At 37.0% G+C, this 243,793-nt stretch overlaps 1 protein-coding gene, 2 long non-coding RNA genes and 2 pseudogenes across 22 annotated transcripts, besides 2 other annotated features; 1 reads left to right on the forward strand and 4 right to left on the reverse strand.

The window, feature by feature from the left end:
* Positions 1 to 28,860: 28,860 nt before the first annotated feature.
* CHL1-AS2 (CHL1 antisense RNA 2) lies at positions 28,861 to 30,444 on the reverse strand. 2 transcript variants are annotated; one of them, NR_144486.1, is made up of 5 exons: positions 30,070 to 30,444; positions 29,710 to 29,805; positions 29,559 to 29,611; positions 29,099 to 29,143; positions 28,861 to 29,017 (listed from the first exon to the last, which is right to left on the reverse strand). It is a non-coding gene; the product is annotated as a CHL1 antisense RNA 2 (long non-coding RNA). The 2 variants fall into 2 exon arrangements; NR_144487.1 differs by lacking the exon at positions 29,710 to 29,805.
* On the forward strand, positions 29,866 to 242,520 carry CHL1 (cell adhesion molecule L1 like). Of its 19 annotated transcripts, XM_017005566.2 has the most exons (29): positions 29,866 to 30,166; positions 46,307 to 50,803; positions 77,716 to 77,795; positions 152,786 to 152,970; positions 159,062 to 159,167; positions 161,270 to 161,457; positions 173,897 to 174,019; positions 175,015 to 175,185; positions 176,087 to 176,134; positions 177,692 to 177,812; positions 182,462 to 182,646; positions 187,743 to 187,874; positions 193,387 to 193,527; positions 194,802 to 194,913; positions 196,320 to 196,486; positions 199,053 to 199,218; positions 210,921 to 211,045; positions 215,282 to 215,383; positions 215,577 to 215,774; positions 216,919 to 216,989; positions 222,355 to 222,577; positions 223,804 to 223,919; positions 224,058 to 224,262; positions 224,778 to 224,900; positions 227,796 to 227,975; positions 231,330 to 231,488; positions 232,120 to 232,251; positions 234,729 to 234,801; positions 238,598 to 242,520. In XM_017005566.2, exons 4-29 carry the CDS (start codon positions 152,880 to 152,882, stop codon positions 238,812 to 238,814), a joined length of 3,675 nt encoding a protein of 1,224 aa, XP_016861055.1. In that variant the 5' UTR covers positions 29,866 to 30,166; positions 46,307 to 50,803; positions 77,716 to 77,795; positions 152,786 to 152,879; the 3' UTR covers positions 238,815 to 242,520. The 19 variants fall into 19 exon arrangements, 18 of the variants coding, with proteins under 18 accessions (XP_016861055.1, NP_006605.2, XP_016861061.1 ...); NM_006614.4 differs by lacking the exon at positions 46,307 to 50,803; XM_006712938.2 differs by lacking the exons at positions 29,866 to 30,166; positions 46,307 to 50,803 and adding an exon at positions 30,410 to 30,471.
* Positions 97,881 to 98,025: an enhancer, noted in NCBI's record as "145 bp enhancer 226 fragment used in the MPRA reporter construct; PK_construct_949". NCBI's record gives its function as "activates an SV40 promoter by MPRA in HepG2 cells {active_cell/tissue: HepG2}" and the evidence as "EXISTENCE:reporter gene assay evidence [ECO:0000049][PMID:23512712]".
* Positions 97,947 to 97,958: a transcriptional cis regulatory region, noted in NCBI's record as "FOXA motif; enhancer activity is reduced when this motif is scrambled". NCBI's record gives its function as "necessary for full MPRA enhancer 226 activity {active_cell/tissue: HepG2}" and the evidence as "EXISTENCE:site-directed mutagenesis evidence [ECO:0005528][PMID:23512712]".
* On the reverse strand, positions 115,792 to 115,895 carry RNU6-1194P (RNA, U6 small nuclear 1194, pseudogene; annotated as a pseudogene).
* Positions 141,820 to 142,422, reverse strand: RPS8P6 (ribosomal protein S8 pseudogene 6; annotated as a pseudogene).
* Positions 196,476 to 218,898, reverse strand: CHL1-AS1 (CHL1 antisense RNA 1). The gene is made up of 3 exons (NR_110739.1): positions 218,806 to 218,898; positions 215,670 to 215,835; positions 196,476 to 197,126 (listed from the first exon to the last, which is right to left on the reverse strand). It is a non-coding gene; the product is annotated as a CHL1 antisense RNA 1 (long non-coding RNA).
* Positions 242,521 to 243,793: the final 1,273 nt, after the last annotated feature.

The raw sequence follows: 243,793 nt of genomic DNA on the forward strand, positions 1-243,793 counted from the left end.
TAAACTGCAAAGGCAGTTGATGCAGATAAACCTTAGAACAATAAATATAAGAACAAAGGGAGAAGAAAATAATGTGCATCTGCTGAAGGGGAAGATACCGCCGAATACTAATGAGGAAAGTGGTCTGGGAGTTGATGTAGAAAACCTCTAAAGCATGCAGCTTAATGTGCAACTGCGGCAAAAGGGCATGGAGAATGCTAGATTGTATGGCTGGGGAAAGACAATATAAATCAGATTTGGCATCGTTAATCCAAGCTCCAGTATTAATGTCACCTAAAGAATTGTTCTCTATGTTGCTCTTGGTCAAGAGAGGTGCAAAGAATGCATTTAATGTTGAAATTGTGTAGTAAAGGGGCAGCTCCAGGAATGTAGTGGTCTGAGGTTAGCAACTAGAGGAAAAAGAAGACTCACAACCTGGCTAGTAGCTGTGGACTAAGATGAGCATTGCTGCCCTTTCTTTTTATATGGGCCATTGAGAGTTAAGTAAGCCAGAGATATCATCGAGTTAATATAAAACTGGACCCTAGGCCACTTGGGCTGGGCTCAATGAAGACTTCCACTTTCTAGAAAACTCTGAGATTTCTGCCCTGTCAGCGTGCCCAACCTTTCCTCAGAGGATACTTTGCTGTCTTTTCTCACAAGTATTTCTTACTTTTTAATCTGCGTAAAATCTATAAGGTACACTTAGACCTGTGTATATGCATTTGCTGAAGTGTTCCCACCACTACGACCACTAAAATACAGTCCTTTCTTACCTTTTTTACCTTTTTTTTTTTGAGACGGAGTCTTGCTCTGTCGCCCAGATTGCAGACTAATGCAGTGGCACAACCTCAGCTGATGGCACACTCCACCTCTGAGGTTCAAGCAATTCTCCTGCCTCAGTCTCCCAAGTAGCTGCAACTACAGGCATGCATCACCATGCCCAGATAATTTTTGTATTTTTAGTAGAGATGGGGTTTTACCACGTTGGCCAGGCTGGCCTCGAACTGCTGACCTGAAGTGATCCACTCGCTTCGGCCTCCCAAAGTGCTAGGATTACAGGTGTGAGCTACCGTGTCCAGCCCCTACCTTAATTCTATTCATCCTGAATTCAACGTAATTTGGAATTGAAAAACTGTGAGTAAAACTGCAAGAAACTCCAGGAAGTTGTATGCATTCATCCACATGAGTCTACTGTCTACACACTTATACACAGACACAGAGACACACACACATGCTTATATATACACACAAACATATAGTCTGTTTCTGGATGTGTATATATAAATATATATGAGTGTGTGTCATATATATTTACTCCAAAACAAGTCTCCTTCACCATTTTGTAGATAAAAACTTCAAATGAGTGTAAATTCAAAAGTAAATACAAATTTAAGGCAATTTTTAAGTCTAATTTTCCCTACTTGCAGGGCCAGTTTTTGCAATATAAAAAAATTGGATTTATTTAGCTTGATTTGTTTTTGACAAATCAGAATTGGCTGTTTATAATACCTTGATATCCACTCTGTACTTGGAAATCGATTTTTTGACCAATTGGTATGAGGTGTCTCTGAATCTTTCTGGGAATGTTACTCTCTCACCTTTGCAAATCTGAGTTGACGGTGCTGCAGTGTGCTCCAGAGAAGCACACTGCAGGTGGTGAGAAGTAAAAGATTCAGCCATTGGACTGGTTGTCTTGTCTATACAGAGCCAGAACCATCAACAGGTAACCATAAATCTCTCCTGGGGAATTTCAGCACATAAACTTTTCCTAGAGTCTCCAGACTGTGTTTATACTTTGTAGATATTATGCAAAACATCACAGCACTGGATGTAGTAGTACAGGATGCATTTGAGAGCGGTGTGCACAACATATACAGTTGACCCTTGAAGAACGTTAGGGTTAAGGGTGCTGACCCTTCCATGCAATAAAAAATGAGCATATAACTTCTGACTCTCCAAAACTTAACTACTTATATAACTTACTGTTGACCAAAAGCTTTGCCAATTACATAAACAGTTGATTAACACATATTTTGTATGTCTTATGTATTATGTGCTGCATTCTTACAGTAAGTAAGCTAGAGAAAAGAAATATTATTAAGAAAATTATAAGAAAGACAAAATATAGTTGCTATTCATTAAGTGGTGTGGGATCCTTATAAAGTCTTTTTTTTTCTTTTTTTTTAAACAAAGTCTCGCACTGTCACCCAGGCTGGAGTGCAGCGCAGTGGTATAGTGGTGTGATCTCGGATCACTGCAAACTCCATCTCCCAGGTTCAAGCCATTCTGGTACCTCAGCCTCCCAGGTAGCTGGGATTATAGGTGTGTGCCACCATTCCCAGCTAATTTTTGTATTTGTAGCAGGGATGGGGTTTTACCAAGCTGGCCAGGCTGGTCTCGAACTCCTGGCCTCAAGTCATCCACTCACCTCAGCCTCCCAATGTGCTGGGATTACAGGCATGAGCCACCTCACCCAGCTCATTATAAAGTCATCATCCTCATCATCTTCACTTTAAGTACGCTGAAGAAAAGGAGAAAGAGGAGGGGTTGGTCTTGGTGTCGCAGAGGTGGCAGAGACCTAAGGATATTTGTATATAAGTGAATCTGCACAGTTGAAACCAGTGTTGCACAAGAGTCAACTGTATAGATACGTTTAAAATAGTCTTTAGAATTTTGATATCATGAAAGTCATTATTGATTTCTTATGCAAAGACAGAGATAATTTTACCCCACCTGGAAGCAAATTTTAAAAGTTCAATTTTTACATTTATAAAATCCTTAAGTGTCATAAGGTATACTCTGGGACACTGTGTTAATATAGCAGTTTATTCAGTTTTAAAAATCTGAACCAGAACTTTTTCATAAAGTTCACTGCATATAGGACTTTCTTTTCATGCTCTTACTTGCCAAGTGAATGACCTTGAATTGTGCCCAGCTCCAGCCTTGCGAAGCAAAGGTACTAACAGATATCAAACGAACACTGAGGTGATAAACTATAAGATCCTATTTGAAAATTCAAAGGGTGGTTCTTACCATTTTTCTCTGACATTAGAGGAGGCATGTCACAATCTGAAAGTAGACCTTTGGTCTTTAAACAGTAGCTATGAAATAAGATAGAACATATTCCTACCAACTTAGCAAAATGTATTTTTATTTTGATATATGACAGCACTTTCCCGGGTCGTATTTCACACTGGGCTGCAGGAATATTGCCTGGATTGTATTAATGTGATCATTAATTTGATTTAAAACTAATTCTGTTCTTTTAAGCTTATAATTTAAATTTAAGGTAAAATACCAAAGAAATTTCTTTTCCTTATAGATATAACTTCAAATGTGTCTGTGCATTTTGTAGAATTGGAGTTACAAATTACAGATTTGCAGAACATTATTAAAGAACCATTTAAATGTATAAGATATTAAAAATCCCATTAGTTCAGGGTATATATTTTCCTGACTAAATTAAATAAATTCTATCCAAATCCTATTTTATTCAGCAAGTAGAGCCATCAAGAGAGAGCACTATGGAGTCTGATGACCTGGATTGAACCCAGGTGTGGTAATTGCATATCTGTGTTTCCTTGAGTGAACCACTTATTCATTCCCAGCCTCAGTTTCTTCTTCTGAAAAGTGTGAAAAATCTAAGCATTTACCCCACTGGTTAACTGTGTGCTGCACATAATAGGTTCTCCATAAAAGGTAGCTACAATTATCACATTTTTTTCTATTGCATGCAACCCTATCTTCTGTTAATCTGCATTTACCATTTGTTTCTGCCTATTTTCTTACAATTCTGCATTTTATACTTCTTTCTGTGTACTCGTTAGGATCCTCCAACCTACAGTACAAACTGTATTACTAATTGGCACTATATAATTTACTATATTACTAATATTTAACTAGTACTATTTAATTTAATAATTACTAATCCCTTCCTCACAACGCTTAAGTCACGATAGTCAATAATTATTTATTGAACCCAAGCTTAGCTATTGAAATGTGTAGGTAGATTGTGACCAGATTCAAATGTTAACCTATAAAGAACTGGTAGTTTTAGGATATTTTCCTCCCTTTTTGAAGAACATTGCACACTTTCCCTGGCTGTAAGGGTAGAATGTGAACTAGGCTGGGCTAATTGTATATAAAATCTGCCTTAAGTGTAGATAGTGTCAGCAATAAGAATTTGAACCACAATCAGATCAATCAGGGATTTCCCAAATTTTCTAATGGACTTAGCAAAAAGCCTAATGGACTTACTCTCATCTTTAAAATATGAACAATAATACATCCACTTCATAAAATTGCTTTGATTAGTAAAAGAGTATTAAAGAACTTGGAAATGTCCTGGCATGAAGTAATTTCTTATAGCTGAATACCTGCTGTTATTTTATTGGTATTACTATTGGTATCATCTTTTTTCATGGGTTGCTAAGATGGGAGAATATGGGTCTGTAGCTGAATATGGGTCTCTCGTCTTCTCACCTATTGCATGGGGAATGTCTGAACAAACAATGATAGCAAGCAAAAAAATATATATATATTTAAATATATATATAAAATTAGGAATGAAGAAAGAGACTGTAGCCAACAGATACTGCTGGTGCCTGTGGATCCAACCATGCCCAAAGGCCAGAACATACTATTGGAATCTCCAAATATATGATACAATAAATTTCCATTAAAATAGTGTGAGCCGAATTTTTTGTTATTTGCAATACAAATAGTATGATTGAATAATCTTTCCACTATACCATGTAGCCATCAAATGAGGAATTCCCTGGTAAAATTAATTAATTTGAATGACAAATTTGATCTTCAAGACTGAATTTTTCTGCATGTACATGTGTGGTATTTCTTTTGGGAGAATTATCCAAATAATTTTTTTTTTTTTTTTGAGATGGAGTCTCGTTCTGTCGCCCAGGCTGGAGGGCAGTGGCCCGATCTCGGCTCACTGCAAGCTCCGCCTCCTGGGTTCAAGTGATTCTCCTGCCTCAGCCTCCTGAGTAGCTGGGACTACAGGGGTGTGCCACCACATCTGGCTATTTTTTTGTATTTTTGGTAGAGATGGGGTTTCTTTCTTTCTTTCTTTCTTTCTTTCTTTCTTTCTTTCTTTCTTTCTTTCTTTCTTTCTTTCTTTCTTTTTTTTTTTTGAGACTGATTCTCGCTCTTGTTGCCCAGGCTGGAGTGCAATGGCACGATCTCGGCTCACTGCAACCTCTGCCTACTGGGTCCAAGCAATTCTCCTGCCTCAGTCTCCCAAGTAGCTGGGATTACAGGTGCCCACCACCACACCCAGCTAATTTTTGTATTGTTAGTAGAGACAGGGTTTCACCATACTGGCCAGGCTGGTCTTAAACACCTGACCTTGTGATCTGCCTGCTTCAGCCTCCCAAAGTTCTGGGATTACAGGCGTGAGCCACCCCGCCTGGCCGATCATTTCTTAATTAAATGCTTGACCCTGTCTGCATAGCCATAATGAATTAAGAATGGAAATGATGCTGAAATAGAAGAAAATTTGGAATCATTACTATTGTTCCACCTAATTAGGACACTCATAACGACCAATGAAGAATCTGCAGTGATTTCATTAGAATGATTTGATATTCTAGATGTCCACACTCAGTGTAAACAAAGGAAACAGGAGCTTCTTTGCAAAAACACGCATAGGGGAGTAAGAAAGATACATAATTGCAAGTCTTAATATCTCTGGTCTAAGGATGAGGACGTAAGAGAGCTTTGGGTGTAAAATTATGATTTTTGTCTTCTGCATATTGCATAGCTTGGAATATTAAACAGTTGAAAATAAACTTTCATTTTACCTTTAGTTATTTGAGAATTTTAGAATAAAGTAAGTATGTTGAGAAGCTTCCTATGTGAACAATTTTCTTAATAATTTCTTCATAAAGTTTGCTATATTTTAGCTTGAATTTATGTTCATGAGAGGTATAAAAAATATTTACTATAAGTAATTTATATGTCAACAATACACCTTGTTTCACTTAGCATTCATACATGTTATGAATCTTTCGTTCAAACTTAATTTTACCAGGTAAATATATAAGAGATCTTTAAATAGTAATATTTATATTCCATATCTTTATTCAAGAATAATATTTTGCTCAACATACATATTTGTGTAATGCCAAAAATTTATTCTCCAAACATCTCTCATAATAATGCTTAATATGTAATACAATGTAATACTCAATATAAGACAGTCTCTAATAATCAATACTTAATATAATCCACAACAATAATAATCTGTTGGTGCCTGTACTATAAAAAGGTAATACTTAGAAAAGGTCAGTTAGCTAAATTTTCTCCAAAATTACAAAGTATTTGAAAATTAATTATTACAATATTACATGTCATAAAGTAAGTAAATAGCTATTTTTTCTAGTGATTTTTATTTTATTAAATAAGTGTGTATATACATATAACTGTGTATATTATATATATACATATATACACTTTATATACCTATACTTATTGGATTTATATACCTATATACTTACAGATATATAAAGTATATACTTATGTGTATATATGTATATATTTATATGTATGTACTTATGTGTATATCTGTATATATTTATATGTATATACTTATATACTTATTTATATTTATAAATAAGTGTGTGTATATATATATATACCTTATAAGTGTGTGTGTGTATATATACATACACCTCTATATATACATACACCTCTATATATAGAGAGAGAAAGGTGTATATATACTTATTAGGTATATGTATATACTACTTTTGTGGGTATATCTATACCTACAAAAATAAATGCAGAAATATGCCTCTGACTAGAATAGCTTGAGAGGTGTTGTGAAATATCACCTTGAACTAATTCTTTCACATGAAAATAAGCATGAAGTATGTTTCCATTTATTTGTTAAGAAATAGTCTGAATTTAGCTTGTGGATCCTAGGTTAATACATTTCCTAAAACATTTAAGAGCTTGTATTTTTCACTTCTTTTGGCACTGATTCTCCTCTGTCTTCATTTTACGTTATTCTTTCCCATTTATGCTTTTTTCCTGAGGTTGGTTCTCTATTTCTCTCTCCCTATATCATTTTCTCTTAAGACAGTTGGTGGCATGTGAAGATGGGATTTAACTATTAGCACAATCTTGCCTTTCCATGGCAGCCTTTCCCCTAAGGAACTGGCTTTCCTTTGAAATTGGCTTTAGATCTGACAGGGCTTCTGCAGTTTCACATTACTGCTAGTCCAATAGAGAAAATGAAACCAAGAAATTTGATCAGGTTACCCTAGGGCAAAATAAAAGGTTGGTTTGGGGAAATGCTTAATTTCCATGATCCAGCAGGGATTTACCAGCCTGATTCTCCTGAGAAAATCAGAATCTGGTTTTCCATTTATCCATCCAGCTTTTCCAAATTACCATCTCTAGGTGGTTTCAAAGATAAGAAACTGGAATGGATTCTAAATGTTGAATTCAATTTCTGATATGGAGTTATCTTAAAACATGGGTCAGAACAGCAAGCCCCTCTCCCCTCTCCCTTACCCCAACTACTACCACCAAATAATCTATGTCTTTTAGAGGTCTTTAGTAGATTTACTCAAGAAAAAGATTCAAGGAAACTGAAATAAATGCTTCAGAGTCAGGGACCATGTTAGCCAAAGGTTAAGAATCAGAGACTAGGTTAATTGAGGAACGACTTTCAAGATCTTATATTCTTTTTATCTTTCTTGCTTCATAGAGGGGAATGTTGGGCAATGGGCTGTTTCATTAAGCAATAAGGAGAAAATAATCTGACACCCATTCCTTGCATCATTAAACATCAGATGAACTAATATGCATAGACTCTTGCTATTACTGCACAAAGCCTTTGAAAATGGTCAACATCCACTGCCATGCTTTCTCTGCTGTATTTTTAAATATTCTATATCTGATGAGTAATAAATTCGAGACTAGTTTAATTTTATAAAGGAACTAGATGTGTCCATTCTCCATCATTTGTACAACCTTGTAATATACACATGTGGAAAATTGGGGGCAACATTGCTTCCTTTCTTTGCACGGAACACGGAACAATTTAAATTTGTCACTCTCATTTACTTATTGCAGAGAAAAATAAGGAGCATGTCTTTTGAGGCTTAGCTTTGCATTTCAGACTATACAGGCAAATGTGGGGGTGTCACAACAAATGCAGGTGAAGAGGGGGTACTAATTAAGAACCATCATTCAATATCATTTCTACATTAGATTAAGAAAAATACATTAGAATGCTCCATCTTATTTTTCTCAAGAGGTCAGAATCCAAGCTACTAAACTCATTAGAACAAACATAATCACTTTTTATTCATTTCACCACAGTTCAATCTAAAATTAGGTCTCATTTGACTTTTACCAACATGCCTTCTAAATGCATCATAAGCATTTCTTCATTTTGAAGAAGTTAATACAATAGGCCACATACATCTTTGCCCATATTCATTTTTTTGTCAAATCAAGACAGTTCCTTAGAAGTGTAAAGATTTTTTCTTTGGTTCTAGGGAATAATTTTTCTTCTATAGACTTCCCAGAATACACCTGGGGAAAAGAAGTTTTGATTCACAAAGTGAGTCTTGAGCTCTTGCTAAGATACTGAGAACACCACAGAAAGGGTGAAATTCAAACTGTATGTATGCAAGTATAGTTCTGGTATTTTAACTAAATCAATTTGGACAACCCCTTAGACATTTTTTGTTACTTCACTGATGACAAAATAAGTCTTTCATCACAGTCAGCCTCTTATGTGTATGACTGCTGCCTCATGTGTAATTTACTTCTAAAGATTGAAAATATCTTAATTAATGACCCAAACTTAATAATAATATTGACTTAAAAACAATGCTGTTTCTGCACAAGTGAGGTGAAGTTCAGAGTACAAATAACAGAATAGTTAGGAAAGAAAAACTGCTTGTATATTTTGTACTAAGATTGATTGGCTCTAAGTTATTTGGGTGACTACCTCAGTTATCCACTTTACTTGGAACAGATATGGTTTAAGTCATGGCAATAAAATAAATGTCATAACTTTAAAAATAAATAAACACAATTAACCGATGTTGCAGATATTTCATTCATACAATATTTAGTTTCCAATTTGTTCATATAGATATATAAAAACAAGAAACTACAGTAGTTTATATAAAGAATAACTTTAAAAAATCCGCTCACATGTAAAAAGAAAAAAAGCATATCATATTTGAAATCATGTAATTCTAACTCCCTACATAAGAAGAGAGAAATTAGCATGAGTGAAAGCACAACACGAATTTAAATGTTGAGTACTAGTTCGTTTCCCTTCTATTTTAAATAAATGGACATTCATTATAACATATGATAACATGGCGGTCCGCTTGCTTAAAGTCGATGATAACCGTCATTTTCCATTTGATTTGTGCATACGTTTTGAGTAGTACAATTGTCCCTTGGTATCCATGGAGGATTGGCTCAGAGATCTCTTGTGGATACCAAAATCTGCAGATACTCAAGTTCCTGACGTAAAATGCTGTAGTATGTATGTGCATATAACCTGTGCACATCCTCTCATAATGTAAATCATCTCTAGATTACTTATAGTACCTGACACAATGTAAATGCTATTTAAGGCCGGGCGCGGTGGCTCACGCCTGTAATCCCAGCATTTTGGGAGGCCGAGGCAGGAGGATCACGAGGTCAAGAGATCAAGACCATTGTGGCCAACATGGTGAAACCCCGTCTCTAATAAAAATACAAAAATTAGCTGGGCATGGTGGCACACAGCTGTACTCCCAGCTACTCGGGAGGCTGAGGTGGGAGAATCACTTGAACCCAGGAGGTGGAGGTTGCAGTGAGCCGAGATCGCGCCACTGCACTCCAGCTTAGCGACAGAGCGAGACTCCGTCTCAAACAAAAAAAGAAAAAAAAAATTGTTTCTGTATAGACATATTTTTTCCAATATTTTCTATTTGTAGTTGATTGAACCCATGGAAGCTGAACTCACCAATAGAGAGGGTCAGTTGTATACAAATATGCAGAACACACTAAGTATTAGACACCATATATGTTACAAAGGTGACCGAGACCTGATTCTCCTCAAGTGGAGATGAGCCACCAGCTACAATATGGCAGAGACTAAAATGATCATTTTAGTCTCCATCATACACCATTTATTGGCAGCTTACGGAGTTGGTGTTCCCTTGTTTTGCAACGTAGTTTTCTTTATATCCTTGGAAGTTCATAAGTGAGAGATTCACAACTAGAAAAGGTTTCTGTATGAATATGCAGAGGTAATAAACTGTGTCTTTTAAAGTACCTGAATCAGAGCAGACAGACTAAGATTCAAGTAAGTTTTCAGCTATGTGACTTTCAGTAAAACACTCGAACTCTCTAAGATTCATTTGGTACGTCTGCAAAATGAGAAAAATAAGCGTAGATATCATGGATGCATGTGAGGATTAAATGAGGTAATATGTCAAGCATTTAGCACAGCACCTAATACAATAATCATTACAATAATAATAACACAAAATAAACTACTATTAGTATTAATGAAACTCAAGTTGCCATGTAAGTTCCAAGGAAAATTTCTGTGGAATGCATTTGGGGATCAGAAGCATTCTAGTAGAGAATTAAAGGATTTGTTGATTTAAAACAGACCAAGAAGACAACACAAGTGTTTCAGGAGAAAGGAGTGGAAAAATTAAATGCTGAGTGTTAACAAAACAAGGCGTGATCTTGAGAGAATAAATGTACAGTCAAGCATTGCTTAATGACAAGATACACTCTGAGAAATGCCTCCTTAAGCAGTTTCATTCTTGTGCAACATCTCCGAATGTGCTTACACTGTCTTGGATGGCATAGCCTACCACACACCTAGGCTATATGGTACAGCCTATTGCTCCTAGGTTACAAACTGTACAACATGTTACTACACTGACTACTGCAGGCAACTGTAAACCCATGGTATGCATCTGTGTTTCTAAGCATATTTAAACACAGAGACGGTACAGTAAAAATACAGTATTATACTCTTATGATACCACCGTCATATATGCAGTCTACATACCGAAACGTGGTGTTGGTGGGACATGATGACAGTCAAATTTGAATGAAAGCAAATATTAGGATGTGAGACTAGAAGCACAATTTGAAACATAAACTTCTCGGTTCTTAAATGACAGGCCTAAAAGTCTTTATTGGTCTTTATTTCATAGAGCAATTGAAATCTTTGCTAATTTTTGAAGTTAGTAAGATGTATTGAATATATAGGAAAGTAGATATGAGAAGAAAATTTAGAAGACTGTTACTAAAGTCGAGACAAAGGCCATGAGCTAGGGGGCACTAGAAATAGGAATGAAGGAAGAGAAATGAGAGATAATTATAGGATAAACTTAACCAGACCTAACAAATAAATATATAAGGCCATGCAAAGGAAATCATCCAGGGTCAAATGCTGGATGATTCTTGATGCCTGTCATGGGGCTGAATTGTGTTCCCCCAAAATTTATATGTAAAGTTTGACGCTAGCCCTAACCCCAGAACCTCAGAATGTGACTGTCTTTGCAGATAGGATCATTAAAGAGGTGACTGAGTTAAAATAAGCTCATTACAGTGGGTGCTAATTCGATATAACTGGTATCTTTATGAGAGAAGGAGGTTAGAACATGGACAGGCACAGAGGGAAGATCATGTAAAGACACAGAGAGAAGATAACCACCTACAAGTAAAGGTGAGAGGTGTCCAAAGAAACCAACCTTGACAACATTTGATCTTGGAACGCCAGCCTCCAAACTGTGAGAAAACAAATTTCTTTTGTTTAAGCCACCCAGTCTGGTATTTTGTTATGGCAGCCCTAAGAAATCAATAGAGTGTTATTCACAGAAACGGAGAAAATAAAAGTGGAGCATATTTAGATAGACACAGGTAATTAGTATAATCACAGGCAGGTTGACATGACTCAGGCTTTATAAATTAAGATAATAATGGTTTCCTAATGATCTGGTGCTTATGTTGAAAACATTAAAAGTATAATGCTATAATTTTATTTTGGGGAGAACACACACCTTGTATATTATATTCATCAGATAATTAATGTTAGCTACCATAAAAAGAAATTCTGCCCCTCTCTCAATCTCAATGGCTTCACGAAATAAAAACTTATTTTTTGTTTATATGAATTCACTATAAACATCCAAGTTGGTTCCTCCTTTTTTAAGAGTTAACTCGAAGAGCTTTCTCTCTTTTTTTCTTGTAGTGCTTTTTCCTTTGCTTCTAGCCACATGGATGGAAAGAGAGGTAACTTGAAGAATGGTTTTAAGGCTATGCTTGGAAGTGACACATATTTCTTCCTCCCATATTCTATTGGCTGGAACTCAGTCACATAATTCTACCCAGATGCAAGGCATCCTGGGAAGTCTAGTTTAGCTGTGTCCCCGGGAATAAGAAGATAATAGAATATTAATTTACACATGTAAACTTTGCCTTTTGGGCTACCAGACTTTTAGTGTGCAGAATTATACATAATGGGGAAAGGGAAAAGAGTAGCTAATTCGATATAGGGTATATTTCTATGAAGGTAATTCAGAAGACCATCTGGATTTAGAAATTTCTTCTCAACAATATAAAGATGCTTAGCAATCCCTAAGGTCCAGAACAGGCTTTGAGAAACTTTTTCTGTAAAGGAGTAGAAAATAAATATTTTGAGCTTTTGATGCCACATGGTCTCTGTGGAAACCACTGAACTCTTGTTACTGCAGCACAAAAGCATCTAAAGACAATATGTAAATAAATGAGCATGGCCTTCCAATAAAACTTTATTTACAAAATTAAAAAAAAAGGCAAACCAGATTTGGCTTACAGGCCATGGTGTGCCAACCCTTTTCACAGCATATTAGGTAATTTGTCATTTTGCAAGTATTTCATGCTTGTGCTCAGGTAATTGTGCATGGGCAGCGAGCCTAGCTAACTGCCAGCACCATCAACAGTGGCTTTGCCCATTATCCTCAGCAAACTAAAGCAGGAACAGAAAACCAAACACTGCATGTTCTCACTTACAAGTGGGAGCTGAACAATGAGAACACATGAACACAGGGAGGGGAACAAAACACACTGGGGCCTGTCAGGGGAGGGTGGCATTGTGGGGGAGTGGGGAGCATCGGGAAAAGTAGCTAATGCATGCCGGGCTTAATACCTAGGTGATGGGTTGATAGGTACAGCAAATCACCATGACACATGCTTACCTATGTAACAGAACTGCACATCCTTGGCCAGGTGTGGTGGCTCATTACACACCTGTAATGCCAGCACTTTGGGAGGCCAAGGTAGGCAGAGGTCAGGAGTTTGAGACACATCTGTCCAACATGGCAAAACCCTGTCTCTACTAAAAATACAAAAATTAGCTTGGCATGGGGCCACATGCCTGTAATCCCAGGTACTCGGGAGGCTGAGGCAGGAGAATCACTTGAACCCTGGAAGAGGAAGTTGCAGTGAGCAAAAATCACACCACTACACTGCACTCTAGCCTGGGCGACAGAGTGAGACTCCATCTCAAACAAACAAACAAACAAAAACCTGCACATTTTGCACATGTATCATGGGACTTAAAAAAAAAGAAAAAGTGGCATTGCTCTTTGCCATGCTCTAATTTACTTGGTCAAAGTACATGGAGTATCATTTGCCAAGAGAAAAAAAAACAAAAACAAAAACAAAAAATACCCTAAGTTACTTTGTAAAAACTGACCTTAAAATCAAAGATAACTACTTCAGTTGATTATGAAAGTAAAGAAGAAGTGAGGAGCCCAAGAAAATGGTAGAATATAGCTAGGAGATGTCACAGTTAATTTCTTTTATTTTGATTTGTCTCAGAAGAAGGGTGTTTTTTCTTGCCTGTAAAGATAACTTTTCTTGATTTCATGATTTCTTAAATCCAGAGGAATCTTTTAATCAACCTAATTTTTAGCTGTCACCTCCATTCTGTCCTTCTACACTGGCCAATCTCTTTTACATTGTAGTACATTGTAGGTGTCTTCTCATGATATTTCTGTCTCTAGTTTTTCCGATCTGCCAAACTGCACAACAAAGCACGTGTGAATCAGACAGATAGGAGTTTGAGTTCTCCAGTCTTTCACTCTTTAACCTTGTGACTCAGAAACTTCACTTTACATCCCTCAATCCTCAAGTGTTCATTCCTAAAAGTTGGCAAAGGCACAATATTAAACTCAAAGATTTGTTTGGTTTTGTCTAGATTAAATGAGTTAACCTATATACAGACCACTAAACTCAGTGTTTGGAACCTAGTTAAGAGCTTGATATTAGTTTATTAGTATTTTAATTTTTCAGTAATTCTATCCTCAATGCAATATGATTACTAGAACCCAAGTTGTACCAACATTTCTCTCACTAATGTCACCAATGGCTTTGTGGGGTGGGGGGGCTATAAAGGTTTTTATTCATTTAATATTGTTAAACATCACTTCCTCAGCATACTTCTTTGCTATACTGTTCACGTCACTGTACTCTGCTGTTTATCTCCTACCTTTATGACACTTCTTTCTTCATATAATTTGATGGTTTCCTTTCTCTGACTCCTAAATGAAATGCACAGAGCTTATTTCTGTACAACCTTGCTCCCCACACTCACTCTCATTAGAACTCTTTCTTTGCAGGGAATCTCAACAACCCCTGAGAACAAGTCAAACACATTCCTTACGTTCTGTTTTAAGCTCTCACATTTGCGACTCTTTATCTGCTATTTCCATGGGTGTATATCTCACCCATGACAAAGTATACTCCAAACCAAACTGATGACGTTTGAAACGTGAATAGTCTTGCTAAGTTACCATCATTGTTCCCATTTCCCAGGCTTGAAACTTTTGTCATTTTCTACCCTCCTGCATCTTCTTCTCTTGTATTTATTCAGTTCTCAAATCCTGCCCTTCCGTCAAAATATCTGCCCTTCCCTCATCTCCTTGATAAGGTCCTTAGATCTCATGCCTGAATTAATTTCTGCCCTAAAAGTCTATTTTTCCTTCCACCCACCTACCTATTCATCCATTCATTCAATGAGTATTAATGCTCTACCATGGGCCAAGCATCCTGAGGTCTCTACTATGAAAAATACGTGAAATATCAATCCACTCCTAGCTTTTCAGGGTATATATTCTCTTGGACGACAGTGGACATTGATAATGCACACATGCTATGGAATCAAATAGTCTTCTGTTAAAGTCTTGGATCCTTTATTTCCTACAACCTTAGACGATTGACTTAACCTCCCCATGACTCATTTTCTCATGTGTAAAATTTGGATAGTAATGGTACATCCTTGATAGATATTTTGTGACTATGAATTAGGTGGTGGCACATCTAAGCCTTCACACTGTGTCAAATATCTAATAAACCCTCAATAAATATTAACCATTATAATTATTACCAATAAAAGCAGAAAGGAACATTGTCATGACAAGGCTATGTGTGATTAAAAGCCAACATGAGAATTATCTAGAGTAGCAGTGATTCAAGGAAACTGAGGTGAGCTGTGACCCTTCTGGGGCCAGTTCAATGAACAACCCAACACAAAGACAGGTTTCATTTATGAGTGGTGCTGGGTGAGACTGTATATGGGGGTTGATGGCTTCTAATAATAAGCCAGGACCTGTCAACTTCCTCCTGTTCACAATGTGGAGACCGTTTAGATTTTGGAGTTGAAAAATAATGTGATAAAATCAGGTTTTTTTTTGTTTGTTTGTTTTTTTGAGATGGAGTCTCTCTCTGTCACCCAGACTGGAGTGTGGTGGTGTGATCTCAGCTCACAGCAAGCTCCACCTCCCAGGTTCACACCATTCTCCTGCCTGAGCCTCGAGTAGCTGGGACTACAGGTGCCCACCACCATGCCCGGCTAATGTTTTTGTATTTTTTAGTAGAGACGGAGTTTCACTGTGTTAGCCAGGATGGTCTCGATCTCCTGACCTCGTGATCCGCCCGCCTCGGCCTCCCAAAGTGCTGGGATTACAGGCTTTAGCCACCACGCACGGCCAATAAAATCAGTTTTAAAACAACTTGAAATCATAGAGCAACCCCTTATTCCTTTATGCATGCTTTGCCTGCCCTCTGTTAAGGTCAATTGCATAATATTTTTCCCATTTAAATATTGCATTTTTCCAAGTGGAATAAGAATGACTAGGTGTTATTTTGAGGATAGGAGATATTCAGCAAATACTTGATCATTTATTGAAATATAACTGTTTTGATTGAGCACAGAAGTAAGGAATTTTTGAATCACTTCCTTTTGTGAAGGTGCATTTATTTTGCCACTTTATTCCATGGCTACATTCTGTACCATTAGACTCAGGTTAATTTATCGTTAAAAATGCCTGTGGTGTTTTGTTTCAATGTCTACAAATGTCAACCAAGTCATCTCTAATACTTTAAAAGTAAATTAAACTCCAAATCAACTGATTATGATTCTGAGGTGCAGTCTTCACAATGATTAGGAACTTGATTATTTAGTAGAATTGTGCATAGGTGTGAACATCACCACTCTTTTCTGCACTGTGAGAAGAAATTACTTCATATAAATGGAAGCATCTTATTTGGCTCTATGTGGTGGTTTTGATGGTTTTTGACCAAACACTATGATTATAGAGGTCAATGAGCTATTTAAAATAGGTTCTGTCTCAGAATAAAATACATTTTGTTCATAACTTTGCCAGCTACTATGTCAAGCCTATATTTACTAAGGGCCTTCATGAAATGTCTGTTTGGAAGAATCAGTCTGTAATGGCAGTGATGTGTCAAGGAAAGACCAAACAGCCTTAGTGAATGCATTTTACCTGGTGTGGGTTGCACGTACCTGTAACAGGAAAGATTCCTTTGTCTTTGGGCAGTACAGTTAGGCTGGCAGGGTGGTGGAGGATTCTGCCTGTGCTTTCCAGCTCATAGCAGGATGTTCACTTTTATTTACTTCCTGAGTACCCTTCAAGCGGTACTGTTATCAGAGCTGCATTTGAGATGAAAGGGATCCCTATTATGGCCCAAACTGAAACTCTCCACAGGACACCTCTGTTAGGAAGGCAGGAATTCTTTCCAACTTTAGACACTGAAAGGAACTATTGCTTCTTTGTGATATGCAAGGTATTTTATATTTTTTACTTTGATATTTTAATGCTTATTACTCTAATCTCAGAGGAAATTTTAAAACATACTAATGTTCCATTTATTCCAAATATGTATAAAATAATTTATTCTTTTTCAAAGAGAGACACTGTGTTTACCATCTGCAGATTAGGTATGCATTATGTATGTACATAAGCACTTATGAACGAATGGATGAATGATGATTTAGGTGGTATTATAGGCTCTTCCTTTCTCCTAACATAATTTGCATAAACAGTGGTCTCAGAAATACATTTCCCCTGATTCTTTATTTGCAGAGCCCAGGAAATGCTTGCAAAGTCTGAGGTTCACAAAATGGATCTGGTTGGTAGTTGTGTGCCTGTGTATATCTTCCCATTTCTTTTAAATTCTTAATGACTTTTATGTAAGTTTACTTTACCACTTTGATCCCAGAATACCACATATTTTATGGCAGGGCTATTTATTACTTAAAGAATGTAAAATAAAGGTATAAAAATGTCTTCTAGGTGAGGCATTTTTAGTATATATTCTGTGTTTACTTTTTTTTTCTTTTTTCTCTTTCCATTACTTCTGCCTATTTATGGAAGCAATGTTTTAGGCTTGTTCTTTTCTGACTTTACTAATGCACTTTTCTGACTTTAATATGCACCAAAGTTGCCCTGTTTAACAGCTTTCTCTGTATCCTTTTACTAACGTTCAGTGTCTTGGGAACCAAGCGCAAAACAAAGTCATCCATCTTGAACTAATATACGAGCTTACACCTACTGACAGTAGTAAATACAAAATTGGTGATGCTCTCCACCACTGGAATTCCATTTAACTACCAATTCCCAAGGAGACTAATTCATTTACCAACGGATATGAACAAAACCACACTCACTATTTCAGAGAGCATATTGTATTTTCCCTCTTTCAGATAATTCTAACGAGGGGCTGTTCCACCTCACATCTTCGATCACATGGTGGTGAGAAAACCCTATAACTTAAAGGAGAGGAGTTTATTACAGTAAGTATAAAACAGAACAAAACAGCTGGGCTTCCACAGCACTTTATGGGAAACGTCTTCTGACCCTTCTATAAACAATTCCTTTGGTAAAGTCCCCATTTTATGTTGGTTTGCTCTGTCATTGGCGTAGAGTTATGGCTTGAGTAAATTCTTGTTGAGGGTTTCAAGGTTGGCATGGGAATGCCTTTCTTTTCGAGATCTTATAGTAGATGTGTGTAATTCATCAATTGTGGAACATATGCCATGCTTTATTCACAAACTTTGAGAGAAGTTAATTGCCAGCTATCACCTTCAAAATCTGGCACCAGAAATTGATATCTAAATCATTTGAGTAAAAATTAGTTTGTAAGGCTTTGCCAGTTACTCCTAGCAAATATATTAGCTTATCCAAATGAAAATAATTTTAGTGTGGTTTTATGATTTTCAAAAGCTTGTTATTTATGCTTCATTTCATATCTTGGTAAGCATTATAGGATTTCACTATATCTAAATTTTGGAGTGGGTGTGAGAATTAAAGACATAACTAAATTGCTGGAGAAAGTCAGGTTATAAAAATTTAATTTGTATTTTATTTGAGTAGCATTTAAAGGAAAAATGTGTTTTCTATATGTACATTAGACTTTTGATATTTTATGTGTGTTATAAAGCATAATATCCTCCATATATTTACTTTGTAAAGAAAAAAAGGTTATGAATATAACACAAACTTATTTATTCCTGTTCTCTTTTTAAATTGAACTGTTAACAATTACCAATGCCTTGAAAACTCACAAGAGTGCATTAGGCAATATACTTTCACAATTAATTGGTTATTAGATCATTAACAAAATTTTAAATGTTTTTTCTTCTGCTTATGGTACCCAACTGTTGCATAAAAGAACAGCTATGACACGTTATTTGATGAAATGCCAGTTTTAAAAAACCTTTTTTAGTTTAAAATAATTGTGTCTAGTCCTCACCTAATAATCAGCTGAAAGTTGTTAACTTTTATATTTGAGTCTAATTTTGAGAATAAAAATATAAGCTGCAGGAAAGTGTATTTTTTCATTAGATAAAGCAAATAACACATGTTTCATGTATAAGAATTTTGGTTGATTACCCTGTGTGTAAGATATTCTTCAATTAATCAGTTCCAGCTGTTTCCACAAGAAACAATTTTTCTTTGGGCATGTGTAATAGAAAAAAACACATCAAGTTGGGCATAATGTGTTTTTTTTGTATTTCCTCTTAAGCAATTCATTCAAATTTAGATAAATTTCAAGTTATTTTATTTTGAAGTAGGCAAGCTATATTTATTTCACTTTGTTTCAAATGCAAATGGTTAAGTGTTTTGCATTCTCATCAGTAAAGAGTCCTATGACTAAATCATAATTTAATGATCTCTTCCTAAAGAGATGATGCAAAATTTAGATCTGAGGAAAGGATTCTTATTTTTATCTATTTAGGCTGATCTTTCTATAAAATCTCTGCGGGCTTCCTTTGTTGTTCAAATCATAAAGATGAAATCCATATTGTGAAAGATAATGTATTTTATTATAGAAATATGGATTATTGAAATAAGTCTTCACATATGAAATGATATTTTATGCATTGTGATAATGTGCTTTTTCTCTGGAGTTAGGAAATTGTCTCAGTTTTATCAGAAACAAGAGTTAGGCCTTTTTATTTAAACTATCATATATAATTTAGGTAAACTGAAAGAAAAAATATTTTATATTTAGCAACATCTTTTCCATTTTCAGTGTTCTTTACTTCTTTATAAAGATCTGAGTTTCTATCTGGTATAATGTCCTTTCAGCCTTAAAAATGACTTTTAGTGTGTCTTACATATAGTGTAATTCTAATGATGATAATCCTCTTAGTTTTCATTTATCTGAAAATATCTTTATTTTACCTAAATATTTGAATATTTTCACTAGATAAAGAATTCTGGGTTGACGCCGGGCATGGTGGCTCACGCCTGTAATCCCAGCACTTTGGGAGGCCGAGGCGGGTGGATCACGAGGTCAGGAGATCGAGACCATCCTGGCTAACACGGTGAAACCCCGTCTCTACTAAAAACACAAAAAATTAGCCGGGTGTGGTGGCGGGCGCCTGTAGTCCCAGCTACTCGGGAGGCTGAGGCGGGAGAATGGCGGGAACCCGGGGGGCGGAGCTTGCAGTGAGCCAAGATGGCGCCACCGCACTCCAGCCTGGGCGACAGAGCCAGACTCTGTCTCAAAAGAAAAAGAATTCTGGGTTGACAAGATTTTTTTGTTTGTTTTTCTTTCAGAACTTTTAACTTGCTATAAACAGTATGTAATGTGTTGTTTTTCTCTCTGGCTGTTTTCAAGGTTTTTTTATTTTTATTTTTTGGCAGCTTGATTATTATGTTTATTATGTACTTAGGTGGGGCTTTCTTAGTATCATCCTTCTGAAGGTTTGCTGGGATCCTTGAATCTATTAATGCCTGATTTTCACCAAATTTGATAAATTTTCTGCCATATTTCTCCAATATATTTTTATGCCTCATCTCTCTTTCTTCTGTGGAAAATTCAATTACACACATGTAAAACGTTTTGAGGCTCTATACAATTCCACTCCCAACCCCCATCCCCAATCTTTTCTCTCTCTGTTTTTAAGGCTAGAATATGTCTATGGATCTAGCCTCAAGTATGCCAGTTCTTTTCTCTGTTATCTCAAATTTGCTGTTAAGCTAAGTGAAAATTTTAATTTCTGATATTATTTTTTCAATCCTAGAATAGCTTTCTGGTTCTTTTTTAAGAATTCTATTTTTCTGTTTAGGTTTCTCAATTTTAGGTTCATTTTGAAAAATATTAATATATTATTTTATTCCTTAAGCACAATTACAAGTGTGCTTTAAATTCCTTGTTTTCTAAGTCCAGTGTTTAGTAGGTCATCTCAGGGGTCATCTCCGTTGTCTTCTCTTTGAGTATGGAACACATTGTCCGGTTTTATCATATGTTGAGTCATTTTGAATTGTTTTCTGGTCATTGTAGAGATTTCAGAATCTGTCATGTGCTCCAAATTATATTAACTTCTGTTTTGACTACCAGGCAGTAAATGTAGCAGAAATCAAACTATAGTGTCCTTTAAAGTGGATGGTTGCTGAAATCTCAATTCAATTCTTTTAACCTCAGCAGAGCTGTTTGGAGACTGTCTTGCTGTCTTAGTTCTGGCTGCTGTAACAGAATACTATAAGCCAGGTGGCTTATAAACAACAGAAATGTATTTCTCAAGGTTCTGGAGGCTGGGAAGTCCAAAATCAAGGTACTGGAGGATTTGTTTTTTGGTGAGGGCCAGTTTCCTGGTTTATAGGCAGCCACGTTCTCCCAGTGTCCTCACATAATGGAAGGGGTGAAGGAGTTCTCTGGGACTTCTTTCATGAAGGCACTAATCCCAGTCATATGGGCCCCACTATCCTGATCTGATCACTCCCCAAAGGGTTCATCTCCAAACACCATCTCATTAAAGATTAAGTTTCAACATATAAGTTAGGGGGCAGGCACATATATTCAGTCTATAGCACCCACTGATGCATGTTTCAGAGGATAGCCAGGGATTGGGCATCATTTACACATAGAATATGGGGCTTTCTCCTTGACTGATTTCTCCTCAACATTTTCCAGTTGCTCTGTTGCCCAAGCTCCGTCCCTTGCTTCTTCAAGCCAATAACTGCAACTTTACTTTCCTCGTTTTATCCACCTAGAATGGGCAGACTGGGTCTTGATCTTCCCTAAAAGCTGTAAAATAGGAAACTTACCCAGTGTTGTTCCCTTCTTCCAGTTGTCTGCCCCCTTCACTATCTGCCTGTTTTGGATTACTTTCCAGTGTTTTCAGGTACTTACATTTTATATTTTGTCTATACTTCGTAGTTGTTTTGTTTTGTTTTGTTTTGTTTGAGACAAAGTCTTGCTCTATCACCCAGGCTGGAGTGCGGTGGTGTGATCTCGGCTCACTGCAACCTCTGCCGCCCAGACTCTAGTAATTCTCCTGCCTCAGCCTCCTGAGAAGCTGGGATTACAGGCGTGCACCACTGCGCCCAGCTAATTTTTGTATTTTTAGTAGAGATGGGGTTTCACCCTGTTGGCCAGGCTAGTCTCAAACTCCCGACCTCAAGTGATCCACCTGCCTTCGTCTCCCAAAGTGCTGGTACTACCGGTGTAAACTACCACACCTGGTCTATACTTCATAGTTTTAGGGTTGGTTGGTTCTGAAAGGACCCATTATTAGAAATCTATAACTTCACATTGGAAAGAGTTCTCATATTACAAACCTTTGAAAACATAATTTTATTGGCTGCTTCATTACAGGATTGCAGAATAATCTATTAGTTTAAACAATGTGAAATTGTCATTTTTCCAGGTCAGAAATGCTCAGATAATGGTAATTTCATATGGTTTAAACTAGTAATTATGTTCTTAGATATTTATAATTTATTTTATCATTGAATATCTATGGGAATATAGAGTTTCCTGTAGTTCAGTTTGCTTACATCGTATAGAGTGTTAGAAGGAGAATGCCTGGGTCTAAATTTATGTACGTCTTTAAACCCCTTCAATATAATTGCTATTTTTGTTATTAAATTGTAATGTAAATAACATGTAATTTTTTTGTAAAATGGTTGCATACATTAATGATATTTAATATGGCTTTCATCCTACAATCGTGTCATGCAATTACATTTTGGCTTTACTATTTTTTCTTTGGCAAAATATTATCAAGTTATTTAATTGATTTGTGTTTGTTCCTTATTATCCACACTGAATATATTCATTATGGTTGTTAGCTTCTCTACTTCATCTTTGGGTAAATGTATCAGAATATTTTAAGTACCCAGAAATATTTGAGACTTTCATCATCAAATTTCCTCCTTTATCCATATTTAAGACTTTAAAATCTGCTTAAATTTAGGAATTTCTAAAAATAATTTCAAATTTTATCTTAGATTCAGTGGGTACATGTGCAGGTTTGTTACATGGGTATATTACATGGTGCTATGGTTTGGGGTGTGAATGATCCTGTCACCCAGGATCATCGAGCATAGTACCCAGTAATTAATTTTGCAATCCTTAGTCCCCTCCTCCCCTCCCTCAGCTACTAGTTCCCATTGTCTAGTGTTGCCATCTTTATGTTTATGGGTACTCAATCTTTCACTCCAAGTTGTAAGTGAGAACGTGGTATTTGGTTTTCTGTTCCTGCCTTGATTTGCTTAGGATAATGGCCTTCAGCTGCATCCATGTTGCTAACGAGGACACAATTTTGTTATTTATTTTATGGCTGCATGGTATTCCACGGTGTATACATTTTCGTATCCAATACACTGTTGATGGGCACCTAAGTTGATTCCATGTTTTTGCTATTGTGAATAGTGCTGTGATGAACATATGAGTGAATGTGTATTTTGGTAGAACTATTTATTTTCCTTTGCATGTATACCTAGTAACAGGATTGCTGGGTTGAATGGTAGCTCTGTTTTAAGTTCTTTGAGAAATCTCCAAACTGCTTTACACAGTGGCTGAAATGATTTACATTCCCAGCAACAGTGTATAAGCGTTTACTTTTAGGAAACTTTTAAGATGGCTTCTATATGCAAGTAATAATATTTGAAAATGTGTTCTATATTTGTATTATTGTGCATTCACTCAGATACAGAAAAAGGAATCTAAGTCAATAAGTGTTTCCTGTTTGGAGAAAACTCAATATATGGGCAATACAAGTGTTATATATAAAGCTCTTGCCTGGTTATGTGACCTTAAGTGTTGTAGTATGAGCTGGCACAAAACTCTCTAAGTGAGAAACAGAAAGGATATGGCATAAGAGAGAGTAACTAATCCCCATAAGATAAGGCAAATTTTTCATGTCAATATAAACAGACGATTTGGAACCCTTGCTGTGGGCTTACTGTACTGTGGCATAGTGCTTTGAATGCCTAAGAAGGTTTGTCTGTTTATCATATTCTGAAAAACAACATGAAAATAATAAATTGATAGGTCTCATTTAACCCCTGGAAGACAATAAATCCAATGCAATGCTTGTAAAAAAACTGAGTTATGTTTGTGTTAGCACAGTGCATCACATACTAGCAACCTGTGATTTCAGTACATGTCTGCTAATTAATTTATTTTGTAGGAAAATAAAGTTAATTGAAAGCATGAAATATGGTTCCTAAACTATGCATGGAGAGGGCTAATTGGTCCATGGCTTTTTAAAAAAACGGATAAAAATATGCCTTAAAAGGATGTCCTATTATACCTTAGTTCAAAAGAATAAAGTCCCCACCCATGTCTAAATGTATGCTAAACCTTAAGAATATCTTAAAGCAAGAATAGTAAATACCTAACACATGAGAATTATCTTTTGTATAATATCTGTGATAGAAAACATTAGTAGGTCACTTTAACCTTTCCTGCTCAGCTCCGATGCAGGGTCAGGATCCTTTGGACACAGTGTTTCAGTAAGTCACTACCAATCAGTTAGGTTAGTTTATGAAATGAAGAGTTTTTTTTGCCATGTATACACCTCTTACTAAACAACCTATAACAAGAGAATAATCTTACCTAGAAATGTACCACGAAGAAGAATTATTTTGATTTTAAGAAACAGGAAACCATCGAAACTATTTTACATGAAACATTTTTTTGTCTCACCCGGCTACAAGGTCAAGTTGTATTCCAGTTTCAGCTTTTAATAAAAAATAACCTTTCAGTTTATTTGAAGATCTAGGTCTTGGAATATAATTCTCAAGTATCTGTCTCTCTCCTCTTTTCTCTATGGTGACTTTATTCTCAGGAAGGCTCTTTCTAAGTGGTGATAAGAAGAAGGGAGTTTCTCCTGCCTTATGTCATACCTCTGAGCAACCCTCAGTTTTTTCCTAGTAGCTCATAAATCCAAGGTAGGTTTCTCATTGGCTTCTGTTGGGTCTGATGCCCTTCATAGCTTTAGTCCCCATAGACTTAGGAGTAGAAAATATTGGCTGGTCGTGCCTGGGTCACATGGACCAGGGGTAACTAGAAAGCATTGGAATTAGCCTCAATTCGGCCACATAAACATAGGAGATATTATTCCCTAGGTCCAACCAGGCTAAATGAACGGAGATAAATGCTTGGCAAGCAAAAAACAACAGGTATTCGTGGTAGCTTCCATTCTTATTTTTCTTAACTATTCTTCTGAAATTGTTCTGACGACAGAGATTACAGTTGCATTAAGGATAAAGTTTAAGCAGTTATAATAAAAGTCTCCAAAGGAGATTGGCTCAAATTGAAAGGGGACATTCAATTTTTTATGGTATTAAGTAGGTTCTGATCCTCAGAGTCATGTAGGAATTCAGGCCAGAGTGGGGTTTCTTTGTCATCCTCAACATGAGCCTTTTACTACTGTGGGTTAGTCAAAAGGAAAAGGAGAAGTGAATCTAGATGATCTTTAAGTAGATGAGCTGAGAGTTGCCAACAGCATTTTTCCTCATGTCTCTTTGGTGAGAACCTAGTCCTAGAACCAAACTAAGTCAAAAGAGTGACTAGAAAATTTAGTCTTTAGGTTAGCGGCCCTGTGTCCAGAAGGAGAAAAAGAACTAGGCCGGGCGCCATTGGCTCTCGCCTGTAACCCCAGCACTCTGGGAGGCCGAAGCGGGCGGATCACGAGGTCAGGAGACCATGCTGGCTCACATGGTGAAAATCAGTCTCTACCAAAAATACAAGAAGAAATGAGCCGGGCGGGTTGGCGGGCGCCTGTGGTCCCAGCTACTCCCGGGGCCGAGGCGGGAGAATGGCGGGAACCCGGGGGGCGGAGCTTGCGGGGAGCCGAGGTCGCGCCACCGCACTCCAGCCTGGGCGACAGGGCCAGACTCCGTCACATACAACAACAACAAAAACAACAAAAAACAGATTAGTGGGCAGAGGAAGTGGAGAACAACCTGTGGCTGCCACAAGCTCTTGTTGGTCTTTCCTTTTTCTCTAACATGTTTCTGTTACATTGAGTGGAAAACATACTTTCAAAAACAACTGGAAAAAAAAAGAAAAGGAGAAACTTCATTTTGGCTATGTGTCTCTGTAAAAAGATCAGCCTTTATGCTCCTGGTATTACTCGCTATCCCACTATTCGACATTTGTCTTGTTTGCTGCAACAGAATAATAATAAATAAAATTATCTTCAAAGATGGCAGTGACTTTTCATCCTGTAAAATGATACAAGATTAAAAACTTGGAGATTTTTTTCAATATATTCTCGGCCATTAACCAGTTGTACAACTCTGATAAAATTTCTGAACCTTACTCTTTTCAGATATAAAAAGAAGCTATGGAAGATTATGTTTTCTGAGGTCCCTTCCAGACTGAAAAGATTTCGTACCATGTTGGAAATAGAGAGGTTTAGAAGAAATTCTCATCCTCCAGACATATGAGGACTTTCTCCAACAAATAGGAATTCATCCTATAACTCAGTTCACAGGCCTTTGAGATAAGACTTGGGGGCATAGGACTTTGGAGCAAACCATCAATAGGAGAGAAAACTAGTCATTGTAGGCATTGCTGATTGGAGGGTGGGAAATCCTTCTGACCTGCACAAGTAATCAATGGATGCCTTAAAGCATGAGATTTGAAAACACTTAACATTATCTTGGCTACATAATTATAATGTTATTAATGGCCACAAAGTTTCTTAGCCTTTTTAAAAAATCCAGTGAAAGTATTTGATTTCATGACCTCCCAGGGCTGAATTATACATATTAATGATCCATGGCATGCAATACAAGATTTTACCTTTTTAGTTGTTCCAGAATTATTGCCCTTTGATTTTTAATACATATCCTTTTGTTCTTGTATTAAAGGACAAGTTAAAGGAGTAGTGACTCTGTCAGGATAACTCTGCAGAATTAATATGGTCTTTTTAGCTTTATTAATATCAAAGCTGAAGTGGCTGCTTTGTACTTTCAAGGTTGCTTTTGAAGGATCTATTCCTCAGTGGAACATCCTGCTTCCTGCTTTTTATTTTTTATTTTTATTTTTTATTACAGCAGTTGGCCGGAAAGCCCCTGTTGATCTGTGACTATTTGGAACTGCTAGACTGAAATGCCATTTTCAAAACTCCAGCTCTTCTGCTAAACAATTTTTCTAGGAATGATGCCACATCACTAGCTACTTGTATTTGCCAAAAGGCAATACTACTTCAATGGCCCTAGCTCTGGGAATGATACCAAATGATGGTTCAGGAGGGAGGGAGGGAGGCAGTAAATCAGCAGGAAAAGCTGAAAAATGCCCCAGCTTTTAATAGCTTTTATCTTTTTCCAGATGACTGGCCTCTCTCTCACCTTCTGCTTCTATTCATGATAGGGCCCTTTTCTCCCCTATTTTTGTGGCTTGATATTAGTATTTTCATTCGAAACGGCCGTCCTCAATTATCAGAGAGAAAATTCACACCTTTCAAAGCTACGGCAATCACATTTCCATGTGACTCATAAGTATATCTTCTTTCTCTAGCACCTAGGTGCAACTGTGGGATGCCTGATAGATTAGGATTGTATGTTGAATGGGAAATGGGTCTGAACCAAGTGTCAGACAGTAGAATGGGAGCCAGGGGAGGGTTCCAAAGCAGCAGCAGAAGGTATCTCTAGCAAGCATCCGCTCTGGCTGGGGACTGTCTTCTGGTTCCAGCCTTACTGGAAGCTCAGGCTGTAGAGTTGTGAATTCCTGGGGCCAGGCAAGCCTAGATGTGTTGCCTGCTTTTGATAATGTATCAAAAATATGAACTCATCCTTGGAAGCGACAGCTATGAGGTGTTTCTTGGATGTAGAAATTTAGGTCATCTGTCTTCCTTTTGCATTGCCTTAAAAAGTACGATTTCCTTTCTTGGTTTATCATTTGCTGGCCTTCTTTCTTTCCATCCTTCCTCCCTTCCTTCCTTCCTTCCTCCCTTTTTTCCTTCCCTAGACTTTCCCTATCTCCCTCTTTTCTTTCGTAAAATTTGGTTGCCTGGGATAACGTGTATTGCATACAAGCTGACTTCCTTACTGTCCCTAGTAAGCTATGTGTGGCTATTATTTCTTCATTTATATGCAATGCCAGAAGCTTAGAAGAATGTTATCTCCCTTTCAGTTAAAAACTCATAGTTAAGAACTGGCCATCTTCTTGTTTTGGGTATTGTGGCTTGGTACTGTCTAATATATTTGGAGGGTATTTGATTTTTTAAAAAGCTACTGGCCATGCCTATTGAGTTTCCTACTGAGCCCAGCACCCAGACCAGTGATTGATTAAATAGTAGCTGCTCAATAAATATTTGTTTTGTAAATAATGATTCTATTGTCAAGAAACAAATCACCAAGAAAGAAGGAGCTATATATTTAAGAGTACTCTGTTCATCTGGCCAAAATGGAGTTCCGAGTCCCTTGCTCAGCTGATGTTTGTTCACCCAGAAGATGGTAAACTCCTGAGACCAACTTCGCTTTGTTGTTCTCTTGTGGTTCCTTGACCTTGGAAATGTTTTTCTACAGGCAGAGTATTTCCCCCTGTTGGAATTTTATTTAATATTCTATCTTTGTTTCTACTTTAGAAAACATGCCACGTGAATAATGATGCCTCAGGCAAAAGAAATCACTCCAGCAGTACAATTTAAACTTAGGACAAATCCTGCCCTCACTTGCATTCACAATTTGCCAAGGCAGTTGGTAAGAACTGTGCCCACACACAAATTGACAGAATCGAGGCCCCAAGGTTAGCGATGATTAAAATTTAAAAGTCCATTCATTCATTTTCAAAATATTTTATTCGATTGCTTCTGAGGCAGAATCATGAGTTGCCTTCGCTTTTGCTGCTCCCGGTGGTGGCATCCAACTCTGAGGATAGCTCATCCAACTCTGAGGGTAGCTCTGAGGGGAGCTAAATATCCTCATTGTTCAATGAGCTAGATGAAAACAAAACGAGGCTGTAAGGTCAATCTCACAGCCTTAGTGGAGTAAAAATTAGAAGTCAATAATTCTCTTACCAACAAAGAGGACTTGCATTCAACAGGATTTTCAAAAGTGGTATCCTGTAAAAATTTTGGAAAATACCACCATAATGGAAAAAAAATAAAGTGGCATATAAATCAAATGTAGTGCTAAAAATTATAATTTTTCCATATGAATTTTGGAATCCTAAAATATTTTTATGTGTTTGTGGATTCATAAGGCATCAGAACTGGCTTTTTGCACTGAATATGAGTACAGAAGGCTTTCCTCTCCAATAGTGAATTAATAAAGGATAAGTAGGAAAAACGTTACGAAACGATGTGGTAACATTATAGACTCTGTATTAGGGCAAAAATTGTGAGATAGTAGAAGATCTGTAAATTTAAGCATGCACAATTTGACAGCGGATGGTCGTAGCATATTTTGTAAATTCAATAGCAAGCCCCACCACGCCCTTAAATGAAGGAAAGCAAGAAGACAATTTTTAATACGTACATGGCACCACACCCCTCTAAGACGCAGCAATGGGAGAAAAGCAGATTGGCGACCTGTGTGTGCAACATGAACCGAGTGAAACCATCGGGGAGGGGGTGGGGGGCGTTTCTTTTAAATGTCGCTTTTGCAGATAAACGAGCAGGGATCCTACCTCTTTTGACCGGAGATGTTGAAAAGCACGACCAAAGTTTTTGGCTTGGTCTCTTGCTTTCCACAACGAGATAAAGTCTGAAGCCTGTAACTCTCCCTGTCCCGCGGGAGCGTGCAAAGGGAGGGAAGATAAGCGGCGTGGGTGAGGGGTGGCGGCGCAGAACCCAGGAAGGGAGCAGAGGCGAGAGCCAGCCTCCGGCAGGAGGGCGTAGACCCCGGTGCCAGCCAGAACGGCTCCAGCCTTCCCGCGGCCAGAGAGCCAGCGGCGGGAGGGGACGGGCGGGACCTCCGCGGACAGCCCCGGGTGCGGACCAGCGGGCAGCGGCCGGCGAGACCCTCCCTGGATCCGCCCAGAGCTTACCGGACCCTGCGCGCCCCCGTCCCGGCTCCCGGCCGGCTCGGGGGAGAAGGCGCCCGAGGGGAGGCGCCGGACAGATCGCGTTTCGGAGGCGGCGCAGGTGTGTCAGGGGTGGGGGTCCGCTGGCATCTCTCGTGCCGGCGCTGGGGGGGTCTCCCGTGGAGGAAGGGCTGAAGGTGCTCCGGGAGGGGTCCACTCGTTATGGAAAGGAAGCGGGGCGCGGTCAGGGTCCCTCGTCCGCAGTGGGGGTGGTCCGGGCCCCTCAGCCTGCACCCGGGAGGAGACGCCCCCTTTTCACGCCCCGCCCCCGGTGGCCGAGGCCGGATTCGGACAGCTCGGGGTCAGTCGACGGAGCACACCGGGCGCCCGAATCCGCCGGGTCCCACTCACGCCCGCCGGCCGCCGGTAGGTTGGCCCTCCCGCTTCCAGCCTCCGCCACCCCATCCCTCGCTGCTCTCTGAGGAGGATTCCAGACCCCCCCGTAGATCTCCGCCCTCTCTCGGGTGGGGCTCCGAGGTCTAGCTGGTCTGGGGGTCAGTCCCGGCCTCTGTCTCCCACCGCGCCCCTCGCTCCCCTGGACACCGCCTGGTGTGTGGGGCTCAGACCCCCCCAGTCCACTGCCCCTGTGTGGCTCCTCCTCTCAGGAGAGGATTCTAGATCCCAGCCCGGGGGGGGTTCCGAAAATGCCGCCAGCCTGGAGCGGGGAATCCATGGACCGTGGGGTTGTGGGGTTGGGGAGCACGAAAACCCAGAGAGGGGCTAGAGCTCCACCTCCCCAGACCGCCGAGGGGCGAGAGGGCGCGCCGGGGGCCGTGGTTGCCATGGCTCCTGGTAGCGGAGCCCGGGGGGCTGGAGATGCCGGTCGCGGATGGTCCCTTCTTCCTCTTTGTGCCTCTCTCTTTCTCTCGCTTTTTTTTTTTTTTTGGAGTGTGAGTGTGCGTGGGGAGGCAGCACGGAGAAAGTGATTAATTTGGGGAGCAGGGATTGGAGCCGGGAGGCTGGGGAAAGCCAGCCCCTCCGTTCCCACTCTCCGGGCTCGCTGCGAGCCACAGTGTCTCAGCCAGGGGCAGGGCCGGGGAACTCCTGCGAAAAACCACGGGCCGGAGGAGCAGCAGCCGCGCGGGCCCAGGTACCCCCGCCCCAGACGGCCAGCAGGGTGGAGCGCAGGGTGGGCGTTTGGGCTGCTGGGCGGGAAGGCGGGCGGGGAAGGGGTGGGAGGCCGGCGGCGGAGGGCAGGTGTGCGTCGGCAGGGCTGGGTGGCCCGGCAGAGAGGGCGCCCCAGGTTCAGCCCCTCCTCGAAGGGCGCCGGCGTCCAGTCCCGCTCGTGGGAGCCGCGGAGCAGCCCCAGGGCCGGCGAGCGGCTGCCCTGCCAGGCGCGTGCGCGAGGGCGCGCTCCCGCGGGAACGCGCCGTGCGCGGGGAGATTTGCGCGTGCGCGTGGCGATGGTAACTGGTGGGCCCCCCGGGCTCGCTCTAGGCGGAGGCTCCCGGGACGCCCACGTGGCTTCGAATTCCAGCTCCACCATCACTGTGATGCGTCACTCTGGACTAGGCATTTAACTACGTGCCTCAGTTTCCCTTTCTCAATAATACGGAGATTATCGATACCCTCTATACTGGGTTGTTGCAAGACTGGAATGAGATGATACAAGTAATTTAACACCATAGATTTTTAAATTTAACACCATATGCATATTTGATGCATAATAAGCACTCAAAAGTTATTGTCGTTGATGCCATTACTGTTAGTTAATCCTCAGTTTAATTACATATGGTGCATTTTCATTTCTCTGCATTTTCATTGAAGTAAAAATTCTGCGTTTTCTAATTTTGGAGAATAATCTTAATTAAAATATGAATATTTGTACTGCACAGTCCAACTCCTACGAAGCTCTGCCTTGCAGCAGATTGGAAGAGAGAAACTGATCAACTGCCGATGAAGTTGGCTTTTCAGTATATTGATGGAGAGAGAAGCTTAGGAAGCTCTTTGGGGAAACTTTTGGTGACAAGAAAATAAAAAGTTTATCCCAGAGTTTTTCTTTTGTAAATCTTTGTGTTTTCTCTTTCACCTGCAGATGTTGCAGTTGGGTTTGTCTTAATTTCAGTCTCTTTGTGAGGGACCACCATTTGGCTTTCATAATTTAACGTGGTTACAGAGCCTATGTATACCCTGGCTTTCCATTTTATGGCCTTAAGTGCTGCAGTGGATTTACCTTTAGTAATGGCAGAACGTAGTGTATAATCATTCCTTGCAAGCTCCTGAATATTGTGAGCAAATCAATGGAGACAAATAGTTATTACTGGATGGGTGTGAGTACTGGCTATGGCAACTCATTAAAATCTCTTTCAGGGTATGTTTGTACCCACTTCACTGCAGCACAAGACTATGATGATGAATATATGTTTCCCAGATTGTTATCTGTTGCATGTAGACTTACGGATCCTTTTCTTCAAAGAAACGGCTATAGATATTTATTGATTCCTCATGGTTATATAGGTCCTCCAACCTATCTGCTGATAAGTACACTGTACACTTCGTGGGCCTAGCTGTAGGTCTAAGAGGAGTTGATTTTGCACATACTATACTTATTGCATTTAAGTTAATTCATCTCATTACATGAATTGGTTTTAAATAAATTTTTAAAATCATTTGATTATTAAAATATAGGCATTTCTTGGTGAACTTGAGGCAAGTAAAGCCTGACAGATGTCACCATCACAAAGATCCTTAGTGACCTTTACAAAATAGAGCTCACCCAGAAAAACATTTGCTAGATAGAAACCTGATTTTATAGTTGCTTCTGAAATCTTTGAAGATAGGAGGTTATTTGCCCCAAAATTGCTTTGTTGAAATAATTTAGCCTGATTCGCTTTTATAGAAAAATAAGGGTAACGATCAAGACTGATTTAAGATTCTTGTATTTTTAACCGATAAAAGAAAATTAAGTAATAGTTGGGGAACTACTGGTGTCAGATTTGAAGGAATGATTGTCAGGAAATACTGAGAGTATTACTTCAGGTAGCAGTGTTTGGCTTTGCAAGACAACCCTCTCATCCTCACTGTGAATATGTCATCTTTAAAAGGTACCTTGAGGAATTAGTGTGACAGCTTCTCTGAAATTCATGTGATCATTTACATATTGTTTCCCAGGAGCTTTGGCATTAAATGTTTCATTTATTGGAAATTATTTTGCCCTTTAATTTATGACAGCCAACAGTGCAATAGAGTCTAATGTATTTTAGAAACAATAAAATTAGCTTTTCACCATTTTCTATTTTCCCTAAAAATCTAGCAGCAATGCACTTGGAATGCTTAAGTTAGTCCAGAGACAAATGGTAAGAGTAGGAAAACATGACAGATTGGGAGGTGTTGAGTTCTGAATTTGGGGACCTAATTGAAATGCAAAGGTATAATCAAGAGAATGAACTTGTCTCTGTACTGAGGTTGTTTTCAGTGATGTACTATATTATCTGATTCAGTCAACGTTCCTTGTTATTTTTTCAAACCAAGATTGAGAATACTATATTTTCAATTATGAACATTTTGATTACAGTTTCATTCTGACTAATTCAGTCGGAAGAGAATGCAATTATTATGGTCATTTACATACAATATGCTAAGTTAACACAGCTAATGAGTGAAAGCATAATATTCTTTCTGTTTGTTCCTGGAAAAATATTGTGCTAAGCATTCTTTCAAAGAAAGATTACATTATTCGCTATCATTTTATGTCTATCTACAAGTAGAATTGGCATTGAGCCTTTTCTCTGCTATTAAAGTGAAATCTCTTATATTTTGGTGATCACATGCCTTTCCTCTCACCCCTTGGGGGAGACTGGAAACAATTCTCAATTTAATTAGATATGCTGCTTTCTTTTTTCTGTACATCTTTATCTGAGGAAAGATTGTATTTTCTAATTTGGGAGGCTGCTTAACACCTTAAACATTACTAATTACTGCAGTTTATTTTATGTGTGTCGCAATAGTGTAGTTAGTTAATTATAGCTTTCTCATTAGCACCACGTAGAGAATAATGAATTAACACATCCCTTTGATCAAAAAGGATTTAAGTTTATCTTCTGAGAATAAAAGTGTTATTGTGTTACTGAAAGTCACTATAATTTTCCCAAGAAACAAATTGGTTGGAATTCTGTATCACTGGGTTAGGAAGCTCAATGAATGAGTTGGATTGATCACAAAGTAGAGTAGAGCTGTGGTTGCTTGGCAACCTGACATTATTCTGCCATTTCTGGTATATTTATCCAGTAAACTAGAAAATTCTGTTTCGTTAACGAATGTTTTAAGTCAGTGCACAAATAGACCATAACTAATTGAGATTTTATGTGTTGTGGGTAAAAAATGATCCTGCTTACCTTCTCATTGTGTTTAGATCATAAAAATACAAAGGGACATATTCCGTTTTCAATTTTAAGGCATTTTCCTGAAATGTTGACTTCACTTTCACATAATTTATTCCTAGTGAAGAATACAACTTGTGTATCTCTTTGGAAGTTAAATTATTAGAAGTGTGTGTGAGTGTATATGTGTATGTGTGTGTGCGTGTGTGTGATGCTTATATACATAATTTCAATAAGAATCACAACTAGAGTTTGAGGTGAGATGAATTCTCAAAATTCATAGTTTGCTAATTGAACTGACAGTTTGGTACATTTAGGGTGGGTATAAATATCTGAATCAAATGATGCTGGCAGATGATGATAAGAATGATAAATGCATTGAACTTGGTCAATATATAATTATATTTTATGCTTTGACCAGGGTTTCTTCTCCTGGTAGTCTTATAACATTCTCCCTTCTAATGTTTGTTTGCATCTTATTTCCCCTATAGTTGTGGAGGTAGGAGCTCTGTTGCCCATCTTCTGATTCACCTCTTCCTAACTCCAGGGACTACAATTGTGCCATTTTCCTATACAACCTATGAATTTTAGTGTGCATCACAATTTCCTTTTCAGACTGTAAACTCCTTGAGGGTATACATTTCCTTTTATGCATCTCATAAACTCTTAAAGTGTCTGGCACAGCAGGAAGCGAACTGTTGTGGTGGTTACATGCACTGGCTATAAAAGTCAGGCTGCCAGGGTTCAAAATCTAAGTCTGTCAGCTTGCAGGTGTGTGGCATTGGCTTAGTCATGTTGACCTCTCTAAGACTAGTTTCTTCTTTAGAAACGGGGAAATAGCCATACTTAGCTCACATGTCACATGTGTTCTTGTGGACATTGTATGGGGCAATCTATGCAGACAGATTAGTAGCACGGTTTTTTATTGTAGTGATAATTATCCTTCTATATCATGTTCAGTATGTGAATGAACAAAGATAGAGGGACAGAGCGTATGTGTGTGTGTATCCCTGTGTATGTGAATAACTGTGAGCCATGATCAATGGTGGTGTCAAATGGCAAACTGTTGATTCCTACATTAATTATATGCACATATACCAATAATGATTGCTTCACATATTTAAAAGGTTTTCGCAATAGTTGTTCTTAGGCTTGGCTGAAATTAGAATCGTCTGGAGAGTTCTGTAAAGCTACCAACCCAAATCAATTCAATTACAGTCTCTGTGGATGGTGACTAGAAATCTGGATTTTTGAAAACTTCTAGTGCGATTCTAACACGCCCTAATGTACCAATATTGGTTAAGAACCATCACCTTAGATTTGCGTACGCCGTCCACAAGATTGTGTTGGGCTAAGGCATTGGTTCACAGTCACCCTGGTGTCATGAAATGTGGCTGAAAGAGAAAAAATGCTCTGGCAAACTTCTGAGGTTTTTCTTACTAATCTTCTTGGTTTAAATAGCACTTTATTCTCTGAAGATCTCAAATGTGCTTTTCATTTACTGTGTATAATTTCGTTTTTCAACCAAATGTCTCTGTGAAGATGGTAGGAAAGAAGTAATTATCCTGATTTGCAGATGAATGTGAATGGAGTGAGCTACACTGAAATTAAGTGATTTGACTAGATTCATACATTTAGAACAGGCCCAGATAACAAGATTCCTGTGACTTTGGGGTTTTGAATATTTCTCTGTTTTGCCTGCAGACTTCCAATGAGGTAGGGAGAGTTATTGTTTTTGGACTAAAGTACTGTGTCAGAAAAAGCTTTAAAAATGAGACTTTCATCCTTTTTTTGGTTATAATTGTGCAGTGTAAAGAAAAACAGATTTTTATTTTCTTTCTAAGAAGAGGCACCATAGTCTATATAGGAGCCAAACCAATGTCCCTTGGACTTTGAACACCGCTTGTATAAATATTTCATTTGGCCCAAAGAATGTTTAAGACAAATTTCAGCCAACATTTAAATACTGGAGATTTCATGTAAAATTCATATTTCTGGCTTATCTTAAAAGGATTGATGTTCTCACAGTATTGGACCTGAATGCCCAGGTGGCAGAATGCCACAGGTTAGAACCCAGTGGTTTGTCCCCTTGATGTTCTTGAAAGACATATCTTCGCTGGGTAAAACATGGCTTCCTCTCACCTTCACTTTGTTCCTTTCTTTTATATAGATCCTACTCCAAAGAGGTAATTAAGGGACCTTAAAGACGGGCCCACATCTCTTTGGATGGGATTAGGGGAAGCCCACAAGGGCTGCTGAAGCACATCTGGAGCTGTTACTGCCCCTTGTCCTGAAGGGATAATGGGAAGGTGAAGTTCCTGGAAGGAGGTGGGAGCAGTAGCTCTGGAAGAGGGCTGTCACGTGGGACCTATGGCTTTTGGTAGAGGAACATAACTACTGTCAAATCACAAGACAGTGCTCTGCTTCTACCCCAAGATTTCCAGTTGCTTCTTCAGCAAGGCAGTAAGACGGCAAGGGAGCCTATTGTAGTGGTTTGTGGAGGTCAGTTCTCCCAGAGCAGAGCAGGATGGAGGAAGGCAGAAAAGGGATCTGAATCTGGGAAGTACGTGAGGAATACCTAGCACATCTTGAAGGCTTTACATTTGTGGAACGTGAGTAGTGGGGAAGGGGAAAGCTAGAATTGACAAAAACAGTACAAAATAGGGAATCATTAAGTTTGTATTCAGGAGAATCTTCACCACTTTTTCTTTGTCATTCCTTTCTTCTTTCTTTCATTGCCCGAAGTGGGCATGCTCATATTCAGTGGTGTGTTTCAGTTGGGACTCTTAAACTTCAAAACAAATTTGTCCATTTCATTGCATTATCTATGCTTTCTAAGATGAGAGCTGACATAGCAGAGAGAATAATGTAAAAGATGTATTCCAGCTTCTATGGTAATGGTTGGCATTTTTAGCAGAGGTTCCTCCCTAACAAAAGCTTTTGCTGTAAGTGGTGATTCTCCTGGGAGGGATTGTAGTTATGATGCCTGGGAAAGCGGAGATACACTCAAATGTCAGTCTGGCAGCTGAAACTCATGTAACCTGGATGCCTGGATCTTTGGAGGAAGTATCCTTCTTCTTTGTTATAGTTGTATCAGAACAAGGACGATGAAGGAATAGACCAGAATGCACTGGTTGCATCTTAATGTGAGGAATTTTTATTTCCAGGGACTAAGAGATGTATTTCCCAGAGTAATAGAATGTAAGTGGATAAAAGGAATGTGGGGATTTTGATGATCTGTTGCGGTTAGAGTTGTTGGAAGTTCGGTTTTTTATTGCATTGAAAACCTTGCTAAAAACTGTAAAGTGACAGAATATTAGCTTATTATGGGATGCCTTACATATTGGTTATGTTCAAAAGAAATAACACGTCTCATGTGCAAAAGGTTCAGGGGGAAGATAAATACTGACCTTTTCCAAGACTGATACTGGATGCTGCATTTCCATCCTTTCAGAAGATTGCCTCTGAAGATTTCTATTTTAAAAAAAAATCATAATGTCTTGCATTATTTGTGTGCTTTATGCTTTTTAGAAAATTTTTCCATGTCATCTCATCTGACTTTTACAATAACATAGTGAACAAAAAGAAACAGGTTGTTAGCCCATTTTATAGATGAAAAAAACTAATGCAAGGTCAAGTAGTTAGCTTTACCACTATTCCACCACACTGCCTACAGTAGTGAAAATTAGAATTAAATCATCTTAGATATCCTAATTTGTAACCCAGTTCATAGCCCACTCTATTGCTTTCAGGTTTTCTTTTTCCTTTTTCTTTCTTTCTTTCTTTTTTTTTTTTTTTGGAGATAGGGTCTGGCTCTGTTGCCCAGGCTGGAGCGCTGGAGTACAGTGGTATGGTCATCGCTCACTGCAACCTCGAACTCCTGGGCTCAAGTTATTCTCTCACCTCAGCCTCCCAAAGTGCTGGGACTACAGACGGGCACCATCATGTCTGGCTAATTTTTAAAATCTTTTTTGTAAAGGTGAGGTTTCACTATGTTGTCCAGGCTGGTTTCAAACTCCTGGCCTTAGGTGATTCTCCCACCTGCCCCTCTCAAAGTACTGGGATTACAGGCATGAGCCACCTTACACAGCCCAGATTTCCTTTTTTGGAAGAAAAGAGCAACATTGTATAACTGATAGTGAATTGTTTTTTAAGGAAATCTAGAGTCACCGTATAAACTGAGAGCTGTCTAGGGGAAAAATTGAAAATGTTACCAGTTATATTTTGAGAGTTGAACGTAGTCCTGGCCAAAGATAGGGAGATAGACTTTTCCAAAGCATCCTGAATTCTATAATACATGTTCTTATGTTTGTGTGTGTCTGTGTGTGTGTGTGTGTGCGCGCGCACGTGTATGTGTGGGTCCTATGAGGCATTGTGACCAGTCATTATAAAAAGCTTTTATTGATCGCCACTTTGTGCTAGAGACAGGAATGAAACTGTGCCAGGCAGATACTTAAATAGCCACCATTGATCATTTATCAAGTGTTTATTATGTGTTTTGCAATCTCCACATCAGTGATTTGAGGAAAGTACTATTATAACACCCAATGTAAGCTGGGCGATGCAGACACAGAAGGGTCCTTGTCCAATGTCACACAATATGTCTTGCAGTACCAGAGTCAGAATTCAAACTCAGAAGTGTCTGATTTCCAGCCCCAGCAGTGCCCCCTCGATTAGCAGGATTCTCCAGCTATGGTCTTCACTATGGACTAACACTCTTTCCTGTTGTCCATCCAAACTTACCTGTTCTGTGTCCCATTATCCATTTGTGGAAAAGTAGACATAAAGGAATCCTACTGAGGTATTAGATGATAATGCATACCTATTCCAGGAATGGTGGCATTAAATATGAGGTTTTAAAACCTGCCAGAGGTGGTGGTGCAAGCCTGTAATCCCAGCACTTTGGGAGGCTGAGACGGGTGGATCACTTGAGGTCAGGAGTTTGAGGCCAGCCTGGCCAACATGGTGAAACTTCGTCTCTACTAAAAATACAAAAATTAGCTGGGCATGATGGCATGCCTGTAATCCCAGCTACTCAGGAGGCTGAGGCAGGAGAATCACTTGAACCCAGGAGGCGGAGGTTGCAGTGAGCCTAGATCGCACCACTGCACTCCAGCCTGGGTGACAGAGCGAGACTGTCTTAAAAAAAAATCTTAATGCAACTTTGGGAGGCTGAGGCTGGAGGATCACTTGAGGCCAGGAGTTCAAGACCAGCAACACAGCAAGACTCCATGTCTACAAAAAATATATAAATAAATAAAAATAAAAATTAGCCAGGTGTGGTCGGGCATGCCTATAGCCCCAGCTACTTGGGAGGCTGAGGTGGGAGGATCATTTGAGCCCAGGAGTTGGAGGTTACAGGGAGGAGACATTTGTGTTCTCTCCAAAATCAAGTCATATAAGCGTCTAATGGTCTGACTCTTCCTGTACCAGACCCTGGGCATCATTATATGTACAAATGAAACTTCACTCTCATTATCATTGTTTATTTCTTGGCAGAAATGTTTCTGATACTCTATGATATGAATACGCATGGATTTCCCTCACTTCTGGGTATTATATGTAACCAATTGCATTTCGCGGTTGGCATTTCCACAAAGGTGTGAGTATCTGCTATTCCAGATTAAAATAGAAATCGTTGGCAATGGCAGATGCCATATCTCAGCATTGCTGTTCTTGAAAACGGCTTGAAAATGACACCGATCATAATGATGGCACTGTCTTTATTAGCAGCCGTCAATAAAGATAAGGCTTTAGAAGAAAAAAAGGCAACTCTATTTCAGGCACAGCCAATATATTTGGGAGTTTTAAGAGATTTTTGAGTTTTTTGTTTGGGATATTTACAAGCAAATGTTCATGTATTTTTAAGATATGCATAATATAAATAGCATTCTCAGATGCTGAGTGGCTCCAAAAGGCTCCTTTTTGTGTACTAGAAAGTGGCAAGAATAAGTTTGTTTCCTGCTTTGGCTAGACAGGAGATCCCACTTCCTTGGATTATACACAATGGCTTTTCTATAAAGCTTTTGTTTGACCCATACCTGCTTCTCTGGAATACACAGCTTGGCTTCTCAAGAAGTAAGTTTATTTCTGTGTTGTAAATTCAAGGATTTTTCTAACTTGTTCTGTAAAATGCATCTGATGACATAGTGGAGAATTCATGCATTTGATTAAAATTTAAAGATGTAAAGAATGCTTAAGGCATCATACAATGGCAAAAAACTGAAAACACTGCCCACAAGGGTAAACATATAGGCAATAACAATTTTAACATCTATCACCTATATCTGCATGAATAATAGGCTATATTGCGTTATTTGTTATTGTTCACTAATTTGAGACATATACTATTTTCCATAAAGAAGATCTGAGTGAATGGATAAAGATAGCCAAAACAAGCCTGTTTAAATTTGACCTTGACCCCATTTTCTTCGTGACCTCTAGCAATTCTCAGAGGAGCAAACTTCAAAGGGTTTCAACAGTCTGCTCTTCCCATGCATACAAGTTTCTGCTTGTAATTGATTTGGGCTGAATAGATTTTGAACACAATTGATTTGCTTGAAATAACATTAAAGGACCAAGCACTGAGCAATTCAGGTGCAACTCATGCACACTTCTGAGTCAAGTTCAAATAAATTGGATTTGACCTTAACCACTGTCCCCTCAAAAAAAGGGCTGGCAGTCATCAGAATGAATGCCATCCAATCAAGTATAAAAACTGGTATGAGTGGTTTGGATCAGAAATTGATCTCCATACACAAGACCTTCTTTTGAAAACTTGTAATGAGCTTCTGTTTTCCTGTTTTACCAGCTGTAAACTGAGGAAAGAAACATTGACTGCTGCCTCCCAGTGGCAGTTGGAGGATTAATGAGCTAATATTTATAAAGTGCTTTGAAGATAAAGGTGCCAGCTATTATTATTACTAATAAACCATTTTTTCTGCAGTGTAATTTTGGACAGCAGGCCTTAAAAACCCATTACTGTATTTAACAGTAAAACAATCTGCCACAGCCTAGTATTTACTGCCTCAATTAAGCATGCATTCCACTTCCTTTGCCCCTCCAAATTCAGAACTGGTGAGGAGAGACAGAAAGGAGTGTGTCATCATTTCCCAAGTTCATTGAAATATTAGGTTTGGGTTGTTTGATTGTCTCGGCAGAAAGCTAGACTATATCCTCAGTGGGAGACTAGTTGAGCTACACTTTTGTTTCTGTGCCTTATGAAGGGAGTGGAAGGCTTGGTTCTAGGCCTTTATTCAACCAGATTTACATTGTGGTTTATTATCTTTGAAGATTGCATTCCAGTATCCGTTTTGGTTATTTGAATATGGTACCATTAATGAAACTGGTTTATTTGGGTGGTTTTATGTGTGTACCTGCGTGAGGGTGGGGTTCACAACTAACTCCTAAAACCGAAGTGGAAAATGGAGGTAATTCTGCAGCTATCCCATGTCCAAAAGTATTAAAAAATAAAACTGGAGACCTTGAATTATACAGGATAGTTTCTTAGTTAGTAATTACTGTTATCATTATATGATATTAAATCCTTTCAATCTGATTTATTTTGATCTATATAGATGTCCTAAAATATCAGATGGTACAGGGTAGTGTAAATATTTCTCACGTATTGCCAAAACAATGCTTATTTTCCTCTGATGCTATTTCAGTACTGCAAATAAAAGTAAAAAAATATAAAGTTAATAAATGACTATAATGAGATGTCTCAGCTTTCAACAGCTACTTCAGGTATTCAAATGCTAGGCCAATATCTAAAAGTTGAACAAAAGAAGCCTCAAAGCAACCTAGATCTCTTTCTTGGCAAAAATTCACTAAAATGTAAACACTTGATTATGGAAAGATCTTCCTAATTCAGTGACTATTTGCTCTTAATTTAGAACCATTCTAATATGCATAATTATATTATTTCAGCAGATGACAAAGTATAAACTGCAAGTTGGAGCAGATGAGGGAAATTTTGCAAATTCATTCTAAGACAAAATAAGTTACATTTAATATATTTCTTCCGCAAGAGAGAGGGATAGAAAGACTAGAAAAAGACAACTCAGAAATGACTATATGGGTGATCTTGAGTCATTAAGAAATTATTTTAAAATAAAAAATAAATTGACATACCACCTATAGGAGTTCAGATCATTTATCTGAAAATCTTATGGAACCAATCCTTCCTAGTGGTCTAGTTGTTCAATAATGTTAAATACAAATTCTTAACAGAACCCTAATCTTTTTTTTGTCATTATTATACTTCAAGTTTTAGGGTACATGTGCACAACGTGCAGGTTTGTTACATATGTATACATGTGCCATGTTGGTGTGCTGCACCCATTAACTCGTCGTTTACATTAAGTACATCTCCTAATGTTAGCTCCCCTCCGCTGCCACCCCACGACAGGCCCCGTGTGTGATGTTCCCCACCCTGTGTCCAAGTGTTCTCATTGAACAGAACCCAAATCTTTTAAACGGTTTCTTTTACAAGCAATGCACTAATAATGATCCAAGGTAGGTGCCGTTGTTTACAGATAGGATTTTGTATTGCCCATTCCAAGTTTGCCACAGAGTATACTTTTTATTACTATCACTTAGGGAGACTGTTTGGTAAATACCATCACCATTCCATTGACTTTTGAAGTTGAGCTCATGCTATTTTCATCATTTGTTTTGTTTAATTGTGTATGGGGAATTCACCATATGGCTTAAAACTGTTTAAGACCTCAATAGATATGTGTTTTGCATATGAGATTCTTGGGGTATCTGTAGGGATATACACAAGCTGTTTGTTATTAGGAAGAAAAGTACCTGAAAGCTTGTGTGTAGCTAAGGGGAGAAATGATGAAAAATATTCTGAATGTAGCAAAGTAACAATTTGTGTAAAATGTGAAGGCACATTTTTCCACTTACCTATCACTGAATGACAAACTAACTCATACCTTTAAACAGTAACTTCAAACAACAGACATTTTATGAAATCTCATGAATTGTAGGTGAGGAATTTAGGCAGGGCTCCGCTGGGTGATTTCTTCTGCCCCATTTGGTGACAACTGAGGTAATATGGTGGTATCTCAGAGAGTGGCTGGGGTGGGCTGGTGGCCCCAGGATGGCTTCCCTCACATGACCCATGCAATGGCAAGGAGGGCTGAGCTCAGCTGGGCCCCTCTTTCTGTCCAAGTAGTCACAGGGCCTCTCTCCTGGTCCTTCCAGAAATGTCACTGGACTTTTCACACAGTGACTCAGGGCTTTAAAAATCTAACTTGGAAACTTAAAGGCTAGTCCTCAGACCGTTCAGATTCAAAGGAAACTCTCATCCAACTTCTAGCAGACAAGGTAGCAAGAAATACAAATTAAGAAAGACATGCTAATTAACAGAATTATTAAACCCATTGTGATACACCATTCACTCACCATGTGACTGCTTACAAAGAGGGAAAAAATATGGAGCCCTCTGTTCCAAGGGAACACTCCTTTCCCCCTCCCGACACTTCCTAGAGATCTTAGACCCACATGACTGTGAGAAAGAAGAGTGATGTGAGAGTGAACTTTGGCAAGGCTGAAGTGCCCTGGTTTTGTCTGGAGCGAGAATAAAAGTGAGAGGAAGGAGGCGTCCAGTTGGCTGAGAATACTGTTGGCTAAGATTCTTTAGCAGGGTGGGCTTTTCGGATGCTTTTCTCCTCTGATCTATTTAGGTTTATCCTTACTCTTTTCCATTTATCTGGGAAGTGACTTGGGTTTAAGAGAACCAGGAGTATCTTAGCAGAGTCAAAAGGGCCACGGTGAACCCCAAATGTCAGGAAACAAGGAACTGACTAGATTACTCAAGGCTTCACTCTTGAGGAGGGAGAGAAAAGAGCTCCTGCATTTCCTTCTATTTATTGATTACAGCCACAAATGGAAAAGGAAGCAGGCTTTCTGCCCTGAAATAATGATGATACATCGGGCTGCAGAGCTCCTATACCTATAACTCTCAAAAGCAAATGGAAAGGAGACTAGCGTGTGGCTAGTACCATTATTCTCACATCTTCCTGCAGTGTTATGAGAGCACAGAGTAGGATGCAGGGTGAGGATAGACAGCAGTAGAGCTTTCTTGAGCTGCTTATTCCTCTCCAAATTCTCTCTGAAAGTGGATGAAGAACTGCTGCCATGTCTGGTGTGGGTTCAATTTGTGCTCTCATTGCTTCTACTTCTCTGTTTCTCCAGATCCTACCATCACGTTCTTCCTTCTGTGGCTTAGCCATTTTTCTCTCCACGCTTAGGAACCATACATACTATCATTCTTCTACCTCTGAAGCATTATCCCATCCTTCTGACAAACATGAGTAGATGTTTTCCCCTCACAGTCTTGCCAAAAAGCACTTATAAAGTATTGCACCGTAGTTTTCATATTTCAAAAACACTTCAACAGGCAAAATGCGATATACACAACCCCAAAATGCTGTGCTATGATGAATTTAGTTCTGTATTGGTAATACTATAAATTGCTTTTGAATGAAAGATACAATGTCTATATATTATTTAATTTGATACTTGCAGTAACTAGCTATTTAAGCAAGATAGGTATCAGTCCTCTTTAGCGAAGTTCAGTGGAACCAATGGAACAAACGTGTGGGAGTGGAACTGGAACTCGGATGTCTGATTTTGTCTTAAGTTATTTTAATGACAAGTCATTTAGCCACCGATAAAAAGTTACTTATTCAGAAAATTCAATCTTCTGGACAAGTTTTATTTTTACATGACATAACCTAAAATGTTATATATGTTAAATTCTGCCGTTTTAGATTTCAGGAAAACAAATGCAGAGTGGTAGAGGCTGGTGGTGAGAATGAGCTGAGAAGGGTGGTAATAAACTGAGGTTTCTACAACGAGTTTGCATTAAAAAAAACTTGTTGGGGGTTCTGGAACCCAATCAATTCTCAGATGTTTCCATAGTCTATTTTTATATAGCATAATACATTTTTATTATGATCAGGCAATAAAGCAAGACTGTTCACCAGTCTTGCTTTAGCCATTTACCATTTCCTATACTCTATGTATGTCCTTTGTCTGCTTTTACACTACCATAAAGCCTGCTTCAACTTTCCCCTCAATACACTGAGATTTATTTCTTCACTCACCATTCTGGAAAATTCCTTGTTCAGCCTTCTAATCACTAGACACCTGCAACCTTTCCTTCACTGGATTTCTGCCTCGAACAGTCACTCTTCTCCACTAAGATCTACATGTCACCGCTAAAATCCCCTTTCTTGCTTGTCACTTTGACCATGATGTCACTTACTTCCTGAAAATTTCCCCTGGCTCCCTACTGCTTTGCAGGCCAAGTAACTGTCACATTTCGTTTCCACTTTCAGCTGGAGTCAGCCTTCATTATTCCCCTCTCCGTCCCTGTATCCTTAGAGACCCTCTCCTTTGACTCAACAGCTCACTGCTCTTGTCTTCTCAAAGCTCCTGTCTTTTCACACACAGTTCCTGCTGTCTTTTCTTCTTAAAACAACCAGCCATTCGACAGTCTCCAATTCTCTGAGAAGACATTCCCCTAAACTCACCATCTTCAATACTTGTGTCATATCTTTGTGCCAAATTCTAATTCACTTAAGATTTTAACTGGCTTACTAACAAAATATACTAACTTAAAATGAAGGTTTTATTTATTACCTTAAATGAAACACCAGTGTCAACGGCAAACAATGAAAAGTAAGAGCAAACGTTACTATGATGAAAGCAACTTGAAGTCATTGCATTTTAGGTAGATATTTGTGCCTGCCCCAGACTCTGGGCTTGAACCCTGCTCTGTCTTATAAAATAGGGAGATTAGAAAAGTTAAATTGTTATTAATGTTCTATTAACACCTACTTGAGACTTTCAACTTTTTATAGTAAGAAGAATTGAAAAATAATTCACAGAGAATTGATTCCCATGATGCGTTCACCTATGTCCTGCTCAGAACACATCTAGGATCATTTCAGCGCTGATAGACTGTTCAAGGAGATGCAGCCTAACTCAAGAAAAATTCATCATGCTCCTCCTCTTTCCTTCTCCAGTTTTGTTCCCACATATGAACATTAAATGAAAATTTATGAAGTTCCTGCTGAGTGAAAATCACTGCTGGATAGGTGAATTCCAAGATGAAATAGATAGACTTTCTGGCCTGAAGTTGCTTACTGTTACCACTGAATATATGCCCATAAAATATTAAAATAGACCTAAATGCCTTTTCTGAGGTCTGGAACTCTCAAAGTGTTGTGAGCCTCCAATCTAATTAAAGAACTCACTCAAGTATAATGCAAAATAGAGGATGAAAAATGCCATACGAATGTATAGATAATGTTTTATGGGAGATTAGAATAGAGAAAGATTATTTCCAGCTTGTGCACTGTTAAAAGTCATTAGGAAAGAGGTAGAATTTGGAAAGCAAAGAAGAGATTGCATTGCAAAGAAGACATTCAATTGCAATGATTATTTCTCTGAAGCAAAATAAGTGTTCAAGCCCAATTTAATGAGCAATTAATTTTTAGCAATATTTTCCACATGTTCATAATCTAGTACCATTTGAAAAAACTTTCTGATGTGAAAAAAATGTGATTTAAATACCTGTCTCAAGTTCTGAAAGGCTTCCTCACATATTATAAAACAGGAGCCCTCCCTAATTTGAGTCAGGTTAGAGAAAGCCAAACATAGGTGGAATATGGATACCTTTACTACAACTACATTTGGGGAGTCAACCTAATGCTTGCTTAATCGCTTCACAGAAAGATTGAGGAAGGCAGTGATATCCAGTATCATCATAGGGCTCTTTGGTGCCAATAATCTATTGAGGTGCTTTTCGATTGTGAGACGACCAAGAAATTAGCTGATCCCAGCAGAAAAACAGAGCTCCTTCCTTACTTTTCAGCTGCGTTAATTTCTTCTCTACGTTTCAGAGTACTGCTAATTCCATCCACTGATCCCTTCTAGGGCCTGGTTTTCAGTCCTAGGCACTCAGGTAAGGCTATTCTCTAGACACAATATGCATGTGAAACAAAAAAAGAGAAAAGTAATAATGACTTCAAATATTAGGATCTGACTATGAAATATCAGATCTTTTAACTCTTGTATTCATGTAACCTTCCTACATTTTTCAAGTGAAAATATTTCCTACATTTTTTAAGAGACATCAGTGTTACGTGCTACGTTATCAATATTATTTTCTTATTGGCCATGGAAATGCTTAAATAATTGACTTGACTTGTTAAATCTATTTTATACATTGCATTTTAATTACATTTATAATTTTAAGAAACTTCACTTTTTAGAAAGATATAGACATGAATACCCTTGGTATTAATTAGTAGTAGATGTCCTTACTTCTGATAGCCCTTACATAATGTATCCCTCTCTATGAGTGCTGTAGATTTTTCACTTATATCTACAAATACAGAAGATATAACTTATTAAAAGTTCAATAGGAATAAGTCCTCATGTTATGAGAGAGTATAAAGCAATAGTTAGAGTGATGTGAAATATTATAACTCTGTCTTCTGGAATTATTCCTTGAAAAGATTAATTATGTATGCCTAATGAGATAACAGTGACAAGGTATAATTTAGAGATTATAAAGCTGAGAATTGAAATGCCTAGCATGTGCACGTGCACACACACACACACACACACACACACGTAACTGCTCTTTTGCAAATCTTCATCACATCAATTGTGTTGAATCCATTCTCTTAGGCTATACATTCTCATGCTAGCAAAATGAAAACTTGAAAGTAATATGTTGAAGAGATACTATGTTGAAGAGATTCCCATGTTGATTGCAGCATTATTTACAATAGCCAAGATATAGAATCAACCTAAGTGTCCATCAACAGATGAATAAAGAAAATGTGGTGTATATATACACAATTGAATAGTACTCAGCCATAATAAGAATGAAATCCTGTCATTGTGGTAACATGGATGAATCTAGAGGACAATATGCTAAGTGAAATAAGCAAGGCACAGAAAGACTAATATCCCACGTTCTCACTCATTTGTGGAGTCTGAAAAAGCTGATGTCACAAAAGTACAGAGTTATTAGTGACTCCGGAATGTATCAAGGAGGGGAGGATAGGAAGAGATTGGTCAATGACATAAAATTACAATTAGACAGGAGAAATAAGTTCTGGTGTTCTATAGCATAGTTGGGTGACTATAGTAAACAGTATTATAGTTTGTATTTCCAAATAACTAGAAGAGAGGATCCTGAGTTCTCACCACAAAGAAATAATGTTTCAGGAGACGGATATGCGAAAGCCAATGTACACATGTATCCAATCATTATGATGTACTCCATAGATGTGTGTACTTATTGTGTATCAATTAAAAACACAATTCAAAAATTGTCATGGGTTTGCTCTTTTTTTTTGCATTACAAAGTGACATCTATTTCTTGACTACATGCTAGGTGATTAATTATAAAATGGCTCTGTGCATTGAAGCATCTCTTTCAAGAGCTTTACAACCTGACTTTTGGGAAAGATACATTGTATCTTTTGAATGATTCAATAGTGAAATTTATTTCTGAGTTTACCATTTTGTGATTTCTGAATTTTTTCACTTTCAGCATTTCCACTAGTGTTTTATTTACTGGTTCCACAAATCAGTCAGTTTCATCAAATTTGCCAACTGCAAGCCTAAACCATTGGAAATTGGCATAATGAATGTTCTGAGTGAGAATATATATGTTATTAGGAATATTTTAAATATAAGAAAATGTGATACAAACCTGGCTGCCAAAATATGGCAAAAATGTAAACAAAAATTGATGTGTAAAAAATACCACTGTATTTAAAAGGGATAAAACTAATCAGATAGTATTTTAAAGCTGATGTCTTGATGGCACAATTTTAAATTGAAGTGCTATGGGGGATATTGTCTTACTGGTATTTGCAGTTTGGGCTCAAAAAACCAGAAACTATATCTTTAAGGGTGTTTAACAGAATAATTCTAAATATTATAGTTTTCTCTTTCCTTTTTGTTGTCCTGTGATTTTAACTTTGACATTCTTATGTGACAATTGAAAAAGTCTCTTCACTTTTGTGTATTCTTTCTAATGTGATCAGGAGAATTAAAATGAACATTTTCTTTCATAAAGCTGAGAGTTAATTCTGAAACGTTGTACCAGAATACTTTTATGAATGAAAGACTAGCCTTTGAACCCTAGGAGAGTCAACTCTACACCAACCCTGTCTATTAAAAAAAGTCTGTGCTTACAGATGTCTTGTGTGAGATGTGGCTTTACCAAAAGTATCTGAACTTCAAATTTCTCCTATCACTGCCAACTACCCATGGGTATTGGCAATATATTTGGTAGACTTATTTCTTCTGTAGGCATATGATGCCATGGCCAAAGTGAACTCTACATTTTTAAGAGAGGCTGCTAAATATGGCCAATCACAACAGAAAACTAGCATTTCTCCAATTTGGCAGTGGTTTCTGGATGGCACACCCAGACTTACTTCCTTAAGCAATGCTGATATATGGAAATGCCATGATAGAGGCTCAGAAGCTAACACTGAATTCAGCAGTGCAGAAAAACTCCAAATCATGTGGTTCTTCTTTGTCAATATTTTCACTAAGGCAGCATAAGATATTAAATCACCTGGAATTAGTTATGTGCCATTTCAGCAACCTTTTGTGCTCAGTCTGCTACAAGCTGCTTGTGCTGATTAGCAGTTTAAAAGTCTGCAGGGGAAGGAAATTTTCAGTAGCTTGATTTTCCCCCACCCTTTGGTCCTGTGTGCATTGGGGAAGAAATTACCTTCTGTGCAATTCCTGAATAATTTGGTTTGATTATTAATAGATTCATGCTGAAAAAAGAACAATAACAGAAAAAAAATTACCCATGGGGTTGCAGCTGTGCTCCCAGATACAAAACAGGGAAAGAAAACAGGTCTCTCCAAGCAAAGGGTATATGTGTATACGTGTGTGTGCATGTGTAGCTCTGATTCTAAGAAGCCATTGGTTCATTTATTCATGCATCAAATATTTATTGAGCTGCGAACAAATCCCAGGCACTGTGAGGAAGACAGATTTCCTGCCCTCCCAGAGTTGCCATTACTAAGAATGTTAGCCAATAAATAAATCTTTACGGGAAAGAAACAAAGGACTGTGATAGAAAAAAATGGGAGGAGAAACTTACTTTAGAAAGGATTATCTGAGAAGGTGCCTTTCACGCTGAGCCAGAAAGGGAAGAAGGCAAACAGGAAAAGAGCCAGAAGAGCAGAGTTCCCAGCAGAGGGGAAGCAAGTGGAGAGGCGGTGTGGAGGAATCAATTTGGCCCCATCTGGAATGGACAGAAGGCTAGAACCTGCAGTGCAGTGAGTGTGGGAGAAACCAGCTGGCACAAGGTGAGCTTAGGGCAGATCACATAAGGCCTTGTAGGTCATGGACAACAATATGGATTTAAGTGCAGTATAGGAACTTCAAAGGAATTCCAACAGTTAAGCTAGTTGATGTAATTTGTGTCTATATGTATATATATTTATATATACAAACAAAACAAACCTTGGCTGTTGCATGCAGAGTAGATTGCAATGGAGAGGAGGACCAGTTGGTATTCCGCAAGGGAGATAAGAACAGCTTAGGCTTGAATGAGGATGTGATAAAGGGGATTTTATGAGCAAGGCTGTTTTATTATTTTATTTATTGTACTTCTATTAAGATGATATGGGTGCTTTGGGGGCTGTTGTAAATTATAACCCACAGCCCCTGCACAGGAAACCTCCACAGGAAACAATCAAAGAATAAGTGGTTGTGAGATGACAAGGTTTACGATACGTGTTTTCAGGCTTCTTAATAGCAGAGTGATTGGGTGATTTCCAAAAGACCTCAGGGCTGGGATGGGTGAAATTTTGTGAGCTTCTGGATTGGATGAGGGTGTGCTCTTGCAGAAAGAATTCCTGAATACTTTCTGCACTGACAGAACCTGCTTATTAATTCTTACAGCAGTTATGTTTTAGAAGATGAAAGACCCTTTCCATTCAATTATTGATCATAAGCATGATGTGTGTTGATTAAAATGGCATGATAATGGTATCAAATGGAGTTTGGATATCTTTTTCCTTAATATACTTTTGTGTATCATATTTAAGTTTCCTCAAGTCAGTAGAGAAGATGTTACCCACATCCTCTTTTCCAAAGAAGGAATCATTTGATCATTGAAAGGTTTACTGAATAGAAAATAAATTATGTTGACTTTAGCACAAATTCCTGCCCTAAGTTTTAGCCCATATATTGATGATGTCAAGTGCTGCTAAATGTGTTCTTCTTCTATAAAAATTAAAGTTTAAGCTTTGGATGCTAACTTTCAAATCTATGTGAAATGATATGATTTATTGTGATATAAAGAATGACATAAAGAACAAAATAATACTTTTTTAAATTTATGAGGAAAAAGACAACAGAAAGGAAAAATGGGCAAAGAAAGAGAACACGTTTCATGCAAATCAAAACCACAATGAGATACCATTTCGCACCGGTCAGAATGGTTATAATTGAAAAGTCAAAAAGTAGGCCGGGCGCACTGGCTCACACCTGTAATCCCAGCACTTTGGGAGGCCAAGACGGGCGGATCACGAGGTCAGGAGATCGAGACCGTCCTGGCTAACACGGTGAAACCCCGTCAGTAAATAAAAAATACAAAAAAATTAGCTGGGCATGGTGGCGGGCACCTGTAGTCCCAGCTACTCCAGAGGCTGAGGCAGGAGAATGGCATGAACCCGGGAGGTGGAGCTTGCAGTGAGCCGAGATCATGCCACTGCACTCCAGCCTGGGCGACAGAGTGAGACTCTGTCAAAAAAAAAAAGGTCAAAAAATAAAAGATGCAGGTGAGGTTGTGTGGAGAAAAAGGAAGAGAAAGTACACTGTTAGCGGGGGTGTAAATTAGGTCAACCGTTGTAGAAGACAGTGTGGTGACTCCTCAAAGACCTGAAGACAGAAATACCATTCAATCCTGCAATCCCATTACTATATATATTCCCAAAGGAATATAAATTTTTACATTATGTTAAAAAGACACATTCATATGTATGTTCATTGCAGCACTATTCACAATAGCAAAGACATAAAATCAACCTAAATGCCCATCAATGACATCAATAACAGACTGGATAAAGGAAATGTAGTACATATGCACCATGGACTATTATGCAGCCATTAAAAAAGAATGAGATCATGTCCTTTGCATGGACATGGATGGAGCTGGAGGCTATTATCCTTAGCAAACTAATGCAGGACCTAATGCAGGAAAACCAAATACTGCATGTTCTCACTTATAAGTGGAAGCTAAGTGATGAGAAAACATGAACACTTAGAGGAGAACAACACACACTGGGGCCTACTTGAAGGTGGAGGGTGGGAGGAGGGAGAGGATCAGAAAAATTAACTAATGGGAACTAGGCTTAATGAAATAGTCTGTACAACAAACCCACATGACACAGGTTTACCTGTGTAACAAACTGGCACATGTACCCCTGAACTTAAAATGAAAGTTTTTTAAAAAAGAGAACACATTTCAGAAAAAAACTCAAATGGCCAAAATACATACTAAGATAGACAACCTCATGAATAGTCAGGGGAATGCACATTGAAATCACAGTGAAACAATTGTTCATCTACATCATTGAATAATACTTAGTATCTAAAAGGGATGGACTACTGATATATGCAACAAAATAAATGACTCTTAAAAGCATTATGCTAGGTGAAAGAAAGTTACATACTGTGGGATTTCATTTATACGATATTTTGGAAAAGGTGAAATTGAAGGGATAGCAATAGAATCATTGTTTTTAAAGACTGGGGAGGGTGGTTGACGACTGACATGATGGGAATACTGTGTGCTGATTGTGGTGGTATTAATACCCCATCTACCTTTGTCAATATTCATTGAATTGTACCTTTACAAATTTGGTTATTGTGATGTATGTAAATTAAACCTTCAATGATCTGATTTTAAACATTACAGTGAAGTCAGGAGTGGTGGTATGCACCTGTAGTTCCAGCTACTCAGGAGGCTGAGGTGGAAGGATCTCTTGAGCCTGGAAATTCGAGGCTGTAGCATGGGTGTCCAACCTTTTGACTACCCTGGGCCACATTGGAAGAAGAAGAATTGTCTTGAGCCACACATAAAATACACTAACACTAACGATAGCTGATGAGTTGTTTTTTTTTTAAAAAAAGGTCCATGCATAATTTTTGTGATATCTGTCATGCCACCACAGATATCAAAGAAGTCCTCACATTCAAAGGATTTTACACCTATGCATGTAGAATGCTATAATTGCACCTGTGAGTAGCCACTGCACTCCAGCTTGGGCAACATAGTGAGATCCCATCACAAAAAAGACTCACAATGAGAAAATGTTATCATTTATTAGACTACAACAATGAAAATATGTAGTACAGAATCTTGTGAAGGTGTTAGGAAATGAGAACGCTCATGCTCTGTTGGTGTGAGTGGACAGTGGCATAACCTCCTTTTAGAGGAGGAATTTCACATCAGCTAGTAAAGTTGAACATGTTTTAACCCACACCTTCGAAAGTCTGATAAACATTTACAATCAATTGTCTCTGAAGCCTACTACCTGGAGGCCTCATCTGGATAGAACCTTGGTCTCCACAACCATCCTTATCTTAACCAAGACACTCCCTTCTATCGATTCCAGGTCTTTAGATAAACTCCTTGGACTAGTTGCCAATTAGAAAATCTTTGAATCCACCTATGACCTGAAATCCCACACTCACCCACTTTGAGTTGTCTCACCTTTCCAGAATGAACCAATGTACATGTTTCATGCATTTATTGATGTCTTATTTCTCCTTAAAATGGATAAAACCAAGCTGTAGCCCGACCACCTTGGGCACGTGTTCTCAGGATCTCCTGAAGCTGTGTCATGGGCCATGGTCACTCGTGTGGCTCGGAATAAATCTCATCAAATATTTTACAGAATTTGACTCTTTTCATTGACACTAATCATCATTGTAAAATTAAGACTATAGTAATCAGTGCATTTTGAGCCCTCAGTTGTTCAAGTACTATCACAGAAGATCGATATCAACTTTTGTTTCAGCTCCAGATTAAAAGGTGAGCCTATTAGAGTGTTTATGTGTAGCAGACCCTACACTTATTCAAAGAATCATTTGCTTAGATCTAAGAGAAATCTCATCCCTTTTACTTTTAATATCATGGTCCTTGTGAAAGACCAGACAAAAAGTCAACCCAGTTAGTTCCTTAAAAGAGGAAAAGTAGAGGGAATTCGCATGAGCAACACCTCAGTACTTAACAGTCATTCAAGGACTTATGCATCAACAGTACTTGGCATTTCATGTAATCCTTCCAATGTTCTTATCAGTTCTGTGTGTTCTTACCATTGAAATATAGATGTGCACACCATTGAAAAGTTTAAATCATTAATTTAGTATTAAGTTAACAAGAACATAGATGCTACACCTAAACTTATCCAAGATATTAATCCATTGTGCCTTAGTACTTTATTGACTCAATTTATAAAAATATTGTATGTGTTCAGTAAAAATATAACTACATTTAAGACATAAGTTTGATTTTATGACTTAGGTTTCTGTAAGAAGCAGCATACTTTTAACTCAGGCTTATGAATATAATATCACTTCATCTCCTTACAAAGTAATTAGAATAAAGGCAGCATATATTTTGTATGAACTAAAAAGAAGTACAAAATATTGGTCCCCAAAATTAAAATGTAAGTTCTTAACTACACATTTCTATGCTATATTACTTGTATTAGTTTCCCATTATGGTAATAACCAAGTTCCTCAAATTTAGTGGCTTAAACCAACATACCTTTTTCTGTTAGAGATCTGAAGTTTAGAAGTCCTAAAATCAAGGTGGCAGCAGGGCTGTACCTTTCTAGAAGCTCTAGGGGAGAATCTGTTTACTTGCCTTTTTTTTAGCTTCTAGAGGCCACTTGCACTCTAGCTCACGGTCCTGTTGGAGCTCAGGGGAAGCTGCCCTCTTGCCCTTGGATGGTTTGCTGAAAAATGAAGCCACAATAAGGCATGTTAATAAGAAGAAAGCATAAAATTTATTTACCCATATGCATGTGGAGAATCACAGAGTGATTACCTAATTACCCAATCAAACCCAAACACTTATATAACCTCCTTTCAGAAGAGCGGGGGTAGATGGGAAATATAGGTAATTCCTTTGACGGACATTACATGATTACTAGGGAAAAGTAAATGGATCCTTGGGAAAACGAATAGATGGACTTGTAAATGATTTGGAAGTTGAATGAACTTCAGAGACAGGCACTATTTTGTAGAAAGGCTGTGCCAGTTCTGAATACATTCTTTCACTCCTGTCTTGAAATAGATAATGAGATAACAGGGAAGGGAAGGAAAAACAATTTTTTTTTTGGTGGATCCATCCTATTTTTATGAAGATGGGGAAAAGTCTCTTCTAACGCATATTGATTTCTAAGGGATTTTAATTCAAAGTATTCATTACTTCCAGGGAATCATATTTTGGGGTGAAATTCTCTGTGTTTTTTTAGTGCCATCCTTCATTTTTATAGCCAGCAGTATAGCATCTTCCAATTTTCCTTTCTTTCTGGGCTCTGTCCTCAAAACATCTTTTCAGATTCTGACCCTCCAGCTTCTCTTGTGTAAAGACACTTGTTATACATTGGCCCACCCACATAATCCAGGACAATATCTCCCTCTCAAAATCCTGAATCACCTTACATTTGCAAAGTCCTATTTCCAATGTAAGGTAATATTCTCAGGTCCTAGCAACTAGGACACGAACATCTTTGGGGTTATTATTTTAATCAGTTGCTCCACCCTTTAAACTCTTTTCTGGTTGATATATCCATAAAATTAAGTGACATTCGGGTGAAGTGTCATCACCCATCACTATCCCTATCTGATATAAAACAATGATACTTAAGTGAAGTGTTATAGGAATACAAATTTGCACTATGAAGTTAATATTAGAAGATAAACATCCTCTAAATATTATCTTATGGAGGTAAGATGACTTTTGTGTGAGGACTATACCATCTTTTATTCTTGGAGTAATTTACTATTCAGAATGTGGTCAGTTTTGGCACGTTGTCAGAACTGCAACTGTGTAAGGAATAAAGAATAAGACCTATCTCAGAAGGTTGTTGCAATTATTAAATAAATTATTATTTTGGCATATAGACTTGCTATGTATTTACTGCAGTTGTTAATATTAGATCCATGTGAACTATCAAAAATTGTATTATAATTGTCCAACAGGTTCTTCTTGCCCACTGCATGGATAGGGCAAATTCACTGAGACAGCGGTATTACAGTAGAGAAAGAGTTTAATAATTGCAGGCCCAGTGAAGCAGAAGGACTGGATTTATTATTACTCAGATCAGCATCTCTGAAAGCTCAGAGGCTAAGGTTTTTCCAGGATAGTTTGGTAGGCAGGGGGCTAGGGAATGGGAAATGCTGATAGGTTGGGGCAGGGATGAAATCATAGGGGTCAAAGCTGTCTTCTTACATGAAGTCACTTCTTGGGTGGGAGCTCCAGGACTGGTTGAATTAGTTCCTTGGTATGAGTCACAGATCCTGGTGGAGTCAGCTGGCCTGCCCAAATGCAAGAGTCTGAAAAATACCTCAAAGACTAATCTTAGGTTTTCACAATAATGATGTTACCTATAGGAGCAATTGGGAAGGTTACAAATCTTGTAACCTCTGGCACAATGGCTGGTTATTGTTTAACTGTACCTACATCCTAATAGAGTTCAGGCCCCTCCCATAATCCTAGTCTTGTGGCCTTTTATTACTTTTACAAAGGTGGTTTTGGTCCCTGAACAAGGAGGGAGTAGTTTGGGGAAGGGCTATTTTTATCCTTGTTTTAAAGTTAAACTATAAACTAAATTTCTCCCAAAGATAGCTTGGCCTATGTCGAGGAATGACCAAGGACAGCTTGGAGTTGAGAAGCAAGATGGAGTCAGCTATGTCAGATTTCTCTTTGATATAGTTTGAATATATATCTCCGCCAAATCTAATGTTGAAATGTAATCCCCAGTGTTCGAGATTAGGCCTGGTAGGAGAGGTGTTTGGGTCATGGGAACAGATCCCGTATGGCCTGGTGCTGTCCTCGTGATATAGAGTGAGTACTCATGAGATCTGGTTGTTTAAAAGTAGGTGGCTCCTCCCCAACTAAGTCTCTCTCTAGCTTCTCCTTCCACCATATGGTGTGCCTGCTCCAACTTTGCCTTCTACCACGAGTAAAAACTCCCTAATGCTCACCCAGAAGCCAAGCAGATGCCAGTGCCATGCTTGTACAGCTTGAAGAAGCATGAGCCAGTGAAAACTCTTTTCTTTACAAATTACCCGGTCTCAGGTATTTCTTTATAGCAATGCAAGAATGGCCTAATACATTTATTGTCATAATTTTGCAAACGTAGCTTCCCTGTTGGCTACATCAAATTGAGGGTTTGCTAGGATAGAAAAGTGGAAAATATCAATTAAACAACTCAGAGCCGGGTGCAGTGGCTCACGCCTGTAATCCCAGCTACTCAGGAGGCTGAGGCGTGCAGATCACCTAAGGTCGAGAGTTCAAGACCAGCCTGGCCAACATGGTGACACCCCATCTCTACTAAAAACAGAAAAATTAGCCAGGTGTGGTGGCTCACGCCTGTAATCCCAGCTACTCAGGAGGCCGGGCGGGAGAACACTTGAACTCAGGAGGCAGAGGCTGCAGTAAGCCAAGATCTCGCCACTGCACTCCAGCCTGAGTGACAGAGTGAGACTCTATCTCAAAAAGAACTCAAAAAGATTGTGTTAGGTACTTACAGACTAGAAGATTATGTTAATGAATCTTTTATTCATTCAACATATAATTATTGCCCACTGAGTATGTAACACGTTTTCTGTTATGTTTAGAAATAATTATGAGCAACTCAGAATGATCTCCACCCTCAGAGAGTGTACAGTCTACCTCAGTATGTAGATGATTAATAGACAAACAATAAGTGTTGAATGTTGCACAAACTGTCCTTTATTTGATCCTTAGAGTTATATAGCATATTTAAACATTTTGAAGTTTGAAAATGCATACAAATTAGAGAGACATCCAATAAGGTAGGACTTGGGTTAATGTTTACTTTCCTCAAGCACGAGAATAGTATGTGAGAATTAAGAATTAATTGTTAAAACACATCTTTATATTTCTTTATGAGACAACTCTTGAAGCAAAAGTGAAAGCTGGCTCAAACACAGTTCAATTACACAGACGTATACACACACTTATAGTCACACACACACACAAAACCACCACTGTCCAGGAACTAAACAATAATTGTACTCTTCTAGATATGTAAAATCAAGCGAGGAACAGTTAAGAATAGGTTATGGCCAAGCGTGGTGGCTCACGCCTGTAATCCCAGCACTTTGGGAGGCTGAGGTGGGCAGATCACGAGGTCAGGAGATTGAGGCCATCCTGGCTAACTCTGTGAAAACCCGTCTCTACTAAAAATTCAAAAAATTAGCCAGGTGTGGTGGCAGGCACCTGTAGTCCCAGCTACTCGGGGGGCTGAGGCAGGAGAATCACTTGAACCTGGGAGGCGGAGCTTGCAGTGAGCCGAGATAGCACCAGTGCACTTCAGCCCGGGAGACAGAATGAGACTCTGTCTAAAAAAAAGAGACACGTTAATCTTAACTTTTTTTGAGAGAGTCTCGTTCCGTCGCCCAGGAGAGAGTGCGGAGGCACGATCTCAGCTCACTGCAACCTCCACCGTCAGGTTCAAGTGATTCTCGTGCCTCAGCCTCCTGAGTAGCTGGGACTACAGGCATGCACCACTATGCCCAGCTAATTTTTTATATTTTTAGTAGAGACGGGGTTTTACCATGTTGGCCACGCTAATGTTGAGCTCCTGGTGTCATGTGATCCGCCTGCTTCGGCCTCCCAAAGTGCGGATCCCAAAGTAGGATTACAGGCATGAGCCACCATGCCAGGCTGAAAATTCTGTATTCTATTATATATTATATAATAGAATATTTTATATATATATACTTATATATTATATAATATATAATTATACACACATATATATTTTTTAATTTTATTATTATTATTATTTTTTCTGAGACGGAGTTTTGCTCTGTCGCCCAGGCTGGGGTGCAATGGCGTGATCTGGGGTCACTGCATCACCGCAACCTCCAACTCCCGGATTCAATCGATTCTCCTGCTTCAGCCTCCCGAGTGGCTGGGATTACAAGCGCACACCACGCCCAGCTAATTCTTGTATTTTTAGTAGAGACAGGGTTTCACCATGTTGGCCAGACTGTTCTTGAACTCCTGACCTCAGCAGATCCACCTGCCTTGACCTCCCAAAGTGCTGAGATTACAGGCGTAAGCCACCGCGCCCGACCTGTAGTACCTATATTTTTTATTTTTCTCCAATCTTTTAATCTTTTAATCATTCTCCAAAATGTTGCCTTTCTTCTCAATGCTTAGCAGACAATTTGATAAACAAGGATCCTTTTCTAAGTAGACTTCATATAGGAGAGTTTTCAAAACAGAATAAGAAGGGCATATTATTCCTTGTCAAAATATTTTCTTGTTGAAAATGGAAAGTTTTTGCTAAAAGCTGAAATGCATGGCAGATTAATTTATGCCTATTACTTCAGGTAAATAATTTCACCAGGAGTCTTCATAGGTAAAATGAATGTTTATGCTTGATAAAAAAGTAGCAGTTGTTGATTTCAACAGGTTTAAGAAGCGTAAATGTTGTCCACCTCTTCTTTCCATCCCATGCACATCTTACTTTTACTCTAGTAACTACCACCCATGAATGTCCATCTATTAAACCCAAGCAGAGAGTAGTTTTTAAAATATTCCTTTCCTGTTTTCTGTTGAACTATTTTATAGACAAGCTATATAAAAAAGAAACACAAGGAACAAAAAATGATATCTTATTCTAGTGAAGGAAATCCAAAGTTGGGGTCTAGAATACAAATACACCTGTGTGCAAGCTCCAGTGATGCCAGTTCCTAGTACTGGAGAGCATTGTGACTCTGAGCAAAAGAGGGAAGACAAACATATGAACAGAAAACCTCGTCTTTTCTCAAACATCCTCAATGACTGTTACATGAAAATGAGGACTATCAGGCTCATATCATTTTCAAAGACAATAGGTGATATGCATGTGGAGAACAAATACAAAAGGCATGCATAGAAATCAAAAGTGATTAAAAATAGTCTGAATTCTGGAGACAATAGCATGTGTGGACGGACAGATGCTACAGATTTAATGCTGACATATCAGAGATGAAATGTCAGCTTTCTTTATTACCAGTAGCTCTCAGCTTTTCAGGCAAATCGTTCTTTGTACTCTACGTTCTTTCTCCTTATGGAGTTCCTTCTTGATGCCTCTTCCTACTTCTTCACATCTTTCTACTCCTTGAGATACCTGCACTCATTGCTTGCACTTCTGTTAGTGATTTTGTTACAGTATTGTGCTGTGTGTTTCCAGGAGTGGAGCCAAAGTGAAGGAAGCCCAGAAATGCCTGTCAAGGGAGACTATGAGATGATAACAGCACTCGTCTTTTTCCTTGTGCTTCTTGCAGTTAACACCCACATCTATCTATCCATCTATTTGTGTATCTCTGTGTCTGTCTGTCTGACTATCGATCTATCCATCACCCATTCATCTACTCATTTATTTTGGCATACAGCTTTTCGATAGAGGCAAACACTGCCTAATGGAATTGATCTACAACAAGACCATAGCTGGAGTGAAAGAACCAGGACTCAGAAGTTAAAACCAAAGTTAATGTTATTGGAATGTATAGTCTTAAAAACAATATGTTTTTTAAGGACAATTTTAATTCAATTAAGTGTGCAATGAAAACACAGGGGAATGTTTGAAGAATCTTTTATCTTTTACCCAGGTGATGTGCTTTTCGACAGGATTACATTTAGTCTAAGAGGTAGAAAAACGTCACCAACGACACCTTAAAGGCTTACCCCAACCACCAGAAAAATATTTGTACTATTTCCTTCTTAAACTTTGCACAACTTTTTATGTAGATATTAAGTGTTCAAGGGGATCCCTGCACATGGATGAAGTCATGTTTGCATACACTCAGTGTAAATATGTGTACACACACACACACACACACACACAGCAGGGGAAATATTTCTCAAATGACTACACTTAGGTTACTTTCCATCTCTATTTATTTTCTTCTGTGGAATAATGCAGACTAGAACTAACATAAATTGAATGCTCATGAGACCACACATCTTCACATGGTATAGAGTGTGTTATCGCAGCAATTTTATAATGGCTCATTAACCCCTGTGAGAGGCCAGTAATATGGGATAGCAACGGATTTCTATCAACTCCATGAGGGAGATAAGTAAGGTGGCATCTTATGTAGATTTCTAAATCCTCTACTTTGAAATCAGCTCAATGGCATATTTTAAACTCAAAATAGAATGTCTTCTGGTTCCTAATGGTTGATTTAATGGTGGATTTGACCATATGTGTATCAGATGTAAAAAGTATTGTCCACTAAGTGGAGTAAAAAATGATCTTTTACAGAAGGAAAAAAAAACTGATTTAAATCTTTAGATTCTCATGGGATCTCATTAAGGTTCTCTTTCTTTAATACATTGTGCAGCCTAATAGTTATCAGCAGCCCTGCGGTGTGCATTGCTGATAGGTTAGTTTACACAGGATTAATTGTGTAATTTTGCAAGCAACCAGCACAGTGAACACTGATTTTTGCATTAGCCCCATGTGTTGTTTCCAAGGGGACTCTGCTTTCTATTTTAAGGTGGTGTTACATTTCACTTCTTATTAATTATAATTTCTGCTAGCATGTTTTATGCCCAATATGATTTATTAAAAATCCTTCATAATGTTTTTTTCCTAATTGTTATGTCCTTCGGTAACTTCATTAATTTTGAGCACTGATGTGTAAAAAATGGCAGGAGAAAATGGCATTCACAGAAGGTTCTCTGACCAGCCAGTTTCCCCATGCCCCCGTTGATAAGTTGCCACAAATCTTTTGCTAAAATACAGACACAAATTCAGTTGCAGCCACTCCAGGTATGCGAAGTGAATAATCAGTGCAGGCAACAACCTGACAATACTACATTCCTCAAACCAAAAGAATGCGAATGTTCAAAGAAGTGTTGGCTAAGCAGAACTCAGTCCATTTTCCACAATACGTAGCTTAGTATTTTCCAGAAATACTTGTGTATTCGGAAGAATTAGAGGAAGGAAACTTTTGTTTGAATTTTCCACATAATAGCTTAGTTCAATACTCAGCTACTACATTTTATCGACTCTTGGTGGGATTATGAAATGCCTATTGAGGTTTCAGTGGAATCTTTATAGCTGGACTTGATATTCTTTTACATGGTTTTGAAAAAACAAAACAAAACAAAATGTTGACTGTGCACAGTTTAGAACTTAATCTTTAAATTCTTTTTGCCTTGAACTTGAAAATCAATTATCTGTCTGTGCCCCACCACCTCTTCCCTCATCTCAGCCTTCACGAGATAAAATTTCTCTCCCTCCGGAGCACATGGTCTCTCAAAGGGGAAGAGTCACATCTCCTTGTCTGTGCAGCTGTTGCTTCGTTTTGTTTAGGGTGGATCTTCTCTCCTTATCCCCGTGAGTTTCTATAGTATTATAAAGGCCCAATAAGGTTCTGTACAAAGTGGGTACTTAAAATGTGTCCTGAGTGACAAACTGGCCCCCACTGGAAGAACTCTTTAAAACACTCTGTTACCAGAGCTTCAAAAAGGGCTTGTTTCTGAAGGATCAAAGGATCTCTTGTATAATAAATTCTGAGCATTCAGTACATAATGAAGAGAAGAAAACATGTCTTTTAAGCTCCTATATGATGCCTGGATTATGTGAAGAGATGAAGGAAGTGGTGACTCTTTCTGGCTTTTGTGTCATTCACATTAAACAGGAATAGATGAAAGCAAAGGCTTAACACTGACAAAATCCCAAGTAGGCAGGCTCTGCATCCACAGCCTGTTCACACATTCATAACAAACCACCAGCTGATGACTTGAAAAAAATATGATTTTCTTTCTAGTGAAAGACTGACTTTGTTTTGTGTTTTGTGCCTTTTTTAAACATCTACCTTCAGAAAGTATAAACCTTTTTTTTTTTTGACAGAGTGATTGGGTTACAATATTGTTACAGAAGGACTAGAATTAGAATCACAATACTTGGGTGCCACACTTGACCTTTGTCACTTGTTATGTATGACACTAAGGAAGTAATTTAGTCTGTAAATTAATTTTATTTTTCATCATTTATAAATAAACCTAGTAAAATGAACATGAATAGTTGTTTCAAGGGTTTAATTTAAAAATCATTTTTGTATTGTGGTAAAATGTAGACTCTTATATTCTTATAGGCAGATTGCAATAAAACTCTACTAAGCAATTACACTAGATTTTATTTCTCTAAATTAAGGCTGAACAATCTCTTTTTTCAGTTCCACTTTGTCTGAGTAGTTTGAATGGCCCAGATCAGAGATGATTTTTGAGACTGTTGTTATTGTGTTTGATAGATTGTGCTCATGAAGGCACGTGCATATTTATGGAGAAAGAATCCTTAGCTTTCCCCAGATGCTCACATGTGTTTGTGATCCTAATGGGGTTAAGAACCCTTAACCTGATAATCTCAACCAATTTTCCTTTCACATTAAGTGGGAGTCCTACTATTTTAGTATTAAGTACCAGAAGGGTGAATTTTATATGTTACTTTATATTTACTATCGGTTTTGTCTAACAGGAATTTTGTGCAGTAAAATATCTACCTTTCAAATTCCCTGGGAGGAGAAAGACAATGCATACTGGAGATATGAACACTTTTCCACAATACTTATAAAAAATAAAAATAATTACCTTGGTGATTTCCCATAATTAAGGCAGATTTTTTTCCTTCCTCCTTCCTCTCCTCTCTTTTTTACGTTAACACCACCACCCTCATCATTACCACTGCCACTTTTCTCTCTTCCCCTTGAACAGAGTAGATAATTGCATATGTACAATTTCCTAGAGAACTGAAGCAGGCTTAGCCCATAGTTGAACTAAGTTTCAAAGTTTGCAAAGTAAGACTGGATTAACTATATTTTCTGCTAAGTGTTGGTTTTAATAAAAAAAGAAGTTTATATTCATTGAAATTTTCAGTTGGGAGTACATGTTTTAAAACCTTATTTCTTCCTTTTTTTTTTTTTTTTTTTTGAGATGGAGTCTCATTCTGTCACCCAGGCTGGAGTGCAGTGGCACAATCCTGGTTTATTGCAACTTCTGCCTCCTGGTTCAAGCAATTCTCCTGCCTCAGCCTCCTGAGTAGCTGGGATTACAGGTGCCTGCCACCATGCCTGGCTAATTTTTGTATTTTTAGTAGAGACGGGGTTTCACCATGTTGGCTAGGCTGGTCTCAAACTCCTGACCTCTGGTGATCCACCCTCCTTGGCCTCTCAAAGTGCTGGGATTACAGGCATGAACTACCACACCCAGCCTAGACCTTATTTCTTAATCTCTGAATGTGTTTGGTGTGACACTCAACTATACTTTCAGCTTACCTAGCCCAATATAAATTTTATTTTAATGAATGGTTTCCAACATTTTGACTCTCCTCATGTTAAAAAATCTCTGGATTTCCTTATATTTGATTTCTGTACTTATCAGTATTTGGCAGGAAGACAAGTCATGGCAACAACTGATGGCTGACGAGACGTTATGCTTGGAATTCGTATATTCATCTCCTTAACTGAGAAGGTTTTGGTGTCTACCATTACTGACCTCACTGTGAGGAGGCACCGGAGAATCATGATCTCATTCTGTGTATTGGCATGTCATTACACATTATTAATTTGGTCTTTTGAGTGACACAACTGTTTTTGTATATCGGTGTGTTTGTGCACTGTCCCTGGAGCTCTTTGTACTAAGTTATTTTTATTTCATTTTCATTAACAATATTTTGGGAATTGTCATTGAATTTGTACCTTTTCTACCTTGCACTTTACAATAATTAGCATATTATTATAGTAAATTAGAAGTTTAATAATTAAGGTAACATTTAGATCCTGTCAATAACTATAGCCTACTTTATTTTTTGAACGTTTTACTATGCCCCTTTGTAACAGTTTTAGGTTTTTTAAAGAGTCATTAGAGTCACTTATTTATGCTCTGCTGATTAGCTATTTATTTTCACAGTTTTACAAGTTAGATGTTCGTACTTAGATATTTTTTACAGATCGAAGTTTCTATTTGCTCATGAGTAGCTATAAAATAATAATTATCATTAGGTTAGATATTTTCTGTGTTACAGTTTGCCATTTATATATTCTCATTGCCACCCTGTGAGTGAAATGAATCAGAGGTTGTTAGCTCCAGTTAAAAAAAAAATGAAGAAAGAGACCTTCAGAGAGGTTGGCTAAATGGCTTGCTAGTAAGTGCCTGAGATGGTGCTGTTCTGTTCATTTAACTTTACATTTTAGTCTAGAATTTTCTCTGTTACTCCACTTCCTTTTCTACTCAAAGACCTTTTTATAAAAGAAACCAGGGAGCACTTAAAATTTGTTCTCTAAGTTTAGAGCTGGACTCAAACCATTACTGGCAAAATCAATCTGGTCCTTTCTTTCCTCCTTTTTTTTTTTTCTTTCTCTCATAATGAATCAAGACATCCAGCATCCTTGAAACCTTAAAGGTATCTGAGGATACAAAGATACCAAACTGGAGTTATCTTCCTGACACATAAATCTGATCTTGTCATTTCTTACTACAAATCCACGATGGTCTTTTACAAGATAAAGTTTAATTATCTGAGCATGACACCTAGGGCTCTTCACATTCTGTGCGATCCAACTTTTCAGCCTCGTCTCTTTTTATTATCTATTGCTTGCCCTTATACACCTCATCTTCAGCCTCCAAAATTTCATGTATCTTCTTGACTGTGCCCTGCTCTTTTAGGTTTCTGAGTTGCCTCTCTTGCTTTTCTATACCAGCCCCCAACCCCAACAGGAATGCCATTCTTTCATTTGTAGCTTGCTAAACTGGGTCACTTACCTAACCAAATAACTATGTGGCTTTGGAGAAAATACTGTTTTTATTTCTTAGCTTGTTTATTTTGATGTAAAAAAATGTAACGCATGATCATTAAAAATATATCTATTACATTAAGTCATCTTCAATTTCTGCTTACCACTTTCTTCCCATAAACAATGGTAGCAAGTTGATGTTTTTCTTTCTAATGTTATTTCTCATGTAGACATTGATACATAGTATTTTTCATAAGAGCAAAATTAAGCTCACATTCTATAAAAAATTTTGTAGTGCTTTATTTCACCTAATATTATACAAAGTCTCAGCATTCAATATTCTTTAAAAACACAACTTTTTAAAATTATAAACTTTTCTAATACATAACTATATTCTACATATTTAATTATTTCTCTATTATTGGGCACTTAGGTTGTCACCCAAATTTTATTGTTATAAATTACACTCAGTAAAGATTTTTCCATTGGTAGTTGGTGATATATTAATATGTTTAATCCAAACTTAGTTAGATTTCTAGATCTGGGCATACTGGCCAAATGAACATAAAAATCTATGTTAGAATATTTAAAGAAGTCAAAATGCTCATAATATTATGTAGAGATAAATAGCATATCATTTTTACGTATGTAATGTATTCATACACATATCTGTATGTGTGTATATGAGTGTAGCTATAGCACTGGGTGAATATTAATATATCAATTGAGGAAGGAAATACACTAAAATATTATTTTACAGATGATGTCCATTTTATTAGGTATATGTGTGTGTGTGTATATATATATATATGTATATATGTATGTATGTATACATATATATTTGTATTTTACCAAATATCTAGAGTGAGAATTTGTTACTTTTAGAATAAAACAAAACTCCCACAATTATCCACCTTAACCAATTGCTGTCTCCTACAAATCCTTTCCAACCAGACTTCATGGGTAGAAAGCGAGTTTCTGCTGGTGAAAGGGTGAAACTACTTGAAAATTATTTATTGTCTCCCAAGGTTCACTGCAGCATGAGACGTTACGTAGTTATCAAGACTAAAATACAAAGACAGCCCTGAAAATAGCTGGGGAGTGTGAAAATTAGTAATATTTAAAGTACTGAAAATTAGTGATATTTAAAGGAAAACAGAAAGTTTAGCTCTTGGTTTGCTTTGGGAGAGGACGGGACTCTGAAGCCCCCATGCTGGTGAGGCACGGATCTTGGAGGGTGGTCAGAGGTTGAAAGCCACTTGAGCAAATACTCAGTCCAAAGCAGCAGGTGCAATGGCTCAAGCAGGAAACAGAGTAATATCCTGAGATTGGCTATGTTTAGACAAGTTCCTATTTTGGGGACACAGGGCTCCCCATTCATGGGTGTGCCTTGAGTGCAGTGCCAGACACAGAATAGTCAAGTAATATGTTCTTGGATGAATAAACAAAGACCCTTTGTACAATGCTCTGGGACAGAAATGCTTCATAATAGTGATGTTAACATCTTTTCACACCTAAATAAGCCTAAAAGACTTCCAGGCAGTTTTCACATGTATTTCAGTGTGACTTAATGATTTATAATTCTTTTTTTATTACTATTATTATTATTATTATTTGTAATTATACTTTAAGTTTTAGGGTACATGTGCACATTGTGCAGGTTAGTTACATATGTATACATGTGCCATGCTGGTGCGCTCACCCACTAACTCGTCATCTAGCATTAGGTATATCTCCCAATGCTATCCCTCCCCCCTCTTTCTAAACATTATTAAAAATATTTGTGTCACTAATCTTGCGGCCATAAAGAACAAGAGTTTGCTTTAAAGGTGTACTGATGCTGCGATAACACCTATGGCAATATTTAAGGTTATCAAAATTATAAAGCTCCATCCTGGAGAAATGGTCATGTGACATTAGGCAATATGTAACTTCTTCATGCCTTAGTTTGGTCATTGTTAAATGAAGGACATTAAAAAAAAAGCAAAACCGTATCTACCTCATGGGTTGTAAGGATAAAATGAGTTAATAAAATGTAAAGCACTTAAGAGAGTGCCTGGCCTGTAGTTAGCCCTGTATAAATGTATCCCATTATCATTACCAAAGAAGCTTGACATTGGTATTAACTTGCCCACAATTAACTGGTGTGATCAGGCATTAGTTCAAGGTGGTATCTGAGGTTACTATCAGATACATTTTGGACTATATAGGAAAACATAGTGCTTCTCTATAAATTGTTTGCAGAATTACTACCACAAATTTTAATGGCCTTCTACTTCCAGGGGAGGCCATCTCTATTTGCATTAGAAAGTAATATAAAGTCAGAACTGGGTCCTATTTGAGATCTAAAAGATTATCTATTTGACTTATTCTTAACTTACAACATTGACATTTTTGCTTATTGCTTTCAAGACTGTTTCAAACATGATTTCTTTCGGTATACTATCTTTGACAGTAGTGAGAAAACAAGAGATGCCTCTGCCGTCATACTCCAAGGTGGGAAACAGAGGACTAGCACCTCCAGAAGAGGGCCTCTGGCTTCTGGGAGGTGGGGCTTTTAAGTTTCATGATTTGGTATTGGTGCTGGGATCTGAGTTTTCAGGTTTGACTATGCAACATGCTTGAAACATGGCCTCAAGGATTGTTTGGCTGCCTCAGCATTCATGGTGGGAAGACCAGCGTCTGAATGATAAGAGATTTGGACCTTGTGTGGCAGCATTTGGTCTCAGGCCCTGCTCCGCCTGCTTGATATTCTACTGTGATGAATTGGCTATAGCTGGTTTCCCAGGAGCTTTGTCATATCCACATTCGACTGCAGAAAAAAAACAGGAGTTAACTAACTTTCCCAAAGTGACACAGCTAGTAAGTGGCAGAGCTTATTCATTCACTCAAGAAAATATTTAGTGATGACCTGTTTTGTGCTACATGCTGGAGCTGGATGAAAACCCCAAAGTGTCTGAGTGTTACTGATATCATCAATCAGCCCCAGGTCCTTCTAGGTCAGCCTTCTATAGGGAAGGGAAGTGTTCTTGAGAATGTGTCTTGGTTCTCCATGATGTTCTTGGACAGTAGCAATGAAATGCATATCCTCATTTCTATGAATAAACTATGCCTGCACTGGCCAAAAATGTGTCTCTCCGTTTTTGGAAGCTATTTATTTCTTTAACATATATGATCTATTATAGTAATATAATTCTATTGTGTACGATTTGCCCTCAATTTATTTCTGGAGGATTTCCTGTCTTCCAAGTTGTAACAGGCCAAGGTTGTAGAAAACATTATACTGACATTTTCTGTGGCCCTTAACATTTTATTTCAGTCTATCTATTCTTTGTATTCATCTTTCCACACTAAAGATTTCTAATGTTTCTAATCTTCCTCTGTGTGAATCCCATGGCCCCAGCCTCTTAAATAATGTAGTGCCTTTCTCTGTACCTCCTTCAGTCCCATTATTAGAGAGTTTTTAAAAAATAATCATAGACTTTTAGGGCAAAAAAAAAAACCTTGTAAATAGCATTCAGTTGAAATTCTCATGTCGTGGATAAGGATTCTGAGGCCCCAGTTAGTTAGGAAACACGTCATTAATAGGGAGTGTTACTGACATAGCAAGGAATCAAACTCGTTAGGACCTCTGACTTGCCTTGGAATGTTCTTTGCTGATATCTCTCTATTACGCTGTTGGCTTCTAATATGGTTTGGCTCTGTGTTCTCACCTAAATCTTATCTCAAATTGTAATCCCCATGTGTTGGGGGAAGGACCTGGTGGGAGGTGATTGGATTATGGGGGTGGTTTCCCCCATGCTGTTCTCATGATAGTGAGTGAGGTCTCACAAGATCTGATGGTTTAAAAGTGTGTGGAAGTTCCCCACTCACTCTGTCTCTCTGCTGCCACCATGCAAGATGTCCCTTGCTTCCCCTTCACCTTCTGCCATGATTGTAAGTCTCCTGAGGCTTCCCAAGCCATGCAGAACTGTGAGTCAATTAAACCTCTTTTCTTTATAAATTACCCAGTCTCAGGAAGTTCTTTGTAGCACTGTGAAAACAGGCTAAAATACAGCCTCCTTTAGACAGTTGAATATAGCTTAAAAATAGTAAAAGACTGAGGTATAATCAGTATGGAGTCCTTTTCTCAAAGTATTTTAGATGAGTGATGCAATAAGAAAGAGGGTCTACTGTAGATAAAGGCACAGGCCTTGAGGTTACACACATTAGGTTCGTATCTTGGTGTTGACATTTATTGTCATTGTAACTTTGTAAATCATACCTAACTTAATTGAATTCGTTTAATCTTATGTAAAATTAAAGTTAGTGGTACCCACATTAAAGGTACTTGTATTACGTGAGATTATACTAAATTATTAAATATGACATCTGACATATAATCTGTCTTCAACTGATATTAGAAAAAAATCACATATGATGTTTAGTGGAGAGTCAATATCTGTGATTTAGTAAAGAAATGGTAAAACTCGTGATCAGAAATAGGGGCTATTTCTATTTAGAATGCTCTTTCAGAAGTATTCTTAGAAAAAGTTGAACATCTTCACATTGCCTATATAAGGTTTTGCTGATAAATAATTCCCAAAAGCCAACATTAACAAAGTATCGTATTTTTTCTAGTTCTTACTTTATTGTACATCATTTTATGTTAGACATATTGAAGAATTTCTGTCTGTGTGTTCATTTTTGCAGTACTAGTAGCTTATAACCTAGGGAATATTATGTGCCTCATGTATCATTTTCCTTTTTAAAAGATACAGTCATTCAAATTTGTATTGAGTATTTTGGCACACATTTTGAGGGTCTGGGCCTCCATGATTTGAATCAAGAACTGATTCCTTTCGGGTAAATGTTAGCTGATGACCAAAAAAGAGGTATTTTCAATCCCAGTTTCTTAAGAATATTGACCTAAATATTGACTAAAAGCTGAGGTGCTCACAGCCTTTTCTAGCAATTTAAAAAATCACTCAAAACCTCCAGTGTTTAAAGATCAATTGAGATCAGATACATTTTTTAAAGGAAAAAAAATAAAAAAAATAGCCAGTTTTGATCTCAAATGCATACACATCTATGTAGAATAGGCATTTTTTGTCAACATATGTGTATTAAGCAACCAATATTTGGCAATCTGACAGCAATTGTGCTTGAGTACTAGGAAGGCAAAAATTAATAAGATCATTTTTCCCCGACCTGGACTTAAGGAACTCAAAATCTTGCATAAAACATTGTAAAGAAACCCTTTTCTGGCCAGGTACAGTGGCTCACGCCTATAATCCCAGCACTTTGGGAGGCCGAGGTGGGTGGATCACCTGAGGTCAGGAGTTCGAGACCAGCCTAGCTAACATGGTGAAACCCCGTCTCTACTAAAAATACAAAAAAAAAAAAAATAGCTGGATGTGGTGGCGGGTGTCTGTAATCCCAGCTACTCAGGAGGCTGAGGCAGGAGAATTGCTTGAACCCAGGAAGCAGAGGTTGCAGTGAGCCAAAATCGCGCCATTGCACTCCAGCCTGGGTGACAAGAGCAAGACTTCTAAAACAACAAACAAACAAAACAAAACAAAAAATCTTTTTTTTTTGTCTTGTGAGAATAAGGCATGTAGCTGCTCACACATGTAGCTTATATAGCAGCTGTCAAGGTTCATATGCTACCACGTGGGGTACTGTGTGATTTCCTCCTGATGGCTGAGTTGAGTGGGGACTGTCAAGTAGGGGGAACCCGGAGACTGATCTCAAGTGTCCCTCCCGGCTTCACTGGACATCATCAATCAGAACAGTGATGTGGCTGCTGCTACCGCAGCTGCCCCTTGCTTATCACAGAGCACCGGCTAGATCTCAGCCTAGTGCTAAGCAATTTTTGCATGTTAGTACCATTCCTCCAAGCCATTCTGCAAAACAGATACTATTATCCCTTATTTACCAATGAGACAACTAGAGTTCTAAAAGGCTACTTGATTAGCTTACGATCGCACAACAAGTAAGTGCACACTTGCTCCGTTTTCAGTCTGTCTGTCCCTTTTTTCTCTGCTGCAGCATCTCTTTTGACAGACACTGTGGTGGTAATGTGCTCCCTCCTGCTCCATGAAGCTATGACATTCATACTTGTGACTGTAAGGTGAAGGAACTATGAATACTACTATTAATTGATATGTGTAGCTTTAATGCATTCATTCTTTAATTCATCTAAACAGTATATATATAAAATATATATATTTTAAAATTATTTTTTCATAGGCTTTTGGGAAACGGGTGGTATTTGGTTGCGTAAGTTCTTTTATGCTGATTTGTGAGATTTTGGTGCACTCATTACCCAAGCAGTATACAATGAACCCAATTTGTAGTCTTTTATCCCTCACCCCACTCCCACCCTTTCCCCCAAGTCCCCAAAGTCATTCTTATGCCTTTGCATCCTCATAGCTTAGCTCCCACTTAAGAGTGAGAACATAGGATTTTTGGTTTTCCATTCCTCAGTTACTTCACTTAGAATAATCGTCTCCAGCTCCATCCAGGGTGCTGTGAATGCGGTTAATTTCCTCCTTTCATGGCTGAGTAGTATTCCATCATATATATTTACCACAATTTCTTTATCCACTTGTTGATTGATGGACATTTGGGCTGGTTCCACATTTTTGCGATTGCGAATTGTGCTGCTATAAACATGCATGTGCAAGTACCTTTTCTGTGTAATGACTTCTTTTCCTCTGGGTAGATACCCAGTAGTGGGATTGCTGAATCAAATGGTAGAGCTACTTTTAGTTCTGTAAGGAATCTCCGTACTGTTTTCCATAGTGGTTGTGCTAGTTGACATTCTCACCAGCAGTGTAGAAGTGCTCCCTTTCCATTGCATCCACACCAACATCCACTATTTTTTAAATTTTTTTCATTATGGCCATTCTTGCAGGAGTCAGGTGGTACAGAGATGTAGTTTTGATTTGCATTTCCCTGATCATTAGTGATGTTGAGCATTTTTTTTCTTATGTTTGTTGGCCATATGTATATCTTCTTTTGAGAATTGTCTATTCATGTCCTTAGCCCACTTTATGATGGGATTTTTTGTTTTTTTCTTGCTAATTTGTTTGAGTTCCTTGTAGATTCTGGATGTCAGTCCTTTGTTGGATGTATAGATTGTGAAGATTTTCTCCCACTCTGTGGGTTGTCTATTTATTCTGCTGACTGTTCATTTTGCTGAGCAGAAGCTCTTTAATTAAGTCCCACCTATTTATCTTTGTTTTTGTTGCATTTGCTTTTGAATTCTTGGTCTTGAAGCCTTTGCCTAAGCCAATGTCTAGAAGAGTTTTTCTGACGTTATCTTCTAGAATTTTTATAGGTATCGGGTCTTATATTTAAGTCCATGATCCCTCTTGAGTTGATTTTTGTATAAGGTAGGAGATGAGGATCCAGTTTCATTCTCCTACATGTGGCTTGCGAATTATCGCAGCATCATTTGTTAAATAGGGTGTTCTTTCCCCCACTTTATGTTTTTGTTTGCTTTGTAGAAGATCAGTTGGCTGTAAGTATTTGGGTTTATTTCTGGGTTCTCTATTCTGTTCCATTGGTCTATGTGCCTAGTTTTATACAAGTACCATGCTGTTTTGGTGATTATGGCCTTATCCAAAGAGTATATATTATGTTTTATTATGGTGCCAGGCAGTGACATTGGTACAACTAATATATGCCCTTATGGAACTCAAGATTTCTTATGTTAAATACAGAATAAAGGAAGTAGGAATATTTATAGCTGTTAGGCCTTTAGTTAATTTTGTCTAGATGGAGTTTCAAATTACTTATGATTTGTTGTCAGTTCAGTGCATAAGGAGAAATTTATCTTATAAATAGCTTAGAAAGGAGTCATGTCATAAAATGACATGTCTCAAAATGTCTTGTGAAGCCAAGTTTTCTTCCAGCATGGCAAGCAATCACCATTTCTCTTGCTGAGCATCTAATGAAGTCATAGGTTTGATGTAGAGGGTATGTTGTGTGAAAAGTACTACTTTGAAATATTAGATAACTTCAGAGTCACAACATGCTCATATTCAGAAAACAAGTGACCCTGACTTCCGCTGATCCGCAGCTCTCATATTACACCAGCCATGGGTAGGTTGTTTGCTGAGTGTACCCTCATAACCCAGTTTTTACTGTATCTTGCTCTTCAGCAAGTGCTGTTTCTCCTTCCAGTATACTTCTCTCTGGTTTTTTTTTTTACTTTGCCTCAAGTCAGTAGAGTTTAATTTAACTAGTTTTTTTGTGCATATACTATATTTTCTTTCAGTCATACTTTTTAAATCTTAGTTACAAAGCACACAACCAATAAGGACCCAAATGTTGTTTCGCCTTAAATTACTTTCTTTTTAATATTTTCTTTTTAATATTCCTCTCCATTCTTGTTTTACATTTGGTGGGTATATTTATTTGTATCTCTTAAGTAAAAGAAACTAAGGGACTTTGAAAAAAAAACAACTTTTCACTAATAACAGAGAATAAGTAAGACGTTAGTATCTATGTCAATGGTGGTGAGGGAAAGGGTAAATGCTTTCTAGAGTAAATAAATTCAAAGGATTGTATGTCATGTTAATATAACAAAAACAAAATTAGAAAGACGTTTTCTTAGATTATAGTAGTGTATTGTGTATATACCCTTATCTAATAGTGTTTGAGTCTATCCCTCCACTATATGTATATCCTAAATTGTACAGAGACACTAGTATGCTAAAATTTATCATAAGAAAAGATTAAAAGGAGAGAAATGTTTAAAAATGAGATGAAAAACCATAAGTACATGTGTGTGTATGTATATATATATGTGTGTGTATATATTTCCATATTTCTTGTTTCATTCTAAAGGATGGTCTGTGCATCTCTTTCCAGAGATCATGCACCTACAACATGAAGGAATGAAAGAAAACCTAATAATACAGAGACTGGCTGAGCGCGGTGGCTCACGCCTGTAATCCCAGCACTTTGGGAGGCTGAGGGGGGCAGATCACGAGGTCAGGAGATCGAGACCATCCTGGCTAACACGGTGAAACCCCGTCTCTACTAAAAATACAAAAAATTATCCCGGCGTGGTGGTGGGCGCCTGTAGTCCCAGCTACCTGGGAGGCTGAGGCAGGAGAATGGCTTGAACCAGGGAGGCAGAGCTTGCAGTGAGCCGAGATTGTGCCACTGCACTCCAGCCTGGGTAACAGAGTGGGACTCCATCTCAAAATAAATAAATAAAATAAAATAAAATAAAATAATACAGAGATAATTCTTCATTTACAATAAACACTAAGAACACATGCACACAAACACACACACACACACAGAGAGAGAGAGAGATTAGATTAGTAGCAAGGAACTTACATACATGATTAATGTGAATGCCTTCTGAACCAAAGCTGAAGGAAGCAGATGAGAGCTCTGTGGGCGTAGGCTGCTGCTGTGAGCATACAAATAAGTTTGATCATAGCTACAGTCTCCATGCCTAATGTCAAACAACTGTCTTGAAAATCCTAAGTGAGAGTGGGGTGGGTAATTCAGCACAAGTACTGATCTCTGTTGTCATGAATGTCCTTGACAGTGGTAAGAAGTGGGGACCCATTGGGAAGAGCCACCTGAGGTGGCTTCATGACATGATGGATTTTGAAGAGATGTCTTAGACAGATCTAATGTTAGAACAATAAAAGTGGTACCATGGCTGTAGGAGATCCTGAATGCATGACATTCTTTATCACTGGGATAAAGAACATTCTAGATTAAGTCATGTAACATTCACCTCAGCAAATGGAACAGCAGGGTCAGCAAATCTCATTTTGAGTCAACAAATGCAAACATTGCATTATTTCTTTTCCCCACTGAGAGACTGTCGTAACACACATAGGATGCTGGACACAGCAACATGGGAGCCAGGTTCTGTACTCTTCTACTTAGGTAAACTTCTGTCAGCCCGCAGAAGTCAGTGAACACAATTATATTAAAACAATGTGTACCATGGACCCATTGGTCAGAAGCCATATTAAATGCAGTTTCATGCATGGTTAGTCATCCATAAACATTTCTGCTTGTAATAATAATGCGGTCAGAAGTAGGCCTTGTGGGGCTGAAAAGAGGTTACTAAACAAAAGTATTAAGGACACAGTCTGTGCAGTGTGTCACTTGGTCAACTGGAAAGCAGTGACGACTTTTCTTATACTTGCCAGGGTGGAATTCTTCTCAGTGTATTGGTGTGAGGTTCTCTCCGGAGGCATTGCAATCTGTTTCTAACTACTTGGCAACAGCTTTTGGAATAAGGCCAAAAAGATTGTCAAATAATACACAGAGTGGAAATGAGCTGTTTGAATTTTTCAGCCATCCTTCCTTTTCTTAGGGCCAAAGATGTAGTTTTATAAATCTCCTTAATTAGTAATTTCTACCAGAATGAGTTAGAATTATTACATGGAATTTAGCTCTTCTGAATGATGTTCAGTCATTAAGTTATGACAGCTGGTATGCAAAAAAATGTTGACTTATTCCAATCGTTCTGATGCCTAATAGAAAGTAGAGTTTTTTAAAAGCATGTTCATGGGATGGCATTCAAAAACAAGCTTAAGCAATCTTTCTGAGATTGGGAGCCAATCCTTGAGACACCTGGGAATGAACAGTAAAAGGATTGGATATATTGGTTGAATCAGTCTCCTCATTTCACATGTTGATGTTTTAAGAGATAGGCGGCTTGGCAAACCATGGTGAGAGATGACCTCTTGAGTTGAAGGCTTATGTTCACTCTGTAGTTCAGAGGTCTGATCTTTCAATGCTTCCTGACGAAGCTCTCCTCGTTTTGGTCCATATCGTTTTATTTTGAAAGATTAGTCACAGCATCAGACAGATGCAAGTAGCTATTGTGCCAGACAGGTCAGGAGAACCGCTATGTAGAAATGCTTACAGTTGTGGTCTGTTGCAAAATACGTGAATTCATGAGAGAAGACACATCGATAATGTTTTCAATGAGAAGTGTAATTACGTGGCTGCTTTTTGCATGCCTGCCCTCTCTCCTCCTTTTGTTCCTTGACAGAAATTCGCAGGACCCCTTTTTTAGCAACAGAGCAATACTATAGCTTAGGTATTTGAGTGGAAATTTTGAGGGGTGTGGGGAGAAAGAAAAATTAAATCCATTTTTTTAAACAGAAAATGTAAGAATTAATTTAAAAGTGACTCAAATGATAATTGTTTCCAAAATTACAACTTTCTAATCTATCCCTAGGTGCTGTAAACTGCAAACCATAATCCTGTCTTAATACTGCAAACAAATCATAGTGGAACTAAGGGGAACTTAATTTACTGGTAAGAGTATTTTCCTTAATCAGTTGTTTTATGCATTTTTGATTGTATTTAATTATTGCAGTACATAGGGCAGGAGTCACAAAAGATAAGGATAAGGAGACGTTGCAGAACTTTTGTCTTCACTACGGTCTTAGCGTAGATATGGACCAGATATATCATATAGTGAAGGTTTTTTTTGTTTTTTGAGTTCCATTAAATTGCTGGTTTATTTTTGAAAGAGCAAAACCCTTACCTTAAAGTTATTTTTCTTGTTGGCTGACCTGTTGGCATATTTGAAAGTGGCATATTTATAATATTTATCAAAATGTCATTTTTAATAGAAAAAAATAGTTTCACCACTGAGATTTGAGAAGGTTGACTTCTAAGGAGGCTTGAAGTTTCAGTGAGAAAACCTGTATTTTCAGGGGGTTAACAGAGCTCACGCTTCATAGTCTGAACGACTTACAGCTTCAGTCACTGTTCCTTGAATTTGAATCCGTTTGAAATCTGACCTGAATCCTTGATTGGAGTTTTTTCAAATTCTTTGTGCAACACCAAGCTGAATTATAACTAATTTCAAAGAGTTTGGAACAATAAGAAAAGTTCACATTGGAAGGAGGGCCAAACACACAGTGATGTAGTTCTAGGTAAGCTGTTTAGCTATTTTGATGACCCATTTTGTAAATCATAAAACTGGAATAATAGTTGTAACTGCCTACAGGTGCAGCCTAAATTAGATTATTACGATAATGAATATTAGCACTGGGTTTGGTCCATAGCATTGTGTTTGGTTCAGTAAGTGCCAATAATTAGTATCACGACTAGTTTTTAAAGACAAAATAATTGGAGGAAAAACAAAAACGAGTAATTTTTTTCTCAATGATGAAAGAATGGTTTTCTTACTTTCTCAGGAGCACATTATGTCACCAAGAGAATATGCACTCCAGAAGAAATAAGATATTACTTGGTGCATGAAGAATTTTTTTCTATGCATTTGTTGCAAATGGGACCTTAATACAAATATAAAATAATGAAGACCATGTGGAAAGAGATAGAAAATCTTGGCTTTATGGGTTACTGTTAGCATACCTGGTTCCTGGTAACCCCCAGCGGCCTTCTAAATGAATGCAGGCCATACCAAGAATAAGTCTATGAAGAAACTCTCTGTGCTTTGAAAAACATTTGATCTCTTCTCTCATCCACTGGAGTGGTTTTGCCCTCCACTATTTTTAGATCTTCACTTGGGAACTTTCTCCAAGAGGGGTTCTCCATACAGACTTTCTAACCACAGGGCATCTGAAAGTCTCTTGTAACATTAAAAATGGTTTGAAGTATATTCTAATATCCTTAGAGAAAACTCTTCCCAAAACCTGATTAATCAATTCCTTTGATGATGATTGTGTGGGATACATTTATTCCATTAAAACACTTTTATGATTTCACTTTAAATGAATTTCTAGTTCATAAGAAACATAGGTAAATCTTCTGAGATAGTAATGAACAAAATACAATACCCAGGGTATTAAATTTTAAAAAAGAGATTATCATACTACTATGAGAAACTGTAATTGTGGTTGTGTCATGATGATGTATTAATAATTATTTCTCTTGACATTATGAAAATGGATGGTAACCCGCAAAACACCCTTCTTGCTCGTAGCCCTGCATTCTTTCCTGTATTTTATTGAATTATGTTTATTTCTTGTGTTCCTCTTGGTGATTGATGAAATCATTATTTAATTCTACAAAATAAGTTCCCTTACCGTCAGTTTTCATTGTGCTAGGGAAATCAGCCATCAGGTTCCAGGAAGGGTTTGTGGAATCGTAGTCATAAAACACCCATACCCACACCCACACACAAACACGCATTTACCTAATCTTCATTTTTCTTTTCAGAATCTCTTGTTTGGAAATTTCCTCCCAGAATACCCAACCTCTCAAGAATTTTAAAACGATGGAGTAAAATAATCTTCAAGCTCTGATTAGATTACAACATATGAATGCTAATTTTGTTTTTACAGGTTTCAACACCCAAATTTATCTGAACTTAGGGCACAATAAGCAGTTTAACTGTTAGAAATCTTATGAGATTGAGTTTGTGCCTATCAGATGAATACATATTTGTATATAACATTTCAATTATTGCTACATTTATGTATAATTTATCCAAAAGCGATGTTATCCATGCATCTTAACAGAAGGCTTAAGTAGTTGAATGACAGGGACTACATTTTTGCTGCAGAAGATCATGATAAAACATGTGCTGTGTGGTCACCTTGGGTAATGTGCCGAGACTGCTTGATGGTACTTATCTCTACACACTGCATCTCATACTGATTTATGGATTTGGATGACTTATTTTATGTCAAAGACATAAAGAGAGTAGAGAAGAGAGAATAGTATTTTCATTTCAGTCTTAAAAAAGTTCTATCCTATGAGATGTTAACAGCTGCCTTCTCTTGGTGGTCTGTGAAGTTTTTATAAAGATATTGATTATTTTCCAATGACACACAAATCTACTGCTAGAGACCATTCAAATGCTTAGTTACACCAGGGCTTGGCTCCTGTACCCTGAGGAGGACACGATTAACCAAATCCTCCTTTTTAAATGTTCTCAGGACAATGAGCTGCACATACGGCACAAATGCAATTTGCTTGACCAATCTTGCCTCTGTCTCCTTCTATCTCCGTTTACATGCTTCATGCTCAGTTGAAATTAATTCTCTACACATTGGTCTCATGAACACATCTTTGAGAGCAGAGTTCAAGTTAAATTTTTATTTTCATCATTACCTCTGAGAACACAATCTGGGGCATATTAGACGCTTTGTAAGTGTAGAGGTGGGGAGAAAGAAGAAGAAAGAGAGGAACAGAAGGAGGGAAAGATTTTCCTGATAGATCACTTTCTGGACACTTTCTGTGCTGAGAAGTTCTGAGATTGCCTCTCTGGATCCTGCTATCTTGGCAGTCTTGCTAAGAGTTTCCATTTACACTTAAACATGGTTACTGATGCGTCTTAATGTTGCCTTAACTATCAGGTTTCTGATAGCCCCACATAGCCAAGTGGGACCCTGGTCAAGAAGTTCACCTCTGTTAAATAAATATGCATAGATTTTCAACATCTCTTCACATGCATTCAGAGGTGATGAAAGATTCCACTGGATGCTAGAACATTGTGCATAAATAATCGAAGTTGTATGCTCTTCAGCAATGATGCTACCCCATATCCTTTTTTTTTCTTTCCCATGATATGAGGATATGAGTGCAGCAGAACTAGCTCCATGCCCTTGTCCCAGAATTAATCATTCCTATCCATATTTGATGTCTTTACCTTTTAAATATTTATGGGCTGTTATGTTCCTTTCTTGTTGTTCACCCACTCTGGGGACATTCAGAAGCCTCACATTTCTTCCTTAGCCAAACACCCCATTCCCTTCATCCTCTCTCAGCTGTTCTTTGGATTACCTCCAAATTGCATACATAATTTTGGTATTGAGGTGCCAAAAATGCATTTGTTTCAACTGGAGTTTTATTGAAGTTGCTTTTACTCAAATCAAGTACACAAATAAATTTGATTTCCAAGGCATGAAAATTCAGTTAGGTCTCCGAAGGGAAGCTGAGGTATACTTATATTTCATTATAATGCTACAGGTAGATTTTAAGTCACTAGGAAAATGACATCTCAAAATCAAAAGATTATAGAATGAGCACTATATGAAGAATTACATTTTAAAGCATAGGTCTGTGATCATTTTGTAGGTTTTTGTTGTTACTGTCAGTCTATTGGTTTTTATTAATAATTTTATTGAGGTATAACTGATACACAAACGACATATTTAATGTGTACAATTTGATGAGTTTGGACATATCCGAGGACTCATGAGACTGTCACTGCAATCAAGGTAATAAATGTATTTATTACTTCCAAAAGTTTCCTCTGTCCCTCTGTTTTTGTTTGTAAGATTTTAATAGGCTCAAGCTCAATCTTCATAGCCTTTTTTTAAGTTAATTTTTTCTTTCTTTCCAAATTCAGAAGGCAGATTCATTTCATCAAAAGAAAACAGTTCCTCAGTTGCTACTGCATTGCAGAGAAAAGACTGACTATAATCACCATTAAATTATTAAAGAATAAAAGATACTGAAACCCAGCAAAACTTGGGTGATCTCTTTCATAAGCAGACACTTTTAATCTTATATTGACATTTAAAAGGACTGTTCAAGTAGCAACATGACAGACTGCACATATAAAATGTCCATGAAAATATGTAGCACAGCTAAACAAATAACTCAGAGCAAAATCCAATGAAAGGAGAAAATTGTGTTTCCTCAAGAAAATGCTATTTTTGCCCTAAGGCAATTCTTGCTGGAGAAAAATACCATGTAAAACATTGACACAAATCACAGACATCTCTTCTAAACAGTGGATTTTATTGGACTGCACACGCGTGCAGAGATTTGGCAGATATTTGAGGTCTTGGAAAGGAAACAAACCAGCGAAATATATCACTATTATCACCAACACAACTGCAGAGGGCAAAGAGCAGACACATCTCAGAGCCTAGTGATGAAGCAGGGCATTAAAAACTAAATCAAAGCCTCTGATCAAAGGCTAATTTAGTCTGTCATAATTGACTTGCAGTGGAAGGAAGCCTCATGCACAAAGATCAAAGATTAGTGACTTCACATTTACCACAACATCCCCACCCTAAAGGAGGGAAAAAAATCAGAAAGAAGAAAGGGGAAAAAAGAAGAAACATGTCAAAGCTCACTAAGAACCCTGTGCAATGTAATCTACCTTTCTTAAGGATAGCATGCATTATTAGAAAAATGAAAATGAATTTTATTATGGCATGTTTGAGTTCTACCTTCGAAAGAGTGAGAAACTGGCACTATTGGCTTAAGTAACTTATTTGCAAACAGGCATTATTAGGCAGTGCCTTTTGCTGCAGTTGCTTCCCTTTATTTGTAGCCCTTCAAATGCATACATTAAGATTCTCTTCACAGTTGCAAACAGCAGGTAAATAATTGTATATTTGAGAGACTATTGCCTATTGAATTTAAGTTGGTCACAGACTTTGGTCCATGGTAACATACTAATTGTTAACTTCCTGTTAACCAGTTATATCAAGCCTTATGTAATTTTTGTTGTTTCAGTACATACTGTGAATATAGCCAGCTCCCTAACTCTGTATGAATATTATATGGGGAGGAAAAAATCCTGTTTCTCTATTCTTCTAAAATCTGTACCTGGGGACTGTGAATTAAACTAACAAAAGACAGATTAATAGGAAAAAAAAGCATACTTTTTTTTTTTGAGACATGTCTCACTCTGTCACCCAGGTTGGAATGTAGTGGTGCAATCATAGCTCATTGCAGCTTTGATCTCCCAGGCTCAAATGATTCTCTTGCCTTAGCCTCTTGAGCAGCTGGCACTACAGGCATGCATCACCACACCTGGCTAATTTTTTATATTCATAGAGATGGGGTCACACTATGTTGCCCAGGCTGGTCTTGAACTCCTGAGCTCAAGCAATTCTCCTGCCTCAGCCTCCCAAATTGCTGGGATTACAAGCCACAAATTTTATTTGATATTAGTAATTTAATTTTTACATGCGGAGAGGATGTCATAGTAAAGAAGTGAAAATCAAAAAAGCAATTAGACCAGGTTTGTATACTATTTTAACTAAGGGTGATAAATTGTGTAGAAGTGACAAGACAAAGGAAAAGAGATTTAGGCTTCTAGGAGCAGTTAATTGTGAGAAGTTAAGTATATGGGCAAACCTAGTGGAAGATTAGGGTTATTTTTAGTAAGATTTGTCTGTGCAGATCTATCTCAGTACTGAGTTTCTATCTCCAGTGATAGTGGTTGTCCTCCTGGTACAGCAGTGGGAACGGGGAAGACCCTCACAAAAGGAAGTGTATGTCCTCCTTTTAGGCCTATAGTGGGGAGGCAAAGAGCTCTTTCTGTGTTTGCTGCTTGCTGACTGCCTTCAGCTCAAAGTAAACCTTATTGCCAAAGTGGCATATTTTGGGGTGTCATATTCTGATCTCTTTCAGTTCCTATTTATTATATTCTCCTGTCATTATGCTTTGTATATTTTATGACATTTTAAACCTGTGCCATGTGTAAAATGACAGTGAAAAGGAAGGTAATCCTCTTATGAAATGTCTTTCTAGTTGTCTAATTATAGGGTGCCCTATTAGTTTGTAGGAATTAAGCATTTTCAAAGGCATTTATTCAACGATTGTTTTTGTGTGGCTGTTAAGAGCCACAGGGTTGAAGATACAGTCGCAAAGAGAGACACAGTTCTTATCCTCATGAAGCTTATAATCTTATAAAGGCAGATATGTTATTCAAGTTATAATGCAAACAAATGTAAAATTGCTGCTCTAATAAGCGCCAGAATATGGTGATTTGACCTGTGGTGGTCAGAGAAAGCTTCTCTGAGCAACAAATGCCTGATCAGAGTTGAGAAGTAAACTAAACCAGAAAGTAAGACTAGAAGGATCCATTTGATTGGGAACTTTATTAGAATGCTTTCATTTTTCTTGAGATAGATGTGGAATCCATCTGTGCTGGGGAGGTAAAAAATTAGTCCACCTCTCAGGCAGAGGACAGACAGTGCTGTAGATAATGCACTGAGAATGGATTTTAGTTCCAGAAAAATATGAGTTCCAGCTTTAACTCAGCAACTTTTCGGTTGAAGATTTGGACAAACTAGTCAACCTCTCTGAACCTGAGGCTGCTAATCCGTAAAGTGGGCTCATAATCCTTATCTCAGATAATCATCTCAACTACTGTTTGTTATCAGTGTCATCAACATAGTGCTGATTTGCAATGTGATCTTAGGCAAACCATTTTATCTCTTTGAGTTTCAATTTCACACTTCTTTAAAATGGGGGATGTTGGATTAAATGGTTTCAAGATTTCTTTCAGCTCTACATTTCCATGATTTTGCAAGCAAATGTAAAGCTGGAAATTTCTGTCTAGATATCATGGGAAGCCTATATCCTGGAAAGTTAGAAAAAGTGTTGTTTTTGGAAAGTAGACTTTTTAAAAGAGGCATAATTCCACCCGTTAGCGATTTTACTTATATTTCTTTAATCCACACTTAGAAGTTTCTATTATCTTAGATTCAATTTTATAGCACATATTTCTTCTACTAAAAAGCCTTTAAAGTGTTTCAGTGGGATGTTTAATTTCCCATTATGGTTGGTTTCTCAAATCATTCCTTTTGTAATTGTCACATTTTTACAGTCCTGTTTAAAACAAATTCAGTTTTTCAACTAAAAATATCAAGCTGAGTTGGAAATCGAAATCCAAGGACTGCAAAATCAAATGATAATAAACCAACCATAAGGTTAAACTTTCCAACCACCACAAACTTAGAGACCACCAGAAATTTGTGTTACTTGTTTCTTATAAAATATAGAATAATCTTTTGAAGATTCTTGTGGCCAAAGTAAAATTTTATTACATTTCTAAATCTAGAAAAGGGAAAACTATTTTTAACACCTTGTTACTTATTTAAACATAAAAATATTTAGTTTGATTGGAGCCTCTTCTTGACTCTATTCATATTTCACTTAAATTACTATTGTTTTAGCTATACAAAGCCTGCTTCTGATTATATTTATGTTAAACATTTAATCTTTCTTTGTAGAGCCACAGATTTAAGAAAGCATCCAGATATATATATATATATATATATATATATATATATATATATTTCTATTTTGGTATTTTAAAATCTCACTCATGTTTTGATTAATAAATATTCTTAAGTGCTTTCATATTTATCTTTATTTTTACCTTAGGAAACACATATTGAATATATTAAATAGGTATACCAGGTGCTATTGTCCTTACGTTATAGGTTAGAAAACTGGGCCATTGATTTATTCAAGTTCGATTGTATATTTATCGAGTGAAAATTAGATCTCATATCTCATATCTTCTAACTTCTTATTTTGCATTGCCTTACTGATTTTCCAAGGTAAGGAAGAACCTACCCAATCAAATGAAAGAGTGCTGACATGAATTAAATCTGGTTAAATGTCTGATGGTCTGATTGTCCTCAATGATTATAGCATTCAATGGTATTTTATTTTCATTTACCCTTCCATTTGTTTCTTATAATATTTCCCATTTTGTTAGCCTATGTATAGATACGCTTTTCATTAGTGAATGTCCAATTATCATGCTTTCATTTTGGGTGGAAGACTGATTAGCATGGATTAATTAAGGTAATTAAATAATTATAGTTACTGTAATGTAACTATATAGAAATGAACATTAGCATGGCCTAATTATCTAGTATTTAGGAACATATGCTTTGGAGAGGTGATTTAAGTGGGCTTGAATTTGACCTTCCATACTTACTAGTAATGTGTGCTTTTACAAGTTACTTAATCTTTATGAGCCTTAATTTCTCATCAGTAAAGAGGAGATAGTAGTCCTTACAGAGTTTATTTTTAATAGACACATTTCTATAATTGTACTATATTTTACACATGGTAAACTCTCAATATTATGATTAACAATGCTTTTATTGCCCTAGCCATGGCTGTGATGTATCTCGTTATGAACCAATTATGCTCCCTTAGCACCATAGTTATAGAGGATGGGACAGTTAATGCGAGTTAGGTTGTTTAGAGTTCTTCTCTGAGGAGTTATTGAATTGATGCTGAAGTAACAGAGCTGGTATCAGAGAATTATACCAGTACGTAAGCAAGAAAGAAACAAGAATAAGCAAGAAAGTCTCAGAGGTGTTTGGGTTTCTGGATCCAGGGGTCCCTGTAGCTGGTTCCCTCTCTACCTTTTCTGTAGTTTTTGTATGCGGGCCAATAAAGTTCCATAACTTGTTAGTTTAGCTTAGTTTGATTTGGGTTCCTGTGACCCACTAATGTAATCCAATAATACAACATCTTAAAGACACATTTCTTTGTCTTCAAGTTAACATGTATTACTCACAACAGTATCTTAATACTTATTTATTTATATGTTTATTTTGTTTCTCCCAATTACTAAAATGTAAGCTCTATTTGAACAAAAACTTGCAGTACTCTTTCTTCAGCTGTTGGAAAACCTCTACCACCTACTAGGTTCTCAGTAAATATTGGACGAATAAATGGATAAAAAGAGAAAGAAAGTGACACTTTTCTAAAAGTGCTCCTGAATTAAAATTGCATCTGTATTTCTTCCTGAATAGACTAGAAAAGGACACAAATTTAACATTTATTGAGAACTTACACTGAGCTAGCCATCATGTTAGATATTATATACATTTTGAACTTGATGATATTATCTCCATTTTACGAATGCACAAATGGAGGGACAAAGAGCTAAAGTCAAATTGGTGGCCTCCTGGTTCTCTGCTCAGACCGACCTTTGAGAACCAGCTGCTTCCCCAGCTGCTGGGATGTGTCCAGTAGCTAGCACTTAACATGTTAGCCCTGCTTTAGGGATTGCCTCAGTGGAAGAGAGTACTCCTTTGTGCAATGTCATGTCCCCTTTCCAGGGAAGCCCACATCTAATGCCTATAAAGGCCCAACACCATCAGCTCAGCTCTGGACAACTCCTGCTTCCGAACACCCCTTTCCCATAAATTGATCTCACATCCCTCACTAATAAACAAGACTCTTCTTCCCAGGGAAACCAACCTGCTATGGTAATTTTCAAATATCTCTGCCCAAGCTAGTGACATGGCCTCTCTAAGGAGGTAAAGTGGGCTGATACCCACTGAAACTGGGAGAAGTATAGTTCCAAGGTATGATCTGAGAAAGGGCTAGGTATTTTCTAGGGTCTTAAAGATAGGTTTTTTAGCTGGGATACAGGGAGCTTGTGATGAGATGATTGTCAGGGCAGCAGACATCAGACTATGCAGGGCCTTATAAGCCACGTATCTTGGTGCTTTTGTGCTGCTATAATAGAATACCACAGACTGGATACCTTGTGGATAGTAGAAATTTATGTCTCACAGTTCTGGAGGTTGGAAAGTCCAAGATCAAGGCATCAGCATCTGGTGAGGGCCTTCTCGATGCTTCCTTCAGAGTGGAGGTAGCCATGCCTCACATATTGGAAAGTGGAAAGGCAAGCTAGCTAAATCCTGCATGAAGCCTCTTCTAAGGCCTTTCTGAGGGCCTTAATCCCATTCATGAGGGAGGAGCCCTTCTGACCTAATCACCTCTTAAAGGCCCACCAGTTAATACTATCACATTGACCATTAAGTCTCAACACTTGAATTTGGGAAGGGATGCATTCAAACCCTACCATCATGCAAAGAAGCCAAAGTTATATTTCCTATTGTCCCTACCCTTTCCTCAGATACCAGGATTTGCCTATCTCCATCTCTAGCTACAATTGTTCTGAATTTTGGGGCCCGTTTTTGCTGCATGAATTTGTATTTGAATTCAAGACTTGAAAGATTAATTTTCCTTTCAGAATGTTATTCATATACCCCTTCATTCTTAACCTGCTCACTGGTTTCCTACCATAATTACAGTCTCAAACAGTGGTTGCATTCTGGCAAAACGATGTTTTGAGTTAGAGTTGTTATGCAGTTAGTCAGTTGTTTGTAGTTAAAAAGTCTCTTTCTTATTCACTGAAATGACTGGAGTCCCAGCTGCTAGGATTCAAAGGCAACAGGGAAGACTTCCTAGAGTTTCATGTGATCATAAAAACCTTTCCAGACGTTTTAAGTGATTATGATTTCTATGCTGCATTGACTTACAATTAGAGATCATTCAAGTAACTTAGAATTCAGTAACTTCTAGGTCACAGAGAGGCTCAGATACACACTGTTGACAGCCTTTTGGTGTCTTTGTATGTGTGTGTGTGTGTATACATACATACACACTAAACTGTACTGCTGTATGTGTGGGAAAAAGTCTAAATACTAAGCATTTTTATTCTATTTTGGGCAAGTATCTGTGCTCAATGGATGCAAGTTGGTATCTAAAATCTAAAAAATGCAAAGATAAATGGATCATCTGTGTACTTCAAGCTTTATTTTCTTGCATAGTTTTTTCCTAGTATTTCCTGACAACCTAGAACAGTAGTTCTCGCCTTTGACTGCCTATTGCCATTGCCCGTAGCATATTTTAGATCTAAGGATCCCTGGACAGATACTCTAACTCAGTGGATGGAGCCCAGGTAGCTGTTTTGTTTGTCGTGGTAGTTGCTCTTTTTAATGTCTACCCATTGTCCTGTAAGACAACTAGGGTTGTGAACCATCGGTTTTTTACACTATCTAAAAGGAAGGTGTCTGTGGATTGAGGATATTTCTTACCTTGCCTACTTCCACACTTTCAACTTTCTAAAATTCCTGGGATTCATGCTCCCATTCCCCAAAGAATAGTGAGTTACCTATAATTATCTACAGCATCTATCAATAATGCCTTTAGTTCCTCACTTTGAGTTCTGCTTAGAGCTAAACATATTCTAAGCGAAGTAAGGAGGTTTCATGCTTCTGTGTATGCATAAGTGTGCCTGACAAAGAGATGAAACATGAAAGTGAAACAATACTGATAAATGAAATTTAAAAATATAGTATGACTTTGATAGGTAGTCTGTATTCTGGCACTTCATGAAATCTCCAAATTATTGTATATTACCATAGCATGCAATTTTTACTTATAGCATGGTAAAGCAGAGCTCCTCCTTTTGAGTGATGTACAGCTATTGCACCACTCTAAGTGGTAACTTAACACAGAATAAATATGAATAGAATTATCTAGAGTTGTACAACTCAGTACCTTTGGTTTGGACCAGAGAAAAAGGCCTTAGAGTAGTGGTTTTCAACCAGGAGTGATTTCGCCCTTCAGGAGCATTTGGTAACATTTGGAAATATTTTTAGCTGTTAACGCTAATGAGGGAGAGACTTGCACCTGGTCAGTAGAGGCCAAAGATGCTGCTACATGTTCTGCAACACTCAGGACAACTGAATGCCCAAAAAGAATTATCTTGCCCCAAATGGAATCATGCTGAGGTTGAGAAACTCTGGCTTAGAGAATTGTATTAGTCATCCTGGCCCATAAAATTCCCATGAAAATTTGGGAACGAGGGGAGGATTCATATGTATCTTTTTGGTATTGTATTTCTGGCGCCTGGGAGCTTGCTCAGCATGCAGTAGTTGCTAAATATGTTTTTGGATGACTGAGTGATGGCATGATTTGAATCAGACAACATTATTTTACCAGCCTTGGAATCTGGGCAAAAGTGGGCTGCTTAGGAGCAAAGACACGAGTCTGTGTATTTCTGTGGTTGCCTTTCCATGGAAATTCCCATTCAAGGGGATACCTAATATGTAAGGATTAAAGATGCCTCCTCCATGGATTTTCCATGGTGTCTCACATTCTCTAATTAGTTATTCCTTAAAGTTTTGTCCACCTGTGTATCTTTAGTGGTATGGCTTCATGTCACCTCAAATATGGAGGCATTAGCTTTGTTTAGTTCAGTATATACCAGATTATGGGATGGAAAATACTGAAGGGATATCAAATGATCATACGTAATCTAAGATATAATTAAATAATAAACTTACATAAAGCATTTAAAAAAAATTTAGTTCTCTTTCCCTTAATTCTTTCAATATTTCAGGTAGAGTCAAAGGCTGGTTTTGTGCTATCATGATTTTATAACTAATTTTTAACACCATCTCCTTTTCTTCTTTTCTTCTTCTTTTTTTTTTTTTTTTGTGAGACAGAGTCTCTCTCTGTAGTCCAGGCTGGAGTGCAGTGGCACCACCTCGGCTCACTGCAACCTCCGCCTCCCGGGTTCAAGCAATTCCCCTGCCTCAGCCTCCCAAGTAGCTGGGATTACAGGTGCCTGCCACCATGCCTGGCTAATTTTGCATTTTTAGTAGAGATGGGGTTTCACCATGCTGACCAGGCTGGTCTCAAATTCCTAACCTCAGGTGATCTACTGCCTCGGCCTCCCTAAGTGCTGGGATTACAAGTGTGAGCCACTGTGCCTGGCTCTCTTTTTCATAAAGAGACAGCAAACCTCAAAATCAGAGATTCAGCTTGCCACAGGTCTATTTAAAATTGTTTTTATTTCAATTCATGTATTTTTTATGTAAAGTAGTGTTGATTTCCTGTTTATAGCAGTGGAGAACATATTAAGATATTTTAATTTAAATAGAAAAGTAAGCCAATTACAAATAAGTGCAAGTAGCGTACAGATATGAAAAAAATCATAATCATGTCACTTAAATAGGCGAAGAAATCATTGAATTTATTTGTTTTGTTAACATTGTCTCATCTTGAAGGAGAAGATGGAATCTGGAGATTGCAGCTTGAATGGCTCCGGAAGAGGCAGCATGTTCGGTGGATTGGATGTGTTTGCATAACTGTGGGACCACATGGGAGGTGACGCAGGAAGGCTGAAAGAGGACAGTCTCCAAAGGAGGGAGCAAACCTTGAAAACACCTGCAGGGCCCTTTTAATGGCCAACTGCATCAATTTAAAACGTTCACTTGCTCCCCCATGGCTGTCTGTCCAGGCAGAAGCAACATGACCTCTGGTTTGAAAGGCCTCTCAGATTAAGAGAGAATATTGTGTCTTGGGGAAATCAATCATATTATTATGAATCATAGAATTATGAGTCATGTGTTATAGGTTGTTTCAGGCAACAAGACCTCAGATGTCCTTCACTTCAACCACTCTTGGGATACTGAAGGGTATTGCCATTGCAATCTGTGGCCAACATCTACTTCCACATCTCTCCCTCTTGGGGCTTTCAAGTCCAAGCTTGGAGTCATGTTTGTAGGAGCCTCAAATCTCTCTCTCAAGAATTTTCATTTGTTTTCCCCAGTTCTCCCCTGTGGAACCATGGAAATTAAAATCGAAACCCTGTTCTATTACTTTCACATGTTTGAAGATAGATTTCATGTCTTACTTGAGCCATTTTTTTCTTCAAGAAAACATTTCCAGCTCCTTCAACTTTTCCGTCCATGAGATAATGTCAGTCCCTTTTTCCATCTTCGGACCTTGCCTCTGAATAAGCTCAGCTTGTCTGAATCAGTTTTAAATAGAAGCATTTACACTTGGATACAATTTTCCAGGTGTTGCTTCAGTGGGACAAACGAAAGTGAGACAATTGCATCTCTTGTTCTAGATATCATACTTCTTTATCCATACCCTAAGGTTACTAACTTTTTGGCAATTTCATCACATTGTTATTAACTAAGTCCCCTTTTTTTTTTTATAAAGAAGGTACTACAATTATCACACACCTTTATTTTAAACGTATGGCAACATCTTTTTTTTTTTTTTTTTCTGAGACATTCTCCCTTTGTCACCCAGGCTGGAGTGCAGTGGCTTGATCACGGCTCATTGCAGCCTCGACTTCCTGGGCTCAGGTGGTCCTCCCACCTCAGCATCCTGGGTAACTGGCATTACAGGCACATGCCACCATGCATGTCTTTTTTTTAGAGAGAGAATTTCACCACATTTCAGGCTGGCTTTGAACTCCTGGGCTCAAGTGATCTGCCCATTTCAGCCTCCAAAAATGCTGGGATTACAGGCTTGAGCCACAATGCCTGGCCTGCAAATGTCTTTCTAATAAAAGTATGTGTATCTGTAGTGTGTGTGTGCACACGTGCGTGTGTGTGCTTGTGTGTGTGCGTGCTTGTGTGTGTGTGTGCATGCGTGTGTGTGTGTGTGATATAGTGGGGGTGGGGCAGGAGATAGGAATTGCAGAGAAATACGAACAGTTAAACATAAAGAGAAACTGGAAATTTGAAAATATATGAAGTGTCTGACCCCAAGTTCAAGCTGAGAAGCTAGGCATCAATTTTATTTTTCCTTAGCCTGTTTTTAAAAAAGTATTTTTTCAAAGTTTGGTCCTTGAGCCACTTTTCAGCATCATCTTATCAGGGAGGCCTTTCCTGTATGTCCCATTGCTTGTTATCTCATCCACCATTCCTTGCTATCTGCTTTACCCTGCTTTATTATTTTTTTCATAGCTCTTATTACTTCCAAGCATTTTATATCTTTTTATTTATGTATTACAAGGCTTCATGAAAGGAGGTACTTTGTTTTTTTACCACTGCTATTTGTCACAACGAGTTTATTAAATGAACAATTGAATAATAAGTAAAAGGCTAACTTGGGATGTGATTGCATATTCAGATTTTTGGGTCCCAAGCTGGGCCTACAGAATTAGAATTTCTGGTCATGGGGCCCGTTTAACTTACTTTTCTAGTGTTTCATCTGTGTTCTAAAATTTTAGCAAGACTGAAAGTGCACACAATCTCAGTGCACTAAACACTGAAAATAAAGTGTAATGAGTAAATTTTTGAAATATCAGCTGGGCATGGTGGCTCATGCTTGCAATCCCAGCACTCTAGGAGGCCGAGGCAGGCCTATCACTCCAGATCAGGAGTTCAAGACCAGCCTGGCCAGCATGATGAAACCCTGTCTCTACTAAAAATACAAAATTAGCTGGGTGTGGTGGCGCGGACCTGTAATGCCAGTTACTCAGGAGGCTGAGGCAAGAGAATCACTTGAACCCAGGAGGTGGAGGTTGCAGTGAGTCGAGATGGTGCCACTGCACTCCAGACTGGGTGACAGAGTGAAACTCTGTCTCAAATAAATAAATAAATAAATGTTTGAAAAATCAAAAAATGGCCATCTTCCTTTACATTCTTAAAGGAAAACATAAGTCTGTATCAAGGCATTAGAATATAATTATGCTGACTGTATATTTTAAGTCAACTGCATATTACTGGCCAACTGGAGATCACTATCTATTAAGACATAAAATTTGCTATAATGTAGGTTTATTATTTACAGAGGTAAAAGGGCCTTATTCAAACCTTGTTTCGACTATGATGATGTCATGGTTGAGGATTCACTCCCAGGTCCTAAATAACATTCCGATACCAGCACGACAGCAGATTCACACAGGCACAGGCACTTGCAGACTGCCATAGCTTACCAAACAAGACCCAGGTAGAGCATTTCAAAAAGCTACCAAATTGACACAGCTGGGGTGTAGTTTGGGAAATTTGTTCAAAATGCTAATCTTTGAAGTTAAAGGTGGAAAGAAAAAGTCTACATAAAAACCTTCCTTGGAAGGAGAAACTCTTATTTCCCTATAAACTTCATTACTAACAAAATAAGGGAGGAGAGCAATAAGAAACAAATAAGATTAAGGAAGCCAAATGGTTTTTAAATGAGATTATTTTTTCTCAGACTTTTCCACAAGGCGTCAGCAGCTCTGTAACCACCAGATTGTCAGAAATTAGCCTGGTTTTTTTTGGACAGTTTGAGAAGCCATTCCGTCGGCCTTATTTATTGTTTATTAAATTGATTCTACTTGATTTTTTGCAGACATAAATGAGATTCTTCTGAATGATGACCTAAGCTGTTAAACCTTATAATAACATCACTAGTCACTACTTCTGCCTCTCAGCTAGTCAGAAGGGCACACCCTATGGCTTTACCCTTGATCATTGCACAAAAAGAAGAGCCAAGACTGTGTAACCCAAGTGTAATCAAAGTTACATAAAAATTACTTAGTGAAGCCAGCCCCTGATCTGTTTAGCATCATGTTTACTAATTTATTTTTTTTACCTCCAAGTAAAGTACTTGGTCTTTTTTAAAAAAGAAGGAAGAAGAGCAAAATAGAGGGAGGGAAGAAGAGAGGGAAGGAAGAAAGAAGGAAAGAGGAGAAGAGAAAAATAAAGGAAGGAAGGAGGGAGAGAGAGCCTTCTCAAATTCAGAAAATAATATTATTTTTTCTATTATGAAGCATCGTGGAAGAAAATAAGGCCAGTTGCTACTTAAAAGTAAGCATTGGGCTGAGGTTAAGAAATCATATTCTATCTTTAAATTTTATATTCACTACCTGTTTGGCCTCAAAAAGTCACAAACTCATTGAGCTAAGATCTTACTTGTAAAATATATGAATTAGAGCTGAATGATATTATTGAAACATTCCAGCTTTAAAAACTATATGGCTCTTTGATTATTAATGTAACTGTCAGATTTGAAACACAAAGATAGAATGAGTATTTAGAAACATAAGCCACAGACTTAACAACCAGCTCTCAAAATCCTCTCCTCAGTATTTATAAAGAGAAATAAATTTTGAATAAAAAGATAATAATTGGGAAGTACAATTGTTACTGATTATAATTCAATCTTCAATGTTTTACTGGAAAGAAATTGAACAATATATGTTCTTAATAACTTCCTTTAGTCAATAATCGAGTTTGGGAATTTTTAGCAGCTTGAGTATATTTAAGCCCAGATCTACACAGTACTCACAGGGCAGGATTCACACGTTTAAGCCTAGATCTACACAGTACTCACAGGGCAGGATTCACACGTTTAAGCCTAGATCTACACAGTACTCACAGGGCAGGATTCACACGTTTAAGCCTAGATCTACACAGTACTCACAGGGCAGGATTCACACGTTTAAGCCTAGATCTACACAGTACTCACAGGGCAGGATTCACACGTTTAAGCCTAGATCTACACAGTACTCACAGGGCAGGATTCACACGTTTAAGCCTAGATCTACACAGTACTCACAGGGCAGGATTCACACGTTTAAGCCTAGATCTACACAGTACTCACAGGGCAGGATTCACACGTTTAAGCCTAGATCTACACAGTACTCACAGGGCAGGATTCACACGTTTAAGCCTAGATCTACACAGTACTCACAGGGCAGGATTCACACGTTTAAGCCCAGATCTACACAGTACTCACAGGGCAGGATTCACACGTTTAAGCCCAGATCTACACAGTACTCACAGGGCAGGATTCACACGTTTAAGCCTAGATCTACACAGTACTCACAGGGCAGGATTCACACGTTTAAGCCTAGATCTACACAGTACTTACAGGGCAGGATTCACACGTTTAAGCCTAGATCTACACAGTACTCACAGGGCAGGATTCACACATTTAAATGCTAAGGGATGAGGTATCAGGAGAGGTATAAGACAACAGGGAGTGGTAAGGCCTGGTACACTGAAAAACAGGATTGTTTTAAAGCAGGAAAGCCTTGCTCAACTCTGGAAGAATTTTGCTGTGTGCCAAAGCAGAACTAGTCTTGTCAGACTTTCTAAGTTTTGGAAGAAAGGACAGAAATCAGCATATTAATGTTAAAACTCATAATGTTTAAGACATGGGAGTTCATTCAAGCCTTCAAAGACATCACTGTGCAAACTAATCAAAACACACCTGTGAGTTTGGCCCCACTAGGGTTTCTGGAGTTTCCTTCCTCCCATTCAACTATCAGGTGAACTACAATTAGGTATTAATCCTTAATGACAGCTTCCTAATGACCTTGTTTAGCTATTTCAAGAGGATCCTTCCCTAAAGTATTCAGAATCGCCTTGAAACATGAAGACCACTTCAAGTGCTATGCAAAGTGAGGGAAATTTGGAGAGTAGATTCTTCTGAAGATTTCTCTGCTAAATAAGTTGCACTCAACTGAAATCCAGATGTGCCAGCACTGAAGCTCCATCGCAGGCAAGGCCGACTCATTGACCCCAACTTCTGTCCACTCAAGTGCCCCGAGACTGCTGGTGATTTAGCAAGTGAACTCCTTGCCAGTTGTAAGAGCTAATTCAATCTCATCCCCAGGGTGGTATAGGTACATTAAGAGTTGCAGCTCTTAGAGTAGTTAATCCGGAAAAAGAAAAAAAAAAGCCAAAGTGCTTGCTGAACATTTAACTGAAAAATTTCTCATTTGTACCTGATGGTTCTGAATTTTGTCAACTGTTTCTTTGTATCCTTGTGACACGTTTCTTATTTGTCATGTTTTCTTTTAAGAAAGAATAATGTGAGGGAAATGAAATGTTCATTTGTTACTGGAAACTTACAGTGATGAGATGTGGTGCATAAGACATCATAAAATATCCCTCATTTCCATTTGCATTTGTCACTGCTCCAAATCATTCACGTATCTCTGTATCTGCGTCTGCATCTAGCTTTGATTTATTCACATAATTGATGTAGAGTGACTTTTCCCAAAGACATGAATTATATTAAATTTTTGATTTGTGCATGTATTTGCTTTTGCATATCTTACTTTTAGATTTTTATAGCTCTTCGAACTCAGAGAACATTCACCACATCTATATTGGCCTAGGGAATGTTGAAAGAATGATTTTAATTATGCCACATATTTTTGCACTGTTCTTATCTACAAACAATTGTATAAGCTATGCCTTTTGAATATATTCATGTGCTGTGCCAGATAGTAGTAGTGCAAAATGCTAATGTTGATTTTAAAAGAATGACCTTTCCTTGTGTGTTTCTTTCCAGTGATCTGCTTATCTAAGACGGATAGTATTGATGGACTGCACTATCACAGTCTTAGACTTGCAGAAATGCCTTGGAGTTTTTTGTTTGACATTTCTTTGTCCCTTGGGTACTTTGCTCTGACTCTGTCATTTAGACTTTACTGTAAGGATAACCAATTAGTAGTTAAATGAGTTGAAGGAGTCTTTTTATGTACTCTATTCAAATAACACTAAACTCACTGTCACATGAATAGGAGATATGAATTATTTCTCTACGCACTTTTAAAGCAAGCCCACACAGTAAATGATATTGTTCATAACCCCTGCCTTTATTGCTTTCTTCCCTACACTTAGGGACTTATTTTAAAGAAGAATTTATAGATCCTCTATTCTGTATTCCAGTAGAAATAATAACTCAGTAGGAATAGGAGTATGTAGTTTTTTTTAATAAACATATAACAGAATGGTAGAATTAGTTTTGAAAGCCATACTCTGAAGGAACAACAATGAGAATACTTGCTGGGAATTCGCCTCTTTAAGAAATAGCAGAGGACTGCCAAATTAACAAAATGCCCCTGGTCTGTATCATTTATACATGGTACAGATATATATTGTGGACCTACTGTGTTCCAAACCCAAAGATTGAAGAAGTAAATTCTCACTTCCTGTCTTTGACATATTCAGAATTTGGAAATATTTCGGAAGCTAGAAGTCAATACTCACAATCTAACTCTTAGAATGAATGATCCTTGGTCTTTTAACAAAGGACATCTGACTAATAAAATAGTCTTAGAGTTGTAGGAGAAATGTGTCATTCTGGACAACAAAGACCTTCTGTCTCTTTCGCAATGGACTGTTTGCGTAAAATACCAGCGTACTTAGTGAATTAGACATCTACAACACTGTGTAAACATTCCTTTCCAGTCATTGCTTCCTGGTCAGTCATAGAGACCACTTTGAAGTGCCTTTATTTTGAACACTAGGAAAGAACTACAGGAGAGCCACAGCCCTCTGAAGTAGTAATTTTTGTAAATTTGCGAATAATGATGTTACATCACGTCACTGGGACATCAAACCTGTCTAATGTGCACTACTACTCCCACACTACTACTGCTAAGGCAACAACCATTTACTAGGCTTATTGGCCGTGTGCCAAGTGCTGTGTTTATTTCTTATTTTCATAGGATATGTTATTTAATTAACGGGTAGCTAAGAGAGAGGGTTCCAGAGACAAACTGCTAAGGTTCACATTCTTGCTTCCATTATTTGCTAGCTGCATGAACTTAGCCAAATTTCTCAACATTTCTGTGTCTCAACTACCTTATCTATAAAATGGAAATACTTGCCTGATAGGTTTTTATATGATTAAATCAGAAGATAGTGGTTAAGTGCTTAGAGTGCACAGACTAAATGTTCAATTTGCTATAACATTTCTATAATATCACTCAATGAATATTTGCTATAATATTTTCATATCTCTTACTGATCACTGTAACTCAAATAATTGTGCTGTCTTATTATTCTTAGTTTGCAAGTGAAAAACTGAAGTTCACACTAACCTTTTAGTCAAAAAATGCACTAAATTTCTGAGCTGAAATTCCAACACTGTTTGATCTGATTCTGCAGTTCCAATGGGGGATGATATGTAAAGAGAAGGGGTAGGACTGCACCTGAAATGTTACTAGAATTCTATTCAATGATCTGTGATCCTCATATTCATTCAAAACCTATGGGTGGGAGATGTGGGGAATGGGTGGGAGATGTCAGAATTTGTATTTACAGTGAAGCAGGGAGTTTAATAAGGTGGAATTTCAAGGTTTTTAAAACTCGATGGTTTTTGTAAGGTGGGAGTGGAATGGAGAGTGAGGTAGTAAATTGGGATAATCAACCTCGGAGTCTCTGGGATGGGAGAGATTTCTCCTCAGTATTCAAATTCTGGAAACCTTTTGAACTTCCACCAAAAATAACAAGCCGTCTAATAAACAAACCATCCCATGCACAGAGAAAGAAATGGATGGTTGGGGCTTTGAAGCCAGTGGTGGTTCTTAGTCTGTGTGGCTAACCCACTAGGGACAGATGGTATTATTGGGGGCAGCTCTCAGAAGATTTGTAAAATATGGTGAGGTTAGTAGCATGGCCAATTTTGTTGTACAGTATCCTCAGTTAAGCATGTATACCAGGAGAAGGATCCATCTTTCTTGCACTTTGAAGGATTTGGTAACTTATTCAGGACTTGGTCCTATAGCTGTGGCAGCAACAAGAGTAGTCAGCTCAGCTTAAGCCTCTGTTCCTAAAGGAACTTGGTCTAAACTTGTAGGTCTAAAGACCTACAAGTGGCTCTGATGGGGACCTGCAGTGATGCACCAGCGAGCGACAAATGGAGACATTTCTTTAACAAGGAAAGCGATACAATTTCTACATGGGAAGGATGCATTGGAAGCAACCTGGTTAGAAGGGGGCTGGGGACTCATTTTGAAGGTCTGGCTGCACAACAGGCATCATGTTCTTACTTAGATTTAAGTTTCTTTGGAATTAATAAAAATTATGAGCAAACTGACTCCTTTCCTGAGGTACAAGTTTGCTCTGCGGCTGCTCTTTCTCTTCTGTGAAAACGTGAAGCTCCAGTTTTGGTGCTAGCAACAACAGGACAGAGGCTTACTTTGCAATATGTCTGATAGTGATTGTGTGGTTTTCCTGCATCAAAGGGTTAAAGTTGAAATAAAACTTGCATTTCATTTTGAGCAAATAAAGCAAGAGCAAATGGCATTGTCCTGAGAAATGTTAGCACACTGTAGATTCTTAAATTTATTGTGGTTGAGGATGGATGCTCTCCAGATTAGCAAGGCAGCACTTCCAATGTTCAGTGGAGGGCACTTTAAGATGCAATTATTTACACTTCATGTTGTGATATTACAACAATAGTTAATAAGAGCTGGAGAGATTTCCTAATTATCTGAGGGTGCAGGAAATCATTTCACCCTCCCCTTACTTGAAATACTAGGAATCAAGTCTGCAGGAAGCTGGCTGATCACAAATCACGTGTCAGCACCTCCATAACATTTACCTGCATAATTTGTCCTTATTATTTTTTATGTTGATGAATCTATATTGATAAATCTTGCATTTATCTGTTTTTTGCAGTATGTATTTCCTATTTCACAGTAGTAGGGACCCTACGCTCTATTTACTTTGTGCTCTTTCACAGTACACCATAGGATTTAAATAAATGCCTATTGAAAAATTCAACAAATAAGCCATGTCATTTTTGTTAAGCAGCTTTACTTGGAAGCAAGACTTCTGTTCAAAATTATGCTAAGATGAAGAGTCTCACCATCATTTCCCTGGTGACCTGTGGGCACAGAATTTAATGAGAATTTGTTTCCTTGCCCTCATAGCAACTTCCTCTGCATAAGATCCTAATTAACCACCATAAGGTGATTTAGGCCTTGGGGTGGGGTGGAATTATTCATTTTCCTCTATTTTACATTTATATTTTACTTCATAATACTGCATTCACTTCCTTTGAAATGTTAGTATTAAGAAGTTTTCTAGTAGCTGTTCTCTTAAAATTACGAGGATTTTTGATTTTATGTTATTTTATTAGTCAAAAACTAAAACCAAAAGCAAAATCTGTAAAATTCCTTTTTTGAGGATGTAAAATTGCCTTATACATTATATCTCATTATCTTTACCGATTTTAAAATTAACACCTAATTAAACCGTGTGTGTATTTCAAACGTGAGGCTAGGTTCTCATTGATGCTCTCCACTAAATTGTTGCATGAAGCTCAAGAAAAATGTGAAAGATTATACAGTTTTTGGGCAACAAATATTCTCCCTAAGACTCAAGATGTGTTTTCTTAAGAAAATAGATTTAAAATGTGAACTATTTCCAAAATATAAAGCAAATTAAGAAGCATTTTCTTGAAGGAGAAAATGTAACAATTACCATAGAAATGCATTTGCCTTGATATCGTCATTTTTAGCAATGAGTTTGATCAGCTTTGTGTTGATGATCAATTCTAAAATGATTCTTTCCTATGAAAAACCATGCTTTGGTTTCATTTCACAGCTGCTAATTTATTTACTTCACATTTGTTGTCATTATCGCATTCTCTGTTTATTCTTGCTTCAAATGTGTTTTGCCCCGACACATGTTCAATAGATACAATCCTTTACATAAAAATGAAAGTAGATTTCTAAAACTCTGTAGTATATTTACATCAAACTGTGGGTAAAATAATTTGGAATAATAAAGTGTTTTAGATATTATGGCAGTGATGAAGAAAATGTATTGAAAATGATGACTAGGCCAGGCACAGTGGCTCACTCCTATAATCCCAGCACTTTGGGAGGCTGAGATGGGCAGATTATTTGAGGTCACGAGTTTGAGAGCAGTCTGGCTAACATGGTGAAATCCTGTCTCTACTAAAAAATACAAAAATTACCCAGGCACAGTGGTGGGCACCTGTAATCCCAGCTACTTGGGAGGCCGAGGCAGCAGAATCACTTGAACCTGGGAGGCAGAGGCTGCAGTGAGCTGAGATTGCGCCACTGCAGTCCAGCCTGGGTGACAGAGCGGGACCCCATCTAAAAAAAATAAAATAAAGTAAAATAAAATAAAATAAAATAAAATAATGACTAGCTTATGCTCTCAGTACACATTTTGGATTAGATTTCCTACTTCAGTTAATACAGGTTTCTTCTTTCCCTCAATATTATTGCACATGCCATAAATATATCTTGCAAAACTGAATAAGAATTAACTTTGAGGCAGCTATACATCTTATAGTCTTGTTAGCATACAGAAAACAATTAATAAAGAATCTTCGGAATTATTTAGATTTGAGTTCAAATCCTGAGTTCAATTATTAGGAGTTAGGTTTAAGAAATAATTCACTCTACCTCTCTTCCAGTATTCGAGAATACAGGGTTAAAGGCAGAGCTCAATCAGATGGCAAAATATTGGCTTTGTTTACACTTCCCCAGTAATTATGAATGTTAAAGGGTGTTGAGTGGGATTTTGTATTTTGTTGTAGCTGTTGTTGCTCTCAAATTGGTAACTAGAGTTCACAGCTGCATGCAGAGATTAGCCTGGTATACCATTTACTAAAGAGAGAAGCAAAAAATTATGGTCAGAATCCTGTCTCAGGAGCTTCTTAAGAGTTGAAAGAAAAAACTCAATTTCCCCAACCATCAACCAGCTGCTCGGCTTGTGCACAAAAAGTTTTGGAGGCAGGAAGGAGGAGAGTAGCTCTTTGAAATGTTCTAGCATTGTGGAATGTGCATCATTTATGATCAGATGGGATTCCTTCTATAGCGCTTTTCTCATCTCAAGTCAAGTGAAGGGCTCCAACTTAATCATTTGTACAGACTGGTGCACGTGAAAGAAGGAGACTTGCAAATGTTCCCTGTTTAGTTAACTGAATCAGTAATGAACTTCCGAATCTGTTTCTGTGCCAATGTTGGGCAGATAGGAGAAAAATGGAGAGAGATGGTAGGGAGGGTCAGTGGAGCACCTACATTCTCGCCTTTCAGCCCAGGTGGGGTACATGAATGTTCTGTAGATAAAAAAGACTCTCTCTCTCTATATATATATATGAGATGGAGTTCTGCTCTTGTGGCCCAGGCTGGAGTGCAATGGTATGATCTTGGCTCAGTGCAACCTCTGCCTCCTGGGTTCAAGCGATTCTCCTGCCTCAGCCTCCCAAGTAGCTGGGATTACAGGCATGCGCCACTATGCCCAGCTAATTTTATCTTTTTAGTAGAGATGGGGTTTCAACCATGTTGGTCACGCTGGTCTCAAACTTCTGACCTCAAGTGATCCATCTGCCCTGGCCTCCCAAAGTGCACGGATTACAAGGATGAGCCACCACACTCAGCCAAAACAGACCCAGTATTAAGCAGCTGGGCTTGAGCTGTTGCTGGTACCTCATCTAAGGGGGTTGGTAACAGGCTACAGTGACAAAAGCAGCAAGAGGCAGTGAGATCTCCAGGAAGCTGGAGGAAGGTGGGATGAAGGTGGAAGTACCTGAGACCTGTGCAGAACCTGACCCAGTAGAGGGGCCAGGCTAGAAGAGATGTGATAATTCCAAGGTGCTAAAGAGGAAGGGGGAATCAAAAAAGAGACAACGCTCTTTTATTTTCATTTCAGCTCCTTCCAGCCATAGTTCTGGCCAGAAATGGGGGGAAGGGGGAAATATTTTGAATCAAACTGAGTTTTAGTGACAGAAGGTGACTTGAGATTTATGGAAGAATCAAATGCATAAAGGCATGGGAAAGGAGAATTTGGCAAAAAATAGTGTGGAAAACTGTGTTTGAAGAAAAAAAATGGAAATATTTCAGGCCAATGAGGGTCTTTGATAAACCAGTTACAGCTGGATTAGAGAACTCTATGAGGCTTCACATGTTATTTTTCCTGAATTTAAACCCTGGGACTCAATATTATTTCTAACCAATCATAGGTAGCGAGGTTGAAAGGGAGACTACAGAGACCTGATTGGTGTTTTTACCACCTGGACCTGGAAGCACTGTCATTGACAGATCCCAGGTGTAGGCAGAAAGGGCAGGGGATCCGGGTGCAAAAGAATGAGCCTTGCCTTGTTTTTGAAGTTTCCGTTGAACCAAGCTGATGAGACATCTACCTGTTGTTCTAGTTACTGTTAGTGCATAAAAAATTACCCAAAATTTGGTGGCCAAAAACAATAATTTATTTTGCTCACGATATTGTGGATTAAGAATATAGAGAGGGCAGTTCTTGCTAAAAGTTTTAAATGCAATTGCAGTCAAGTTGTTAGCTGGGGCTGCAGTTATATGAAGGTTCACCTGGGCTGGCTGCTCACCACAGCTTTCCCACATGGCTCGTAGTGGACGTCTGCTGCCAACTGGGAGCTCAGCTGGAGCTGTGGACTTGAGGGTGCACACATGTGTGACCTCTCCATCACAGCAGTCTCAGGGTAGTTGAACTTCAGGCATGACTGCTGGCTTTTTCAGAACCAAGAGGAAGTAGAAAGCTTTGTTTGATCACACCTTAGAATAATTGGTTACAAGTATATCATTAAGACCAGCCTGAATTCAAGGAGAGAGGTATAAGCCTCATCTCTCAATGGGAAGTTGTCAAAGAGTTTGTGGACATGTTTTAAATCTATCACCCTGTGAAAAGCCAAAAATACTGCTCCAATCAAAAAAAAATTCTTATATTTTGGCCAAAGTTCCATTTCCTAAGGATTGTGGGGAGGGGGAAGGAAAGTTTTTGTGAACTCGGGCAAGTCATTTTAACTCGCTGATTTTCAGTTTTCTCTTACCAAAATGAAAGCAAAAATGCCTACTTTATTGTGCTATTGTTTAATGGGGTGAGGTTGGTGGCTCATGCCTGTAGTTCCAGGTACTCAGGAGGCTGAGGCAGGAGGACTGCTTGAGCCCAGCAGTTGGAGACTGCAGTGAGCTGTGATTACACCACTGCACTCCAGCCTGGGCAATAGAGTGAGACCCTGTCTCAAAAAAATCATTGCACTTTTGTAAATTTAAATGAAAAGACAGTGTCTAATATATAGTAGCTCTTATTATTTACTCATATTACATGAGGTATCCAAAGAGAATTTCTCGCAAGATATAATGAAGAAGATTTGTATATTGGAAGCTTTCATTTATGGTTGGAGAAAAACTGCTAAAGATTTGTAATTTTGAATGAACATTGGCATAAATAGAAAGCCAGCGCGCAGAGCAGAGAAGGCTGATATTTTTATGCTAAGCTGTAGAAATCAGGAAATGTGTGATAAGGTTATCTGAAAAATAGATTCAGAGAAACCACAGAGAGAGGAAGGGGAAATCAAAGTGAACATTGATGAATGTGGGTAAGGATATTGTGTGTTGGGGAAGCATCTTAGTTCTTCCATTTAATACACATGTGATGTTTGAAGCACTCTTATGAAAAGTCATCTTTCATGTTAAGTGGAGATCATGTATTTGTAACATTTCCATTTGGTAGTCATATCTCTAGCTATTAAAAATCACATTGTGATAAAATACTCTTTTGATAGGTGCTGACTGTAAAATCATATGGTAGACATTTTCTGCAATGTAGCATGATTTAATAGAATTGGGAAAATAATGTTTTTATATTTCTATTATAAATAACATTCATATAGATAATCTTACCAGTTGCTATCAATACAGGGAATTCTTGTTTCAATTAATTAGTTAAAATTTTCATTGTTTTTGTGCTTTACTGTAATATTGCTACTGTTATTTGAAACACATTACATTTGTATAAGCACATGTAGCAATGCCAAAAATATTGGGGTGCCTACTCTGTGCAGGGGTTTACATTAGTTGTTGCATATTTCCAATTCATAATTTTGTGTTTTTTGTATTCCTGTCATTATGGTATACTTTGTTGTTTTTGCATAGATTTTATAGTCTTTTTCCAGGTTTTAGGTTTGGTAATAGAAATACTTCTATCTCATCAATTTCAAGTCTACTTTCAGAAATATTTCAGGAAGGCAAACTGCATTCTTAACAAGAGACTATGTTTTCGTTCTTTGGAAATGGGAAGATAATTAAGACCCATATTCTGTCCTCAGGTAGCTAATAGAGTACACTAGTGTATTAGCCTATTAGCCATGGCATTTTCAATTGCAAGAAATCTAAGGCAAAAGGGAATTTTAGATCTTACAATTAGAAATACCGTAGAGTTGTTCACATTATGAAAAATAAGTTACAGGATTAGGGAAGAGCTTATGTTCAAATAGTTCAAAGCAGCAATGGACGTATTTTGTATTGAAAATTCCAAAGATGATCATAAAGATGACTCCTTGGCACTTGCTCCCAAATGGATTCATCCTTTTATTCATTCAGTCTTTCATCCATCCAGTACTTACTGAACTCCCATATTTGCCAGGCATTTGGTGCTAGAGATAGAGAGGTGAATAAGACCAAGTTTTGCCCTTATGAGAGCAACAGTCTAATCTAGGGAGATGACAGACAGCAAAATCAATGAAGAGATAATGAAGGGCCACCTAGGGATCATTCCTATTAAGCTGGTATAAGTTGGTTTAAACTAGATAATGAAAGAAGGTCTTTCTGAAGCGGTGCCTTTGAACCTGAGATTTGACTGACATCTCTGCGAAGATCTGGGAAAGTCTTCAGGTGGAGGGTAGAGCAGGTGTAAGACCCTAGGAAAGTGGGAGCTTGGTAGTATTTCACAAACAGTGAGGAGGTGGGAGTAAATTCAGCACTTTATGAAGTTTTGTGCATTCTTCAGTGTTGTTGGCATCAGTGAGTGTGCGATAGCTAGAAACAGGTCAATAAATTATTCATGATCAAAATGAATTTGCTGTTTCTCTGGCCACATTATTGCACCCTTGGGAAGTGGTTAGTTTGCCCCACCTGGACCAAAGGAGAGTTCCTTACCCAAGAACCTGAATCAATATGTTTTAGTTTAGCTATGTTTTTCCACAAGCTCTTAAGCTCTTTAATTCCATAAAGACAATTATCACTCCTAGACTTAATCATTTTTCTCTTAGCCTCTGTGTTACCTTCTTTAATCTTATTCAAGACTTGTTTCCTCCAGTCCCTTATTGTTTTGCCATTAAGCCTTATCAATATTTGCTTGGAGCTATATTTAATATATTCACGTTCTTTTTCTATTCTCTCTCATTTTTTCTGTGCAAGGCCAAATGTAAATGTCACGAAATTATCAGAATCTTGAATTTTGATGTCACATTTATGTTTTCTATCATAATGACTTCTTTTAAAGAATAAGGGTATATATCTCTTATGAATGCTTCTTATTTTTAAGTTATAATGTTTCTGCCTTTTAAATTAGAGGTGGTAGGATGGTAATATGCCTATGTTAAATTTGCTTTTCTACTAGATGTGTTTCCTAACTGCTCCAATCTACTCTTGCCTATACTGTAATGTTCCATGCTGTAACCAGATAATTCTTTCTGAAATACAAATTTGACCACGCCATAATTCTGCCTAAAATGTGTTGATGATTTCACATTCTTTTTGGGTAAAGATCAGCTCCTTACATGGCCTACAAAGCCTCAATGAAATAGACTCAGCAGCAGGGAGGCTCCTCTCTGACCAAATCCCTTCTCACTTCACCAGTTTCCATTCACTGACCTTTTCCTCCTTAGTTTCTGTTCTCCATGCCAGTCTGAAAACAGAGAATTTGCATGTACTCATTTGTCGTGTTCACTACATTTTTTTCCCTCCTTGACTAACTAACCTATACATCCTCCCAAATCTCAATTCAATGATCACTTCATGACAGTCACCATCTCTGGATAGATTGTTAAAAGCAGATCTAGACAGAGTACCACATGCAATTTCTGGTCACCCTAAAACATTATACATGCACACACAGTGCATACACACATATACCCCACACACATTCCAGGTAATATTCAGAAATCTTACTATTTTAATAGGAATGTGTTTGCCTAAGTTGAACCATGCTCAAAAAAAGAACATTCCAAATTATTAAGCTGACTAAAGCTGTCTTTAAACAGCAGAATACATATACCCACTGTTCAGATTAGCTAAATGGGGAAATAACTGCTTTTCAAGGTTATTAACCCACAATATTCTAATCTCAGATGCTGTACTAGAACAGTCTGGCACAGTTACTGTTTGGTTTATTTTTTTACTCTAGTGAGCTGTAGGCTGACACGTTACCAATAGCTTCTTTTCATTGTAAGCAGCATACAGTGTGATGCTCAAAGTGTAAACAGGATAATTTTTACCATTTTCAGGAGCATCTAAGTCATCTACAGTTGGATAACTTTTTTCCACAATTTGTGAAATACAGGTGTATCTGTCAAAACTGATGCACAATTTTCTCTGTTTCTTTTATCTGTATAATGACTTACCCAATTCCTAGTGTGCAAGAAATATTATTGATGTCTTATTGAATCCTGTTGCTTTCTGTATATACTACTGTGATCTTGGTGGCATCTTCATTTATTATTCTGGTGGACGCATGTAGCTTACTATCAGTGTTTTTATGAGACAAGAAGCAATATCTCTCTTTTCTAACTAAGCATTTAGACAGTAAATTCTCTTTGCATGGATAGCAGTGTGGTCCTACTCACCACTGCAACTTCGTTGCCTAGCATGGCACCAGCACACAGTTGAAACTTCATTCTTGAAACAGCCTGTGGGTTAGGGATATTCTACCTATTTACTAGTGATGAAACTGCCCCTTAAAGGAATGGGTGAGTGATTGCCCAAGTGTACACAGCTGCTAAGTGGTAGGGGTCAGGCTCTTAGTCGCAGTGTGGCTCATTATCTAGCATTTGCTAACATGTTATGGAGGCATTTTGCTACTTTAAAATAATTTATTTATTCAAACTTCATATTCACTGGTCAGATTTCCCTTGTCAGACTGAGAAAAGAAACCACTCATTTGCAGGACAGTAGCAAACATCTTACTTGCATTCCAGTTGTGTATGGGTTCTTTTAAACTTCATAATATTCTTTTCTTATTCCTCTTGCTATATATTGATGGCAACCGTAGGCCTAGGTTTACCACATCTCTATAGAACAAAGCCATATCTTATGAATTGTTTTAGGTGCTATCTGGACTGACACAGTTTTGTTACCTATAGCAAAATATTTACTGCTTTGTTGCAGAGAAAGCTAGCAGATGGTTTTCATGACATCATAGGCAGGGAAGAGTAGACATGTAGGGTCCACATGTTTGGCCTTTTTTCCAAGAGTCTAACTTCATATATTCATGAGAATTTTGAATGAAGAATTCAATAAACTTGTTATTGTTCTATAATGAGAAATCTTTATTTGCTGAAAACAAAGCCTATTACTGTGTTCTAAAGAATAGATCTCAGTCTGAAAAGAATGCTAGTGCAAAGATAAACTTACATAAAAAAACTAGTATAAAATTTAAATATTATTAGCAATCATGATTAAGGATATTATTAATTGTATATATATACTATGTGCCAAACAATTGGCTAAGTAGTTTATATTTTACCTTATTTAATCCTTAAAACCCTTTTAACATATGAAAAAACTTAGAACTTGAATGTTTAAGAAGGTAATTTTTGTTCTAAAAACTAATAATTAGAAGAGTTGGGGTTAAAGATATGTTGAACTCTAAAGTCGAAATTATTATTGTTTATATTATTCTTTTAAAAATTAAGATAAATATTATATATTCATTGTCATGATTACTTTTATAATATATTTTTCCGACCTGTCTAAAATGCTGTGAAGGTAAAGATCATTATGTCTGTTTAATTCACCACTATATTAAAAGTATTATATTGCACCACCAATCATATTGTATATGATTTGTGTCCATTGTAGATACTCAATAAAATATATCAAATGAATCAACTTGAGCTTTGAAGGTTGGGATTGTCACAACATTAAGAGTGTTATAACCTTTCTTCTCAGACATTTTTGAGGAGTTGGAGATAGGAAACTGCAGAGTTTAGCCTGTTTGGAAGAAAGCTGGTGTTTTATAGTTTGCAGCATGATTGGAATCCAGTGACTCAACTGCCTTTGACCATGAGGTTTCAATAAGAGGCAAGAAGAACTTCAGTTCCAAGGAAAATCTCCTGATTAAAAGAGTCGTACACTGATCTCAAAAAGACTTCAATGGCAGCATGGCATGGAGTTCAAGAGTATGGGCTCTGGGGCTGGGCACGGTGGCTCACACCTGTAATCCCAGCACTTTGGGAGGCCGAGGGGGGCGGATCACGAGGTCAGGAGATTGAGACCGTCCTGGCTAACAGGGTGAAATCCCTTCTCTACTAAAAATACAAAAAATTAGCTGGGCATGCTGGCCGGCACCTGTAGTCCCAGCTACTCAGGAGGCTGAGGCAGGAGAATAGCGTGAACCTGGAAGTCGGAGGTTGCAGAGAGCCGAGATCATGCCACTGCACTCCAGCCTGGGTGAAAGAGGAAGACTCCGTCTCCTAAAAAAAAAAAAAAAAAAAAAAAAAAGAGTATGGGCTCCGGGCCAGATTATCCGGGTTCCATTCTAAAGCACTCCACTTATTAGCTGGTGACTTTTCAAATGACTTCTCTATACCCAAATGATCTCATCTGAAAATTGGAGATAATGATTGTACCTGCCTCATAGGATTATTATTATTAAGATTAAATGAATTACTGATAAAATACTTAGAACAGTGCCTGATACACAATATGTGTTATGTAGTGTTTGTTACATGAGTATTCATTCTAAAAAGTCTTTTAAAATATAAAGTAAATGCTTATAGATTTTTTTTAAAAAATTATGCATCTGCTTGAAAACTAAAGGATATTATTTGATAAAGTGCTAAGATGTTCTCAGTGCTAGAATTATATAATAGTAGCCACATCCTGGAACCATAAAGGCATTCTTAAGGAAGTTTATATTTAAAAAAGCAAAATAAAGAGCCAGGAATGAGTAACTAGTGCACAGACTGTGAAACCAGAGGATAATATTCTATATCTGTAAATACACATAACATTAAAATCCTTAATTTGACAACTGGCAGAAGAACACAGCATTGAATCTTGTATATTTTCATTTTCTCTTTCTCTTCTCTACCACATTCATTTCCATGTTACTTTTATCCTTTTCAGAATGACCAATTGCTTCCGTTTTAAACTATACTCACTGTACTTGGGATTTATTTCTCTTACCTTATACTGGAAAAAAATGCAAAAAAAGGGCATTCAGAACTTACGTGTCATTTTTATATTGCGAATTCAAGGAAAATAAATATTTTTGTGACTTTATTTCTAAGTGTTACATTTGCTTATTTTGTCTTTTCCATATTTCCCCCTTTCCCTGTCTTTGGCATGACATTTGGAATTGTTATTGGAAAGAGAATCAACTCAGAAATCAGGAAAGTTAGCCAGTGACACATTCCTTTATTACATGATGCAAATATTTTGCTTTGCTCTTTTAACATTTTTCTTTTCCATAACAAGAAGTTTTACAGCTACATTTCACAGATTTTACATCTCTGCATCTAACAGAAACATAAAATGTAGTTTGCATTTAGGTATTTGTATTTTATTTTACTAGGCAGGAATGTGGAGTGTGTTTGTGAGCTTGTGCATGTGAGCTGGAAGGAAGTGTGGTTGCCCAGTACTTCCTCAACTCATGACTGAAACTTTGTTCCAGTTCAAGAAGGAAATAAAGAGCCCTTCAAAATAGAATACTGAATACTTTCTTCATCCGCTCTATAGAAATCAGGCCAGGAAGCAAATTAAAATTACAAGAATATCCAAAACAGAATTATTTTGCTTGCTGTCTGTGTATTTGACCACTGCCTTTTATGATTTTAACCTTTCCAGACATTCTCTTTGGGGTCGGTTTTCCTTGTGGCCCATAGGAGATCCCACTGAAATCATTTACTAGTTGTTCCAGATTTCCCCACAATCCCCATTGCGCTAAGTGGCGGCTAATGTGGGAGCTGTCATGTTTGGAAAATACCATGATGCCATGAGTTAATTTCATACCTGTCACAAGATCTTGCATGCGATCCCAGGGGACCAGTGGTATGTCACACACTACTGCAAGCGTTCGTTAGTACCTCTCAAAGCAATGAACCATGGCCAAGAGATCTTGTTGCAACATATGGCAGCACCTGTCACCAGGCTTCATGACTGGCATAAAATTAACCTGTTTTCCTGTTTGATGCGCTGCTTTTTTTTGCTTATCCGTAAAAAGGATGAGAATAAATTGTATTTGGAAACAATTTACTGTTCCTTTCAAGAAGTATAATGGTAGACTTGGGTTACTGGACACAATGAATAGACAGTGTCCTTGTAGAAGTACACACACTGCTATTCAGTAAAGGTGGTATTTTATGAATTTCTGAATGGCAGTCTGCACATCTCACACAGGAAGCAACGTTTTAGTTTCTGAACTCTGTCAAACTTAGACATAGAGCAAGAAATGACATTATTGTGAGCCACATTGTGGAAGAAAAATCCAGGAAGCATGAGTTTCAGATGTGAGTTTGCCCTTGCCTTTCGAATGGTTTCAAGCAACCTTGAGCTTCCTCTCTCTTCTCTCTATATTTCTCACGCTCAGATCTTAGTATTCTAATGGGGACGCACGAAAAAGGGACCCACAGAAAAACAATATTCAGAATGATGCCGGATATTCAGTGTCTTAGAAAAATAGATTAATGGGATTTAGTCTTTAAGTCTTAAAACTGCAATTTAGCAGTTATTTTTATGGATAAAGACAAAGAATATAGTCCAGCATTTATATATGGCTTTCTACCTCAGAGAAATAGTAAAAGTTTTTTGATCAAATGATTTCTCAATAGAGAAAGTATCCGGTTTCTTGCATCATTTTTCTTTTCTTTTCTTTTCTATTTTGGATCTTCTTATATATCTTTTTGCAGAGCCTTAAGCTTCTTAAAATATTTATTTTAATCGAGGGGGGAGCTGTTTTCTATAGCTAGTCTTTTTCCTTCTTCTTAAGGTAAATGCTTCTTAGATTCTGTGAGTTTTAAAATTCATATACAGCAAAGAACAAAGATAAATTTAGCAGTCTTTTCCCTTTATGTCACTACCAAGTCTAGGGAACAAATGGTGCTGTTCTTCCACAATCTGGACTGGTTGCTTTGAATTCTGGAGTAATCAATTTTTCCTGGCATTTCTTAAATGGTCTTTTTTATTCACTGAATCTCCTTTGAAAGTATAAACATTAGTCCTTGTTCTATGGTTTTGGAAATTGATGACTGCTATTCTCAAAGGATAGTATAGTTGGAATGATTGAAGGAGCAGAGCAAAAAGCTGAACTGAAACAATGGAGGGAGGAAAGATAGTACCAGAGACAATGAGAGAAGTGGGCAGTGATTGGAAGGGAATCCGAAGTAGGGATTGGGGACTTAAAGGCTGCTTAGACTTGATTAATAAATGCTGTATAAATGAAATGCTGAGACAAGGGATAAAATTGCACTTGAGAAGTCACTTGAAAATGTGTTAATGCCTTTACTTGACAAGCATTTATTTTTTCATCCTGGGTATAAAACCACTGTAGGAAAATGTAGATCATTTTTTCACACTGAGTATTTTTTAACTGCTGATTATGGTTATGTTGTCCTAAAATCAGGTTTCTATTATCTGAAAAGAAAATAAAAAGAAATAAATATAGGTGTGTAAAGATAAGTATTTTGGAGGCATGGATCTTCAGGTGAAGTGTCATGTAATATCTTTGCTAAGTCGGGATAAAAATAAAATTTAAAACTGAAATTCATATTTAAAAAGTTCTTAGTAGAGTCTAGGCATTTTTTTTTTTTTAGTGTACCTAACAGTGATGAAAATTTTGTATCTAAAAGAATGAGGGATTTTGCAAGGGATTTTCAGGAGACTGTGGCACTGTCATGGATGGTAGCTATACCATTTTCTAACAAAGTATGTCAAGAAAATTGAACATCAGTCTTCTTACTAGAAAAGAGAATCTGTGGCAAATTATTTTATTAATAACAGCAAACTGAAGAGCCACAAAATAATTTAGATAAGAATTAAAGTGCTGAATAACTTAGATAAGAATTAAAGTGCTGAATAATTTAGATAAGAATTAAAGTGCTGAAACAATTTTATTACTGGTAAAGCTGAATTCAGAACTGCTTCTGGTAATTTTACTGTATCAAGCAGGCCCTGAGAAAGACAACCTGGAACTGTTTAAAGGGAGATGTTCAACGATGGTCACAAGATGCAGGACTCAAGAGCTTCCACCATTAGAAACTATCACCTTTACTACCACCAACAAAATACCTTTTTCTCTGAGAAGGAGTCAGTGAAGGGTAGAGATGAAATAGGAAAAATTTGGTTGGTTGGGTGGGTAGTAAGTTTAATCATTACTCTTCTTTAATGAGTAATAGAGTGGAAATAACTTTCCTCTCTGGTTTTAAAAGTTAACTAATAGTAAGTGTCTTTGTTAAAACACGTAGACACACACATGCACCACACACACACACACATGCACCACACACACACACACACACACGCACACACAACAACTGTTTGCTACAGGATTTCTAATTAATGATATCACATTTTCTAACCCAGTAATTCCCAACTGGGGTTATTTTTTTCCCCTAGGGGACATCTGACAATGTCTAGATACATTTTTTGGTAGTAATGACTTGTATTACTGGTTTCTCAAGGGTAGAGACCAGTGATTCTCCTAAATTCTCCTACAACACCCAGCATATCTCCTCACAACAAGGAATTATTCAGTTGGAAATTTCAAGGGCCCTCAGGTTGATAAGCCCTGTAATTGCTTGAAGTAACTTAATCTCCCTAGTAATTGTGCAGTATCTCATAGTTATTCCTTCTTCCACTACTACTCCCCACAAATTTGCCCACAAACTTGAGAATTTACATAACTCCAGGAGTACAATAGAAAGGGACCTCACATCCAAGTGCTTGGGTACTGTGCTATCCTCTGGTTCCTTATTTGCCTTCACCACTATGATTTACTATTGGTAAAGTTGTGGTCATGTCGGTTCTCCTGGACTACCAGAGCCCAGAAATCTTCTCTTGTTGATGGTTCACCTCTGTCTTAAAGTCTACTTTGTCTAATGTTAATATAACTACCCCAGATTTGTTTTATTTTTCCAATTTGTACCTTTTTTTTTTTTTTTTTTGAGACAAAGTCCCACTCTGTCGCCCAGGCTGGAATGCAGTGGCACAATCTCAGCTTACTGCAACCTCTGTCTCCTGGGTTCAAGCGATTCTCATGCCTCAGCCCCCCAAATAGCTGGGATTACAGGCACATGCCACCATGACTGGCTAATTTTTGTATTTTTAGTAGAGATGGGGTTTCACCATGTTGGCCAGGCTGGTCATGAACTCCTGGCCTCAAGTGATCTGCTTGCCTTGGCCTCCCAAAGTGCTGGGATTACAGGCGTGAGCCACCATGCCCAGCCTATTTCTTTTTCCTATATTTTTGCTTTTGCTTTGTAAATACCTTTGAATATACAGTTTATCTCTTCTAGATACGACATAATCATATCATTTCAAAAACTATTCTGCTAATCCTTACTTTTTGTTAGTGTTTAATTCATTTATGTCTTATATAATTACTGATAAGGTAGAATTGATGCCTGGTGTTTCTATGTCTTTGCTTTTTTATTCCTTCATATCTGCCTTGTTTTTCATTAAATAAATATTGTCTGGCATGCCATTTTATTACCTTGTTTCTTTTGTTGTAGCTTTAAAACTATTTTCTTAGTATCTGTTCTGGGGAATACAATTAGCATTTTACTAAAATAATCTAGATCAGATAAAAATTAACTTAATAGTATACAGAAACTTTGCTCTAATATGTACCTGTTACTTCTTTCCTCCTTGGCTGTTATTGTCATACAAATTACTTTTATACTGTGTAAGCCCATTAACGTGGTATTATAATTCTTGATTTATGTAGTTGTCTTTTAATCGGATAGAAGAAAAGAGTTACAACAATATTTTAATACTTTCTTTTGTATTTTCCTTTACTAGTGTTCTTTATTTATTTGTATAGATTGAGGTTAACATCTAGTGTTCTTTCATTTTAGCTTGAAGGATCCTTAACATTTTTGGCAGTGCAGGACTGCTAGTAAGAAATTATCTCAGTTTCTGTTTATCCAAGAATGTCTTATTATTATTTTTGTAATTTTCAAAGAATAGTTTTGCTGTGTATAGAATTCTTGGTTGACTGTTTGTGACTGGTTGACTGTCTTTCTCCTTCAGCACATTGAATATGTCATCCCACTGAAAAATGTGAATGGCTTCACAAATTTGCATGTCATCTTTGCCCAAGGACCATAGTAACCTTCCCTGTATCATTCAAGTTTTAGATGGGTCACCAAAGCAAGCACTCTGGATCTTTCCATACTGCAATAGAAATGAGGAAGACTTGGGGGAACTTACTATTTCTCTCCATATAAATCCTGCCTTTGCCACTTTTTATCTGTTTTCTGGACTATACTGTATAGAATACAGGGTCTTTCTAAGAAAACAAAATACTTTGATTTTGTGTCCAGGGATCCAAGTAAAAGCCCTGCTTTTGGGGCATCTGGTGGTTTTCTAACAGCTCCTGCTCTGATTGTTTCCTTGTATTCCAGTTTTCTGCCTAATCACATGCAGAACCATTCCATTCACATAGTGAATACATCTCTCACTTGACACAGGGATCCTCATTTATGGGAAAGAAACACAAACCTTTCATTTGAAAAAGATATTATTATGTTTGCTTTATGCAGTACATAAATAAAACTTGATGATCACTTTCTCATAGCCATTCTCTTCACGAATATCATTAGCATTCAATGCAGAAATTAGCCTGCAGTCTTCCCCTAATGTTTGCATGTATCTTTTTTGTGATCCAACATTTTGCTATTAAATAGAATGAATTATGTGGAGACATGATTAGATAATACCAAGAGTATAAGTTTCCTGAGATTAGCAATCACACATGGTTTATTTTAGTCCTTTGTAGAATGTTGTGACTATCTTTCTATTTATGTACACATGTATCTATGAAGTACTTATTCATCCATCCTTTTATTCATTAGTCTAGCCAGTCAACTATCTATTCATCTATCTGTCTGTCTATCTGTCTCTAACATATCTTTTTCTTCACAGGAATTCAATTTGATGTTAGCATATGATAGTTGTCTAATAAATACATGTTAAATTAAATTCATATGAGGAATACAGACTCTAGTGTAAACTATTGGCATTACTGAAATATGGGCTTGATCATTCATTGTGTGGGTAACTACCCCATGGGTACATACATTGGATGTTTAGAACCATCATCCCCGGCATCTCAATATAAGCCAGTATTATTCTCCCAATTGTAACAACCAAAAATGTCTTCAGATAACATAAAAACATCCGTGGGGGAAAAATCCCTCTCCTCCACCCCAGTTGAGAACAGCTGGTATAAAAGCATCCTTTCCTTCTTTTATCACAGTATGTATGATTAAAATAAATGTTAACAATGACTAATAGTAGGGAATTTATCAGATGAATGAATGCATTTACATATGTATTTTCCAGATAGTCACACTCTCCCTCACTGATTCATCCACCCATTTATTATTCAACAAACACTTACTATGTACCAATTATCCACTAAGTACTTTGCCAGGTAGAGGGGATACATTCGTGAAATGTAAGTTTCTGCCCTGATGGGGCTTACAGACTTTCGGTGGAACTAGATAAAACAACGAAACAAAAGATATTACTAATAAGTGTTTTGTTTACAATAAGGCAGGAAGTTATAAGGGAAAGACAGGGGGGCTGCATGAGATTAGTGGACAAGGAAGGACTTTCTGAGGTGACATTTAAGGTGAGAAATGAATAATAAGAGGAAAACAAACAAAGATGTGAAAAATTTATTCATTAATTTTACTTATTTCTTATAGCATATGAGGTTTATGCTAGGAGTGCAAAAGGATGATCATTTGGTGGCATATCAACTTGCTTCTCTACCCATATTTGTGAAAAACACCAGATTGTTTGTGTGGAAGCCACTGGGAACTGTTCCAAACCGTGTGAGAAGTCTGACGTTTTTTATTGAGGGAGCATAGCCCTACCAATGTAAAGGCGTTGTTTTATGACAATGCCGTGAAAACTGGTAAGACATTGAAAAGCAAAAATGAGACATGCAGACCTTAAAATATCCTGTGTGATAAGAACTAGTGATTGTTCACTGAAAAAGACAAATTTTAGTTCTATCTTCATGACATTATATGTTGCTGGGGAGATGGTGGTGACCAGGGAAAACTGTTCAGAGGAAAATCCTGGCCTGATACATTTAAAAGAAAGCAGGTAAATGCGTATTCATCTTTTTTTTTTTTTCTCCAACCTCAGTAGATCTAAGGACATTAATCAGACCTTGGGATAATTATATATAGCTGTGCTATGAGTACGTGGATTCATTTATAATTCCATTGGTAGTAGATAATGCAATTAAGTACAAAATTCTGCAGAATCTATTATATCGTTGTTTGACGAATCAAATAATGTATTCTGCATTTTTATTCTCATGAATATTTCCCTTATAAATAGATGTCTAAAATGAACTATTTTGCATATGCTTGCCTTATGAAAGTAGGCTTATCCACTGGAAATACAAAGCTGTTTTAAGCATATTTGTGTGTTTAAACATGCTTACGCATGTTTTCAAGCATAATTGAAATAATTAGAATAAGTTTCATTATCACCTTTCACCTTTTATGCTAGATGCTGGATCAAGTCAAAACTGGAATTGCAAGTCAAACATCTTGATGAGATACAGAATTCTGTAAAGGGAAGAGATGAATTACAAAATACAACCTTGTTTGAGGAAGACATTATGACAGCTGGGTGACTTGGGCATTTAAATGGAATCTGATGAAGTCCCTCCCACCATTTTCTCTATAAAATGCCAATGGCATTTAAAAGTAGTGTCACCAGAGGAGCCAATGTATATTTTTATACTGCAATTAAGCAATTGAGTACAAAATTCAGTACAGTCAGTGGGAATGTGATCAGATGAATAAAGGAAGTCAGAGAAGATAATCATTTCAGTTCTTTCCCTAATTTTGCTTTCTAGCCTGGTACTTAAAATTCACAGGCTCACAAGTCTCACTGGGCTCCAGAGAAGAAGCCTGACTCCTCCCCAGCTGTGTACTCTCAGGCAAACTACGTAGACTCTACCTCAGTTTACTCAATTTTAAAATTGAGATCATAATTCTTGTCTTCTAGAATATTTGTGAGGATTGAATGAAATACTATGTATAATATGCACATTACATAGCTAATGCTCAATAAATCATAACTTTATGATTAGCAATGTTTGTTTCCCTCAGAAGTGACCTAAAACCAACAACAACAATATTTTTATTTTGCTTTCTATGATCACTGCTAATTATGAAAAAAAAAATGTGCCTGCCTTGATGCTTAGGAAAGAAAAATGGTTGCAATGAGAGAGAAAGCAGTGTTTCCAGACTTGTGATGACTTTATTCAGTTTTCTGCATTTTGTTTCTCTCTGGCAGTTTTTTTTCTCCTGTCACTTTCAAGATTGAACATAATTACAGTAATGAATTATAAATGAACATAATATGTAATGAATATAATACATAAAGTTTATTACCCCCATTTTCATAATTCTGATTCCAAGTTAGAGATCCCCTTCCAAGATAGGCTCCATAGCCTCCTGTGTAAGATGTCTCTGCCCACCCTACCCCAGATAACACCACCCAGTTTGTCTCCTGCAAGGCACTTATCACAACCCTTAATGTTTTTTGTTATTCGCAGGGGGTCCTGATCCATGCCCCAAAAGTGGGTTCTTGGATCTCGCACAAGAAAGAATTTGGGGCAAGTCCATAGAGTAAAGTGAAAGCAAGTTTATTAAGAAAGTAGGGCTGGGCATGGTGGCTCATGCCTGTAATCCCAGCACTTTGGGAGGCCGAAGTGAGTGGATCACCTGAGGTCAGGAGATCAAGACCAGCCTGGCCAACATGGTGAAACCCCATCTCTACTAAAAATACAAAAATTAGCCAGGCATGGTGACGCACCCCTGTAATCCCAGCTACTTGGGAGGCTGAGGCAGGAGAACCACTTGAACTTAGTAGGCGTAGGTTGCAGTGAGCCGAGATTGCGCCATTGCACTCCAGCCTGGGTGACAGAGTGAGACTTTGTCTCAAAAAAAAAAAAAAAAAATTAAACAAAGAAAGTAAAGGAATAAAAGAATGGCTACTCTATAGACAGAACAGAAGCATGAGCTACCCAGTTGCTTATACTTATTGTTACTTATTGATTAATGCTAAACAAGGGGTGGATTATTCATGATTTTCCAGGAAAGCGGTAGGCAATTCCCAGAACTGAGGGTTCTTTCCCTTTTTAGACCATATAAGGTAACTTTCTGACGTTGCCATGGCATTTGTAAACTGTCATGGCACTGGTGGGAGTGTCTTTTAGCGTGCTAATTAGAATATAATGAGCAGTGAGGACCACCAGAGGTCACTTTCATTACCATTTTGGTTTTGGTGGGATTTGGCCAGCTTCTTCACCGCCACCTGTTTTATCAGCAAGGTCTTTATGACCTGTATCTTGTGCCAACCTCCTATCTCATCCTCTGACTTAGAATACCCATCCTTCTGGGAATGCAGCCCAGTAGGTCTCAGCCTTATTTTACCTAACCCCCATTCAAGATGGAGTTGCTCTGGTTCAAACGCCTCTGACATTTTCATTTATACTTTTCACATATGTATCAACATATAATATAAAAATTTAAAATGTCATATATTATATATTAATACATATTATATTTACCATCATTAGAATGTAAATTCTAGTAGGTCAGTGAAGAAATCTGTCTTGTTCACCACTCCCTCTCTAGACAATAGCTCTGTGCCAGGTACATGCAGACACTCAATGTATATTGAATGTTGAAGAACTTTTCCTGCAAACCGTAATTGCCACCTGATAGGTTTACACATTCGATTGTCTTTTCACCTGCTCTTATATAAATTTGTGCTGAGACACGCAAGCCATTTGATGTTGTAGTTATTTTTTACAGTAGAGGTGCTTTGGGAAAGATGATTGAGATACCTCCTTATAATCTTAGAATCCATCCTAAAATGTCTTCTACTCAGATAATAAATGCCAGTCTTTGATTTGATATATTTAACTCTTTAGGTAATATTTACAATACATAGAACTAACTGGATTTAGTAAGATGCTTTAATTTACTGATAGCATGCTACTTATTAGTGTGTGCCTTCAAGCATCAAATATACCAAAAAAATGATCATTTTTGTTATGGTAGCAGATAGATACATTGCTCCACTGGTGTCTTTTTTTGTTTTTTTTTTTGAGATGGAGTCTCACTCTATCATCCAGGGTGGAGTGCAGTGGCACGATCTCAGTTCACTGCAACCTCCGCCTCCCGGGTTGAAGCGATTCTCCTGCCTCAGCCTCCCGAGTAGCTGGGACTACAGGCGTGCGCCATCACGCCAGGCTAAGTTTTTTGTATTTTTAGTAGAGATGGGGTTTTACCCTGTTGGCCAGGCTGGTCTCAAACTCCTGACCTCGGGCAATCTGCCCACCTTAGCCTCCCAAAGTGCTGGGATTACAGGCATGAGCCACTATGACCCGCCTTCACTGGAATTCTTTAGCTAGCCTTATTTTACTTGGATTCTGATTGAAATATGTTCTCCTCAGAATACAGGATGAAACAAAGCTAATTTAAGGTGACCAAGTTTATACATTAAGTACAATTAGTGCATTTTTCACCAGAAAGTTGGTCACTACTTTAAGATTTTACCTTCATTTTCATTAGAAGGTATTGGTTAATCTATTATCTCCTCTCTCTAACTGCAGTCATCATATTAAACTTTTGCAAATTTTAGGTGACAAACACATGTCGAATTTACATATATACAGGCATAATTTACATATATGCATATACAATGTACAATATATCCAGAAGGTAATTAGCAACTGGTTACAGTTTGCTACTAATGTACAATATATCCAGAAGGTAATTAGCAACTGGTTACAGTTTGCTACTAATGAGGTCAAGTTTACAGATCTACTGTTCCTCTGAGTCTGTCTTTTGGCTCTGTTGCATTGCCACAGATCCTATCATGATCCCTGGGCTGCTGTTTCACACACGTTGTTTGTCACAGGAGGGGGGCCATGAAGGAGGATGTGATTGCTCCCCTGCCAACCCCCTACCTCTACTGGTCAAGGATCTCAGCATTTTTCTGACGAATGGCATGGGCGGGATGCGCTCCATCTTTGCATTCTCTATGTGTCAGGCTGTGTCCACAGGGAATTGTCTGTGAAGGGTTTTTAAATCAGTGGGACCAGTAACACCATCTTTATATAGTGAAGACAGCTTATCATTAAATATAGTTTGAGACAAGCTTAATTGTGCAACTGAAAAATATTTTCGATAATATTTACAACTTTTATCTATTTAGTGTTATTAGATGAAGACTTTATCATTTTTTTCCATCATGCCTTTGGTTTTGTGAGCTTCTTTTTTGTTTTTATTTCCCGATTTCTTTCTTTCAGATACTTTTAATCAACATTTCTTCCTTTGGAAAACAGGTCAAATGACAATGCGAAGGGTGATCAAGGAGAAAATGTGTGAAGTAGAAGCCTAGAACTCAAGAGAAATGAATAATATCTTGGCATCACTTACTTTGCTTTAATTTCTTAGTTTTACTCCTTTAATGTAACAACTGTTTTTCATTTAAAAGGGAGTCATGAAACAAACATCTATATAATATTTTGGGGATTAAAAATGCATTTGCAAAGTTAGATTTATTGGTTTTTATCTTAAAGACATAAAAACTTGATATCATATTTAATTTTGTGCTCAAACTTACCGATAACACATTACTTAATCCTTGAAATTATTTGCTTTATTCCCTGTTGTGGATTAAGATGAGTGATTTTATTCTGAAAATATTAGGTTGTTGTAAAAGTAATTGTGGTTTTTGCCATTAATAATTCACAATATGAGAGCAATTATAGAATCTAGCTAAAATTATATGTATTTATCCATCTCTCATTATTCATGGTAGTTATCTTCTATAAAGTCTCTGCAAACACTGAATTAGTAAATACTGAACAATTACTCCTGGTAGGTAAATAAGAGCTTGGTTCCTGCACGACTCTGGCCACATTTTTGTCAATCTATCAATACATAATCTTATTTTATATGTATTTCTGTTTAATGATATCTTATGTAATACATATTGTATGCTCATTAATACATTTATTTAATACATATTGATTTAATACATATCTTATTTAATACATATTTTATGCTCATTAATACATTTATTTAATACATATTGATTTAATACATCTTATTTAATACATATTGTATGCTCATTAATACATTTACTTAATACATATTGATGCTCATGTGCTTTCGAGCATCAAATATACCAAAAAAATGATCATTTTTGTTATGGTAGCACATAGATACATTGCTCCACTGGTATCTTTTTTTTTTTTTTTTTTTTTGAGATGGAGTCTCACTCTATCACCCAGGGTGGAGTGCAGTATACTCACAGTATACTCATAGCCAATAGCACCGTAACTCACCCCTCATTGAAGCTTGTTCAACACAGTTTTTTTCTCTGTAAGGCATGTTATAGCCTCCTTGTGCTTAAGAAAACTAGGGAGCACTTCTGCATTATTTTTAAACAGCAAGTCATTTTAAACAGCAGAATCATAAACAAAAAACATAAAAATGAGAAGAACTAAATAGACCATGAAAAAACCACTTGTTTATAGTAAGAGAACTGAAACATGAAGGCAGAGTTTCACTTTGTTCAACCTCAGCTGGCAACATGTGTAGGGGGTAACTCAAATTTTGTGATTCTCTGCACATGTTGGGGAAAGATCACACAAATATTGTGAGTATTAATTTGGAGTACAAATTAATATTAGCAAATAGCTGTATTTGCAAATATGGAATCTGTGGATAATGAGAACAGACAGTATTTATATTCTAGGTTAGAAAAGAGAAAATGAGCTCCTTTTAGTCATCAGAAGCCAATGAAAGACCTGGGTTTAGTATTTTCTTCCATCTCTTGATTTCTGTTTGCTTAATTGAATGACAAATTCTAATTAGTCATGCCTGACTAACATAATTTAGGATGAAACTATGTCTTCATCACTCTCTACTTCTGACCCTGGCCCTGTTCCTAGAGTACAGTAGGCATTCAGTTAATGCTTGTTGAAAGAATGCATAAACCCCTTTCCTCATTTGGAACTTTATGGAATTGCTGAGAACATCAGATGGCAATAAGGTGATTGGAGCTGTAATCACACACAAAAAGTTGTCTATTTTAATTAGCCAGGTGTGGTGGCACACACCTGTAATCCCAGCTACTTGGGAGGCTGAGGCAGGAGAATTGCTTGAACCCGGGAGACAGAGGTTGTGGTGAGCAGAGAATGTACCACTGCACTCCAGCTTGGGCAATAGAATGAGACTCTGTCTCAAAAAAAAAAAAAAGAAAGAAAGAAAAAGAAAAAAAGTTAAAACCACCAAATTGTTTATTTTCTATTTTGAGGATTTTAATTTTGCTTAATAACATAGTCATTGAAATTAATTTATAAATAATATTGTATAGTTCAAAACATTAATATAGGACTTTTTTGCTGTAAACCAGGGTTGCCTGTTTAATATTTGTATTTCATTATGAGTAGTGAACTAGTATCTCTTGTAATGCAAGGTAAAGAGGAAGAGGTTGGTTAACAAAAAGGAACTATGTTAATTTTGCTATTAATAAGGGGGAAAACCTTTTGAATTTATTTATCCTGGAGACACAAAACTTAAACTCATAATGATGTCATATATATTAGCATTACTATATTTCCTTATTATTGCAAATGTATTCTACCCAGGTCTTTTCATCATTGTAGTCACTTAAAAAACATATTGGGTAAGTTTTATTATACAATTTTTCTCAGATTGATTTTAGTTTTATTTTTTCTTTTCTCTTCTTTTCTTTTCTTTTTCTTTTTCTTTTTTTTAACCTCAGAAGGAATTAGATGTCCAGTATAAAGAAGCCTGATCACTCTGGCCTTACTTGGCTTTCCAATAATAGTATTTTTAGGATCACTGATATAAAACCTACAAAGTAAGTAATTTGGTTCATATAAGCAGGCAAGTAATAAATTTTCCTATACATTGTTATTTCTCATTAAATACATACTATTACTCTCCAAATAAGAGATTTTTAGAGGTCATTTTTTTTCTCATTTTTTTAAAATACTGACTGACCCATATTTGCACTGGTAGACTCAGAAGTGTTTGGTTTATACTTGTTCAAAATGATTGTCAGCAGATGTAATGAGCCTTGGACCAGTCCAGTAACTTGGCTAACATATGTCTGCAGAAGGATTTTAAAATCCTGCTGACTAGGCTGGTCCTGTCGAGTCTCACAGCAGAAAAATTGTCTTTTGCAGCTCAGCTTATAAATATAACCTTTGTGTGTTTGGAAATATCCCTTCTAAGGCAGGACTTATGCTCACCCTGAAATTCAAATGTTCATTTTGATGTCAGCACTAACCAGGAGAAAGAAAAGGTGGAAACGATTCCTCTTGCACGTTTCAGAGTGTTAGAAACCGCCTATTATTTGTGTCTTGTTCTTTGCTGCTCTGTACAAGCTCTAGAAGTCATAAAAGTGTTCCTCACAAATTGACTCCTTAGAAATGCTGACTCTGTGTTTCAAATCTTATAAAAATATCTAAATGGTAGACGTATTGTTTTCATTACAGATGCATTAAGTCAAAACTGCCAAAGGCTGTGTTGTTTCTGCAAACAGGGCAACTACTGCTTGAATGGGGCTAATCTGTTTAGGCACTGAGGGGCTAGCTGTGCTGTCTGCACATATTTAATCACAAAGCTTTACTTGACTTTCCCACATATTTCCTTTTAGTATTTTTACTTATGGAAAGCAAGAATCAGGTTTTATAGTCATTCAGTAAGTCCTCTTTTTAAATAAAAATTGTTATATTGGAAACAGTGTCTACAAGACCACTGGTGGAAATTAATATAGCCAATATAATTAGTAAGTTGGATTCACCACACCACAGTAGGTAAATCTTATTGGGGGCAAAAATTGCTATCTTATTCACAAGTGTGTTGAGCTGTTCTTGTATTGCTATAAAGGAATACCCGAGACTTAGTAATTTATAAAGAAAAGAGGTTAGTTGGCTCATGGTTCTGCAGTCTACAACCATGGCACCGCTCAGCTTCTGGGGAAGCCACAGGGAGCTTTTACTCATGGTGGAAGGTGAAGCGGAAGCAGGCACGTCACATGGCCAGAGCAGGAGCAAGAGGGAGAGAGTGGGGGAGGCGCCACACGCTTCTAAACAACCAGATCTCAAGAGAACTCACTATCATGGACAGCACCCAGCCATGAGGGATCTACCCGCATCACCCAGATACCTCCTACCAGGCACCACCTCCAAAATCAGGGAGTACGTTTCAACAGGAGATGTGGTTGAGACAGATATCCAAGCTGTATCACCAAGTGAACTACCGAAGCTTTTTATTGATTTGTATTAAGCCAACACATGGGTTTACCCAGTAACTCATGATTTTTACACAAAAACCAAATTAATGTTTATCGAACAGTTATTTGGATATAAATACATAGATATAGCACAGTGCTTCAGGTTAGTTTATAAAAATCAAGTCTTTCCTTTAAATAATAAATGATTTATGCATTCATTCAAATTTAGAATGCTGAGGAATAAACTACAAAAAAAACTTGTGGCTGAGTGCAGCGGCTCATGCTTGTAATCCTAGCACTTTGGGAGGCCGAGGTGGATGGTTCTCTTGAGGCCAGGAGTTTGAGACCAGCCTTGCCAACATGGGGAAAACTTGTCTCTACTAAAAATACAAAAAATTAGCCGGGCATGATGGCAGGTGCCTGTAGTCCCAGCTACTCTGGAGGCTGTAGCACAAGAATCGCTTCAACCGGGGAGGTGAAGGTTGCAGTGGGCTGAGAGATCGAGCCACTGCACTCCAGCCTGGGCCACAGAGTGACACTCCATCAAAAAAAATTTTAAAAAAACCCTAATTGAATCTTTCCCCCTGTATTTCTGAGAAAAAGGAGCAAATATAAAATAAACAAAAAGAATACATATGGAACATTTATTTAGAAATCAAAGACCCAGCGTCATACGTTCTAATGTTTGATAAGATACTACCCAGTTTCCTGCAACTTTCACTTTTGTTCTGTCAAAGATTCCAAATGATGATTGTGAGCCACTGTAACCTGAAGACATATTGGATACATTTACTTATGTGTGTTAAATTGTGATTCTTAATGCTATTTTGTGGAAAGGCTGGAGAAGATTTTTTTTTTTTTTTTGAGATGGAGTCTTGCTCTGTCACTCAGCCTCTGGGGTTCAAGCAATTCTCCTGCCTCAGCCTCCTGAGTAGCTGGGATTACAGGCAGTTGCCACCACACCCAGCTAATTTTTGAATTTTTTTGTAGAGACAGGCTTCACTGTGTTGGCCAGGTTAATCTCAAACTCCTGACTTCAGGTGACCCATCCACCTTAGATTTTTAAAATAAAGGTTACAGGCTGGGAGCAGTGGCTCACACCTGTGTTCTAAGCACTTTGGGAGGCCGAGGCAGGCAGATCGGTTGAGCCTAGGAGTTCAAGACCAGACTGGGCAACATGACGAAACCCTGTCTCTATACAAAATTCAAAAATTAGCTGGGTGTGGTGGCAGGCACCTGCAGTCTCGGCTACTCAGGAGGGTGAGGTTGGAGAATCACTTGAGCCTGGGAGGTCGAGGATGCAGTGAGTCATGATTACACCACTGCTCTCCAGTCTGGGTGACAGAGCAAGACTCTTGTCTCAAAATAAATAGGTACGTACATACCTACATACGTACTAGAATCAAGGGGGTTGTTTCTGAGTTCATTGAGTTAACGAGGAAGGTAAATTAATCAGGACCTTCCCAAGTTACCCATGTAATATTATTTAATTGTACATGTTTAAACAAGCTCAGATTACGTTGACTGTGAGTCTTAAAACGGTAACCACAAACAGGTTATACCAAGATCCCTCACAATGTGTGTTGTCTGAGAGAAAAATCTTATCATTTTCTTTTTTTCCACATTCACTATTGTTCCTAGATTATGAAAGGTAGTCATTCACTAAACCCTTCTAAAATATTCCTTTTTTTTCCAAATATAGAATTATTATATTAGTAACAGTACAGGCATGCCCATAACAAAAAATGGAAACTAATATAGTCAATATAATTAGTAAGTTTGATTCATCACATCCCAGGGTAGAATACCTCTTGACCTTCAAAACTGCGGTCGACCACAATTCAGATTTTGAGCTATTCACCAGTGAGAATGCATGGCAATACATGCCTAATTGGCATAGTTACATGTCATTAATTTATTCCTTTTATTCATTTAACAAATATTTATTGAATGTTTACTATGTGCCAGACACTATAATGCTGTTCTAAGATAGCTTATATTACTTATTATTGAAATTATACTTATTAAAATGGTAATAATTTGTAGAGAGATTAAACTTTGTTTTCTTGCCCTCCCTTTCTCCTTCTCCTCTTCCTTTCTTCCTTTGTTTCTTTTCTTTCTTTGCCTCCTTCTTTTGTGTAGCCATAAACAGGAGTCTACTGGGTCGTTTCTGTTTGTAAGGCACAATCTGCCTCCCAATCCCCCTCCCAAAAAAACTAACAAAATTTAGGGAAGGAGCTGATTTCACATTTCTTCAGAGGGCCTGTTAGAGTGATAAAAGGCAAAATTATTTTCTTTACACGAACAGTCACAGAACCAAAAAGGCCAAGGAAGAAGCCAGAGAGCACATAGTATTTAATTAGGAGAGTTTCTAGTGTCCCGAAGCCACAGAAGAAGCAGCTGCTTAAACATTGCTTACCCTTTGACTAATGGCCAAAAGCACTGAATAGGAGAAGGATTAACATGGATAAGACTTAAATAAAAGTGATACAATCATCAGAGCAACAACAAACAAAGGCACATTAAAAAGTAACATGAAATGATGTTAAGAAAGAGGTCATGGATGCAAAATGATAAAATGTTTCGTTCTTTGGAAGTAACTCTTTTTTTTTCTTCTGTTCTTAGTCATCCATCTCTGTCAGAGTTCTCAAATAAAAATGCAAAGGAAAGTTAGCACCACTCTAAAACAGTGAAGGGTCAGTTCTCTGCTTTTGGATATGTAATTTGAATGGGAAGTGTCCTAATGACAATTAAACACAATTTTCTAAGCACAGGAAGAGGACTGATAAAGTCAAGCAATGGCTGTGGCTTTTCTTTTGTACTTCCGTTACTATTAACTATATGCAAGTTAACAAATGCTGGACAGCCTGTCCAGTGAGCAGGGTTGCTCCGTTGCCAGGCTTATGTTTTAAGCGACGATTGAGTGTACACAGATCTAAACAATCATGTGCAAAGTCTAAGTCTCTCATTTTGAATTCGGAAGAGAGAACCTTGGTGCCCCTTCTTCCTGAGGAAATTTGGGAACTATAGTACAACTCCCTCTCAAAAAAAAAATACTCCTGTAATTCCATCCTAACTACTGATTGCTTTATATTTTTGATGTGGTGAGGAGTTCAGACCCCTTCTTAGTGAATGCAATGTTTAGCACATTCTTTGGAATATACTGCTTGAGTCTCTTGGTGCATCAGCTGAAACTTCATTTTAATATCCCGTACGCACTTAGTAGATACTTGCCTTTCCTCTACATTGGTGATTATTCCTGGCCTATCATTCAGTTAAGACCTATCCTCCATATACAGATTTTTATATCGTTCATCGAAATTAAGACTTGTTGCAAGTAATAAAAACTGAACTCAAGCTACCTAATACAAATGGAATTTACTATTTTATATACCAAAATTCTGTGAAAATACAGGTGGGACTGGCCTTAGGGATACCTGATATTAGGATATAAATCCTGTCGCCTTTCTCTCATGCTTTTTTTTCTTCCCTTTGTAATCACTTCTTTATTATTTGTCACTGACCTCTTCATGAATTTAGAACCACGGTCGTCGGCACTTTCTAACTCATGCTTTCATAGTTTCATGACCACAGAGGAAAAGAGGCTTTGGAAATTCTCAAGGAATCACTGTGACTATCCACACTTGGGTCACATTTTGGACTCATTGCAGCAGCCTGAAGGTTAGATGGTATGGATGCCCCAGCTTAGGTCATGAGCCTGCACTTGGGAAAAATGAGGGGAAGTTATTTTTAAAATGGAAAGAAGTGGAAGGCAGACATTGTATCCAGTTTTATATATTTATATAAACAAAACACTGTAAGGGGGAAAATATAGACTTGAATCAGAGGAGAAGAGTTAAACCAATGTTTATATATTTCTTTAGGTTTGTTGGAATATATGTGCATGTAATTATATCAGCAAACTACATAGTGAAGTCAGGGAGACAGATTAGAGAGATAGGAAGAGTGGGAGGGAGAGAATGTGCAAAACAAGCAACAGAAAGAAGAGTGGGGACATCCTGAGTTTGTATGTGAGGAGAGGACAGATAGGAGAGGTACAAAGGAAAGGGATTAGAACAGAGAATTAGTTAGAGGATGGGGAGATAATACAAGGGAGAGATAGCCAGGCATGGTGGTGCGCACCTGTAGTCCCAGCTGCTCGGGAGGCAGAGGTGGGAGGATTGCTTGAGTCGGGGAGATGGAGGCTTCAGAGAGCTGTGATCACACTACTACACTTCAACCTGTGTGACAAAGTGAGACCTCGTCTTAAGAAAATAAATAAAATAAAATAAATATAAGGGATAAGTAGAGAGATCATGAGAGAAAGGAACATAGAGGGACACAGATGCAAGAACAGGGAAAGAGAAGGGGTCAGAAAAGCGTAATTTGTGGAGAGAAAATTAAAATGCTATTATTATTGGTATTATTGCTGCAGTTGCTCTCTTTTGCCCATTAGACTATTTTGGCATTATTGGCAGGTTTAATGTAAAATGAGATTTGTGAGTAACATTGATCTCCAAATTATAAATGTCTTTCAATAGGATATGAACAAATATCATAGTAATTCTCAAAGAATATTGCTATTTTTAATCAATGGAGTATACAACATATTATATTTTAAAATCATACAATACTTCAAACACCGTGAAGAGAGAACAAAGCCATATCAAATAATGAATGAATGGTTGTATTACGGAAGTACTTGTCCTGATAGAACACTTCAAATACCATTTGGCTGCTACTTCTCTCTGGGTTTGCTTTGTATCCCATGGAGATGATCTGAGCTTAAGCTTTTGTTAGCTTCAAAGAGAGCTCCGTTCTTGCCTCATCTCTGCAGTATTGAAAAAACAGACCCTTGGTTAACAACAGGAAGCCAAACTGATTTTAATATTGTGAACTCTTTACCCTGATGCAGGAAATGTTATCTGGGCCATCTCAGTGGGCTGGGGATTATAGAGCTGGATAAGGCTTCAAAATACAAATGAACTCCATAGGTCTGGTACAGCTGTAAGGTACAGGGGTAGAGAATATTAGGTGGTCATCTTGATAATCATTTGTGTTATGTTAATGCACTCCAAAGTGGACTTGTTTCTTCTACCTGAGTGTATATACAACCAGTCTTTTCACTATTTTCAGTGGTTATAACTCAGGAAAGAGACAACATATCAACATATGAATGTGGGTATATCCAACGAGATCTCTCTTATAATTTTAGTCCATAAATAGGCATAAAAAATGTGTTCTTTCAGAAAACACTTACTGGAACCTGAGATAATACAATAAGTCGAATTGCTAAAAAGAGACCCCATGGATCACAGGTCTGACCTAATATCTAGTTTTACTAATAATTTTAATGGTATAGGTAATCACATGGCATGGGTGAGCCAGGGAGAGAGGTCTTTGACCTTCAGTATAGCTCGCAAATGCTTTCTTTCCACATAAGAGCATGCACTGGACCCACAGGAAATCTCTAGGTGACATGTGCAGTTTACATTCCTTGCTCAATAGGAGTATTTAGGTAATTAAAATCTCCATTTATATTCAGATACTTGCATAGCTTTTTCCAGGAGACCATGCCCATAAATGCATAGATTTCAGGTTTGTTTATCATAAGCAGTGCTAGATAGTGAGCATTTGATAGATAGGGACTGTCTCTAAATGCCATTAACTTGCTTGCCAGGAGGGTCTCTCATTCATGAGTCAAATCTCATGTTTAATAGGAGATTTGACTGGGCTACCTTGTTTATTTCCAGGGAGTGGTCCCTTGGTGAAAAGAGAGAATGAGTGGTAGACCTATTATTTGACCATATTCCTCCTAAATACCTTCTTGGTGATATGGATACAGAGATTAGCAAAACAGTCACTGCCTTCAAATTTTTTTACCATATAAGATGATGAACACAAAATCAACACCAGAGATAATGTGCCTAAACCCTTAAATAACTTGTGTGACACAGAACAAGTATCTCAATAGACAGTAATATTTTTTACGATAGTATTAACAATGCCGTGTTAAGGTGCTATAACCTGGTTGAATCTTATTTGGATGGTGGAGTCTTAGTGGACAATGGAATTTGTACAAGTTTTGAGTATACTTATTCTGCTGACATTTATTGAGTAACCTCCCATGTGCCAGACATTATCTGACGTGAAATGAAAGAGAATTCCTGGTTTCCGTGAGTTTTTAGTCTTAGAGAAGACACAGTCACGTAAATAAATAATTGAAAAATATCATAAAGTGTTTATAAAAATCTACTTGTTAAGTATGAGAGTGCAGCATACTTGGCCTCCAGAAATGCAGAAAGTTTCATCAATATACAAATTAAATCTTGAAGGATGAGTGAACACTTACTGGGTAAATAACAAGATGAAAGACTTTAGGGGAAGAGAATGAGATGGGCTAAGTTAGCAGCATCAGTGAACATATGGACATGGGGGTGCTGCAGATTCTTACCATTGGTTCCCTTTTGGATGTTGATCTAGGAAAATGCTGGAAAATTAGGTTTGCCTCAGATGATATATTAGGCCAACAGGAATGAATGATAATAAAAATAGCTACCAATTTTGAGAAATTACTATGTTCCAGGTACAATATTAGGTACACATTTTTAATATTCATGACAGATTAGGAGGATGTAACATCTTGATTTTATAAATAAGAATTTAGTTCAGCAGCTAGTTAGATACTATGTTGGGATGTGCCTCCATAACTCTCTTACTGCAAACCCATCCCTCTCCATGACCCTGTGTGAGCTCCCCTAGGCTTCGAAGCTTGCACATTGTTCTCACCTGACAGGGGAGCAGTGAAACAACACTAGGAGGACAATTAGTCATCATTCAGAGTGTATATCAGTGTGCCTCTGCGAACACCCACAGGAAAAAATAAATCTACGAATAGTGAGATTGCTTTGGAAATACAATATCAAAACAAGGTCACTGCTACCTTCTCTCTCCATTCCATCGAGATTGCAGCTCCTGGCACCTCTTCAACAGGAAGTTGTTGGCCGCCTCTCCCTTGAAGGTTTTAGTAGGAGAATGAAAGGATCAGTATTGGGTTTCAGAAAGATAAATTGCTTACCAATTGATGGAAAATGGCAGCTTAGAGAATCTGTGGTTAGAGAAAATTGTTTGAAACTTACTATAATATTTCAGAGATGAAGTAATAAGAAGAATCTGGAGTGGCAAACATAGATCAATTGATTGAAACTAAAACTAATAAGACTTGCTGTGACCATTGAGGGGACCCAAGATATCAGTTTGAATCACTACAGTGAGCAGTGAGGCTACTTAGATAGAAATTGCCAGAAAAAGAAAATAAATGAACCTTTGGATTTACTGAGTTTGTGGGGGCTGAATGCTAAAGTTTTTTGTTTGAGTTGGGGGTAGCTTATAGGCAGGCAGGAACTGGCTCTGATGCAAACAGAGGTGATGGGATAGAAGACATGGATTTGGGTTCTGATGACTTTGTGAGAGTGAATGGGAAAGCACATTCAATGGCAAGAACCTTACAAGGAGGTAGGGCACAATGTGGTTAAGCTATAATTTTTACTATATTTCTTCATTTTTATTGGCATCCAATTATTTTATATGTACTCACTATTTATTTAAACAGCTTTATTCATGGGGTGCCTATTCTGTGCAAGGCAATACCTTTGGCAATGACGACATGATGATGAGCAAAGCCTGAATGTTTCTTACTCTCCTGAGTTTATTGTCTAGTAAGAGACAAGCATCATAAGACATTACACTAGTGAATGTATAATTTGAAACTGAGATAAGTGCTCTCGTGTGAAACATCTTATTTCTAGGAAAAAAAAAAGTGCAACAAAAAAAAGAGAAAACCCTTGTGATATGAAAGGTTTCCGAAGAAAGTGCAGCTGTGTTAAGACCTGAAGGATAAGAGTTGCCATCTAGGCAAAAGGTGATGAAAGTAAAGGATTCTCCAGACTGATGGAAAAGTTATAACAAGAGATTGGAGTGTTTAGGAAGTTAAAAGAACATGTAATTGAAGCTCAGGAGGGGGAAGAGAGATGAGAGATGTGTGTAGAGTCCAGAGCACTCAGAATTTGCAGAATAATAAGGATTTTGATCCATGTTCTGAGTAATGACATGCCATTGAAGGTTTCCATTTTTTAAAAATATTAACCCAGATCTCCTTTACATGAGCAATACAGATAGGAAGTGCTGAGGAATCAAAGTAGAGGTAGAAGGGATTCAGACCCCAGAGTGTCTACATTAGGAGGGAGCTGAACCTCATCAAGTTCTTTCCATAGGATTTTCTTCATGCACAAATATGCATGGCTGGCTTAGTCTGCAGACCACATTTTTGGTTCACCTAGTGTTTCAGATGGCAGATGACATAACTCTGAGTAAATTAGAAGTTCTGGCTGTACCAAAAATATATACATCAGGAAAATGAAAAAGGAAACTGTTCTGTGCTGCTTAAGAGAATTCATTGCCAACCTCCTACTGGCTGTTCTGACCCAATAAACAAGCAAAAGTGACTTGTTAGAGCCAGCAGCTATATTTTGAGTACCATTATCCCCACTGAATAATTCAACACTTAATGGTGGTGATTTTGGTTGCTCAGAGAAGGTATTCTTTTGCAATTGTGTAGCTCTTTGTTGAGATTCAGCATTGTCTAGTTAACAGTATGAGAAGCAAAGCAGAATTCTTGCTGTGAAAATCACTACTTCTAAAGAGATGCGGCATTGCCATATAGTAGTTACATTGTGCAATTACTACATGGAAATTACTTGCTGTCTTGTAGTCTTTTTCCGGAAAGAAGACACTCTTTTTTATTATTATTATACTTTAAGTTCTGGGTTACATGTACAGAACATGCAGTTTTGATATATAGGAATACACATGCCGTGGTGGTTTGCTGCACCCATCAACCCATCACCTACATTAGCTATTTCTCCTAATGGTATCCCTCCCCAGCACCGCACCGCCAACAGGCCCTGGTGTGTGATGTTCCCCTCCCTTTATCCATGTGTTCTCCTTGTTCAACTCCCACTTATGCGTGAGAATATGTGGTGCATGGTTTTCTGATCTTGTGATAGCTTGCTGAGAATGATGGTTTCCAGCTTTATCCATGTCCCTGCAAAGGACAAGAACTCATCCTTTTTATGGTTGCATAGTATTCCATGGTGTATATGTGCCACATTTTCTTAATCCAGTCTATCACTGATGGACATTTGGGTTGGTTCCAAGTCTTTGCTATTGTGAATTGTGCCACAATAAACATACATGTGCATGTGTCTATCGTAGAATGATTTATAATTCTTTGGGTATATGCCCAGTAATGGGATTGCTGGGTCAAATGGTATTTCTAGTTCTGCATCCTTAAGGAATTGCCACACTGTCTTCCACAATGGTTGAACTAATTTACACTCCCACCAACAGTGTAAAAGCATTCCTATTTTTCCACAAACTCTCCAGCATCTGTTGTTTCCTGACTTTTTAAAGATGGCAATTCTAACTGGCATGAGATGGCATCTCATTGTGGTTTTGATTTGCATTTCTCTAATGACCAGTGATGATGAGCATTTTTTCATATGTCTGTTGGCTGCATAAATGTCTTCTTTTGAGAAATGTCTGTTCATATCCTTTGCCCATTTGTTGATCAGGTTGTTTCTTTTTTTCTTGTAAATTTGTTTAAGTTCTTTGTAGATTCTGGATAGGTCTTCGTCAGATGGATAAATTGCAAAAATTTTCTCCCAATCTGTAGGTTGCCTGTTCACTCTGATGATAGTTTCTTTTGCTGTGAAGAAGCTCTTTAGTTTAATTAGATCCCATTTGTCAGTGTTGGCTTTTGTTGCCATTGCTTTTAGTGTTTTAGACATGAATTCTTTGCCCATACCTATGTTCTGAATGGTATTGCCCAGGTTTTCTTCTAGAGTTTTTATGGTCTAGGTCTTACGTTTAAGTCTTTGACCTATCTTGAGTTGATTTTTGTGTAAGGTGTAAGGAAGGGGTCCAGTTTCAGTTTTCTGCATATGGCTACCAGTTTTACCAACACCATTTATTAAATAGGGAATCTTTTTCCCATTGCTAGTGTGTGTCAGGTTTGTCAAAAATCAGTTGGTTGTAGCTGCGTGGTGTTATTTCTGAGGCCTCCATTCTGTTCCACTGGTCTATATATCTGTTTTGGTACCAGTACCATGCTGTTTTGGTTACTGTAGACTTGTAGTGTAGTTTGAAGTTAGGTAGCGTGATGCCTCTAGCTTTGTTCTTCTTGCCCAGGATTGTTTTGGATATGCAGGCTCTTTTTTGGTTCCATATGAAGTTTAAAGTAATTTTTTTCCAATTCTGTGAAGAAAGTCACTGGTAGCTTGATGGGGATAGCATTGAATCTATACATTATTTTGAGCAGTATGGCCATTTTCACAATATTGATTCTTCCTATCCATGAGCATGGAATGCTTTTCTATTTGTGTCTTCTCTTGTTTCCTTGAGCAGTGGTTTGTAGTTCTTGAAGAGGCCCTTCACATCCCTTGTAAGTTGTATTCCTAGGCATTTTATTATCTCAGTAGCAATTGTGAATGGGAGTTCACTCATGATTTGGCTCTCTGTTTGTTATTGGTGGATAGGAATGCTTGTGATTTTTGCACGTTGATTTTGTATCCTGAGGCTTTGCTGAAGTTGCTTATCAGCTTAAGGAGATTTTGGGCTGAGAAGATGGGGTTTTCTAATTATACAATCATGTCAACTCCAAACAGAGACAATTTGACTTCCTATTTGAATACACTTTATTTCTTTCTCTTGCCTGATTGCCCTGGCCGGAACTTCCAATACTATGTTGAATAGGAGTGGTGAGAGAGGGCATCCTTGTCTTGTGCTGGTTTTCAAAGGGAATGCTTCCAGTTTTTGCCCATTCAGTATGATATTGGTTGTGGGTTTGCCATAAATAGCTCTTATTATTTTGAGATGTGTTCCATTGATACCTAGTTTATTGAGAGATTTTAGCATGAAGGGGTGTTATATTTTATCAAAGGCCTTTTCTGTATCTATTGAGATAATCATGTGGCTTTTGTCATTGGTTCTGTTTGTGTGATGGATTGCATGTATTGATTTGCATATGTTGAACCAGCCTTGCATCCCAGGTACGAAGCCAACTTCGTACCTGGTGGTAAGCTTTTTGATGTGCTGCTTTTTGATGTGCTGCTGGATTCCATTTGCTAGTATTTTATTGAGGATTTTCACATCAATGTTCATCAGGGATATTGGCCTGAATTTTTGTTGTTGTTGTTGTGTTTCTGCCAGGTTTTGGTATCAGGATGATGCTGGCCTCATAAAATGAGTTAGGGAGGATTCCCTCTTTTCCTGTTGTTTGGAATAGTTTCAGAAGGAATGGTACCAGCTCTTCTTTGTACCTCTGGTAGAATACGGCTGTGAATCCATCTGGTCCTGGGCTTTATTGGCTGGTAGATTATTGATTACTTCCTCGATTTCAGAACTTGTTATTGTTTTATTCGGGGATTTGACTTCTTCCTGGCTTAGACTTGGGAGGGTGTATGTGTCCAGGAATTTATCCATTTCTTCTAGATTTTCTAGTTTATTTGCATAGAGGTGTTTATAGTATCCTCTGATGGTAGTTTGTATTTCTGTGGGATTGGTGGTGATATCCCCTTTATCATTTTTTACTGCATCTATTTGATTCTTCTCTCTTTTCTTCTTTATTAGTCTGGCTAGCGGTCTAACTATTTTGTTGAGTTTTTCAATAAACCAGCTCCTGGTTTCATTGATTTTTTGAAGGGTTTTTCGTGTCTCTATCTCCTTCAGTTCTGCTCTGATCTTAGCTATTTCATGTCTTTTGCTAGCTTTTGAATTTGTTTGCTGTTTCTTCTCTAGTTCTTTTAATTGTGATGTTAGGGTGTCAATTTTAGATCTTTCCTGCTTTCTCTTGTGGGCATTTAGTGCTATAAATTTCCCTCTAAACACTGCTTTAAATGGAAAGAAGACACTCCTTAAATGACTTGGTGGGAGCTTTTATTTTATCAATTTCTCTCTGATAAATTATACTGGTAGTCATATCTGGTCACGGATAAACTTTATTTCGTTTTTGACTGTCAGGCATGTTGAATTCAAATTGCATGCCAAACCATAACATTTAGGAAAACATCATATCTCTAGAGTTATAATTGATTTGTGCTAATGATATGTTAGTAGAAAAGAATGACAGTTTGATTTCTTTCATTCAAAGGAAAATCTCTACAGTAAGGAAGAAAGTATCATGGCTAAAAGTCACTTTTATTTAATCTCAGGTTTTATCAAAATATTTACAGAACACTTTGTCTTTGTCACCTGCTAGTCATTCAGTATATTTCAATGACGACAGTATTATCTTTGGAATCACAAAAATATGATGTAAAAGAAAACTTTTCTAGAGTAGAGTGAATGCTTAAAAATATAATATATATCCAATAAATGAATTACAGTTAGGAATGTTGACATGATTAAGAACGCTTGCATTACTGATAGTGACCTCTGCCCTATTATAACTTTATAGCTAAAAAGTTTAAGATCTTTCACAGTTTCTCCTTCAGTAATCCTTTTTCCAAACTGAATTTCGAGTGCCTAGTAACTTGTGATTTTTCTAGGAAAAACCCATGGTCTTTACCTGTTTGTTCTATAGATAACACCCTATAACTTGCTTTTTTCACTTAACAAAAAATAATAGATATATCATTTATATAACAGATATAAGGCATACTATACATTATATATAATATAAATGTACATATAAATAAAAATAAATATAAATGTCTGGAAGTGTTCATATCTTAAATGTTTTCTGGCAGGGATGGGGAGAAGAGGGTTGTATAATCTTCAAATTTTTACTGAATACGTTCCTTTGCCATTATTTTCTGTTACAATAAGAATATATTTTATTGTAAAATAAGTAAAAACAAATTAATTAAAAATGGTACGTGATGATAAAAACAGTAGTTCTTAGAAATATTATCAATATTGGAATCAAAACACATAAGACTATTAAACATGTGTATTTAAGTAAACTGCACATTATATCCAGAAAATTGAATCTAACTGGTTATCATGCAAATGAAGAAGGTAATCAGTTCAAAAATGACATAGTAACTGATATTGCCTTCCTGTTCTTATTTCTTATTCATGGAAAACGAGGACAAGATATGAAGGGTTTAGGGATCTAGGTCATTGGCCCGGGATTTGGCATTAATTCTTCTCATACAAGCACAGGGAACGATCAATCAGTGTTGACAGCTCTAATGCCATCGTTGGAGCAGAAGATGAGCCAAAGGAAATTATGAGTTTCTTATAAATGTGTCTTAAGTATCTGGAAATCATACTTTGTATCTTATGGCTTGAATAGAATACGTTTGCTTTTAATGATTTGTACAGTGAGAAGATTAAAATTTCTACCAACATATCCAAAGCACTGATACATCTATTAAACTGTTTGCAACAAAAATACCTATACCTTTTTGAATTTGAATAAAAAATCCCATTTAAACAACCACTGGGATGTGATTATGCCCCAAATCTCTCTGATTATAGTTGGTTTGCTTTATTATATTCCACTTGAAAATTTTGAATTGACAAGAGGGATGTTTCTGTGAACTACAGATTTTAGAGGAAAATAAGACTAAAGTTTTTTGTATCACTGTTTGGTGTTTAGCATTTTTCAACCAGTAAATTGTCTTTAACCAAAAAATTTGTCTCAGAGAATGGAAAAAGAAATGTGATGACAAAAAAAATAATGCAAAAAATAAACAGTTATGAAACAGTATAGAGATAAAAAAATCAAAGGTGAGATATCCCAAACCATGAACTATTTATCTTAATCATGCAGCCTTTTCATCTCTGAAAGAATCTATTAATGTCATATTCAAATGCTTAATGTTCACTAGCAGTTGATAATTATGATGACCATCCCTGTCACTACAAGATCCTTAAGTGCCTTTTGATGAGCAAAGAAAAATAAAATCATATTCAAGTACCAACTGTTGGAATTCGTACTTTAAATACAACCTGAGAAATGGCCTTAGGTTAAGGCTAATGGTGTATAACTTGCTCACATTTCTAAAGAGTATATTTTCTGACAATGATTCCATATAGAAAGTTTACCGCAGATAATAGTTTCTTCATATTTGCATCCTGACCTAATTTTTGGTCATTAGGTTACTTTTTATAGGTATCAATATTTTCCAAGTCCTAGAGAAAAATGAGAGTTTTAATTTTCTCTTATAACCTAGCTACCAGATGCTATGTGGCAAGGACAGTCTTAGGATGAAATTGTCCAGACAAACAAATATGTATTAGCCATCAAATGTACACATATGCTCATAAGTATGTGTACACATGCACAAGCATGCATTTACACACACAAACGTACACTTCACAGAATTATACCCTGTATTCTGTCAGCTTGATGGAGTCCCAGCTGTTAAACCTTTGAGGCATTGTGACAGAAATCTGCAAGAAAGCTTCACTAGAGGCAGATGAGATAATATTCTAGCTGCAGGATTCAGCTACATTTTCGATTGGAGTCATAGGAAAAAACACTCATTGCAAAAATGAATGAAATCCTAAGCCTGGAGTGCAATGAAATTGTGTTTAGGCTGTGGGGCTCCCTTGATTTTTTAATATCCTATTCACTCAAGGATGCTTGTGTCTGAGCAAACATTTCTAGCAAATCCACCAATATATACAACACTACTTGTTTTTTTTTAATGGAACATTCTGCTAACATCGACTATAGTGATTAAGCCATACTTACACACTTAACATACTTTACGAAATAAAGATACCTGAAGTACATGTAGTAACCAGTGCTGCTACATTTGACTAGAGATTTAGAAGAGTTTTGTTTAAGACCTTTTGAATATTGACTGACTATACTTATGGGGTACATTAAAATTCAGTAGCCTCTACATTACCACACAGCCTATGCTAAAGTATTTTAAAGTAAATTTCAGAAAAGTTAATGATTTGTTTTTGTTGACACTTTTAAGAACCACTAAAACCTATGAATATGGTTGGCCTTAAGTAGACACTGTAAAATGAATGAGGTTGAGAGATATTCATTTAAAGTTCTATTAGCCTTTATGGAATTATTGTGAGAAGCCCAGCAATGTTCAGCTCAGTGTTTTACATTCAGATCCATATTTACTTTAACGAGTATTTCAGAAAGTTTAATTTCTGAGTTGTCTTTGGATGAATGAGAAAATAAAAGGAATTCAGAATTTTATCAACCGTCTATATCTATGCAGATTATATTCTTTTGTGGACATATGTATGAAATTCATTCGTTCATCCAGAAGGATTTATTATGTGTATTTCCTATATTCTAGGCAAGCGCAAAAATAATGAATAGGATCTGGCAACTGCCTCATAAAATGTACAGTCTCCTACAAATATGTAGACAAGGCAGGTACAAAAAATTGTGAGCCCTTGTTTATTTTAGTTTTATAAGTAATGTGCTCACTACTGATATCCACCTGAACAATTTGATTAACACAAAAAACTGGAGAAGTAGATTAAAACCATCCAAAACATTGGGAGATATAGATAGACAGCTGATAGATAGATAGATAATCATATAAACATAGATAGTCATATAAACATAGGGAGATTATATATATAGATAATATCTATATTATAGAACATATATATGTTATAATAATATGCAATGATATCTATATTATATAATATATATACTAGAATGATAAACACCGTTATTAGGTGAGCTGAGACAGGAAGGAGGCGCGTTGGTTTGCCTCTCCAGACCTTGATCTGGCTCAGATGGAGCTCCAGTTCCTTGCACTCTAGCACGTGTAGCCCTCTGCTCAGCACGGCCCCATCCTTATGCGATGCACGACAGAAGCTCGCCCTGCTGGAACTGCTCCTCCAGAAGACTGCTGTTTGCGGCATTCATTTTCCTTTCATTATATTTTTTTCTGAATTTGTTCTGGATCGTTTTTTGTTTAAAATCTCTTCCTCCTCAGGAGTCCGCTGGGCCCCCTTCTTGTGGCCCGGACGGTGCACAGTGGAGCTCGCACTGCTGTTGCCAAGGTGCGCGGCCGGCAGCTCCTCGCCAGGGCCCCGGTGCAGGCCGGCTGGCTGTGGGTCACACGCAGACAAGATCAGCGACCCTCGTTTTGCGAGTGCAACACTCCCAGCCACAGAAGTTCCCGGGTCCAGCCTCAGAGCCCAGTATTTCCCACGGCCTCCCCACACACACCCCGCGTGGATGCGGCGAGGGCCCGCCTTAGTCCTGGCAGTGCGCACCCCAGCTCAGACTCCCGCTTCTTGTGGCAGCTCCTTCTCTTGCCCCTGTGCCTTCTGCTGCTTGTGCCAGTTGTCGTGAGAGATGCCCGGTGCTGGGCGCTGGTTGGAAAGAAAAACTTAGGTATATATTTTCTTTTTCTTTCCTTCCTTCCTTCCTTCCTCCTTCCTTCCTTGCTTTCTCTCTTTTCTTCCTCTTTCTTTCTCTTTCTTTCTTTTCTCTTTCTTTCTTTCTTATTCCTTCTCTCTCTCTCTCTTTCTTTCTTTTTCTCCTTCCTCTTCCTTCCTTCTTTCCTTCCTTCCTTCCTTTTTTTGAAACGGTCTCACTCTGTTGCCCAGGCAGAATCATAGCTCACTCTAGCCCGAAACTCTGGGGCTCAAGCAATCCTCCAACCTTGGCCTCCTGAGAAGCTGGGAGTATAGGCACGTACCCTATGCCTTGCTAATTTAAAAAAAGAAAATCTTTGTAGAGATGGGGCCTCACTATGTTGCCCAAACTGGTCTTGAACTCCTGGCCTTAGGTGATCCTCCAGCCTCAGTTTCTCAAAGTGCTAGGAATACAAGCATGAGGCACTGCACTTGATCCTATGTTTTTCTAATTAGTTTTCTACTTTTAAATGTAACTGTAAGTTGTAATCAAACATTATATATATTATCCTTTAAAAAATTCTGAATTTATTGTTATGGTTAAATTTTTATCATTAGTTTCCAGACTCAATGAGAGTCATTTTTCTATTAATGGAAAATAAGGGACAGACCTTTCAGCTTACCTGGAAGTGCCTCATTTCTTTTTTGAAAATTCCTGCCATGGTACTGATCAATGTTGATATATATGTGAAAAAAATAAAGAGGAGACAAACAGAGGGGATGGTATTTAATAACAAGAGAATAGTAGAGAAGGAGAGAAGACAGTTTTAAAAATGAGCATTCATGGGTTGGGCACAGTGGCTAGCACTTTGGGAGGTCGAGGTGGGAGGATCATTTAAGGCCAGGAGTTTGGGAACAGCCTGGACAGCATAGTGAGACCCCTATCTCTATAATTTTTTTTTTAATTAGCTGCATGTGGTGGCGGATGCCTATAGTATCCCAGCTACTAGAGAGGCTGAGGCAGGATGCTCACTTGAGCCAAGAGTTTAAGACTGAGTGATTTCACCACTGCTGTTATCAGTCTGCTGTGATTTTAGGTGTCCAAGGTGGGAGTGAGTGATGAAAATCTGAAAAAGAATTAAGAGGATGTTCTCTTTAATTTACAAATATATTTTTGAAGTTGATTTTTTGTTATAGCTTAGAAATCTGTCATATATTATTATTGCTTCCTCTCACATATTGCAGTTTTTCTTTCCAGGAAGATTTCATTTTTTAGTGTTGTTTTAGGTTCACAGCAAAATTGGGCAGAACGTGCAGAAATTTCTCTCATACTACCGGTTCTGCATATGCACAGCCTCTCCGTTATCAACACCACCAGCAGTGTGCATTTGTTACAACTGATGAACCTACATTGACATATCAATAACGCCCCAAATCTATAGTTTACATTCGGGTTTCTTTTGGTGTATACATTCTACGGGTTTTGACAAAGGTATAGTGACACATATCCACAATTGTAGTATCATACAAAGTAGTTTCACTGCCGTAAAAATCCTGTCCTCCTATTCATTCCCTCTTCTCCCTTAACCCCTCACAACCACTTATCTTTTTACTTTCTCAATAGTTTTGCCTTTTCCAGAGTGTCGTGTAGTTAGAATCAAACAGTATCTGGTGTTTTCAAATTGGCCTGTTCACTTAATGTGCCTTTAGGTTTCCTTCACCTCTTTTCATGGCTGATAGCTCATTTCTTTTTACCACTGATATTCCATTGTCTGGACACAGTATAGTTTATTTATCCATTTACCTACCAAAGAATATCTTGGTGACTTTCAAATTTTGATAAATATAAATAAAGCTGTTAAACATCCATGTACAAGTTTTTTGTGGACATAAGTTTTCAACTCCTTTGGGTAAAAACCAAAGAGTTCAATGGCTGGATCACATGTGAGAGTTTGTTTAGTTTTGGGGGAAGCCATCAAACTGTACTCCATTGTGACTGCTTCAATAGTAATGCATATACTATATCCACAATTTATTGACCACACAACTTTTTTTTTTTTTTTTTTACCCAGCATACTATAGCATCAGTATCTGTCACAGTGAGGGTTTGCACTTTTCAGGTAGGGCTGTTCTTCCTTGGGCAGGACTGTGCTGAGCCCTGCAGGTCGTTTATTATCCACGGCTCCTGCCCACTGGATGCAAATAGCACTGCCCAGTCATGTGACAACCCCAGCTGCTCCCACATAATCCAAATATCACCTGGAGGAGAGATAGCACCTTGGTTGTAATCCAAAAGGCTAGAGGAACACAAACAGGTCTTACCCTCTTATGAGCTGGCCATGTGGGATGCTCCAGGAGTGAAGCTAGTGGAATGTTTTTAGTGACTGAAAGTCCTTAAGAAATGTGAAAAGTGGTTACCTGGATTTATACATATGTAAAAGTTTGCTGAGCTGTACACTTAAGTTTTGTGCATTTTAGTACATCTGAGATTTTTATTTAATTTGAAAAATAGTCCCTACAGGAATTTCACAGCTATATAAGTTGTTTTCTGAGAAATAACTCAGAAAATAACTTAATGTTGGGATTATTCTCCATCCCTGTAGTCAAATGACCATGAATTTCCGTAATTTTCTTTCTTAGTCTCCACTGTGAAACAATTTGAATTAGATGTCATTACAGTATACTATTTTTTAAGAATCTTACATGTATAGGTGGGAAAACAAAAACATGTATATACATAAGTTTTTATATAACCTGTATGTATATATAGGTTATATTCAATTATATTCCAGTTAGAGTTCAACCACAGTAATTTGCTATTTAAATAAATGATATTATTAATGATATTAGTTTATCCCACATCATTATTAACTAAAGCTGACATTTTCCCAATAAAATCAATTTGCTTATAATAACATCGACATTCCTTTGATCTACTGTGTACAAAATGTGCCAGCTCTGCAGGGATGATGAGTTAACACTCTAAGCAGTTCTTTTGTCGTGTCACTGCGGTGTTATGAGACATGAAAGAGTGTTTGAATGGATATGGCTATAATGCACAGTGTTTCCTTTGTTTTCAGAGTAAAAGCCATTAACAGTTATTTCAGGATTACTGTGTTTATGACACTTGTAAATTGATTTATGGTATTAGCCAGGCAGGTGATTGAACAAAAGCCTTTTAATGTTTGTGTATGTGTTTATCCTTCTCAGCTTCACAATGTTGAGTGATTCAGATCACACTTCAGGCTTATGGAAATTTGCTGGACCTCCTCCCCATAAGAACTGATTCCAAACCAGGGGAATAGTTTAACCTAGCCTGATAATCACATAAAAAGGAGTTTCATAAAGGGACACTTGAGGTCAGAGAGAAGTGAAGGTGACATCCACTCCATCATGAAAATGTCAAATGGCTTTATATAAGACATCTTGCTTGATGCAGCTCAGTGATTCTTAAGCCATTTTATCATGGAGAGAAAAGAAAATTTAAACATTTCCGAGTTATAGCACTGTCTCAGACTATTATACAAATCCATTGAGTTATTTTTAAAACTATAATTTGGATGCCAGTGTCATAAAATATCTCTTCCTGCTGGCTATAATAAAAGTTGTTGATCTATTTCAAGCATCCTGAGTAGAAAAATGTTGTTTAATGATTTTGCATGCATGAAGTTAATTTCTACCTCTGGAACTCATAGTAGCTGAAACAACTTAATGCTGTTTCTTAGTGAAGAGGAATGTCAACGTAGCATGCTTTTTTTTCCCTTCTTTTTTGGCTGTGTGCATTCCATGTTGTCAATGAAAATGGCAGATGGACTGTCACTGACATTTCTGCTTTGTGTAGTTGCTGCCATAGAAATGAAAAAGTTTTTAAAATGGTGACGATAAGAGTCACCTTTTGTTCACTGAATTTGCTGTGTTATATTTTCTTCTTGGAAATTTGACCTAAAACTGTTTGTGAATAATTATTCAGAAAAAATGTCAAGGATTTTTAAAAATCACTAAAATAAAATGTGCTATGTCAAACCAGCTGCCTTTCTAAGCTGCTTTTTGCCCATGTATCACACTCATCAGATTCTATTTCCCTCTAGGATAAAGTAGAAACCTCTTTTTTTAAATTCCAGCATATAAATTTGAATAATGTTATTTGCAAAAGGGAAAATCGAAGCATTTACTATTCATTAGAGCCATTAGAGAACCATAGTGCCAAAGGTTTTGTGTAAACATGACATCATGACTGTTAGGTGAAAAAAACAAGTGATTATTAGGAAATGATTATTATTCAGAGTACATTAACAATAGCCTTGGGTCTTTAAAGTAATTTTAAAATAATTTGTTTTAGTGTTCAGTTTATAATGGTGGAATGATCTATAATTGTCCAAAGTGAAAACTTAGTCTTAACCATTTGTATGCATTGTTGCCTTTCTATGCTTTATTATTGGAATTTAAACAGTCTCCAGTGGAAACATAATGCAAAGTTGGTGAATTAAGGATCAAAGCATTAAAGAAAAATGAACAGGCATCATGTATACTAACAGCTACCAAGACTTAAATGATGGTGTACTATAAAATGGGCTTACATTTTCTTTAGGTGGGCTATAACTTTCAAAACTCTTAAACCAAGAAAGAAAAAGCAATGAGTTACATTAGTTGCTTAAACTAAATATGCAGAACATACACACTGATGTTTAAAGAAACCCCACATTTTCTCATCTTGTTCCAATAGAAGAGGTGCAGACAGTATGGTAGCTTTAAGAAAGTCTTTTTTTCTGTTTGTTTTTTATTTTTATTTTAGATGTATGGCAGCAGGCATTCTCAAGATTTTGTCTACCTTTTGCCTAAAGAATCTCCTTACTGCTGTTGAAATATTTTAGGCTGATTTCTGATTTCCAAAGACTGAATAAACATTAAAAATGTTTCCATTAGGAAAATGTTAAAATGCACCCCCAATAGAAAGATTAGCATAACCTCCCCCCAATCTTGCACTCTCTCTCTTTCTCTCTCTCTCTCTATGTGTATATATATATATATATATATATATATATATATATATATATCTGCTTCAGCAATATTCATTATTGCATCAATTTGTTTATTCTATCTCTTCTACCTAAATTAGCTATTTCTACCTTGAAAACCATCCCAAAACACTGATTCAATAAAGGAAACATTTATTATTGTTCCTAAGTCTACTGTTTCTTTGGGAGATTCTGCTGAACTTAGCCAGTCTTGACTGATACTGACCAGCTGGTTCTAGCATCTGTGTTCAGCTGACAGGTTAGTAGGGCAGTCTCATCTAGGATGGCTGCCATTTTACGTTTAGTGGCTGGCTGGCTGTTGGCCAGGATGATGGGGATGATGGGCAAAATGTCTCTTATCTTCCAACAGGGTAGTGCAGGCTTCTTTTTAAAATAGCTGAGCAGAGTTTTCAGAGACAGAGAGAAAGAGGAAAAAGGTGCAAGGCTTCTTGAGGCCTAGACTAGAATTCATCCTAGGGTCAAAAGCCTACCAGATTCAAGAAGTGAGGAAATAGCTTCTTAGGAGGAGCTACAAAGTCTTATTACAGAGAGTGTGACCACAAAGAGGGGAAGAGAATCAGAGAAGATTTTGCAATCAATCTACTACACTCTCACACTTTTGGGGAGAGTATTTTATATCAATCAATATCATTTCACCACTATATACTTTAGAGAATTTGCCTTTATTTTGTAAGTTGTTATGATTTTGTAACTCTAATAGCATCCACAAAGTTAACCATGCTCCTTGGATCAGAATATTAGTAGGAGGGACTATATCCTCATTGCCACTATCAACACAATGATCATCACTTTCACTAGTATTAGCAAATTTTATTTATTTTTCTCTGCTAATGACACATTACCTCACTTAAATCTCATAAGTGTGCTATACAGCAGCAACTATCACCCCAGTTTGTACAGCTGAGTGAGCAGGCTGGGTAAACTGCCCACAGCCATCTAGCAATGGTGGCTTTGAACCCAGGTCATACTAACTTTCCCATGGTCTCATCACTGCACATCACTTTGTCATGTGACCAGTCAGGAGGCCACAGTAGCTTTGCACTTACTTGGGAGGCCAAGTAGAATGGACAAAGACTTAGCCATCTCTCTCCTCCATTTCTCAAGGAATAATATGAATTTAAATTAAGGGAGCAAGTTGTTTCTAGATTTGCCACCATGGAGCACTTTTAAAAACATCAAGGGGATCTATGTGGTCACTTTATAATACTCATGATGTGTATGTTAGAGGCTTCTGTTTTGAAGAGGCAAAGAATTTTATTTCCTTTTTGTTGTGTTGGAAGTTGCCCTAGGAGGTACGCACGCTTGTCCATGTTAAACTAATGTCTTGAAATCAGTGTATTCTTAATTCTTATCCCACTAGTCGTACTGGAGAACCTGAGGGAGTCAGGAAGGTTCCATTGCATTGAAGCGACTGCATTGTCTGGGGTAAATACCTGGGGTTCATTGTCTCATGTCAAGAAAATTTAGAACATGGACACATATGAGGAGTTTAGAAGCAGAGGTTTAATAGGCAAAAGAAAGAGAAAGAAAGATAAAGGAAAACAACTCTCTCTCTAGTGAGAGAGAGGGGCTTCCCAGAGGAAAAGGCTGGCCTGCTGCGGATGCACTATATTTTATAGACAGGCTTGAGGAGGTGGTGTCTGATTTATGCAGGGCCCACAGATTGGTTCGATCAGGTGTGACGTTTACATAGTGTGCAGAAAAGGCTTGCCACCCTACTCTTATTACCCTAATCTTATGTGAATGGGCTTTCCAGTTGACCGGTGCCATCTTGTCTGCTCCTTACTGTACATGTGGCTGGGAAGGGAAGATGGAGCCACCATTTTTGAACATGATTGGCACAACTGCCAGGGTCTATGTCTGCAGCTCTATTTTACAGGTTGCTCTTTGTTAGAAAATAATTTGGGGGCTGCATTTCATTGAAAAGGAAAACCTTACCGAGGACTCTAGTACCCTCACTATCTGCCTAAGTAATTTCTTCTTAACTCCTATGTCAGTAAGATGTGACAGTAAGATATGTATTATGTTGGTGCAAAAGTTATTGTGGCTTTTGATGGCAAAAACCACAATAACTTTTGCACCAAGCTAAATTTTTCTTTTGAAGTGGTTGGCAGGGATGTTTTTTTTCCTAAGGATGAGCTACGATCGTAGGAATTAAAATTTAACCCAGTTTACCCAGATTCATAAAAATTAATAGATTTCTTTGTGGATCTGAGTTGATATCATTAATATAAGCTATCAGACATCAGCTTCATGTGACTTAACTTCAAAAATATTTTAGTAAGAGTATGACTGGAATGTTTATAACACAAAGAAATGATAAATGCTTCAGGTGATGGATACCCCAATTACCCTGATGTAATTATTCCACATTGTATGCCTGTATCAAAACATCTCATGTACCCTATAAATACTAGATACTCATAGAAAGTAAAAATTTTAAAAAAATTAGTTCTTGTCTTAGTGCCAGCTCCATCCTGAGTTTCAACAATTGCTATTATCTTTGAGGTCTAGCATGAGGCATTAAATGCCATTGTTTCAAGAAAGATAAATGGGAATATAATTTTATTGCTATCTTACTGTTGCAAAATGGAATTCCTAAGAAACATACCCTTTATGAATTCTGGCAATGAAACTAAGACTGACTTTCCGTTTTCAATCTGAAAGCTATTTTGGAGCTTTCATCGTCAGCTAATGGAGTCTTACTTGAACGGGGTCACATTTAAACTTCTAATAATTTTTATGTTGTAGCCTGTGAACATACAAATTTCAGGTAAATTGAAGCTAATTCCTGCAGGAGGTAAGGTCATATGTAGAATTAGTCATTATTCATATTCTGAAAAGTGATGATGTCATTATGGGAGAGAATTTCTTGGGTCAAGACCATGCATTTAAAACGATTAAAATTCAAAAAATGGGATCACCATTACTGAATAATTAGTATCTATAAGCTACTTTACTAAAATTAGAGACCAGTGAACTTACTGCCCTAAGTCAAGAGATTAATGGAAATTGAGAGTGTTCTCACTTATTTGGCTATCTAGTTATTCTTGTTCCCTATTTCAGAGGTGAGATGATGTTAAATATTAATCTGGAAATACGATCTCCTAGTAGCATAATACTTGGGAAAGTCTTGCTCCTTACAAATAAAAGGCAACTCATAAAACACATACATGAGATGCTCTTAAAGCCATCAGCATTGAAAACTAATGGAACCGAGTATTAAATAATAACTAGATTGCAAGTAAAGATTGATATATAATAAACAATGACTTTAGATGACTATTACCAAACTGTTTCAGAAAAAAAAAAAAACAGGAAAAAGAAAATTCGAAGGGGCAGGGCATTGATATTTTCCTCAAAATTTTCATATTAATAATAGCTACATGGTTTAATGTCTCCCAACTTTGTACAAATACGTAGGACTCACCTTTTGTAGTTAAGGCAGTATTTTGCTTTTTATAATGAAAGCATTTTTCCATGTTTTATTTCATTGATTAGGATAACTCATTTCATCAGAAGAGTAGTGTCAATTAACATAGTGACACATTGAACATATATGTTAAATTTACCAGTAGAAGTTAAATTACAAGTATAAGTTATTTGTCATTAGAAAATATTCTGAAGCATACATGAGTCATTTTTTCCAATTCCCATTTTAAGATGGGTCAGTTGAGGTCAGCCAGAGTAGAATAATGCCATTACTCTAATTCAGGACAAAGATTCACAACTTTTTTGGAGGTGGGAGGGTAGTATTTTCTTTTATGATTAATATAATTTTGTTCTCAAAGTAAAGCATAAACAGTGTTGCTGTTCCTTAAGACTGCTAAAACTGTGAAACAACAGCCATTAGTTACTACTTTAAATTTTACCAATCGGTACATATATACAAAAGATACAGGTCTATAATATCTTAAGATGCAATTTAAAGTGAAATAATAAAGCGGAAATACTTAGAATTTAATGTAAGTTTAAAGACTTTACTATCTCTGTGTTAGCTAACTTTTTTCACCAGTTCTAAGTGAACACATAGAGTAATTGATTTTTAGAAAACAAAACAAAATTACATACCTGAAAGACTAATTCTCACATTTTGGAGCAAATTATTGTATTATTACCTGCAAGAATACATGATAGACAATGTATAAACAATGTTTAGACATCTATTAACACAATGTTTCAGAAAAAAATTGAAATTGTAAGAGAAAGTAAAAAAAATTAAAACCTTAATTCTTATTCTATTTCTGTAAACTTTGAAATGAATAAATATTCTGTTTAAATGAGAAGCATCTTACGCCTTTGTCTTCTGCTTGAACCAAACTCACATTTGTAAATTTCAGTTAAAATGGTGGCCTTTATTCTTTTGTTCTTTATTATTTCTTTCCTCTATCTTGCTGGAACTATCCATCTTCTATTAGTGTGAAAACTTTGAAGATGAAAAGCTATTTCACCGGAAAAATCATTGATGTATTTGTGATCCTTAATAATGACTCAAATGGGAATAGATATCTAATATGAGGAACTGAGTAAAAAAGAACCACTTTTTAAATAAAATTAACTAAATGAAGTTATTGTCTTAGCCATTAACACTCATCAGTCATATACACCATGGAATACTACACAGCCATATAAAGAACAAAATTGTGTCCTTGCAGCAACATGGATGCACCTGGAGGTCATTATTCTAAGCAAATTAACTCAGGACCAGAAAACCAAATACCACATGTTCTCATTTAGAAGTGGAAGTCCAACACTGAATACACACGGACATAAAGATAAGAATAATAGAATATTATGGACATAAAGATAAGAATAATAGAATATTATGGACATAAAGATAAGAATAATAGAATAATTGTGGACTACTAGATGGGGGAGGGTAAGAAGGAGTGAGGATTGAAAAACTACCTATCGGGTGCTATGCTCATTACCTGAGTGATGGAATCATGTATACACCAAGATTCAGTGGCACTCAATTTACCTATGTAACAAACCTGCAAAGTTACCTCCTGAATCTAAAATAGAAGTTGAGAATAAAAAAGAAAAACCACTCATGTGTATAATATCATACCTTCCAAGTAAAACTTCCTCTGACTTAGGATTTTTTGGAATAGTCTGTGGTTTACAATAGAGTATATATTCGCTGTCCTTTATTTTACATACAAAGAGGAAAAACTAATTTCATTCATGCGGAGTTATGAGAGAACAGTTTCATAAGGAGGAAACATACTGCCAAACCAAAAAAAAAAAAAAAAAAAGAAGGTATTTAATTTGTTCTGTTGAAATTTTAGAGTTTGTGAACTAACATGTTATTCTGTTTGTGTTTTTAGTTTCCAGGTTAACTAAGGTCTCAGCTGTAAACCAAAAGTGAGAGGAGACATTAAGATTTTCATTCTTACCGGGTTGTCTTCTTCCTGAAGAGCAATGGAGCCGCTTTTACTTGGAAGAGGACTAATCGTATATCTAATGTTCCTCCTGTTAAAATTCTCAAAAGCAATTGAAATACCATCTTCAGGTAAAGTTAAAACATTCAGTGCCTATTAATGGAATTTCATATTTGCATTTTGATTTTTAAGTAGAATACTTATGGATTGAGGATGTGACTTTTCTACCATATTTCTATATATTCTTTAGCAATCTGTCATGAGAATTCATATCTATCTTTTTCGTTTTGTGGGTGGCTGATACATGACTGCTGTAATTATTTTGCAACCCAGGCTTTTAGTTCCTTATGCAAACTTAGAACATAACAAGAATAGTAACCTATAGATAAGCTAGTATTTTTCCATATGTCTTGGATTATCTGCAATATTACCAACAACTTCACTTTTGTATACTTAGGTTAGTTAATCAAGATTCAGAAATTACTGGCATTCAACAAATTATGTCGAAAAGGAATTGGATGAACTTTGTATTCTTTTTCAAAATGATTATATTTAAGAATGAAAACAATGAATTAGCAAAACAATAAGCCATTTTACAAGTAAAAGTATAAGATGATATGAACTCTCAAAATTTACGGCATTATATAGTGTGAATTCATATTAAGAGGTTAAACAGTAGTCTGATGGAAATATATAAATATATATTCTAACATATATTGGTAAAATGGATGCAGATTTTTAGCCATTATAAATCAGTTTGAACGAACCATGGTAATTAATAGTTAAAAAAATAGATCAGCATCAGCAGGACATGGTGACACATGACTGTAGTCCCACCTATTTAGGAGTCTGAGGCAGGAGGATTGCCTGAGCCCAGGAGTTCAAGACTATAGTGTGCAATGATCACACCTGCGAATAGACATTGCACGCCAACCTGGACAATATAGTGAGACTTTGTTTTTTTAAAAAAATAAAAACTAAAAAAATCTGCAAACAGAACATATGTAATAGTATATCAAGTCTGCCATGTATAGATCTTGCAGATTTTTCTTGTATTACATGCATATGGGTTCTAAAAGACCCACGAGAGGTTATTAAGACATTTTTATCCGTATCATTCAGGAATAATCTCTATTGCATCTTCTGTATATAATTTGGAGGGTTATTATATTAGAGGTGTTGGTTGTTTATTAGAATTTTAGCATTGCAGGTGATATTTGTGGATTTTCTAAATTCTAGAGAAATAATCTTGAGCTCATAAAATTTAATACATCTTAGAAAAGTGTTGGGACTTAACTAAAACGTTGCTTTTGAAGTGCTCAGACAGACTGAATGTCAATAGAAAGGAAACAACTCTCTGACTATCTATAATATAATGTATTTAAAAACTATTCTAAGGGCCACCTTAAATTACTTGATGTACCTATTTTATATTATGCACTTTGGAAAGAACTGAAATTGTAGTTCCATCCCCCCAGGTAGAAATCCCTTCTCTATTATTTTTAACAGATAAGTAAGCTCTGTTTTGACATTTCCATTTCTTAAGAAATTCCACTTATCTGACCTACAAATATACAGACTTAAAGTCTGCTTTACATTTGGCTGAAATCTTTCGGCCTACACAATGTATTAGATTTCTTCACTGACCAGCCTTTTTGTAGAAATTCTGGTCGGGAGTCTAAAGTACCTTCATCTTTAGTGAATTCTTTTGCTTTGAGTATGCAGTAGCAAGTTAAGAGCAAGCTTCTTGGTAATCCTGTGGAAAAATGTTAATAATTTCACATTGTCTTCCGAATAGCAACGAAGATGCCACTGAGATTACTGATTCAGATTTTTGACCATAATCTCTGGCATACACATTTATTCTTCATCATTTCTTACTTTGTCAGTGGTGAAGGATGTGAAATTTTGTATTAATTCCTGGCCCACATTTTTATTCTGGTTGTCTCAGTTACTTATGCATTTTCATGCTGTAAGGTCCTTAGACAACAATTGTTATAAAATATTAATGGCATATTTTCAGAACATCTGAATATTATTCATTTATTTCAGGGCTCTAGAGCACTCACAAATAAATGCAACTAAGGCAGATATCCAATTTGAATGTCAAGGAGTCTGGTGTCTCTGTAATTGGCTTAATTATAGAGGAAAGGATTTATAATGTAGAATATATATTCTTATAAACACCCAAAGGTTATTAGCTCCGTTCCCCAAATAATTAGTTATTGCTGAGCCTTTACAACCTTAGCAAATTTAGGAAAGAATAATGTTCTAATAAACAAGTTGTTCACAAGTTATTAGCTGATATCTAAGGGACTGTGGCCACTGTGTATCATCCCTCACCGTTTATAACTGCAATAAAATTTAAATAATATGAATTTGCAATAAGCTCAAGTCCTGCTCTACACAGAAATAGTAGTAGTCAGAAACAAAGTAAATGTGAATGAAAATACAGACATTTTGCATGTTGGTTTATGAATATCCAGTAGATAAACACTGAACTTGAGCTAATATCCATAACCTGGTAAAACTCACTTATCAGATTTATCGGGCAATAATGAAAAATTAAAAAAATAGAATTAATAGAAAAAAATTAGAGTTTGGAAAGGCATTTAGTTTTTATTCTACTCTGGCTGTCAATGCTCAAAATGTGGTTTCCAGAATTCTTGGGGTCCCAGGGACACATCCAGATGGTCTGTGAGATTAAACTGTTTTTATCATAAACCTAAGACGCCATTTTTTCATTTTCACTGCGTTGTCATTTGCTCTGATGATACAAAAGTAATGAGGGCTGGGCGTGGTGTCTCATGCCTGTAATTGCGGCACTTTGGGAGGCTTGAGGTCAGGAGTTCAAGACCAGCCTGGCAAATGTAATGAGACCTCATCTCTAAATTATATATATATATAAAATATATATATATATATATATATATAATTATATATATATATATAAAACGAATAGCTGGGTGTGGTGGCTTATACCTGTAGTCCTAGCTACTTGGGAGGCTGAGGCAGTAGGATCATTTGAGCCCAGGAGGTTGAGGCTGCAGTGAGCCATGATCATGCCACTACATTCCAGCCTGGCACTGGCATCAAATTTACTGGTAGTCAGGTGATATTTAATGTCCATATACTCAGAGTAAAAAACTCTCAAAACAAAGCAAAACAAAAACAGTTTTGCTTATGATTATAATTGTTGAAGCACTTAAAAATTATTAATGTTATTAATTATCTACCTTGGAATACATACTTTCTAACATTCTAGTGAACTGGGAAGTAGATATAAAATAATTCTGCTATGCGTCAAAGTATTATGACAATCTCTATTTCTTAATTGCATCATTGCTTGAGTCCTGAGCTGGACATCATCTTTACTTTAAAGTTATGACTGACAAATTATGGTTGTTCAGATAGATATAGGTCAGATATTTTCCTGAAAGTGAACCAAGTGAGCCCATTCATTTCAAGATAAACAACTGACCATATATAAGGTCATTGATTAAATGTGAGTGTTCAAGAAAACATTAGAATTGTGGAGGACATGTATTGTCCACTGTAAGCTTGAGAGCTTCCCGATACTTAATACTGCTGATTAGATCAGTGGCAATTCTAACAAGTGTCAATTTTTGATATTCTATAATGAAATGCATCAATGTTTGGAAGACACAAAATTCAGTGAGCGGGTATTTTTTCCAAATGAAAGCTCCATGATGTTACAAAATCATTTGTAGATTAAAAAAAGTAAAATGGTTTAATGGTACACAGTATGAAAAGTTGATTGATAGGGTTTAGATTTCACATTTCAATGAATGTTTAAAAAACTACACTTGTATCTACAATCATCAGAAAGGACTCTAAAATTTCCCATCATTTTTTAACTACGTTATCTGTGTACGGCTGGATTTTCTTTATATCTTTGAACAAATCAACCCTATTTCAACAGATGAAATGCAGAAGCAGATAAAAGAATCCATCTGCCTTCTCAAGAAATTGCAGAGATGGCCTTTAGTTCTAGCCACTCGAAAGGCTGAGGCGGGAGGATTACTTGAGCTTGGGATTTCTAGGCTGCAGTGAGCAATGATCCTGCCACTGCACTGCAGCCTGCATGAGTGAGCAAGACCCTGACTCAAAGAATTAAGAAAAAAGCAATTACAGAGATTTGCAATCATGTAAAGTAATGCCCTTCTTCTCATAATATTTAAAGGTTTTCATAAAATATGTGATTTACTTTAACATTGAATTATTTTAAATAAATTCATAAGTAAACATTTTGAAAGACATTTTGAAAGACTTTTTCAGTTTTTATTCCTGTTATAGTAAATATTGTTAGCTATACCCCACATGAACAAATGCTCTTTGAGATGTCTTGTAATTTGTAAGACTGCAAAAGAGTCCTGAGACCAACACGTTGAGAACAATTTATCTAGGCTAAATCCTTAATATTACAAATGAGAAAACAGAGAGTGGTTCAGGGCCTGGTCCAATGTCACAGGTTTTAGGGCCTCATTTGCAACTCTACTGTGGAATAGTACTTATTTAAGTTAGGCTCTGTGCCTGTCTCCAAATTGCTTTTCTCATACTTTATTTGCCAAAGTCAGGTCCCTGCTGCGAAACAGTTTTCATTTCCTTGTGAATCAACCCTGTCTTTTTATTAGAGATTCTAAGAACTGTACTAAAACTGGGATGTCTCCTTTTGAAAAATATTGAGTGCTCATCAGCAGTAGATCTTTACACACTTCATGATCTATGTTTTATTTCAAAGCTTAATCCAAGTTGTATTTCCAGCATTAGTAAATTTATTTTATAGTTGTAATTCTCAGAAATGTAATCTCGCTGCTCTACTAGGTGAGAGGCAAAATCACTTCCTACTTTATTTATTTATTTATTTATTTATTTATTTATTTATTTATTTTTACTTTTATGAAAGAGTCTCACTCTGTCACCCAGGCTCAAGCGCAGTGGCTTGATCACACCTCACAACAGCTTCAACCTCCTGGTCTCAAAATTAATCCAGTTAATTTTTACATTTTTTTGTAGGGATAAGAGTCTCCCTATGTTACCCAGGTTGTTCTTGAACTCCTGGGCTTAAGTGACCTTCCCACCTCAGCCACCCAAAGTGTTGGGATTACAGGTGTGAGGCACCAAGTGTGGCCCACTCCCTACTTTTTAAAATTGTGTTTGTCTTGTAGATTACTTATCAAACACTAACAGAGTTTGTCACAAGAGGAGGGGATATTTGAATATGAAGAATCTATTAATGCCATTATGCATCAGTTATTATTATATAATAATGGTTATTAGTAAGTTAAATTCTCTAAGGAAACAGAACAAAACTTCCAATAGATAAGTGAGAAAAGGTTATAAAATGAAAACATAAATGAGGAATAACAAACACTAAACAAGCCCATGAAAGAACATTTATTACCCAAAAAAAAAAAGAAAATTAAAATAAAGGGAATAAGGAGTTTATATTTTCCTTTGTAATAAATGCTAAACTATTTTATTATTTTGAAATGTTAGCATTCACTGGTGGCAAAAATATAGAGAACCACTCTATTTTTGTTATTTGTGTATATATTCTGTGGTGAAATGATATTTACAATTTACCCAGAGTAATTACCACTTGTGTCCATGCCTGGAAATTTATCATAAATCAGTAATTCAAAAAAGGAAAAATCTATTTACTCAAAATTCCTATTGAAATAGTTTACCTGGAAAGAAAAAAAATGGATAATAATCTAATGACCAGTAATAGAATTATTAAAAATTATAGCATATCAGTGGGAAGAAATAATGTAAAAGCAGTACATTAATTATAATGTGTTTATAGAAACACGGAAGATTACAAACAGAACTTTCAAAGTGACTGAACTAAGTAAAAATGCATATGCATGCTAACATAGATTGAATGCCAATAATTTTAATAATATATATTTTTAAATTGTGATGACATAGCAACTTTTCTTCTGCTATAAAAATCATTAAATTATTCTGGGTTTAAATAAAATGAACATATATTAAAACATGAAATGATGGCAGTGAAGTGTATTCCTTAGAAGTAAGTACATGTTGCAAAGAGAGAGTGAGATTTATTCTGATTTTCACTTTTGTATCATCCTTTCACTTATCAGTATACAAAAGAGGTTTAAAGTGTTTTCGCTATAGATTAACCTTGCCTGCTGTTTGAATAGTGTGTTTTTAAGTACATATTTTAATATTTAGTTCAACAGGTTCCAACAATCATAAAACAGTCAAAAGTCCAAGTTGCCTTTCCCTTCGATGAGTATTTTCAAATTGAATGTGAAGCTAAAGGAAATCCAGAACCAACGTGAGTATTGTTTCAAACGAAGTGGTTCTTTAAATGCGTGCTGTTCTTTATGCTGCTCTTTACTCTTACCATCACAAGCCTGTTGGACTATGAATCCACGCATGATTAAAGCTAAGGGTTTACAAAAAATCATATCCATGCAAACAAAAAAAAAATTTGGTTATTTCACATATGTTTTTCTGCCACTTGAATTTATTTTGACCATAAACTAAGGGCTGTTATTAAAATACTTAGAGTAGTCTTTGGTACAGCAGAAATACTCCACAATCCCTTAGTCTACAAATAAATAAGGTAGCTGAAAACTAGAAGATCCTTTATTCTACTTAGTAAAATGTAGCATTTATTAAGTCAAAGTTTGTAAATACCATTCTATACATATTTATAATTGTGCGTCTTTAAATTTAAACATCTTATTTTGTGGATAGGTTGTTACTTGATTTTTTTTAAGTTGTCATAGAAATATTGTCATCTCAGGTGGCAGAGTACTATTGCATGATATACTACTATCTAGTATTATTTTATTTTAGAATTAAATAATTGTTATTCTAGGTGACCATAATCACTGATGAGCTTTTTCAAAATACCTTCTATGTTTGGGGAGGAAGAAAAAAATGTGGATGTATTGGAAGTGAGAAGGGAGAGGCTGTGGGAAGAATTCCCAATATTAAAACTCTACGTGATTCTAAAATGGAAAGCAAAGCTACATACTTTTATTATTCTGCATGATTATCTTATATTCATTAAGAATATCCATATTTAATGAAAATTGATGATTTTCAATTGTATCATGACTATTATTATTGCCTGATGGGTTGATATTTAATAATCATTAGTGACCCATTAACATGCTAAATTATAATTATTTCTATGTTTAACCAAATGGAATATATTCAATCAAAATATGTAAGTATGGATAGAATTACAATGGAATTAAGGATAATTTATTCAATCAATATGGATATATTGATCAATATCATGATATATTAATATTAATTAGCTGAATTATTATGTCAAAAGGTAATACCATACACTTGTCAACAGTGAAATATAAGACACACAGAGAGAAGTAAAATAAGTCAGGAGGGTGGCTGGGTAGGCCTACTCCTAATGAGAATACATGTCCATTGAAGGTTTGTTATTCCTGTTGGAAGAATAATCACATAGATTAGTGTAAGAATATGGCGTCCTGAAATATACCCAAATTTGCATGGGTAATTCCAATATACAATGCTGAATACAATCTAATTGGGAAGTCATTGTTTGTCTATCAGACTGATAAAGATTTAAAGAGACTTCTTAATGTCATTGTTCATAGAACTGACACTCTAGCATACTGGGGTGGGAATTTAACTGTGTACATTTTTTTTCTAGAATATAATTTTGCAACATTTATCAAATACTATAAAAAGTTTTTAATTATTGGTTTATTAATCTTATTTCTAAGGAACTGGCATATTGAAATATTTGGACAAGTACCAAAGAATAAATATATAGGGTTGTTTCTCACAATATTGTTCATAAAAGGAAAAACATTGAAATGGTTAAAAGTAATTAAATTAGTAACCATATGACAGAAGATAATGTAGCTATAAAAATTGTCTTTAGTATCATTATAATAATGGAAAAATTCAGTTGGCCAAATTATATATTCAGTGTGGTCTCAAATATGTGACAAAATTCTAAAAATACTAATAGGAAATATTAGCAAGTGTAATAATACTGGGCTTATCTGTTTTGGGATTTTGAGTGAGTTCCTTACACACACAAATACATGAACAGAAATTATATATGTTTCTTGTAGTCTCCAGAATATTAATAATAATCTTGTATTACCTTTCTAATTAAAAATAAATAAATAATTTTAATTTAAAAAAGCAAAAGCTAATTTCAATCTTAATCCTCTCATTTATCAAGCTGTTTTATGGACAGTAATATTTCTCAGATTCTTCTGAGACCCTTATTTATATCCTGTTATATTCCATTAAGTATATACTTTTTATCATAAAATGTCTTGGTTTTGTCAATTTTATGCAATTGTTAATAAGTACTCTAAACATATGTCATTATTTTTCAGGATTATTAAGTTCAGTTTTATGTTTTAGATTTTCGTGGACTAAGGATGGCAACCCTTTTTATTTCACTGACCATCGGATAATTCCATCGAACAATTCAGGAACATTCAGGATCCCAAACGAGGGGCACATATCTCACTTTCAAGGGAAATACCGCTGCTTTGCTTCAAATAAACTGGGAATCGCTATGTCAGAAGAAATAGAATTTATAGTTCCAAGTAAGTACTATAACGGGAATTTCATTTTACAAGTGTTTTAGTGAAGTGTTAAATAGGAGTTAGATTGGGTTCCAATGAAATAAAGCAGTTATTAACTAAATCAACTTATATGTGTCTTGTATTTTATTTATAAGGAAAAATTTCCTCCAGGTCTTGATACTTAAAATCGGATGACCTTAGAAAACAACATAATTTGACTCTGTTTCAGTAACCTTATATCTAACATGGAAAAATATAATATCTGCTTTGCCTTATAAGATGAGAATTAAACATATTATTAGTTAAACTTGGCTAAATTCTATGCAGTAATAGATAACCCCAAAACCTCTATGTAAACATAAAGTTATTCCCCGATAAAGCAATTTACTGTGGGCCTGGCAACTCTTTCATGCAGCCTTCTTGCTGATCACAGCTAATGGAGACATCGTCATTCTGTGGTTGCCTCTTGTGAAACATGCCATTTTGGTCAAAGAGTCTGGGACGAAACATGAAAAATTGTACACTGGCTCTTAAATGCTTCTGACAAGAAGTTATGCAGGCAACTCCTACTCATGTTTTGTTAGGTGGGGCAAAGCAAGTTGCATAGTCCCATCTAACATCAATAGTATGATGCTCATTAGGAAAGGAGAAACAGCTATTGGTAATGTTAACCGTAAATAAAATTTGTGTAAAACTGCAAGACACTTTGTTGTTAGAGGTGTATTTATCAGTAATCGTCCCCTGAAGTAGCGTACTTTATTCATAGCTTATTTGCCCTATGTGCATGGGATATCCATGACCACCTTTTATATTTTATCACGTTTTCCCCCTGTTCTTAATATATCCACCATTACACAATTTTAGCCAAAGCCTTTATAGAGTAAATTGGTAAGTATAAAACTGTCAGCCAGCTTCTATTCGGTAATTTCTTCTTTTAGAGTCCTAGATATGAAAGTATTTCAAAGAAAGTCCTAGGACTTGCAAAATATGAACACTTGATTCTGGGGGTGCAGAATGGCCACAAACTTCAGAAAAACAAATGATGAATCTTTAACCCAAAAGTTCAGAGAGGGCATTGTATTTAAATTGTCCTAAAGTCCTTATATAATTCTAGAGGAAGGAATATAGGTCAAATTTAGACTCGGAAGTAAGGTGTGCATCTTAAAATTTATAAGTATGTACACTAAAATTATAAGAAAATAGTATTATCACACAATGTGGTTGATGCAGGGAAGAAAAAATAAAGGAGAGAAAAAAAGTAAGACAAGCAGAAAGAAAAAGAGATAGAAATAAATTCAAATATATCACAAATGAAAGACAAAAGTAAATAGAATAAATGCTCTGAGTTAAAAAAAAGCTATAAACTTTTTACAACACATCTATCTAAACCTTAAGGATACAGAATTGTTGAAATGAAAAAGACAGAAAAGATATCCCAGACAAATGCTTTCCAAATGAAGGTAGGTATGACCATATTAATGTCAGTCATAACAGACTTTATTTGTAAAAGCCTTCATGGAAATTAATTTACTAGACATATATAATGTTAAAATACCTGAAGCAAAAATAGAACTACAAAGAGAAATAGACAAATTCACCATAATAATGAGATATTAACATATCTTTTTCATTATTTGCTCACTCAAGCAGAGAAAAACATCAGTGAGCATATAGAAGATTTAAAGAATACAATCACAAGCTCCATCTAATGAAAACACATAGAATATTGTAACTAACACGGCAAAATGAGTTTTTTCATACACATGGGGTAAAAGGTTATATTTGATGATATATTGGGCTATGAGGAAAATATCAAAATGTAATTAAGTTAGAAATCAATAATAAATAGAAAACTTAAAAAACTTATATCTTTGAAAACTAAGAAATACATTTCTAAGTGAGTCTTAGGTCAAGTACCAAATGGTAAGGAAAATAGAATATATTTTGAAGTGATGACAGTGAAAACTCTACATAACAAAACATGTTGAATGCAGTGAAAGCATTATTTAGAGGGATCTTTATCATTTTAAAGACATATTAGAAAAACATAAAGGATGAAAATTAATGATCTTAGCTTATTAGGTAACATAATTTTAGGATAAAAATGAATGAGCTAATTTAAGGCAACAGAATAAACTGGAGTGAAGGGAGAAAATAGTATAAAAGCAGAAAATAAATTCAACAATGTGGTATGTAATCTTTGTAGTGAAAGTATCCATATTTATTAAAAAAAGAAAAAATCTAGACAAATAGAAAATAAGTAAACTATTTCTATTTATTGGAAGAATCTATACACTTAAAATGCTCATTCTCAATGGGTTGATATATAGAAGAATTGAAATCAGAACGCCTATAGTTTAGTTTTTGTTTCTGTTTGTGAAATGTGACCAGCTGGTTCAAAAATATCTTTGAGGAACAAAGGGCAAACTTCAGTAGAAATTATTAAAGAATAACAAGTCATAGGGGATTCTTGTTTTCAGAAATCAAGATTCAGCTTAATTCAGGAATTAAGCCATTATGGTTCTGTGCAGGGTTACACAAATCAGAATAGCATAGTAAACCCAGAAACAGACCATCACATGTGTAAAAATAGTTGAGGGAATTGGCATGTTAGCATGGATCTCTCTCTCTCTCTCTCCCCCACTCTCTTTACTTTGAACTAAACATTGTGGAACAATTGATAATTCACACAGAGAAACATTTATATGGACTTCCACCTCATATCATATAAAAATCATCTCAGAGTGGATAAAAGGCTGAACAGTGAAAGGAAAAAATGTTTTAAAAAGTGAGACTATTTGAACAATACGTTTATCACCAGGGTCATTAATACAGAGAAAGATTTCTTTTCCTTTCTTTTCTTCCTTTCTGGCTTTTTTGTTTGTTTGTTTGTTTGTTTGTTTGTTTTTGACAGGAACTCACTCTCTCCAGGTCAGGCTGGAGTGCAGTGGTGCAGTCATGGCTTCATGGCTCACTGCAGTCTTGAACTCCTGGGTTCAAGTGATCCTCCCATCTCAGCCTTCTGAGTAACTAGGACTACAGGCGAGTGCTACCGTGCCTGGCCAATTTTTATTTTTATTTTTATTTTTGTAGAGATGGGGTCTCACTATGTTGCCCCGGGTGGTCTTGACCTCCCAGCCTCGAGCAATCTTCCTGCCTCAGTGTCCCAAAGTGCTGGGATTACAGGCATGAGCCACCATGCCCAGTGTGGGATGATTTCTTTAGTCATATTAAAGCCTCATGAAGGAAATCATCAAGAATACATTCTCCTACATTTGATTTTAGATCCTTTTTTTATTGAAAGACTCTAGGAAGAAAGTACAAACAAAAATAAGCCACAACTCAGATAAAAATTATTGATAATGCATATAACTAAAAATGGTATGTATTCATAAATAATTTTACAAATCTTTATAAAAAAGGAAAAATGACAAAGTGGCAACATATATAAACTTGAACCTCAGACTGGAGGGCCAATAAAAATGTGAAAATGTGTTCAACCTCTTTAGTTACCAGAAACAGACCTATTGTAACCCTAGTGATAAAAGCATTTGATCCTACCCAATTGGGAAATATCAGAAAATCCAAAAGTAAAAATTTTAGATTGCAATATACATCCAACAGAATACGTATCCACTACTGATGACAGTCCAGTTTACTGCGTGATCTTTGGAAAACATTTTCTAATCCCCTCCTTCGTTGAAGATGCTCTTACTTATGACCAAACAATTCCGTTCCCTAGCTCATGTGCATGTGCCTCTTGTCCATACATACCAGGAAGATTTGTGGTCACATTGTTTATATTTAAAAATATGCTGGAAAAAATACAGCAGTCCACTCAAAGTAGAATGGATCAATGCATTGTGCTCTATTCATACCAAAAATACTATTCAATAGTAAATAAAACGTCAAGAATATGTTGAGCAATAAAAGTAAATCTTGGAGAAAGTTTGAAATATGTAAAACTGACTACAATTTTGATTGGTATAATTTTATTGTTAAATTATAATGAAAAATAAGAGAATGATAAAAACAATATTCATGGCAGTAATTACCTGTAATGGAAGTAAAAATTGGAAAATGGAAGTGGGGGTTGAGATCAGCACCTGACAAAAAGGTGATGACGATATTCCTATTTTGTAAAATGGGTAGTAAGTGAATGGATTTCCATTGTGTTTCTTTCTTTCTTTGTGTTTTTTTTACATTTATTCTATAAACAATTGTTTTATATTCTTAAAATGAGTAAGTGTGAAGCATCCCGTTTGTCTCAAGTGGACATTTCTGAGTTACTGAGATATTTTAGAATCAGACCAGTGACATGTCAACCTGAAAATTGTTCTCAGGAGTTTGGATTTGAATTGACTTTCAGTAGGAAATGTCCATGAATTCTGGATTAGAAAGTATTGCTATGAAAATTGTGGTTGATCATCGTTAAACTGTATATTACATTTATATACTTCACTGAAATAAGTTAAGACCAGAGAAAAGGACAGATAAAATATCTTTTGTAGGAGGCAAGTCATGAGGATGATTCCTAACCTAAATTCTAGGGGTTGCTATGGAGACACAAAGGAAAAGGCAGCAGCTAGATCTATTGCAAAGAAAGGAGCGGCAGAATTTGGTTTAAGATTCTGCAATTAAAGGATTTCAGTTTTTTTTTCTGTCATTATCTAGGCAGACCAAGTGAAGACATGAACAATATAAGGATAATTCTGACCAGAATATGATATGAGAGTATTGTATTAAGAGCTGGGAGTTGGATCTGAGCTACGTTGTTGGATAATTGCTCTATTTTTTTTATTTTTTTTTTTTGCTGCTGCTGCAGAAAAGAGCAAAATAAATTAGGTTTCTTATGCATCATTTCCAGCCTCTCCTGAAATTACTTCATCATCTGACAGCTTTCTGCAACCATCTATATATTGAATAGTAACCCAACCCAATACTTAGGAGTTTATAAATCAGAGACAATTTAAAGCTTCCTACAATCTTTAATCGATTCTTCTCTTAAACTGTAGAGAATTGGTTCTTCTCAAAGATTGATAGAAACTTTGTGATTCAAATGTTACAGTTTCTACTTCTCAATCTCCTGTTAACAAACAGAAACCTTTGTATACAATGTCCAGTTTTCTATTTTCAACAACATTGCAGTTAAGTTTCCTAGGGAAAGAGTGAAAGAAACAACAACAACAAGAACCAAACAAACAGAATGTACCATTTTTATATACACGAAAAACTATTTAACTAAATGTATTATCCAAGACATGGCACAGGGATTTTGTCAGTGAGTTATTCAACAATCTTCCTGAAACTCCCATAATACACCAGCCACTTTCTAGTAATTTGGGATTTAACAGTGAATAAAAACAAAGACTGTCCTCCAGAAATATACATCCTGTGCATGTATATGGTGATTGGGTCTGGAAAGGAAGGGAGCTACTCTCTTGCCTTCATTATCCAACTATCAGTAAGGTTAAAATGATAATATAAATAATCCTAATTTGACTGTTGAATACTACTCACACTTCAGTGCACAGATTAGATTTCTCCACTTAGCATTCCTGGCCTATTCCAGCCTAGATAATTTTTTTCCTTTTTCTGAGTTTTTAAACAACTTGTTTGTTTGTTTGTTTGTTTTTGTTTTGAGACAGGATCTTGCTCTGTTGCCCAGGCTAGAGTGCAGTGGTACAAACATGGCTCACTGCAGCCTCATCCTCCTGGGCTCTAGCAATCCTTCCACCTAAACCTACCCAGTAGCTGGGACTACAGGCATGTACCACCATGCCCACCTATAAACATCTTTTTTGAAGTATAATTTACATATCATAAATTTTACTTGTTTTAAGTGTATAATTACTAGTTTTTATACATTATTTATTTATTTATCTTAGAGATGGGGTTTTGCTATGTTGCCCACACTGGTCTTAAACTCCTGGGCTCAGGTGATCCTCCTGCTTCAGCTTCCTGAATAGCTGGGATTATTGGCACATGACACTATGCCCCACCAATGACTTTTTTAGTAATTTTTTTAGTGAAGTATCATTATAATGTAGTATTAAAACATTTCCATCACCACAAAAAGATTTCTTGTGCCCATTTGCAGTCACTCTCTGTTCCCATCTCCAGGCCTTAGGCAACCACCAATTAATTTTCTGCCTCCTTAAATGTACTTTTCTGGACATTTCATATAATTGGAATCATGTATATGGTCTTTTTCATATGTCTTCTTTCACTTAGCATGTTTTGGAGGTTCATCCATGTAGTAGCATATATCAGTAGTTTATTTCTCTATATTGCTGAAGAGTATTTCACTGCATGGATATCATTTCCTGTTAATCCATCCACCAGTTGATGAACATTTGAATTATTTCCACTTTTGGCTATTATAAATAGTGATACTGCAAATTCTCTGGGGTTATTAAAGCATTTAGTTGTGTACTGTTAGGGACAGTCTATCAATTGTCATATGTATTAATTAGGATCCTTAAGAATGAGAAAAAATATCAGACAGACTGTCATATCCTTCCCGTTCTGCATTGCCTTGTAGATGTCACAAGAATGTGTATTATATTTATTTCATTGATTTATTGGTTGATAGGCTGAAAAATAAAAGAATGAATAAAAGTAACACTGCAATTTGCACATGCTATTAAAATAGTCTACGAAATGTCTGACAAAGATGAAATTTTCTATATAATAATTTAATGAAAACTAATTAGAAATATTCATGCACTAGGTTTCTACATTTGTGTTAACATACTTCCTCAGATTCCTCAGGACAATTTCCTTAAGATAAACCCTGGCTTTTTACCACCCTGATTTTGGAGGGGGAGTGTAGGAAACCTGGATGTTGTAGCCTGTGCTAAATTCTCCTAAGTGCAAATCAACAAAAACAGATCAATTTGTTCAATTAAGGGTGCAACTTTGAATTCTAAAGCTTTAATTAAGTTCGAGGATTTTACTCTGATTCACCAAAGTATGTGAATGCCTGTAATGAAATGGGCTGAACTGGGTGTCCTTCCTTAGCATGAATTCATTATGAGCTCATGGACTGAAAGCCAGTGTTATTTCTCTGTAGTCCTAAGTGGATTAATGGGATGTTCTGCAGGAAATGGGAATCAATTAAATCTCTTTACCAAAGGAAACCGGAGTTAGAGGTGATAAAGTATGTGCACTCAGTAGCATGCAGTTGTGACAATGATGGCAGACTGTGAGCAATTCGCCAAGCATATTTAAGTGAAATGTACGGCCCTGGAAAGCTCACCAGGCCAGTCCTGTAAACGGAGTGCCAAGTCAAAATAGATAAAGCTTTTTGGTATAGGAAGATTCGTCCAATGATGGAAAAAGGGAAAATAATTCAATAAACACATCATATGTTCTACATGAAATGAACAAATGAACAGGATTTTCTTCCTTCTGTCCTTCTACCTCCTCTGAAAATGTTAATTCAAATAATTGCACAAAGTCACAGAAGTTGTTGAGATGCAGGCTATGGAGAAAATCAGGAGCAGCAGCAGAAGAAAACTCCCTGTCCCTTTGGCCTACCTTGTCTCTGTGCGTTTGGCTGTACCATGCAAAGTGAAAATATTTGAGGAGTAGCCAAGATGTATTGAATAATTTTTAAGTGCTTGCTCCTATTTTAATCGATTCATGTGAAATATTTAAATTTCAACATAAATCAAATGAGTTAGGTGTTATTACATTTCCCACTTATGAATGACGACACTGAAACATATTAAGTAGCAGATTCAAAGATCGCATAGGAAGAGAAGCCAGGACGCAGGCCCAAGCAGCTGACTTCAGTGTTTATGGATAATCTGATGCTACAGTGTTGTCTGTACTTTGAGACTCAGGTAACACATGCTACAGATGAGCAAAAAGGCATTGTACTTCTTTGTTGAAAATACCTTGATACTAGATTACAGTATCATCTAGAAATAGGAAAATATAAGGAAACCTTCTATTTTGTTCCTAGAGTGCCGGAGAATCTGTAGTGTTGCATAACATGGTAGCGGTTAAGATGCCAGTGTTTTTTGGTTTTTGTTTTTTTCATCACAGTGGTTAGTTAGCATGAATTGTATTTAGTTAAATTTCCCTGATGGCATTTCACTACTACTCTTCACTATTAAACATGTTGGCATGATGGGATTACACAGCTTAGGTTTTATTATATCTCTACCCTTAAGAAGCTTCTACCCTGGTGAGGTGTTTGAGGAGCCTAGAGAGATGAATTCAAAGGATTCTAAGACACCAAAGGAAAACAAAATGAGATACAGAAAAAGGTAAAGATATTGGTCTGAATCTTTGTAACCAGTTAGTTTTCTAGTGCCTGGGCTAGAACCTAGTTTATGCTGTAGGATATCCTATAGATATAAATTCTGTTTTCAGAAGTCTTCTTTATTTCAGGAATGAAGATGCTATTTTTCTGTATATTATGTTGAAATAATTGGGATGATGAGTTTTCAAAACTCATTGACAGCATCTGAAGTCATAGAGCTCCTGCAAATTTTGTATCTGCAGGTTGGTTGTGCCTTGATAGTTGTGGTAATAAGACTCCTGTGCAGCTAGCTTGTCTGTAGGGAAGTGTTTCCATGATGGATTTCAACTGGGGAAGTTTTCAAAAACCTAGATGTGAATATATTTGAATGTCACTTATACCCTTGGTGTTAGTTGTTGCTAGAAATCTGTCTATGACACTGAATAATAAATGTGAAAGCCTAATGGAGAAGAGTGAAAAGATAGATGCTGTGATATGCTTGCTTTGCTGATGCAAATGGATTAATAGTGGCATTAGATAGAAAGGAAATTGATCTCATCTAGACTTGGTTATAATGGGATTTCCAAACATTCTTTTGTTTTTGTTTTTTTTTTTTTTTTTGAGACGGGGTCTTGCTCTGTCGCCCAGGCTGGAGGGCAGTGGCACAATCTCTGCTCACTGCAAGCTCCGCCTCCCGGGTTCCCGCCATTCTCCTGCCTCAGCCTCCCGAGTAGCTGGGACCACAGGCGCCCGCCACCACGCCCGGCTAATTTTTTTATATATATTTTTTAAATTATACTTTAAGTTCTAGGGTACATGTGCACAATGTGCAGGTTAGTTACATATGTATACGTGTGCCATGCTGGTGTGCTGCACCCATTAACTCATCATTTACATTAGGTATGTCTCCCAATGCTATCCCTCCCCTCTCCCCCCACCCCACAACAGGCCCCGGTGTGTGATGTCCCCCTTCCTATGTCCAAGTGTTCTCATTGTTCAATTCCCACTTATGAGTGAGAACATGCAATGTTTGGTTTTTTGTCCTTGCGATAATTTGCTGATAATGATGGTTTTCAGCTTCAACCATGTCCCTACAAAGGACATGAACTCATCATTTTTATGGCTTCATAGTATTCCATGGTGTATATGTGCCACATTTTCTTAATCCAGTCTATCATTGTTGGTTCCAGGACATTTGGGTTGGTTGCAGGTCTTTACTATTGTGAATAGTGACACAATAAACATATGTGTGCATGTGTCTTCATAGCAGCATGATTTATAATCCTTTGGGTATATACCCAGTAATGGGATGGCTGGGTCAAATGGTATTTCTAGTTCTAGATCCCTGAGGAATAACACTGTCTTCCACAATGGTTGAACCAGTTTACAGTCCCACCAACAGTTTGAAAGTGTTCCTATTTCTCCACATCCTCTCCAGCACCTTTTTTTGGCATTTTTAGTAGAGACGGGGTTTCACCATGTTAGCCAGGATGGTCTCGATCTCCTGACCTTGTGATCCGCCCACCTCGGCCTCCCAAAGTGCAAACATTCTTGAAATTCTGCTTAGCTAGACTGTTATGTGCAAGTTGATTCTGATCCCTTTGCAGAGAGGCCATTCAGGATCAAGTCCAGTCTTGTTGAAACAAAGTTAAGTGATTTTTGGTTTTGGTGTTGATGAAGTACCCATGTGAAATATATTGGCAAGATAAAGGAGTGTAATTACCTCATTTACCGAAAAAAATATTTTTTTAATTTACTTTTAAAAATATTACTGTTGTCCAAACTCAGCAATGCTAATGTTTGTCACCAGATAAACACAGTAAATGCCACTGGTTGGATTTATTTTTAAATGGAGTCATTTCTTTATCTGAATTGAGGTAGACTTCATGTTAGCTGCTGTGTTATAGTAATTAAAGTTCACATTTATCTGTGAGTGTTAAAATTTTCACTTTTTATCGTGCCATCAAACTCACTAAATAGTTTCAGAGTCAAAGGATAAGACATAAAAAATTCCTGAAAAATTAATGCCATTTATATATCTTCTAAAACCTTAAATTTATTGATGTATAAGTATGCGTCCCTGTTTTCCAATATTCATTTTGTATTTAGTTAAAAGCTGTTCTGAAGATTTATGGCACGCGATAGCAGTTTTGGTAGAGTTATAAATTTTCTTTTCTTTTTTATTGTTGGTGCCTTAGAAGCCAGTTGAATTACAAATTTACATTTTCAGAATTAGAATTGTATAATCTAGATTTAATTAATGCAAGGATGATAATGCTTCAGTGGCAGTACTATCTGTTCGAATTGCTAGGTTTTTTTTAACGCTCTCAGGGAGCAGCTCTCCAATTAGGGATTTATACATCTTATTAATTAACTACTTTACAATAGATATTATCCAGTGAACTGTGTATTCATATTAGGGACTGTATAGTTTGCTTGTTATCGAAGTGGATTACATGCCCTTTCCATTTTCTAATCCATATTTTATTTCCTCTGCTGCCTCTTGTATCTGAGTATAGATAGATTCACCAACTACCCAACAGCACCACTGACTTCAATGCCAGTGTTTACTGGGCTTAAGTTACAGCGAATAAAACTAAATAAGTGGTTCAATTTGGAGATTTGGGTACATAAACGTTTTGTATATTACTATGCCTTATGTCTATAAGGTGTACTTTCTGCAAAATGTTTTCCATAGCATTTGATGTCAATCAAAGCCGAGGCTTTACCAAATAGCTGGCATGATGTTTTATCTACAAGCTCTTAATGTAGTGAATATACTAAACATACTTTCCCGACTTTTGAGGGAAATTTCATGCTACCTATAGCAAAAATGTGATTCAAAGATGGTTGCTATTTCAAAAATGTTTCCAGAGACTTTCTAAAAGGAATCTTATAGAACGAGTTGAGCAAGAGGAAACCCACTAAAGGACTGTCACATGGCTGAATGTATAAAGAGAACCAAAGTCTGCCTTCCGAAATTGCAAAGGCAGTGTAATAGCCACACCGCCCCCTGCAATGTTAAGCCTTGGAAGGTCCTTGAATTTAGACAAAAAGCAATTCACTGTAACCAGCTGGTGCATCGATAAGAGAAATGTCAGCAAATTCCCTCAACCTCTAAAGGCATGGATGGGGGTTGAGGGGCTATAGGACAAATATATAGGAAGTGCACAAAGCTTCTCAAGAAGAAATTTTACAGTAAATGAGTAAACCTTTATATTTCCAAGAACAATGAAAATCGGTTGTGAATCATAATTTAAGAATGAAACATACAAATAAATACCTTCTAATGAATTCCATCAAGTTGGGACTGTTATAACTGCCTTCCTAAGATCCTTCTCCTCCACAAGAGACTGTGTAATTCTATAATGCAAATTCCCCCACCAAAAGTTGAAAGATATCAATGTAATGCTCAGGAAGAATACATTTTGAATATCCTTATAAATATCAATACTTCCATAAAAATATTAAACTTTGGTGTTAGATTTCAAATTCTGCACAATTCTGACTTATATTCTGATTATAACTGCATTGCTCTTTTAAGAAATTGACTCCAGTGTGGGGAGGAAACAATAGGTTGAAATATTGACAAGTCTCATTTCCTACATCAATTCCATTTCATTTAAATTTTTATTTAATGGGAGTAATTTCAATGTGGCTGGCTCTTTTTGCAACTTAAAGTGGTCAAATTTGGCTTTCCATTGCATTCTTACCATTTTCTCCATATGGGCTGGGAAGTTTTTATTTAGTGTGGTTAATGCACTGGCTGGAATATTTGCCAATCACATTCAAGGCCTTCCCAATAAAGCGAGAGATAGAGAATATGCAACCGCCCAAAGTGAAATCAGTGTTTGGAGAAAAAGATTTCACATCTATCAAAGCTAAAGCAAGAAAATCCTGTGACTCTGGGTTTATATCTCTGCTCAGAGAAATATGCACAAGTATGTTATTGCCTTATTGTTGTCGCATAACAAAAACATTATTGTCTGGGGTTTCAAAATGCAGAAATATTTTTAAAGTTGTGTAAAGATGCACACCAGTTTCTTAATAGTATTTAACTCTGAAGGGGAGATGTAAGAACCAGGATCTGTAGCATAGAATTTATTTAAATTGCTGAATTTTGAAAAAAAAGAACATATTAAGATATTTGTTGTTATAGTCAAAGTTAATTTTAAAATAACACATTAAAATGATTTTTTACACCAGGTGTTCCAAAATTCCCAAAAGAAAAAATTGACCCTCTTGAAGTGGAGGAGGGAGATCCAATTGTCCTCCCATGCAATCCTCCCAAAGGCCTCCCACCTTTACACATTTATTGGATGAATATTGGTAAGTAATGCTCCGTTCCATCAAAAAAGGGGGACATTTTAATTCTATCCATCATATCAATAACATAATGAATCCAAAGACAAAATAAAAAATAAAGATCTCTTAATTTTTTCATATTTGAAGAGGAGATGCTACTAATATGATAAGATTTGTCTGTGAAGACAATACTTCCTATATTTCAAACAGTGCACTTACCTTTGGAATATAGATCATGTGAAAGCTGAGGATGGCATGGGTTTGTGTTGCTAGCTTCATCTTTCTATTTTAGTAATGCTCTACCTGCTAATTGCAGTCACCTACCAGGAAATTAGTATTAACTTTTTTGCTTAATTTTCTAAAAGGTTTGCTGACTCTGATCTGAAAATCTAGCTTTGTAAAGTCTACTTCTAGCATATGCCTTAGCAGTGATCTCTACATGTTTTCTCATTGTGAACCATAGAGAAAAATGCTATTTGCACAGCACTCAGAAGAAAGCAAATGAAGCTACTCTTAGGTACAGCCAATTGTTCCAGACATCAGTTCCCCTAGAACCTTCCAGGCTGCAACCAGAACAGGGAGATTAATATCACGGATAAAACTTTTGGAGAGCTTTTTGTTTTTTCTTTTTAAATCATGTTTTAAATAAACGTGATTCTCAGAAAATACAAGTGTTAATTAGGTCATTGTCTGCATTGATCAGTTTTCAGTTCAGCCAATTCAGATTCATAGGGCAGAGGTGGAGACAAAGATGGTAAACAGAGTTTACCACTGTTTGTCTACTGGTGGACTTCTTTGGTTAATGGTAAAAAGTATCCTCCCAAGGGTTTTGCTGCTGTTTTTGTTTTGTTTTGTTTTCCTATTTGCTCATTGTTCCTGTAGTAAGACCAGACTTGAGAGGAATTAAAGAGCAAACAGGAAAAACCAAATGAAATAATAATGTAAAAGAAAATGAAAAAGGAAGATGAAGCACAGTAAGGGACAATTGCCCTTTTCAATGGCAAGATATCTCTTTTCAGAATTAGAACACATCGAACAAGATGAAAGAGTATACATGAGCCAAAAGGGAGATCTATACTTCGCAAACGTGGAAGAAAAGGACAGTCGCAATGACTACTGTTGCTTTGCTGCATTTCCAAGATTAAGGACTATTGTACAGAAAATGCCAATGAAACTAACAGTTAACAGTTGTAAGTCCACATAATTTATCGTTTCATCATGTATGCTGAATGCAAATGTGTCTGTAATTTCCTTCTGGCTGAAGCCATTTAAAGCTGGGTTGATATTTTGCACCATTGTGCAGTTCAACTCTGGAGACTTCTTCCAGATGAAATAGACATCTGCAGCTGCAGATTCACGGTAGCTCTGTCTCTCACAGCCAGGAAATCACATCTCAATTCACAGGACAAATGTATTTCATCTGACATCTGCAGGATCTTGTCATTTTCAGTGGATGAAATATACAATGAAATTCCAGGGTTTTCTAAGCAAATCTTGGGCATCGATTCACTGTGATCTTGGATAAACTGGCAGACTGAAAATGGGGGAGAAAACAACAGAGGCAAAAAGATGGAAATTTGTATCACCAAACTGGCAAACTTACTTGAATCACCCTTTCCCGACTTGATTCTGTGGAGGCCAGCCTGGGTTCCCAAATGGGAAGAGTAATTAGAGGGAGGAAGAACCGTAAGATTCAAAGGGAAGAAATAATCCCCAACAGTTTGCTGAGCGAATAATTGGCCCTGGTATAGTTGAAAGTTGGCATTACCATTTCATTGTTTAATTTGGTCCATGATTTTTTCATTTTTATGTGTAGATATGCCATGCCAGGGCTTCACTATAACATTCTTCTAGTAGCCTCAGTTCTCTTCAGTGGAGCTATAACTTGAATCTTCTCCACCTGGATTCAAGATTAAACTCACTATAATTATTTTCTATGTAAAACTATATTCCCAAAGGCAATGTTCTAGTGAAGCATGGTTCTACATCATTTTGTAATTTTTCTAAGACAAAAATATGACTTTTCATTCTTTATTGATATCAGCATCCACCATTATGTTTGTGTTTTTTCCTTCCGTTTTTTTATTTCAGTAAAGCATGCTAATGACTCAAGTTCATCCACAGAAATTGGTTCCAAGGGTAAGTTGAACCCATGTGGAGTGTTGGCATTTGTGTATAGCTCATTGTCATCTCAGATTTTGAATTTTTTCTTTAATATCCTCTTAAGTTTATTACAATACTGTTATTATGAAAAACATCTGAACTTAGAGGGTTCTATTGCCCCCCATGCCCTCTTAAATATATGCAAAGGGAGTGATTTTTATAAATATATAACTGTATAAATATAATGAAATACTTATATATAATGCATTGAATAGACAGATAGAGATATTTAATGGAGTAATTATTTTGGGTCTCCCAAAACGTCTCTTATGGTATATAAGGTTGATACTTTTGCAGAAAGAAAAGAAATGGTTAAGTGTCAAAAGACGTAGAGAAAACACTGCGTTTAAGAAAGTTAAGTGGATTTTTTTCTTGCAAGGCTTTTTGAAATATTTGACATGCAACTGTACATTGTGGCTTTCTGAGAAAAAAACAGTTTGTAGCATTTTTCAAGTTCATGTGTCTGCGTGATCTTTTTATTTAATTCTTTCCCCCATAGAACGTCTACCAGAACTTGTGTTCTATGGAAAATGCCTGAGTAAATCTGAGTTGTATAGCAGGCTAGTTCTCTATAATGAGAAGAGTCAGTTACATAATTGCAGCAAATATTCTCTATAAAATGTGGACCAGTGATAACTTAGATACCTTGCATACTTGCAAGTTCAGTGGAGGAGGATGTAAGCTCCTTTTGAAGAACCGTCAGTTTTAAGGTGGACTGATTCATCCCCAACATCATTTCCTTTGAGATTAATAACTCACACATATATAGTGCTATATTTTCACAGCACTCAATGAAAAATCATTGCACATAGTACATATTCAACAATTATTTTTCAAAAAATAAACACGAAGTATAGAAGACTGTCTACTGCTAAAGTCCCTTTGAAGATGGAAGTCTTCTAATTTGCCATTGTATTTGAAAAATATTCTTAAGAAAATAAGAAATGGGACACTTCAATATGCAGGTAGTGAGGATGCTTACTAGTCATTTCCTAAAACTGTGTTTTTCTTTAAGGAGCTGAGACTACAGGTAGAGTTGCCGAAAGAGCTTGATAAATTCATAGATGCCTAGTGTCTACCACAGCCTTCCTCAGTGAGAATTTCTGAGTGCAGGAGTGAGGAAGCTGTTTTTAGCAGAAACCTCGTTAAATTCTTAGGCAATTTAAATTAAATAAAAACATAAACATAAAGTCATTGCACATGACATGATTGAAGTATAGAATATAAAATCATAGATTTTCAATTAAGGACTTCTGTTTGACCTTCTGAGTTAGCAGATATGGTATAAATAATAATATTTATAAAATTTTGCAGTGCTACGCTCAGTAAAAACATATGAGGGACAACCCATGCTTCATGGTAAGAGAGAAGAGGAGTCTATTTAAATGGAAATATGTGAAATGTGTATAGAACACACACACACACACACACACACTCGTGTGTCGGATTTTTTGTTTTAAGAAAGATGTGGTGTCACAGAATTTTATGTATATTAATTTGAAAAAATTCTGACTTTTCTTTTCTATTTTGTAGCAAATTCCATCAAGCAAAGAAAACCCAAACTGCTGTTGCCTCCCACTGAGAGTGGCAGTGAGTCTTCAATTACCATCCTCAAAGGGGAAATCTTGCTGCTTGAGTGTTTTGCTGAAGGCTTGTGAGTAACCTGACTCTCACTCATGACTTTGTCCATCCAGTTCTGTAAAGAATAAGACATCAAGCACATTAAGACTGTGCTTGCAAAGATATTTTAAAATTATTTCCTTAAAAAAATTAAATTCTGCCGGGCACTGCAGATATTCTGCTCAGGACTGTTATTCCAGGTACTTAAGAGGCTGAAGCAGGAAGATTGCTTGAGCCCAGGAGTTGGAGGCTGCAGTGAGCTATGATAATGCCATTGCACTAAAACCTGGATGACAGAGAAAGACCTCATCTAAAATAAAATGAAATTAAAATTAATAAAATAAAATAAATAATAAACATAAATTCTGTCATTATATCTCTGGAGGAAGTAATTTGTACTTCACTCTACAGACTTCAGGCAGTAACAGGCTCATAAAATTAGATCTCTCTGTCAATTTATGATATTGTGGATGGAGGGGATGATGATAACATTCTCCTTAGTTAAGTTTAAGAAGCCTGAGGTTGTTGGTAGTCAGTCCCTCACTTTTGGTGCTGAGTTTTCTCTCTATGCTATACTACTTGCCCCACTCCTGTTTGCTATGTTACTTACTAAATCTGCTGCTTTGCAGGTTCCAAGGAGCCCTATTTATATCTATTTTTACTCTGCTGCCCTTTGCACACATGGAGGTCCAGACCATGTAATTTAAGAGAGTTTTACATCAAAATCTAATTAAGTGAACTTTCTTTACACCTGAAAAAGCAATCCATTTATTTATTTATTTATTTATTTAATTATTTATTCATTTATTCATTTATTTATTTTTTTGAGACAGGGTCTCACTCTGTCACCCATGCTGGAGTGCAGAGGCGCGATCTCAGCTCACTGCAACCTCTGCCTCCTGGGTTCAAGCGATTCTCCTGCCTCAGCCTCCTGAGTAGCTGAAGCTACAGGTGTGTGCCACCACACCTGGCCAGTTTTTTGTATTTTTAGTAGAGACAGGGTTTCAACATGTTAGCCAGGAAGGTCTCGATCTCCGGACCCTGTGATCCACCTGAGTTGGCCTCCCAAAATGCTGGGATTATAGGCATGAGCCACCGGGCCCAGCCCGCAATGCACCTTTTTAAATCCTCCAAGAAAACCCTAAAGGACCTCACTTGGTCACCTCTTAAAATTGTTCCATTTATTAACTACTGTTAAGTACATGTAAACAGGGACCATCTTATTTAATATTTAATCATACAGGGTCTCCTATTTTTACCACTATCCTTCCGAACTTACGGTCCTTCCCTACCATTGAGGATACCTTGGGAAAATGCATTCCAGCTTCCTAGCACCTGGGATTACTCATTTGAAATATAATCTGTTCGTAAGCTAAGGGCTTTGGGGACTCTAGTTAGTGGACTAGGATTTGAAATTCAAAAAATCATATTCATTCATAATTTAGAGTACATTCTGAACGACTGGTTTAGAAATGGAGCAGATTTTATTGGTTTTACAGCCCCTAAGCTTTGTAAGTTTCTCTTTCCAACCACCAAAAATATCAAAGTTGCTTGTCTGTCTTCAACTCCCAATGTGTATTTACATAAATTAGTTAGAAGTACTATGACACAGACTCTGTTTGGAATGTTTGGTCTGTGTATTATTTTAGAAGAGGAAAGTCTCATATTGAGTTTGAATCATGATGGCAACAACCTGCTCTACTGGTTGTATTTGTACATGTTTACAGTGGTAGAAATTACATTCTTGCAGAGTTCATCACTGTATTGAGTTGGGCAGGGTGATCCTTTCTGTAATTCTTTTTTCTTATTTCCCACAAATGCCTTCACTGACCTCTTGGATTGACTAGCAACTGCGCAGAATGTCTTCAAAATAATGAAATGCTCTCATGTGCTTTTTAGAAAATGAAGAGTCATGAAGGAATATATAAAAACAGAGTGGATGAAAATATATGTTGTTGTGAGGACATGAAAATTCTTGATGCGCTGTCCTAAGACTTTTCACCTGAAGTAGTTTCTTCTTACTCATACTGATTTTGTGTTGGGTAATCCTGTCTGATCTGGGTCGTCTCTCAGAAGATGATACATTTTTAAAAAGTTTTTTGGGTCCTTTAAAAAACTCTTTCTAAGAAGTTTTCAAGCCATTAACCTCCTATAGTAACAAAAATAATTATAATTAAAGTATTGTACTATTATTTTGTGTCAAGCACTATATTTGGGTCTTTGAAAACTAGTCTAATTGTCTAATACATTTTACTTGAAAGAATAAAGTAAAATGATTATCTATAAGTGTCAGGTGAACATGAGATATAATTTATCTCAAGATAGGTCTATATCTTGGCAAGAATTTCCAGCTATATTCTTGCAAATGTTTTTCATTTCCTTTTGTTTTAGATTTAAGGGATATTTACCAACAGTATCTGAACAAATGTGTTTTGAGGGAAAACTTATAAAATGGCCATAGATGGACTCATGTGCACTGCTCAAATAGTTTTTTTTTCTGTTTTGTAAATTCGTGGGTTTAAAGTAGGTATAATTCTTTCACAAGATACTACTTTATAAATAGAGAAATATGCAAATAAAAGTTGGCCAGACAAGGACCTGAAAAAAATTGAGATTATGAGGTAGTGTATTTTGTGTGCAAAAAGGCATTAAGCAATATATTTTCCCTCAAAACACATTGCTTAAATGCTGTTAGTAAATGTTATTTAAATTTAAAAAAAGGCAGGAGGTATAAAAAAATTGGCAAGAATAGAGCTGAAAATTTTTGCCATGGTATAGACCTATCCTGAGATTAAATTATATCTCATTTTCACATAATACTTTAGATCATTATTTTACTTTATTCTTTCAAGTAAATGGTATTAGAAAATTAGACTAGTTTTCAAAGACCCAAAGACTAGGGAGTCCGGGAGATCTTGCTGAAAGTGAGTTACTTGCTCTAATAAAGGATGGACTCTTGAAAAAATCCTGTTTTAGGGGAAGTGAGTTCCAGAGCAGCCTATAACTTGGCAAATTGTCATTTTGACAGATGGAGTGAAAAGCCAGCAGTTAGGAGACTTGAGCTATGCATCCTCTTAGGTGGTGTGCTCAGAAAGCCAGCAGCTAATATGCTCTCACAGCTGTCTGCCCAGGCATCATTACCATTTCCTACACAAGCGTGCCATGTGCTCTTAGCCTGGTAAAATATAAGATTATTATTCCAGGCTGCACAGCACGTTAGTGTTTGAGGCTTGAAGGAAGAAGGAAAAGAGTAGATATATAGAGATTAAAGAGCCTTCATCTTTACCTCCAATTTTTTTTGCATAAATAACTGAATTATTTTAACCACAAACTATCAATACAAATAATTTGAGAATATTGACACACACGATTTCAAGGAATTGCTCAATTATTACATAGTAACTAATGGGCAATTTGACAGGAAGCATATATTCTAAGACTATAGAGTTAGGAAGGACATAGGTTGAAAAGCACAAAATAATAGAACACACTGATAAAAAAGGAACAAGTTTAGAGTAGACAAATATAAGTTGGGGTATATCATTTATTGCTCCAGTGACCTTAAGAAATTAATTTATTGGAGCTTCAGACTCCTTACTGTTAAATGATCACAATAATATGCCCATCTTTAGAACTCACCAAATAACCTACAGCTACTAATAACAAGAAGAAATATGGAGAGGAAAAGTGTTGCATCAATAAAATTAGCAAAGTTGTTTCTCCTACTCACTTATAGAACCTGACTGGGGAAGAGAAAGAGACAGTCATCCTTCATTTAGAACCAACCCTTTATGCTTTCCACATAATTTTTAAATCAAATGAGTCACAGAAGGTATGACTTCTGCACTTGTCTGCTTTTCATGAGGAGGGGTTTTTCTTAATGTAGCTGCCTTGACTCCCCAGTCCTTTTTTCCTCCTTACTAAGGTGGGGAAAGTTATCATGCTGGTGTGTAACAAGTTATCATGCTGGTTTTGTTTTGTCTTTACTTTCCTGTTTGTTTTGACTGGGTGAGCTAATCTTTTGAAAGCGCTAAGCAAGGGAAGATTTGGTTCATTCCTCCTTTCCTCTGCTTCCCGACAAGGGCGAGAACGTGATCCAGGAGGCAGTATCTGTGCTGCAGATTCCAGCTTGCCCTGGAATAGGCTGTTCATGGGTCTAATCGACATGTCCAGCTTTCACGCAGGAGCCCCATTCTCCATGATCAGCATCATAGGATTAAAAGGGAAACTTCTCTCTGCTGACTGTTAAGTCCCACTTTACTGTGTTTTACACAAACAGGGAATAGGGCTGTTATCACTGGCTGCCCCAAACCACCCACTGGGAGATTTTCACACTTGGAAAATATCTTGGTAATATTATTTCAATGAGCTCCAGCTATTTTTCCTTCGCTCAGCCACACCTAGTCAGCACTTACATGTAGTTAGCCCTTGTAATAGAGGAGAGAGAAGACTTCCAAGGAGACAGACCACTGGAGGAACTTTCAGTGAAAGAGACTTGCTTCAACACCAGTGTTCACTATTGTTGGTGGTGGGTGTGTCTGTCCACTGGTAAGGATGACGTGATTCAGTGGAATATGAGCACATGTGTAAAAGCACCCTGATAAAGGATGTGTCCTAAGGTTTTCTTTGTATTTTACTTTCCGCTTTTAAAAAAATGTTTATTTATTTAACTATTTTTTGCAGGCCAACTCCACAGGTTGATTGGAACAAAATTGGTGGTGACTTACCAAAGGGGAGAGAAACAAAAGAAAATTATGGCAAGACTTTGAAGATAGAGAATGTCTCCTACCAGGACAAAGGAAATTATCGCTGCACAGCCAGCAATTTCTTGGGAACAGCCACTCACGATTTTCACGTTATAGTAGAAGGTACCTTTCCCATGTTGGTCTATTTCTCTGCTTTTCAAAAAAGTAACTGTATACATGTAGTAGGCCTTGCTTCTAAATCATACATGTTAAAACAGGTCAGCAGTTTCAACTTTTAATTGTAGTGCGGGCATTGAATTATATTACACTTCAACTAAGCAGGTTTGTCATTTACGCCCCAAAATGACATAGAAGGGACAAATGACAAGAAAAGATCTCATGTTAGGGATTAAACACAGACAGTTTACATGATTTATTCAAATAGTCATTAAAGCTAGTCTCCTAAATTATTTTTATTGTAATACACATATACATTTCATAATATTAAATCATAAAAGCAGCAGTAAGGATTATGATGAAAGGAAGTATTAAAATGAGCCTGGAAGAAAGCTTGGATTTAACTTGCTGTGCCCTTTGCCATTTATTTCACTCTCCGTACCTCAGGCTCTTCACCAAAGAAGTGAAAGAGGCAGGCAAATTGTTGTGTCAGCTCTTTCCTGCATATAACACTTTTGTAATCCATATCTTGGGTTCAGATGATAAATTCAGTATGTTACTTACAGGCAAAAAAGAATAGACTGTATGCTATAATATTAATTCTCTCAAAAAGTGCAAAAACATTATATTCAAGTCATCTTCTCTCTGTAAATTCAGAGATTTTGATCAATCAAGGTTTTATTGGTATTAGTTACATTTATAGGAATAAGTAGGCAAAGATGATACCATTTAAATGTGGAATGTAGTTATTAGTGCTGTGACTGGCTGATGTGAAGTTTGTCTAGTCCTCTGAATGTGATTGACACAGACTATTTTCTGTGGATCCAATCACACTGAGGCTTTCTATCTACAATGTAGTTGACCGTATTGATCAAATTAATGGAATGATGACTGCATTTGTACTTATTTAGTGCAGTGTAAGCTTAGCTACTGAAAGGAATTATTCTTTTTAGACTACAATTTAGTGAACTAGTGCTCTAGGCACCCATTAATATTCCAGTAAAGTTCACCTCTTAAAACTTTAGTTTCCACAAGGAACACCTAAGTAATGGCCTGTTGTTTAAATTAATGGAAAAAAAAAAGGACTCAGACACAAATTCTCCTCCCAAGTAAATGTTAACACAGTTGATTTAGGCAAACCCCTGTTTGGAATAACACTGCATTTCCAAGCCTTCTCCATAATGCATATTATTATTTAAGGTAGGAAGAATAGAAAACCGAAGTTGAGAATTTTATTTTCTTTGACTTGACAAAAGCAAAACTTATATAGATATGCATTAACGTCAACATCTGCCAAACAGTGATATATTCCTTTGACATTAAATTATTCACAAAGAAATTCAAGGAAGAAGAGTTTGAAAGATTTATGTTATGTATATTTTTAGTCATCATTTGATGTTTCTATATAATTTGGCTACATCGTGCAACAGGGGTATTTTTCTGTAACCCCCTCCTCCCCTCCCTGGCACACACACACCCACGAACCAGACATATCTAATTGTTAGATTCTCCTCCAAGTTGCTGACTATTAGAAACACTTCCAGATGGCTGGAACATAGCTACGGTAGCTGAATATTTTAACAATCTGGCCACAGTTTTCTTGACTATAAAACCAAACCTTTCAAAAGAATTGCAAGGGTTGCAAAAAACGAAATCAAAGATGTAACATTAATTATGCAATTTAAAATGTTGACTATAGGACTCCAAAGGAATATAGATTTCCTGAACAAATTGTTCTCACTACTCATAAAACAGCTATTAGCACTATTGAGATGTAAATGATGTTTTTATGAAGAACTTTTAATCCTCTCTCTTTAGTAAGAAACTATTAAATGTACCTTCAGTTGTATGTTTTTGAAGTTTCTCTTTACCTATACACATGAAAAACAAATTGAGCTTAAGAAGTCTTTACTTTTTTTTCTAAAGTGTGGAGGTAATAAATAAAAACTTTGTTAATCATCTGGATGGATGAGCTCGTGTTTATTCAATTTTTTCTGCCTTCCTGCACCCTCTCCTTTTCCTTTTTTGTCTCTTTTTTAGAAGCCCACATTAAATAATAAGGATTTGCCATGTGAGAAAATAGCAATGCTATTGTATATTTTGAAAATCTACTCCATTCTGAAAACACCCATTGTGCTTAAGTAAAATCATGGATTCGATTGGATTCTTTCTGTATGTGCAATGTCTTTCCTATTACCAAACATAATATAATCAAATACTATGAGCTTGTAATTTAGGTTGCAACATCCTAAATATAAAATCAGACTGCACTTCAAATCCTATAATATGTATGAGCAAAAGCAGCCAGGATGTCTTGACTAGGTACAACTGTATATTCTAAATATCTAAGATATGATTAATTACACATTCAATAAAAAGAGATATATTATAGTGACATCTAAAACAGTCTACATCCAGAAATCAAAATATAATCACAATCACATTTCAATAGACTATTTAAAAATAAGCTCCCACCAATAATTTTTATGTTGTCAACTTTTGAATTATTTAAAGCCTTTGAATTTTAGTAAGTGAAATAGGAAAGCATTTATATGTAATTATAGAGCCATAGTATAATCCAAAATGTTTTTGCATTTTCAAAGGTTGTCATAAAATCAAATGCAACTCAGTCATTAATATACTTGAGAAATCCTTGTTTTCAAATAACAAACCTATTTCTAAAATGTTGCGATTAAATCCAATTTTTGTTGAACCTAACAAGTTTTGATTTATTAAAATATAGATTTTAATAAGAACCTGTGAAGAAACAGTTTTACTAAAAATAACCAGTGTTGTATGTTCTATAGGTACCAAGTTTGTTTTATTTTGTTTTTTTCCTAGTGATAAACATCTCTATTTAGCTTGCTTAATATATAGTCCCAATGTTCAGACATTTGCATCTGTTTCCAGCAACATGAGAAATATTTATCATCTTATTTTTGTATTTACAATTATGAGAAAATGCATAAAGTTTCAACATAAGCAATTTTCATCTGTTACCATATGTCTTAGGATAATAGATAAAAGAATGGGTTTCTATGAGGATGGTATTTTTCCTCAGAATTTTTGGTTTTAAGGCTCAAGAAGCAGCTGTTTCTGAGCAGAACAAGCTTGACTCAAGTCCCTCCCAATATTACATGATTCAGGACCAGCTTACTTCTATAGGAGAAATGGATGAAAAGCATTAAAGTAAATTTTCAAGCAATTATAAAGAAAGCTTATAAAGAAGGGTTAAGGTAAAGTATAGTGAGGAAGCCTAGTGAATGCTCAGAACTTCTTGAGTCAGTTGATAAATATTGGGGGAGCTTGGATTTGGAAGCATAAATTGGGCTGGCCTTCTTTCCTGTCTTTGATACAAATTCATAAGATAACACTAAATTAGAAACAAAAACCACATGACTTCAGAGTCTAAATGCTGCTCATCCATAGTTGCTGTGTATTTATCTGTGGAATGGCGAGAACAGGAACTGGAGCTTCCTTTGCTGGTGGGCCTGGGCAAGTTAGGCAACTTCTCCAAAGCTCAGCCCTCTGTCTGTAAGATGAAAGGATTGGATGACGTGATAATTTGGAACCTCTTTCAGTAATACTAATATTACTAATAGTCCTAATAGTAAATATCCTAATGGCAATAGTAATTATTCAAGAAGATTTACAGAAATATCATTATTGCTTGATTTTCTTTATTTCTGCATACGTTGAAAGCAATAGTTGTAATTTTCTATTATAAATATGATATGCCATAATGTTCATGTTCATGGAATATTTTTCTCTAACTTACAGATATTTAGTTTTATATTGGTTGTATTAAAATAACCAGAAAAAAAGTAAGGATATCATTAAAAAAATGCAAAATAGACAAAAATAAACCTTCACCTCAGAAAATGATCGCAGTTTATAATTTGGACTAGTGTATTTTAAACCAAGTGACTAAACATTTACAGGTAGTACAGCTTATGAATACAGATATTTAACTTGGAATTTAACAATTAAGTCCACACCCTGTGGAGTAATTACAAAGGCACTTATCTCACTTGGACTTGAACTTGAACTTGCCAAGGCTAGTTGTGTACTTTTGTTTCCTCTGATGAACTTACAGTTCTTTCCTTTTTACATAATCCTCTTTTTCTTCCTTTACTTAGAAAAATTTTAATGATATTTTTTCATTGTATACATACATATATCTTTGAAGACTTTCGTTTTTAGCTAAAAATGGAAATCTAAAATATCTTTGGGGAAATAACCAAACTACACTTGATGGGAGTTGCTACCTGCAGGTTTTGTGCAATTTTCTCTGAAATCAAATTATCCAAACCATCAACACTTTAATCTAAACCTTTTAGTTACCCCTGACATAGCAATATTCATGAAGTTATAAAACATAGAGTTATAAAAACATGGAAATCCAGTAAAATGTGTCATCTGTTTCTGACATACTTTGTAGTATTGTTACACTGGAGCATTAGGGCATAGAAAGATACAGGTAATTTTAAGGTATATTTTGCTGCATTGTTTTGACTGCAGAAAGCTAAACACTGCTTTTGGGCTTCTCTCTCTCCCCTCTTACAAAAAAACTCTAGGAAATAATATTTTTCAAGTAGATTATATGTATAAATGCTATAAGATCACTAAGAAATATTCAAAATAAGCATTAAATATTTTAATTAGTTTTATTTTTAAAATTCTTACAATATAATTCTTGTGTATCCACCTTTTTAGATGCCATGCTGCAGCTTGAAAATAACCTGTAGTGAGCTCTAAATAAACTCACCATCTGCTTATTCTTCCCTCATTTTTTCCTAGTGGGGTAGCTACTTGTATAGCTAAATAAAATGGTTGTATATAACTATTTTCAGTATGTTGATGTATGATACATGCTGAGTCCAAATTAAACACAAGCACACACACACACACACACACACACACCATACAACACAAAAGCAGCTCCCACCTTGCTTTGCAGAGCAAGTTTACCAAAAAGAGCTACTATGAAACCCTTTGTGGTGTCTGCCCTCTGCTGGTGCAAAGTAGAAATACAGGCCTTAACATTTTTGGACTTTTTGACATAGATAACATCTCTCATGAGCTCTTCACTTTACATCCAGAGCCTCCTCGCTGGACAAAGAAGCCTCAGAGTGCTGTGTATAGCACCGGAAGCAATGGCATCTTGTTATGTGAGGCTGAAGGAGAACCTCAACCCACAATCAAGTGGAGAGTCAATGGCTCCCCAGTTGACAGTAAGTTTAAAAACCAATTGCAATGCAATGCTGAAGGCCCTGGTTTGACGGGATTAATGATGGTCAGACGTGTGTAAAATGAAGTTGGTATGTGGTTGGATTAGCAGGACAGATACAACCAGCAAATCAGAGATTGTTTATTTCTAAGCAATTTGGTTGTTAAGACTTGATATTCATGGAAGAGCCATAAATAATATTTATACTGCCTGTGCCCTCTTATAAATTATATATAAGAATAAAGATTTTTAATTTTTAAAAAGAAAATTGAATGAGAAAGAGGATGCATCCAAGGAAAAAAGCCAATTATTGTTCCTGTCCCTGAGAAGAAACAGAACAGTAGCCTAGCAGCTGAGGGCACAGGTTCAAAGTCAGGACCTCCTTTAGGCTCAGGCAACAGCAACACCTGTCCTGGGCTCTGCCCTTTTAAGGGACTTGCTCTGATCACCCTCTGGTCCCGCTTGTCTCCATGATTTGAAAGCATCCTCAGGGAAAAGGAGGCATCCCAAGTCTGAACATGGTCCCATTACTGCCTATTTGCTACCAACCTCAAGCACAAAGACCTGAAAATCCCCATGCCCGGTCCACCCTGAGCCCACTCCAAATGGGCTGGGCGGGGAAAGACAGGAATGGCCCAGCACTGAGGGCCAACTCTCCCCATTTCACCATGCTCAGCATAGAGCTCCAAGGAGTCCCCAAATCTTCCACTGGAACCTAGAGCTCAGATTATTTTGGATGTCCTTGTTCAGGAAGAAGGATAGAACATATTTTTACGTGTCAATTGCTTAATTAAGAGCAGGTACGATAGTGGCTTCCATTTGTCCTTTTGCTCTGGGGCCTGCACAAGTCAAGGGTGAGCCACTTGGTGGATAACAGACCTCGGGTCCCGTCTAGGATGTGCACCTTGCCAGCTGTTTCATCTTGAGGTGTTTTCTGAATCTCCCCAAGCTTACGTTTTTTAAACTGCAAAATGGAGATAGTGGCGGTTGGTTGTGCTTGAATGAAAAAAAATGTGGCCAGCTGCCTAGGGCAGTGATTCATCTGTAGAGCACTGTGATGGTTTATAAACTCTGGAGCCAGACTGCCTGGGTTTGCATACTGACTCTACCACTTACTAGCTGCGTGACGGGGAGTATCACTGACCCTCTTCAAACCCATTTCTTCATCAGTAAATTGGGATAAAAATAACACTGACTCACGGGGTTGTTTTGTGGATTAAAGGAAACATCATGCAGAGAATGCTTAGCACGGGGACTGCCACAAAAACAGCCCCCCGTAAGGTATGGTTGGTTGGTATTGTTTTCCCATAACAGACACTCAGGAAACCTTAGTCCTCATTATTAACTATCTTCAGATTTGGGATTTTTCTCTTCATCTCTTTAGGGAACAGAATAAAAAATGAAAAATAATAATGAGGTTTTGGGTAGACGAAGGGAAATGAAAGCAACTTTTGTTTATAATGAATGTTCAGGTTACAAAAGTAAGGAACGCAGATTCTCCGGAACACAAAATCATAAAATATTATATTTGGATGGTATTTGGCTGTTTACAAAAGACATTCACAAATTACTTAGAATCCTCAAAAGAACTTTATAAAGGAGGTGCTATTATTCATATTTAACTGATTCGTTCATTCAATAATATTTATGGGGTACTTTCTATGTTCCCGGCACTGGACTTCATGCTTGAGATATACAACAGTGAATAAAATGGATGGAATCCTTGCTCTCCTGCCATTAGACAAATAACACATGAGTGTGTGCTATGGTGTGATAAAGCAGAAAATAGCTGGGTAAGGGCAGTGCCTGAAAGAGGTTCAGGACCCAGAGTTGCAATCTTAAGATCATAATAGTAAGACCCCTGTGGTAATTTACCTTTGAGTGGAGATGGGAAGGAAGTGAGGAAGTCAGCCACCTAAATAGCAGGGAAAGTGCTGTCTCAGTGGAGAGGTGTGTTGAGGAGGAGAAAAGAGGTGAGTGTGACTGAAGCTGAGGGAGTGCAAGGGGCAGCCCTAGGCCACCAGATCCGCCAGCAGGGGAAGGGGCCAGAGCTCAGGTAAAGATGAACATCGAAGTAGGGCCTTGGGATTTTGAGAATACACTAGGCAGCTCTTGGAGAATTTTAAGCAGAAGAGTGACACAATCTAATTTACATTTTTACAAGGTATTTTCCTGGCCTTTGAATGGAGAATGGACTGTGTGATTGATACTAGGTAGGAGGCCATCTGAGAGGCTCTGCGCTCAGGGCTAGATTGGTGGCAGTCATGGTTGGCTTCTGGATTTATTTTGAAATTGAGCCAATAGGTTTGTTAATGGATGAGGAGGTCAAGGCTGAAAATAAACTTATGCGAGACCACACAGCTGAATAATGGTAGACTTCAAACCAAAGCCAGGTGGCTGGAATCCAAGCTCGGTGTTCTGTTCACAGCTTTTGGCCCTGGCTCTACTTGTTGCCCTGCAAACAGGTCGTAAACTTTTATAGGCTGGGATATTTGATGACAGAGTGTTGGCTAGAGGATTTGAAACCTCTTTAAGCTTATTTTAGTTTTAGAGGTTATATATCCTTTCCCCATGTTATTTCAAAATTAAATCAAAATGATTGCTATTATTGATTATCGGACTAACCCTTTTCACATGCTTTGCATATGATATTTCTGAACCTCGTAGCAGCTTGAAAAATAGATTCTATTATTCTCCATTGGCAACTGAGACTCAGAGAGGTTACATTACTTACTGGAGAATGCAACCCAGGTACATTTAAAACCAGGAACTAAACCCAGGAAGGATTAACTCCAGAGCTGAAGTTTCGTCCATTTTATTGCATGATTTCTCACAGGGTTGACCAAAGACAAAACTGAGAAAGAATTTCTGAAGTATGTCAGGACTAGTGTGTTTTATAAAGACTTGGCCTTCTTGAATCCTGGGAGCTTCTGTTAGCCTTTGTCAATACACAACAATTTCCATACCCATGCCAACAGGCAGATTTAAGCAATGTTTAATTACTTAAATAAAGTATCATTTATATAGTCTAATTTCTTACTTTTGTAATGCAGTGTTAATTCAGAGCCATGCATGGATCAGACGGGATAAGGAGAACTAAATGGGAGGATGGCGTTAACTCTGAAAGTCTTAGGACCCTGAGTGGGGTGTGGAAGTGAAGAGTGGGATTAGAGACTCAGTGCTTTGCAGCATTCCTAAAGAGTTTAGCCTTTAAAAACTTGGAAGAGCTACTCATCTTGCTAATTTGCAAGAAATAAGTGATAAATTGTTCAACAGGATTGTATTAGTTTTCTAACATTGCTGTAACAAATTAAATTACCATAAACTTAGTGTCTTAAAATAGTGCATGTACACTATTTTACATTTCTGTAAAAGTCCAACACGAGTCTTGGCTAAAATCAAAATGTCAGCAGTGCCATGTCCTGGAAGTGCTTGGAGAGCATTCCTTCGTTTGCCTTTTCCAGCTTTTCCAGGCTGCCCACATTCCTGGCTCCCTTCCGCCATTTTGAAAGCCAGCTACACTGCATCTCTCTGACCATCCTTCCATGGTCACATTTCCCTCTGACCATAGCCAAGGAGGGCCTTCTGATTTTCAGGAGCTTTGTGATTACATTGAGCCCACTTGGGTCATCCAGATGTAGGAAATAATTTTCCTACCTCAATGTCCTTAATCTTAATCACATCTGCAAGTCCCTTTTTTCCATGTAAAGTAACAAAGTCATACATTCTGGGACTTAGAACGTGTACATCTTTCAGGGGCTATTGTTTTGCCTACTTACAGGGGCCTTTCAGGAATAAAGGTTACCCAACCTAACATTTTAAGTCATTCCAATAAGTATTTACTGGCTGGATTTTCTCTGGTAGCTGCTCTTTGGGCAGTGGGGACACACTGCACAACCTCACACTCAGGTCCTGCCCTTAGAGAGCTCACAGTCAAGTGAAAAAAATCTTCATTTGTGACTCCTAGGCAGAAAAAGATGTGTAAGTCTTTTATTTCAATATGTAGTATTCATGTTTTCTAGAACCTAAAGCTTAGTATAGTCATTATCTCGTATAATGGAGAGACAATCAGAAAAGTAGAATTCGATTGATTATTAATCTTGTAATGTCCTTTAAACTAAAAATTTTTGCATTTGTGCCCTTCCCTTGACATTTCCAGCTAACATGTTTTCCTTCCCACTGGATTTATATATATAAAATATATGTTATATATATATATATTATATACGGATATTATATATAATATAATAATATATATTTATATCTATATATATACTATAGATATAGATAAAGATATACACATACATAGTATCATAGCAAGGGCAGGGCTTTTAGAGTCAGAAAAGTGGCCAAATGTTGTGGGATGTGTCATCCAACTTCTCTGTAATCCAGTCCCCTCACCTTTAAAATGGCCATGTAAATGCTGATCCATCGAGTTCTGAGCAGTGTCAGTGAGATCATGCATGTGCCACATCCAGTAGAGTTTTTGGTCCTTAAATGCATCAGAAATGTTAGGTATTCTTTTTTTTCTTCCTTTTCTTTTTCTTCACTTTTATTTTAAAGTCTCTCTCCATCACCCAGTCTGGAGTGCAGTGGCGAGATCTTGGCTCACTGTAACCTCCACCTCCTGGGTTCAAGTGATTCTCCTGCCTAGCCTCCCAACTAGCTGGGGTTACAGGAGTGCACCACCACACCTGGCTGATTTTTGTATTTTTAGTGGAGACAGGGTTTTGCCGTGTTGGCTAGGCTGGTCTTGAACTCCTGACTTCAAGTGATCCATCTGCCTCAGCCTCCCAAAGTGCTGGGATTACAGGTATGAGCCACCATGCCCAGCCTCATGTTAGGTATTCTCATTTCCAAAAGATATTCCCAGAATTATACTTGGATCAGGAGTGGGGAAGGTTTTATTGCCCCAAAGTAGAAAATCTGGCCCTTTTTCTCAAGAAGAGTTTAGTCTTCCTGGGAAAATGAAATATACAAGCAATGTACATGAAGTGGTTAAATAGTGAAGCAAGGCAAATGAAATCAATGGTGCAGATCAGAAAACTGTAGAGAGGCAGAGAACTGAAACGGGAACAAAAGCGTCAAGGGGGAAAATAGCAGCCAGTACTGGTAGCTAGGGAGATCGTGATGTGTTGACCATGTGACTTGTGCCAGGCAGCATCAGTGTCTAAATTCAGAAGAGTAACAGAGTGTCACTTCATCATAGGTCTTGAATGCCTAAAGGATAATCCAGAATAGTGCCATGAGTATAGGTATGGAAATTCTGGGAGGTCCAGATGAGCAGATATTTTGTTGCTAAATATTAACTTGAAAGATAATTGAAAATTCACATGGATCTGGAAAGAAAAGTCCATAGTTGATGTTCAGAAAACCTAAAGAATTGGCTTCAATGAACTATTAGTCACCCTAAACTGGTTTGAAAATATAAATACTGTGTGACACATTTAATAAATGGTGTATAAATATTTTATGTCCTGTTCCTTATCAAACTGACATTCTTTAATCTCTTTCAGATCATCCATTTGCTGGTGATGTTGTCTTCCCCAGGGAAATCAGTTTTACCAACCTTCAACCAAATCATACTGCTGTGTACCAGTGTGAAGCCTCAAATGTCCATGGAACTATCCTTGCCAATGCCAATATTGATGTTGTGGGTGAGTGTGCCTGGGAGCTGACTTAACATGCTATTTTCCTAAGGAAAGTGGTCAAGGTCATGTTCAGAAGTGTATTAACTCTTGACACATAATATATGGAGGGAAAAATCAAACTACTTTTCACCATACATTTGAGTTTTAGACTTCACACTGAAATTGTACTTTCTTTTTTTTTTTTATTATACTTTAAGTTTTAGGGTACATGTGCACAATGTGCAGGTTAGTTACATATGTATACATGTGCCATGCTGGTGCGCTGCACCCACTAACTCGTCATCTAGCATTAGGTATATCTCCCGATGCTATCCCGCCCCCCCTCCCCCCACCCCACAACAGTCCCCAGAGTGTGATGTTCCCCTTCCTGTGTCCATGTGATCTCATTGTTCAATTCCCACCTATGAGTGAGAATATGCAGTGTTTGGTTTTTTGTTCTTGCGATAGTTTACTGAGAATGATGATTTCCAATTTCATCCATGTCCCTACAAAGGACATGAACTCATCATTTTTTATGGCTGCATAGTATTCCATGGTGTATATGTGCCACATTTTCTTAATCCAGTCTATCATAGATGGACATTTGGGTTGGTTCCAAGTCTTTGCTATTGTGAATAATGCCGCAAAAAACATACGTGTGCAGGTGTCTTTATAGCAGCATGATTTATCTTTGACAAACCTGAGAAAAACAAGCAATGGGGAAAGGAATCCCTATTTAATAAATGGTGCTGGGAAAACTGGCTAGCCATATGTAGAAAGCTGAAACTGGATCCCTTCCTTACACCTTATACAAAAATCAATTCAAGATGGATTAAAGACTTAAACGTTAGACCTAAAACCATAAAAACCCTAGAAGAAAACCTAGGCATTACCATTCAGGACATAGGCATGGGCAAGGACTTCATGTCTAAAACACCAGAAGCAATGGCAACAAAAGACAAAATTGACAAATGGGATCTAATTAAACCAAAGAGCTTCTGCACAGCAAAGGAAACTACCATCAGAGTGAACAGGCAACCTACAAAATGGGAGAAAATTTTTGCAACCTACTCATCTGACAAAGGGCTAATATCCAGAATCTACAATGAACTCAAACAAATTTACAAGAAATTGTACTTTCAAAAATGTATTGAATTGGGATACTTCTATAATTCAAAACAGACACCATAATATTCTGCTGTTTTCTGTTTGTATTCGTATGACTAGGACATAGAAAAATTTAATTTGCATATCTTTCTTCCACAAAAGTTTAAAACTGCGTTTATGTTATTTTCAAATAGATGTCCGTCCATTGATACAAACCAAAGATGGAGAAAATTACGCTACAGTGGTTGGGTACAGTGCTTTCTTACATTGCGAGTTCTTTGCTTCACCTGAGGCAGTCGTGTCCTGGTAAGCCGGTGGCTCATGGTTTTCTTAAGAGAATGTCAATTGTAGATTTGACCTTGTTTCTTCATCCGTCATTTGACAGGCTGTATTGTGTCTATATTGTTACATGTACCCAGTACCTCTGAGACATAAGGTAACAAACTTACCGGTCCAGGAAATTAGCTCTACTGAAAGCATTGGCTAGATTTCTAGGATTTTCTCACATAGAGACATACAGAGAGCCACTTGTGTTCATAAAGAAAAGCAGAGAATTGAAGAGATTACAGAGACAATTTTAAAGGTAGTTTTGGTTTTTCATTATGAGGTACCACAAGGTCATGTTTTACTCTATTGTTGTTGTTTTGGGATTATCTAAATGATTATCTAAGCTCGAATTTAATTCCAAATGCATGTGCTTAAGACTTTTCCAGCATTCATTTTGATTTTAATTTCAATGAATTAATTGGTATCATAAGTCCAAAGACATTATCAATATGGATCTACCTTATTAGTTGCTTTACTGAAAAAGCTTGGTTAAATAGTTCTTGAATAATTTTGTCATTGGTCTGTAGGGCAGTGTGAGATGAGTGACCCCAGGTCATAAATTTATAGGGTCAGATATTGCCTTTATTTTAAATCATGATACGTATTTTGTTCATCGTGGGTTTTTTGCATTATTGTGATTTTTCAAAATACTAGATTGAAATATTATTTACCTTGCTTACTGAGATGTTTGGCACCCTGTTAAATTTTGCATCTGGGGCAAGCCTCCCACTTGCCTCAGCCTAGTCCCTGTCCTGTATGATCCTACATGGACCGCATCCACAGCTTATCCTTAAAAAAAAAAAAGAAACTCAAGCAGTCGCTTATTGTCAAATGTACAGGGTAAATCAAGCTGTAGCAGCAAGGGCTTGGAAATGGCTGAATGTTGGAGGAAATGGCTCTGGGGTTGATAGGGTAAATGTAATCCATGTCCACAGGACAGGCAAGACTCCCCAGCTTATAATATTTCTGAATGACCAATGTTCTCCCAGGACAGCAGGAGGTTTGAAAGGTTCATTATCTCTTTCAATTACTAGCTTTCCCATTTAGTACCCTGGAGCAATCATTAACTAAAGAGTTCACCATCAATAAGCCAGAAAATATTTATTAAGCTCTGAGGACACATGCAAACCGGTGCTGGTGGCTATGACAAATACAGCAGAAGCACTGAGCATGGACTTGGATTTTCTATAGCCACAGTCTATTTGGGTAGATAAGATATACAATCTTGGTCCATTTTGAGAAAAATATGAAACCCACTGGAACATTTCATGAGGTTTTCTGAGCTATTGAAAGGGGATTAGCCTGAATGACGTCACTGACTAGTATTAAAAAGCGTATACAATTTTGCCCTACCTCAGATGGATGTACGCTTTCTTTGTCCATAGGCAGAAGGTGGAAGAAGTGAAACCCCTGGAGGGCAGGCGGTATCATATCTATGAAAATGGCACATTGCAGATCAACAGAACCACCGAAGAAGATGCTGGGTCTTACTCATGTTGGGTAGAAAATGCTATAGGAAAAACTGCAGTCACAGCCAATTTGGATATTAGAAGTATTTTTATTTCACTGTTACTTTGCATGAATTGTCACATGGGTTCAGTCTGTCTTCATTTGCCCAAATGGAATAATACCATTTAAGTTGGAGTACCAGATAAAGTTCTTTGAACCGTTTTTCAAAATTCCTAGAATGGGTTTCATCTAAAAGATTATTGCAAGAACTACAGGGTATGCCCATGATATGTGCACAGCTTCATCCTATTTTAAGAGGCAGCCAGGTGTCTGTAGTGACAGATGGCTGTCAATATTTAAAAATTACCTATTAACCATACTACACCATATTTCTGTAACTATATTTTATTTCCAAAGCTAACTCAAGGTAATGGTAACAGTAATCAAGTTTTTGAGCTAAAGATTTCACAAACTCATAACTTTATAATGACTGAGGCATGACAGAATGAGGAGGGTTTTTGATCCTCTTTTTGAGTCATAAACAGCTTTGTATTATTCCTTCTCACTTCAGGGCACAGTCCTGGGAGCTGTTAATAGTTTCTTGGGCTTCACTGATATTTTGATTTTAATATTGCTCAGAGAATCTTCAAGAAAACACAAAATGGAAAGGATCTTCGGTATTAATAAGGAGCATTTTTGTTTCTTCTGTCGTGTCCATATCCCAGCCTGCTTCTCACTTCCACCTAGATAAGGGAGAGCATATTTGTTTGATCATCTGTTTTCACTGATGCCACTTTTCCTCATACATATCTGCTGTTGTATCCACTGATGTCTTGACATTTCTTTCTCTCTTCCCATATATATCCTTCCTTCCTTCTTTTTTCATCCTGTTTTCCTTTTCTTTTGCTGTACATCCTTTTCTTATTTTATAGCATTTGTCTCTTTCTGTGCCCTGAGTAAATCAGTGTGCCAGCCCCACAGACTATATTTTTAAAGCACTCAAATACTCTCCCACAATATCTACTTATCTCTGATGTCTTTTACATTTTCAAGTGTCATGTACACTTTTCAAGATGCCCTCATGAAGTCACTGAAGATGGTGATGATTGTTTTTATACTTCAAAAAGTAAACCTATATCAAGGTTAAGCAACTCAGCTAGGTGTAAGGAGCGTGAAGCCTCGAATCCAAATGGAACTTTGCACTCCTATTGCCCAATACAGTGCTTGGCCCAAAATGGACCTCAAAACTGCTAGTGGCCAGAGAGATGGACAAGTTTAGAAAGTTTCAATATGCTGTAGTGTCTATTTTATATGTTAAAAATATATACGAATCGTATCAATGGAGGATTAAGGACACTTTTTTTTTTACATATACAAAAGGCATGTTGAGAATGGAGTTAAGTGAGAGCCTATATAGTATAGTGATTGAGAGCATGAGCTTTAGTCTCAGGCAGATTTGGGTTCAAATCCTGGTTCAGCCCATTCCCGGTTAGGAAACCTTGTCTTATGGCTCAATTTCATTTTAGCCTTAAATTATTTTCTCTGTAAGGTGGGAGTATTAATATTCATAAAGTTGTTATAATTATAAAATGCCACAATGAATATGCATTACTTAGCAGAGCCCTGATAGAGAAGTGTTTATTAAATTGTATCTATTATTATTAAATGAATTTCTGGCTTTAAATTTAGAATTAGAAGTAGGATGTCAAATAATTCACTTAAAATTAATTCAATTTAATAGTCTCTTCAAGTTTTGTGCCTGGAATAACAATTAATTTTATTAATACTTTCCATTTTTAGCCAGTTCCTTGAGAAAAATGTACATAGCCAATATCAGAGTATAATTATAGAATTGGAGGTCAGCTTGTGCAGTTGGTCTCTGGGAGGTCCCCAAAATGCCAAATGCCACATTAAGAGTATACTTACTTTTAATAGGGCATTAAAGAGTAAGGATTGCACGTTTTGAAACAATCATAATGAACCAAACATTTTCTTAAGGCAGCCATAAACCAATCTTTGAGTTTCATAATGTTGATAACTACAAATTTATTTTTGTTTCAAACTATCACTCCCTGTAATTCATTCAAAAGGAGACTTAACACTATGTATTGAATGCCTACGGTGTACAGGCTCCCTTCTAGGCTCTGGAGACACTGCAGTGTCATGAAACAGTCACAGGCCCTACTTCCCTGAGGCTTGCTTTCTAGTTCCCCACCTTCATGTTAATAGTTCATCCATTCATGGGCTTAAACATTTACCCTCAGGTTTCTGAATTAATAATAAACACCCTAACAGAAAATCAAATATCTTTCCCTTTTCCTTTACAGTGCTTTGATTATATATCCAGAAGCACTTGAAGGAGAAATTATGTTATTTTCAACTTCTAGAGACATTTGTTTGCTTATACTTTGCTTACTCCCTTCCCCAAGAAATAATGAGGGAAATTCCTAAACTATTAGTTGATATTTCCACTTAAATTTTGTCAGATGTCCAAGCCTGGATGGAAAGAAAATAATAATGACATACAATGTTAGGAAATTACAGTGGGACAAACCCTGCATGAGGATTGGACAGTTATGGTGACAATTTGGGTTACTTAACTTGCAGGCACTTAATAACAAAGTAAGTTACGCTTAGTTCTAACTAATATCTTTGTTTGGTAAAAACAGATGCTACAAAACTTAGAGTTTCTCCTAAGAATCCTCGTATCCCCAAATTGCATATGCTTGAATTACATTGTGAAAGCAAATGTGACTCACATTTGAAACACAGTTTGAAGTTGTCCTGGAGTAAAGATGGAGAAGCCTTTGAAATTAATGGCACAGAAGATGGCAGGTAGGTAAACTATTATGATATGTCATAATATTTGCTTGGGGTAAACAACTTGCATTTGATTTAAAAAGTTCTAGGTCGGGCATGCTGACTCACGCTTGTAATCCCAGCACTTTGGGAGACCGAGGCGAGTGGATCACTTGAGGTCAGGAGTTCGAGACTAGCCTGACCAACACGGTGAAACCCCGTCTCCACTAAAAATACAAAAATTAGCCGGGCATGATGGCACGTGCCTGTGATCCCAGCTACTCGAGAGGCTGGTGCACAAGAATCACTTGAACTCAGGAGGCGGAGGTTGTGGTGAGCTGAGATCACACCACTGTACTCCAGCCTGGGGGACAGAGAGAGACTCTGTCTCAAAAAAAAAAAAAAAGTTCTTAAAGCATTCATACAGAAACAAAAACAAAAACTGAGTAATATTTCTGTCTTCAAGTCACTTCACTCTGCTATCATATGTTTATCATCCTGTTTTTGCTACTGACTTTTCATGTAACATGTACCATTCTATTAGTGTGTGAAATGGAAACCACTCTAAGTAACCGAGGAAGAATTGCATGGGCTTGGATGGTTGCAAAAAAAAAAAAAAAAAACTGGAGGAGCTAGGCCTAGAAGAGGCTGCATACTAGTCTTCTAGGTTCTTGATCACAAAGCACTGCAGCTGCAATCCAGGTGTCTGGAAACTGCTGCCATCTTCATGGCCACCTCACCCCATTGGTACTACTCGTGAGTCCTGCCACTGCCACCTCTCATGTCTGCCAGAACCACTGTCTGCTCCCACTGGCCCAGAGAAGATGGCATCCATTTTCCTTCTACTTTTCAATCTCACATGAGTTTATTTAACTCACTAGCAAAACCTAAATCATATCTGGGATTCTTCCTGCCAGAGAGTACTGAGAAGTACACCTTTGAGTCTTCCAAACTCTGTATAGAGAATATAGACAAAATATAAAAGAGAACATATAGAGGAAAGTGTGAATGGATGCTTAATAGCACTAGATGATATTAAGTACATCAAAGAAATAAAAAGTCAGCATTTGCTGAATGTCTACTCTCTTTTGAAAATATGAGAAAGTCAGCTTCGCGTCCTTTTGCATTGTTACTAAGTAAGGGTTAAAACTTAACCATCTTGGAGCCAAATCTCCCCTCTCATTAATTTTGTAATTTATTACCCTGTAAAACTACAAATCTGAAAATGTTTAGATAGGACATGTGCTGCTTGCATGAGACAGCAACACTGCCATGGGTAAGATCATGAACTCTGAAGCTCAATGGCTCAGATTCAAATCTCAGCTCAGTCACTTATTAGATCTTTGAACTTAGACAAGCTGCTTAACATCTTTGTGCTTTAGTTTTAAATCCCATAACATAGTTTGAATTAAAAGTATTAAAAAGGTACTTTCATTATAGGGTTAACAATACCAAGTACTTAGAAAACATTAACATACAGAGCACTTAGAAAATACCAACTGCACAGTCCATTTTTGCTTTTGTGATTTGTACTGCTAATTTCTTCATTTTTTTCCTTATGACAAATTTCTTTTTTTAATTTTTGTTTTTCTTTACATCTTCATTAAAAAATGGGATACATGAACAGAACATGCAGATTTGTTACATAGGTATACATGTGCCATGATGGTTTGCTGCACCTATTGACCTGTCCTCTAAGTTCCCTCCCCTTGCCCTCCACACCCCAAAAGTCCCTGGTATGTGTGATTCACCTCTCTGTGTCCATATGTTCTCATTGTTCTTCTCCCACATGTTTGCTGATGATGATGGCTTCCAGCTTCATCCATGTCCCTGAAAAGGACATGATCTCATTCCTTTTTATGGCTGTATAGTATTCCATGGTGTATCTGTACCACATTTTCTTTATCCAGCCTACCACTGATGGGCCTTGGTATCGGTTTCATGTCTTTACTATTGTAAATAGTGCTGCAATAAACATATATGTGTATGTGTCTTTATAGTAGAATGATATATATTCTGTTGGGTATATACCAAGTAATGTGATTGCTGGGTCAAATGGTATTTCTGGTTCTAGATCCTTGAGGAATCACCACACTGTCTTCCACAACGGTTGAACTAATTTACATTCCCACCAACAGTGTAAAAGTGTTCCTTTTTCTCTGCAGCCTCACCAGCATCTGTTGTTTCTTGACTTTTTAATAATTGCCATTCTGACTGGCATGAGATGGTATCTCATTGTGGTTTTCATTTGCATCTCTCTGATGATCGGTCATGTTGAGCTTTTTTTCATATGTTTGTTGGCCATGTAAATGTCTTCTTTTGAGAAGTGTCTGTTCATATCCTTTGCCCATGTTTGATGGGGTTGTTTGTTTCTTATAAATATGTTTAAGTTCCTTTTAAATTAAGAATATTAGACCTTTGTCAGATGGGTAGTTGTAAAAATTTTCTGTCATTCTGTAGGTTGCCTGTTCGCTCTGATGATAGTTTCTTTTGCTGTGCAGAAGTGCTTTAGTTTGATTAGATCCCATTTGTAAATTCTGGCTTTTGTTTCAATTGCTTTTGCCATTTTCATCATGAAGTCTTTGCCCATGCCTATGTACTGAATGGTACTGCCTAGGTTTTCTTCTAGGGTTTTTAATGGTTTTGGGTTTTATATTTAAGTCTTTAATTCATCTTGAATTAATTTTTGTTTAATGTGTAAGGAAGGGGTTTACTTTCAGTTGTTTGCACATGGCTAGCCAGTTTTCCCAGCACCATTTGTTGAATAGGAGATCCTTTCCCCAGCGCTTCGATTTGTCAGTTTTGTCAAAGATCAGATGATTATAGATGTGTGGTGTTATTTTTGAGGTCTCTGTTCTGCTCCATTTGTCTATATGTCTGTTTTCATACCAGTACCATGCTGTTTTGGTTACTGTCGCCTTGTAGTGTAGTTTGAAGTCAGGTAGCGTGATGCCTCCAGCTTTGTTCTTTTTGCTTAGGATTGTTTTGTCTATATGGGGTCTTCTTTGATTCCATATGAAATTTAAAGTAGTTTTTTTTCTAATTCTGTGTAGAATGTCAATGGTAGTTTGATGGGAATAGCATTGAATCTATAAATTACTTTGGGCAGTGTGGCCATTTTCGTGATATTTATTCTTTGTATCCATGAGGATGGGATTTTTTTTTTTCATTTGTTTATGTCCTTTTTTATTTCCTTGAGCAGTGGTTTGTAGTTCTCCTTGAAGAGGTCCTTTGCATCCCTTGTTAGCTGTATTCCTAGGTATTTGATTCTCTTTGTAGCAATTGTGAATGGGAGTTCATTTATGATTTGGCTCTCTGCTGGTCTATTGCTGGTGTAAAGGAATGCTTGTGATTTTTGCACATTGATTTTGTATCCTGAGACATTGCTAAAATTGCTTATCAGTTCAAGGAGTTTTGGGGCTTAGACAACGGGGTTTTCTAAATATAAAATCATGTCATCTGCAAACAGACAATTTGACTTCCTCTCTTCCTATATGAATACCCTTTATTTTTTTCTTTTGCCTGATGGCCCTGGCCAGAACTTCCAATACTATGTTGAATAGGAGTGGTGAGAGAGGGCATCCTTGTCTTGTACTAGTTTGCCAAGGGAATGCTTCCAGCTTTTGCCAATTCAATATGATATTGGCTGTGGGTTTATCATAAATAGCTCTTATTATTTTGAGATGTGTTCCATCAATAACTAGTTAATTGACAGTTTTTAACATGAAGGAATGATGAATTTTATCAAAGGCCTTTTCTGCATCTATTGAGATAATCATGTGGATTTTGTCTTTGGTTCTGTTTATGTGATGAATTACATTTATTGATCTGAATATGTTGAATCAGCCTTGAATCCCAGAGATGAAGCTGACTTGTTCATGGTGGATAAGTTTTTTGATGTGCTGCTGGATTTGGTCTGCCAGTATTTTATTGAGGATTTTTGCATCAATGTTCATCAGTGATGTTGGCCTGAATGTTCCTTTTTTTGTGTGTCTCTTCCTGGTTTTGGTATCAGGATGATGCTGGCTTCACAAAATTATTTAGGGACGAGTCCCTTCTTTTCAATTGTGTGGAATAGTTTTAGAAGGAATGGTATCAGCTCCTCTTTGTACTTCTGGTAGAATTCGGCTGTCAATCCATCTGGTCCTGGGCTTTATTGGCTGGTAGACTATTAATTACTGCCTCAATTTCAGAATTTGTTATTGCTCTATTCAGGGATTCAACTTCTTCTGGATTTAGTATTGGGAGGGTGTATGTGTCCAAGAATATGTCCATTTCTTCTAGATTTTCTAGTTTATTTGCATAGAGGTGTTTATAGTATTCTTTGATGGTAGTTTGCATTTCTGTGGGGTCAGTGGTGATGTCCCCTTTATCATTTTTTATTGTGTCTATTTGATACTTCTCTCTTTTCTTCTTTATCAGTCTAGCTAGTCATCTATCTATTTTGTTAATTTTTTCAAAAAAAAAAAACCAGCTCCTGGATTCATTTATTTTTTTGGAGGGTTTTTCATATCTCTGTCTCCTTCAATTCTGCTCTGATTTTAGTTGTTTCTCTTGTCTTCTGCTAGCTCTTGGATTAGTTTGCTCTTGCCTCTCTGGTTCTTTTAATTGTGATGTTAGCATGTGAATTTGAGATCTTTCTAGCTTTCTGATGTGGGCATTTAGTGCTATAAATTTCCCTCTTAACACTGCTTTAGCTGTGTCCCACAGACTCTGATACATTGTGTCTTTGTTCTCATTGGTTTCAAACTTCTTAATTTCTGCCTTAATTTCATTATTTACCTAGGAGTCATTCAGGAGCAAGTTTATCAATTTCCATGTAGTTGTGTGGTTTTGCGTGAGTTTCTTAATCCTGAGTTCTAATTTGATTGCATTGTGGTCTGAGAGACGGTTTGTTATAATTTACGGTTTTTTGTATTTGCTGAGGAGTGTTTTACTTCAAATTATGTGGTGGGTTTTAGAATAAGGGTGATGTGGTGCTGAGAAGAATGTATATTCTGTTGATTTGGGGTGGAGAGTTCTGTAGATGTCTATTAGGTCTGCTTGGTCCAGAGCTGGGTTCAAGTTCTGAATATCTTTGTTAATTTTCTGTCTCATTGATCTGTCTAATATTGACAGTGGGTTGTTAAAGTCTCCCACTATTATTGTGTGGGAGTCTCAGTGTCTTTGTATGTGTCTCTAAGAACTTGTTTTATGAATCTGGGTGCTCCTGTATTGGATGCATATATATTTAGAATAGTTAACTCTTCTGGTTGAATTGTTCCCTTTACCACTATGTAATGCCCTTCTTTGTCTTTTCTGATCTTTGTTGGTTTTAAGTTTGTTTTGTCAGAGACTAGGATTGCAATCCCTGCTTTGTTTTGCTTTCCATTTGCTTGGTAAATTTTCCTCCATCCCTTTATTTTGAATCTATGTGTGTCTTTGCATGTGAGATGGGTCTCCTGAATACAGCACACAGATGAGTCTTGTCTCCTTATCTGATTTGCCAGTCTGTGACTTTTAATTTGGCTACTCAGTGCATTTACATTTAAGGTTAGTATTGTTATGTGTGAATTTGATCCTGTCATCATGATGCTGTTTGGTCATTTTGCTCATTAGTTGGTGAAGTTTCTTCATCATGTCATTGGTCTTTATATTTTGGTGTGTTTTTGCATGACTGGTTCTGGTTTTTCCTTTCCATATTTAGTGCTTTTTTTCGGGAGATCTTGCAAGGCAGGCCTGGTGGTAATGAAATCTCTCAGCATTTGCTTGTCTGGAAAGGATTTTATTTCTCCTTCACTTGTGAAGCTTAGTTTGACAGGATATGAAATTCTGGGCTGAAAATTCTTTTCTTTAAGAATATTGAATATTGGCCTCCACTCTCTTCTGGCTTGTAGAGTTTCTTCTGAGAGGTCCACCGTTAGTCTGATGGGTTTCCCTTTGTAGGTGACCTGGCCTTTCTCTCTGGCTGCCCTGAGCATTTTTTCCTTCATTTCAGCCTTAGAGAATCTGATGATTATGTGTCTTAGGGTTAATCTTCTCATGGAGTATCTTAGTGGTGTACTCTGTATTTCCTTAATTTGCATGTTGGCCTGTCTTGCTAGGTTTGGGAAGTTCTCCTGGATAATATCCGGAAGTGTGTTTTTCAGCTTGTTTCCATTCTACCCATCTCCTTCAGGTACTCCAACCAGTTGCAGGTTCAGTCTTTTTATGAAGTCCCGTATTTCTTGAAGGCTTTGTTCATTCCTTTGCATTCTTTTTTCTCTAGTCTTGTCTGCACACTGTATTTCAGCAAAGTGGTCTTCAAAATCTCATGTCCTTTCTTCCACTTGGTAGCTTTGGCTACTGATACTTGTGTATGCTTCATGAAGTTCTCCTGCTGTGTTTTTCAGCTCCATCAGGTCATTTATATTCCTCTCTGAAATGGTTATTCTAGTTAGCAGCTCCTGTGACCTTTTATCAAGGTTCTTAGCTTCCTTGCATTGGGTTAGAACATTCTCCTTTAGGTCAGCATAGTTTTTTATTACCCATCCTCTGAAGCCTACTCCTGTCAATTCATCTGCCTCATCCTCCATCCAGTTCTGCGCCCTTGGTGGAGAGACATTGTGATCACTGGGAGGAGAGGGGTTTTTAGCATTTTTTTTGTTGATTCTTTCTCATCTTCATAAATTTGTCTTCCTTCTATCTTTGAGGCTGCTGACACTTGGATGGGGTTTTTTGTGGGAGATTTTGTTGTTGATGCTGTTGTTGTTGCTTTCTTTTCTTTCTTTTTTTTTTTTCTTTCAATGGTCAGGTCTACCTTCTGTAGGGCTGCTGCAGTTTGCTGGGGGTCCACTTCAGTCCCTATTCATCTGGTTCACGCCTATGCCTGGAGATGTCACTCAAGGAGGCTGGAGAACAGCCAAGATGGGTGCCTGCTCCTTCTTGTGGGATCTCAGACCTCAAAGGTCACCAACCTGTTGGCAGTAGGATCACTCCTATATAGGGTGTCTGACAAGCCCTCTTGGAGGGTCTCACCCAGTTGGGTGGCACGGGGAATAGGACCCATCTAATAAAGCACTTTGTCCCTTGGTGGAGGGGATGTGCTTCACTAGGGGGAAACCGACTTGTCTGGGCTGCCTGGATTCCTCAGAACTACCAGGAGGAGACGCTAAGTCTGCTGGTCTGCAGAGACCATGGCCACCCCTCCCCCTAGGGGCTCAGGCCCAGGGAGATCTGGATTCTGTCCCTGAGCCTCTGGCTGGAGTTATTGGAGTTCCTGCAGGGAAGCCCCACCCAAGGAGGAATGATGGGTCAGGGTCAGGCCTGAAAAGGCACTCAGGGTCAGGCCTGAAGAGGCATTGATTCTGCCACAGTGGGTGTGTTGGGCTGTGGGGGACGTGTCTTGGGACCAAGCCATCCAGCCTCCCTGGCTCCAGCAGGGGAGAAAGCACAGCCTGGAGCTACAGATATGAATGTTGCCTCTCCCCCACCCAGGGAGCTTAGCGTGTTAGGCAGTTGTGATTCCCAGTGCTGGCTGCTGCCCCTCTTCTAAGGAGCTCAAATGGCTTAGGAAGCAGGCAGCTGCAGCTGTGGGGCTGGCCGCCCCTCCACCAGGAGCTCGGTAGGCTTAAGCAGATTCCAGCTGAAAGGCTGTTGAGAATCTGTGGGGCTTCGGGGTTGTGATGCTAGACCCAGTGGCTGGAGTTTGTGAGTGGGGTCTTCCAATCCATGGGTTTCACAGTTCTGTGGAAAAAGCTGGGTAGCACATTCACTCACCGCCTCCCTTGGCTGGGGGGAAGGGTCTCCCCTGCCCCGTGCGGCTCTCAGGTGGACCACTGCACCACACTGTTCTTCCCTCCTCTCCGCGGATCATGCCAGCCTCCTAGTCAGTTCTTCTAAGAGAAACCTGGATACCTTGGTTGCCAGGGAAGGATTCACACACTTACTATAGTTCTTTTCCATGGGAGCCTCCGAACACAGCTGTTTCTAGTTCGCTATCTTGGTCCTGCTCCCTGCCTCCGCCTCCCCCAGCCCCCACCGCCCCACTGCCTTCATTTCTTCATCTGCTTGTCTCATTTCTGTTGCTTGCTTGGTCTATGTTGGTATTTATGTGTGAGCCGCCTCTATGCAAAGGCATTGGTCTCAGCCTTGGTTCTTGATTTATTCTCTCCCCTCCTTCCGATATATACAAAGGTTTGCAGAAAGGCAGTGTATGTATTACAACCAGTTCTCATTGAAACACGAGATTAATTATATACCTCTAAAGGCTACGCTTTGCAATACAGATCTCCAGCCTCAGGTTAGGTCTCCGCTGATCTGCCAACTGCTCAGATATGCCTAAATTCTGCCTCTTTTGTTACTACTGCCTGACTATCCGGGGTCTTCCATGTGACCTCTGGGCTACAGCCAAGAAGGGAATCAGAGACCCATGGCTGGTGGGTAATATGACATGGACATTTAGGCTTTGACCCCAGAAGCCCTAAGCAACCTTTTCATGTGACCCAGTTTTACAGTTCCTGCAGGATCCCAGAGCTGACACTGAAATGAACCTCTGGCTATCTGAGTGGACTGAGCAAGTGACACAGATGTTCTGCCAATTTCCCTAAACAAGTAACAGGGATAAAGGACAATAACCTTAGCTCAGAAGAGGCCCCAGGAGCAAGGAAGCCTGGGAGTAACTGCTGCTGGCTGGCCTTGACTGCTGCCAAGGGCATGCACGGTGATATAGCAGGGAGTAGAAGTCACAGGTATCTGCTAATTTTCTACAAAGCCATATCAGTAACCTCATACTTCTTACCTTCTGCTGAGACACCTTCTCCTTATTACTATGCAGAAGACCGGAAGCTTTAACCTAAAGGGAGGTTAAACTTCTAATCAAATATACATGGTGAACAATGAGAAGTGAAAATTCCTTCTTCTCTTCTCGCTTGTCCCCTTTCTTGTGTAGGGATGCAGTAAGTGCTGGGAACTGCCACTCTGAACCATTAGACCTACGGGGCTTCATGTTATGTTAGTACTTCCCATACATGCTTTCTCTCTTTAGGCCTCCCAATAATACTATTAGGTAGATTGAAATGCCCCCCCAGGAATTTTCTGTGGATTTCCTACCTGCAGGTGGCCATAGACCATACAGGCTATAGACCATACACTATGGTTATGAAAAATGAAATGGAGCATGGCTATGAAACCATTTTTAGAATTTATATCGTGCTTAACAAAGGTAATGGGGACTGTTCATGACTGTAGGCAAAGGGAGGGACCTAGTCCTGTGGGAGAGACCACTGTAGCATGAAAAGTGGGATATACTGATAACTAGGAGGGCGTGGGAGGAAAGGGCATTGAGAATCCAGTGGGAGGGTTTTTCCTTGGCACCAAATAGGAGCTGCTTTTTTCCCCCTCCAGAAATAGTGGCAAATTAATGAGGGAAGGGGAGAAGTTGAAGATGCAAAGATGAAGATGCAGTCATAGTGAAAGGTCTCTTTCTAACAAATTAGGAAATAAGGTAATTTGTTCAAGCAGAGAGGCAGGAGAAATGGGAGTTGGGGACATTAAAACACCAACCATGAGAAATGTGATTAGCAATAAGCCAAAAATGAATGAAATCAACTTGATTAATATTATTAGTAACACTCTCTGAGCACATACTCTGCCAGGCTGTATGCACTAATCACTTTATGTGCTTTACCTCATTTAATTCTCCTAAAGAGAAAGAAAATATTGTTATCCCCATTTTTCAGATAAGATGAATTAGGCTCAATGTTTTGTTCAAGGTTGTACAAATAATAATTGATGGAACTGAGCCGCAAACACAGGTCTCCAAAGAGAGAATCGTTTTGTCATAGTGCCTTCAGGGAAACACGGATATTACTCAGCTGAACAGGGTAAGACAACAATGGCTGCTGACATGGATTAGGGACTAGCAGACTGGATACCGCAGATGAAGGAGTCGAGTGGTTTTAGTGGATAGATTTCTCAGGCAAGGTAATTAAGCAGATGAAGGCAAACAGAGGAAAAGATTGGGGCACGAAGATGTGAAGAGGTTTTTAGCTTCTTCTAAGAGTTCAAGTGTTATGAGAGTAGAAATGATACAACTTTTTAAAGCAGAATCCCAGCTGACCTATGATGGGAACATAATGTGAGGGAGGAATAAGTGACTGTTTTCTTGGGCATGGGGAATTTGGAGCTGTCTGTTACTGCAGCACACCATAGTGTGACCCCGTGTGTGATTTTCTGTGTGACCCTATGTGTGACAACTATTTGTGATTTTGACATGTGACAGAATTATCCAGGCTTCATGTTCAAATGCAATGGCCCTTGCCCCATCTCCAAATGTACTGATTTGGAACCTGGACTGAGGCTGGAACACGACATTTTTAATAAGTTCTTTAGGTATACCATACCTACCACATTTCGAGGACTAGTGAGGCACCCAACGTTGATTAATTGGAGGCACCTAAGATACATTTGTGAGACTGGAAACAAGGCATAGTGCAACCATGACTTGCCAAAAAAATTGGTAGCTTTCTTCTCTGGCCTGAAACACCCCGTGCCAGGGTATAAATCTTGGCAAGATTTCAGCTACTATGGGCCCTCGTGCAGGGCACAGAAGTCCTATTTCAAGAGGTTATTAAAGTATATTCTTTCATCTAAGAAGGTACATTTTTCAAAAATTGTCAGGATATGCAGTATTCTAATATTGTATCAAATGGACACCTGAGTAACATGACCTGACATGTTAATTCATGTCAAAGTTTTATTATGTCTAGAATTATGGTGAGATTCTTGATTAACAATTCAAGGTAATATTGGTTGGCAAATCTTTCTATTATTGGTGTAGGAATAAGGGCTGATTCTGTCTATAATCAAAATAACTATGTTTCATTACACTGCAATTTAAAGTAGGTTTATATAATTCAAAATTCTCAGCATTTTATATGAAATGTACATAAAAATATTAATTATGTGAGCCTCCTTTCCTCCTCACAAGGATGACACTATTTAAGTTATTTCAACAAAATGCTAATTATTATGAATACATTTTAAATTTTACGGAACTTGAAAAATACTTTAATAGTTATCTCAACAATGGTACGGGGTAAAAGGTGAAGTTTATAAAGAAGCAGTTTTCTCATAGTAAACCTGATCACAAATTGGTAAAAACAAATGATAAAAAGTGAGGTGAAATGATTTGCAAAAAGAAGTACTACACTGCCATCTTCTGTTCAAATAAGTCATATGCTTCAATTGCTATCTGATCTTAATGTGCATTGTACTTGGGAGTGGAGGGGCGGAGAAAAGAGAAACTTGTGAAAAACTGAGATTATCCGACTCCTTCTCAGGTATTCTGGTTCTGTGGAATGGAGATGGAATTCAGGAATCTGCCTTTGTAGGAAGCACTCCAATCGAGCCTATATAGGTGATTCCCTAAACATACCTTAAGAATTACTCAAATATATCTTGGCCATTGTGAGGTATGATGCACTCTTTAAACATGCCAGGCAACATACAGTTCCATCACTGACCCATGCAAACAGATGGTTAGATTTCATAATTTTTAATGTGATTTTGTTTATGGCTATGTAGACAGTTGTGTATGCTAGAATAATTCTTTATCTCCAGGTTTCAACTGTGGCATTCTCTAATCAAATTTGCATTGCATAAAGTCATCTTTCACTCTTAGATTGTTTTCGATAAGGAATATGCATTTTTAAAAGAATTGGGTTTCTATCATTTCTATTGTTTTCCTTCTCATCATGTACTCACTTTTTTTCTGATAGGATAATTATTGATGGAGCTAATTTGACCATATCTAATGTAACTTTAGAGGACCAAGGTATTTACTGCTGTTCAGCTCATACTGCTCTAGACAGTGCTGCCGATATAACTCAAGTAACTGTTCTTGGTAAGTGCACTAACTAATGAGAAATCTGTTCATTTCTTCATTTCTGATTAAATCCCATCGTTCCTGGCCAATAAAGCTAATGATTCTTTGAGCCCCTGCACATATATTGTTAGTTTCAAATTTTTGTTTAAAAAGCAACACAACTTCAAATCCTTTCTCCTTTTTTCATATAAAAGAAATTAATTAATGCTTAATTTTTTTTCCCTACATGTGTTAATTTGCCAATAGCAGTGGGAGGTAAGTGATGCTATCCGCAGAAAGAAAAATAAAGCACGCTTGAGTTCCTAGCACTCTTGAGCTACTCTTTCCTGGTGTACAAAGAAATGGGGCTGAGGAATGGAGGTGGGCTAGACTGGAGGATCTCGATAGGGGTCAAGAGGTGGATGCACGGTGGTCATCTCTAAACCAAAGGCACAGACTGAGTTCCCAGGGTTCCAGGAAGGATGGAGAGGAACTTCCAGCATTCTACAAAGGAATGTCTTTGATTTTTGTCGTTGTTGTTGTTGATGAAAGTACTAATCAGGAAACAGTGTGCACACTTCACTAGTATAATCAATGCAATTACTCCTGAAATCACCAATGTTTAAAGCTCTTAGACCATCTGCTGGATGTTTTCCAAAATTTCCCTTCCAGATTCACTCTCTACCAGCTCTTTGACCTAGAAAGGTTGCTTTTAAGGACAACATCAGCAAACCACTTTCCTTCCAGCTATTATTTGGTTCAGCAAGTGGAGGGCCGTTTGGAGTGTTGTACTGATTCTCCCTACTCCATCCCTGTGGACTGGCTGTGTCCCACTGCCAAAGTCATGGCTTCTGCAGACAGGGTCTCCTCACACCATTCCTTCTGATGAGGCTCTAGCAGCTGCATCCCACCACCAATATTTCAAGTCTCTCTCACACCCAACCTACTGAACATCCTGCCCACATCTTTTTAAAGACGTTTTATTAAAACATTTTGGAACTATCGTAAATTTGTGTGAGTTATTCATTGATTTTCTGCAGGGACCCTAACAGCTACAGACATTTGTTCTGTTTCGGTGGCCACCATGTAGTCTTTCTTTTAGTTTGCAGACATTCCTTAAAAGTGTTGGTTTTGCCTACCCTTCTTTATCATATGTCTACATTAATCACTGTTATCAACAGACCTTTGTGTCTTTAGCACTCCAGCTGTTGGGGCCACCTGTTAGGTTCCAAACAAGGGAGGTGGTGGTACAGACCAAGGGAGAAAGTTCAGTCTCTTCTGAGAGACTGATAAAAAAATGGGTCAACAGGCTGGATCCCTTCAAGTAAAGCAAATGGCCAACCTGTCTCGGGCGAAACAAATGGCCATCAAGGTTGGGTTCTAAAATAAAAGAACAGTTTCCACTTACAGAAGGTATGGACTTGTAGAGTTGTCGAGTCGGCTCAGTAGAATTGTACCTTTAGGCAGAATGTTTGGCCATTGGGTATTTGAGCATTTTCAGGTCTTTACAAGCAGAAAGGTTTAATCCCCTAGGATGATTTCAACAATAATTCATCAGATAAAGTAGTCGAGCTTCAGATAAACTGGAATTCATCCCAGGCCTAGTGAGTAGAGGGGTAAGTGTCAGGCTCCGTGCGCTTTGTCCCTAAGTATTTTGAGCAGTCTCAGCCACCAAAAGGACCGGGTCTCCTACTGCTTGGTGCTCCCCTTCTCAATTTCCTTACAAAATTTAAAAGTTCATTCTTGCGATTAGGCTGCCATTTTTGGAACTATTAATTTTTTTAATTCTACATAAATTTTACCTACGATTATATGTACTGGTTATATACGCAGTAATCTACCAGTGTTTACAGAATAAAAATAAAAATAAATTTTGGAGAATATTATGTTTAAAATTTACATTCTTTTATTTTTTAGACAAACTTCTGATTTACCAAAGCATCTCTCGACAATTGACAATAAAAAAATAATTATATAGACACATACGAGGTTTCTAAAAGACTATGTTTTACCCCCTGGAAAACAATTTTTTAAAGTACATACTTGACCCCCTTTAATCAAAAGTTATTTTTAAAAGCCTTGACATAAACATGCTTTCAGGATATCATTTTTTAAAAGTTTCAGTTGCAAGTTCATCAGTTCTAGCTCCATACGATTCTCAGAAGAGCCAGATTTTAATATCAGATGCAATACACAGCCTTAGTTTATTCCAGGAAGCTTCAGAAATCAGTGGACTCAGTAAATACTGAAGAGAAACCAAAGTCCTCTGAGCTCAGAGATTCTGAAACCTGTTGAAGAATTAACTTTTTATTTATGGCTTTAATGTTTGGACACAGTCATGAACCACATTTTTTAAAAAACATGTTCTCTCTTCTGAATTGGAAACGATGCTTTTTGTCAATGTAAATTTCTAACAATTAGCAAATATTCAGGAGGAGCAATGGACGGTGCTTTCCACTTGGAGAAGAAAGAGCCCATTGAAAGGCTACATTAGATAATATCTTCCTTTTCTCTTCTGCTAAAAGATAAAAGTCCTCCAATGCTTGAGAGAATTCAAACCCAATTTTCAGAGTAAATACCATTAGAAATAAGATTTCTTTTTACTGTTGCTTTATTTTCAAAGTACCAGAAATTTTCATTTTCTTTAGTACTCAAAAATTTGTGATCATTTACTTACTTAATTTTCCAGTTTCTGTCACAACATTTAACAATGCCAAATCTCCCTGTTCTGATATAAACTGCCTTCCTACTCTTTTTGAGAACTCCAGGTTAAGACGGTATCAAAGTTGCTATAATGAAAATTCATTGTTATCAATAATGATAAAAATCCAACACAGTTGCAGAAAAGAAAGCAGAGCTCATGATCTCTTTTTCTATAACCATAAGACCTAATGTTTATTGCTTTAATATAATAATTATACACATGATTGAAGTAATAATATCTTTTTCACTGATTTATTTAGTTATAAAACATTTATGTGTGAGGCACTGTGGGCAATGCAAAGCTTAATAAAATATGACCCCTATTCTTGGAGATGAATCAGGCATATAAACAAATATGTACTGGACAAACAGAAATGATTCATTTGAGATACATCATGTTTCCCAGACTTGGGTATACCTAATCCCCATCCAAGGAACTTGTTTGCAAATGCAGATTCCTGGGCCCACCTTCCTCAGTAAGCCAGAAATAGGGCCTAGGAATTTTCATTGTTATTAACTACTCCTAAAAGAATTCTGATGTCCCTGGTCAAGGATAACCCCTTGAGACTGTAATCAGAGAAGAGGGAGGTAATATGGTCCATTGGGGAGGACATGTGGAGATGCTGCATTTTACAAAGAACCCCAGACCCCAGAGCCTGATGCGATTGAACACAGTGGAGACATGGGCCCAGAAAAGAAGGGTTTTTATGGAACCAAACTGGGGTCCACCAACCCAGTGCAGTAAGACCAGGTATCTATACTGAGGTTTGCAGTGGGAGAAAGGAAGACACTTATCTGCAGGGCACCAAACAAGAACTGGTCAGCTCATGCTTAAGTCCCAACCTCCCCAGTGGCTTGCAGGTGAAGGTATTTAAAAGCAGGAGTAAATTTCAGGAGAGCAAATGCTATAGGCAAAATAGTAAATTAGTACATTGAGGTTACACATTGCTTTATGCCTAAAAGGGTGAGGTATCTTGAACTGGAGTTGGGGCATGGCTTACAGGTCATAGGTGGATTCAAAGATTTTCTGATTTGCAATTGGTTAAGGAAGAGAAGCTTTGTTTAAAAATTGGGAGTCAGCCAAAAAGAATATTAGCTCTGGCTCATGGATGTGGCTCCCTTTAGGCCCTCAGGAAGAAATTTACAAAAAATGATGGTCAGAACTCAGACTTCAGTTTCCCCTTATCTGAGGTCTCCATGCCAGCAAAGTTATTTGGTGAGAGTCTGGGTTCCAGAAAAACAACTTAGAGACATATATTAAGATGTTATCTTCAGTTTCTATAGGAGAACCAAACATCCCTGTGATTCCAGCTTCCTTGGCTATTGTTTAAAGCTACTATTACCTCCGTTCTTATCAAGTTGTTTATTTACTTCTTAGGGCTAGCTAGGTGCCTGAATTACCCTTGAAACTCCACCTTTCCCTTCCATATGTGGGGTGGGGGGCGGGGGTGCTTCCCAGGTCCCTAAGAGGGTGGTACCTCCTCTGTCTCCGGGTAGCTGGCAATGTGTCTGAGGAAGGGAATCAGGTAAACAAAGGCAATTATCTACATTTTCCCTTCCTTTATTAATTAGATGTTCCGGATCCACCAGAAAACCTTCACTTGTCTGAAAGACAGAACAGGAGTGTTCGGCTGACCTGGGAAGCTGGAGCTGACCACAACAGCAATATTAGCGGTAGGAAGACTTGGGATAACTGTTTTCATTACTCTAGATAGTCAAAATTAATAGCGAAGTCACTTTTTAACCACTCTTACTGGTTTATTCTTCTTATAACATCCTTTTGAACTTTTAATATTGAGTATAAATTTTGGTATAACTTATCCATACTCCATACATTCTAATATTTTTTCCCTGTTTATACTACCAGAGTATATTGTTGAATTTGAAGGAAACAAAGAAGAGCCTGGAAGGTGGGAGGAACTGACCAGAGTCCAAGGAAAGAAAACCACAGTTATCTTACCTTTGGCTCCATTTGTGAGATACCAGTTCAGGGTCATAGCCGTGAACGAAGTAGGGAGAAGTCAGCCTAGCCAGCCGTCAGACCATCATGAAACACCACCAGCAGGTATGCAGGTTCTCACATCAGGTTTCTAACAAAATATTTGTTTGTCCCCATCTTTGAACATCTAAAAAAAAAAGATTGATAGAGTAATGTAGGATTTTAGATTTCTCCAAATAGTGTTAACAGTTCTCTAAACAGCACACAAAATATTCAAAGCACACAAGTTTCAGAAGTGTTACATACGAGTTCGATAAAAGCAGGAAATTAGGGGAGTGACATATGAAAAAAAAACATTACTTTCAGTAATTTTGTGATGGCTAAATATCAAGTTTAACCAGATATCATCAAGTAAGTTCTAAATTAAAATTCAATATGTATGCATCTAACATTATTAATTTTTATGCATTCAGTGTCTTTTCTTGTGTCTCAACATCAATCTAAATTTCCAAGATGCGTTTGAAAAAATCTCAAGGATGACTGCTAAAATTTGTATTACTGAATTGTTATTGATCATCAATGTGGTCATAGCATGATATTTTATTTTTCCTTGGCTAAAATAAATACTCTAGGACATAATTTCCTTTTTGGACTGAGAAAAAGCAAGTGAAGGTTATAACTGGATCAGATAGAAATTAACACTTGTGTGATTTTAGTGCATGTCAACCTTTGCACTAAACTCCACATTTAGCTATTTCTAATAAAACGAATCCATCTAAAAATATTCATGACTACTGTACAGGTTTTATTCATTTTGATGTCCTTAAAACTTGGCTGCTGATATTAATACATGGTGTTTACTTTATTCTTCTACAGGCAAATATTCACAACATATGTTTCTAATGACAATTCTAATAGAAAAAATAGAGCAGGCTTAAATTAAAATTTTTTTTTAAAAAAGCAGGTTCAGAATTTTAAAAAGCAGTTTTAAAAATTTTAAAAGCAGATTCAAAATTAAGACACATATACTAAACCATCTACTCTCCACTGGATAATAATTATTTCACTCCAAGAAGACTGTTTTACTCTTTTAAATAAAATACATATTTAAAATCTACCTTAAATCTTTTTAGGAACTGGACCAGATATAAATTAATAAGTACAATCAAACTTACTTAATTATCTGTGTTTTTGGGGGGCAGGAGTTGTGATATGATGACTTACCTATGGGTTAAAAGGAAAAATAATGTTAATGTTTTTAATTTTTCAGCTCCAGATAGGAATCCACAAAACATAAGGGTTCAAGCCTCTCAACCCAAGGAAATGATTATAAAGTGGGAGGTGTGTATTTCTTAATACGTTATGTATTTCTTTGTGCTTTTCTCTTCCTCTTAGGTCTGCATGCTAACTACAATGATAGCACAACATTTTTTTAAGAACAAAGATAAGATTTGGAAATGAAATTAACTTGTGAGTCATCATCACAAATTTTAAAGATCATTGTGATTAAAATGATGTTATGAAATCGAGTTTAACACTGGTCAACAATTTAGGGAAGATTATACAGATTGATTTAGTTGTAATACATTACCGAAGTTTCAAATTATTAATAATTTAATTAACAATATTCTAGATTCTCTTCCATTCAAAAAATACTGAAAATCTTTAATTAATTTAGTATAATCTACTAGATATTATGCATATCAAACTGATGAACCCCCATAAAGTATTCACTACTCATTAAACACCAGTAGACATTTTGTATTCTCCTTTCTAGTAATTCTGAGGATGGTCTTGTGAAGAAAGCATCATGAACGCCTTATTCTAGATCTGGAGATGGCATCCAGGATTATGAATGTCTTGCCCATCACCACACAACCAGAAATCCGCAAAGCTAGGATTTATGTATGAGGATCTTTGGACTCCAAACCTCACTTTTTCCTCCTTTACATATCTCGGTTAAATGTTATTAAATAGACTTCACCATTTGAATTTTGCATAAAAATGCCCATCTACCCAGATAATTTTAATTATTCTAGGGTCATTTCCAAATTTTTTCTGTAACAGTGGGGCATTTTATTTTCTCTCTACTACTTGGATGTATTTAATGACCAGTATATTGGCCTACCTAAAAGGAAATTATCATTCAACCATTCTGATGAGTAATAGGCCTCCAACATTGAATTTATAAAATTTTGTGTAAACATAGAACATTTTTAATGTATGCTGAAATATACTAATTTATTTCCACAATTCATTCCAGGTATAATTTTTGGGAGAATTTTAGAATGCACAAAGTTTAGTTTGCTTTTTATCCTCATATGTTGGTCTTTGTACTCATTACACAATCACATGGCCCATACCTGCAAAATATTTAGTCAATATTTTTTAGATCAAAATTAGATCTTTATTTCCACTTCAGTGAAATTAAGTTTTACAAGTTTAAGATGTGGAAAACTTTTTTTAAAATGGTAATACATAGAAATGAAATATATTCAATAATATTATTTCTTTCCTTGAATGTGTGGTTATAGTTACTACTACATTGTCTTGATAATTACTTAATTTATAGTCTAAAATGATGTTAGTCTTTTAGGGTGTATCTGTATTATCCTCCCTTAAGTTCCATAGAAATTTTCATAAAGTAGATAATATAGTTGGTTAGATATCAGTAATACTGTGTATTTGCCAGTCAGTTCCTCAGAGAAGCACATCATGTTCCAGTAACATTAGCTCATTAATCCTCACTACTCCTTTGGGAGGGCTGTGGTCCATGATGGTGTCAGTCTTATATGTCATAAAGAGAAACTGGGAATCTCAGAGTTTAATGACCTCACCCAGATGCCATGGGCTGAGTCATATGGAAAAAAGGCCAGAAATCTTCAGTCTTTTTGACTGCTCCTCTCACTCATAAGTCATTTTTTATTACCCCAAAGATACACAAGATTGATTATTAATGCTCTCTTCTTGTAAGAATGGGACTGTACTAAGAAAGCATCTATGGCCAGGTGCTGTGGCTCATGCCTGTAATCCCAGCACTTTGGGAGGCCAAGGCGGGCAGATCACAAGATCAGGAGTTTGAGACCAGCCTGGACAATATGGTGAAACTGCATCTCTACTAAAAATATAAAAATTAGCCAGGTGTGGTGGCACATACCTGTAATCCCTGCTACTTGGGAGGCTGAGGCAGAAAAATATCTTGAACCCGGGAGGTGGAGGTTACAGTGAGTTGAGATCATGCCACTACGCTCCAGCCTGGGTGACAGAGCGAGACTCTGTCTCAAAAAAAAAAAAAAAAAAGCATTTAAAATTGGTCTTTGAGGAGCAAACGACATGTCATTTAGTAATTAATTGACTAGAGGAAGGAAGTAGTCACAGGATTTGGATCTAGGCTGACAGTTACATTCCCAATATGTCCCATGGTGTCTCCTATTATCTTGATGTGTCAGAGATCTAATCACTACTGACACAGCCAGTGAAGTTTAAGAACATTCATTCACTGAGTATGGTTCTGTATGGATCATCCTGCGGAAAGGAGTTAGACTCCAGGTTTTTCCCAGTTTCACAATCAGATAGTATTGTGAATGAATTACCAGACCCCCTCCAGAGATGTACTAGAAATAATTCCTATCTACATGATAATGGTCAGAGGGACATAATTTGAAAAAAAAAAAAAAAAAGCTGATCTTTCCCAAAAGAATTAACAATGAAGATGAGCAGTAGGAACAGACTGGACATCCCTAATTTTTGTTTATTTGTTTATGTTTTACATTTAACATTAAACATGATTCAATTTAAAGTAACATTACAATTTAACTTAATGGTAGAACTAGGCTTTTTAGTTAGCATTACCTTCAGACATTCACTTCTCATATATTAAGTCGGTCATGACTCACTCATATATTTTGAGTGTTCGAACATCATAATGTTCTACTTGCAAAACAGGACAAAAGAGTCTACTGCAACCTTATCAGTTAAATACCTGTATCAGGATAATTTTTGCTTGAGAGTTTCCATTGTTCTTAAGCATATGTATGTGAATTTTTAACTTTGCTCAGCAAAATAACACATTTCAAACTTAAAGGACACCAAAAGCAAAACCAAAAGCCCAAAACCCCACTAATGTTGGGAAGCAGGAACATCTTTAATTACCTGGTTATATAATCGCATCCAAGATAGTTAACTCCTAATGGATCTAGGTTTTATTATTTATAATACAAGTATAATAAGAAGACCTACTGGCTTTAAAATGAAAATAAGTGGAATTAAATGAAATATTGTATAACATAATGACTATAGTAGATAACAATGTATTGTATTCTTGAAAATTGTTGAGAGACTAGGTTTTAAGTGTTCTCATCATAAAAAATAAGTATATGAAGTAACATATATTTTGAGTAGCTCAATTTAGCCACTCCACAATGTATACATATTTCAAAACATGTTGTACATAATAAGTAGATACAATTTTTGTTTCTCAAGAATAAATAAAAATGTTCAACAATTTTTTAAAAAATGGAATCAAGGCAGGACGGCAGTCTTTCTGTTTTCTAGATTAATAGTTATAACCTTGCTTGGGTCATAGATCTCTTTGAAACTATGTTGGACGTGCAAGCTCTTTTTCTAGAAAATTACACACAAAAAGTCATACTAACAATATCATTGGTTTCTCAGATCCTCTAAAGGATACACATGTACCCCATCTAGAGATTCCTACACCCCACGTTAAGAACCTCTTTTCTAAAGACTCCTTCCTCGTGGGCTCCTTCACGAGAGGCAGAGGGAAGGGAAGGCTGGTGGCCTCTTCCTGCTTACTCTGCCCTGGCTCCTTTTGTTCTTTCTTGAAGAGATTATTTGGGAAATGTCTGAGGCTCAGTAGGCATTGCCTTCAAGTCAAATACAAAGCATTCAGGCTGTTTATTTGGGTTCCCAGGTACTAAAAAGGCCGCTAATATAGCTAAAATATTTTTGTTTAAAGTGTTATGGTTTATTATTTATTTATTTAAAATTTGTCAGAGAACTTTATTAAATTTAACTCCTTTCTTTGGAGCAAAATGTGTAAAATGAATAATATTATTTGCACACACTTATTGTCAGCAGAGACTGAAGAAAACTATCATTCCAGATTGCAGTACGGCACTACAAGCCCATGGCCTAATTCACTGGGACAATGCTAAAGCCCCTGGTGAATTTATATCCATTTCACACTCTAAAATATCTTGGAGCAAAACTTTCCAATGAATCCAAGTATTAACAAGGTCTGCAGAAAATCTCAGAAAGTTTTCATTTTGTTTTGATTTTTTTTTTCCCTCAGTTAGTTTAGTTTATTCACCTTGGAATAGGAATACACTTAAAATTATTTTGCTGATATGTCACTACCCTTTCAACTTAATTCCAAGCAATGCCTCTAATAAGTGTTTTAGTAAATTAGATTAAGTTGAGAAGGATTACAGATTCTGTAAGAACACTATGTATGACATTGTTGACTCACTCACATATCCAGAGAAAATTACTGTTTATATAAGTGAACCTTAAATTTAGGATTAAAATCGTATTTTAAACTTATTTTATATAACTGATTCATTTCAATGCACAATCCCATTATCTTTGAAAGCTAAACAGGCAGTTTAAACCACATTATTGTTTTTAAATTAAAGTGTTGCTCAATTAAAAACTAAAGTGGAAATAAACAATTTCCCATACTAGAAATTATTCCTCCAGGCTGGGTGCTGTGGCCCATGCCTATAATCCCAGCACTCTGGGAGGCCGAGGCAGGCGGATCACCTGAGGTTGGGAGTTCAAGACCAGCCTGACCAACATGGAGAAACCCTGTCTCTACTAAAAATACAAAATTAGCCGGGCGTGGTGGTGCATGCCTGTAATCCCAGCTACTCAGGAGGCTGAGGAAAGAGAATCGCTTGCACCCGGGAGATGGAGGTTGCCGTGAGCCGAGATCACACCACTGCAATCCAGCCTGGGCAGCAAGAGTGAAACTCCGTCTCAAGAAAAAAAAAAAAAAAAAGAAACGAAAAAAAAAGTTATTCCTCCAAATATTTCTATGGAGAAAAATAAAGTGGGTAAGGGTGACATTTTTTCTTAAAGAAAAATAAAGAATGGTCAAGGAGCTGGGAAATTATAAGAAAGAGGAGCTACTGTTTTTTTGTATTAAAATATGAACATTCATATTCTCCAAAAATATTTACATGATCTCTCTCTTCTTATAGAAGAAAAATGGAGAAGGATAGAACCAGGTGCAAGAAAGAGTTCTCTTCAAAAAGCCATGGGAGAATCCCATTCACAACCAAAGAATTCGTGGCCATATTATTTTTTATTTCAGCCTGTTCTTTGAAAATGAAAAGGCGGAATGTAGTGGAAAGCATAAGCAAAAAGCTAAAACACTTTGTGGAATTTCTTTGTAACTTCCTTCGTGTGTAAAAACTTAAGACTTTACCATGAGGACATAATCCAGGCATCTGATTGTAGGCTTCTCGTTACTTGGGGAGTTAAGGGATTAATTTTCATACTTAAGCTCATATGATGACAAAACTTTTTCACAACTGTCTCTAAACCAAGAAGGGGGATTTAAGATCTCTCAACAAATGACCATTTCATTACATTGTTCCTTATTCCACTTAGGGTGGTTCACCATCATCTCTGAGTCAACACATCTGTGATCAGACTAAATGAGTCTTGCCTTCTGTTTTAGCCTTTGAAATCCATGGAGCAGAATGGACCAGGCCTAGAGTACAGAGTGACCTGGAAGCCACAGGGAGCCCCAGTGGAGTGGGAAGAAGAAACAGTCACAAACCACACATTGCGGGTGATGACGCCTGCTGTCTATGCCCCTTATGATGTCAAGGTCCAGGCTATCAATCAACTAGGATCTGGGCCTGACCCTCAGTCAGTGACTCTCTATTCTGGAGAAGACTGTAAGTGATGCACCTAAAACTGCTAAGCACGTCAGTAACTGTTGCTTTCAAATATATTGTACTTCAATCAACAAATATTTGTGAACAACTACTGCATGCAAAGAGGATGTACTAGCCGTGGGAGATAAAAACAAATATAACACATGACTTCTATCTTAGGATTGATTGTAGGACAGTTGATCGTATAGAGTACCAAGGAAGTATGTTGAAAGTTTTCATTTTATTCAGTTTCCTATAAAGCTCTTTCTACATTGAAAATTGAAGACCTGGAATTATCACTGCAATCATTTAAAGCAGCATAACTGTCATAAGATTTTCAAGTACATCTGCCCTTTGCCCTTACTTGTCAAGGATCCCCTAAGAGCCACTTGCTCTCATGCCCTGGGCTTCAGTGGCATGTCTGGAGCTTTCCTAATACTGATGAGATATATACCCAGATTTATATGTAGAATTATATGCACACACACCTTCTGATGCCATAGTAACTGCTGCAAATAGGTTATTGGAAGAAGAAAAAAACACTGCATTCTGTATTGCTAATACTGTGAATAATATTAGGGGTTATTCTCATTGCCTTTCCAGCATCTAAAGGAATAATTTGATCCAAAAATAGAAAAGGTTCAGAATGAGAAATAGCCAACTCATTACTCACCTGCCGTCTAAATTCTTCTACCCAAATAAAAGCACACAAAACACATATCACAAGTGAATTAAGATAGTATTAGCCTTGACTGCTCTGTATTTGGCTTATTACTCTGTAGTAAGAACTCCTGTAGAACAGAGATAATAATATCCTCTTCACAGGGTTGTATGAACCAATTTAGGTAAGTCCCTTAGAACAGTGCCTGACACATAGCATATGCTCAAATGTTAGCTGTTATTAATATTTGATTAACAAAATTCCTGACCAATTTTATTTATATTACTAGTTTAATTCACTTGCTTCCAAAGGCAAGATGCCCACAGAATAGTTTCTGGTTTTATTTATCCACATTGTATCTATCTGGAGGGCTTTGTTTCTCAGTGTGATACAGTCTGTCCTCTTCTTTGGGAAATCTATTTGGGCTGATAAACTTATCTATCATGAGAAACTCTTTTGGTTCCATTTGGAGTGAATTTCACAAAAGTGCTTTCTCCAGAAGAAACATTATGAAAATTTTTGAAAAGGATCCTAACAATCACATTTGCAGGTTATTGAAAACTAATCAATCTTCTATGATTAACAGATCCTGATACAGCTCCAGTGATCCATGGGGTGGACGTTATAAACAGTACATTAGTTAAAGTTACCTGGTCAACAGTTCCAAAGGACAGAGTACATGGACGTCTGAAAGGCTATCAGGTTTTTATCATCATGGTTTTTCCTCTTCTTGTTGAATTGGTATCTTTCCTGAGAATAAAGAAGAATTGATTTCAGAAGAAGTCAAAGAGAATCTGCGACCACAATGGATATACTAAAAGATTTTGGTTTTCATTGCAGATAAATTGGTGGAAAACAAAAAGTCTGTTGGATGGAAGAACACATCCCAAAGAAGTGAACATTCTAAGATTTTCAGGACAAAGAAACTCTGGAATGGTTCCTTCCTTAGATGCCTTTAGTGAATTTCATTTAACAGTCTTAGCCTATAACTCTAAAGGAGCTGGTCCTGAAAGTGAGCCTTATATATTTCAAACACCAGAAGGAGGTGAGAGGATAATGATGTAGAGTCATGTCAAAAATGGAGGTGATCCATGGCCATATTAAACATTCTTCCTTATGGCCAGGCACAGTGGCTCATGCCTGTAAATCCCAGCACTTTGGGAGGCCAAGGCAGATGGATCACTTGAAGTCAGGAGTTCCAAACCAGCTTGGCCAACATGATGAAATCCTGTCTCTATCAAAAATACAAAAATTAGCCAGATGTAGTAGTGCATGCCTGTAGTCCCAGCTACTCGGGAGGCTGAGGCAGGAGAATCACTTGAACCCGGGAGGCGGAGGTTGCAATGAGCCAAGATTGGGCTACTGCATTCCATCTAGCCTGGGCCACGTGAGACTCTGTCTCAAAAAAATAAATAAATAAACATTATTCCTTATTAGTAGTTAATTAATATTTACTTCAGATGAGTTTGCTTGTCAATTTCTATAAAATTTATAATATAATAAGGCTTTTTTGAATTTTTCTAATTGATGTGAGTTTATTTTTGGTCTTGTGTTTTCTAGTACCTGAACAGCCAACTTTTCTAAAGGTCATCAAAGTTGATAAAGACACTGCCACTTTATCTTGGGGACTACCTAAGAAATTAAATGGAAACTTAACTGGCTATCTTTTGCAATATCAGATAAGTAAGTAGAAATTTGAATTGGAGTTAACTTGTTAATGTTTCATTTTTTGGTTGAATATTCTCTGTGCTATGTTGGGAGTCTAATGATCACTTAAGGCCATGGTTTGTAAGCTGCCGTTCTTCCTTGTAGCCCAGGGGTCTGTAAACTGGCTTGCAGGCCAAATTCAGCCTGCTGCCTGTTTTTAGGAATAAAGTTTTATGACGACATGGCCATGTCCACTTATTTATATATGTCTACAGCTACTTTCTCCCTGGAGTGGCAAAGTTGAGTCATCTCAATGGAGACTACACAGCCTACAAAGGCTAAATGTTTACCGTCTGGCCCTTTAATGAAAGGTTTGCTTACCTGTTTTAGAAAAAAAGCAGTGTGCTGATGGGTACACAAAACACGTGTTTAATGTTTATATATAAGATGTTTGGAGAAGTAGGAAACATGTGAAAGAGTTATTGAGTGATGTGATGGAGATTCAAAGCATAGGTACCTTCCACGCTACCTCTTCTGCCTCAGATATATGCTCCCAGACTCAATCCTAAATATGCTTGTGTTTATCCAATGTCTATGGGTTGCTCACTGTTTCATGGAGATGATATTGCAAGGACTAAATAATTGTCTTTGGATCATGACTCAGAATGGGCTCTGCCCAGATGCTGCTGTGCGACTAGAGTAACGTGAATGTGTTTAGATGAGATCAGGTCGTTTTTAATAGCAGCGCGTTCCCTCTGAAACAGTCGTCAAGTTTAAGCATCATCTCAAAATGGAAATTCGGGGATTGACATTATAGAAAATTTTATCAACAACCCATCATGAAAATTTTAGGCTTTCAAGACATCAATTCCCAAAACACCAGAAATACAGAGACCCAGCACACACTGCTTACTAGTCAACTTGATCATAGTCCTGTTGTGCTACTTTCACATCAGCTCAAGACTTCCAGCAATCCAGGTCACGTATTTGCTTTAGTTTCTGATGGTTTCTGCTGAAATTAGCACGTATGTTTAAATACATACAGGCATAATCCCAACGGAAGTAGACTTTAGCACTTTTACGTGCTTGCTAAGTAGCAGGATCAATACTAAGTGTATCTCTTTGCATTGTGCCATTAAAATAAGAAATCTATTAGAAATGTACTATCACTATTTTATGAATGAGGGAATTGATGTACATCAGAGTCAAGTAGTAAAATAAGTGTTAAGTGGGAGGCCGAGGCTGGTGGATCACGAGGTCAGGAGATCGAGACCATCCTGGCTAACACGGTGAAACCCCGTCTCTATTAAAAATACAAAAAATTATCCAGGCGTGGTGGTGGGCCCCTGTAGTCCCAGCTACTCGGGCGGCTGAGGCAGGAGAATGGCGTGAACCCGGGAGGCAGAGCTTGCGGTGAGCTGAGATGGAGCCACTGCACTCCAGCCTGGGCGACAGAGCCAGACTCCGTCTCAAAAAAAAAAAAAAAGTGTTAAGAATGCAAAGCAAGATCAGTCCAATTCTAGATGTTGAGCTCTTAACCTTATATTAGTCGATGAACTGGTTTTCAAAAAAATTGTAAGAACTGCAGAAATATTTTAAGATTCTTTTAAATGTCAATTTGTTTGGTAAAGATATAACTTCTCCTTATCCTAACAATAGGAAACTCAACTAATTAAATTCCCACCTTCATATTGATCCGTATGTGACATTTACGTTTATTTAAAAACAAGTTCTTAGAATATAGAAGTTGAAATATTAACAATTGTAATGATTATTGAACTGCTTGATATGTGTATTTTAAAATAAAATAATATATAATTATTTTGCTTTCTATTAATATTAATTGATCAAGACATTTTAGGTAGTTTACCTTTTTCTTATTGCTTTTAGATATTTTAAATTGTTGCAATTTATATGTATGAGAGCTCTATGTATACTCTCCTGAATTCTTATATTGATTGTAGTCGTTTTTCAATTGACTTTGTGGTCATTCACAATTATGTGTTCAAAAAATCTAAAAAAGTGATGATTTCACCTCCTTCTTTCCAATGTTTGAATGCCTAGTTTGTTTGTTTTTTCTTTTCATTGATTTGAATTGCATTTTTATGGACCAAGGAAGGCATTTTTATGTCAATAATAAATGCATTTTTTTAACCTCTATGGTATCTTGGACTGGGAGTCAAGAGGATTTATTCTACATTCCTTCTTGCCACTAACAGCTGCACTATCTTGGGTGTATTTCATCTCTTGGACTATTGTTACAGTAATCTTATAATACTCCATACTCTTACACAAATCTCATGTCTTTGCTGGGTTCCAAATTCTTTGAAAGAAGCTGTCTATCTGATTCAGCTTTTTACAGTGAGCACTTTACATAGTACTTAGTACACAGTAGATATTCTTAAATATTTAATATATTCCTTCATTTATTGATTCTATGTATACTGAGTAGCTATTTGGTGCCACATGTTAAACTAGAAACCATAGAAGACACAAATAAATTATCATCTCAATTATTCTTCCAAAAGGAAATTATAATACTTAAGTCAAAGATACAATGAAAATATAGCAATGGGGAAAATTCATTATTATTAATGCGTATTATGAAGCTGGAGCAGCTGGCTCCAATATAGCACAGGGATTAAAGACGTTTCTCTGGGGTCAAAAGGCCATGGTTTGGATTCAAATCCCAGTCTGCAAATTTAGAGACCCAAGATGGGAGCAAAGGGCTTATTCTTGCGAGACCTCAGTTTTGTCATATATGATATAGTCATAGTAGTTGTATGTACCTCATAGGATTAAATGAGTTGATGGTTATGAATCATTAATGTATCTTTACGTACCACAAGCATAAGGAGAAATGAAAATAATGAAGAATGCAACTTGAATGGTTAAATACATTTGAGCTGTTGTTCATGTTTATTTTTTTAGTAAATGACACCTACGAGATTGGAGAATTAAATGATATTAACATTACAACTCCATCAAAGCCCAGCTGGCACCTCTCAAACCTGAATGCAACTACCAAGTACAAATTCTACTTGAGGGCTTGCACTTCACAGGGCTGTGGAAAACCGATCACGGAGGAAAGCTCCACCTTAGGAGAAGGGAGTAAGTACATGAGGCTTCTCTTTTTAATAGAGGCTTTAAAAAGAGACTGCATCTTTTTAAACAGCTGCACTGAAAGGAAAGCACCGTGCCAGTCATTGTAAATTAGAAATGATTGTGATCCCACTCTGTCTGACCTTCTGTTTTCCACTGACATAGAGGCAGAATTTATTAATCTGTTTGGAAAGTTCACACTGACTCAATTTATGGATTTCTGCGCAATACCAATCAAATTATAGCTTAGTGTATACAAGGTCAGGAACTATAATTTTACTTAATTAAAGTAGCAGGACATAAGGTCACAAAGCTATTCAAAAGGTTAGTAAAGGTACGTTTTTCTTTTAGAAATGTTTCCATACAGAAAAATATTTGGCTCTTCCATTGGTAGACATTACAGATCTAATACATCTCACTTTCATGCCTTCACTCTATATACATTGATTCATATGTCAATTTTGTTTTACTGTCTGATGATGGATGCCAAGCAACTGTCTGGGAAATGGCTTATAAATGTATGGTTTCACTTGTAACACAATTATCCTAATTCAATTACACTTTTCTGTTTTTTTCTACCTTTAACCATTTCCTTTCCCAAATTGCATCTCCAGTTATGATTTTAGTGAGGTTCTTGCTAAGCTTTCTATGATAGCAACAGGACCTTTGCAGAGAAATCAGGTCAGAGGAACTGATGTACACACGAAGTGAAACAGAGAGAGATTTATGTAGGGCTTAGGCTGTTCAGGCATGGAAGGATATTGGAGAAAGAAAAGAAGGATGTAGAAGATGGCAGAAAGGGAAATAGAGTTGTTTATTTATCATGTATTAAGTGTGGTGCAAAAGTAATTGTGGCCCTTCCATTAAAAGTAGTAATGGCAAAGGCCGCACTTACTTTTGCACCAATCTAATACTATGTGTCAGACTGTGTTCTGGATGCTTTTCCAAGTTGTAGATTAGAAAAACGGTAGAATCAATGAAAGAAACATCACAGAGGGGAAAAATAGTAGAGAAAATGCAGTTGCCTATTATTTATTGAAGATGTATATTAAAATATATTCAAGCTTGTGAGTGACTGTAAATCACCGTGTTTGTGTGTGAATGGTTATGCTCTGACCTTTAATATTGGTTTGTTTTTACATCTTATTGTGCCTACTATATCTAACTAATAACAAGCTTACGTTTTTCTCAGATTCCTTAAACATTTAAAAGCCCTTTATGTGGGAAAATTGTATAATCCAAATAATTACTTCCCTAAAACTCACAAAGTATTCCCAGGGATGAATTGAACACCAAGTGAAATGAAGAACTAATTTCACTGACTTTACCTACTCATAAAAGTTAGACTTAAAGATGGGGATTGGAAACTTCCCAGTAACTAAAAGGTTCTTATGTCTGAAGCATTGGAACTGACATCAAGTGTCCAATACAAAGAGAAGTCAGAGTGGTAGTAGTCCAAACATGCAACTGCCATATTTTTAAAAACAGAATTTAAGGCATGGAGTTGGTTGCTATTTTGATATAACCAAGACCATAATGTGCATGTGAAATGCTGATCCCATTCTTACCAATTGGAAGCACATGAGAAAAAATATTCACAGAATTGCCTGACAAGTGTTACACATTCTAGTATATATGTTGCGAAATTTGGGCTTGGTTGCATTCGTGCTTGAGAAATTGTTTTTGGAGGATGAAAGTGCTGTTCATGTGATTTTACAGGTGATGTGGCATCTTTTCTTTAAACTAAAAATGTAACTAATGTGCTGCATGTCTTAAAGAACATTTCTTCACTGTCGTATGTGTCAGGAATTTAAAAATGTTTCTTACTGGTGTGTTTGTGCTCTTTTTCAGGAATCCACATTTTCAGTATTCCAGCTAACTGCCCCCTTCCCGAGTTGACACTGATTTCTATTCTATAGGCATGTCTTGCTATAAGTACAGGGAAAAAAATTACAATCTCTTTTTCTACTAGAGTTCAACATGATCTTTGAAAAAAATATATATTTCCAATGAGGAGAGATACATCTTGTTATCAGTCAGCACTCTAAAAATGATCACTTGTGCAAATAGGAACCTACTGCTATGCATCTTTCTTCTTGCTCTGCCTATATAGCTCATTTCAAGGTCATTTGGCATTTGTTCAAAAAATAGGATTTGATTGACAAGTATTTTTCTCTGATTGTTTTCACTCTGATTTCCAAGTAAATCATATTCCATAATCTAAGAGGGGAAAAGATGGAGTTAATCAGAAATATTATTTTTGTGTCATTAGCGGTTTGAATAAATCACTTGCTTTACTCTATTTTTCAAAAGCTTGCACTACTTAATGTTATACTAATATCTCTGTTTTTCAAGGTCAAAATTAATTGCACTCTGTTTCAATGACGCTTAATCTTGAAGGCTTTGCTCATATAATTGGCCTTATTTCTCTCATGGTGTCATTTTTAATAAAACCTTTTTGTTATTTAGTAACTATATAATTAATTTTTATTTTATAGTGAAAATACATAATGAAATATTGATCTGTAACATATACCCACTTAAAATAGCATTTCATAACCCCTTGTAGTCTCAGTAAGAAACATATTTTATATCATTGTTAACATTTTCTGGGTTATGTTTATTATATTGAGTTGATTCCCAGCAAAGCTGTGGATCACATGCAAAAATATTTAAGATATTTGGTGGTAAGACAAGAAGTTAACATATTTTTGTTCAACTTGATTCATTTTATCTTCTACTATGAGATTCTACTATTAACATATTGACATATTAATATTTTTTGAAAAGTATTAACTTCTCACACCACTTTCAAAATGTCAGTAAAACCATTCCATTGGTATGTACCTGCAAGCCTGCATTTCACGTAGTTTGGACTTCTATAAATTTCAAATATTTAATATATGACCATATTTTAATGCTATTTCATCAGTGTTTATGGAGAAGACCAAAGCAAAAAAAAGCAATATATAGTTAGTTACGATTATAAGGTTATGTGCTGTCAATTATAAGTCAAAAGGCCATATTCAGTTTCGCATTAGGTTTGCGAAAATCCAAATTGCACAAAATTATATTGTATAATTTTTTTAAGTCTGTGGTTTTGAACCATTCATGTGACCAGGCAGATTTACAGTACCATTTCATCTTAAATGGCCATGCATTGAGTTCATTTCATTTACTCAATTTCATTATATTAAAAAAGAAAGTTGAAATGTTGATTTTCTTGATCTCCTGGTAATTCAAAAACTATCTGAGAAAATATGGTATAAGTGACTTTCTTATTCACCTCTAACAACAATATTTTTTTATGTCCTGTTTTTCCATGATTACAATTCACATGATTTAACTGTGTACATTTCTTAGGTAAAGGTATCGGGAAGATATCAGGAGTAAATCTTACTCAAAAGACTCACCCAATAGAGGTATTTGAGCCGGGAGCTGAACATATAGTTCGCCTAATGACTAAGAATTGGGGCGATAATGATAGCATTTTTCAAGATGTAATTGAGACAAGAGGGAGAGGTGAGAAATGAGATTATATTTGGGGAAGTCTTAGTCAATCTATGTCCTGTAGAATACTTAGTGTTGCCTGTGTCCTATATTAAACATAAAAACACTGAGTGTATTAATTATGAAAATCGTAATTTCAATTTGTTTTGACATATTTTTAAATTATCAAAATGAAAAATGTTTCACAGTAGTCCACCATCCTTTATTTTGTTTTTACTAGAGTTGTTGCCTAAAAATATCTCCTGCTAATTAACATATCTTAATAACACAAACTAAAAAGAAAAAGCAAAACAAAACAAAAACCACCGGTCTCCATGGTCATCTGCTTCTAACCAAGGCAGCTTGCGCTTTTGTTTGCTCCTTGCTGCTTCTGAGTTTAACTTCATCTGCCTTCATTATCCTTCTTTGGTTTTTCATCCTCGGAATCAAACACAACTCGAAGAAGTCCCTTTTTAAATAAAGAAGGAAAGATTTACCAGTATTCTCCCATTAACATGTCCTTCAAATTGCATTCCTTCTGGGGTCATTAAAAAAACTGATACTATTTGGTATGTTTAAAAATGATGTCTAATTTTCCCCAATGTTACAGAATACAAAAGACTGTTTCTAGTTTACAATGCTGTGACTTCTCTTTCTACCACAGAATATGCTGGTTTATATGATGACATCTCCACTCAAGGCTGGTTTATTGGACTGATGTGTGCGATTGCTCTTCTCACACTACTATTATTAACTGTTTGCTTTGTGAAGAGGAATAGAGGTGGAAAGTACTCAGGTAAAATTGTTTCTTAATGTGATTTTCAACTTATTAAAAAGCATTTTCTGGGAAGCATTCTTCAGAGACAACTTTTTTTAAAAATACACATTCAAGTCAAATTTATATTAGCAAGTTAGATGTACAATGCACTGACAGGAAAAACGTATTGCTAAATTAACCAAAGAAAATATGTATGTTCTAGTTTCTAGCACTTAAAATGGGCTCTAACTGCCGGGCGCAGTGGCTCACGCCTGTAATTCCAGCAGTTTGGGAGGCCGAGGTGGGCGGATCATGAGGTCAGGAGATCGAGACCATCCTGGCCAACATGATGAAACCCCGTCTCTACTAAAAATACAAAAATTAGCCGGGCATGGTGGCAGCTGCCTGTAATCCCAGCTACTCGGAAGGCTGAGACAGGAGAATCACTTGAACCCGGGAGGTGGAGTTTGCAGTGAGCTGAGATCATGCCACTGTACTTCAGCTTGGGCGACAAGAGCAAAAACTCCATCTCAAAAAAATAAAAAATAAAAAATAGGCTCTAACAAGGTTGATAACACTTCCAAGCTTCTATTGTCTATCTGTAAAATATCAGCGTCGTTGAGAGACATATCACTAGGTCACATATATGCTTTAGTGTTTTAAGAAGTGACCCATGTATAGCACGCCTCTCTCTATGCATGACATACATGACTCATATTTTTCGCACTAGTGCATTCTAATATTACTGGCTCCACTGGTCAATTTTGTTGGTGTTAATCATTACTAGGAATGCATTTCTTATTACCATGGCATGTAGTAGACACACTGCCTCTTGAATTAATGATACATAAGATATACATGAAAACCATCATAGTTGGTAATATGACGTTTGCCTTTAATTTCATTCAACTCCCGAATTTGTTTTGTCTTTTTCAGATATACATATTGTATCAAGATGATGATTATTACTAGTATTGCTTAGTATTCATGATGCTTTTATAAAGGGACAAAGATTTAGGTTACACTGCTATTTGTTTCATGATGTTCAGATATATGAGAAGTTCATTACTGGCTTATGATTTATCTAGCAAATATTTATTGGGAACCCGTCATCTACATAGAAACATTGAGAGCATAATTTCTAGGTTTTTGTAAAATGACATGCATAATTTATGGAGTTATGCGTTTCACTTTTTTCTCTGAAGACTGAATGATTATGAATTAAGTTCACAATGACTAATAAATGTTCTGAGTAATTAATTGGAAACGTTAAAGAGTTATAGCATTCTCCTTATCCCCAACAGATAATCATTTGTGTATTGTGGTGCTATCCAGATTCCAAAGATGTTTCTTCAAATCATGCCCTAAAAAGAAAAAAAAAATTAGCATTTCATATTGTAGAGCAACTAAGAGAATCTACTAGGTCTCTGCATGTAGTCGTAAAATGTTCCAGGAAGAACAATTTGTATTTGAGGGCTTTTTTTTTTTTTTTAAGTAAAGGGAACAAGAGCTTTTTGGTCTTATATTCCACTAATAAGAGAAATCAGCCAGGCATAGTGGTGGCTGCCTGAAATCCTAACTACTCGGGAGGCTGAGGCAGGAGAATCCCTTGAACCTGGGAGGCAGAGGTTGCAGTGAGCCGAGATCACGCCTCTGCACTCCAGCCTGGGCGACAGAGTGAGACTGTCTCAAAAAAAGTAATAATAAAATAAAATGTCAGTGGAGACCTGAATATTCAGATTGTTGCAACAATTTTGAGTAAGAGTGATGTATAACAACCAAATGACTGCCTTTTTTTTTTTTTTTTTTTGAGACAAGGTCTTGTTCTGTTGCCCAGGCTGGAGTGCAGTGGTTCTATCTCATCTCTTTGCAACTTCTGCCTCCCAGGCTCAGGTGATCCTCCAACCTCAGCTCCTCGTGTAGCTGGGACTACAGGTGTATGCTACCATGCCTGGCTAATTTCTGTGTTTTTAATAGAGACAGGGTCTTGCTTTGTTGCCCAGGCTGGTTTCAAACTCCTGATATAAAGTGTTCTGCCCACCTTGGCCTCCCAAAGTGCCGGGATTACAGGCATGAGCCACCACATCCAGCCTTGATTGACTTTTTAAATTCAATTTAGTTTAATGACACAGATCTAATAGGTGTCTATGACATCTTCAAAAAGTTCAGATAGTAAAATAAATATTTAGTAATTTGGTCTTCACTGAGAAATCAAACTCAGTTGGGCTCTTCCAATAAGACTTCTCGTTCACATAAAATTGAGTAGTCACGTGAAAATATGCAACATGCTGCAGGTGTGACGACAAGTAGAACCCCCCAAAATCCCCTCTCTTTTTTGTTTAAACAAAGAAGCAACTGATGGGCTGTAGGTATAGCCAGAAAAAAATATTGCCTCACTGGTATCAAAACATTTGAGCAATGCTGTTCTTACTGACTATTAACTATTCCACAGCACTGGTAAAATGTCTTTTAAATGGTCACTGTATTACTTTTCCCACTTTTTTTCTCTTTTTTAGTTAAAGAAAAGGAAGATTTGCATCCAGACCCAGAAATTCAGTCAGTAAAAGATGAAACCTTTGGTGAATACAGGTAAACATAAGGTTCTGTTGTAAAATAAAACACATATTCATCATGTTGAAAGCTTAAGTGAACAAAAAGGTGTTTATTCTTAATAAAAAGGTTACATAACTACAATGTAATGACCCTATAAAGAATACTTTGTACAAATAGGGCCCACTTAAGTGCTAGCAACCAAATTTCTGTGTGTGTGATGAGGGTGTATAAATAATTACCGTCTAGGCAGAAATGTCAGGTAGGACACTTTTCTTGAAGCTCTGTGCCTAACACAAAGAATATCTATTTGGGGTAGCTAAAACATCTATAGCATGGCCATTATGAACTCGGGTTCAATCCAATTTGCATCCACACACGCATATCTGTATACCTACAGCGTTGCACCTGCAAAGGTAAGTAAGTTACAAACCCTGTCCTCTAGATGAACCTGATCAGCAGAGAAAAATATCCTATATATGCAAATGACTGTAATGAATTAAATAGAATAAAAGAGCACAAAAGAGAGTAACTGTTTCTGCCCAGGTAGGATTTTGGAAAAAGAATCATCCATAAGAGATAAGCTAAGCCTTAAAGGATAAAAAGTATTGTGTTACTGTTAACCACTGGACAGAGGATGACCAAATGAGTGAGGGTGTGTCGGGCAAGGGAGGAATGGCAAGAAGTCTACTCTGAGCTAGGTAGGAATCTTTCGGGGACGTGTTAAACTGTCTCATTCTCCTTTTATCTTTCTCCACCTTCCCCTTTCTGCTACTCTCTCAACTTCTTAGTTCTTTTTTGTTGTAATGTCATCATTTTTCTCAGGTCTCCTGTATATTTCAGCCAACAGACATATTGTAAGTTCCAGGTTTGTATTGATTTTAGCACATGGGAAACCAGAGTTTATATTAAAGAAGAAATCTGATTGATCCTGATTCTCTCATCTCTGGATTCATTACTCTAGCAAGGGATATGGAGTATTTTCATTAGCTAATTGGTAGACATTTGGGCTTACCTGTACCTCCATTTTGTGGTATACTTATTTTTCTGTATTCTACTTAGTCAATACCCTTTTTATATTTTTATATTTCTTAATAAATGACTTTAAATTCTTTCCAGAATAAAGAACAATAAAGAGAAAGAAAGAAAGAGAGAAAAAGAAAAAGGAAGAAAGAATTTTGGAACTTCACGAATTGTGATCATTACTATTGTATTAGTTAGCAGTTGCCTCATAACAATAACCACCAATACTCAACAGCTTAAAACAATAAACATTTATTATTTCAATGTCCTCATAATTCAGGAATCCAGACATGGCTTAGATGGGTACTTCTGGCTCAGGACCTCTCATGAGGTTGCAGCAAGGTTTTGACCAGGGCTATGGTTTCATCTAAAGTTTCAGCCAAAGCACAAATCATTCCTAGGCCATTCGTGTGGCTGTTGGCAGGATATAGTTCCATACAGGCTGTTGAACTAAGGGCTTCTGTTCTTCACAGGCCAGAGGTCATTCCTAACTCCATACCACGTAGATATCTCCATGGGGCCATTCACAACATGGCAGCTGGCTTCCTTCAGAATGTGTGAGCCAGGGAGCAAGAGAGAGCACCCAAGTTGGAAGCCACAGTCCTTTTGTAACCTAATATTGGAAGTGATATCCCATCACTTTTGTTGTATTCTATAGGAACAAATCATTAAGTTTAGCTCACAACTCAAAGGAAGAGGATTATACAAGATACAAATTCCATGAGGCAATGATCATTAAGGACCTGCAACAACTTTTCAAAAGCTGAGGCAGGAGAATTTCTTGAACTCAGGAGGCGGAGGTTGCAGTAAGCTGAGATTGTGCCACTGCACTCCAGCCTGGGCAACATAGCGAGACTCCATCTCAACAACAAAACAAAAACACAAACAAACAAACAAGCAAAAAAAAATTTTGAAAGACAATATTAGCTCAATTTTACAGGCAAGAAAACAAAAACAATGCCTTGTCTAAAAACCCATTTCCCCACACCCTGCTGCTCCTTTATAAAGATAGCTAACATCTTCCTGTGCATTATTTCCTATGACATCCCTTTATAGTAGCTGATGTGTTTTCCAACCTCTTTCCCCCAAACTACATATTTATCAGGATAATTGTCTACTTTCCACATTATCCCAGGAGACACTTTTATAAGATGCTGTGCCCTTGCATAAGTCCTCATTCTTCTAGCTTCTGATAATCATCCCTTTTGTTATTTTTCTTTATTCTTTGTTCCTGATTCCTCAGCCGATGCCTCATTGTTTTTCTTGATTTGTTCTTGTAACTGCAATATCCTAATTCAAGAGCCAATTATCGTATCAGTCAGGGGAGCCTGTGTTATGCTGCTGTCAAAACAACTCCAAAAGCATTTTCTTTCTCAAGTTATGTGTCCCACAGAGATTGCCCTTTTCATCTTAATCACTTAGGAGCACTGGCTGGTGGACGAGCATCCAGGCTCCCCACAGCAGGGAAAATAGAATGTAATAAACTGAGCACTGGCTTTAAATCTTTGGCTCGGAAGAGACACATGTCACCTTTGCTCACTTTTTTTTTAAACCAAAGAAAATTCCATGGTGGCATATAACACAGAGTAGGCAAAGAAGTGCCATCCTGCTTTATTCCTAGAAACCTGACATACTTGATGAACAGCTCTGACAAATACCACAAATTATAAAGTGATATGTACATCCAAATTATATTTTTTCCAAATGCTTCATTGATCAAATTTGATAAAATCATTTTATATGGTGTATAGCTTCATAATGTAATACTAATTGGTACTTAAAAAAATCTTGATCCAAAATTTAGAAGATCATACCATTTGATAAGCATTTCACTAATGGATTTGCTTCTGTTCATGAATAAAACACCTACCATAAATATAGTATACTTATTTATGTTCTTAAAATACCAGCCATTTCTTTCTGTCTTAAAATGTAACAAACTTGAATTGTTAACTATATTAAAGAAAGTTATTTGGTTTCAAAAACAGAATGTGATTGATTTTTAAAAAAGAACATTTTATCAGGATATAAGAGAATCAAAAGGATCAGAAGTAAAGGCAGAAGATCAAGACTTGGAGGCCAGGAGCTCCAAAAGTTCATGACAGCAAGGGAAATTGCATTTGTTCTCTGTCTGAGTCCATTAGGGCTACTATAACAAAATACCATAAGCTGGGTGGCTTATAAAAGAACAGAAACTTAATTCCCACAGTTCAGGATTCTGAGAAGCCTAAGAGCAAAGTGCCAGCATTTTCAATGTCTGGTGAACGCTCACTTTCTGGGTGACAGATGGCACCTTCTCTTTGTGTCCTCACATCGTGAAAGGGGTAGGGCAGCTCTCTGGGGCCTCTTCTCTAAGGGCACTAATATCATTCACTAGGGTTCCACCCTTATGGCCTAATCACTTCCCAAAGACTCCACCTCTAACACCCTCACATTGGTTATCAGGTTTTAACATAGGAAGCTTGGGAGGACACAGATATTCAGACCATAGCAGCCACTGTGGACATCAACAGGTTGAATCCCACATGTCCTACAGAAGCTAAGCTGCTCAATTTTAAAGAGAAGCACAAATGTTGTGAATAATGAAAAATTGTTTGGTGGAAATTGCTTATGACTTTGTAGACATGTGTTTACAGACTTCGTAAACTTGGTAAACATTTGTGGTAGTATCATGTGGGCTTTACTATCTGTCTTCAATGCTAACACAAATGTCCTGAAAATTATAAAATCTTTTATCACTTATGACTGTGTTGCTTTACATGAATATTAATATTAGATTTTGTTGAGCTATTTTTGTTTGTTTGTTTTCTAGTGACAGTGATGAAAAGCCTCTCAAAGGAAGCCTTCGGTCCCTTAATAGGGATATGCAGCCTACTGAAAGTGCTGACAGCTTAGTCGAATACGGAGAGGGAGACCATGGTCTCTTCAGTGAAGATGGATCATTTATTGGTGCCTACGCTGGATCTAAGGAGAAGGGATCTGTTGAAAGCAATGGAAGTTCTACAGCAACTTTTCCCCTTCGGGCATAAACACAACATATGTAAGCAACGCTACTGGTTCACCCCAACCTTCCATATTTATCTGTTCAAAGGAGCAAGAACTTTCATATAGGAATAGAAACATGCTGGCCGAAGATTTCATCCAGAAGTCAACATCCTGCAATTATGTTGAAAAGAGTAGTACTTTCTTCAAAATATAAAATGCCAAGCACTTCAGGCCTATGTTTTGCTTATATTGTTTTCAGGTGCTCAAAATGCAAAACACAAAACAAATCCTGCATTTAGATACACCTCAACTAAATCCAAAGTCCCCATTCAGTATATTCCATATTTGCCTGATTTTACTATTCGGTGTGTTTGCATAGATGTTGCTACTTGGTGGGTTTTTCTCCGTATGCACATTGGTATACAGTCTCTGAGAACTGGCTTGGTGACTTTGCTTCACTACAGGTTAAAAGACCATAAGCAAACTGGTTATTTAAAATGTAAAAAGGAATATGAAAGTCTTATTAAAACACTTCATTGAAAATATACAGTCTAAATTTATTATTTAAATTTTACTAGCAAAAGTCTTAGGTGAACAATCAACTAGTATTTGTTGAGCTCCTATTTGCCCAGAGATGGTCATATTTAAACAGAAGTATACGTTTTTCAGTTTCAACATGAATTTTTTTATTTCTGTCAGTTATGACATCCACAAGCATCACTTTTTGTGTCTGTTTTTTTTTTTTTTCTTGGACTAAATTCAACTGCATGGAAGCGGTGGTCAGAAGGTTGTTTTATACGAGAACAGGCAGAAAGTGCCCATTGTTCAGGATTCTAATAGCTACATCTACTTAATATCTTCATTTCTAAATTGACTGCTTTTACCTTTTTCTCATGTTTATATAATGGTATGCTTGCATATATTTCATGAATACATTGTACATATTATGTTAATATTTACACAATTTAAAATATAGATGTGTTTTATTTTGAAGTGAGAAAATGAACATTAACAGGCATGTTTGTACAGCTAGAATATATTAGTAAGATACTGTTTTTCGTCATTCCAGAGCTACAACTAATAACACGAGGTTCCAAAGCTGAAGACTTTGTATAAAGTATTTGGGTTTTGTTCTTGTATTGCTTTCTTTCAACAGTTTCAAAATAAAATATCATATAAATATTGAGGGAAATGTTTTCATATTTTTCAAAATAGGTTTTTATTGTTGAATGTACATCTACCCCAGCCCCTCAAAAGAAAAACTGTTTACATAGAAATTCCTACACATACGTTTGCGTATATGTTATTTTAAACATCTTTGTGGTGAGAATTTTTTCCCCGATATTCTCCTTCTGTCAAAGTCAGAACAAATTCAGGGAATTTATTTTCTGGCAGTTGTGCTCCAGTCCTTTTAAAATTGTACATGAACATGTTTTAGAAACAATATGGAGGATGATGCATACATGTCGGTCAAGTTCAGCGCTCGACATTTTATGGAAAGATTTTTTTAACCTTACCACGAAATACTTAACTACTGTTTAAGTGAATTGACTTATTTCACTTTAGTTTTTGAACTGTGATTATTGGTATACTGTTATATCCTCAACTTGGATTTATGGTAACCCCTTATAGTTCATGGAGACCAAAATTTGGGGTATTTATAATAGTCAGCGCAGGAATGCACATGGAATATCTACTTGTCCTTTTGAACCTCACGAGTCATCCAGAATGTATAGACAGGAAAAGCATGTCTTATTTAAAACTGTAATTTATGGGCTCAGGATCTGACCGCAGTCCCGGGAGTAAGCATTTCAAAGGGGGAAGGCAGTGTGGTCCCTACCCTGTGTGAATGTGAGGATGTAGACATCCATCAGTGCAACTCGAGCTCCATCCTCCTCCGATTTCTAAGGTTCCAGTTTTCTGGAGGGACAGTCATCATGTTTTGATTTATCTGGGAGAAAACTGTGGTGCACAGCTTGTGAGGAGGGCAAGGTTGTGACGTTCGAGCTTAGTTCTGGTGTTATTCTGTCTCCTCTTCTTTGTCATCAGCCAAAACGTGGTTTTTAAAGAGAGTCATGCAGGTTAGAAATAATGTCAAAAATATTTAGGAATTTAATAACCTTTAAGTCAGAAACTAAAACAAATACTGAAATATTAGCTCTTCCTACACTTCGTGTTCCCCTTTAGCTGCCTGAAAATCAAGATTGCTCCTGCTCAGATCTTCTGAGTGGCTAAAACTTATGGATATGAAAAATGAGATTGAATGATGACTATGCTTTGCTATCATTGTTACCTTTCCTCAATACTATTTGGCAACTACTGGGACTCTTCAGCACAAAAGGAATAGATCTATGATTGACCCTGATTTTAATTGTGAAATTATATGATTCATATATTTTATGAATCAGAATAACCTTCAAATAAAATAAATCTAAGTCGGTTAAAATGGATTTCATGATTTTCCCTCAGAAAATGAGTAACAGAGTCCACGGCGTGCAATGGTAATTATAAATTGGTGATGCTTGTTTGCAAATTGCCCACTCGTGATAAGTCAACAGCCAATATTTAAAACTTTGTTCGTTACTGGCTTTACCCTAACTTTCTCTAGTCTACTGTCAATATCATTTTAATGTAATTGATTGTATATAGTCTCAAGAATGGTTGGTGGGCATGAGTTCCTAGAGAACTGTCCAAGGGTTGGGAAAATCCAAATTCTCTTCCTGGTTCCAGCACTGATTTTGTACATAAACATTAGGCAGGTTGCTTAACCTTTTTATTTCAAACTCTCTCAACTCTAAAGTGCTAATAATAATCTCAGTTACCTTATCTTTGTCACAGGGTGTTCTTTTTTATGAAGAAAAATTTGAAAATGATAAAAGCTAAGATGCCTTCTAACTTCATAAGCAAACCTTTAACTAATTATGTATCTGAAAGTCACCCCCACATACCAACTCAACTTTTTTCCTGTGAACACATAAATATATTTTTATAGAAAAACAAATCTACATAAAATAAATCTACTGTTTAGTGAGCAGTATGATTTGTACATGCCATTGAAAATTATTAATCAGAAGAAAATTAAGCAGGGTCTTTGCTATACAAAAGTGTTTTCCACTAATTTTGCATGCGTATTTATAAGAAAAATGTGAATTTGGTGGTTTTATTCTATCGGTATAAAGGCATTGATATTTTAGATGCACCCGTGTTTGTAAAAATGTAGAGCACAATGGAATTATGCTGGAAGTCTCAAATAATATTTTTTTCCTATTTTATACTCATGGAAGAGATAAGCTAAAGAGGGGACAATAATGAGAAATGTTGGTGTGCTTTTCTAAGCATTTAAAACATAATTGCCAATTGAAACCCTAAATATGTTTACATACCATTAAGATATGATTCATGTAACAATGTTAAATTAATTATAATGGGATTGGGTTTGTTATCTGTGGTAGTATATATCCTAGTGTTCCTATAGTGAAATAAGTAGGGTTCAGCCAAAGCTTTCTTTGTTTTGTACCTTAAATTGTTCGATTACGTCATCAAAAGAGATGAAAGGTATGTAGAACAGGTTCACGTGATTACCTTTTTCTTTTGGCTTGGATTAATATTCATAGTAGAACTTTATAAAACGTGTTTGTATTGTAGGTGGTGTTTGTATTATGCTTATGACTATGTATGGTTTGAAAATATTTTCATTATACATGAAATTCAACTTTCCAAATAAAAGTTCTACTTCATGTAATCCAAAAATGTTTGTATTCTGTTCTATATAGTTAAGAAGAATCAGAATTTACATATTAATCTTAACTACTTCAGTTGCCTCTGATCCTGGAATATCTATAAATGAAGTATAATTTAATAAAGTAAAAATAAGATAAATAAAATATTTTGATTTCAATTACTTTATAAATATACAATATCATCATCTATAAAAAAGAATATTACAATAAAATTTATATTTATAATAAATATAAATTTAAGGTGAATGTATATTTATCTGGTCATTTTTAATAAAAATGTAGAAATGTCACTTTTCAAGAAAATGTCCGATATGCTATATTTTCAATGAGGCTAGTAGATAATTTTGATATGGTCTTTTAGAATTGGGTTACCCACTTTGGCTCAGGGGACAATCTATTGAAAATTGTTATTTTTAAAAACGGTTTTATTGACCGGACATGGAGACTCACTGAAATCGCAGCTCTTTGAGAGGATGAGGTGGGTGGATCACTTAATGCCAGGAGTTCAAGTCCAGCCTGTGCAACATAGTGAGACCTCGTCTAAAAAATTTAAAAAAAAATTATCTATACCAAGCACTTTACACAGAATACCACATTTAATCCTCGAACGATATTCTCTGGTTTGTTAAATTAGGGGACCGGGAGGTTAACTAACTTAATGAGTGTCACCAGCATGGGCTAGAACTAGAAATTAAACCCTGGGATGTTTGACTCCAAAACCCTAATTCATTGTACCATTAATAGTACATTTTTTCATGCCCTCACTCCTCCACCTTTTCTTAGAAATACTAAAGAAAGGTGAGTTTCAACTTCATGCCGACTTATTGATCATGCTTACAAACACCTTGGCTTTAAGATATGCGATCAAGACATACGATAGGGGAAAACAATCAATGCTTTATTGTATAAACAGTTGAATGTGTACAACCTAAAAAGTAGTAATTCAAATAAGCCAGTTATTTTTAAATGAATGTCACACATTTCATTATATTCCACTCACTCTATTGGGAAACTGAAAAAGAACAAAAGCTTTTTATTAGAAGTGGCTTCAAAAACAACTGCGCTAAACATTTTAAAGTTGATATTTGTATTTGCTCATCAAACACCAGAGTCTATGGTAGGACATCTCTCCTCTTTTGCTATTCTCATTTGTTTCCCTGTAAAATACAACACAGAATTTTTAAGCCATATATCTCTGGACTCATGGCATCCCACTTATGGAGAACCCTTATCGCCAAGATAAATCAGACTTTAAGTCAGATAAACATATGTACGATAACCTC

This window comes from Homo sapiens, chromosome 3, assembly GCF_000001405.40.
Source record: "Homo sapiens chromosome 3, GRCh38.p14 Primary Assembly".
Taxonomy (NCBI): domain Eukaryota; kingdom Metazoa; phylum Chordata; class Mammalia; order Primates; family Hominidae; genus Homo; species Homo sapiens.

Coding starts and splice junctions, on each gene's coding strand:
- CHL1 (XM_017005566.2), top strand. CDS start 152,880: ATGGAGCCGCTTTTACTTGGAAGAGGACTAATCGTATATCTAATGTTC. Junction 176,135..177,691: donor CACAGAAATTGGTTCCAAGG/GTAAGTTGAACC, acceptor TCTATTTTGTAG/CAAATTCCATCAAGCAAAGA. Junction 187,875..193,386: donor CAATGGCTCCCCAGTTGACA/GTAAGTTTAAAA, acceptor AATCTCTTTCAG/ATCATCCATTTGCTGGTGAT.